This window comes from Oryzias latipes, chromosome 21, assembly GCF_002234675.1.
Source record: "Oryzias latipes chromosome 21, ASM223467v1".
In the NCBI taxonomy this organism is placed as follows: domain Eukaryota; kingdom Metazoa; phylum Chordata; class Actinopteri; order Beloniformes; family Adrianichthyidae; genus Oryzias; species Oryzias latipes.
In genome coordinates this window covers 21,228,529-21,461,774 of record NC_019879.2, presented here as the reverse complement: position 1 = coordinate 21,461,774, position 233,246 = coordinate 21,228,529, and the positions used below count along the sequence as shown (strand labels likewise).

The following is a 233,246-nucleotide window of genomic DNA, read 5'->3' as shown; positions in this document are numbered from 1 at the left end:
CGGCGAGCACTGCAGGCGGACCACAGGCCAGCACATAGAGAAACGGGTTGCATAACAATGAGCCACAAGAGCTTAGGTTCATAGAATTCCCACACAAAGATAAGATTTCTATTTGAAGATGGATTTCTTTCTTGGTACCTTTATTTCTGTAGGTGGTAATGTGAACATGGAGGCAGTCACCTCGCTAAATCTAATTCCAGTTGAAGTACTGGAGGTTTTTATTGTGATTCTTTGAATTTATCTGGGGTAGAAATATTCACAGCATGATTTATGTCTGACAGAGGGAGGTGAAAGCAGAAATTCACCCAAGCCCTTCAATTCTGGCAGGTATTACAGACCTATGATCTGTTGAATGAAATGGAGGTCATGTGACTCAGAACGCTGCAGCGTGAACATGAAACAGAAGCGGTTTCATGAAGCTCCTTGAATTGCTGCTCAGTGTGTCTGGGCACATTCACAAAAACTATTTTCTTTTTTCCTGTGTCATATGATGAAACAGGCGGAAATTAATGGCAAGAAGATCGAATCCAAATTGTTAATTGCTGGAAATCCAGTTTAGTCGTATCTGAGCTCTGAGAAGTAAGCATTAAGTTAGTCATTCTGTGTCTGGGACGTGTCAGACTGACCTGCTGACAATCAAATTTAAATGTGACCTAATTTCTTGTCAATCAAATGCATTTTTGCAGCTCTTTTGCTCAGTTTAGGCCCATTTTGCATTTCTGTCAGGGTCGATGGTTCAAGACCCAATCATTCCACAGCTCACATATGAGCAGAAATACCGGTACTTTAGAAATTTGTAAGTTCTGGTAAAGTTACTGTCAGGAACTGGTGGTGTAGGACCCAAAATGGCTTGGTGGCAGAAACTAAAACATTTAACTGAAACCTGTCAACATATGGAGCAATAAAAGAGTGAAAAACTGACAACGACCAATTGAAAACAAGACAATTAAATTGACTGAGGGCATTTAACAGGGATGAAAACAGCTGTGGATGACTGACATGAATATGGACTGACTGACAAGACATAACACAGAACATTACCAAAACACTACTTAAAAAACAGACTAAACCGCAGAATATTTATATTATATTTCTTATCTTCTTTTTACAAAATTCCTGCATTTCTCAGAGTGCCTGGCAAATAAGTGGTTTGGAAAAACATTATGATGTGCTTAAAAGGATTATTGACCAATAAGTGACAAAATGAATTTGCTGCCATTTGGTCAGATTACGCAGTCAACATGCTACATTTTGTCCTAAGTGTGTTTTGTGCTGTGACATATTACCAATAAATCATTACATCTCCAGAAGTTCAAAATAATGTTTATTATATGATAATAACACTTTTCAAATGTGATCCAGATAAAAGCTTCCTAAGTTGACAAAGTCAAGTATAAATATTTTTCCACCTGCTTTTTTATTAATTATGTTCAGCACTGAAGAAACTACGTTTAATAACTCAAACTCTTTTTTTTTTTCCTTTCAACTTTTCCCTTTAAGGGTTGCTACAGCGAATCAGCTTCTTCCATCTAAACAGGGTTAAATTCCTAAATAACTAGCTAAATAACTCGACTACTCTATACAAAAAATAAATCTAAATTAACAACCAAGGTAAGTTAAAGTGGTTAAAAAGATCAAGGCAAATAATTAATAATAACAATAATATTATTTCTTCTCTTTACAGGATTGTCATTGTCACTTTTTCTTTTACTGTACAGCTGTGTGACAGTGCAGTTCATAGATTTTGAACTTAGTATAATTAAAAGTAAAATCAGCAAGACACATTATTATTACCTCTGCTTTTTTAAATAATTTATTTCAGAAAAGCTATGTTATTATGAGTGAGGACAGCTGTGGCATACAGGTGAAGAAAGGTGAAACAGTTCTCTTCAGACGAGACGGCAACTGTTATTTGAGGGCACCCTGCAGGTCCGTGACCCAGTGCATTAGCATGGACTGTGTGCAGCATGAAACACCTATGAATCTATTAAAACCACTTAAAAAGTGGGCTATTTTGGCATCTGTGGTAAAACAAAGGGGAGCAAATCCATACAAGTATGTCAGTATTTAACATAAAAATAAGAGAGAAAAGATTTAAAGTCTATATATATAATATATGTAATATATTTAAAAATACATAATGTTTACATGTGTGGCAAAGAAAAAATAACAATGTAGTCATTGGGAGATTATATTCACTTAATAAGCAGATTTTTAAGATGCCAACAATGCAGAAGATTTGCATTCAGATTGTGTGATAGTGATGCGTTTGCTGGGTCATATTTAGTGTAAGTCATACGGAATCATTCACAGTTCACTTCTGGTGCCTCTTAAACTGGGAGGACCTTTTACTTACCTTAAGTAAAAAGGGGTTAAAAGTGAAAAAGATGAACTTGCTCTTAGGTTTCATTTGTCTTTTTCATATGTCATTTTTGGCTGGACAAACTAACAAATATTTTTAATTTAGATATTTTTTTTCTTTTCACTTTCTTGAAATTTAAACTGAGCTTTTAATATACGGGGTTTTAAATTCTGCTGTAGAAAAAGAAAATTGGCAAGGGATGATCATCTCTACCTCAAGCAAACCACGGGTGTACCATCGACTACATACTGCTAAAGCTTACAGTTGGGAATCAAACTTTGTGTTCTCCAATTTTTTATGCAAATGACTCAAGACCTAAGCTGCTTTTCCTGCTGCTTCAAATTGAAAAAAACAAAAACAGTTTGAAGACATTCTGTTGCTCAGAAGCTGCAGTGAGTCGCATTTTCACATAAAACTCAGCATGAAGCTTTGTTACTGTTTTAATAAGGAAGATCTAACTTACTTCCAGGAGCACTGGGACACTGTTACTTCGCTGCATGGCACCTATCATTACGCTTCATTCTGAACCTATAATTGCCCGCCTTTCTTCTCAGCCAATCACCAACATCGATTTAGCCTTTAAATTCATGGATCTTCATCTCTCTGCATTACGGTTCCAGACTAGGAGAAATGCTGCAAGTGATCTGGCCCTTAACCACCATCAGGGTTTATTCATCCACGATCTCAGCTTATCACTAATGCATGATGTCACCACATCTGCACATCTTTCTGTGTCACAAATAAATCCTTCCTTGCATGCCTAAGAAATCTCCTCATTGATGTGAGCATCAAAATGCAGTGTTGATAAGGTGATGTGTACACCATGAAAAACACATAAATAAAAGCTGCAAGGATGTCACGTCAGTGTGGGGTATTACACTTACTGTAAACATCTTTAACCCTGTGAAACTCACTACAGTAAAGAAATTTAAGTTTTTTTGGGTTTACATGTTTTTTATCAACCCTTTAATGAAATCTACCAAAAAATCGGATTTAGATCGGATTTTTTTTAATGATACGTTGGATGAATTGGTCAGTTTTTACTCACGACAATATTAGTTTAAAATGTGCAAAAATATGAGTGTTCAGGAAAGAAAGCATCTTATTTTCCCACTGCCTCAAATTTAATATACACATTTTTATTGTGGTTTAATTGTATTATAAAGAATTCATAATTATCTAATATTGCAGTCTTTCAATAGGCAAATATATGTTTAAAATATGAATAAAAATAGATGTGCTATTCTCACCGTAAAGTTTAGAAAATTAGCGATCCTTTTCCCGCCAAAAGTGTTATTTGTTTTTTCAGATTTCATGGCAGCAGAAGTTTTGAAATGAGCAGGAAGTCTACTTCTACTGCCCCTAGTGGAAGGAAGATGAACTACAGGGCAGAAAACGGATCACGTTCTATAATACGGGTTTTATGGAAAGTTTTGATTATAATAATAATAAACAGATAGAGAATTCAGAAAAGCGCATATCAAATATGAAACCAAATGGTTATATAGGGTTAAAATATTGTGACTCAATTCAGGCTAAGGTTTGACATGGAAACAAATGTAACATTTTTCTTTACCCTTGGGAATATGTTTAATTACTCTGGACTGCTGAGAAGAATTCTTATCTAATTCTAATGCTCGATGACATCCCAACAGCAAAGTAATAATAAGGTTTTGACCAGATTTTCTTTTCAGGACGTGCAGAGACATGAACATTTTTTTCTTGTAAGGAGAAGTCAAAAGGTTGTGGAACTCATGAAATGCACCGACGCATACTTTGTTTTTTATACTAAAACTCTTAAAATGCTTTACTTTACCAGACTAACTGACTGGGTTAATGAATCTAATATCGGAGGTTTAATTTACTGTTATACCAGTTTACTGGCAAAAAGAGAAACTAAATAATAGATTAGATTTATCTGCGCTTTTCAAGACCCTCAGAGCTCTTACAATGTGTCCATTATTCATTCACTCCTCAATCATACTTGGTAATGACAGAGACGTGGCTGCCAGATCACGCCTACGGTCCCTCTGACCATAATCGGGACATTCATACGCATTCACACACTAGAGGCAGGGAGGGTAAGGTGTCTTGCCCAACGACACAACAACAGTTGACGGTGGGGAGCGGGGATCAAACCGCCAACCCTTCGATCACTGGACAACCTGCTTGACCTCCTAAGCCACTGCCACCTCAACTACCCAATGATGTTTACATTTTTAAATACAACTATATTTTATTATGATAAGGACTGGTCCTGGAAGCATTAGCTGCTAACTTCCTCACTACTATAGTATGATGACATTTTGATGCACAATTTCCCTTCTCCGCTCCATTCTGATGCATCCTTTTGTAGACGACTAGATGTACTCCATTTACGTCTTTGTTTTCGCCATCTGAGCTGGCTCAAAATTGTACGGCTAGACAGCTTCAACATTGCTCGCCATTTTTATTGCAACGCCAATGTTAGGTTGGGGGTGTGAGGGACTGTAAGCTAGCGAGAGAGCATGTAAACAGATGAATGTTGGGAAGCAGGGGGTGGGCTTACTCCACGCCAACAGTCCTGCCCACAACTCAAAGGAAACATTTTAATGAACTCCACTGCAAAAACTATTTACTAGAAAATGGCAAAGGATTTTTCAATATTGCCTTTCCATGGCATAATCATAATGACAAGACCCCACAGGGAATGTTTTGAAAATAGATCAGAAGATGATCGGAGTGGGAATTTAAATAATGTCTTTATATAGTTTTGATTCTTGCTGATGAAGGATCTGCAAAGTGTTGGTTGTCACTTTGAAATTAGTCACAGATATTTAAACTATTGTTATTAAAAACAAAATTCCTTACAAACCAAGAGAAACACATTAAAACCTACTTTCATATTTCCCACTGTCACAGCAACAGGAGCTCCAGCTGGTAAAATATTTGTCTCCACAAGGACACAAAGGAGCTTTTTTTCTAACTGGATTTTAGAAGCAGACAAAAGCTACAAGTGCCTCATGAAACACCGCGAACAGAGATTTCTGTTCTCATCTGTCCAAAGCTCCCTGGAAAAGCCTCAATAGAGGAAACTAATGGTACGATTTGGAAGCAGCTCATGTGTGAATTTCCAGCAGAGGAAGGTCTGATTTATGTTTTAGCTTTCATCTCATCTTCCATCATTCCACATCTCACTGAGTCTACATGTGTTTCCAGGGATGTCTGCGCCGTCCTTTTGAAGACCCTGGAAAACATGGCATTTCTCAAATGCTTAATACTGTGGGACATTTGATGGTGAGAAGGAAGTTATTTAAATGCAGAAATTGATTTACTGTTTTGACAAAAGTAAAGATAGAAAATTGAGGAGGAAAATGTAGGAATAGACCTCATTTGTCTGTTCTGATCAGTGGCACAGAACCATTTTTAGTGTCGAAATATGTTTGCATTAAATATGAATTTTGTTTTTATTCAAAATGCCATGCATGTCATATTTGTGGTCATCTTCTATTGTTTGTACATTTTTTCTGTCTTTAGATCAAAAATGTGTGTAGCTTCATCTGGTAACCTTTGGATAATAAGGAGTTTAAACATATTCATGATGTATTATCTGGATCTTTCTTGTTTTTCTCTTCAAAATCTAACTCTAAACGTCTTAGCCTTGTTTGATATTTAAATATTCTTCTATTTTTAACATGTTGAAACGTGACTATTTCATTAAACAGCTAATAACACACAGAAATGATTGAACACCCGCAAAATAATCAGATGCTGTATTAGATTAGAGTCTTCCACAGACTCAGGGAAGTGTTTATCCTCCTGCCAGCTGTCACAGTTGCTACCACTGAGAGAAAAAGTATTGTTCCAGACCATCAGTGGGGCACAGCTAGCCTCTGACCGCCATATGCACTGTTTTTTGCAAGACTGCACAAGAAAGTGTGTCCCTGTGTCCGAACACTCACTGGTGTTTGTGTGTGGTAGAAACATAAGGCAGAGCAGTGAACTGCATACAGTCACAGCAGGTGAAACCCTTTACTCTGTCATTTTTCAACTGTTCATGGTTCACAATTAGGATGCTACAATGACGTTTTTTCAGCAAAGGAAGATTTAGATTCAATGATTCAAATATCTCCTAAATCTGCACCAAAAAGGACAGAAGTAGAAGAAAGACACACTTTTAGTTTGTAAAATATGTTTACTTGTGTTTATAACAATAAAAGTTTCTAAAGTTGAAACTTAGGGCTGCAAAATTAATCAAAATTGTTATTCCGTTTGCAATTTTGAGCTTTACGTTTTGCCACTCCAGCTTTGCACACATTCCTCAAGGATTTGGCAAAAATAGCTAAACTCATACAGTGACAAGTTGGTGCATGTGACCCTCCCTCCTGCTGAGGGTCAGTGTGACTAGAATGCAGGAAGGTGTTTGAAATATTCCAGACTTTATTGATCTCTTGATTAAATTCAAATCTTAACCCTCAAGAAAAAAAATTGACACCAGAATATATTAAAGAAAAGTGCAGTTTAGTATTTCATTACCACAAATGAGTAAAAAATGGCTCAAAATCTTCAAACAATAACCACAGTGAAATTAAAATGAAATTGTTTTGCCTTAGATAACATCCAATTTTACATGTCGAACAGCCTGACCTTCATAGAATGAAATACATAAAATGAAAACAAAGTTCTCAGAAGGGCTCTTACAGAGGGGGCATATCACCTAAATGTAATGGCAGGCATGTGTTTCCTGTGAAGTAGAGCTGTGGCAAATACTGTACGTTACAACTTTCTACCTCCACCCACCGCTGTCCATCAAACGCGGTGTTGGGTGTCTGTAAAATAATCACTTTTAACAGATGACTTTGTTTCAAACCTTTAAAACACAACCAAATCCAACACTTCGGTCACTGGGAGCCAAATGTGGCATCAAACAGATTTCACCTGCAGAGATTCAGGTGTGCTGTCTAGAACTGCATGTGTGGAATGTACCACAAAGACAATGACACAATCAGTTTGTAAAAACGACATATGCAGCATTCATAGCAACAAGGCGTATATTTAGCCCTCACTCATCCTATGACATAGTCATGCCTGACACCTTATCTCGGCACCAACAGCCATGACAGAAATTCAAAAAGCTCCTAAAAATAACTATCTCAAGTAACAAAAAACGAAGTAACATGACAGTCGACCTACATTGCCATAAAAATAAAAAAAAACAACATCTTTGGAGTGGTCAACTGAAGATTTGTCCAAAACCTGTTGGTAAAGCAGCAAAGCCCAAATATCTTCTGATTCTAAAGGTGAAAAACTCAAAATGTCAAAAAAATCAGTAAAGGGAGGGTGCTTTTACTGCAGCTCAAAGCGTGTCACTTAACTCGAGACTAAAATTAATACAATACAAATGTAACACCAGTTGATTTACATTTGTATGGCAAAAAGAAATCAGATGTCTGCCCAAAATGTATGGAAACTAAAGGAGCATACTTCCACTGTACGTGACCTTTGTAGTATCCTAGGCACTTTAACATTGGGAGTTGGGTCATCTAGACCCACTAGACAATGATTTATGATCTTCACTGGTGTCCATGGATTACATGAAATCCTCTTCACCTTTATCCACCTTTGTCATGATAGGGAGAACACGTCAGAATTACATATACGGTATTTTAAAAGACAAAGAAGAAGAATTTGCAAATATATGGCAACCTTTCATACATTTTGTTAAGATATGGACCCTTTACAATAGAGTGTTGATTATTTTCCAGATGGTATTATGGATCTCTGTTTTTACTTTGAGGTTTGTTCAGTTTTGTCAATGTCTAGGGGGAGACACTTTTGTTCTTGGGGTGGGGTGGAAGGTGTTAAAATAAGACTGTGAATAGGAGAAAGCATTACTTAAATACTGTTCAGGGAAGTTGCAATTCTTGCAACGGCTGAATCACATGGAATGTAAAATCTGTTTCTGTTTTTTTTTTCATTCAACATTCAATAAAAAGAATGTGGAAAAAAAGGCTCCTTCCTTTCATCAAATTATGATCAGCTCCACTTCTATAATTACAATTACTGCTTCATTTAGACTACATGAAACCTTTTCACCTATTGTTATTTTCCCCCCTTCAGATTACAAATGATGCTAACAAATATTTCTGTTCAAATGTGTCTGTTGGTTTAAGTTCATCTTTGATTTGTTTTGGGTGGATTGACTTTCCTCCTAGTCTTATTTTTCTTGATCTTTGTCAACTGTATGTCAGCTGTCATTAATGTTGGCATCATTTATCTCTGCTCAGCTTTTGATCATCACCTCTGACTCCAATTATTCAGTCCTACATCCCTTTAGTCTACCAATTCCTGCATTTGAATCCTGTAATTGTATCAACACTGACCTGACTGAAAACAAAATCCAATTAACTTTTTAAGAAACATCTAACCTAATAAAGCATTACATTTAGATTTTTTATTCATACATCACTTTTTTGGCATCTCACAGTGATTTCTTTGAACTAAAATTGTTTACTGAGCACAAAAGCCCATTATGCAGAGAGCATCTCGCTTAATTAATCTTTGCTGCTGTGAGTCTTGTGACATTCACTCATTAAATAAGAAAGTCAGATCAAATTAAACTACAGAAAAACGAAATGGGTGATTGATAGTCAGAGCGTTTACTGGCGAAACAGTGAATGCTCATCCTGCTTTGGACAATTTAATTTTTTTTCACATTTCTAAATAATATTTACATCTGCTATGTGCTGTAGCTAATGTTGCTATGCAGAAAAACAGTCAAAAGCAAAATGGGATGTAGATTAATAATCCTGAAAAGCTCTAAACTGATATTTTGAAAATGACTTTAGAACGGACCCGCCAGCCACCTGGTGGTAAAATAAAGTTGCTGCACTGCTGGAGGGAATTGGACAGTTCCATGTTAGCAGAAGATCTTTGGTATTTTGTCAATAAATGAATAAAACTGACTGAAGAGCAACAACATATGATCCAAAAAATAAAAGGCAAAAAGCTGGAGAATCTTTTCCTGCAATCAATGCAAACCCCTGCTTTTATAGCTGGAGGGAGGGGGATAAATCCTGTTTCTGTAGTATGCAACTTATTATAAAAAACAATTAACACCCAAAAAGCAAAGGCATTCATAGCTACATGTATTTAAAAGTGAACGTTTACATTTCTTAATTGATTTATTGGTTCATAATTTTATCACATTAACTATTTGGTATGATCTTCCTTAAATAGGATTTATTACACCACATTTTTTCAAGAAAACATTTTTTATTCACTTGTGGAAAAAAAAAGTTTTTTCATGACTGCTGATTTAAACTGAAGAAAAGTACCACTGTCATTTTATTTTTAGGAATTCTTTTCTTAAATACTTGCAGGAAATCTGTTGGATAATTAGAAAATCAAATGATTCATTTAGATAACCCCTTTTTGATTTGGCAAAAATGACCTTGCAAAGTGATCGATTATAGTTTTTAATAAGAAACTGAAGCCCAAGAGAAGCAAAATCTATATAATGCCGTTTACAGTGAAAGTCAAGTAAAAAAGACGTTCATGGTGCAAGTAGGTTTGATCAAATGATCTGCAAATAATGCTGGTCAAACAAAAAAAAAGTAATTTGTCAACCTTCTAAATTGTTATAGCTGTCCATACCACCCCATCATTAAGTTCCCTACAGGGCAACACGACAAGTTTGGACAGAACAGACAGTCAATTGTGCACTTTTGTAATTTGCAAAGGTAAAGGAACCTTCTGAGGTTGTAGATGAGCGTCCCGTCTTCCCTGTTCTACATGCTAAACTCGACTTTGCGTCCACGTTTTCACTGTTGTTTAATTTGCATTTGGTGTAATATTGACAAAATTTGTGTAATTTAAAATCCTGCGGGATGAACTGATTACTTTAATTAATCTATAACTAAAAAAACAAATTTTGAAAAGGCCCTTACATCAAATACGATTATGCAGCAAAAGGACATTAATCCAAAAGACGGACGGTACAGTATTGACGACAGGATTCTAAGGCTGGAAACTCAGAAAGGCCCTCTTAAGATCCAATACAATACAGTTAGGCTCAGTTTCGTTTTGGCTCGCCTCACCTAATCCATCTCAGTCTGCATGTTTGCATAGAGAGTCCACTTAAAAGGAAAGCTCTCAGTTGGCAACGTGCTTTCAATCACTGCTAACTTAGAAGACACAAGCAACTTGGACACTTCATGGCAAATTAAACCAGCATTTAAATGTGAATTTGGTGACTCTTCAAACATCCCCTTGTGCACATCTTCAAACTCTTTCATAGTCTCAAACATTTTTGCTCACAAATTAATGTCCAAGCTTTATCTGAGCTCCAGTAAAGCAGTGAAACCCTTGTGCTATCCTAGGCACTTTAACATTGGGAGTTGGGTCATCTATACCCACTACACAGTGCGCTGAACCTTTTTTCTTCAATGATTTGTGATCCTCACTGGTGTCCATGGATTACATGAAATCTTTCCACCTTTATCCACCTTTCTCATGGTAGGGAGAACACGTCAATGTAAGGGTGGGGTCATCTAAGATAGCACAAGGGTTAAAATCATTTAAAAAAAGTATTTCTATTAAAAAAAGAAAACAATTCCCATGGAACACTTCGCAATGCATGCAATTTATCAATCCTTAAATCTTGTATTATTCTTTTTTTTTTGCATCCACATTTGTGGCTTTGTCCTCCAAAATATATAGAATGATGTGGTTGTGTATATTTTTAGCATACCTTTTTTTTTGTAAATTCTGCATATCTGATCTACGGGGAAAAATAAAACCCTCAATGTGTTTCAATTCAACCTGCCAGTGAGAGCTGTGTACTTGTTTAGCAGCATTCTCTTTTTAATGTGAAGTGGCTTTCTTATCTTAATAATTGCTAAGATTGAATTTCTCTGCAAAGACTGGTGTGAATTGGATCAAAATAAGAGACACATTTCTTTTTGATAAAATATAAAAGCATAAAGCCTCTTTGTTTTGCGTCCAACACCATTGATAGCACATTTTTTTGCCTGGCCAGAAATTTTCAAAAGTTTTTAGAATACACTAAATCACAACACAACAAATCCCTATTGTACTTTTTGAGTTTTCTCCATTAATGCATGGAGTCATTATTAAATTATTAACCCCACCATGAAATACCCCTGTAACAAATATCGACACTTTCTGAATTTAGTACTAAACATGCCCAGATCTCCAGAAACACACAAATAGAACAGCCCTTATGCTCGCAGAGAGTGGAAACAGAAAGGGTCTTCAAACTACCTTCAGGTGTTTCAGCTCCTTTAATCCAGATGTGTTTAAAGTTCCCCTTTGGAGCAATCGATTGATTATGAGGTGAGCTGGAGAGGCACAGGAGTGCAGCTTCTACTCTCTCTAGCACATCTCCTGATTGAATTTCCTTTGTGGTGCAATTGTATCGCCAGTGCTACAGGAGGGAGTGGGCACGGGTCACCACACTCGACAGGCTTCTACTTTCTTTGCAAGAGTGGGGGGGCCTCTATCAGCAGCTCTTCAAAGGATTGATTTTAGCAGGTTCAACACAAAAGCAATGCAGAGAGGACACACTCCCCTTATTCTGGTGCTGCTGTTATCAACTGTTGTGCACATCTGCAAGAATGCCTCAACAAGCTCTGTCTTTTATCAATTTACTTCAAATTGTCTTATTTAGTTTATTTTGCTTGACTTATTATATCTGTCTTCTCTTTTACTGTTTTTGTGTTATTTTCTTTGTGGCTGCACACTTAAAAAAAACCATCTAATCAGAAATATATTCGATTGACCATTCCAATGTGACATGTTGAATGACGGACACTGGATATCCTCTGATAACCTGAGAGCAATGCATAATTCAGAATGGGTTGGAGTTAAGTGTCACATGAAACCTGGCCCACTATATCCATGCACAGCCATCAGGTTACAATGTGAGGAGCTGATCACTTTCCTTCTCAGCAATCCTGGACTTTTCAATGGTTCTTTGTACAGGGGCCCCCCGAAGATCATTTCCCCTAAAAGGTCACAATGAATGACTCTTTTGAAATATATGCCAAGATGCAAATATTAGCAAAGTAGCAAAAATGTTGTGCGTCAAATTATAAATAACATTTTTAAACTCTTTTCAAATCAGTTCAGATCTTCCAGTCAGGACCAAAGAAGGAAAGAAAAAAGCTACCTCATGAGCTGAAAGGAAACCAGATAACTCTTTTGAAATCTGGAATGCATTTACTCAGTTCATTTCAGTTATGTTACCTTTAGATGTGATTTTTTTTAAATTCAAAAATAAAGTTCTGAACAAGAACATATTAGGGTTGGATGACACAAAGGTGGAGAAATTGTAAAAAATAATAACAAAATAACAATGAATTAACAATAAAAAGAAGATAAAAAAAAATAGGAGATGAAAGTAACTTTGAATGAGAACTACTAATAGTTTCCAAATTGAGCACTTTTGGGCAAATTGCTTGCCTGAAATCTATTCAGCAATTACCAGTGACAAAAATTATGGGGGAAAAATAAAAAACCTGTCAACCTCTGACTTGCAGATAAAGCTCTTTGACGCCATCTACTGGTCATCCAGTAAAAACCGTTTGTACTTTTTTTTCAAACAGTCATTAAGGGGAAAATAAAAGAAATGACAGGCATTCATAAAATGAAACAAGCATTCATTCATTCATTCATCCATTCATTCATTCAACTTCTTCCGTTTATTCCCTTTCGGGATCACGGGGCTGCCGGAGCCTATCCTGGCCACTTGTGGGCGGGAAGGGCTCCACATTTAATTAGAATATTTAGGCTTATAAAAAGGTTGCATGAGTCATTATTAAAATTAATATTGAGTTTGAGATATTAGTTTTTCATTTCATATGATAACTAACTGTTAAGCAGAGTAATTACCAAATAAGGTGTAAAAAATGTAAACCTTTTTATTTACGTTTGTGAGAAATGCAAACAATACAATACAATACAATTTCTGTTTTTGTAGTAAAACATGACAGCATTATTCATTTTAAAACTTTACTGTCCGCATGCCCCAAGACATGAAATGCATACAAATAAAAATATATAGAAAGTAGAAAAACATTGAGTGGAATCATGTTGTTGACACATTGTCAACAACATGAATTAAAAAAGGAAAATAATTCTGCAGATACAGTATTATTCATTAACACTTGTCCTTCAATTCTTTCTCAGTTTCATGTTTTGTATTTAACTCTTTGTGATTGTAACTGTGAGAACCACTTTACATTTATATTTTATCTTGAAAGGATGAATGAATGAATGAATGAAAGAATAAATGAATGAATGAAAGAATGAATGAATGAATGAATGAATGAATGAATGAATGAATGAATGAATGAATGAATGAATGAAAGGGAGCATAATTCAGAAGTACTGTGTACCTAAAGTTGGTATTTGCTATTATTGTGGATGTGTGGCACATTACAGTAAAATAGTAATACCCATTAAAAGAGTACTGTGGTATATTTGGTATAGATCATGAAGTTGGTGTCAAGTTGCACTGAAGTATGTTTTGTATGATTATTTAAAGATTGTGGTTTTTAGATGCAGAGTTGCCGTAAGCAGATGTTAATCATCAGGATGGAGTCTGAAAAAGGAAAAAAACAGGAAAAGTATTATTTCCAACTTTAGGAGCTTGTGGTCTTGTAATGGACTTGTAACCTGTCCAAGGTTCACTCCACCCTCATTAACGATCGCTCCTGTAGAAGAAGATCCCTTTTGTCAGGAGCCAGACTGGTACCCTAGGCTAATCCATCTAGTCCAGCCTTTGAAACCTTAGTGTTTGATTCAGCAACATCACTCAGTCATCATGTGAAAATCTTGACCAGAAACGTTTTTTTTTTCCTGCAGAAGAACATGTCCATTGAGGTCTCTGGTATCTGGCATCACTCAATTTTCAGCAGCACCTCTCAGACTCCCAGTTTATTCTAAAGTTGGATTTAAGATTTTAGTTTTTACATTTAGAGCTCCAAACAGTCAGGGTCCACATTACAGCTCACGGTTGAGCTGTAACAAGAAAATGATTTTGAACAAAGAAAAATATGAATAAAAGAAAAAGTAAAGGTGATTAAAGCAACAGTCTTTTCTAACCATATCAATACTTTGTTTATGTTAATGATTCCTGGTGATTATCTATCATGTCATTTGTAATAATATGTTGTCGAATATTGCAATCATTTCTTTTTCTAAAAACAAACAATTTGCACTTTTTTTAAAATACTTGATCTGTGTCATTTTATAATAATTTCTGAAATAATGCTATGCTACTGAATATTGATAATTCATGTAAAAAAAATTAAAAAAGACAAAAAAAAATGAAGTAAAGCATAATAGTTGTGGAACACTACATATTCACTTCCTCCCACTCCCTTTCAAGCTTTTAATTAAACTCCTTTTGACAATTTTAATATTTATTCAATGTATCAGGTTCTGTATGTATATGTGTTAATATATCAATTTATGATTAAAAGTATACATAATTGAATTATTGTGAGTGTATGCGCATGTACCGGTATATATATTTTCCAATCAAGTTTGATACATTTTTGTATTTGTTTTATTTTTGTCTTGATTGCTTGAAATAAACCATTTCCTGTTACGGTTTCTGTTTCTTTGCCCTTGTGGTTTGTTTCCTTTTGTTCTGTGATGTTTTGAGTTTCACTTTCTGTTTTATTTTGTAGTATTTCCTGTTTTGTTGTTGTTTTGAGTTTTACCTTGCCCCATCAGTCCTGAGTGTTTCCACCTGTGTCTTGTTGCCTTGTATGTATTTAAGTGCTGTCTTTCCCTTCCTCCTGTGCTGGTCCATATTGTATTCTTCCCCGGTTTTCGAGCTTAGTGCATTTTTAGTGTTTCGAGTTTCTAGCCTGCCGTATGCAGTGGTTTTGGTTTTGTCTTTAGTTTTGTTATTAAAACCCCTTTCTCCTGCAACCTCCTGCCTCCTCTCCTCTCTGCGCCTGGGTACTCCCTCTTCTTCCCCACCGTGACATTATGGACCAGCCCTACCAGTACCCAGCAGAGGGGACCTGTCTCTGGTGGACCCCTGAATGGTCCCAGATCCCCTCCTCTTTTTTCGATGGGAGTCGTCTGGCCGTGAGAGGCGGCCGTCGTCGCAGCCGCCGCCGTCCTCACCGTAAGCCCTCCCCTGACTCCTGGATGGAGCTGGACATTCTCCAGCCATGGGCCTTCCTGGCCCCTCTGGACCAGGACCTGTGGCTGTGGGAGGACCCTTACCTGGAGGAGGAGGGGGACGAGTCCCAGTGGACTTTGGAGGGTCAGCTCCCCGCCTCCTACTTCAACGGGAGTCGACTGGCTGTAAGAGGGGGCCGCCGTCGTCGCCGCCGCCCTTCTCGGCGTCCCGTCGTGGTCCCGGAGGTGGACCTGGAAGCTCCCCAACCCGGTCCTGCGTCCAGGAGGGCGCCTGATGCACCCCAACCTGTTCCGGCTCCGAGGTGGGTGCCGGACCCACCACGACCCGTTCCGGCTCCTAGGACGGTGCAGGACCCACCACGACCCGTTCCTGCTCCCAGGAAGCTCCTGGTGAGGGGGATGGCAGACCGGAGGGAACTGGAGACACCACAACCCCTTCCTGCACCGGACGTCTGGCCCGAGCCCCCCGCACCGGACGTCTGGCCCGAGCCCCCCGCACCGGACGTCTGGCCCGAGCCCCCCGCACCGGACGTCTGGCCCGAGCCCCCCGCACCGGACGTCTGGCCCGAGCCCCCCGCACCGGACGTCTGGCCCCGAGCCGCCTGCCGCGGACCCCGAACCCGGGCCGCCTGCCGCGGACCCCGAACCCGGGCCGCCTGCCGCGGACCCCGAACCCGGGCCGCCTGCCGCGGACCCCGAACCCGGGCCGCCTGCCGCGGACCCCGAACCCGGGCCGCCTGCCGCGGACCCCGAACCCGCCAGTTCCTGACTGTGAACCCGAGTCACCAGCCGTTTGCTGGCCGGACCCGCCTCGCCGGACTGAACGGCCTCCCGGCCGCCCCCCGGACCCGCCTCGCCGGACTGAACGGCCTCCCGGCCGCCCCCCGGACCCGCCTCGCCGGACTGAACGGCCTCCCGGCCGCCCCCCGGACCCGCCTCGCCGGACTGAACGGCCTCCCGGCCGCCCCCCGGACCCGCCTCGCCGGACTGAACGGCCTCCCGGCCGCCCCCCGGACTCTGCTGCATGTGGCAGTGTGTTCTCTGGACCCCCTCCTCGTGGGCTTCGTTGAGGAACCTCGGTGCGGTTCCTTGAGGGGGGGGTGATGTTACGGTTTCTGTTTCTTTGCCCTTGTGGTTTGTTTCCTTTTGTTCTGTGATGTTTTGAGTTTCACTTCCTGTTTTATTTTGTAGTATTTCCTGTTTTGTTGTTGTTGAGTTTTACCTTGCCCCATCAGTCCTGAGTGTTTCCACCTGTGTCTTGTTGCCTTGTATGTATTTAAGTGCTGTCTTTCCCTTCCTCCTGTGCTGGTCCATATCGTATTCTTCCCCGGTTTTTCGAGCTGAGTGTCTTTATAGTGTTTCGAGATTCTAGCCTGCCGTATGCAGTGGTCTTGTTTTTGTCTTTAGTTTTGTTATTAAACCCTGGCTATTCCCTGCATCCTCCTGCCTCCTCTCCTCTCTGCGCCTGGGTACTTCCCATTCCCCCCGTGACATTTCCAAATCCAAATGAGCTTCATAAATTCCCCAAACCTTCTCGGGCTTTTAGATTCTCAGTTCAGGTTTAATTGGTTATCTCTCACACATAGTTTAAACTAGAGAGGACTGAGCAATCCAAGTGATGTCTCCAAAACTCAGAAACCGTCTGTCCCTGTGTTCCATACCCTCACACTAGGTTTTTTAAAGACCTTTTAAGTTCAGCAGGCTTTCAGCTAAATGTAAGATTTTATGTTGGTTTTATGGTGTGTATCTTTTATTTTAGGTTTTTAATCTATGATGTGCGCTACTTTATTTGTTCTTGTATATAGTCTTGACCTGCATTGTAAAGGACTTTGTGATCAGGGAAAAGTGGCAGTAAAGTAAATAAACTTTACCTACCTACCGGTAATTGCTTCCACACTGAGAGGCTCCAGCATCCCATAACTGCCCATGCCAAAATGGTTATAGAAGATGGATAGATGTAATGTTGAATAATCAAAAGGGTATTTTTTGAATGTCATTTAAACAAATAAAAAAGACTTGTAATTTCAAATGGACTCTCTAAGGAGCGTTTCAATCCTTCATCCCACCATGAAAATCCAGACCAGGAAGGAAACTGTAATGTAATTTTAATCAGCTGCTACTAAGGATAGCTCAAAGTGATTGGCAAAAATCTACAAAGAAAGATTTCCTATCATGACGAAACAGTAATAAATAAACAAATAACCTTTGAACAGGGAATAGAAATATTTAGCACAAGAGAACAAAATGTTCCTTTGAGATTTTAGCTTGAGATGGTTGAGACAGATGTAGAAAGCATGTAATTTCAGAGTTGTTCTAATCTAAAATAACAAAAAATAAAGACATCCAAACTAGAGCAATACGCCAAACAAAAGTACGCAGTCTAGAAAACTACTTCATTTTTTCAACATTTTATAATAGAATAGAGTAGAACAGAGTAGAATTTATTGTAACTGTCAGCAGATAGTTGAATTTTAAAAACATACATTTAATGACATGACAGCAAGATCATTTTATTTGGAATTATTAAATGTTCACAGTTTTACTTGTAAATGTTACTAAAGCACGGCTTTTGAGATATTTTTGAATTAGTGCTGGGTTTCAGTTTGACATTTGACCACTAGATGGCAGTGTTTTCACCAAAGGGGTTTCATTTATTTATTTAATAAAGACAAAGGACTCATCCTGGCATGCTAGAGGAACCCCTTCTCCCCTCCCCCATCATTTTATCCTTTCTGTTTTTTTTCTTTTCTTCCTTTAAACAGACATGACTATGAAGAGAAAGCCTCTAATCATGTTTTTGTGCTGACATTTGTACTTTCATAACCCAGCAGACTCGATTTCTAAATAAAGTAGTCAGTGAATATTTAACAAACCATGCATTTTTCTATAGCATGGCAAAATGTTCGGTTTTTAGTTTGACAGCCAAACCAAAACTGAGAACCTGGATTGTTTTACAGAATGCATTAAGATGATGTGGCTCTTCTGTTCAAAACATTTGTAATTTTCCCATTTAAAACAAAACAGATAACCTCCCAAATAAAGAACTTTTTATAATAAAAAAATATTTATTATCGCAATTGTTATTTAAAAAACTGGGGATTAAAATAATGATACATATATATATATATATATATGAAGTTTTTGAGGGTAAAAGGTCATATGAACAATATTTTGTTAAGGTTTTAACATAAATAAACTATGCATCAGTGTTGAAGTATGAATTCCATGTAAGAGTTTTACTGTTGGTCATCATGTTGAGTCATGACCCACAAATGTCTTTATCTTTCAATTGTGTCAATTCTTTTTACTGCGTGTTAAAGAAGTTGATAGTGCAGGCCTTAAACCTAACAAATGAAGATTTTCAGGGTGGAGCAGGCTTCAACCCTTTGTAATTCATGTTTATTGGTCAATATCAGTGGTGAGTGTAATGATGTATCTATTCGAGATGCTGGCCAGTTTAGAAACTACAACTTTCAATCTAGCTTTTTTATGTCCTAATGTGTTAGAAATTAATTTGTAACTTCTTGGACTCTGAGTGACAGTAAAAAATCTATCATAGATAATCTGGACATGTGTGCAGTTTCTATAGAGATAAGGCAGATTAGACACTGTATGATATCTGTTTAGGTGTAACAAATAATAAAGATCTATGAGTTACAAAATAACCTCTTAAAGTATTGATTACTTGGTCAAAGCAGAGGCATGCAGGTAAATTGCTTTGAGTAAGTTTCTGGAGCCTTTATTTGTTTGAAAATATTCTCCCAAACAGGATGGTACTGTGTTTAAATGTCAGAGGTCATTTACTTTTTTCTTTGAAATCTTAAAATGCTAAATTTTTTCCAATGTTATGGTTGATAAAATATTAACTTTGCATGTTATGTTTACTAAATCCAATTCTGGAACAGCCCCTTTTCTGGGTGATTTTGTATCAATACTATAAGCATTGTGATTTCTGTAATGATCAGGACAGGTGAAAAACAAATTCATACAATTTTGACATTGTCTCATGACCAATTGGTTTATAGTTGAAGGGTTATAGCACAAATTTTGGGGCAATTACCATAATCTGGAAAGTCATTGCTGTGTTTTTTTTTTTTTTGCTTAGGCAAGACTGCAAGTACCAGTAATTAGTTTTTTTTCCTGAGTTATCTGGATTATAAAATGTCAAGAAAAACTTGAAACCTGGGCTCCTGTTGCCAAGGGAGGCGTTTAGGGAAACCTGGCTTTTTGTTGGTAGATTCCTGCCATAGAATCAGTTTTCTTCTCTAAATAAAAAAATAAAAAATAACCATACAATAAAAATAAAATAGAATGACAATAAGTTCACTTCAGTTTTTTAAGCAGGGAAAAATGAAGATGGCCCTGTTAAATTTTGTGAAAAGCAGGTTTCTCCAGTGCTTATAAATAAAGATTTGATCAAAAAGAGAGTTAGTGAAGAGGATGTGAAACCACCTTTAAGACAAGAAGGTCAGAGGTCACGTGAGCAACAAAGTTCGTTTAATTGTGTATGCAGTGATCAGGACAGACCTTTGCGACTGTTTCGAAAAACTAGATGTTCAGGAAATCAGACGTTTAAGCAAAGTCTTATGGTGACGATCTAAACAGGTTTGATGACATGTGATCGGAAGAGGCGTGTGCTTTGAGTGACAGAAAAGTTGGTTTCTTAAACACATCACAACAACAACACTAGCAACAATACCATCATCACCACCAGCAACAATAAGAATGATAGTAATGCATTGATTTCCAACATTCTAAAACAACAATAGATAAGACAATAAAAATAATAATGATAGTAAAAATACTAACATCAACAATATTATTATTATCATTATTATTATTGTTATTGTTATTATTATTATTATTATTATTATTATTATTATTATTATTATTATTATTATTATTATTATTATTACTACTAATACTGTTACTACTACTACTACTAATAATAATAATCATAAAAATAATAATAATAAGAGGGGGGTTGATGTTGCGGGGGTCCTGCTTGGGCTGCAGCGCTCTGCAGCGACTGCCTCCCGCTTCAAGGCTTCATGATTGGCCAGAGGGAGTCACGTTGTCCGGGGAGCTGCCGGTCCGATGCTGCACCATTGTTCCCTCGGCAGCCGGAAGAAGGGCTTGTTTCGGCGCTGCTGCATGCGGCAGTGGTGCCGGTTCCCCCCGCCGCAGTTGTGGAACCCGCAGCCGGCCCTGCCGTTGGAGAAGAGACGCAAATAAAAAGGAGAACCACAAACAACAGAGGAGACAAAAAACTGATGTTCTCATCGAAATGAATGGTGAGTGAGATCAATGCAGCCTTATCTCCTCTTAGAAAAAAAAAAAAAAAACAGGGGAAAAATGTTTGCTTTTCTTTCCATGTTTGACTTTGTTTTGTCTGCACACATCAATTTGGTCAATTTGGTCAATTTCTTCAAAGGCACTTACTTTACCTATTAATGCAGAGTACAGCATTTTTTTAATGAAAAAGTAGACTAAAACTAGAAAACTGCACTGTAACAAGTTTTCATCCAGTCAGTTTCACAGCAAAATATGCAGAAACTGGATCAAAAACTGTCTAGATTCACATTTGTGTCAAACAGGATGTTTCGGGTTAGAACCTGGCATGAGGCCAACTGGACTTGGGTGCAACCCAACAGTTTCTGGCAGAACTTCTCCACCATCCTCTTTAAAAAGAGACTAAATCAAGATTGAAATGTTATGACAAGGCAAAAGGTTCCCAACAAAGCAATCCTGGTATACAACCCTGCACTAAACGGTTTTCTTTATGCCTGTTATGAATGTAATCTTTTCATTCAATGAGTAATTTAACACTGGCGGAAAAAAAAATAAACATGAGTTTTTGTCTTCTTTGTTCCTCGCAGATCATAAGTGGGTTTCTGCTGGATGACACATTTCATGAAAGGTAAGATTGGATCTTGCTTTTTCTGTTTAAAATATCATATTGCCCATCTTTGTGCCACCATAACACACTGAATTCAGGCCTCCTAGATAGGAGGCATTCAAAGTGGAATCAACTGTTGCTAAGGTGCCACAAAGACCATCCGATGGTAAGATATATAATGCAATGTTGGGGCAAAAACTATTCAATTAAAGCAGCTGTAGATTTGCAGAGCCTGTAAAGAAAACATTTTGCTATTTATTTATTTATTTATTCTTATTGTAAGTTTTATTTTAACATCCTTGAGCTTTTTATGACACCCTGTTAAATCGTTTTTATACATGCTCCACTCGAACATGGCAGCCTCATTCAAGAGCTCTGCCGTCGTTATTGTTTCTTCCTTAGCCCCTTCAGTGCAGAAAAAAAAGCATTGCATGCAGCTACGCAATCACTCAAGCATTTCCATATCGGTGGTTTGAGATCGGAAAGGTGAGGTTTTACTCTGTGTGTGTGTGTGTGTGTGTGTGTGCGCGTGTGTGTATGTGTTTGGGGAGTTGGGCCCCTCTTCTTGCAACTGTGCGGTTTCCCTCCTCAATCCATCTGTTTCCTCGGTCTATCAGCAGCCAGTCCTCTACTGGGAGCAGAATTTAATTAGCGCACGTGGCTCAGAGTTAAAGGACATGGAAACGTTGAGTGTTTTTTTTGGTGAAAAGCTGCATCATTAAGATGACGACTTATTTGAAGAGGCGATACGGGCATGCTGGTACTACGTGTGGCGCAGACAAAGTTGATGACCGTGAACGGAGCAGCCTTTTTAAGATTTGCAGGAAAGGTGCTATGGCTCAGCGCTGCTGGAAAGTCTCTGCAGGAGGCTGACGTGGGTGACTGGTCTGCACACAAAAGATCACAGATGAATCATCAAGATTAACCTCTTTTTTTTAATCACATCAAACAACATTTGAGGTGATATGGAGCTTCACCGAATTTAACCGCATTTAGAATAAGTTCAGAAAAATCCTTATTTTATAAAAAACAAAACCACAAATGATAAAGAAGTGAAGAAATCCAATGCAGTAGTAAACAAAACATTGTTTTTTAATTAGAATTAAAAAAAATTCTTTCTCAAAGCTGTCTTTCTTTCCTAACCCACCATTTAAATAAAAAAAAAACAATTTTTACGTAATTAGTTTATTTTAGGGTATTATTAATCCTCTTATTCCTCAGAATTAGTTTCTTGAATTATGTCAACATTATTTTGGAATTAATAAATTAAATTTAGATTCATTGTAGGTGTTGTTTTTTGCATACATTGCTTTGTAGGTTTTAAGTCATCCAAAAAAGATGTAGGTACTCCAGTTATGATATATTATAATTTTGTTTTGTGGCTCATCATAGATACCCTTTAGAAACATTAAAAGCAATCAACTCCTTCAGTAATTTAAACATTTTTACTTGCCAGCTAGTTTTAATTGACTATACTCTATAAAAACTATATGAATATTGGACAAAATATATGCAGTCAGCAGCATGTGAGCTAATACCTACCTTCAAGATTATGAAGCTTTGTGAGTCTCAGCAGGGTTCACGGCTCCAATTTAGGAGCTTTTGATGAGACTCTTTTTGTGTGTTTAGTTCCTTCCTGAGCTGAGCGTTCATGCTCCAGGATTGCACTCTTGAGATGTTGCCATGACATCAATTTGGATATGTTTTTTTATTTTTATTTTTTCTGTTAACAGCCTCTCAAATGTCACAAAAATATGACTTTTTCTTCTGGTTAGATTGAGGATGATGATGTTAATGTATGTTGTTGTTTATCACTAATGTAAATGCATTACAGTTTCAATGTGGCACAAACAGTAATGCATACTGTGCCATAAAAAATATTGATGCAGATGTCAAACAAATGCACCACAGTTATGTAAGGACTAAAAACAGCATGTTTATGTATTTTTGTTTGTTTTATAAGTCATATAGACATTAAATCCATCGTACAAGATCTTGCTCACTAGGTCTCATCCTCATGTTCACACAATTTTGGATTAAGATCATAAACTAACTTTTCTGAAGAAACTGCATTGAACAAAATTAGGTGAGATCTTGGCTATAAATCATTTTTTGGAAAAATGAATTGGCACAAACACCTAATTTCCACTATTGAGTAAAGTAGAAGTGGTTTGATGATATGGGCTTCTTTAAGAGAAACTGCCCAAAAGATGATTTATTTTTATGCAAAATTTCATCCAAAAGTCAAAATATTCTGTATGAAAATACGTATAAAGGCATCAGTCAGACAGCTTAAATGGGCTTAAATGTGGAGCTGCAGCAGAACATTTATCAACAACATATAAGAAAATCTGCAAGTGATGGGGGACCCTGTGCTGGAGTTACCTAAAGAGCATCAATGCACCACAACCTCAATGAGATGAAGCAGAATTATTAAGAAAAGGGGGCGCTCACACATCCACAACAATGTCAGGCTGAATATGTCAAACACAAAGCAATTATCTCAATGTGACCACTTAAAAAACTGATGACTGTTTAGTCGCGTTACATTTTATATTCAGTGGTTTGTGTTCTGTTCAATAAAAAATAAGCTTATAATGTTAGCTGTTTTTTTGTTGGGAACAATAAAATGATTTGTGGTGAGATGTAAATAGTTTGTTTTTCATTTAAAATTACATTATTTCTTTTGCCCATATATGTTTTTAATCAATTCCCACAGAAAGTCTCACAATGTACATTATATACACAATCACATATATGTTTGACATATATGTGATTGCTTTCACAGTGACATCACAGGTAGCTTTTTTTATCCATGCCTCCTGACTCCCCAGCTCTGGTAAAATCAGTTGTGCAGCTGTGGACAGTCCAGCTTTCAGGTACAGCAAATGAAACATGATGTGAAACTGAATGAAGATAAATATGTCAGAGGCTGACCCCCATCTGTGATGCCATTCAGAGAATGACTCACTGAATGACGCTTGTTGATTTAGAGAAGCCCAAACATTGTGCGGTGTCATGTGCCAAAAATTCACGTACCCAAAACGTATGCTTCTCAAGAATCAAAAATTAACACATTTTAAATGTGTCTGCATATTTTACGTAATTTATAGTAATGTATATGTGCATAGTTTAGTACATAATTTAAGAGTTTTTTTACACCGATCAAATTTACTGTGGAAAATAATTTATCCTTTAAAATAAAAAAATAAAGTTGAATTTTTTTCTAATTTAGCATTTTTCAGACTGTAATAAATATCATTTTGACTAAAATAGTTTAAACTGTACAAACAAATATTTTAGTAGTCAAAAGATTTATTTTAGCACAGTTGAAAGTATTTTGGGATCTTAACCATTAAAACAAGTCATAACTTAAAATGTACCTTAACTTTTTGTGGGTATTTGGCAAAATTCAAACTGACATTATTTATTTTATTGTGCATTTGTTTGATATTATCAATGAAATGTTGAGTTTTTCTGTTCTTGTGCATGTGCAGGTATCGTTTAGCCTTGAACGTTTTCCATCCTGGGTGTTCATCACAGGGACTCTCATTTGACTTCATTCATTTTTTCCTGATTTCCCCAAAATTAGAGTTTAGAATAAACAACCAAATTCCTATAATTAAATGGGACACATTTTAATTTTTATGTGTGGTTTATTATTTGGAACATTTTTTTAAACATTGCATTAAAAACATCCCACCATGACAGTTTGTAACAAACTTTGACAAAGTATAAATGATCCTCATCCTATTTGTAGATGTTTTATGGATTTATTTAGGGAAATCTGCTAAAATGGGAAAGGGTCATGCATCTAATAGTTAGCTATCAAAAATCCTGCACTCTTAGCATTAACAGCAATAAGACCTCTCTTTTTTCCTTTTTCAGATAGCAGTCTAAATGTCATGCGTAGAAAAGTTTAAGACCTTTAACACGATCCTGGTTATATATAAATGATAAGGCTCGTCTGCAGAATATGAACTCCGCGTCCAACAGCTTTGCTCAGCCCGTACGATAGATAAAAGCAGCTCGATCTCCATGAAATGCTTTGGCAGCTCTGTTTCTGCTGCCAAACTGGCTTTTGCTAACTTTCAGGTGTCATGGGAAAGTCTCGTCATAAATAAAATATAGAGGCATGAATAATTTAGGCGTGTATTGTGATTGACATGAGGGTGAAAAGACCCGATTGTGGCTCTACACGAGTGGGATTTTGGTTATGACAAATCAGAGAATGAGCCAGAGTGCGGCTTGTTTGTCGGCATTCTTGTCTGCCGTTGTGTATTTTGTACACAAGAGGTGTTGAATGAGATGCGTGCATAATCATCCTTTCAGACATTAAAATGCTGCTGGTGCCGTTTGGTGTAAAATATTTAATGGGATCTGGTCTGGAGTAAAAAAGTTTAAAACGCTACTCAAGTTTTTGTGAGAATACCAGATATTTAGCAGAAAACTGCCCATTCTTCACTTTTCAGTCTGAAGGCTGCAATCATTTGTTATTTAATGCATCAACAGTGAAAGTGGTGCATATGTGGATGTGGTTGAATGAGTGCCCTTTCTTTCTCGTTCTGGGCTGTTAATCAGGAGCCGTGCTTCCTGTATTGTTCTAAGAGGAGGAAGAGGAGATCGATGACTGCCAGCCCTGTAGCTGCAGTAGGAGAGGCTGCAGCAGGCATCACTGGGCTGGAGCTGCTCCGTGTGCTGAGTGCTGAGCAGTGGGCTGCACCTCCCCTCCATCCCCCCCCCCCCCCCCCCTCCACCCCTTTCATGTGTGTGAAGCAGATCTGTCTGCAGCCTCAGGCTAGTGCAAGTTAACAAATGTACAGAGTGAATGTGAAGTCACATTTGCATAAATCTGTGGATGTCACCACATTTTTTTAAGCGGATTCCTTTGTGCTTAATTGCAGTTTTTTTTTTTTTCATTTTAATATTTTCAAAAGATCTGACAAAGAAGAACAATACATCTGACATCTGGCTCTAAGAAGATCCACATAGGTAGATTTCCTGTTACATTATTTATATATTGTTTAAATAACAACCAGTTTTCCACTGTTTTGAACCAGCCATTGTCTCCATGGACCTGATGACTGGAGAAAGAGAAAGCAAATGTTAACTTAATTATCCTTGAACATGGCAGGAGTGTGAGGACATTAAAGCGGACGGCCTCTGACCTCCCAAAAAGACGCCTACACTATGGCTCTTTCTTGTACAAGTACGGAAGCCCCCTTTGTACAAAACCCTCTTTGGATATGAGTGATGTGTTCTGTGTTCTCTCAGTGGCTTGGACTCTCCATTGACATCATCTGTAGCTGTATAAACATCCAGGCCACAGCCTCTCCTCAGGGGAACCCGGATTAGGCCCGAATCTTTATCATCCTGCCTCTTTCTCTTTAATTTCTCTCAACGTTTATGGCCGGGTGAGACGACCTTGATGGATGAGTTGGACTCCCAACATCCGACAGGCTTCGAGCAGCAGGACCTTATTGTAGCAGGCTTTGTTTTTTGCCATTTGCACTCATAGCTCCAGTTTATTTGAATCTACTGGTAATTGCAGAGATGAAATTAAATAAAAAAAAATGTTTATTTTATCAAAAAGGAAAGAAAGAAAAGATCTGCCATGCCATCTGTGCTCAATCGGTCTGTTCTTCATCACTGTGGAAACACTTGTAGGCTGAGATGTTAGCAGCCACATTGAAAGGCTTGGGCATTTGGCAGAAGCAGACAGAACACGGAAGCTAATTATCTGACAGTCTATATCAATCTATACTTAATCTGGCTCCGCCCCCTCACAGGAAAAAGCAATCTCCAAGCATATGGATGGTCTGTAAGGGTCTGGGGATAAAATATTAGACAGCATTTCTAACCCAAAAAGGCTGGGTACTGGGTGCAAAACACTGAATCAATTTGATTAAGAAATGTAAGTCAACTATTTACAATTTATTTAAATATAGATTTTTTTTATTCCATTACAAATTTTCTTTAAATATAATAAAACATTACTAAAAGTTCAAGTGGCACTGAAGAAAAATTTTTGCCATTAAAATACGGTTGTTTTTTTTTACATTAACAGCTATTAGTTTCTCATGCTTTCTTTGCCTGAAAAAAACAAGCCGTTACCTAAAAGGAAACCAGTCTATGGGTTTGTTTAACTAATATGGTATTTTTAAACTATAGACTAAGTTAAGTATGTGAATGAACTAAACCTACAAAATAAACAAAACCACCCAAATGCGTAAAATCGCTGGTGACCTCCCTAACGAGTCTTGTCAGGGCAGTTTAAAAAGATGGGTCATTCTTATTTTTTTACAGCTTTTTAAAGTGTTTAAAATATATTTATAAGTGTTCAAACCTAAAGCCTAAAGGAATAGAAGAAGCTATCCAAATGCAAAAAAATTCAACTATTTTTTTCTTTGTCTTGAATCTGAAGGAAATGTTAATCTTTAAAGGTTTTAAAAATGTATTCTTAATTGGTTTAGCAGGCTACAGCGAGTACAGCATATGCTAATCATATCAATATACAGAAAGAAATAGAAAAAATGCGGCCCCCCTACTTTGGTCCTATTTAAACTTTCCATAATTTGTTATTTAATTGGCGCCCCATTTGAGATTTACACAAGCCACATAAGACACTTTCACAAAGATAACTTTTATCCGAAGGCTCAGATGATCAATAACTGTTTGCACCATTAAACTGTCTTGATCTGGATGATGAAATAAATTAAAGATACATCTTTATCCAATTTAAGAGTATGGCTAAGATGAATATTTTTCAGGATAAGTGCTCTAGGGAAGGTGAGAAACAAGGTGGGTGTGATGAATCTGTTAACTTTAGTTTCTCTCAGCTGCTGAAAAGTTTCTGATTTTCTTTCTTTTTTGGATCAGCGCTAAGTTTTTGTGTTGTTCTAAAGCCACATTTACAACCTCACCTGTTGTATTAGTGCAAAGACTAGTGCTCTTATGCGCAGTACCCAAATTGTAGAATCAATTCTTTCTGTTTTGTATTTGACTTCAATTACAAAAAGACATGCCTACTCCAAAGAGGAAGATCCTTTCTATATTTTTGCATGTTTTTTTGTTTTTGTTTAATTTCCTCGTTAATTTTTTTCAGACCAGAAAGCCGCGTGAAACCAGAGCAAATATAGGTCACCATCTCGGCAGTGCAATATAAGAAACATCATCTTTCCAGCTCTTGTTTTGCATTTTTATGTAATAGGGCAGCATGCACAGTACATGTGATACTTCTGCATAAACCATGACAGAAATTCAGAACGATCTATTTAATAACACAGTTTAGCTTTTATTAAATTGATTTTATATGTCTAGGTTATATTAATATCTACACACACTTTAAACTTAACTGAAAACACTAATAGAGTTTTAACAAAGTAGGCTTTTATCTTCGTACAAAACCTTTTATTTAGTTACTTTATTTTAATTTAATATTAACAAAATTATGGTTTTAAATGGTTTTAAGACCTTAAATAAAAAGAATCTCTACAAAAACATGCTGTCCTCTAATACATACACGGATAAATTATAAAGATTTTTGTAAAACATAAACGAGGTGATAGGTCTGTCAATTCATCCCCATGATGTTAAGAACTGACACATAAAAGCCTCACATAACATCTTAATGTTCCTTTGTCTGTAGAGCATGAGCTCATCAAGGCTTCAGAAAACCTATAAAAACTGTAAAAACACAATGCTTTATCACATAATTCCTGTCTTTAAAAGGATTTTTAGATTTATCATTTTTAGAAGTAAAGACCTTTAAAATCCTGTAAATGTAGTTGAGAAAAAAAGATTAATATGGATTTTGTATCATTTTTTAAATTTCTAAATTCTGCTTCACCCAAGCTTGCAACTGAATTCTACCAATTCACGTCTGGTTTTTGGGCTTCCTGTGTGCAAACCACTTTTTTTTTAAATAACTATTTCTGTCAAAAACCGATAAGAACCCACATGTTTTACTCTATTATCCTTGATATTCTGCTTCTGCCATATCTGCAGAATGTTCTAGTTTCTTTCTTTTTTATGTGATGAAGTTGTAAACACTTTGTACAAAAACAGACTGTTGAGTTTTTCAAAGAGAGAGAAGGTTTGGGGGCATGGAGACAGATTAATCAAGTTTATAAAAAAGCAATAAGAAGAAAAATAAAACCAAACTGAACAATTTTTATGAGATGTACTGAAACATTAGACTATAGCTTTTTTTTTTTAGGTGATACTGACGTCTTTCAAGATAAAAAAAAAATACTGCAGATAAAACAATACAAAACACAGATGTATCAAATCCATAACAGATATTAAGTAATACATCAATTAAAATATAAAAAAACAAAGATGATATATTCTTTTAAAAGAGAAATTACTAATAATCATAAATAGATTTGTTTTCAGTGTACACGCATGTCACATTAGATTCATAAAATTTAATGATCATTAATTAGAGTGAAGAAGAATTTGATTTGTTGCTTGAAAAGAAGTAGGAAGATGCAAATTTATGTAATCCCACCCCAATTGAATTATTCTGTCTTTGTCAGATCAAGTGCAGATTATTTATCAAGTCCTCCAAAAACTATGATATGTATCACACGTCATGTAATAGTTATATAGTACACATTTATTATCCTTAAAAAAAAACCTGCATTAATCTAGTAATCATTGCTATACATTGCTAAACAAGAAAAAAAAAAGCAAAAAAAATCCATAGTTTATTTATTATCATCAGAAAATATTAATTACTCCACCACGTCCAAATTCATATACCCCTTATATTTGGAATTTGTATGAATGACCTTTAGGTCCTCTCATCTCCATGTGGTGAAACTGAAGTTTCTTTATATATTTTCTTGAATTTATGGATACATTGTTTGAGCTCAATCCTTAACCTGTTCCAGAGTTCCACACAGGCACACAGAAACTTTACTTTGTGGTTCTTATCAGTTTAATCTTGAAGTTACTAGATTCCCTCAGTTTGTGGTCTCATTCATTTTTTGGATATTGCATGGTAATGTTTTTGTTCTAACTGGATATAATTTGTAAAAAATTATCAACAACCGGCGCTGTATATTCATAAAATAAATACAATAATGATCATACGTGTGCCACACAACAGATGTAGTTATATAAAATAAAAAAACAATTTTTTCATTTTGATGCAAGTTTGTTTTTAATTGCCATGTAAAAAAAGGCTTTAAGTGACATAGAACAAATATTTCCCCAAAAAATGTGGTTTAATTTATTAGTTAGATAATATAAGCTTGTGTAAAATAATGATGGAAAGAGATTTTTGAAATCCTCTCTGCAACACATGTACGGTATTATTCCACTGCAGCACAGCAAAACATCATTTGAAACTGCAACCTCAAGCCTATGATTCTTTTGATAATCCCCTGAAGGATGAAACAAGAAATTAACAAAGACCACTTTAGTTTAATTAAAGTTTACAGCCCAAATAATTATTTCTTGAGGATAATCCCCAACAATTTTGGCACCTTTTCCTCCATGTTATTTTCTTATGAATCCACTGGATATAAACATTTTTCATAGTAACCTTTTGGTGCTTTCCAGTTTTCTCCAGAAGCTTCAGCAGCGAGTAAATTATAATTATATGTATTTTTACGAGTAGATCAAACTGTTTTGGAAAGGAGCTTCTCAATAACGGGTGCATCAAAGGGGTAAAATTTAGACAATGAGGAGATGGAAGTGTCTTATGTAGAAGACCTGAGGCTATTTTGCACTTTGTGCACAATCAGCACAAATCTCCCTCTGTGGATGTTGCTGTTAGTCTGACACTGAAAATGACTGAAACCGGTTTAATACCTCTTTGCTTTAAAGTATCATCATCAATTAATCTTAATGAGACATGTTCATATTACAAAAAGGCTTCTTTTTTAAAACAATTTTAATGCAAAATTTACATTTATCTCAAAGTATCTTCAAGTCTTTCATTTATTTTGGTAAAACGAATGTTAATCTAATTATTGACATTAAACAGGAATTTTAAAGTCTAGTAGTTTTTTTTTTATAACTGATGCATGTTTTTGTTGCAATTTCAGTTTAAGATAATGAGTGTAATAATTATGCAGCTTTTCTGTGAATCAGTTGTTGTCTGGAGGTGTTGACCTGTGGGGGAGGTGTGTATATTCTCCTCCATTACTTTGTGTGAAATAGTTAATCTGAAACAGAGTTGGATAAAAGCAGAACAAGGTTAATAAAGTTTTGTAGTAGACTTCGAAATAGGTTTTTAGGATTTTTTTTATTTTTTGCTCAATCTATTGAGTTCTTCACAGATTTTGTCCTGTGTGGCTTAATGACTATTAAATGGGACATAAATTACTCATAAATGTCGCCGGTGACACTTAAACAACATACAGTAACTTTTCAAACGTTAACGCAATCAACGTAATTCAAGCCAAGATGAGAATAGAAAGGAGAGGAAATGAAGGTTTGAAGATAAATCAAAGGATGAAAAGAAATGCAGAAAATGACAATTTTCAGTCATTTATTGACCTCCACACCTAGATGCTAAATGCAGACATGAATTATTGAACTCCAAACATCATGTAAGCTACATGTACATCTGGTACAAATTGGATCAAAACAAGTTGTGTTGCTGTAGAACAGGGGTCTGCAACCTAAAGCTTAAGAGCAACATGCAGCTCCTTTGAGCCTCCATTGTGGCTCCCTGGCTTTGAAAAAGAATGCTAACAGTTTGCATAAATAATTATTTTTGGTGTTGGTAGTTTTGGTTCATTTGTTTTAGTTAGTAAAGTTTGTTCATTTATGTTTAGACTTTTAACGTGTCAGAAAACTGAGCACAATTATGGTAATGTCGCAACGATAAAGAGATACTACTTCTGAACGTGAAAGTTTATAGAAAAAATAACACCGTCATGATTCAATCATTGTAAATATTAAAAAGGTACATTTTATAAAAGAAAGACTTTATGTTCACAAAACAAAATGTATTTTTGTAAACATTAAGGTGGGACTTTTGGTTAATAAGAAACTGGACTAAATAGCTCTTTCAGCATTGAAGGTTGCAGATCTCTGCTTTATAACTATTACAAAAACCTCCTTTATTTAAAATGGCATATTTTTGCTTCATGAAACTTTTTGTTTTGTTTATTACATGTCACTTGATGTATGCTGCACCTAGAAATGCTTCAAAATGACCACAAGCTCAACAAGCTGATGTGGGGAAAAAAGAATCAAAGTGTAACTCTATCCTGTAAGGAAGTGCTGTACCTTTTATGTTGATATACAATCCAACTGAGAGCTGGAACGGGGTTCCTTGACTACTCGGGCTGAGGCCCCACTAACTCTTCAGCTGAACTTCCTGTCATAGGAAGCCTCAGGAGCCCAGTCATGCCAGTACTGACAAATCCAGTTTCCTGTCAATTTCCAGATTTACACAATCTTATCTGCATTATTTTTGGAAAACTATCAAATCATGGTAGAAGCCTCTGTGCATTTCTCCTAAACTCTCTTGCTCCAGTTTCACACTGCCCCACATTTTCCCTCATGCCTCCCCTCATCAATTTCTTTAAAAGCGATGCCCCTCTTCACGCACACAAACCCGTACTTCTCCCTCCCCGCTCCTCGCCCTCCTCCCCTCTCAGGCTCGTGTTGGTAAAAATATCTGCAGACAGCAGTAGCAGAGGCACGCCTGACTCTCTCTCTCAGACATCCCACCCATGTGATCTCGCAGGCTGCCTCCGCTCCTCTCCAGTCAGGCTCCTGCCTTTCTGCCGGCTGCAGCTAATGAGCCTTTGTTTGGGTGAGAGCAACACGGTGACAGAAAGGGAGTTGAAGTGAGAAAGTCTATCGTCTTGCAACAATAAAGCAAATGGCACAGGCAGAGCTGGAAAATTACTAGTCTCCCTCAAACTCCTTTCTCATGCCTGTGAGGTCACTGCAAGTCAGACAAAACGGGAATTTCTTCATCTTCTTCGAATAACTCCATTTGTGACTGGGTGGCTGCCCCCTCCGTGAGAAGAGGTGACAGGAGTCACACACTCCATCAGCGGATACAGGTCAGTTGGTCCTGCGGGGGTTCATGGACACACACACAAGTGTCATGTAGTCATACCACGGCTGATGTGACATGACTTGCTCCAGATGCCAAAGGCTTGTTGGCATCACTTAGCACGGCTTTCAGATATTTCGTGGTCAGATGGGCTTGCTGTGATTTTGGAAACTTTGTGAATGACGAGGGGTCTTTCAATGATGGGAGTTTGTGTATGGACTTATCGTGTGTAATCACTCAGGGAGGGGCTTCCCGAGCTGGCTCCTGCTGCATTATTTTCTCATGGATCTGGACCCTTTCCCAAGAATGTGTGTAACCAAGCCGTAATGACTGCTACCCCAACAAGAGACAAAGAAAAGGCTGTGGAAAGGAGCAGCAACCTTTTTTTCCTTTATTTAATTTTGTCATGATGGAAGAGGTTCCCCCTCAATGATGTCATATCTGTTCAGCATCATAATCCCACTTTTTAGGCTTTCATAAGAGAATGCAGAGGAACTAGAAACCCATTCATCTCAGGAGGGGAGTTGAGTAGAATTTGCTCCAGCCCTAAAGCTTTGTTGTCCTCTTCCACAGTACAGTATATAACACTAGAAACAAGGCCATATGGGGAAGTACTAGTTGTGAAGGTACATCAAAATCTCCATGGAAACCACTTTGGGTATCAAAGCCTGGTGCGGCATCAGCTAGGGGCAAAGCATGTGAGTAGGGCTCCAACAATAAAGTCTAATTAGGACCCTCACGAGGAAATGGACTGAAAATTGCACAGGTCATCTTGGAAATTTCCACTCCTGCTTGGCAACAAATAAATTGAACAGTGAAAGAAATGTGTGTCTGATATGAGACTGGCAGCTTTTCTTGGTCCAGTTTTGAAATCTCACAAGCCAGAGTTATGTAATGCGCTTCCTCTATAGATAGATAATCTTTGTCTCACTCGTTCAGAGTGAAAGGTGCAGTTTCCTCTGACAGCAAACGACAGTCCCCTCAGGCTCAGCTTTCTTTTCTAATGTTTTTTTCTAGATTCCTTATGCAGAAAAATCATTTCAATTTGGTTCTTCGGGCCGAATCTTCTTTTCTTCACTTTTTTCCCACATGATGGATGCCTCACATTCCTTGGTTGTAGGTAGAGCTGTTGACTCTGGAGGATCTCCAACTGCTGGCTGTACCATGTCACTGCGCTGAACAAGCATAACCTCTAAGGAACAATGACCCTCTTGCTGGCAGCACTAAGTCCTCAGTGAGCTGCACCTCTCTCTCAGGCAAAATTTGCATCTGTAATGACTAGATAGCAGAGCCCAGATGAAATACTGAGGCTGTTTGTGAATGAAACTCCCCCACAAGCTGCTCTGGCAGATAGACAGAGTGCGGCTGGTTGAAGATGCATGCTGTCTCCACTGATTCTACCTTCTAAGAGAGAAAGCAGTGTGGGAGACGCTGCCAGTCACACTGCAGCGCTGCTCTGTTATTTTGAAATGTGACATGGTGTTCCAGTTACTGCTGTAAAAACAGGGAACCCGAAGCTTTTGCAATTAAATGCATAAAAGGACTATTTTTTCAACGGTACTGAGCGAGTCATGCAATAATGCAGTCCATTACACACTAGAAAAATCGTGGCATGTTAGTTAAAAGCGAAAAAAATCAAAGGATATACAGTTTTCTAATTACAGTGCATTAGTTTTACAGACAGATTCCGGATGATAGCAGTTAGTTATTTGAATGATGAGCCTATATTTGTTAGTGTAATTGCATCATCAGGCAGGGGGAGTTAATGGGTTCTGCATTAACATTGAAGTCTTCAAGACCCTGTGCATGACGTTATGGCTGTTAAGGTGGACACAGCAATTATTTCTTAGCATTTTATTGGTTGCTGATATGAAAATTTTAAAACCATTACTATCATTGCTACATTATTTTTGCAAAGCTTTATGATTCTTGAATATTGCTTGTATTAGTGGAAGAGTCTATGATCAGTTGCACATTTTATGGATTTTTTTTTCTCTCAGCGTGTTTCTGTAGCTGCTTTAACCCGAGGCTTTTCCTTTCTTTTTTTCTGTTGGAAGTCCTTCGACCCAAGAGAGTCTCATTAAAGATGCAGAAGATAGGAATGAAGCTGTGTAGCACTTTATGTTAATAGTGTTGTCATACTTGAAAGGCTACATGGAAGAGCACATGTATAAAAAATATGACATTTTTGGCATGATTTTTTTTTATGCTGCCGTGTTTTGAAAGTCTAGATGGTTTGGTGTTTTTCTCATCCATTTTTTTTAAAATGAACCACTTCAAATGAACTTTCCCCGAAATAGACATTGTACTTAACTAGCAGCTTTCTCCTTTCCTCTATATGCTCCTCTGTGCCAAGGTGATCAATAGCCCAGGGAATGCCTGGAAGCTGGGACAGTAGACAGAGATTTTCTGTGTGTGAGTGCAAGAGGGTGAGGCTAAAGATTTCAGTGCCCCTAAACTTGAGATGAAATAATTTGTGGGCCCCTCTCTGCTGTCTCCTCGTTTCAGGTGCAGAATCCGGCAGGCCATGAGCGGAATACTGAAGAGAAAATTCAAGGAGGTGGAAGCCTCCTCCTCCTCCTCCCCGTGCTTGTCTGCACGGGAGTCAGATGATGAGGTCTCCTGCAGCGAGAGTGGGGATAGCAGCGACAGTGTCAGCCTCTCTACCACAGGTCATTTCACTTGTGAGTGCCTGTGTCTTGTACGCACAGATTATTCCCAGTGTGGCAAATTAGGTCCATTAACAAAAAGGAAAAAAAAGAATGTCGACGAATCGGAGGAAACTAAGCTAAAACGGAGAGATTTTTAATCAACATGAGTAAATCTCCCAGACAGCCCAATTTTGCAGCTCACTGTCATTACGGGATGCAGCTCAAAGAAAACAAATCTGTCAGCTGGTAAGAAACATCATATGAATTGAGAATTGAGATTGTGCATTAGAGAAGAGAAGCCAGTGCTGTGAGAAAGGGGCAGCATGCACCAGCAGCCTCTCATTAGAAGGAGAAACAGTGTGCAAGCCCTGCAAGATGAATGAACTGATGTCGTCAGAAGCTGTGTGTGCAATGCACTGTACATGCACTGTGGATAAACTGCTGTGGAGGAGCAGGGCAGCGGCCATGCACTAATGCGTTATTCTATAGCACCCAACTATCTGTTTAAATAAAGGCTTAATTTTCAACAAAGCAGCCCAAACTCAAAGATTAAGATAAAAGAAGACATGAAGTTTAATGAAATTTAATTCATATTTCATTATGTCTTTTTCATTTATGTTTTTCATTAAAAAAGGTAATTAGTTCATGAAAAGAGAACATTTGTACTATAAATAGTTTAAAACTTTTAAATGTCACATGTTTTGTCGCTTGGAAATAAAGGATTAAATTATTTACCACACTTTTTTTAGAACTGTACAATATTCTTGTGGACAAACAAGTTTTTTGTCATAACAGGGTTAAAACAATGAATTTAATATGAAACATCTGGCAACAAAAAAATGCATTTATTTTAAAAAAATATCTTAGGTGCTTAATTTTTCACAAAGGTCTCATAAACTGAATGAGCTCAAGGTGGACTTGTTTGCATTTGCATATGAACAGTGTTTGTTTTGCTACTGATATGCCAAGAAACTTAACTGCTAGATGTAATGACGGAATGTGCGTACAAATCTTTTGCTTCCTTTTTATGTGTGACTCTGGTAGATTACTGTGCTTTCCTCCTCACGTTTCTCACCCATATTGCAGTAAAACAGTCATGCAGAAGCAAAACAATTATCAGCCCCGCTGTTGCTTGGCAATCATAACAGTGGGTTAAAATATCCTAGCTCGGTTCAAATCTACATACTTTGTTTAAAAAAAACCCTACAGATGGAAGCTTGGAATAGAAAAAATATATTGGAAATTCAAATATGAAGTAAAGAATGACATTTAAAACAATAAAAGGAGATTAAATAAATGAATAAAGAAACAAAAATAGAAGATTAATATTAAAAAAATGCCGAAAAGTTTTAAATTAATGGTTTCACACACCAGCTGGCTCTACAGGAGTGAAAGGGCGGATGAAAGGATGAATTGAAGGCATGAAGGTTGCTCATGCAGGCAGACTTCTACAAAGAAATGAATGTCAAATTTCGAATTCCTGTTATGTAGATATTCTAATAATTAAATTAGAGCGGTCATACCTTAAAATCTGCAGTTTTACACCTAAATCAAGACATTCAGCATCTTATTTTCATCTCCCCTCAGCATTTCTTGGTGTGATAGTGCTACAGCTGTAATGAAATCCATTGTTCGCTGGTGGAGGAGAGCTGCAGGAACCAGATGGTTTCTATTTGTCCTGTCTGCCTGATGGGGGTGGGGGGTGGAGGGGGTTGGCGGCGGGGGAATCTGGGAACGCTGCTTCTGAGTACGAACCTGTGCTCTTCCTCTTTGGGCCAGGCAAGGGATTATTTATGCTCTGACGTGGCCCTCCTCTTTGCACCTCCCCCCTGTAGAGCTCTTCTTAAAAACTGTCCACTGGGGAGTTGCATGCGCCAAGTAAAAAGCCTGGAAATCTGTGCTAAGTTATAGATCTGTGGAAGGTTGCTGCAAACATTCACAAAACTTGTTTTTTACATTTAAAATGAAATTTTGTCAAAAGGTCATTTTTGCTTTCTTGTCTGTCAAAGCAAAAAACTATAAAAACAAAGCAGCGCTGGAGTGGATTTGCAGCTTTAATTATTTTCAGATGGGATTCGTCATTCTGTGCAGATGTCTTCAACGTTATTCTGTCTTTGTAGCTGATTCAATACTGAAGCGGGAAAAGCGTCTACGTACCAGAAGGGTGCATTTCGAGAATGTGACGGTGTACTACTTCACCCGGCGGCAGGGCTTCACCAGCGTGCCCAGTCAGGGGGGCAGCACGCTGGGCATGTCTAGCAGGCACACCTGGGTCAGACAGTACTCTTTGGGAGAATTTGCACTGGAGCAAGAGAGGATCCATAAAGATATGCTCAGAGATCACCTGAAAGAGGAGAAACTCAACTCCATCAAACTGGAGGTATGACAAAAAAAAATTTGCTTTTAATGTTTCGTGAAAGACATCTCACTAATTGGTATTTGCTGTACTTTTCAACACATTACCTGTCTTTTTTTTTTTTTGCTTTTGGCCTTTATGGGAAAAAAAAATATTCATTTTGTCCAGACTGTATTATTGTTTTTTTCTTTTTTTGCTCTCAGAACTAAATGTAATTCTTTGTAATCACTTTGCTTGCAAACCAGCCTCGTTGCTTCCAAATCTTTTTTACTAATGAACATAAAGATGTAACAAAACAAAAAACAGCCTAAAAATAATAAAGGTGGTAACCATTACTACTTAAAAAACATTTACTGGTTATAGCTATGAAGTTATCACTGGAGTAAAAATGTCATATCTATAAGTTTCTCTGGGGGGGGGGGGGTGACTTTCAATTTGTCAATTTTAAGTTTTCAAATCATTTAATACGATTTTTTTCAAAAGTCACATTTGCATACATTTTCAGAGGTTCAAGTGCACACTGAGTTTTCTCCCAAGAGATGTTCCCCTTCAGTTTAAGATGTACCTAAAAAGTTTAAAAGTGAAAATTGTCAACCTTTTCCTTTGTACTCTGCTTCAATCTGTATGTGAGAGACTCCTCCCTCTGTGACCATAATATGGATCTACTTGCAGTAGAAAATAGTGAAAGATGACAGACGTATGGGATATGTTTTTCCCTTTTATAATTAATCTGTGCTTCCCACAACAAAGATCTAGAGTCCATCCAATCATCTTGTATCCTTTATCTTTTGCTTAACTACAATGATAGTAATGGTAAGATCTAGAGTTTGACACAAGTATTCAAAAAAGGAAAATCATTAATAGAAAGTTTCAGGATTGTTCAGTCTAATTTTGTTTTTTTGTTTAAAAATGGACAAAATGAACTCAGACAGTTGTTTACAATATTTTTAAATGTAAATTTCTTTCTGTGTTGTTGCAGCTGACTAAGAATGGCACAGTGGAGTCTGAGGAGGCCAGCACTCTGACAGCAGAGGACATTTCTGACGATGACATCGATCTGGACAACACTGATGTGGACGAGTACTTCTTCCTGCAGCCTCTCACTACAAAAAAGCGACGAGCACTTTTGCGCTCCTCTGGAGTGAAGAAGATCGACGTTGAGGAGAAGCATGAACTTCGGGCCATTCGCGTTTCAAGGGAGGACTGCGGCTGTGAATGCAGAGTTTTCTGTGACCCAGAGACCTGTGCATGCAGCATTGCAGGAATCAAGTGTCAGGTAAACTCACTGACACACAGATTGTGAGCGTATACGAGTTGATGAAATCAATTGAACATTTAAATCCTGTTTCCTTTTTTTTAATTTTTTTTTTTTTTTTTTTTAGGTGGACCGGATGTCGTTTCCGTGTGGCTGTACAAAAGAGGGTTGCAGCAATACAGCCGGAAGAGTAGAGTTTAATCCCATCCGGGTTCGTACTCACTTCCTGCACACCATCATGAAGCTGGAGCTGGAGAAGAATCGCGAACAGCAGCAAACGTCTTTAACCAACGGTTACGGCGGGGAAATTGGTGAGCTGGGAAGTGGAAACCCCTTTGTTCAGGCACAGCCCAGACTACAGTACTCTTTGCCAGACGCCGTCCCACAGACGACTAGCATGCATTTGGAGACTGCAGACGAGATGGAGGAACCATGTGATGAAGACGAAGAGGAAAATGATGATGATGAGGAGGAGGAGGACAATGAAGAAGACGAGGAGGATGGGAGCAGTGTCTGCAGTAGGTTGTCTGACTCAAGCACCCAAAGTTTGGCCAACAGTGACTCAGAGGAGGAGGAGGAGGAAGACGAGGAGAAAACTGGGCAGTTAGAGGGTGACATATCAAACCCATCGGTTTCTCATTCCGAGGGGACTCTCTTGTCTTCTGTGGTGTGCTACAGTGACGACAACCGCATAAATGGAAATACGTACCTAATGAACTCTCCCCCCAATGAGTATTATCAGCTGAGAAACTCCAGTGCCGGCTCTAACGGACAAACCAGTCAACCTGCTGAACCGTACGGGGGAGCTTTGTCATTCCAAGCATCAGTCAGCAACAGCACCATGGTTCAGACACCGTTCAGCCTGACCGCTGAGCAGTATGCAGACTACTCCCATCAGAGGGAGGGGCAATATGCAGCCTGCCACCACTTCCCCTCAGCCAACCCTGTGACATGCTTCACCCCTGACCAGAGAAAGAAACTGTTATCCACAGCTGGGTTTGTGGAGCCCAATCACAACGAGTTTCAGAATTACCTAAATAATAATAATAATAATACGGGTTCCTACAGCAGCTCATGTATAACAGGTGAACAGCCTCTGCAGAACTCGGGTGTTAATGGACATTCTGACCTCACCTTGATAGCAAACAATCCTAAAAACATCCCTTTATCAGACCATTGCTCTGAGGTCACAGCCATTTAAACAGGGCCCATCCTTTGAAAAAGTTCCTTTTAAAGTCTGCTTAAGCTTATATGATGAATGTCTTATTTTTAAAGTATCCAACCTTAAGTTTCAAAACGGTAAACAGCATTGTGACACATTCCGACTATGAAGCCATAGCTTGTAGGACAAAACTTCACAACATTTGTGCTTAATTGCTTAAAGAACAGATTCTCTCAAATAATAAAACTTCGCAGTTCATGCCATGCTTTGCAATGTATTCTGTAAATCCATGTGTAAAGTTCTAGTTTAAAGCAGACACTGGACATTAGGTAAAGGTTTTCTGTCTGCTTTGTGTCAAATGTGCAAAACAAGTTTCCTGTCATTTCTTTATTGATGACTTCTAAATGTAACTATTTATTGTAAATGATTTGATAAAAGTACGCATGCTGTTACGGAAGTCTGTCACATTTGAGAAATTGCTCAAATTATGTCCATATACTGTGTGTGTGTGTATATATGGACATACTCATTGCTGGATGTCTAAAAAGCTTGAATACTCTGGACTTCCTGTTGTAAAGACCCTACATTTTTTTTAAGCCTGCTGCACTTATGCACAATGTTAGCCATTAGGATGCAGCGGTTTAAAATCATTGATTCTTTATTGACCCAGATGCTCTTTAAGAATCCCATAAACTGTCACATGACTAAGATGTTCATTTATGGAAAATCAAAAAGTAAGTATTAAGCCTTTTATCTGACTGATACGACTAATTTAACTTGAAATGTTAGCTGTTTTTAGAGAAAAAATGCAAAAATGAACAAATGTCAAGAGTTGACAACATTTAATTGTTAAAACACTGACATTTCTTGGCCAACTAATACCGGTACAACCAAAGATTATTTTCAATTTTGTGAGAAAAATAATTGAATTTTTCAAACATTTAATGACAAAAGAAAACTTGTAATGAGTTTGATTTAGCAGAATGGGATCTTTATGCAGGTTGGAAAAATTGTGGTTTGCTCCTGTAGGAATGAAGCGGGTGGTTTTTGTGTTTATTTAATTGTCAGGGACCTCCCACAGAAAGTATATACTATCTATGGGACCTCCAGAGTAATTATTCATGATACAGATGAAGAGTACTTACAAGCAATCAACCAGATTCTTAAAGCCTTGTGTGTTTTTATTGTGCCAAACTAATGTGAGATGGTAAAAACAATGATTCATTCTTATAAGAATCTTTTTTTTTTTAAATTCATCTCTTTTGTATGATATATACAATTGTGTATTTATTGGGGTTTACTAAAGTCTGTATTGAGTAAAATTGCTTTGTTATCTTTAAAAGTGAATTTAGTTTAACATACATTAGTGAGTTGTGAAGCTTCATGTGCCCGATTTATTTATTAAATTCCAGTTTGGTAAAATGCATACGTTATGCACAAAATGGTACTTTTTTTTACTTCAGTGTTTACTTTCCAACTGTAAATAGAAAGTACATCATCCAGTCGCTTTATTTGAGCTTTTTTTTTCTAATAAATTTTATTAAAAATAATTTTTACAATGTCAATGAATTGTCACAATTTCCCACTTGCTGAGGGAATACAACTGACTACAACAAAGTGGAACAAAGGTTGGGCATTTTTAAGTGCAAAGCGCCCTCTGCAGGCCACAAAGATTAATTAAAAAATACTACCCTGCAATAAAACAAAATTTATTGAGCTCACATTAATCCATCTTACTTTACAACTGACAAAAAGGGGTTTTGATGTGTGAAAAGTATACATTCTGTCTGATCTTTTACTAGTCAAACAATAACCTTTCACAGATATGACCTCACATTTATTATACAACTCAATCCTACTCCAACTACAAGTGGAGAAAGATGAGATTAAAGGCATTCTGTTGGGCAAAAAACCTCGCTTGGCATAACTTTTAAATTAAAAACTCCTTTTAAAAACAAACTTAAATAACATCTAGAGTTTTATCTTTTTTCTAAACCGAAACCCAATAATCATCACTTATGAGGCCTTTTTTCTTTTTTTACAAAAATCATCAGTTTGCTGTATCTACATAAATACAAAAAAAACCCAAAAATGCACTAAATTGGCAAAAAAATAAAAGTTTCTAGAATTTGCTTTAACATTTGCACTCCCTCAACCAACCAGACCCTCAAAAACAAAACTAAAAATCTGCATTTAAGGCACTAAATGGATCCAAATATTTTCAGAAAAATATTTTTAAAAGAATCAATGAAAATGCTCCTGAATAGTCATCTATAGTTTCCTTATGAAAGCATCTCTTTTAGAAGAACTCTATTTTCCTAATCCTCTTTTTTTGTAACATTAACAGGCTTTAGATTCACAAGAGTGTGACTCACTGGGGAATATCCTCTTTAAAGTCAACAGTTGCATGTTTTGGTTACTCAGAAGTGAAAACATCTAAAACACACACACACACAAAGAAAACAACAGGCACATGATGGTTTCCTCTAAAGTCCTGACATTCAAGAAGCTAAAGTTCTGTTGTGTATAAAAAATAAATAAAAATTCAATGCATTGGTTTCTCTAAAAGAAAAAAACAAACAAACCCTGCATTATTAAATGCATGTGTCCCAGTATGCTCATGCATACAATAAAGCGTGTGCGTTTTGCACAATCAGATGAAGGACCACTGCTGGTATCTGTCTGAGGGGTTGCAGCGAGCCAGGGAGGGATGATCCTGGTGGGCTGTCAGACACATGTTCCCTCCAGGAAAGTAGAATAACTGGTTCTGTAGAAGCACAGGATTCATGTTACAATTCTTAAAAAGTGTTAACCAAACTGGCTGAGATCACAAAGACGTGCACAGGAAATACAAACCACCAAACTCACATCTTTTAGTTCCCATTTTTGTTCGGCTCCCACAAACGTGTTCCTGCCTTTGTACTGGCACTCTTCCAGCTTCACGACCCCCCCTGCTCCATGCAAACACAGCTCCTTCTGAATGTTGTGTCGAACCTCACGGTGTGTGGAGTACTCAAAATACTGTGGAACAAACAAAAAAAAACATTTAAAGATGGGAATTTTAGGTAAATAAAATGCTTCTGTGGATTTTTTAACTGACCTGGTTTCCTCCGAGTCCATGACATGGGTACATAATGAGCTCCTTTCCACCCTCATTGTTCTCTCCAGCATCCAGACACGAGGCCTTGCCCACATTTTTCACCTGCAGAAAAAAAGGGAAGCGAGAGGAAACAAAATGAAAAACTAACATCCAGTGCAAGCTGTTCAAACAACTTTAGCCTCTGAAGTGCTTTCAGTGGTGTTGAATTGGAACTGCTCTCAACCCTCTGGAGAGTCCAAGTGGAAACCCACAGTGGCTAGACAGAGCTGTGGGGTTTGTAGTGAGATGTGCGATCTTACCGAGCCAAAGAGGAGTGGGTTGAGATCAGGCATGAAGATTTCTGGATAAATGTTCTTCAAATACCAGGAGAAGTTCTTGCACTGAAGCCGCTCTCGAAGATCCTTGCGTTTGGATATGTCTCCAAAAGTTTCCTGATGCAACAATGACAACAAAGACAAAAAAAGAAATATGAGCAAAGAGATATATCTAAATATGAAAAAAATTATTGGTTCTTTTTTGGATAAAACCAGGCATGCGACTGTACGGCTGCATAACTCCAATATTGCTCATTATTTTTGTTGCACGGATAATGTTAGTTAGGGGCTGTAAGCTAGCAGGGCAGGATGTATACAAATGGATGATGGTAAGTGGGGATAGCAACAGTTCTGCCCACAGCTCAGAGGCAAATTTCTAATGAATACCTGCCACTCTGTGGAAACTATGTCCCACAAAAAAGTTTTTTTTTTTTTTTTTAATTTTGCCTAAATGGCATCATCATAATTAAAAGACAACTGGGAATACTTTTAAAATAGATCAAAAGATGATGGGAGGGGGATTTTAAATGTGCTACTTATCAATGTTTTTTTGTTTAATTTTACAAAACAAAATATAATGCCTCAATTTTACTTTTAGGTGCAAAAAAAATGTTTAAATAAATTATTATTTAAATCACTCTAGCAGTGTAATGAAGTTAATCCAAAGGAAGTATCTGGTCCTCCGGAGTCCTCTGCCGATCCTTACAGTGGGCCTGTAAAGCCGTGGACAACTGTGCGTCTGTCTGAAGTCAGCAGGACACGTCTGGCCTCCTCTGTGAGGTGTAGGCTTTAGGGCAACGTTTATTGCACCTCTGAGACCAAACGTTGGCAAAGTCAGGAGACTGACATTCAGCAGAAATGACTTCTTTATGGGCTTTTCGTTGGTTAACAAGCTTTCTTCCCCCACGTCCTAGAGAATTTGTTCAGTTGTAACAGATCTTGAAAGTAGGGAAGGATTCTCCAGGAGCGCATGTGCTTCTTCCTGCACAGCATGTTAAGTAACTGGGATGAGACTTAAGGCCTCTTGTAAGCAGGAACAGGAGTTGGGATTTGCTCTAACTTGCCTCAAGGAGGAGATAATGAGAGGCCTTGAAAAACACTTATTTACAGCTATGAGAAGTGGAAATGAGAGACAAAGCCTTGGAGTGATTTGCTGCTTACGCATAAAATAAACTATGGTTTCTTTTCAGGGGGTTGCTTACTTCTTTAGCAATTTGTGCAGCTTGTTGGTTACGACGGTAGAAGATCTCCTTGTAGTCATCCATCCAGACCTCGGCCAGCCGTACCTGGTTACGGGCGATCACCTGAGTACCTTTAGGAAAGGTGTGTGGACTTTTGGTGCGGAACACATGACCGACAACGGAGCATGGAATGATCTCCAGCTGCCCTCCACACTGCCACACCTGCAGGTCAGAGGGAGGCCACATGCAATCAGACACACCCACGCCGCCACAGCGACATAAAAGAAAGCAGGCTGTTCCTCAGAATGGCAGCTGGCTGACGCCTTACCCTAAATGACATTTCAATATTCTCCCCTCCCCAGATTTCCATTTCTTCATCATAGCTTCCAATTTGATAGAAATATTCTTTAGATATGGAGAAGAGCCCACCTGCAAACGTAGGAGTCCTGTAGATGGGACAAATTTCCTTTGAGTTTTCAAAAGATGTACAAGAATTTCAATGTGATTTGAAACAAGATTGGCTTACTTAATGGGATACGTTTCGTCCTTTCGCCTTTGTTTTTCATGATCTGGAAGACTCTCCCAGCCAAAAGAAAGGCCCCAGTCAAAGTTGCCCCGGTTGTGGTTCTGGCCATACGGCGAAGGTTTCATAAATTCAAAGGTATTGAGATCAATTGTGGATATGTCCGGACTCACTACGGCGGTGTAGTTCTGAGCTATCCTAGCCAGAAGAGGCTCCAGCCATCCATTGAAGCATTCGCCTGTTAGTCACATGCACATCATAACTTCTTTCATTAAAAAACAAAAAAAAGTAGTTTTTGCTTCAGAGAGGAGCAAATATGTTGTGCTAAACATGGTCGTTTGAAATGTATGAGTGATGCAGACTAACAGTGGGCGTCGAGGAAGGTGAGGGTGTCACCGGTGGCAACAGAGGCGCCGAGCAGCCGGGCGGTTATGAGCCCTTTTCTTTCTCGCTGGCGGACCACGCGCACAATGCTCAGCTTCTTCAAGTACTCATCCAGCTGGTCCTTCAGAACTTCTAAAAGGGTGGAAAAGTGATGGAGGTTTAAAAAAAAAAAAAAAAAACATTCGTCCCTATTTAGAAATGTATAACTTCTAAATCATAAACTGAGAGTAAAGATTCCTTCAAGTCCCATCATCTTTTAATCTATTTTAAAAGCGTTCCCAGTAGTCTTCTGATTGTGTTTATGTCACTTTTAGCCAAAATGAAAAGACCCACGTCATTTTCTAGGATATAGTTACAGGAGAGCGGCAGGAGTTCATTTGAAATTTGCCTGAGTTGGCGGAGAGTAAGCCCGCTCCTACTTCCCATCATCCATCTGTTTATACTCTCTCCCACTAACTTACAGCCTCTCACACGCCCAACTTTACATTACCGGTGCAACAAAAATGGCGAGCAATATTAAAGCCATCTATCTGTAGAGTTTTGAGCCACATGCCAGCTCAGACGAGGAAAATGAAGATGTTCATGGATCTAGAAGCAGATGCATCAGAATAGAGCTGAGCAGAAAGCGTATGGCTTGCTGTAGTAGGTTCTACGTCACTGCTACAAGCATTTACCAAGGGCATTTGTGCATCTGCCCCTGATTCACAACAATTTGAATAAAGAAATTTCCAGAAATGAAACTTTAAGCTTAACTTTCATATATATATATATATATATATATATATATTACGGCTGCACGATATGAGGAAAACTCGCGATATGCGATATTTAAGATTAATATTGCGATAACGGTATAATTTGCGGTATATAAACAAATAACAAAATAAACAAAAACATCATTCCCATTTAATTGCAACGGTTTAAAAATTATACTCCAAATGACCCTTGTTGACATAGGAGACAAACATCTAAGATAATAGGCCTCCATCCGATTGGTCAACAAGGTGAAGGCGTCCATCCGATTGGTCAAATGCATAACGGGATTTATTTGATTCGTTAAATGCTTCAAGCTGCCATAAGGTTGTATTAACACATTTAAGGTTTACGATTTATTGCGATTTTCAATGTCTTTTGCGATATGCATATTGCAGAGCTGGATATTGCGATAACGATAAATTTGCGGTATATTGTGCAGGCCTGTATATACATTGTGAGAAACTGCCCCAAGAACAAGATAAAAACACCAAAGCACAAATTTCATCTGAGTATCTTTAAAAAAAACAAAAAAAATCAGTGTCAGAAATTTTCCTCCTGCTAACCCCACTATGAAAAGAAGCAGGTTACAGCTGCCGTTTTCCACTTCACAGACCTAAGCAAGACAACTGAGATCCTTCTCAGAGCTGCCCACCCAGAACGCTTCATGAAATTGGACCCAAAAGTGAGCGGGGCAGTCCTGAAGGGCCCCATTGAGTTTTTACCGTCCACGCTGGCGTCATCCACCAGGATGATCTCCTTCAGGAGGATGGCAGGGGAGGTGTGCAGGACGCTGTAGACCGTCCTTAGCAGAGTGCTCCAAGCCTCGTTGTGAAACACAATGATCACGCTGGTGGTCGGCAGGGGGGGGCATCGCCTGAAGGTTTGCTCGATACATCTGCAGCAAGACGGACAAAGGATATGGAAGATTTGGAGTCATTTACATGGAGGAACTTTGTGTTTATACCCAACTGCAAACTGATGTGTTCTTTGATGGAAAGTTGTAACTGTATTGAGGCAGGGATGTTTACACAGCCTGAGTCAAGGTAATCATCATGGTTTCTACCCAACATATTTCCTCACCCAAAAAAACAAGTGTGAGACAATTGTTTGCGTTGCGTATTTGTTTCGTACAAGCTTATGGAGTTTCAGTACAATGGGCGTTACACCATGGGTGTGTCGATGACAGTGAAGCTAAAAACGAACAGCAGGAACTTCTAGTTCTTGCTTCTTCTGGCTATAAATACTTTGAGAAAACCTTAAGATCTTTGTAATACAGAACAAAAGACATCATGACGTACTCTGGAGGTCTTGTGTCTGGGCCCAGGTCTCTACTCAGAGAGATGCGGTCGCTTGCATACAGGTTAAAGCAGTGCTTTTCTTCGCCTTTCTCCTTCTCCTTCTGCTCTTCGGGGCTCAGAGAACTTGGATTGAAAGGTTTCCCTGCTGCTCCAGGAGCGAGAGGGTCCTGGGGTGGCCTCTCCAGGACCGGCTTGAGCTCAGCTGCTGTGTAGTGGCCCGGCAGGCAGGACATGCTGCCCGGCTTCTCTTGCAGCCGCACAGGGGCTTTGATCTGCATCTTTGGAATGGTATCCCTGAAGTTTTTCACAGCTCCTATCACCACCTCTAACATGGAGTCCCGCTTCACCGGCATCTCCTTCAGCCAGGGGTCCTCCAACCGGCTTTGGGTCCCCACTTCCCATTGTATGAGGAAGACAAATGTGACAAAGAGGAGGGCCACTACAGCTAGTTTAAGTGGGTGCAGTCGCCTTCGAAGGAATCTGCGCAGAGCTGTCATTGTGCTTTAATGGAGAGCAGGCAGGCTTTGGGCTGAGAACCAGCAGCTGTAACAAATAGAATCACATATTTTGTCATGACATCCATTATGTTCTGACACTACTGCCAACAAACCATTTCAAACCATTAACTTCCAGTAAATGAAAACAAAAACCTTTGAGGTGTCATACACCCTTACACTAGTTCTTCTTTTTTTTTTAAATAAAAACCTGAGTGGAAGTATTTCATTTTCAGTGGGCAGCACTTGAACTCAGCACATCCACTTTGTTTGATGAAACCAGATTGGAGAAGTGAACCTACCATAAGTCGCTTTGTCCTCTTATAGTTTCCGAGTGAATCCATCGAGTGACATGGTGCTATCACCGGGGACTTCCCTAAATGTACTTTGGTTCCACTCCAGCAACAAAAGCCTCGCCGTGTGCTCTGACTTCACCAAACTTCCGTCTCGTTGGATCCAGGTGCGCTTCTCCCAGGTAGAAGGCGGTGACACATGGTGCGCTTGCGCAAAAAGGAACTCCTTTTTTTTTCTTTCAAAGTAATGGCCAGAAATTCAAAGAAACGTCAACGGCAGCTACGCTTTTCTGACTGCTGTTAAACAAAGACAAGTCACATCGGAGTCACCCGGGATCGTGATATATTAAAAAAAACAAACAAACAAAAAACTCCTCAAAGGAGGTTGGGGCTGCTCCTGCGAACGGACGGTGTCATTAATGGGATTCGTTCAACTGGTCATTCACTGGGACAGTTGCCTGGTTACAAATAACGGAGGAACGCGACATACCCCACCGCATCCCAAGTTCCTGCGGGGGGAAAAGGGCCACATCCTCCTGCATGCGGGGATTAAACTTTGTACCAACGCGTCCCATTAAACTGGAGGGGGACGAGAAAGAATAACAAATCTGCAGAAGTTGAGCGTCCTTTTCAGCCGGTACTCCTCTGAGTTTTGCTGGCGGTGGTTCGGGAAAGCAGAGACGGACCGTCTGTCTCTCTCTCCGCAGCCTGTCTAATCCCCCAAAATGTCCCGCGGACAAAGAGCTGAATGGTTGCAGGAGTGAGGACGTGGATTTTACCCGCGGGGAGCCTGCTCTGGTGCCCACTTTGGAGCCCCTCTGTCTAGGATTTCCGCAGTGGCTCCATCTGTGGAGTCCCCCCCCCCCCCCCCGCAGCCCCCACACCGTCCCTGCCCATCGACACGGTCACCAGCGCACATATGAGACCCTTTCCAAATAAATCTGATCAGAAATCAAACCCAAAGGTGAATCAAGACACTTTTATTGGTCCAAAATACAACGTTCTTCCTACAAAATGTTATTTTTTACGGGAGACAGTGAATGCATCATTTCCTCTCATTTTAAAATTACCGGTAAGACAATATAAATAAATATATAATTTGCATTACAGGAAGTAAAAAATAGTTTTTCCTCCTATTTTATGCTGTGTGACTGTCAGCAGCTACAAATGTACAGCAAAATGCACACAAAAAAGTGGATATCTTTAACTTGAGAATATCCAAACAAAAAATGTGGATTCTTGTAAACTTTTGAACTTAAAAAAAAGAGAAAAATCTCCAACAACGTATCATTCTTAGGGGTGTCATGTATAATCGACCTAATCAATATTTCTATTAATATTCCTACGACCCAATCAGAATAATCTGTCTGTGACAAGTTGTTAATCGAAACAACCTTCAGCATTATATGTTTCTAAATGAAATAAATTGATTATATATTCTGTATTGAAAAATGACCAAGTGCCATTACAGTGGACAACACATGTAATGGCGGCAAAAAATGATCAAGCCATCATCCCAGTGAGCTCAATGTGTGGAAACCCTAAATTTAGCAAAGACATGTGACCATACAGTGTGGTAAAATGTTCTAATAAAGTTTGTATTATTTTGATGTGGAAAAACAAAGCTGAAACTAAAATGTGAATGGATTTGTCAACAATTCTGATTTACTTGTTTTTTTGTACACATATTTAATTTATAATTGATTATCTTGCAAGATATACAAGAAATCTGGAAAACATCACCTGCGCTGTTAAGTATCCAGGTAATTATCGAAGTTTCACTGGTTGTATTTTTGATTCAAGATGTCCTGGATCAGTGAATTGGATCGTTCAAAATGATCCAAAATTGACTAGGAATCATATCAGCAACCACAAAAGAGGATATGAACCAAATTGTTATTAAAATAAATTGCAACAACTTGTACTCTTTCTGCACTTTGTTTCCATAAGCCACTTTTTTTTTACTTATCAAGGGGTCTAGACATATTGTTTTCAGAGCTGCCAAGAAAAAACATTTCATTTTTGTTTCCTCACACTCTATTACAATCAACTTTAGATCAATTTAAGAGGTTCCATTGATGTATTAAATTTAATAAAGTTGTGGGATCATATTCATGGGTTTTTGTTTAAAAAGGCATCAAGCAAAAATTACTTTTTAAACGTTTCAAAGATGGTTTGTTTCTGCACAAATGTGTGATAGAAACTTATGTTCAAAGGAAAACTTAAAATGATCAGAAGACAAATTATTCTAAGATAGTCTGGCCAAGAGGCACATTTAAAAAAAAAGAAATAGAGGTGTCTTTGGGACGTTTGTTAAGTAAAATAATTGCTGGTTTATTATCCATCCGTCTTGCATGCACATCAAAAATCAGCACTAAGGTCTTAAGGCAGCACGAGCTTTGTCCAAGATTTCCTTTCTAATCTTTGGATAATGTGGATGAAGAGCAAGAACCTGTGGACAGAAATATTTGCAAAGTTAGAGCCAAATAACAACAATATTACCAACAAGTTTCAATTATCTAAAAATGTTCACCTTGTGGCACACGTCTATGGCCTCAACATGTTTTTTTGCTTTTAAGTAGTTAAAAGCAAGTTTATATCCTGAAGAAAAAGGAAATAGTTGCTGTTAAAAATGTGGTTTTCTCAGTATTACTCTAAACAAAACTGGACGTTGTGGTTCCCCTACCAATATTTGGATTGGTCTGATTCCCATACTTCCAAGCCAGTTCATAATTGAGTGCTGCATCACGGAATGCCATCTCTTTTTCCATTATGTAGCCCTGATATTCATAAGCCTTGCAGCATGACTTTGAAAAAGAAAAAAAAAACAAATGAATATGACAGAAAAAAAGTTGAATTAATTGCACAATTAAGTCACAATAAGGTTTTTAAGTTACCTTATTATGATTTAAGCATCTTTTTAAAAGGTCTCCGGCCAAATCAAATTTTCCTGAGTGGATGTAAATATCTGCCAGCAGCAACCAGCTCTTCTCAAACTCGTCTGCATCTGCCAGGTTCCAGTTCATCTTAGCTATGAGTTTGAGCTGGTTCCTGGCTCTGGGGGTTTGTTTCAGCATCATGTAAGCGGTTGCCATGGCCAGAAGTGCTGGTGCGTGGTCTTTCTGAGAGAAACCAAAACAATGAGATGTCAATTTAACATCAAAATGGCCCCTAACAGAGCTAAACTATTAAACTAAAGGCAATCCAGCAAACATGTCTGACGCAGTAGAAGTTCAGTTTAACGGTATTTGCTGTCATTAAGGAGGAGGCTGAAATAATGCTAATCTCTTGGTGTGAGCATATTTACACAGGAGGGAGTGCTGTCGCTCGTGAACCATCTGGAGTTTGCTTACCTCATTGCTTGCAATCTCTGAGAAAACATTAAGAGCTTTCTCTATATTGGCCTTCTGTTTGGTCGCAAGGAGACAGTAGTTCTCCAGGATGCGGAGCTGTATGTGTCCGCCTGGCGTCTGAGGCTTTATCTCCCGTAGCAACTTCTCAGCTGTTCTCACTGCAAGCTGCTCCGACTCCTGCTTCTCTGTGGAGTTGCTATTGAGAGGCACGGAGGGGTTTTTGTCATTTAAAGAAAGACCGTCAATTTCAAAGCGAAAGTTAATTAAACTTACTCACCCAATTTCACCATCTAAATTCTCAAATAGTTCCCCTCCAAGCGTGTCATTGTCAGGGTTCAGGTAGATTTCAATCATGTTGTAAACTGCGTTTTGACCCCAGTCGTTGTCTTTCCGAGCCTTGTTAAAATGTCGTAGCGCATCGTTGGGTTGTCCTGTATACCTGAGCAGGACGCAGAGGTTTAGCTTCATGTCTTGACTAAATATAAAATTAAAAAAAATAAAAACATTTATCATCTTTAGAAGATGGGTTTGTAACTTACCAAAGATAGAGTCCTTTACAGTAATAGAAGCCAGGGTCTACTTTAGACCTAAAGGAATGTTTTTCAACCATGTCAAGAAATCTGGGGACTTCTTCCAACTTTCCGGCTCTTCTCAACAAGTCTATAATGCGTGACAGAGCTAGGTAGTTATCTGTTTAAAAAAAGATATGCTTTTAGTTCTTAAAAGTGATGATCTTTTATTCATTATTAAAAGAATAGTAAAAATTTATAGTACCTGGCTTCCGCTCCAGAAGTTGTTGAAAATGAAAAACGGCTTGTTCATACTCTTGTTTTCTGAACATGATGTCTGCCATCATCTAGGGAGAAGCACGTGTGAGAAGTAGACTTTTAGATCAGGTTTTAAATAACCGTTGTTGCAGCTGTGGTGACCGAGGGCCAGAACAAACCAAAGTTGTGTCTTCATTGTGTGGGTCAATCTTTAAAATGATACGGCATTGCTCCTTGCAAGCATCCGCCTCATCAAGGGTGAGGTATAACCGTGCCAGCTCCACCATCACCTACGAACAGGGGAGCATTCATCTGAATGGAGTCAATGTCACAATAATCTTTGTGTTAAAAGTGCAAATCTAACATTTTGCTCAAATCCAAACAAGTTAGAGAATGCGTGACACTCAGGCAACAGGCTTCAAAAGATGCCAATGCTTGTTGATCACAGCTGCAGTAAGTACACACAATGGTTTCGATTCAGCTCCGCTGACCTTGAGATCTGTCTCGCAATACACAAGAGCTTCTTTGTAAAACTGGACTGCTCTCTCGTAGCCCCTCTGACTTGTGTAGTGTTTTGCGATCTCGGCACAGATCTCTGCTGCGATCTTCTTTTGCTCGGGGACAGCATCGGGCTGCTCCAACTGCACACGCTTCACCACCTTGGCCTGCACGTCACGCGCCTTTGAACAGCAAAATTTGTCAACTCAACAGTGTTATAACAACAGAATGATCTGAACCGTTTCTGCATATCATAGAAGATGAACATTTGGAATAGGGCTCATATTAGAGAATTTTAGTCACATAAAAAATAAATCACATTTTTATAGTTTATGACACAAAATGATATAGAAAAAAAGGAATCACTTACTTTTTTCAAAGAAAACAAAGATTCTTCGTTTTTTTCAACTTTATTTTGGATCTTTGCCAACAGCACCAGATAACGGCAGTCATCAGAGAGTAAAGGTAGTTCATTCACTAAACAAAACAAACAAATCAACGAGTTATTACTAAAAGGCTGCTTTGGCACCTCCTAGTGGTCAAATTATTTTGTCAGCCATGTTTTAACTAAAGCTGATCTGATGCCATTTAAAACCCACTCCACTGAAAATACCATTTTTGTTGTTTTTAACATGTTCTTGTGGCTTTTTTCTCATTATGGGGGACATATATGAAGGAAATTAAGCTTACAATTGCATATCTGAGTATTTCTTTATTCAAATTATTGTAAATCAGGAGCAGACAAAGAATGCAGTTGGAAAAAGCTTTTAGCAGTGACGTAGAGTCAGCGGGCCACAAGCGCCTTGCTGCACGCTATTCTGATTTATCCAATTGCAAACAAATACATCCATGTACGTCTTTGTTTTCCTTGTCTGAACTGGGATCTAGGTTTGATGTTGTCTGCCATTTTTGTTGCACTGTTGGGGTTGTGAGGGGCTGTAAGTTAGCGGGAGAACGTGTAAACAGATGGATGATAAGAAATGAGGGAAGACTTACTCCTTTGCCAACAGTTCAACATAGAGGCAAATTTTCTAATGAAAGCACACATTTGTTTTTTTGTTGTTTTTTAATTAACCTAAAAATGGCATAATCACAATTATAAGACCTATGGGAATGCTTTTACAATAGATCAAAAGATGATCTGAGTGGGTGTTCAAAGACTAAACAACATCTGTATTTCTTTAGCAGCTCCTTGTTTTTCATTTGAATTAGTCTTACTAATAAACAAGCTTTTAAAAGTTTAAACTCTTATTATAAGATCCTCAAAGCAAGCTAGATTTTAAAGTAATATAAAAAAGCACTCTGACTAACACGCGCTCTCTTCTGCTCCTAATAGTCTGCTTTTTCAGTTAAAAAAACATTGAAGAAATATCAGCTTACTTGGTTTATACATCCAAGCAATGCATCACCGCTTAATAAATATTTGTGAACATCCAGGTTCAACTGCTTAATCTGTTGTTTATAGTTTTAGAATACACATGAGAAAAAAAGGGATGTTTCAGCTCGAGTCACTTCCCGTTGCTGTCATTTGTGACGCATTTAGTACCTGGTTCATGAGCCAGAGCGTCATGCAGGACTTTTTCACTGCGATCGTATTGCTTCATCTTCATCAGAAGCTCAGCCAGGTCGTAGCGCAGGAACGTGTGCTGCTCTGTCTGCAGGGCAGCCTCATAGTACTTGATAGCCTGAATGTCAACAACAGTCTTTGAATGACGCATGTCCACCTGTGTCTGAAATATTTAGGGTCAAACAAATACCTCAAAGTAGTTATGAGTCTTGATCAGAGCTTTCCCCATCTTACTCGCTAAGATGGAGTCTTTGGGGTTTTTCTTCAGGGCCTGGTCATAAGCCTCAATGGCTTTCTCTGGCTGAAAAAACACACACACACACACACCAGCGACAGGAATCAGTATAAACAGTTGTAAACGTGATAAACAATTTAAGTGCTGTTGCATACTTGATAGTACAAATTGTAGAAAATGGGAATAGCTCTTTTTGTGTTAACTGATTACACAATCTTCACCAGATTTAAGGAAAAAAACAACACAAAAAAATTGTATTAGGAAGCATAGTTTAAGGCTCAATCGGATGAAGTAACAAGTTCATTTCTTCAGTGAAAATATCAAGAATTTAATATTTTGATGTATAAATCCAGATTAAAGTTAAGTGTATTTTGTTGCTTTAATCCTCATGAATACTCCAATATTGAACAAACATGGAGTCAAACAATTGTTAGTTATCACATTTCTTAATTCTCTGCGTAGGAAGAGAAAAAATGTCAAAAAATAAATCACAAAACAGGAAGTAATTTGTTTGTAGAAACATAGAATGTTTATAACATGTTCAACATTCAGTAGTCAAACTGTAAGAAAAAGAAAAGAATAACCAAAAAAAAGCTAAATTAAAAGAAGATGGTGCAACTGTATCAAAAAAGTGAGCACAAGTGGAATATTGCTAATGACACTTTAGAAAGCCATCATGTGACATCTTTGTCTTATTCAGTCTTCATACAGTCATGTTTAAATTTGGTCATATTCTTTACTATAGTTGTAAGATGAAGCAGAAAAAAACAGCTTACAAATAAAGCTTCCCTAACATAAAAACAAGTCACTTTCTTTAAATAAGGCCTAAAGAAAATTATTTAAAAAGAAATAATCAGACTTATACCCCTCACCTCCAGAATGTTCATGTAGGCGTCACCAAGTAGGAGATAAGTGTGAGGGCTGGACCGCTTTTCCACAATTTCCCTATGAAAACGCTCACATCGCATCATTTATGTTGTAGTTTTTATGCAGACATGAATACATTTTTCTGTTCAAAATAGACATCATTTGATTTTTATTTTGGCTCATATACTGTCTTCACAATTTAATTAAAGGCTGATTTTTGTTAATGCTCACCTGTAACAGCTCACATACAGCCGCTTCTCTCTTTTGTGCATCAGATATATGTTTGCCATTTTCTCTTTTGCTTGGATGTAGTACGGCTGTTCAGGGGTAATATTTCGCAACATTTTCAGCGCCAGTTCAACGTCTCCACGCAGCAGGGCCAGGTCTGCGTTAGCAATGGTGATTCGCAGCTCCTCAGATGTCCCGGAAAACTCAGTAATAGCATCCTGCATCACCTTTGCAGCTTCATGCTGAAACACAAAAAACACTCATTAAGTTCTTAAATATATAGATGTTTTCTTTTCCAATCCGAGAACTACATTTGAACCAAAATAAAACGTTATCATGCAGGAGCATTTATAAATTCAGTCTTTGTTCACCTGTTGTCCGTTGAGCCACAGGGCCTCAGCGAGCTCCAAGAAAATAGAAACACAGTCGGCAGAGCTCATTTCCATCTTCTTTTGCTTCGATTTTGAATGGGATTCCGCTTTACGGACACCCGGAAGACTCACAGCCATCTGTAATATCTGAATCGCCTCTGCAAGCTCACCCGTTTTCTTCTTTGCCTGGGCCATAATCAGGTGGTACAGCGGGTGGCCTCGAATCTAGAAGAAACAAAAGGCAGATTGGTGTTTGTGCAGGCAAAGCCAGCATGAACATATTTCACTGCTGTCTGTGTCACACTAGCACTATTGTTCTGGAAAGTTATTTCTAAACAATCTTTTTACTATTGATTTCCGTGTGAATGCTAAAAAATGTAAACCTCAATTAAAAAAAAAGTAAATTATTCTGATGTATGGGCTTTGACTTTGCACTCTGTCCCTGAATGATACATTTACGGACTCTGCTTTACAGAGATTTGCTTTTGTTCACTGAAATAAAAAAAGAATAATCTCTTTTCATTGTTGATGGGCCTCAATGCATTTTGAAATATATCAATACAAATTCAGTACAGTCTTATATCAACAATAGTGTGTTAAAACCACTCCAAGGGCATTTAAACAAATTAATACGTAGAGTCAAGTGCATAAACAAATCAAGGATACAGAAAACATTTCTTCGCATCTTCCTACGAACAAAATGTTATTTTTGATTTAATTTTTTAAGTGTGTAATTCTTTTTAAGAGAATCTCGTTTTTGTTGTTGCTGTAATGTTAATGTAAAATAAAAGTTGAGAAGTTGAGTAGTTTTTGGGAAAATTTAGACAATACAAATAAAAAGAACATTTAAATGTCTTCTCGTAAAACCACACTATTAGATTTTTATAAGTACAGTAAATACTAACGTGAAAATCACAGAGCTGCAAAGTGGACAGTTTACTTTCCATGCAAATGTTGCATAGAAACACCAGCGACCATAAATTTGGAAGCAGTGATCTTACCTCAAAGTCTTGGCTGAGGCAGAGTTCAAGAGAATGGGTGCACAGAGTTATGTTTCCCTGCAGCAGGTGGATCTGAGCCATTAGGAGGTGAGCGTCTGCATGAGATGGATACTGGTCTAGGCAGTGGCGTAGACTGCTCTGAGCAGCATCGATATCACCTGAAACAGTGCAGCATTTATGCCGTTAAATTGTAAAAGAAACACAGTAAAAACATGAAATGAAGTTATGATGCTAGTACAAATCTGACACACTTACCACAGAGATATCTGACTTTAGCCATCAGAAAAACTGCATTAAGGAGACCCGGAACAATTTTCACCACAGTATCCAACAGCTTGGCACAGTGTTGGAGCTGAGGAGCAGGAGGCTGGCCTGGGGCAGGAGGCTACAATGTAATCAACAACAAATTTTCTTTTACAAAGTGTTATGTCAAACCAGACTTGAATTGCTCAAATGCAAGACCTAAAGTTTCTATACCGCACACACGACAAACCTAAATAAAGACCAATTTTCTACCTTTGCAGGGCAGAGTGCAAGATATTCTTGGATGATCTCCAGAAGGAAGTCTGGATTCATCTTTTCCAGGTACTCGACTCCCAGGGGAAGGCCCTGCAGCGAGGAGAAGTGGGTGTCCACTGCATCGTTCAGCAGGTTGGTCACCTCCTCCTGGGGCCGCCGCTTTTTGGCCGCCAGCACAGCCTGCAGGTACAAGAGCTCCTGAAGGATACAAACATTTAAAAAAAGGATTCAAATATCATTTAACAAAAAGAAAGCAAAAATCAGATTGTCAAATAAAAAAGAAAAGGAAAAGTAATCAGCAGGAAAAAAATCTTCAAAGAACAGGGATAGGTACAAAACATTGGGTCCATAACAAATATTTCAGTTAAAAGGTTATTACGCCTGATTTTCCAATGGACTTTTGAATTTCTGTGAGAAACTCCAATTGTTGTTCTGCGTCGTCAACATGACCCTCCATCAGATGACAGCGAACTATACCTGAAAAGGGAAAACATAACAGGAAAACTTTAGTATGAAGGAAGGAACTAGGTCTCGCTTAAAGCATCAAGCAAACTGAAAACAAGAGATTACAAGTCAGTATTACCAGTCAGAGCTGAAATACTAGCTGCTTCCTTGTTGGAAGTCGAGGTCTTGTACCACTTTAGAGCCTCTTTTGTTCTGCCCATTAGAACCATCTGGTAGCCCAGTTCGATTGCTAAATCGGGGTCTCCCGGTACCAACGAAAAGGCTCTTTCCACCATTTTAAATGTCAGCTCAATCACTTTTTTATTGCGCCCACACTGTCATACAAGCAAAACACAACGATAACAAGATTCAATGACAATGCAGTTTAAGCTGAGAAAGACACCCCTCCCTGCAGCTTCATAAAGTCTGAAAGGTGTTCAAAATGGACTCACAACACGAGTGAAGGCAAGAGACATTCTGTAGAAAAGCTCCGGGTTGTTTGGTTCCAAGATGTCTAAGCTGCTCATGAGGTTGGAGAGCATCTTTGCTGCCTGTTAGTGAGACGTGTAATGATGATGAGAGCTGCATCATGTTGAAATATCAACCCTTTTATTTATTTTTTAATTAATTTTGTCATTTCTATCAAAATAAGAAGTGTTACCTCAGTAAAATCACCATCTCTGCACACGGAATGCAGTGCTAGCATTCGCAGGGCCTCCAGGTTATTTTTATCCTTCTGTAAAAGCCTGAAACATTACACAAGGTGGTGTGAGTGAAGTCCATCCTTTACATTTGATAAGCTATGATTTCTATTATTAATAGAAATGGCGTATATGATACTCCTGCAGTGCAGTGTGGAGCTCCCAGTCAAATAACATTAAACTAAAAGGAATGGAAAGGGTCCTCTCAGGGGGTGTGATGAATACTCCTTGATCTTTCACAAGATCAGGAAGGATGTAATCTAAGTTACCAGTCTGATTTCTGTCCAGCAAACCAGAGTATGACTACCAATTTATAGAACACCTCAAACGCACTTCATCAGTTACCTGTCTGCCGTGTCCACAGTTTGATCCCAGTTTTGGAGGCTTAGCATCAGTTTCATTTTCTTGATGAGAGCAGGTAGAAAGCCAGGGGAGCTCACTATGATTTGGTTAACTATCTCTAATGCTCCAGAGTAGTTCTGACGGTATTCATAGTACTGTGCCTGCGATAAAAAGAAAAGGAGACATTTAGAGACTTCAAAATGGTAAGAAAAACAAAACAGAAAAGCTAAACTTCAAACCAAGTTAAGAGAAACAAAAGGAGCAAGCAAAAGCTTAAAATTTAAGATTGAAGCTCAAGTTAGAAAAACTTACAGAGTGCAGTTTGAAATATTACAAGAAAAATGCAAACACAAATTTAACAAAAACGAGTCCAGACTATAAAAGCTACAGCAGCTGAAAAATATCCAATAAACTGAAATAAATTTTAAAACTACAATAGATTAGAGTCTTTAAAAACAGTCAAAAAAAATGTAAGAATGATACTATAAGAAATTTGTCTGTTGTTGTTTGTACAAACATTTTTAAATAAAGATTTTATTTAATGAAACTGCTCAAAGAGAAGTAACTGCCATCACAAAGACGACAAAGAAAACATTGAGTCATGGCCTTGGGCAATCATTTATACAAAACATACAGTTGTATGTGTCTGAAATGTAACATCCTGGCATTCAAACCATGGCTGCTCACTATAGAGCTGTAATACACACATTACCTTTCCCATCAGAGCAAAAACATTAGCTCCTTCTTTCAGTCCCTCATCAAAGTACTTTCCAGCCTTTCGGGCATAGGAGTCTTTTCCAGATGTAACGTCTATCCAAGCTTTTAGAACGATCCCCTGAACAACAAATATAAGTGAACAGTTTATCAAGAGACACCCTGATGATTCAAAACATTTCTTACATGATATATTTATCTAACAAAGGTAATTGTGAATTTGTGATTTTCTTCATCATACTATAAAAGGCTGAACTCTTACCTCTTTAGAGCCATTGGAGAGCTTGATCATTCTTTCTATGTACTCTCTTGCTTTGTCATTTCGCCCCAACAGCCAGAGGAAAGTCCCAGCATAGTACAAACTCTTAGGAGGTGCACTTTTACGGTCTTCTTTTATCTTTGCATCAAGCTCTTGAATGACCTCTTTGTCTGCAAACACCAAGAGATCTTTTAAAATAACTCATACATTTAGCCCACCAATGTGATCTAGCAAACTCTTTCTCTTTCGGCTTTTCCCATCAGGGGTCGCCACAGCGAATCATCCTTTTCCACCTCACTCTATCATGAACATCTTCTACCCTAACGTTAGCCAACTTCATGTCCTCTGTTAAGACATCCATGTATCTCCTCTTTGGCCGTCCTCTTGCCCTCCTGCCAGGCAGCTCCATCTCCAACATCCTTCTACCAATATATCCACTATCCCTCCTCTGAACATGTCCAAACCATCTCAGTCTGGCTTCTCTGACTTTGTCGCTAACACAGGCAACGTGAGCCGTCCCTCTGATGTACTCGTTCCTTATCCTGTCTAACCTGGTCACTCCTAAGGAGAACCTCAACATCTTCATCTCCGCTACCTCCATCTCAGCCTCTTGTCTCTGTCTCACTGCTACCGTCTCTAACCCATAGAGCAGAGCTGGTCTCACCACTGTCTTGTACACCTTTCCTTTGAGTCTTGCTGGCACTCTTCTGTCACACAACACTCCTGACACTTTCCTCCAACCGCTCCAACCTGCCTGCACTCGCCTCTTCACCTCTTTTCCACAATCCCCATCACACTGAACTGTTGACCCCAAGTACTTAAACTCCTGCACCTTCTTCACCTCAGCCCCCTGTAACCTAACGCTTCTACCTTGATCCCTCTCGTTCAGACACATGTATTCTGTCTTACTACGACTGACCTTCATACCTCTTCTTTCCAGAGCAAACCTCCACCTCTCTAGCTGTTCCTCCACCTGCTCTCTACTCTCACTGCAAATTACAATGTCATCCGCAAACATCATTGTCCAGGGAGATTCCTGTCTTACCTCGTCTGTCAGCCTGTCCATCAGCATAGCAAACAAAAAAGGACTCAAAGCTGATCCTTGGTGTAGTCCCACCTCCACCTTGAACTCCTCTGTCTGACCTACAGCACATCTCACCACCGTCATACTTCTCTCATACATGTCCTGAACTACTCTGACATACTTCTCTGCCACTCCAGACGACCTCATACAGTACCACAGCTCCTCCCTCGGCACCCTGTCATACGCCTTCTCTAAATCTACGAACACACAATGCAGCTCCTTCTGACCTTCTCTGTACTTTTCCATCAACATTCTCAAAGCAAAAATGGCATCAGTGGTGCTCTTACGGGGCATGAAACCATACTGCTGCTCACAAATCTCCACCTTCTTCCTAAGCCTGGCTTCCACTACTCTTTCCCACAGCTTCATTGTGTGGCTCATCAACTTTATTCCTCTATAGTTGCTGCAGTTCTGCGTGTCACCCTTGTTCTTAAAGATCGGGACCAGAACGCTTCTCCTCCATTCCTCAGGCATCTTCTCACTCTCTAAAATCCTATTGAACAACCTTGTTAGAAATTCCACTGCTGTCTCTCCTAGGCACTTCCATACCTCCACAGGTACGTCATCAGGACCAACAGCCTTTCCGCTCTTCATCCTTTTCAGAGCCTTCCTAACCTCATCCTTTCCAATCTCTGCTACTTCCTGCTCCACAACAACCACATCTTCCTCCCTTCTTTCCCTGTCATTTTCCTCGTTCATCAGCTCCTCAAAATACTCCTTCCATCTTTTCTGTACACTCTCTTGGGTTGTTAGCACCTTTCCATCTCTGTCCTTAATCACCCTTATCTGTTGCACGTCCTTCCCATCTCTGTCTCTCTGTCTGGCTAGCCTGTACAAGTCTTTCTCTCCTTCCTTTGTGTCTAACCTGTCATAAAGCTCATCGTAAGCTTTCTGTTTGGCCTTTGCCACCTCTCTCTTCACTCTACGCTGCGCTTCCTTGTACTCCTGTCTACCTTCCTCAGTCCTTTCTAAATCCCACTTCCTTTTAGCCAACCTCTTCCTCTGGACGCATTCCTGTACTTCCTCATTCCACCACCAAGTCTCTTTACCGTCTTTCCTCTTTCCAGATGACACACCTAGCACCTTCCTACCTGTTTCCCTGATAATCTCTGCTGTAGTTTCCCAGTCCTCTGGAAGCTCATCCTGACCACCCAGGACCTGCCTCAACTTCTGCCTAAATTCCTCACAAGTTTCTTCATTCTGTAGCTTCCACCACTTGGTCTTCTTTTCTGTTTTCCCTCTCTTCTTCTTCCTGACCTCCAGAGTCATCTTACACACCACCATGCGGTGCTGTCTGGCTACCCTCTCTCCTACCACCACTTTGCAGTCATTAACCTCTCTAAAAATGACCTCGTCTACATAGGATGTAGTCCACCTGGGTACTCCTACCTCCACTTCTGTATGTCACTCTATGTTCCTCTCTCTTCTGGAAGTAAGTGTTGACTACAGCCATTTCCATCCTCTTCGCAAAGTCCACCACCATCTGTCCCTCCAGATTCCTTTCCTTCACACCAAACCTGCCCATCACCTCCTCATCACCTCTGTTGCCCTCACCAACATGCCCATTAAAGTCTGCTCCAATAACAACTCTCTCTCCTCTGGGAAAACTCTCTATGACCTCATCCAACTCACTCCAGAATCTCTCCTTCACTTCTAACTCACAGCCAACCTGTGGCGCATACCCACTGACTACATTCACCATCACCCCTTCAATTTCTAACTTTAGGCTCATCATCCTGTCTGAGACTCTTTTCACCTCTAGAACACTGTTTACGAACTCCCCCTTCAGAATCACACCTACCCCGTTTCTCTTCCTATCAGCACCATGATAGAACAGTTTGTATCCTCCTCCAATACTACGTGCCTTGCTGCCCTTCCACCTTGTCTCCTGCACACACAGTACATCTACCTTCCTTCTCTCCATCATGTCTGCCAGCTCTCTGCCTTTCCCTGTCATTGTGCCAACGTTAAGAGTCCCTATTCTCAAACCTATGTTCCTGCCTTTTCCCTTCTCTCTCTGGTCACGGACCCTTCTGCCTCCCCTCTTTCTTCCACCAACAGTAGTCAAATTTCCACCGACACCCTGTAGGTTAACAGCATCGGTGGCGGTCGTTGTTAACCCGGGCCTCGACCGATCCGGTATGTCTAAAGTGTTGTGGATGATTCGCATGGTTATTTTGGCAATTTTTACGCCGGATGCCCTTCCTGACGCAACCCTCTCTATTTATCCGGGCTTGGGACCGGCACAGAAGTTACTGGCTTGCAACCCCTGTGGCTAGATTCAATGTGATCTAGCAAACGAAAAACGCAATTGTGATCAATTTAATTAGTCAACTTAATCGATTATTTAATTTCTATTCCTTCAATCCAACCAGATCGATCCATCGGAGGAACGTTGTTTATGAAATCAAATCAACCTATACCATTATAAAATAGTTTCAAAATGAAATAAATAGATCATAATCAATCATAATTGACATTTGGACTGAGACATTGAAGGTTTATTTTACTTTAACGTAAAAACAACCAAGTGTCATGGCAGCAAAAAAAAAGAAAATAAAAAAGATCACTCCATCATTACAGTTCAATGTGTGGAAACCCTTTGAATTTAGCAAAGACACATGACCATACAGCCGTAGAATGTTCTAATAATGTTCCCTTTGGATTATTTGGAAAATCAAAATTGGGGAGAAACTAAAATGTGAATGGATTTGTCAACTATTCGTGTTTACTTGTTTGTTTGTACACATACTTAATTTAAGCTTGACTATCTTGTATGAAAAACAAGGAATCTAGAAAACTTCACCTGTACTGTTCAGTACCTAGGTATTTATCTCTGAGTCACACTGGTTGAACATATCCTGGATCAATTTAAGATCAGGGAACTGAACAGTTTAAAATGAACCCGTATTGATTGTGAATTGTATCTGCAACATAACAATTTGAATGAAATACTTGTTAAAATGGTTCGTTTCATCCTTAGATCAAATGAAGGATGATGAAAATGTTGTGCCTCACCTGGATTTGCTTTTCTTTTCTCTGCATAAAGAAGGGCCATCAGTGTGCACAGAGAAACATGCCTATCGTCTCTTAGTGTGTCCAGTTCTGCTGTTGCTTCTTGAATTTGATCTAAAAAATAATTATTGGCATAATATGAGTGGATTGCATAACAATATAAGTGGCACATCTGTACCTAAACTCCAGTAGTTCTTTCAGCTCACCTTGCATTAGAGTCCCATATGCGTGGAAGAAAATGTATTTGGGTTCATTGTTGTATTTCCTTTGAGCGTCTGATGTCGCATGTACAGCATGATTGTAGTACTTTTCATGGCAGTAGTATAGGATTAAAGCCTGTGGGATGATTAAAAAGAGGTAATCATTTGTGGATGTGAACGGTAAACTGACAAACGTGACGAACGGACGCGCAGACTGCAAAACCACAAGCGCACAAACATGTCGTCGAGCCAAGCTAGCTGTTAATGAGGATGATTAGCTTTTTCCATCGCAGGGAAACAACTGATGATCTGCTTTTGTTGCGACGTTTTAAAAGCAAATCTTCAAAATACTTTCTCCTATACATGACTAACTCCATTTCCCCCCTTTTTTGTCCATTTGACAAGCGGCTAAACTTAAGCTGAATAATGTTTGCTCAGCTCGTGTTCGGACGAACTAGAACAGTCTCATTTGTTGTGTTTACTTACCAGCAATGCGTCTTCATCCTCCATTTGTTCTAAAAATTTCAAGCTTGATGTTTGTTTGTTTTTGGAACTGTGTATTTCTCTCTAAACATTGCTTTTCGGGACGATACGTGAATTATGGTGCAAATAGCTGTGCTTTCGCCATCTTGCTCAACAGCTTTAGTGTTGCCTGGTAACGAAGGAACTTCAGTGGGTTTATTAAACCCTCTTCTTTGACTGTCAGGTCTCGTTTCCCAGCTGGGGCTACTTGAACCCCTGTCTTTATTATATAATTTAGACCATAAACCTCAAATATTAATATTATATTATTGCCACACAAATCAAAAATATAAAACTTTGGGCATGAGCTTAAATATATCATTGACGTAAAAACCCTGAAAAGGAAAACCTTGGGAAATAATACCGTTTTTCAACACCATCCATGGTAGTTTCTCTTTTATGTCTATAGATGGCGCAATGGCACACACACACACACACACACACTCAATTACCACGGCAATCTTAACCCATTAAATCCCACAGGTCACTGTGCCCGAAGGGAGGGGGACAAATTCTAAGACTATAAAAATGTTTCTGTGTGATCTATCCATGCATTTTCAGCATATTGAATAATACAAGTGTCACATGGGTGCTGAAAATTGTCACATGACCCAGAACTGTTCACTTTCTGGTCATGATGATGATATGGAGAAAGCTCTAAAATAAAAGGTTGGCCAAGTATGTTAACATTAAGACAGGACATAGATTTTTGGTGCACATCATGTTTAAGATGTCTAGTAATTTGCATTTATTTGCATTTGCATCAGATTAAAGCTCTTAAACTCTGCATCTGAGTCCAGACCTAAATTCTGTCCCGACAGCAATTACTCAACCATGTTTAAAATGTTATCATATAACTCACAAAAATGGCAACAACAGTGACCAGTGGGATTAACCATTGTATACAAATAGGCTAACAGTTTTACTTTATCTTTTGCTGTTACTTAACATTGAATCTAATTTTACACACAAACACACAAATAAACACGAAAGCACACCTATTCAAACACACAAAAACACACTGCACAGGTCAAATTTATATTTATTCCATCTGTATAATGTTTGGAGAAACACACCTTTTCACAAACATTTCCAAATACATTTCTAAAAATGATTGTTTGTTTCAAATGGATAATGACAAATGATTTAAAATTTATTTTGTCTGGGAGACAGGTTAATAATTTCACAAAAAAATAGTTCAGTTCTTTTTAGAAAATCCTTTTGAAGTGCTTACTTTACGGTTTGATTTGTGTTTTCCTCATGTATCATACTGTAGTATTTGAAGATAGTGTGTTAATTGGCTGTAGAATAATCAGCAGTTTTTTGGTAACAACAAAATTTACAGATTTAAAGATTACTGTATATATTGAGTTTCTTTTTAAATTATTATCATTTTTTTGCAATTGGCTATTTGATAATTGTTACTTGTTTCTTTTCTTTGAGCTATAATGAAGGGTGAATATCTTTTCTGTTAAATCAATAAGTTCAATTCAATTTTTTTATAAATGTTGAATTAAACTTTTTTTTATTTTTAATTAAATCATAGTTACTTTCCTATAACTCTATGGTGAGAGGTCAAAGTTTGTATTGAATTACCCAAACACTTGTCGTCTCTAAACTGACCTTCTGTTTACGAGGTTTAAGGAACAGAGATTTTTTTTCATTAATCACTATAACCCATAATATGTTCTTCTTGTTTGTGCAGATTATCACACACCAACACATCTTTTATGATGAGCAGTGGAAACATCAAGCATCTGGTGGCTCCCAGTTATGCAACACCATGAATTGACTTTTTAAGTATGATGTCTACAGTGCTGAGTCCATGGCGCAACTGTTCCAACAAACATTTCCATGACTTGTCAGATAGCATTTAGCACTAACTCTGGCACATAATCATTACCCTCTCCAGAACACATCAACCAAACAGTAAATTAGGTTGATATTGAGCCCTCTGTACAGTGCAGCGAGCACAAATGCCTCCTTGTTCTAAGTGTGATGACAGTTTGTAATGGGAGTAACTGTGAAAATCAAACAAAAACTGTTTTACATATCACAATTACCCACTTTTTTTTCTATTTTTATATATATTTTTTACTGTTAAAAAACAAAGAAACAGTTTGTATTTGTACTCTTAAAGGGCAATAAATACTGCATGCATTTGTTGCACTTCCAAAGAAGGCATCTGAAAACCTATTAGAGGAGGACGTTGGAGTACGCACTCCCCAGAGTATATTGCTATAGTGTTTTAATGGCCATATCCATTGCGGTTTGCACTGACCGATATTGATTCAAGCATCATGCAAATTATGCAGGACAGCTCACTTCTTAATGAGCTCTTTTACTATTTTCCACGTGTGTTGCATACAAAAGTTACTCTAAATTTGAATGATTTGCTTTCCATCTTTCCTTTGCTGAGATACAACAGGTATTGCTCTATTCTGCTTTCTTGAACTAAATTGAAAATGATAATTTTTCTATTGTTTTGATTTCTATTTCACCAGAAGGTTTTTTTTCCAACATTAACTCTAGGAAAATGCAGGTTTGAGAGGTGAACTTGTAATTTTCTGAGCTAGTGAGCACTTCGATGAGTCTTTTTCTCTATTAGCAAAATGGGAAGGTATAGGGAGAAACTCACCACTGCCAAATGTAATGGGATTTTCTGGCCATTTACTTGCAGTAAATAAAATTATAGAGCTGTTAAGGGAAGCACTCTCAGGTTTCCTTTGTGAAATGTATTTTTTTTTTTTCCGTACACCCTAGACTTACCAGTGGCTAGTTTTAAACCGAGTACATGTCCATTCACATAAATATGTCTACATACTACTGTCAAGCATAGAAGACTCCATGGGTGGGGACGGCAGACCAACATCCGACCTTCCACCCTAATTCAGTGTAATGTAGGAGCTTGCTGACGTGTTGCTGGGCAACCAGGGAGGAGAATCTGCAGAATCATTCTTGATTTACTGACTATTTGAAAAGCCAATGAGGCAACACTTTCTACTTGTTGCCTTTACTGAGGCTTCCTGCTGGTTCTTCTGTGTCATACCTTATGTTGGATCGTGCACATGGATGCATTAATTAAAAAAAAGATACATAGCAATATTTCTCACAATTAAATTATTGCTGATTCCTGTGATAGTTTTCCAGAGTTTAAAGTGCATGCTGGTAAACACTTAGACAGAGAGAGCTCAAGTACTGCGCTGCCTGCTCTGTCAAGAAACCACGTGATACACAAAGTACTGTGAGTGGGTGTGACACAGAGTGATAATCACATCATTGCTCTTTGACAAAATGGCAGGAATAATGAGCACTTTGCCATCAGCTTATTTTTCACCGTCTCGTAGTTTCTGCAACCACAGAAGGCAAGAGCAATACTGGACAACAATGAATATCAGGGCTGTTGTTAATAATTGATAAAATGTTCCATCCACTTCAGATGCTAATAGCTTCCAGCATAAGCCGCACAACATACCCAGAAACCAGATTCAATTCTGGCCCATTACACAGTTATGCACAACAATATTTTGCACACTAAAATGAAAACCTCATTAACCTGGACTCTTTCTAAATTTCCTGTCTTGGCAAAACACAACTTAAAGATCTTTAGAAACTATTTGCATGCTATGAAACTCCACGATTCAGGCACTACTAAGTGCTCTCTCTACAAAACTACAGGCAATTGGGCTGATTTATTGTAAACTGCTTGTGTACAGTTTGAAAATATGGGCACTGATAGTTGCAGGTTTTCTGAGGTACTGAATATTTACTATTCAGTGTATTTTCCTAAGTTTAGCAAATTTTTAAAGTTCAAAAAAATTAAAAGAGAAGAAAAAAAATCCTCCTTATAGTTAAAATATTAAAAATTCCAAATTTTAAATATAAAATGTTAACAAGTGACAAGCTTCTATAAAAGTGTGCAAGAAAAAAGGGGAAGGTGTTGATAAAGAATTAGTTTTTAAGGGCACAACAACACCCACATAATCTAAATAAATACATACGTCTCTGAGGTATTTCCTGCCAGTTTGTCAACAATACCTCGTAACCTGTAGAAAGCATGAAAAAAAAGAGACAACTCAATTCCTGTTTATGCAGTCTTACTTATTCAACTATTGATTTCAATAGCAACTAAAAGTAAAGTCCTATTGTTCATTTTAAAGCCTTTAAAATACTTTGGCGGCTCCTTACCTATAAATTGGTTAAAAATAAATAAACACAAGATATCCTCCTCGTTTGCATGCTTTTGTTAACCCCTAATTAGGCACCCATTTACACTTTTATTGTGGAAGGTAAAACCTCCACACTGTGATGGTTAGCAAGAGTAAAAAACATTTTGTACTTAAATTGCTTAGTTAGAAGTCTGTGATTAAGTTTTGCTGAGGTTATTGCTGTTTGTTTTGTTTCTTTGTGTTGTTCTGTTTAGTCTTGTGTTTCTTTCTATTTCTAATTTATTGAAGTTCATTAGTGATATACCTGGGGTTTGTTGGCTTCATCAATTCAGTTAACGTCTTTTTCTTTTTGGAAGAAAATAACAGACATATGTATTTATGACAATAAAATACAAAATCAGTTTGAAATTGTCTGTGTATATTCCAGATGTCACCTCATTTTCACCGAGGGCCACATTAGCATAGTGGTTGACCTCAAAGGGCCAGATATAACTTATACATGTAACTAAATGTAATGAAAAATAACTGGAACTACTCCTTAATGTTAAATACTGATATATTTATAACTTACTTATAAATTATAACTTTTTAAAGTGACAAGTACAGTTGCATAGAAAACATACGTTTGCCTGTTACTCTAGCATAAATCCTTTTACATTTAATTCTTTCAGGTTACAATATATGGACTGTGTTTGAGTCCTAATATATAGTTGCCCAATCCCATATTTCAAGTGTGATTCCCCCGAAATATGAATACACACCAATTTTTATTTAAAGATATTAAAAACTTTTATGCTCCCGCGGGCCACGTAAAATGTGGCGAGCCACATTTGGCCCGCGGGCCTTGAATTTGACACGTGTTCTTTTATTAATTTCTTTTATCGTTTATTTAGTTCTTTTTTATTTATTTTTTATTATAATTATTTTTTTCTCTTTTCTAATTTGTTCTGTCCAACAACTGAGCAAACAGATTAGAACTGAAGGCCTTTTGTGTTTGACAGGTTTTACTATCACAAAAAGACGTTATATAACTTCGAAAAACCAGAGTGTAAATTTTTATAAACCCCTTTTTGTTATTTTATTATTTTTTATTTATTTGTTACATTTAGTGTGTGTGGGGAGGGAGAAGGGAAGAATGTGAGGGGGGGGGGGCGTGGAAGAGAATAAAAGGAAGAGAGGTGGAGAATGTGGGGGACACAGGCGCTGATTTGAATAAGTTATTAATTTAAGCTGTGTAACAATTATACCAGATCTGCTGCAAAGACAAATATTACATCAAAGGTGATATTCTGACACAAAGATGAGCGGAAGGTATCTGTCCATCTGTCCATCAATACACTCAGATCCTACCCAGCCCGAGCAGCCAGATCAGGGGAGGGGGGGAGACCCCCAGGCCGGGAGCGTCCCAGTCGACGGGACCCAAGCAGCTCGGGAGCGGGGGAGCAGGCGACCACCCACCCACCGAGCCAGGCGCCCCCCGAGTGGGGGGAGCAGGCGACCGCCCACCCACCCAGCCAGGCGCCCCCCGGCGCCGAGAGGCATAGGCGAATCTGGCGTCTGGGCCCCCAGGCCACAGGACAGGCTTGCTTGGTCGTACCAGTTGGCAGCCATGGGGGCCACCGGGCGCCAGCCACCGGGCGCCGGCCACCGGGCGCCGGCCACCGGGCGCCAGACACCGAGACACGGGCCAAGGACGAAGCCAGGGCCGTGAGAACCCATGAGCCGCCCACCACCCAGCCGCAAGCCAGCCCCGGCACCCGACCCAAGCAACCCAAAGGTCACCGCTCAACCACAGCTCCACCCTCTCCACTACTCTGCCCTCTACAACCCTCCTCACCCGCCATATTATCTGACCCCTCCTCCCCCCCCCCCAATGCCCCCCCCAGTCTGCAATGGGGAGGGAGAGACCCAGAGGATCCCGGTGAGCCAGCCCCAAGGTCTGCCCCGACCATGCACTCTCATACAAATGCTCACAATCTTCTGGATGCCCCCCACCCCCCGTCGCCACGCAGTAACCCATTCCGGCTGATCGACCCCCCAGCGCCGCACTGAGAGAAATCATAGTTCTGTTTGTCTTTTAGAGGACATGGATTTTTAAAACCGTGTTACTGATTTGTGTAAAAATCAGCATGAAGGATCATTTTACAGGTTTTATTTTAATCATAGGAAGGAAGAGTCAAGATTGGTTAACTGTCATTCCACACACAGTATTTGCAAAGAAATACACGGGTGAGACGAGATGTTGTTTCTCAATAGCATGACAGTGCAAAAAACAGCAATTATAAAAGACTAGCAATAAGACAACAATCCTAGAATAAAAATAAGATGAATAAAAAATTAAGTGAAATAAATAGAGATAAAAATTAAATCTAAAATTAAATAGAGTAGAATAGAGACCAGAATTCAGTGAGAAAGTGACTATATGCGTTTAACAGCAGTCTTGTTTGGGGGGGTTGCTAGAGTCTGTGTCCATGTATTGTGTCTTCGGGTTGTGTGGTGGGTTGGGGGTTAATCCTTGGATCTTATTGCAGAGTGGAGTTTGTGAGAGAATGAATGCATGAGGAGGACAGTCCGTTCAGCAGCCTCACAGCTTATAGGAAGAAGCTTTTTAGCATCCTGCTGGATCTGCAGCTGATGCTCCTTAACCTCCTCCCAGATGGCATGAGGGAGAACAGTCCAAAAGAGGGGTGCTGGGGATCCCTGATGATGGAGGTTGCTCTACGTAAGCAGTGCTGCTCGTATAACTCCTCCAGGATCGGGAGAGGTGCACCAACAATCCTCCTTGCAGTCCTGACAATCCTGCTGAGACGTTGTTTGTCCTGAACCTTGCAGCTGCCAAACCAGGATGTGAAGCTCTGTGTCGGGATGTTCTCAAGGGCGTCCTTGTAGAAGGTGATGAGGTGAGATTGTAAGGACATTGTAGTCCATTGTGAGAAAACTACTGCACTGACACAACTCAAGGCAGCTGTCCTGTCCTGGTTCTGTTTTAATTATTTTGAATATAATCTTTTTTTTTTACCGTATCATCTGCGTTTGAATCTGGGAACCCAGTTTGTGGCATTTTATAGTTTAAATGCTGAAAGTGCACTGTTAAAAAAGTTCAAGTAATCAAATAACCAAGAAGGCATAACCTTCAGAACCTTAGGAAAATTTTTGACAATGGTGTGGTTGATATTTATGGAAATCAATAGTCCATTTACCTCAATATTTGCTAGATTTTACAGTCTGCAGTGGAATGACACATTGTTCTCTCTTCAGGTGTTTTTCTCAGAAACCTCATTCATTACTGGGTAACCTTTTTCAACACAGTCAATACTGAACAAATCTACTAAAAAGGACTCTGGAGATTGAGCAGTTACTTTAATCAATAAGGTAAGCCTGTTTTAGTAATATTTAAATACCTGGACTGACAAGCTCATTTCAGAAGTCACTAGATTTCACTAAGTTATTTTAAATTTGTCACATTTTTTCTTGAACTGTCCGCACATGGTACAACGGTTTCAGACATCGGCAATGACTAAAACTATTTCAAAAAGGCTTTTTTTCTACAAAATAATACACGAAACAGAAAACTTTTTTTCCCCAATGAAATATAAATGCAAAAATGTCAATGCAATGCAAAAGTTATGAGTTTAAGAAATCCACATAACATAGCTATTTCATAGACAGAATATTTTTTGTAAATCTCTAGATATTCAAAGTACCATTAACATGAGGGTCAGATTCACTAAAGGATATTAAGGAAAATAGTCAAAACCCTTTGACACATTTTGAAACTTTCCATTCAAATTTTTTCAGACTTGTCCCAGGTCACTGAAATACTAGGAAAACAATCTCGTCGTTTTGCCACCTCATAGACTCCAATCATTAGTCGTTGGTCTAATCCAGCCAGATGTGTGTCCCAAGTGAGAAAAAGTATTTTTTATCCTGGCGGCTGCAGAAAATGATAGAAGCATTTCTGATTTGTCTCAACATTCACTTTACATTCCTTTAATTGTAGACTGATGAAAAACTAGTTTGAGATAAAGGTAGCAGACCCTGTTTTCCTTCATTTTCTTAAAGATCCACTTCAATAATAATCATGTTTTTTGTGTTTTTAACATTTTCTTTTAGCCTTTTTCCCATGATGGAGGACATATAGTACAGACCAAAAGTTTGGACACACCTTCTCATTCAAATGAATGGGAAGGTGTGTCCAAACTTTTGGTCTGTACTGTATTTAAAGAAAATTAAGCTTAAAATTGCATTTCTGAGATTTTTTTTTATTCAAATCATGATGAATAAGGTACAGACAAAACTGCTGTTGAAAAAAGCTTTTAGCTGTGATGTTGAAGCTTCAATCAGTGGGCCATAAGCTCTCTGCTCCACTCCATTCTGATGCATCTGCAGACAAATAGATACATTAACATTTTAATTTTCCTTTCACTGACCTGGTATCTGGCTCAAAACTGTACGGCTGTATAGCTCCAATATTGCCCACCATTTTTGTTGTAACAGTAATTTTATGTTGGGGTTGTGAGGGGCTGTAAGCTAGTGGAAGGGCGTGTAAACAGATGGATGATGGGAAATGGAGGTGCCAACATACTCTGTGCCAACAGTTACACCAACAACTGAGAGACAAATTTCTAACTCCTGCAGCTCTGCAGAAACTACGTCTTGGTAAAGGACATAGGGTTTTTGATTTTGACTAAGAACGGCATAAACACAATTAAAAGACCACAAATAAATCGTTTACAATAGATCAAAAGATGATTGGAGTAAACAGTTTGCCCGTTAACCTGTAAAGTTCAAACCTTAAAAATTAAAATAAATTACTTTCAAAGACATGTGACTTGAATGCAATCTTTATTTTTAGCAGCTTACCTTTCTTTTTTAGTGAAATGAGTTATGGAAACATCTTGCATGCAGTTCATTTACACAACACAATTATAATGCATATAAACAATATGATATTGGATGTCTTTGTCATAAAACATTCTTTCTTTCACTGTGGGTAAGGTGCAGCATAAGTGCATGACATGCAAATTGTAATTATACCAATGGATTTTTGCCTGTGTAGCAGAAGATCACAGGTATCTGACAGTTTCAACTGTCTGCTGTAAGAAGCAATAATGTAAGATGTATACAATAGCTGGAAATAGCAAAGGACATGAAATGTATTATGCAATTTCCTTGAAATTTTTCAGAATATCCTGAGCACTTATTTGTCCATTTTTTATATGTTGTTTTGCCATCATACAGACTGAGATTTGAACTGGAAAATAAATAAATAAATACATAAAATAAAAACACATATATATTTGAGTATCTAATCCCAGAAGGAATTTGGTAAACGAGGATTGTTTTTTGGATAAAAAAATTGACAACCCCCCCCCCCCCCCCCCCATTACAACAGTTTAAGGTTGACATCAGAGATAAACAACTTTATTCATCAAACAACATTTTTCCCCCCACAGAGCATCAAAAAAGAAATAAAAAATAACTCATTTAGAGTAGCTTGGTTTTGTGGAAAAGTCAAATCCAGTCATACCAAACAACCACAAATGGCAAAAATGAAAAGAAATTCTCTCATAAATTGCAAGAGTTCTTTGAGGATATATTATCCAAAAGTTTTGTTGCCTTTAAATTTCCTCAATTAAGTCATCTTTGATATTTGTTCGTACAGTTTTATGAAAAGACAGTTATGATGATCTGTGTGATGATTTGTGTATCTGGCCTTATGTATGCAGAGTTGAATGTTGTTTTGTTGAAGTTCGTGTTTTTCCTGTACAAAACCCAATCATACACACACCCACAAAAAAAATCCAATCATCTGAAAACTATTTTGTGATGCATTTGGAGAGAAAAATAAAGCAATAATGGAAATATTTTTCATGCATAACCATGAATAGATATTCATGCATTAATAATGAATCATGGCTTTTGTTTGTGTTAGCACTATCAGAAGCAGCCTTAGGGCTGTATGCCCATAAGTATTATACCTGAGAAAACTACCCTATAAATAAAAGAGTTAACGAACAATGGAGGCCCAAAAAAACAGCATGAAAACCTTTTTTGCAGGAAAAATGAGTGCTTGCTATTCAAAAGTCATTGATATAACATTCCTTCAAGTCACTGGATAGCAGAAGTAGCTGCAATAAAGTTGAAGCACAAAGGTGTGCCTTGGATAAGCCTATAAATAATGGCAATTTTGTAAACAGCACAACCTGTGGATACTCCTGAAATGCTTCATAAGGGTCTGATTATAGCAAATATGAGCTATCCCCCTCCCCTTCTGTAAAGTAAGGACAGTCTGTGGAAATTGTGGATATACACATTCGGGAAGGTACCGGTAGTCACTTTCAAAAAACTGTAAACATTTTGTCATTACTGTTGCACATTCTCTCTTCTTTTATGTATCTTGGTCTCTTCTGTCGTTGCTTGTTTTCTCCTTTTCACTTTGGTCTGTTTCAAGTTCACTTTTTTCATTTATGATTAAATTATCACAGGAAGATGTGGAGGACACCAAAGCTGTCTGTTCAGTTTTTTCAGCACTGGAAGTTTCTTTGTTGTTCTCTTTGACAAATTCCTTTCTGTCGGTGAGCGTTTGTTCTTTCTCAGTTTCAACATCTGATTCTTCTGAGAACTTTATGTTCTTGGTATATCTTCTAAATGCTCTTTGAATGACAGTAGCTGACCGAAGTTCTTCTTTACGGCGGAGGGTGGTTGTGATGGGTTCATATGACACTTTGGAAGGATTTGAGGCCATAAAGCGCTCCTCCATCTGCTCCCTTAAAATGTCCATCTCCCCACCTTCTCCTAGAACACGTTTTGTGAAGGCAAACAGGATATCCAGACAGTGAATACGGTCACCACTCACAATTGGAAGGTCCATAAAGATCAAATCTATCCTGTTGGGCTTGGGTACTTGTAATGGTGGGTTGAGAGCATCTGCAAAGTCTGAAAGACTGTAGTAATGAATAAATTGTGTTGCACCAGGGTCAAACCTTTCCCAGACTTCATAAAACATCTCAAAGTCATCCTCACTCAGTGGGTCAGTACTCTCCTCAGTAGCCACGTTAAAGTTTTCCAGAATAACTGCAATATACATGTTGACCACAATAAGAAAGCTGATGATAATGTAGCTAACAAAAAAAGCAATTCCAACAGGAGGATTTCCACAATCGCCTTTAGTGTTACTTCCAGGATGCTCTTTGTTTCGGTCACAATCATCTATATTACTGTTTAGAATGGGATCAAGAAGGGTATCCCACCCTCCCGATGTGGTTATCTGAAACAAACATATCATGCTGTTGCCAAAGGTCTCAAAGTTGAAAAGGTCATCGATTCCTTTGTCCTTCTTGACATAAGCAAAGCTTGACATGCCAAATATGGCATAGATAAACATCACCAAGAAGAGCAAGAGGCCAATGTTGAATAAGGCAGGAAGTGACATCATCAAGGCAAACAAGAGTGTGCGTATTCCTTTGGCACTTTTGATAAGGCGGAGGACACGGCCAATCCGAGCAAGTCGAATTACTCTAAATAGAGTTGGTGAGACAAAGTAGTCCTCAATTATCTTTGCAAGAAACACACCTATGGAAAGAAATGAATAGGGTGTTACGCAATAAAAAAATATCACAAATTTACAAGGTATTCAAGCCAATACATACCAGCGATTGACAAAATCACTACAACCAAGTCAAATATATTCCAGCCGTTCATGAAAAAGTAATGGCGGAGTCCAATCATCTTCAACAAACATTCCCCAGAAAAAATGACAATAAACACATAATTGATGACACGGAGGATGTAAGTCTGCTTTTCACTTTGGTCTGCCGTTTCCACCATCATGGTTACCATATTAAGCCATATTAGAACCATGATGACAATATCAAAAGCCTGTTTGCTGATTATGTCAAAAATGAATCCTTGAATCTTGTTCTGAAACAAAACAATAAAGAATGAAATACCTTTCTGAAATGAAGCAAATGAGAGCGGATGGTAAAATATGGTACTTACCGATGGCCTTGGAATAGGTTTTTGTGGCTTCTTTGACCCCAATTTTTTCATAGCATTATAATATTTCTTCTGGTCTTCAGTCATAAAAAGGTCTGTACCTCCAAAGTAAACAAGAGATTGCAAGCATATTAAATCACATCACCTATATATCTAATAAAAGAAATTCAGAAGTATTATGTAATACTTATCTTTTTCTTTTGCTGATTGAAATTGTCTATTATTACTCCAATGAAAAGATTAAGGGTGAAAAAGGATCCAAATATGATAAAAACAACAAAGTATAAGTACATCTTGATGTTTCTTTCAAAAACTGGTTGCTCATCTGGCTATTTCACAATTACAAGACACAAAAGGAAAACAAATTAGATATGCTTATATATTTAATTTAAATCAACAAATCAAGACAATACCAAAGGTAATTTACAATAGCACCAACACAGAAATTCTTAAGATTTGTAACAGAGCCCATTTGCTGTTTTTTTGTCCAAAAAAAGCTTAATAAACTCTTTTAGATCCAAAAGTAAAGATAAGATTTATGATCCTATCATATGCTCACAGTCAGATGGCTTCCAGTTAGTTACCTGGATCCTATTTACTCCCAGCAATAATAATGCAATGATCAAATATCTATGAATATATGACAAAACAACACACAAGGTAGACAAGGTAGTGTTTGAATAAACATAAAACAGTTCTTTACCTCTCCTGAGTCCACAGCAGCATACATAATGTCCATCCAGCCTTTGAATGTAGCCTGTGAATGTAGCCATATTGAACACACACACACACACACACACACACACACACACACACACACACACACACACACACACACACACACACACACACACACACACACACACACACACACACATCTATATGTTATTGCTGACATTGTGTAATTATCTTGAAGATAAAAAATATCCAGTAACTTACCACTTGCAGAAGTGCAAGGTATCCCATGCCAACATTGTCATAGTTTATTTTAAGGTTTTTCCAAATTAGATCTGTCTCATTTGTGCAAAATGTTTTATTTGGAATGTTCTCTGGATCACACTCTACACCATCAGTCTTGTTGATGCACTTGTAAAACTTTCCTGCAAATAGGTTGACTCCCATGATGCTGAAAATCAGCCAGAAGATGAGGCATACAAGAAGCACATTGAAGATGGAAGGAATTGCTCCTAGCAGGGCATTGACAACCACCTGTACACGAAAGCAGCAAGAGAACATAGGTGTGCTAATGATAATATACCCATGTAAAGGAAAAAAAACAATCACACATGTGAACAATTTCTAATATTATACATTTAAAAGAGTTACATAAAGCAGTGACTGAAAAAACTGTAGAGAGAATGAGGAGAGAATTTATTAAATTGTTATTACTAAGACTTGATTTATTTTACATTCTCCACATACCAAGGCTCTAGAAGTGGCTCTGGCCCACCAAACACTACCCACCCTGAGCCTGCATCTTTAAACGAGTTATTATCTATTTATTTTCAAAATAAGACAGACCAGGATCATTAAAATGTATCAAATATGATGCTGTTGTTTACATTGTGTAGTTAACATGGCAGTGTGGGCTAACATTAAATTAGCAGTGGATGAAGAATATGTATTCTGCAGGATTAGTAGGCAGACACGAGTGCGACTGGCAACATACAGTAAACAACAGCAGATCTCCAACAGGGAATGCCATACCATATCTGCATTACATGGCTGTTACACTGACTTGGGGGTGCGTGGGGGATTGATAAGAAGAACTTTTAAGATCAGCTGTGTTGAACTATGTGCAGTTCTGCTATTCTTTCCTGTTATGCACACCAGGATCTTTCTAAACTACATTCTGCCCGCGGGTCATGCTGGCCTATAACAGGGCAAGGGAAGATCTCAAGAAGGACCTCCAGCCATAGGGGTAAAGAATGAATGTGGATTCTGCCTAAATGTTAAATTTTCTTAAATTTGCTTACAACAATTATTTTTACTCAGAAGGTGACCCATTCAGTTGATCTTACCCTCATGCCTTCAAATCGTGACAGTGCTCTCAGGGGCCTTAGCGCTCGAAGAGTTCTCAGAGACTTGATTGCACCAAGATCGGTAAGTTCTAGTGCATTGGCCACCAGACTGACTAATGAGACCTGTATTAATAAAACAAACAAACAAAAAAAACAACAACAACAAAGCTATCAATTAGCCGCAAGACTTAACATTCACAAGTCAATACAGTCGATTGTTAATCAATGTTGTTTAAGCTACTTCCTGTAAAAACTGCAGATTACTTGTTACTGTTATTAAATAGTACTGCCTCAGAAAAGTAATACATTACATATCTTTTAAATAACTTTTAAGTTACCTTAATTTGTAAATATATACAGATCATTTTACATTTAGATAAGGTCACATTGTGTCACATTTCATGTAAGGGTTAATGTCCATCTAAGTGTCTATTATCAGAAATGAACGCGCGCCGCGGAAGCCCGAACCATCCGACCCAATGCAGAGGATGGGTGCTTCCGTGAATTGCAAAGAAATGCTGGCAAAAAGATTCAGCCCAACCACAACACCAACATGGAAGAGGTCCCACTCACTTTTGACATTCCCATTAACCATACTGTGGAAAAAAGCACCACGGGACAGGAGCAATCTGCTTTTTCTGGACAGAAGCTACAACTTGCGGTCATTTTTAAGAGGAAAGTTCTGCCTAAAGAATACGTAGTTTTTTTTAAGGTTAATCAAAAGGTTTGTCCCTTTTGATTGGGGATGAAAACGAAATGAGGGAGTGGCTGAGAGACGTGTATATAAAGAGACTGGAGATTTTTTTTCCATGCATTACTGTCTCTGTTGATCTTTGACTCCATGCATGCCCATCTCACCGCTATAACTATGAAAAACCAAGTAAAGAAAATTAATTAGGTGATTTCCATTTTTCAGGGAGGAATAACACAAAAATTCCAACCACTGGATTCTGGTTTAAACAAGGCATTGAAAGTGAAGTTGCGTGTTGCATGGGACAGGCGGTGAACACCTAAGACTAGAAGGCAAGTTACACCACCAATTGTAAATGGATTGTAGATGCTTGGGCTAAGGTATGTACTTGGACTGCTGTCTGATGTTTTGCGAAAGCTGACATCTTTAACTTATCACCTGCAAGAGTGACTCTGACAAAGATGGGAGGGAATCCGGTACGTTTGATGGCGATATTGCCCAGCTGCTCAATTCAGACACAGATGATGAGGACTTTGATAGATTTGTGGGCAAAGATTAATCAAAATGTAATGTGAGTGTTTTTTATATATTGTAGAATAAAGTTCCACTTGACTCACTGTTTTGGTAACATAACCTTTTTTTATGTATGTTATGTATGTTTTATCAAGTGCGTTATAATACAGTATGCCTTATGTATGGGTTAGGTACAGAAATAAACCCCATAATTGAAACTATTCCCTCCTAATCCGGTGGGCCTTATGGTGCAGAAAAATACAATAGTAAATATGCTAATATTTTCCAACTGCGAATATGATGGCTTAAAATTATTGACTGTATAAGAAAGCTGGAACATGTGAATGTTACGTCAACCATAAAAAATGCCTCACTTCAAGCTCCAACAAAATGAAGTCAATTTAGTCGCCATTTTTTGCGACATAGATGTCATCATGTTGGAGCCGGATTACCTCAGTAAGCATGTTTTAATGGAACCACCCTCACCAATCAGGAGTGAGCTTGTTGGATGTCCACACCCCTTTGCAAAATTTCTGAGACCACCTATTTTTATTGAGGCATGGTCAGTTTATAACTTGAATAAGTTGTAATAAAGAAAAAATATACCGGTAATAAGAGAAAAAAAGGATTAGTGAGAACATAGTTTTTCTGACAATTACAATAACTGAATTATAACTGTTTGTTTCTCAATTGGAGTCTTTGAGATTTTGACTTCTCTGAGCCAGCCAGTTTTTTCCATTTGGAAAGAGAGAGGGAAGAGGTCACTATGTCCAGTTCTCTCATACGGTCAACGCTTAAAATTCTAAGTGCAAGTGTGTTTCAGTTTAATATCCAGTACTCCAACCTACATCCACAATGAGGAAATCCAACCAACACCAAGCATTTGTGAAATACTTGGCAAATCCATATGCCAGCCATTTCAAAAGCATTTCCAAAATGAAAATGTAAGTGAACATTTTGTCTGCAAACTCCAGAATAATTTTAATTGTCTTCCTCTGCTCACTGTAGACATCTTCAAAAGCCTGAAAGAAATTGAAAACAGCTGTGTTTAAATACAACTTGAAAAAACAGTTTTGATGCACTTATATTGATAGAAGTGGTTATTCAAAAGTCCTTATGGAATTCTTTGCCAAGAATACAAACTATACTTACAAGTGCTCCACTGCTGAGAAGGATCATGAAGATGATGAAGCTTTCAAACCAACTGTGCTCTACAATCCTAAAACAGGTTTGCCTTAGTTTCCACCATGCTTTCCAGAAGCCCACATCCACATTTACTTGGCAACACTTAATGTTCTGCAGGCAAACTAAAAAAGATAATTCATATGATGTGTTGGATATGTATCACACAAACGCTTATTAAACTTTGTTCTTATAAAAACAACAGAACCAATTTTCACCTGCAGGAAAGCACGGACTAGGATCATTGGACTCTTCTAATTCACCACCAACAGAGTCAGCTATCTCTCCAGCTTCATAATCATTGATTGTGCTTCCCTCAGAAGAGCTAAGTTCCTCATCTTCATCCTCATCGAAAATCTCCTGACAAAACCAACACATTTAATATAAAAACTGATATGCATTAATCAAAAAAAGCAAATGTAGAATTCAATTATGATTTGTTTGTGCTTTTTTATAAGACACTGGCAAACTAATCATAGCAATGTTTCTCAACATAAAACACAAAGTACAGCATTCTCCCCTTATTCACAGAGGTTAGGGACCAGAGACATCCGCGAATCCGCAAATACAGAGAACCACCCCACACCCCTGTGGCCGAAGAATGTCTGTCACCGATCCGTACTCATCAAAAACACCTTTGACACATTTCTGATGCTTTAAAAAACATTTATTAAAGAATATTGGAATATTGTTCAAAATGAAGAGTTTTTTCTTTATTCAGAACAAAAGACGGTACCATAGTGTACTTTGTAACACAAATTAAAACTGTCACTCTGTAACTGTGTCTTTGAGAAATAAAATCTTTAAAAATCATATATTGTGATTTTCTGGATATTTTTTCCCTTTTTGTCTCTCATTGTTGAGGTTTACCTATAATGAAAATTAAAGGCCTCTCTCATCTTTTTAAGTGGGAGAACTTGCACAATTGGTGGCTGACTACATTTTTGCTTCACTCTAATTTTATGAAATTGACCACAAAGACAGTGATGATGAGCACAGCACAGTGATATTAGGAATATGCTATTTTACATTATTGATTTGTTTTTTCTGTGTTTTAATCTTGATATTCTACGTTTGTAAGAGAAATTATCCAGTAAATAATGAAAAAAAACATGGGTTAGACATGTTTGCAGAAATATTTTGTGTGTGTAAAGCAATTGAATCATATCTAAAAATTATTCTCAAAAAAATTGATTTGGCACATTAAAGAAGATTATTATGGTCCTAAACCTTTAATACACGAGACTGTATAATAAAGGAAAAAAAAGATGAATGTTTAGAAGAACCCTAAAAAGAGAATGTATAAAAGGGAAATATAATCAGTTACTAAACCCCCCTAAAATTGCTCTTAATTGGCCGTTGGCAAAGAATAAAAACGATAAATGTCACAATATATTGCTGAGTTTTATTAATAGAAATTAAAATCAAGATAAATTACTTACATTAAAGAAATCTAGTAAGAACATTTCTGAATAGTCATAACCTAAAACTTAACATGTTAACGCCGTGGTATCAAACTCCTTCAAATAAAGATTATTCTCTCCATCACTTAGACCTTCATGGTCCACAATGTAATCTGCTCACTAGTGTGTGTACGGGGTGAGATAACTGTCAAAAGGAAATGGATGCATAAAGACAAAATTGTGCACAAATTAATAATTTGCAAAAAATATGAATAGAGCATGTAGTTTTGTGTTTAACATGCCTGTTTTGAATACGGTTTGTCTTTGTTTTGAATAAGACCCTCCCTTGTCTTGAATACAAAATTTCCCCAGTTAACTTAATTTTAAAAAGAATGTACAGAAGTGTTAGCTCACTGGGCTAGTGAGTGGGTTTATAAAACTGAGGTTCTGAGTTCGAGACTGGCTTTCGACTTTTGCTACATTCTTTGGGGAGGGTCACGTGATGCGAAGTAAGTAGGAGTGCGTGAACGGAGCTCCCTGAATTAAAGAACATTTTTTGGACTTAAAGATAACGAATTGTGGCAGAAAAGGTCTTTACAGGAGTGTGATGTCTCTTCGGGAAATTTGGGCCAAGATGCCAGAAAATAAAAGAGTCTTACGCCAGAAACCTCGAAAAACGCAGACGGAGGCAGAGGAACAGGGCCTGAACAACATGGCGGAGAGCGACATTGAAAGCCTTGTGATGAAGATAAGTGACGGGCTGTATGCTAAACTCAGCGCAAGCATGGATACTAAGCTAGACCAGATTGTTAAATCGGTCAGTGCTGTGTGTGAGAACGTGAAAGTCTTGGAAAGAAGAATGGAAAATGTGGAGCAAAGAATCTCCGACACAGAGGACTCTGCCACTCAGCTGTTGGCGAGACTCGAGGGCGCCGAAACCCGCCTGAACGAAGCCCTCGCCCGGCTTGAGGATCAGGAAAACAGGTCCCGGCGCAACAACATAAATATCATGAATCTGCCTGAGCGCACCGAGGGGGATAATCCTAAAGAGTTTTTCGAAACATGGATACCCAAAGTTTTGAATATGAAGGTGAAAAAAGACCGGAATAAAGTGGACAGATGTCACCGAAGCCCGGGCCAACTCCGACCCGACGCGACCAGACCGAGAGCGGTTTACGTCCGCCCCCATCACTATGAGGATAAACAGCTCATCATGCAGAGCGCCCGGAATCGGGGGGAGATCTCGCTCGGTGGGAGCCGAATCCACTTCTTTGAGGATTTTTCACCGGCGCTGGAGAAGAAAAGGCGTGATTTCACGGAGGTGAAGAAAACCCTGCGTTCACTGGGAATTCCCTACAGCAGAGGTGGGCACTGAGGGCCGCATTCCTGCATGTTTTCCAGCATACCCTGCTCTGGCATGTTCTAATTGGCTGGACACACCTGAAGCAGGTAATCAGCCATGAGTAGGGCAAGATTATTGGCTGGACACACCTGAACCAGGTAATCAGCCATGAGTAGGGCAAGACTATCTGGAAATCATGCAGACACACCGGCCCTCGAGGCCTGGAATTGCCCACCCCTGCCCTACAGGGTGCCTTTCCCAGCAGTGCTGCGGGTTAATCATAAGGAGAAGGTCCATGTCTTAAAGTCCCCAGCAGAGGCACAGCAGTTCACCATGGCAGTGCAGAAAGACAGCACATAGTGGACCGCAGCCTAAACAGCCACGGTATTTTACACCTGACTGTTCTTTTCTTTCTTCTTAATTCTTTTTTTTTTCATAAATGGGGCAAATACTTATGTTATTATAGTATTTTAAGTTAATGGACACGGCCCCCTTATATGTATACACATTTTCTTTTCTTTTCATAGACCATATTAAAGTTCATTTTATGATCAGGCAAGCTGATCCATATTGATTTTGTTTTTATATCTGGAAGTGCAGCCAGAGTACGGTATTTCTGTTGGACACAAGTCACAGGAGTAAGGTTTGGGGAGCTCCGCTTCTTCCTACTAATGTTAATGTGGGTGTTAATGAGAAAGTGGCAGAGAGTCATGTATCACATGAGCCCTACAAAGGAGCTGGAGTTGCAGCAGTTGTAAGATTTTTGTTTCTCTTTCACGTTTTGAGATTTGTTTTCTTTTCTTTTTCTTTTCACCTCATCACCAGCAAACCTAACGTGTATATTTGGTTTTATAACTTGAATGAACAGGGTCATACCTAAGATGAACACACAAAAAAAGAAAAAATGTCAGGAGTAAATTCCATTAAATTCTGCTCGTTCAATGTAAAAGGCATTCATCATCCTATTAAGCGCAAGAAGATCTTGAGCTCCCTAAAAAAAGAAAAAGTTCAGGTAGCTTTCCTGCAGGAAACACATCTAGTGGACAAGGAACATATGAAGCTGAAGAGGGATTGGGTAGGCCAAGCACATTACGCCTCCTTCTCCTCCAACAGCAGGGGAGTCGCTGTTCTGATACATAAATCTGTTCCCTTTGTACTGGAGACCTGTAAGAAAGATCCAGAGGGCAGATATATATTGCTACATGGCACCATTCAGGATGTACATTTAACGATGATGAACATATATGCACCAAGTCCACCACTGTCTTCTTTTTGGACAAAAATTGCATCAGAACTTGCAGAATATAAATGTGGTCTGACACTGTTGGGGGGAGATTTTAACTGCGTTTTAGACAATAATCTGGACAGATCACCAATACCCACTGACGGGCGATGCAACTTGGGGGCCACACTGGCCAAAATGTTGGAAGAGTTTAATCTAGTGGATGCCAGGATGTCCATTAATCCGTCTTCCAAAGATTTCACATTCTATTCCAATCCACACAATTCATATTCTCGGATTGATCTTTTCTTCTTACCACCTGAGTCTTTGGGACAAGTAAATACATGTGAAATAGGTTCTATTTACTTAAGCGACCACGCCCCAGTCTATTTAGACTTGAACATAAAAGAAACCACCCCCACAACAACGAGGTGGCGTTTTCCATCATATATTATTATTGACAAACATTACAAGAAAAGGATGGAAGAAGAGTTAAAATTATATTTTGATGAAAACGATAATAGTGAAAAAAATCCTGAATTTTTATGGGAGGCAGCAAAGGCTTATATCCGTGGATCCACCATTTCATATATAGCAAATAAAAAGAAAAAATTGTTGCTGGAACAAAATCAGCTGGAAAAAGACTTAAAGGCAGTAGAGATGGCACACAAATCTAACCCTACAAAAAATAATTTGATTAAAGCACAAGCAGTTAGAGCAGCTCTGAACTCTGTCCTCAACGAGAAAGCCTCTAGATCATTGTTTTCTCAAAAACAGCGTTTATATGAATACGGCAACAAACCTAGTAAATATTTAGCACGTATACTTAATCAGAAAGACACTCAAAACACCATAGGGGCCATTAGAGACTCTAAAGGAACAAAACACTATGACAGACACAGTATTAGCTCCGTTTTTGTCTCCTTTTACAAGTCCCTGTACAAATCAGAGAATGTAAGCACTAAGGAAGACATGGATAGATACTTTTCACAAATTAAACTGCCAACATTATCAGAAGAGCAACAGGAGATCCTAGGAAGACCTATTGAAGAAAAAGAAATTCTTAAGGCCATCTCACTGATGCACAGTGGCAAATCTCCTGGTCCAGATGGATTCCCTGTGGAATGGTTCAAAGCTTTTAAGGACAGGATCGTTCCCTATCTGCTCAGAACATATAATTACAGTTTCAACACAGCCCATCGCTTGCCAGAAACAATGACACAGGCAAATATCTGTCTGATCTTAAAGAAGGGAAAAGATTCTGAAGATCCAGCCTCTTATAGACCAATCTCCCTTATCAATGTAGATGTCAAAATTTTAGCAAAAATATTAAGCCTAAGACTTGAATCCGTCATAACTCTTTTAATCAAACCTGATCAAACAGGGTTTATAAAAGGAAGAAACTCATTTCATAATATCCGCAGACTCCTGAACATTATACAGCAAGCTCAAGATAAAAAAGTGAAGGGCTTACTTGTGTCTTTGGACTCTCTGAAAGCATTCGACAGAGTTGAATGGTCATATCTTTTTCAGACCATGGATATGTTTAAATTGGGCGCCAACTTTGTCGATTGGGTGAAGCTGTTGTATTCTTCACCTAAAGCTGCTGTTATTACCAATTCTCACTGTTCTAACTACTTCTCCTTAGAACGTGGAACACGGCAGGGATGTCCCCTGAGCCCCCTCTTGTTTGCGCTGGCTATCGAACTCTTTGCAGAGCTCATCAGAACTTCTTTGAGTATAAAGGGATTCCTCATCGATGGTACAGAACATAAAATTTCATTATATGCAGATGATGTCTTACTGTATCTGGTCGAAACAGACAGCACCATCCCACACTTACTCAACCTCTTGAAACAATTTGGCCATATCTCAGGTTTTAAAGTAAACTTATCGAAGTCAGAAGCTATGCCTATTGGCACCATGACTGGATCTGCTCCCCCAACGGGGTTTCCCTTCTAATGGTCCCCGAAAATAATAACATATCTCGGAATACAAGTGAGCCCCTCTCTTAATAAATTGCTCAAATTAAATCTAAAACCAACAATTAAACGTATTAGGGAGGACTTAGAACGGTGGAAAAGCCTACCCGTTTCCTGGCTTGGAAGAATAAGTGTGCTGAAAATGAATATACTCCCTAGACTCATGTATCCATTACAGATGCTGCCAAACTCAATTCCAAATAGCTGGTTCTCAGATTTGGATAAAATATTTACACATTATCTTTGGCAGGGGAAGAAAGTAAGAATGAAACTAAGCAAATTACAGAGAAGTAAAGATCAAGCGGGTCTAGCTGTCCCAAATATCCGTTTCTACTACTGGGCTGCACAAATGCGATATATACATGAATGGGTGAATCCAACTGTCTCAAATACATGGATTGATATGGAATCTGGCAATTGTGGAATTGTAACATTAAAGTATTGTCCCTTTATATGTTACAATAAGGTTAAATTAGAAGTACAAAACAACTTTATTGTCTCCAACACTTTGAATACATGGAACAAAATGTTACTTTTCTTTAAACTAAAAAAACACTTTTCTGTATTAGCCCCCACATTTAGGAACCCAGATTTCATCCCATCATGTCAAGACATTGGCTTCAAACTCTGGCATGAAAAGGGTTTGGAACAACTAGCAAAACTCTATGGTGGGAATGCATTGGAATCCTTCGAAGCCTTAAAGAATAAATTCTCTGCCCCAGTCCCACTTCTTTCGGTACTTGCAGATCAGACATTACATACCCAAACCAAAACATCCTCCCAAACTAACATTTTTAGAACGCATTCTTACACAACCCCAACCTACAAGATTTATCTCCCACATTTACAGAAACCTTTCTTCAAACACTACACATTCTACAGATTACCTCAAAAGACAGTGGCAGACTGACTTAGGAGAAGAAATAAGTGACAATGAGTGGACCCATCTGATAGAGAACACGCTAAGACTCCTAACTTCAAACTCACATAGAGAAACACAATTTAAAATATTACACAGACTCCATTTTACACCATTGTTGAGGAGCAAGCTGGGCTTAGACTCTCCCTACTGCTGCAAGTGTAACAGTGAAATAGGTACATATGCACACATGCTGTGGAAATGTAGTGGGATACAAAAATACTGGATTGAAATTAAAAAGGAAGTGAAAATACTGTTGGGATATGGTGTGGAACTCTCAACCTTTCAGTGTGTTCTTGGCACTAAAGTGAATGGCACTAGGCACAAACACAACGCCAAGCTGGTTGAAATTCTTCTGTTTGTAGCAAGAAAAACCATTCTGAAATTCTGGATTTCCAAGGACATTCCGATTATGGAGGACAGGTACACAGAGATTTTGAAGATTCTTCCTTTGGAAAGATTAACGCATACCCTTCATGACAACATTGAGGAGTTCAAAAAAGTCTGGCAACCAGTTCTGGATAAGACTAATCTTTCTTTGGATTGAACTCTGTTCTGGTGAAATGTGAAAAAAAAAAAAAAAAAAAAAACCTGTAATAGCCATTTGCCGCTGGTGATGAAGGTTGATTGGTGATTTGTTCTTTGTGTTTATTTATTTATTTTATTATTATTTTAGTTTTTAAACTGCTGCCTGTTTATGTTAGGTTGTGATGTTAAAAAGAAAATATGGGTTTGTAAACATCTTGATGTTCTATTTTTCATGTTTGACCTATTTCACTACCCAAATAAAAAAAAAAAAAAAAAAAAAGAATGTGGGGGGGGGGGCTTGGACATCACTGCCAGCAAGCAGGAGATGTCCTCTCAGTGCCCTAACCGCCAAATTTAACTGGACCTTTTATAACACACACGCTTTACCCAACAGCAATATACACTCCAACACACCCACACACCAAACCAACACGCACACACCACACAAGGAAGGTGGGTTAATGATCTTCTGTCCCCTACCCCCTATCTGGTGGGGGGAACCAGGCCCTTGGCAACAGCAGCTGTGCCCCTTAGGGGCTGGTTTTCTCTCTCCATACTGGGAGAAGGATCCCTTAGCAAGGCCATAAGCCAGGGATCACATCACATCTTAAGCTGGGGGTGTCCATGTCACTGCGGTGTGGGTTCTGGTCCTTGCCCTCCAGTGCTGGTCTTTTCCAAAATTCCAACAGTGGCTGAGCCTGGTTGGGCCATGTTTACAACTCTCGTCAGGGACCCCCACTTTCATTGGGTCATCCTGCTAGGCGGGGGAGGCGGTCCCTGCCTAGCTCTCTCCTGGACCTCCCGTGGGGTGGGTGGATGGCTGCCTGTAGCATGGGGCGGGTCTCCCTGGCTTGTGCCCAGGGTTGGGGTGCAGGGATGCTCAGAACTAGTGAATGGTGGTGGGCTGCTCATTTGGGGCTGGGAGTGATTTCCCGGGGTGGGCGCGTGTTTTAACTTTATCCAAACACCCCTAAATGTGGTGTATTTGTTTTATTCTACTGTATTGTAACTTATAAATTACAGTCTCTTACTTATGATGTCACTACTGCGATATGAAGGTTGGTGGCGGTTGGTGGCAGTATTATGTTTATGATCTACATTTACGTATCATTATTAAAGTACTACTAAAAAAAAACAAAGCATGTATACTGTTCTTCAGTGCCTGATGAGGCATCCCCCCCCTTCTCCTGACATTACGCGCACTTTGTTTAATTGATGTTTTGCTACTCTGCATAAATGCCTGTGAACCCATGACATATTTGACAGTAATCTGACAGGATAAACTTGCTAAAAAAAAGGGTGTATTTAAAAAGAAAGAAAAGTCATATTCAAAACAGTTATGTCAAACATAAAACCAAATGTTGTATTCATATTTTTTGCAAAGATGTGCCCAAAATATTAATATGTGCACAATTGTATCTTTATGGATACATTTTTGACAAACATCTTACACCATATGTCCTTTAGTCCATTTTCAGGTAACAAAATATACAAGGTTTGGGTTCATGGCCATCCATCTCCCCAAATCTTAATCCCCATTGAGAACTTGAGATGGTTTGGATACATTCAAATGAGGAACACTGAATTTGTTGGTAAAAGGATGCTTGGGTAGGAGCTACCAGGGAAGAGGCCATAAGGAAGACTAAAGAGTATGTTCATGGATCTACAGTTGTCAAGGAAGACTTGAGAGTGGTTTTTGCAAACAAAGAGAATGCAGAAGATAAGGTTAAACAGAGGCAGATGACAACCTCTAAAGGAAGCAGCCAAAAGATAAAAAACAAGAATAACATTTGAGACTAAAAGTATTTACAGCTAATATCCCCTCCATGTGGAGGTTGGAGTTGGGATTTCCGATAAAGTCAGCTTCTTACCTCAATAAAATAAATTGATATCTTAATAATTATTTACCAATACAAAGATGGGTGGATGAACATAGGAGGGTCTACTGGGCTCTTGAATGCTGAACTGACTCTTTGATAGAAAATTTAAACTTTAGTCATTCTACTCACTCACTGTTGAATACCCTACATGTCATTAAATTAAAATAAAGCAATAGCAAGCCCTAGCCAATAGTTTTTGTACTCTGTACCAAATGGCAGCAAATGCAGTGCATTCAGCAGCTAAACAGTAACCATGAGTCATCAACCTAATGCATCAGTATCTTAACACTTGAATTTTCCTTGAAAGCCTATCATTTGTACGAATTCCATGCTATACTGTAGATAAATGGTAAAATGGTAAATGGCGTATACTTATATAGCTATAGTTACTACAATGTACTGTAAACAGATCAAAATACTTTTTATAGCTTTTTTGACATGGCACAAGAACATTTACAGACTTTTGACCATTCATAACTGCATTCTTACCACACGGCATGGTTGAACATCAGATGAGGCACTGCTGAAGTCCTCAGTATTAAGTACTTCAAAGTCAGACTCCACAGCAGCAATGGGAACAGTAACAGTCAGGCTTGGGTTGTTGATGAAAGACATAATGGAATCGTTGCTTTTGCTGTTGACTATGTACTTGTCTCCACTTTTGTCCACTCCAGTCAAATTAACATTGCTGTTTGTATGAAAGTTTTTGAGGGTATGGTTGTGAAGATCATTTGTTCCAAAAGGTTTTTTAAATTCACCCAAAGACTTGTCTTTAGTTTTTTCCTTTTTTTCTTTGTGACAATTACTGTTACAGATATTTTTAAGGAATGACTTGATGAAGTCAAAGCCCCTACAAATCCGTTTTATTGCAATCTGCAAGTTGTTCAAGTCACTGTCCTCTTCAATTGCTGCCAAATTGTCTGCACTGAAAGAACTTAACAGAAGAGCCAGGAACAGGTTCAGCATCTGTAAAATATTGAAAGTACAATTAACATTCAGTCTATTGCTATTAGAAATTAGAATGTTGCATACAAATGATCAACAAAAGCTAGACTGAAAGCAACTTGTAAACTTGAATTGTTAGTAAAAGATGAAATGTACCACAAGATTTCCAACAACCATGACCATCATGTAGACAATGAGGCACTTAGTTACTCCAGCCACTTCCATGCAGTCCCACATGGTCTCTATCCATTCTCCACAAAGCACTCGGAAGACAATGAGGAATGAATGAAAAAAGTCCATCATGTGCCAGCGAGGTTTTCTGTCCGCTGAAATTTTACTGACATTATACCTATATTCTCTTTCAAACAGCTGCATGCCCACAACAGCAAAAATAAAGACAATAATGGCCAGCACCAGAGTCAGGTTGCCCATGGCTCCAACTGAATTACCAATTATTTTAAGAAGTGAATTGAGAGTGGGCCAAGATTTAGCCAACTTGAACACTCTCAGCTGTGAAAAGAAGGCAAAAAAAAAATCAATTAAAATTCTTTGTACCGGAAAAAATTAAACAACAAACCAGTAATTACATGAAGTAAAAGAGTTGTGTTTTTTATACTGTACTTCATTTTAAAGCTTTGTAAACTTGCTTCTTTTTGTTCATAAAGATATTGGAGTTAGTCTATATTACATTTATACTGTTCTCAAATGTCCTTTGTAAAATAAATGGTTTTGTGATTATGGGTATTTCTGTCGGGAAAATATTAATAAATCATGCTTTCTTTTGAGAAATAAACTCACCAGCCTTAAGGATCTCAAAAGATTGATCGAAAAACAAAGCTCCACCAAACTTATAGTGACAATGATTCCATCAAAAATATTCCAACGCTCTTGAAAGTAGTAGTATGGGTCCAGTGCAATGATCTTAAGCACCATTTCAGCTGTGAAGATGCCAGTGAAAACCTATACAAAAACAATAAGAAAAAGCCTTAACAACTGGACATGCTTTTAATACTTAACTGTTTTTGAATTACTTACTTTATTTCCAATAGATAGCATTTTCGTAAACTCGTCCTGCATTGGATGGTGCTCCATAGCCATAAACAAAGTATTGAGAACAATGCAGATAGTTATAGTTAGGTCAGCAAATGGGTCCATCACTATCAGCTTGACAAACTTCTTGATTTTCTGCCAAGCTGGACAGCAATCCCAGATTAGGAAGTTTTCGGCAAACTTGTACCAACAAGGTGGGCACTTCTTTCTCGACTCTTCAAGTTCTTAAGGAAAAACACAATATATGTTAAAGCAACATCCTAAAGGAATAGACTATTCTACACAAATGTTCTGTGGAACACATACCTTCCACAGTGCTGGTTATAACACTAACTAGGCTTTGTGCTCTTTGTCTTGCCTCTGGACCTTCCAGGTAATCCATTAAATCACTGTAAGCTGCACTCGGTCGCCTGTATTGTAATTCTGTACTGTTCGCCTAGACACATAGAGGATTTTTTAGATAAAAGAATTTCTCTGGAAAAAACCCTTAATATACACATCCACAAAAATATGTCACCAAGGTAATATTAGATCTCATTAAAGTATATGTCTGGTTTTAATATTGCCAGAATAAATTAGTGTGGCCAAAGGTAACACTTAAGAGTGATGGTCAGTAACTAGGAAAATCTTGTGGTGTCAAAGACATTGCTTCATCCTTTATGTGACAGTGTAAAATTAATAAATGTCTTTCGAGGGTTTTAAAACTAAATACTGCAGAATAATATGGGATAGTTTTAGCGCTTTTATGAATAGTTTTTTTTAAGTAACATTAAAAAAAGGTTAAACATTTAAATATAACAAACCTAATTTTCTTAGTAGCCAAGTTGCACAGCAGTCATATTCCTTTGGTTATAATCAAAAGGGTAATTGTTTCAAATTTTACTTCAACCCTAGTAATGACTATCCTAGAAGCAAGACTATCCTGGAAACACTATTATCCTGGAAGCAAGTTTGTTGTCTTTTTTATTATAATAATAATGGACATGCACAGATGTGGACAAAACTGTCAGTACTCCATTGCTATTTAAAGAAAATACATTAGTGTTCATTTAAATAACTTAAATCTGATATAAAGAAAACAATGCATTAAAATGTAGTCAAATTCAAACAATGACAGTCTTAAAAGACCCTTAGTTCTGTAGACTTTACTATTAGCATCAATTTCTTTCTGGTCCTGGCTGGGAGAATTCTTTTCGTAACTATCAGTGCGGTACAACCAACGAGCACAGTGATACAGATTGAATTATTACAACCACAGTAGGTTTTTCTTTAATCCACTGAGCAGTAACAAACATTTTTTTCTACATCTAAAGAAAGTATTTTGGTCTTGCTTAACAATCATAACAAAATAACAGTTGACACTACAATTTCACTTAAAAGACAACAAGTGCAGTGTTCTACCACAGTTGTTTAAATTCCTAATTGGAATTTAATATAAAATACAAAGCAAAAAAAATAAAAAATACATAAACATTTTAACTTGGTGAATGCAATTTCTAAATTGACCATATCAAGAATATCTAAGATCAGCAAGAAGGTTTAGAATTGACAAAGAATTAAATAAAAACGTTTAAAGTCTGATAATAAACCGGGATCCCGGTTGCATAATTAGATTGGCAACCAATGGAGCATGCACTGTTTACTTTATTCAACAAAACCATATTGTCCCAGATTTCTGTTAAATACACCCCATTATGCGCAGGCATGGGGAGTTATGATTATTAACAGGAAATTAAGCTTGAGCACCTTAAACAGATATTAATATCTTAAATTTTTTAAAATTTCTGCATAGTTTTATATTCTGGTTTGTAAAAAGCTATTGATAGAATCAGTAGGGGTAAACGAATTAACTGAAATCCAAAAGTGAAAAATGAACATTTGTAATGCTTCAACTTCTGAAGACATTACGTCATACCTGGAATGTTACTTAAGCAATAAAAAAAGGAAAATACATTCTTACATACATTTTTTGCAGTCTGTAATAATGTGCTGCATGTGATGTGAATAATGATGATGACAAAATGACCACATGAATTGGGGAATCGAAGAGCATTTCTTACATTTTCTTGGCTGAAGGTCTTATCTAGTGCCACTTTTGACAGAAGGAACCCCACAGGTGGTGAACTCCTATCCTTTTGAGACATACACCCATTGCAGCCTATAGAGCTATGCTTGAGGCCATCGGGCTGAAGTAAAAGAGGCGGTAAGAAGAGGCATTCGCTCAAACTGCTGCTGTGTCGATCATGAAGATGATGAGACATGGATCCACTCCCACTCCGATTTTCCTCAAAAATGCTGTACTCATCATCCGCAAACTCGTTTTCTGAACTCAGATCCTGTATTTGGCTTTGGAAGCTGAAAAGACTGGTCTTGCTGTATCTTCTGGAAGAGATCAGGGCTCCACGAAAATTCAGAAAGGACTGGGAATAAAAGATATTCTCCAATGGAAACATGAAATTTGTTGGTCACATGGAGGATACAATGATGATGTCAATGATCTCGGTAAAAATAGAATGACTGTGTTTTAAAATAAAGAAGCAAAATGGAAGTGATTGCTTTCATAAGGAAGTGGCAAACAAAAAGATGATGATTTGTAAAGTGTGAGAAAATGATGATCTTAAATTTTGTTATATGATGAAGCAAAAAAGATGGCCAATGGTCATATTGATGATTGAAAGAAGCCACACTGAAACATGACCTGATTAGTAATGAGAATGGAAAAGACATACGCTGATGAAGAAGAAGAGAGTGATGATGAAGATGAAATCACAGAATGTTTACTTTTAATGGCATGTGCATATATATATTGATGTACATGAAAATATATGACAGGGAAAATGTCATGAAATAATATTTTCATGACATTTTTTATATCTTGAGGAAAAAGCTTTGGATTTCAGAACTAATACTGTTTTTTTAAGAATTTTGTAAAAGAATGTGTTTGATTTCCTTTTCTTGTGACAGTTTTAAAATCTGTATTATTTGCAATGGTCATCATATCAGTTTATTGTTAATTTGTATTGTATATTTTCTAAAATATACTACAAAATACAAAATTAAAGGGATTCATGGAGCAAAGACTTTAAAACTTCAGATTTCGAATAAGTATTGGAAAAAAAACAGCCACTAGATTTTATAAACAGTGTATACTTAGAAATGGTACTGCACCTGATGTGTGGTTGATGATTTCAAGTCAGAATTGAGCAGGTTTCCATCTGTTGTCAAGTGGCTGATCTCTTTCTTCAGGCTGTTCAATGAATTTGATTTTGGAATCTCAGAAACCTCCTTCCTCTCTTCCTCTTTCTTTTTTTTCTTCATGTTACATCTTTCCTTGGCACTTTTAGAAGTCAGATTTGAGGTGCCACCTGTGCCATCACCTTTGTCACCGGGGTCTTTACTTTCTGCTGTATTTGCTATTGCCTTAATGATGAAAGACAGCACAATGGAAATAAAAAGTTTGAAAAAATAGATGATTCTTACTCTGATCACCAAGTGTAACTAGAATGACTGGAGACAAAGACAGACACAAAGAGGGATTAATAAAAAACAAAGCAGAGACTAAATTTGGACAAAATTGCTGCTTCAATTCTGAATGCAACCCTTTTGAAAAACAGACATCATTTTACAGGGATAAGGTGATTAAAAACGTTTTTGCGTATTCTACTGCAGTCATAACAAACCTTCATCCACTGCTAGATACAGGATTTTTTTATCTGGAAAATGTTGCAACCAAAAAGCCAACAGCTGAATTTAGAGAATGGGAAAAGTCACAGGGCTAATAGGTTTTACAAAAGTCATTTGGTTATTTTATTTTCTCTTTAAAGACCCACTCCAATGAAAACTTTGTTTTTTGGTGTCTGTAACATGTTCTTGTGCCCTTTTTTAATTATGGATGACATATACAGTAAGCTTAAAACTGCTTTTCTGAGTATTTCTTTATTTGAATCATTGTGAATTCTGTTGGAAAAAGCTTGTAGGTGTGATGGAGGTGCTGCAATTGGTGACCACAAGCTCCCTGCTCCAGTCCATAGTGATGTATCCCCTTGTAGGCAAATAGATCCATTTACGTCTTTGTTTTGGTTGTTTGGGCTTGCATCTGGCACAAAAATTGTACGGCTGGATAGCTCCAGTATTGCTCGCCATTTTGTTGCACAGGTAATGATTGGGGGCTTGAGGAGCTGTAGCATGAGCGTTTAAAAAGAAGGATGTTGGGAAGCAGAAGCAGGCTTACTCTGTGCCAACAGTCACGCCCACAACTTAGAGGTGAATTTCTGATGAACTACTGCCGATCTGCAGAAACTATATCCTAGAAAATAACCGTTTTTTTTTTTTAATATTGGCTTAAAACGGCATAATCATAATGACAAGATCGGCAGGAAAGTTTTTACAATAGATCAAAAGATTATTTGAGTGGGACTTTAATACAAATACGTAAAATAACTTTATTTAAAAAGAACATTTAAGAAAATACCAGCATCAAGTGTTCAACTTCCAAGTCAAACAAAATTTTACAGCTGGTAACTTTGCAAACTTCACCTGAACTACACCTCAGTTCTTTCCCTTATTGAAAAAAAATATCAGTCTAGAAGTTAAATAACAGGTAATTCTGGCGGTCTGGGTAGAGTCTACAATTTCCCAAATGATGTTGTCTAACTTCTTGCTACTACTTATTATTAACCTCTTAGGTTTTTTTTGTTTTTTTTTGTTTATCGATATAATAGGATTTTCAGCTTAAAAAAATGTTGGAGTTTCTCATATTATACTCGTTTTTTTTTTTGGTAGAATTATTTTTTTTAGATGTAACAGTGAAAGCTTACCACTACCTGATTGCTGTTTAACATACCTGAACTTCCTCTTGCTGTTGTTTCAGCTCCTCGAGCATGGCCTGAAATTCTTCCTCCTTTTCTTTTGCTTCCTTGATGTTGGTCTGGCTCTGCTCTTCATAGGCCATAGCCACTACAGCCAAGATGAGGTTGATCAAGTAGAAGGAACCCAGGAAAATCACCAAGACAAAAAAGATCATGTAGGGTTTCCCAGAAGCTCTCAAAGTCTAGAAAAAATGCAAACAAAAATGTGTTATTCTAAAAGACACTGGCAAACTTTCTAGATTATTTTATTAAAAACATTTTTCTATCCACACTAAAATAAAACTCTATTGACAATTAGCAAGTTTTATACATCACTGTTCTGCATCACAAGGCCTGGTTTGCAAATTTACCAAACAGTAGGCTGCAAATTGTGGGTCCAGGCAAAGAGCAGGTTAAAGATTTCCATCAATTTTTCAAACCAACTGAACCCAAATGGGATTCAGCGGGTTCTGGAGCCTATCCTAGCTATTGTTGGGCAAAGGTATACCCCAAACAGATTCCCAGTCTGTCACAGGGCCACACAATTACACAATTTAGTATTACCACTTAACCCATAAAGCATGTCTTTGGAAGCTGTATAGTACTTCCAAAAAGATATACACATGCACAGGGAGAACATGCAAACTCCACACAGAAAGGAACCAGTTACAGGGTATTCATACTGTGAAGAGACTGTTATACACCAACTAAACCATTGTGCAGCTTTTCAACTTATGTTTGCATATCCACGTACATTTTTTAAACTGAACGTTTTTTAGGCAATGTAATACAAATTTATTTTATATAAAAAAATCATTTTTGTTCATTAACTTACTTTTTTCTGAATTTTAATTATATATTTATGTCGAATTAGTTAAGATATATTATTTCTCTATCCACATTATAAACAGAAGGAACTGGCTTTAAAGCAAAATTTCTAAAAACTCTATACTCAAGTTTTTTCCATTTGTAAGCCCTTGGTATTGATAGTGAATTTGACACCAATATCTGACACCACTTCTAGCTTTTATCAAACAACTCAAAGCTTGTTTACCTTGATCACAATAGTACACCCCTTTTTCCTTCTTGTCAAAATGCACCTGCAGTGGTTTGAACTGTATATGAACAAAATCGTTTGTGTTTTCTCTTTGACCTCATTGTAATGGCAAGAATCCCTTTAATTGTCTCCTTTCTAACATACTAAAGCTTTATTCTTTGTCTATTTGAAAATGAAAAAAACACACGCACATTTTAGATGAACAATGCAAGGGTGTGCCCTGTGTCTTTTTGAAATATCCTATTAAATCTATTAAATGTGCCTGCAATTACCGTAGGATTGTCATAAAAGCATATAAATCCCTAGAGACCACTTCCTTATGCAAAGAAAGGTGCCTCAAGAGGAGCACTCATAATTTGAGAGCATGGACAGTGTAAAGAAAAAGGTTTAAAAGTAGATAAAGCAAAATAAACTAAACATGTATAGATCCAAAACAGAGGAACAAATGGTGCAGAAGTTTGACTAATAAATGCATGACATTTGCTGCTAAAACAAAAAAAGACGCTGAGACTTATCCAGTGAACCTTGTTGAAAGTTGGTCTGGTTCATCCATATACTCAAAGTAAACAAGAGCATAATTAGTCTCCTATACTGGACAATGCAGCAGGAAATGTACAATCTGTACCAGTGTTCTGAACATCAACTCTAAAGTATTTTGTTTTTAGCTATAAATACTTTTACAAGGCTTCTGTCCATTTTTTTTAAGTTGTGAGGATCAGTGAGTGCTTTTAATTTTATAATTTTGGTATTGTTCCTTTAAGTGCTTTATGTCATGTATAGTTCTTTTATACACATATGTTTACATTTTTACATAATGTTGAGTTATGCTAATCTTATGATGTTAACAGCAATCTTTGGGTAGCAACGACCACAGCTGCTTCTGTTTTTGGTTAGTTAATTTGAGTTTATTTAGGAACAAGTTCCAGTATTTATTGCTAGATTTGCTGTTTTGAAGCCTTTTTGTTACTGTGTTTCATGGGTTTTCCTATTCGATTTTGTCAAGTTAAAGTTTTATAGTTTGGATTTTTTTTAAGTTGTGTCAGTTTATTAAATTTGCCAAGTCTAATGGGACAACTTTCACAGAGGTCAAGTTCAGTTTATTCATTTCTTGTGATTTTTCGTTTCTTTGCACATACCTGTTGGTAAAGGTTTTCCCAAAAATCTTGGGTCATCAGTCTGAACAGGGCGAGGAAGGCCCACCCAAAGGAGTCAAAACTTGTGTAGCCAAAGTCTGGAGTGCTTCCAAAAGACACACATGTGTAGCCTTCTGGACACTTCCTGAGTAGGAAACCGTGTTGTATAAATGTAAGTCGCTCACTGGTAGGCAGTAAAATTATTTAAGCATTGAATAATGAAAGCGATGCTTTTTGTGTGTGCACAATATGTAAGGGGGGGGGGGGACTTACCCAGCATAAGTGCTATTTCCACATAGCAATGGATCTCTTTTGCCAGAAAGAAAATAATGATTACCTGAAACGACACCAAAAGAAATATGTTGAAGTTTGGTTCCTCTCTACAGGAAAAAAATTATTTTCCTTACATTTAAAACAGTATTACTCCCTCTATAGTGATGTTCTCAAAATGCAGATTTTTCCTCTGTTCTGTAGAATGTGGCATAAATTCTGGCATAAAATTAAAAAAAAAGACTCCACAAAAGAAGCATTGAAAATTCAGTTCCACACTATGGAATACGCCCATAAGGTAAAGGAACTGATCATTGGCCATGTATTGCTTCATGGTTGAAGAAAAAAACAGATGATCAAGAATAATACCACATCCAAAATATGGTCTTTATTCTGAATATTTTAGATACATAAAGGTAGTGATGTCTTAGTTAGAGTTAAAGTTACAGTCCCATTAGTTGTCAGCCATTCCTTTAATTTGCAGTCACAGTTTGGAAACCATTTATTGATTTAACATCAGAATCCAGCCCTTGATGCTGTGTATGGAACCAGGACGCATTGGATCTCACTTTACATCTTTAGTAGAGCCTGGCTGTTTGGATTTGGAAGTCTCAGAGTAGACACTCCACCTCTAAGCCACTGAGCAGGCTTCTTCTGTTCTGTTTCAACAGCAGCCACTGAAGAAAATATTTCCTACTTTCTAAAGATTTCTGCTCTCATGCGTTACCTTCTTGCTGTTTTTGAATTCACTTTTGATTGTCAAAAGTCATTATGGAACTCTAAAAACAGCTCACACTCACACAAGAAGCAAAAGCACACATATCAAAGAATAAAACAGTCCTTAAACATAGTGGAGATTTTTGTTCACAATGTTTAGTTACAATGCAAAAAAGGTAGGACGTTGGATCAGTAGAGCTCAACTGACTATTTTAATATTTGGTGAGTAGACTTGCTTAACTTTAAACGGATCACATTTTTTTTCTTTTTAGGTTACGTCAGATCCAAGGTAATGCCAAATTTGGTTGATTATTTTTTCCTAAAAAAAATCTAAGAAATATAGAAAGGGAAACTATTTATTTGACATTTAATTTAAACTTTCAGGACACTATTAGGTACACCTTGCTAGTACTTAGTTGGACCCCCTTTGCCTTCAGACCTTCAGAACTGCCTTAATATTCCATCGCATAGATTCGACAAGGTGCTGGAAACATTCCTGAGAGAGTTTGGTTCATATTAACATGACAGCATCACATAGTTGCTGCAGATTTGTTTGGTGCACATTCATGGTCCGAATCTCCCATTCCACCACAACCCAAAGGTGCTTGGTTGGGTTGAGATCTGGTGACTGTGGGGTACAGTGAACTCATTGTCATGTTCAAAAAACCAGTCTGAGAGGATTCCAGCTTTATGACATGGCACTTTATCTTGCTGGAAGAAGCCATCAGATAATGGGTACTCTGTGGCCAGCCTACTCAGGTAGGCTGTGGTGTTGCAACCAATGCTCAGTTGGTAGTAAGGGGCCAAAAGTGTGCCAAAGAAATATCCCCCAAACAATGACATTACCACCACAAGGCAGGATGGATCCATGCTTTCATGTTGTTGATGCCAAATTCTGACCCTATATTCAGATGTCGCAGCACCAGTAGAGACTCATCAGACTAGGCAATGTGTTTCCAGTCTTTTTGTCCAATTTTCGTGAGTCTGTGTGAAGGGTAGCCTCGGTTTCCTGTTCTTAGCTGACAGAAGTGGCACCAGGTGTGGTCTTCAGCTGCTATAGCCTAACTGCCTCAAGGTTGAATGTGTTGTGTGTCAGAGATGCTCTTCTGCAGACCTCGGTTGTAACCACTGGTTATTTGAGTTAATGCTGTCTTTTTATCAGCTGGAACTAGTCTGGTCATTCCCTTCTGACCTATGGCATCAACAAGGCATTTCCACCCACAGAACTGCTGCCTACTGGATATTTTCTCATTTTTCTGACCATTATCTGTAAACCCTAGAGATGGTTGAGAATGAAAATCCCAGTAGATCAGAGGTTTCTGAAATCCTCAGACCAGCCCATCTGGGAACAACAATCATGCCACGTTCAAAGTCACTTAAATCGCATTTCTTCCTCATTCTGATGCTCAGTTTGAACTGCAACAGATCGGCTTGACTATGTCTACATTCAGTTGCTGCCATTTGATTGGCTGAATGGAAATTTGTGATAAACAAGTAGTTGGACAGGTATTTGTAATAAAGTGGACAGTGAGATGAGTAGGTGTTTGTTACTTACTCGTGCTATTTGCATTTTCAATAAGTATTCTCCAGTACTCGGTTAAATTCTCTTCAGGAGTAACATGTTCTGGTTGGCGAACACACTTGTTTTTCAGATGACCCATAAACAGTTGCAATCCCACAAGTGCAAAGACACTCAAGCAGAAAACAGTCAAGATCATTACGTCAGTGAGCTTCTTCACTGACTGGAAGAGTGCTCCAACAATGGTCTTCAAGCCTGAAAAAAACAACAAACCAAGTGTTATTCATACTTAGGAACTTCATCTATTTGTTTACTGAAGAGCAGCATTGGCCACTTACTTTGTAAAGACATAGTGTATTGAAATTAATAATAATAATAATCAATTGGATTTATCTGCGCTTTTTTTGACGCTCAAAGCTCTTACAATGTGACCATTATTCATTCACTCCTCATTCTTACTTGGTGATGGGAAGGTACTAATGTAGCCACAGCTGCCCTTGGGCAGACTGACAGAGGCGTGGCAGCCAGCACATGCCTAAGACCCCTCTGACCATCACCGGGACATTCATACACATTCACACACTCTTGGAGCCACACTGGAGGCAAGGAGGGTGAAGTGTCTTCTCCAAGGCAAAGGGGGAATCAAACTGCAGACCCTTCAAATTTTGGCTGACCAATAAAACCCAAAATCAAAGCTAAGCATTTTCTTTTACTATTATATAATTAGTGAAGAGGGAGTACACAGTGTTTTAAATTTTGGCTTAATTATCTGTTTTTTCTAAAAATGGTCTTTGGGCTTCAACCTAAAAGGAAGTTTTAGGTTGAAAAGGGTTAAATGAATCAAAGGAAGGAGGTGGTAGACTGATCATTATCTACATGATTATACTGCTTACCTGGAATAACTGAAATTGCTTTAAAAGCTCTTAGCACTCTGAATGTGCGAAGAGCTGATAATCTGCCAAAATCTGCAAACTCATTTAGATACCTGCAGGAGAAAACAAGAGCTTGAAAATACTTACAAAAAGCAAAAGAAGTTGGTGATATGACTGTTTAATAAAACTACTTATTCTCAGTTAACTTGTGCTCAACCAAGACAAAAAACATAATTGACTAAAATAATAAAGTACACATTTTTTCCTTAAATCACAAACAAAACCATTAGTGTATGTTAAAACAATATAGCTACAATGTAACTATATAAATAATGCATAATATGCACAATATTTTTCTCTTCTTTCTTTCATTGCTATGGTTTCACTGAACCCTAAAGGGAGTAAAAGCTACACAGGTGGGGTAAACATACTTACAATTCTAGATGAGTTGAGTTTTTCACGTTTTTTTTAAACAACTTCGGACTTTTTCAAAAAAAAAAAAAGTTAAAATATCCTAAGAATAGAAATATTTTACTTACGCTAAAACAATAACAGAGAAATCCAGCCAGTTCCACGGATCTCTGAGAAATGTGAACTCCCCTAAACAGAATCCTCGAGCTAAAATTTTTACTAAAGATTCAAAAGTATAGATGGCTGTGAATGTGTACCTGCAGGGGGAAAATAAAATTACTCTGCATTGTTAAAAAAACTTGCAAATATTTGGTTTATTTAGAGCATGTTTGTAAAAAAAATTTTTTTTGGTATTAATCCAAAACACTCACTCTACAGGCTTTGTCCAAGTAGAATTACTATCAGCACTAGAAGATCTAGTCATAAGTGCACAGTTGGTGAGGATGGTGCACATGATCAACACATTGAACAATCTGCAGGGTGCTGTCAAGGAATGTTAATAAATACACTGCAGAAGCAAAGTCCACAAACGTTCTACATTCAGCCCTCAGGTAAAATGATCAACATTTCAAAGACTGCAACAGAAAGTCATCACTTTTTCCCTCATAAGTGTCGCTGGGGGGTTTAATAACACAAAATGAGAAAAGTGTTCTTATTCTCTCAGTAATACTGAAAGAAAAGATAGAATCTAGTTTAGAATGTGTACTAAAATAAAGGTTGAAGATCCAAGATCAAAGAACCATGACAAATCCACTGATCTGGAAATGCCCTGACTATTAGACTCAGCTCTTTGCATGTAGGATTAATCCACAAATCAATTTATATTTATGCAATGCAACCAGATCGATCTGTATGAGGCAAGCTGTCAATCGAAATGACAATTATAAAATCTGTTAAAAATAAAATAAATCGGTTATAATCTATATTGGAAAATACTTTTTGGATTGAGGCATTGTAGGTTTATTTTACTACAATGTAAAGAGGACCAAGTAACATCACAGTGGACAACACACATGTGATGGCATTACGATCCAATGCGAAATTGAAACACTGAATTTAGCAAAGACATGAGACCATCCAGTGTGGTAGAATGTTTGGATCATTTTGATGTGGAAAAACAACAGTGGGCTGAACTTTATGAAACTAAAATGTGAATTGATTTGCCAATAATTCTTGTTTACTTGTTTTTTTGTACACATATTTAATTCCTTTTGAGAGATACAAGGATTCTGGAAAAATTTACCCTCACTATTCAGTACCCAGGTATTTCTCTCTGAGTCATACTTGAATTTTTGGCTAAAGATGTCCTGGATTGGTTCCAGGACATGGTTCCAGACTGAATTGGATCATACAAAATGAACCAATATCGACTATAAATCACACTAGCAGCCACAAATTAGGATATGAATTGAATCGTGGTTAAAATGAATCGTTACACCCCTTAATTGCATGTCATTGTACCTTTAAAAAAAACAATGTAAACAAGCCAGTTTCTCAATGTGTGACCCATCTTAAACCATATTAATTCACAATCAATGTCAACCTTGTGTAAAGGATATGAGTGAACCAGAATCTTGATTGATAATCTTCTAATCGGGTTGAAGGGACCCAGGAAGTACAAGGCAGGAGCAGCATTGAAGCGAAAAATCATCTTCCTTTTATTTAACACTATAAAAGTCTGAAAAAGAAAAAAAGATTTTTGCATTGACACAACAGGAATTCTTTTAGGTCTTATTGCATTTACGTAGAGGCGATGTGAGAATGAGTTTTTCAGGTGAAACAACCAAGAACATATCAAGGGAGAGGCAGGAAGAACTCCTTTACATCAGCTATTATCACAGCTACTGTCAATTTACATTTAACTCTGAGTCCAATCATATTTTGATCTGTAATGCCACTTTTAGCCAAAATCCCAAAAAAACTTTGTAGTTTCTAGGACATAGTCTCTGCAGAACAGCAGTTGTTCATTAGAATTTAACCTCTGAGTTAGGGCTGGGTTGAAGAAATCGATTAATCAATCTGAATCGATCCAAGCTTAATAAATCAAAAATCGATCCATAAAAGTAGAGATCAATCTCTTTCCTTTTCCGGTGACCTCACACAAAACAGCAGTAAAGTTAAAGTTAGTTAGCTTGATCCCAACGAATAATGGAATTCCCTATAGGACTGCTACTGCTAACGCTCATTTGACTTAAACTTACATCGCTGAATAAGTGAACAGCTTTATATACTCACAGGCATGATTTTTTCGAACTCTTTCAAGGAAACTTTTTTTTTTTAAGTAGCCATTTGAGGACCATTTGTGCAAATCTTCTTGAAAAAGTGTAATGCCACAGCTTGAGCTCCACTTAGAGGCCCAACTGAAACACTCTCAGAGGCAAAACACAACAATCTGCACATTTTTGTTGGAGTTTCTCCTTTTTACTATTTTACAGTATGTGAACTGTATCAGATGAATACAAATATCCTCAAACCATATATAGATTATTATTCTATGTCTAAATGTGTGAATCGAATTATATCAAGTGGGTGGAAAAAAAATCGAAAAAATTAATGACTTGAGCCGATCCAGGCTCCGCTGAATCAAATCAATTCTGGAAATGATTGGTGATACCCAGACCTGCTCTGAATTGTAGACTGTTTCGCGCAGAGCAATCCCACCCTGGAGCAGGGAGCTTTGCCCCGCTCAGCGTGTTTTCTGTGTCACAAAAAAGCTATTTTTCAAACAGCATTTTTTTCTTCTGCTCCTGAGTCACAATTTGAATAAAGAAATACTGAAATGCAATTTTGAACTAAAATTTCATTATATATGTTCATCTGTCTTCAGAAAAATGCCACAAGAACATGTTAAAAACACCATAAACACTATTTTTATCGAAGTGGGTCTTTAACCTGACACCCTACTGATAGGTGAGTTATCAGAAAGTATTTAAAAAAAACTTCAGGCAATAGAGGAAACAATATCAGAGTTACAGATTTAGTTCTGTAAAACGTTATGTTTTTTTTCTCAATAACTTCACCATTTGTGAACGAAAGTTTGGCATGTCAACCACTGATATGATCAAAGAATCCACAAATGAGTTTGGCCGTGCCTAATCAGTAAAGATTTGGCTTTTAGAAATTGAAAGGTGGTTGAATGCTTCTCTTAGTGTTAGTTTAAATTTAGGAAGATATAAATCTTTCTACAATACAGTTAATATGCAGCACAAGCAATGAGCCTTAAAAGACTGTTTACTGGCTATCAAACGACAAATCATCCGTCTTAATGTACGACCATTCAACCCACTGAAATATGGCCATCCGTGAATATGTTTATGAAAGATCCTTTAAAGACAAAAATATTGTTTAAAAATTTTCAAAAAATTTCAGTTTCAAGTAAACCTAACCTACTTTCTGATTGTAATAGGCGGGATCCAGTTCCTCCAGTGGTGTTGAGACCAAGCCATTAGGAATGTCCCCATAGAGAATAGGCAGGGGCTTGCCTGCCATCAGATCCCGGTTGGGTTTGAAGTCTGTCTTGTTTTTGCGTTTTTTCTTCTCTTCCTTAGGTTTCTTGGCATTCTCCTCTTCAATCCGTGCTTCAATGGCTTTGAGGGACTCGCGGGTAAACAGACGCAAGCTTTCTGGATCTGGTGGTTGATAAAGTTGTGCCATCTTTTCATCCTGCAACTTCAGGGTAAGTACTCTGTCTTCAATGAGAGAAAAACCTGAAAAGTAAAAAACAAAGAGATTTAACCAAAGATCAGAAATGTTTTCTTTCTTCACCCTTGTCTAATTAGTGGTCCTGAGAGAAGGTAAGAGGTAGGTGCAAAAAGTGCTCCTATGAGGAAGCAGGCCTAAGATCTCAGCAAATCCTTACACACTTTGTTAAAATTAGGTTCATTTTAAAAATAGAACGGCCCTTCTGTAGATCGAATGAACTTTTTGACATGACAATGATCGATGTCAGGTGAGGTACTTGCCCCCTTCTACCATCCTTCAAGATGACTCGAGCCTTTTTTATTTCCTTCAGAGCAGTGGGAGAAAAAGATCCATCCTCTTAATAGGACTGGCTAGTGGGATGTGTTAGGAAGACCTATGCAGTATTAAATATGTATGCACTTCAGAGTGCACTGCATATTCTACCACAGTGACTGCGCTATGAATCAACCATCTTAAAACTTCAAAGAAAGTTGTTTGTTTCTGTAAAAGATTAGCATTTTCAAAAATATTATAAACACATTATGCTCTAAAGTAGCCATAAATAAAGATATATTTTTTCTAATTAATTAAATCTTATGATGTATTTTCTTAACAGTAATAAGTCTATAACTAAACAAAGTACAAAGGCTGGACGTTTGGTTAATTTGATACGTATGACCATCATTTTCACTATCTGAGAAAACAGTGGTGAAATGTTTTAAACAAACACATTCGACACTTAAAATGTAACTTAGCCATTCACAAAACATCCCATCTAACGTACAGAAAAGCGTCATATTCTGTACCTCTTGCTATATTTAAACGAATCCAACTTTTAGATAAATTATAATTCTTTGGGCAACTGCTCGTTAAAACAGGAGTTCCTATATGTCATGTTTTATGCATCAATACTGATAATGTAGCAGCTGGCCTGCTCTAACAGGTCTTCACTTATGGCTCCCACACAATACACAAAGTACATCTTCAGAAACTCATTAATGAAAAACCACAAATGTTTAACGGCCTCAACACATAATGAGATCCAAAACCTGAGAGCCAATTTGAAACCAGAGGATACTCATCCATTGTCAAATTGTAAAGTTATAAAGTTGCACTTTAGTTGGATTGGCTAGCCTGGGACCAGAGCCACAAATTTCATTTCACCCTGTGGTGGAATGATGGTAAAGATCCTTGTAATCCTTGAATCCATTGAAATTATAGCTGGATCAAAGAACCATTATTTTTAACCCCTTGATGCCTACTTCCAACAATAAAAAAAAATCCTGTTTTTGCTTTCATGTAGATGCTAAATTAGGGTAATTTTAAAGCCTAAATTGTAAAAATATTATAAACAGTAAGACTGCAATTAACAGAAAAGAAAGTGTGGAGGTATTTGTGCAGTTTCTTTAAAGCTAACAATAAAATAAGTGTTTTTTTTAATTGAAAGTAATATGGAATCAGGAAAATGTGAAGAATAAAGATAATAATAAGTTTACAGACATGACAATCCTGCTGTGCTGAAAAGACAAAAATGTTCAGATGGTTATAAGAACTTCCCTTGGTTCACTTTTAGGGTATAAAATTGAAAGGAGGACAGATTCCTTCTGCACCGCACCTCAGTGTTTGACCCAGCACGCCCCACAGAAGCTGCTTATGATCACAAGTGCTATAAATTTTGATGTTAGAGGAGGTATTGATTTATTTCGATCTTGTGTTATTGTAGCTTATTTGCTGAAAGAGATAGAATCAATGTTTATGTGCTCCATCTCTCAACGCTCACATCTCACCACGATAACAAAATCAGGTCTCAGACCTCCTCATTCAGGGCGTTGGCAACACAGCTCATCACACAGCTCAGTGGAATCACTCTATATATTTTACTGTTTGCCTCCTCACTACAATCCAGATAAAAGGCAAACAGGAAAGTTTCATCTCTAATTTCCAGCAATCTAATCATAATAATGACCCTCAGGAAAACAGGAAGTCATCTCAGACATAGTCTGATAATTGCTGTCATGCCCAATACATTCTAAAATGTTCTGTCTATTCTACAGTCCAGCCAGAGCTCAATAGTGCAACAAGAGAACAATCTTTTTTTTAAAACAACAAACAAAAAAGCCTTAAAACGTTCAGAATTAAATTAAACATGAGATACAACTGTAAAAGTGTAGAATAGCCTAGATCAGGGACACTTCACAGATATAAAATAAATTAAAGTATTACTAGATTTTGCCTGCAAAAACGTCCACATATGATCTCCAAGAATAAAGTAAGATTATTTAGATGACTGTGGAATAAAATTATTATTTAAGCTTTTTTTTAAGTGTTTACAACTCACCATCAGTTTTCTAGCTGTAGCGATGGAAAAAAAGCCAGTAGAAATGGGGGAAAAAGCCGTGGGACAGTTTCCGCAGTTTCCGTTTTAGTTTTATTCCTGCGTGGAGTGACTCTTTTCCACGACGTTCACGAGAGAAAGAAGAAGCTGCGCGACAAGGAGAGCGTCCGCCCTGCGAGCAGCTGGGAGCGCAACTAACTGAGCAGCTTCCGGGTGCTCCTGGGTCCCCAGACAGAGGGGCCAGGACGGCGGGTGTCCGACTCAAGGTGTCCCCGGTTATCCGTTATCGTCGAGAAGAGGATGCTAAATTTTAAAACCAAAAGCTGATTTCAGCTTAATTGATCTATGAATTCGAGCTGGGTACCTCCTCCCCCTCTGTACGTGGGTCGTCGTGCGTATACTATGTGTGGGCGATCAATCAACCAATCAATCAATGTTAAAGTAGTGACAATAAAAACAGATAATATTCTAACTATTCTAAATAAACTTCAATTGAGTGACACAATTCATTGTGTACTTGTGACTGATCCTCTGAGAGAGCTGTGAGAATCTTGTTTTTTTATTTTATTTTTTACCATTTGGTCATGTTTGTTTGTCCGTAACTTTTTTTTGATGTTCGAATCATTTTTAATTAGATAAATAAACATTTTTTGTTTGTTAAAATTGATGCTTCCCCAATTTGCAAAGTCAAGTTTTGGAACCCTTCGTACAGAAGGTGCCATCTGGTGGACACAATGAATAGCAGCATGTTAAAGTTCCCTGATAGAAAACAATTAAACACAAATTTATTCTCCACTTTAGATAAATATCAAGTACATTTATGTTAATAACTATATCATACCATTTTTTTATTCTAATAAGACAAATCCAACTTTTACTTTTTTGCTTAAAATGTAAATATTCATGAACAAAAGAGCATTTTCTTTCTTTTTTTAAGCCTTTGGCTCTAATCCTGTTCTAAATCCTTTAATCCCAAATTTCCATCAGTGAGTAGATGCATAGTAACTCATTCCTAGTTCCTAATTGAACACAGCTCAATCTTTAGGTTATTATTAAGGTTTATTTGCACAGATGTTCCACTTTCAACTTTTACGCACAGTTTATTTAGTTTACACTCGGAAGCAAGGCGGAGCGGAGTTCTCCTCAGAGCGACCTTTTTTTCCAGGACAAAAAAAATGAATCGTTAAAGTCTTTTGACTTTGTTTTTGCGAGTTTAACGTCAGATGTGTGAGAGTTCACACATCACAAGCGGATCCTCCAGCGTGATGGCGCAGCAGCAGGTAGGAGCGCGAGGCTGTCAGCCTGAACTTTAATATCGTAATAAAATTATCATAGACTATATGTATTATTATTTTCTTTTAGGGAAACGATGGAGAAAGAGACGCATTAATTTCTCCAGAAAAAGCTTCTCGGGAGTCAATAAATTCAATGATAACCGCGTCTTTTAATTTCATCAACTCTATCATAGGATCTGGAATAATAGGTATGTTATATTTTAGCTGGTTGTTATATTCTCTGTTATTTGAAACGAATTCAAAGGAGAAATGGTTGAATCTCACATTGATTTCTCTTAATGTTGTTTATTTTGGCGCAACAAAGAGCAACTTGCACGCGCAGCCCCGCAGCTCTGCATCATATGACTAGCGCCTGTTGCTCTGTCAGCTCCCCGCATTTAACTCCTCAAGTTCCCAAACCTAAGTTTTAGGAGAAAAAAGAATATACATTGTTCCAAAACGTTAAATTTTAGAAAATATTATTTGTAAGATTTTATACTGTCTGTTTTTTTTATTTGTGTGGGAAAATATTTTAGATTTTTTTTCAAATGCTTTTTCCTTATTTCCTGATTTATTATTTTGACTAATATGAACGTTTAAACCCAGGTTTACCATATGCACTTAACCAGGCAGGACTGCCACTTGGTTTGGTCCTTCTGATTGCTGTTGCGTGCATCACAGGTGGGTATAAAGAATATTTATTTTACCAAGCAGGATTTTCCAAATTTAAGAACTCAAGTAAAAAAAAATAAATAAATAAAATAAAACAACGAGTTGCTATGTTTGTTTAATGGCAGATTACTCCATTGTCCTACTGATCAAAGGAGGAAACCTATCAGGCTCAAACAGCTATCAGTCCCTGGTGCAAAGCACCTTTGGTTTCCCCGGATATCTGATTTTATCTGTCCTGCAGTTCCTTTATCCTTTCATTGGTAAGTTGCCCAAACCATTCCTATAATTTGATTTGTTATTGATGAAAGGCACCAATTTTATTCACATTTCCAGGTTTTGTTTGTTTTGTCATGCAACACATTCCTATTTTGAATTTCTGTAATTCTGATTTGATGTATTTTTATGGAGAGCAAAATCTTTTTGTATGTTTAAATTTAAATTTTATTTATTTATTTTTACTTATAAAATGACATAAGAGTAAACACTTACTTTATTTCTAACTTTGTAAAACATTTAAGTTATTTAAGTTGATTTATTCCAGAATAATATTTTCTGTCGATTTTTATTAATATGTATGAAAAAAAAAACAGTTACGTTTTAAAAGTCTAGTTTTAGTATGTTCAATTAAGTTTATTCTGTTCAGCCTGCGACCTTCGGCATGTTTTGGATTTTGGCCTCTTGAGCAATTGAGTTTGACACCCCTGCTATAGATCTTCTGATTAGTCATCCATGACCATGCCTCTCCATTTCTCCCCTAAATGGCCCTTTTTCATCAAAATCACAGTTGCTTGTGTTTTGCTCACTACCATGTAGGGCTCAGAGATGATCGGGTCAAGGGTCAGCCACTCTGCCTCCAGACCCTGAAATACTCTCCTTCCCTGCATCTGTATTTTGGAACCAGTCTAAAAACTCACCTTTTAAAAAATAAATAAATCAAAAATAAAAAACAAACAAAAAAAACTCACTTAGTTCCACTTTCATTGGTCTGTTGCTGAAATGACCAAGTGTTTCTTGCTCCTGAATAAAATATACAATCTTTAAAATCAATTTTTGGTTTTCTATCCATTGAAATGTGGTGTCTGGATAGTGGTATTTCTGTTTGTTCTCATTTTTCTGTCAATGCAAAGAATAAATATCCAGAGCAGATGGATTTTATTCATACATTTTTTTCACCTTGTGATTTTCCTTAAGCCATGATAAGCTACAACATTACAACAGGTGACACCCTCACCAAGGTGTTTCAGAGAATCCCAGGAGGTAGGAGGACTTTACATGCTTACAGGTGGATTAATGCATCTTTTTACTTAATGGATGTTATTTATAGGGGATGTCTTTACTCATTTTATGTCTGCAGTTGGTCCAGATCACATACTGGCAGAGCGTCACTTTGTGATCTTGCTCTCTACCTTCCTGTTCACTCTGCCACTATCTCTTTATCGAAACATTGAGAAACTTGGGAAGGTGAGTTTGATGGATGCAGAGCTTCTTGTGGGATTTAAAACATTTTAATGCAACATGTGAAAATAATTGCTACTAGGTGTCCTTCCTGTCCATGGTGCTCACACTCACCATCCTCATCATTGTGGTGATCAGGGCAGCTACCCTTGGACCCCAAATGTAAGATGGATTATCCTGCCTTTTGCCCCTCATCCTTTGTGAATGCTCACTCAAACGTATAGTTCTACATCTTTGTTCTTTTCTATAGCCTTCCTACAGAAAATGCGTGGACCTTTGCAAAATGGAATGCCATTCAGGCAGTCGGTGTGATGTCTTTTGGTGAGACTGCAAGATTCTGATAATGAATCGAATAAGTAATGGTTACGATTTTCAGTGGAGCAAACCTAAAAAGAAATGTTTATGTCAGAAAAAAAGTATTCAAAAGACCCAAAGACAATACTTTCGTATATATGTACTTGGTCAAGGATATTAGAAAATATTACTTTGAGCACTTCCTTTTTAGACAAAGGAAATGTCTGAAAGGCAAAAAGGCATTTCGATTGTCAGTCAATAGTGCTTTTAAATAGTAAAAACATGTGGCCTGAAAACTTGTGAAAATACTTGTTTTGGTTAAAGGACCCAAAAGCAGGAGCTTGATAGAAAAAAAAAGACAAAACCCAACTTGAACACAAATTTAATTAACACAAAAATCCTAAAATAGGAAAAGTACCAATCACTACCTGTGAGCTAGCTTAATTTTTTGTAGAATAATATCAATAAAAACTCTGGTATGCAAAGACTTCTAAACATATTCACAGGATCTAAATGCACTGCTATTTTGTCAGCTCAAATCTTCATGGATATTTCATAACAGCCAAATGGAAAATTACTTCTGAAGCCACCTAAAAAAAACTAAAATTTCTCCTGCTCATGATTTCAAATGTTTTATTTGAAATCCATGGTCACTGCATCCCTTAGATGGCTTTTTTGATCATATAATGAAATAGGTGTCGACGTGGTAATTTGGCAGTTTAGTCCAGTTTAACAGTAGAATATTGGTTTATCATGGACAAAAAAGCACAAGGCTAAATTGCTAAAGCAGATTTATAAGTCAAGGAGAAAAAGGAAATATTTTCTTTTTTCAGAGAATCTGCTGGTGGGGTCTTAGGCATTGGTTCCACTGAGCGCTACGGTCTGGTCCGGTCTGCAATTTTAAGCATTTTCATTATAAAATGGACCCATTAAACCATACCAGACTGTACATATTTGGGCCCCCATTGGTTTTCAGGTCCATAGAAAAATGGAATGGAAAAGTTAGGCAACTGTTGTCACATGATGAAATCTGTTGACTGGCGGAAGGTCATTATGATAAAAGACAGCCCCAAACCAGGAACAATGTTCCTGGCTGTATTCCTCTTTGCCACCAGCAAACAACATTAAGTGACTTGTATATTTAAAAAAATCAAAAGCTCAGTGGAAAAAAAAAGCTGCTGGATGACCTCCATTGTTGTTGTTTATAGCTTCACTTTTGCTGTAGTTGCACTACTATGATGCAAAGCTACGCAATTTGGGACGAGACTAGGTTGACCGTGACGGTCCAACTTTGAGTGGAAACGCTCACCTGAATTGCCTGCACCATTCTAAACCGTATTGCTCAGTGGAAACAAGGCTTCCAGCCTGAATGCTATTTGTAAAAAAAAAAAAAAACAATGATTGGGAAGATCTCTTTAGCAAAGTCCATGTCTCTTTTTTTTTTCTCTGCATCAGGAACATGTGCTTCTCAGTTACTCACTTCAGTGAATTTATCTTTGGTGTTTTGCCTTGTGTCCCTCTAGCTTTTATATGTCACCACAACAGCTTTCTGATCTACGGCTCTCTAAAGGAGCCCACCTTAGCCAACTGGTCTCGTGTCACACACATCTCTGTGACCTCAGCCCTAATAATCAGTGCTGCATTTGCTGTTGCTGGCTACACTACATTCACTGGCCGCACACAAGGTATCAACACTCAAACTCATTCATTGCATATCTCTTTTTGATGTTTAATATTTTGCAAGTTTTATTTTCTTAGGGGACATATTTGAGAACTACTGCAGAGATGATAATCTGGCAACATTTGGCCGTTTCTGCTTTGGCTTGAGCATAATAACTACATTTCCACTGGAATGTTTTGTTACACGAGAGGTAAGGAAAGCCCAAGTTAAGAATCTACTTGCAGAATTATGAATATTTAACAAACTATGACAATGTTTACAAATTCCAAATTTTAGCGTCACTAACTCTTTCCTTGGGAAGAGTTTCAAATCTTTTTTTTTTCAGTTTTCTTCACAAATTGTAACTACAATTTTTTCTATTTTAGGTGATTTCAAACTTGGTTTGCAGTCGAAATCTTTCAAATGCTGAACATGTGGCTGTTACTATGCTCATTGTTGCAGTCTGCACTTCACTATCTTTGGCTTACGATTGCCTGGGAGTTGTTTTGGAGCTAAATGTAAGTCATTTCTGCTCTGTGAAGTTATTTGTGTACATATTACTTCCATGTTTGAGGACAAACTGTTGTCATTTCATCATTTTGCCTTTCAGGGTGCCCTGAGTGCCACTCCGTTGATCTTCATCATCCCATCAGGGTGCTTCCTCAGACTCTCCTCTGGCCGCTGGTTCCAGGGTGAAAACCTGATTGCGTCCATTTTGATAATAATCGGGTTCTTTGTCATGATCACTGGGCTGATCTTGACTGCACTCTACCCCCAAGACTGCTCACATGGGGTGGAGATGTTTTACTGTGCTGATGCAAACATCTCTGTTACAGTGCCACCTTAATGTGAAGAACATACCTCAAATAGAGAACTCTCGTACAATACTTGGCAAAAAAAAGAAAGAAAAGTAAAATGAACACTTGAGGATTGTTGGGATAATGGTCTTTATACTTTACAAACACTCTTTAAGTGTGAAATTTTGGTTGTTTTGAACAAAGCATTTGTTTATTTGCTTATTTAAATGTCTGACCTCTTTGTATTAGAGGCATTAAAGAATGGGAATCAAGTTAAATAGCATAACTGTGGATGCACGTTGAAATCTTTAATACACAGCTTCCATGACAAATGTAACAAAAAACAATTTATACGTTTGATGCTTGTCTATAATAATATTAAATACATATGCATGTCTTGTTTTTGTATATCCAGTTTCTGGTTAGTTTTTTTTTTCTTTCGTAAACCACATAAAATGGAATGTGGAGCATTTCTGTTTCAGCTTATGCATTTGCTGTACCAACTCATAAAACGGCTAGACCTGATTATTAGCTCATTAGTAGCAAACTTAGGAATGTCTTTCCACTTTAAATTAAGTCTGATCTCAAACTGAAAGAATTTTGTTTTCAGCAGGTGGTTCTTATGTGTGTGTAGCTGGACACGACTGGGGGAAAAAAAAGAATCTAAACGTGACAAAACAAAAACAAGTCCAAACCACTGAGGAGCAAATAAGATGAGAGTACAGGAACCGATGGGGATAACTAAAAACTCATATATACATTTACTAATACTACGAAATAAGTGAAAAAAAAACAGTTGAAATGGTTGCATAGTAAACTCTGGCATGACCCAATGGAAAAATGTAAACTTTATCTCAGGTTTTCCTTTTAGGACACTGTAAATGTCATCCTTTTTAAGTTATTTTTTTAAAATAAAAATTTATATATTTTCTTTAAGTCTCAAAATTTCTGTTGACATTATATATATTTTGTCCAAAAGTGAAGCACAAATAACTTTTTGGAGAGTTCTTTTTTGACCACCAGGGCACGTTGTTTCCATATTCTGCCACATGGTGTCGCTGCTGTACAAAAAAAGCACACAGCGGGTACGCTTACGTGTTTTGTTTTTCCTGGTTCCAAGTTCAAACCTCTACGTATATTTTACTTTGCAGTGCGGGCATTTTTGCATTAAATTGCCACGCTGAGTTTAGAAATGATTTGTCAGACAGAAAATGTGACAGAAACAGCGCCACGTTTTTCCAGCTCAACGCGAGCGAGCGCGGTGCGGTTTTGTGCGGTGGTCAGGGGAAGATTTGGCACTTTGGGGTTGCGTCAGGGGGGGAGTCGTGTAAAAGTGAGCGCACGGAGGGTCCAGGAGGAACAGAAAAGCCAACACACTGGGCTGTTCTCCATGATGGCGCAACAGACTCCTCTAAGCCGCCGCACCGTGGCTCCATCATTATCAGATTATAACGGTCTACACTTCATTAAAAACTAATGGAGGCGGACAGCTGCTTCGATCTTCATTCATGGTAAGCAATATGACGATGTCAAGTTGGGAACAGTCTTGGAAACTGATGACCTCATGAGGGGTTCGCCCACTTTTTAGGCATTTATTAGCCTTTTGGTTTCACTATAAAGTGGTAAAATCGATTCTTCTCTAACTAAAGAAGGATTTTTGTGTGTTTACTCATTAATTCAGAGACTTTAGTATGGATGATCATGAATCCCAGTCCCATCCCAGGACCTCTGGTCTGAGGTGAGTACAGAGCTGTCATATTCTTCACTTTTATTGCAAATCGCCTGTTTTTAAACACTTTTTTATCGTTAAGGTACTGTTTGTTTAAAGCCTTTCTATTTGTGGCAAAGAATGATCTGCAGTCTGCTCCTGCAGCTGGTTCAGATGTGGACAAATTGCCACTTCTGTCACTGAATGCATCCGCATAAACAACTTTTCTCCAAGCATTCCTTCCTTCTCAGTGCATCCCAGCAGAGTCACAGTTGTTGCAGACGCTTCAACCTATGAACTCTGCTCATTTCCTGTTTTACTGAGAAATTGCCTCTGCCATATGCAGAGGTCATGGGAACTGTTAGTGCGGGAAAAAAACTCTCAGCCTTTATCTCTGTGATGAGCTGGATCAAAGTTGTGCAAACTGTACGTTCAGCAGACATTTGAATGTTCACCTAGTTAAGTAATCAAATGTAATAGCTGTAAGGCGGAGCTGCATTGGAGTGTGCAACTTTAATGGAATTTCCCATCAGGTTTGAGATGCCGGCTGCCAGTGTTCCAGTGGTTGGGATCATTAAAAAAGGGTGAATGAGTTTCCAGCTTTTAGTTTACTTTTTTTACAGTCTTCTTTTAGTCTTTTGGCTTTCACAAATGATATGCTGAGATGCTGAAGCTTAAGTTTTAGTTGGGATGAGTGTGTAGGATGCTTTCCAAGACATGGCAGCTTTGTAGAGTTTCCAGCCCCTGCTTGCAAAGTGTTTTCAGACAAATTATTCAAAATAAAAATAGTCTGGTGCGGCTTGTGTTCATATTTCTAAAACATATTGTGAAATCTGAGAGCAGCAGTGAGCTGCAGAGACGTAAATCTCTCCATGGTTCCAGTAATATTTGGAGAAATACGCTGCTCTCTTCCATACCTGCTGCTGTCGGTGGGAAGACATATGTTTTGTCATATTTATAGCGTCTTCTTTCAGGATGACTAAACCTGCTGTCTTTTTTATATGCAGTCATATGTGAATATTTTATGTGACACCCCTTCAGCAAAGATCCATGCTCCATTAGTTATCCAAATACTGACCTTGCCAGAATCACTTGGCGGAGGGTTGTTTAGCAGAAATATTACTGGCACACGCTATAATACTACCTAACTTTACGCAGTCTTTAGGACTATCATAAAGAGCTTTCTCTTGAGTGATTGTTGGAAGTAGTTCTTTGCAATAATTTAAACTGTGAGGTTTGAGTGGCACTGCTATTATATCTCAAAGCACATTGGTTTAGTCTTGTGTGCAAGGTACTGTGTGGAGTTGGCCGCGATGATTGGACACACCTTAAAGCATGAGCTCACATGGCTGGCTCTCCTCGGGGCAGAATGTGGAGTTAGTTAGCGTGTTGTGAATCCCCACAGCTGCTTTCTGACATGTAGGCAATCCAAAGGCACAGCTGCTCCCGCGTGTCCAGATGAACATTACGGCAAGACTGACCGACCTAGCTCAAGTATTTGAAGAATGTGGAGCTGAAGCACAGCAGCCCGAGTCAAGGTACTGGAATCACTGCGTCTGGAAGAAAACTGAAGCGTATCATAGGGTTTTTCTCCCTGTAGTTTTCCCCCGGGACAACAAAAGCTGTCCTCATTCAGGATGATGTATAACTTGGTCGGCAGCCTGCTGCCCTCAGAGCAAACTCAGATTCTCCGGGCTCTATAGGTAAGATAAACACTGTCATTCAAAAATATCCACACACTTAATGCAATAACAGGACACTAAGAGTGCTAGCTTTTTATTTTTTACTGCACAAGTGTAAAGCGACAAAAAAAGCTAATATACAGGAGAAGTGGAACAATTGGCTGTCTTTGTTGCCACCCTGAAGCAGATGCAGAGGCTATGAAATCCTCAGCATATTTCTTCATGGTCTGAAATGGATTTTATTAAAGACTTTTTAGCAATTATAGTAATGTTCCCTCTTCTTGTCCATCTGAGACCCTTTTGCTATGTGTTTTGAATAATGCTGATATTGTATTTTTAAATATCAGCCTCACTGGTCCCGATTGTCCACCAGTTAAACGGGCTGGAAGACTTGGCCCCTCTTTGTTTTGGATATGCACTTTTCCAGGCCATTACAGTTGGATGCCTCCCACTCTGAGTCTGTGAAAGATTCACAATGACCTCACTTGAATTAAGCCTTTGTTTGCTCTCAGTAGAACAGTTTGCATATCTCCAAAAACATTTAGACGTTCCATGTGACAAAAGAACAAATTGCCTCAATTTGCTTGACCTTCGTTATCAGTTTTGGTTTGTTTAGATTAGATATTTGTGGAAAAAAATGCCTTTCAGTCTTGCCTGGCATTGCTTAGATCCCTTTCACAAGAAGTTGTTTAGCAATACCAGCAAGGCTGAAGCAACTTAAAAAAAAGGCCTAGCTATTAAATAAAAGTATTGGAAAGGAGTAAATGATTTAAAAAATAGCAAAATTATTCACCATTTTATGGTTCCCTATTGCAGACCACCATTTTCACATATTGCCTGTGCTATTGTCTCTGACTGCGCTGGTGCCATTTGTTGGAATCTGCACAATATTGATTTAAAAAAATCCAGTAAACTTGAGGAGTGCAGCCATCGTTGAATTAGAGCGTGATAGAGTGTTTGTAAGTCACTACAGGACATGCCTCAGAGATATTGCTTTGTTTATATGATTATTTTTAGGAAATGCTAAACAAAACTTCAATTTCCTCTGCAGACTGAATGTTAAAAAATGCGAAGGACCGACTGCCGACCCCTTTCGTGCTCGGTATTTGATATTTTGTTGGAGAAAAGAAATTGCTTTAAGACGGCTGTGCTTGTTCGCTTTTATAAACCACAGTTCATATGATCATCAAAAGATAGAACTCATGCTATGTTTTGCCACTGAAAGATGCCCCGGCCTGGACAATGCTGCATTGTCGCAGATGAAGGGGCTCAGTGTGATAGCTGCAAGTATGTCTTCAGGGAAACCATTCTGCTTCTACAAGTTATTTATCCCAAACTAGCTCTGCGTTTGAAAAGAACACATTGGGTTGTCACAACAGACCAGAACAAACTACTAAACAGATATTATTGGTAAAAAAGGAACATTTTTTTTTGTTTTTTCTTTTTGTTTTTTTTGTTTTACAAATCTCAGGTTTTTCAAAGCAGCAGGTAAAATACTTGAGTGGAAGTGGCATCTCAAAAGTCAGTAGTTGTGGATAGTCCTGTGGACTCGGTTCAGATGGGCAGAGAAATGTTAACAATTTTCACGCCTTTGTTGAGTTTACTCTGCTTTCACACTCAGCGCTCACAGAAGCAAACCAAGACTGAGGCGGAGCCTGAGAAAAATCCTACCGTCCAACCCCTGAAACATCACTTCAGGTTATTTTCATCCCAAACGTTTTTGTCTACAGTGCTGTTTCAGATTATTCAGTGAGCATTTGTTTAGATATTTAGTTCTATTTAGTTTCTTTCGCAATTAAGTTGAGTGTTCGGTTCTGACTTGGCCAAAACTTCACTTGGAGTTATTTCTTTTCCAGATTTTCTCTCAGTCATTGTCTTTTTGTGTATTTGCAGTTAAACCAGACTTTCAGTGTCTGATTGATTGCAACATTTTTTGGTTAATAAATTTGTGACAGCCAAAAAAAATAATATAGCATAAACCATTCCTTCTGTGTCGTGCCACTTTTTAAATGGTAACTGGCGTATACTTATATAGCGCTTTCTACCCTCTTTTGAAGGCCCAAAGCGCTTAACAGTCACAGTCCCATTCACACACACATTCATACACTAATGCCGGCTACGCTACCGAACACTGGCGGGAACCTCCCACCAGAGGCAAGGTGGGGTTCAGTGTCTTACCCAAGGACACTTCGACACATGGGCGTGCAAGGCGGGAATCGAACCTGCAATCTTACGACCATTTGTCGACTGCCCTACAGCTGCACCACGGCCGATATGATGTCTTCTACTTTGACATGCTTTGTGTTTTTCCTAAACCCTCCTGAATATTACTCTATAGGTTGTTGTCATGAATTGGTGAATGGTATTGATGCTGCTTAATGAAAAGCAGCTTAACTTGTAAAAAAAGGCAAATTTGCAAAACTAATTTGAGGTCAAGTATAATCAAACCCACATCACAAATTCATTTCAGTTGTCATGAATCAAAAAATCTAGCCTAATTGACCTGAAGCATTGTTTGAATTACCGTATTTTCCGGACTATAAGTCGCACCGGAGTATAAGTCGCACCAGCCCAAAAATGCATTATAAAGTAGAAAAAACGCATATAAGTCGCACTGGACTATAAGTCGCATTTTAACTTTCACAACCTTAAATGACACAATCATAGCAGACTGTTTATCTAATAATTTCACAGTAATTTTTTCTCAAACTTATTTATTTATTCTTTTCATGAAGCATCATTGGCCAACTAATACTCTGTTTTCATCCTGTATTTGTAGAAACAGTTTTCACTTTTATTGCATTTCTGAATCTATGAAATCATTGGAAAATAGAATATTATGTTGTTAGCCTTCAAGATCTTACTGTAAAAAAAAGTTTGCTGATTCTCTGAGTCACTTAACATACTCTTAACACTTAACATACCTCATACATCAAATTGACCCAGGAACATCATCTCTGTTCCTCACAAATGAACATAACAGGAGGGTTAACAATGTATTTATTTCAATTTATTTCTAATATAAGTCGCTGCGGAGTATAAGTCGCACCCCTTGCCAAACTATGAAAAAAAGGGCGACTTATAGTCCGGAAAATACGGTAGGCTTTTATTGTGTTTATTTTTGACGGCTCATTTTTTAGTTGACATTGTTGAACTGCCAATTTCAGCATTTCTGCAGCCGTTTCAGCACAGTAGAGTTGTAGTCACTCACTAATTTGAACACTTTTTTCAGTTCAGAGAGATCTTAGAAATTATCTAAGGTGTACATGATATGTCTTGAAAGTTAACTTGCTGATACGATCACTTTTGTAAAAAAGGTGACTTCACATTATGGTTACACAACAGTTTCACAAGATTAATTGTCAACAAAAGTTACTCTGTAGGGGGAAATGCAGTTGATAGCTCAATCAGATTGAAACATTCATGAACTCTTTTTCCAAACCCAAAGAAAAGGGAAATATTTGATGTGTGAGTGGATAAAGTGAGGATAATGCACTGTAGCAAGATCCATTTAAGAAATCAGAGGAGATGAAACACATTAAAGGTTTTCATGGTCCTTTGAAAAGATGATCTGATTGCTTTGCATCTATTGTTACCTGGTCATCATTAGACAAATCTATTGCTCCATAAGAGGGCCCAAAGAAAATTCTCTGAATGTCTTTTAAGTCTGATCTGCAAACATTTATATGCAGTGAGCACAATCGGTAAGACCGTGCTGAAAAGCACCGTGGGAAATTTTTCTGTTTTGTATGTATTTCATAAACAATACACGCAGGAGGTGGGAAGTTCTCATGGGGTCTCTTTCATAGTAATCTCTTTCCCCTTCACTCTGCTTATGGAGTAATGGTGTTTCCAGGCCCTCTTTAAAATGCTTGTGTTTACTGTCAGTGACCTCTCACCAGATTGCCAGCTGTGGCTTTTGCCCTGTGTTTTGTCTTTCGTCAGGAACTTTTGCTCCTCAACCCTGAGCCATTCACTTTTTGTTTTAATAAAGAAATATGACACAAAAATGATTGCAGTGGTAAAACCTAAGAACGTGAAATTTGTGATAAAGCGATCCTTGGAAAATAGGAGGAAAATAACTAATGTGGTTGTACTGAATGTACATGTGTGATTGTAGGTGAGTTTGAAAGGAAAGACAGTTAAGAATTCAAATAGTTAGAAGGTTCGAGATTTAATGGAGATGAAGAGGTGGTTCTTAGGTGGCTGCCAAATATCAGTGACCTATGAATAGTGAGTACCATATGATAGCGTGTCAAATTTAGAGGGAAAGCATACATTTAATTCTTTTTTTTAATGATGTTATCTAGATGTTAAGTATGAAGGAATTCAAAGTCTGTCCTCACTGGGGACCATGGAGGAGACTTAATTTGGGCAGGTGACTAGTCGAGGTGACAACCTCCCTGTATTCATGTGCAGATGTGGTTCACATATTCCTTACTGACATATTTCTGTGGCAGATAAATGACTTATCCGTGAGAGAAGCTCTATAAATCTTAAAGGATGTGAAAGGTAAACAAAGGTTTTCAAGGTAGAAGTACTTCAAGTAAAGTGTTGGTGAAAAAAAAGACTAAAGATAGAGATAGAGCAATTACTGTTTATTTGAAGTTTATACTATTTGTAGTTTATACTAGTTTGAATAATATTAGTAAAATGGTAGAAAATAAGAATGAGTTGATTGTTAGCGTACTATTATGGTGAATAGTAGGGAAGTTTTTTTCTTTAAACTGGTCTAGAGCCTTTGTTTGCCTACTTTCTCCATGGGTTTTTGTCACATGCATGCTAGGTTGACTGGTGAATCTATGTTGACTGTTGGAGTCAGTGTCTAGATGTGTACTCCTTTATCTTTCATTTATTTGTATTGCTACTGGTGAACTGTTCTGGTCAAACCTCGAATCTCATTTTAGACTTTTGAAATTGTCCTCAGATGACATAAAATATGGGTTGACACCAAAATGAGACAATGGGGTCACTGGGCTTAATGTATTGTGCACCAATGGCTTGTTTCTGCATTGAATTGTTGCTAAAACTGACGTTTTGTATGTGACGAGCTCTGCCAAAGGATATGAAGCACTAATTGAGGCAAAAAGAATGTTTTTGTGAAGCTGCTGTCTACCCGGTGGAATTCAGTCACATTTAAAAGCAAAACACAATTTTTAATATGCTTTTTAGTCATTAGAGCTCTGAATAAATCTTTATTATTCTTTTTAAGAGCTTAATATTTAGTAAGGAAAGAAACCAAACATTTTTTGTTTGAGCATTAGGAAGTAATTGTCCATTGGTACGTGTTAATCTTGACCTGGGGCCTCATTTATAAACGTTGCGTACGCACAAAAGAAGGCGTACGCCACTCTCTACGCAATAGTTGAGATTTATAAAAAGCAAACTTGACGGGAAAATGTGCGGTCCTCCACGCAAGCTCTGACCCAGGCGTACGCACAAAAACGGGTGAAATGAGAAACGGCGACACCGTCGGCAGATGGAAGAAACAAGTGAAAGTGAAAATGACAATCCTGCCTCTCAGAAATAACATGAAGACTTCACAAAGCAAGTCTTACAATTAACAGCTACACGAACACCCGTTTGATCGATCAGCAGTGAAACAAACAAAACAATCAAACGAAAATTACAACAGAAATTCAAATGAACACTTATTTGGAAAAAGAAAAGTGAAATATGTTCTGCAATATTGGCATGTTGTGCAATTCATCCTCATAAATAATATAGTTAACAGAACGAAATAATGTACAAAACTGATATTCTCGTCAGTGTGTCCGTCTGGAGGAGCAGACAAAGGTGTGGGCGTGCGGACGGACGGACGGACGTACTAATTATCCACTGGGGAAAGTTGTTTTCATATTAAAACATTTCTTCATAAGCTATGGAATTATGGTATTCATGCATATGCCTTTAGTTTGTTTTATTTTTGATAAAACAATGTATGGCGTATGTCTCAACCATTCAGAAAGCAACAAGAAATTACATTTGCGCAGATCAATTTCCCATTTCCACGTGGATTATTACCGACATCTGTAGCTTGACAGATGTAATTAAATGGAGGGAAATAAAATGCCCCATCACAATGCGTAATGACGCACAATGGCTGATCTTACGCTCTTAGAAGATGTGGCAAATGGAAGAATTCGGAGTGAACGCATTTTTAGACAGCAAGAAGACGTGCTGGCAAATGAGGACGAGTGGCTTATGAGCCGGTTCTGACTTCCTCCAGCCGTCCTGTTGGACCTCTGCGGGCTTTTGGGCCCGGCGTTACAGAGGAGCACTCGGAGGAACCACGCGTGTCACCCGGTGCATCTGGCGCTCCGGTCCCCCCGGCGCATGCATCTGGCGCTCCGGTGTCCCCCCCCCCCCCCCCCCCCCCGATGGAGCGCTGTAGCCTCACAACCTCGAATGGTTGTGAGGCTACAGCATTTACGGCGTCCGCCAGCGTTTGCCGCTCACGTGCCTTTTTGGCATTAGTAATGCCCACACTGTGCCCTCCAAACAACACTTTTCTCCTTTTTTCCACCTCGCCAACGATAACTTTTACTTCACATTGAGTGAAGTTACGTTTTTTTGATTTCCTCTCGGTGTTTGCCATGGTTCCGCAATCAATGAATATTCATTTGTGGGCGTTTCACGGACTATTTATGGACAAATATGGGCGTGTCACGAAGCCGCAAACAGCTGCGCTGCATTTAGAATTGGTTGTGATTTATTAAGGGAAAGATGCGTAGGATGTGCGTGCGCACGGTTTTATAAATCCGAATATTTCTTTGCGTACGCACGTCCTATGTTTCATCCGTACGCCATTTCTGACGCAAATCCTACGCAAAGTTTTATAAATGAGGCCCCTGGGGCCTCATTTATAAACGTTGCGTACGCACAAAAGAAGGCGTACGCCACTCTCTACGCAATAGTTGAGATTTATAAAAAGCAAACTTGACGGGAAAATGTGCGGTCCTCCACGCAAGCTCTGACCCAGGCGTACGCACAAAAACGGGTGAAATGAGAAATGGCGACACCGTCGGCAGATGGAAGAAACACGTGAAAGTGACAGTGTGTGCCAAATCGTGCTGGCATGTGCCGTGCTACACAATGTGGCACAGCTTAAAAACGTGCCTCTACCCCCTGGCGCTGATTGCTGTGTTGGCCCCGACCCTGAACCCCATCCCCACGCATTTGAGCCAAACGCTGCTGCTGTGCGCCAGCGTTTGGAAGTGATGCGTCGCTTGTAAAGAAAAAGAGGTGTGGAAAATATTATTTATTTAAGAATTCCCTCATCGTGCAGTTTATTTCAGTCAGGGCGATCTTGATTTCGCCCAACTCCTTGGCCACCTCTCTGATTGAACTACTGACTTCCCTCTGAATTCAAGGACTGCATCGGTGAGGACACGTCCACTGCTGGAGGGTTGAGAGCCGCGTGCCGTGGAGACGCTGGGTCCAGACGGCTACTCAGCTGCAGCATCGTAACCACTGGCCCCGCTGGAACACCCAGCAACTAAAATAAAATTGTTCTATATTAATAATCTGTAATTGTGTAGCCTGCATACATGTGACTTGACTGCATTCATTTTAATTATTTCTCTTACCTGTGTCACCCTGACCCTGGCGCGTCGGCGTCCCCTCCGTCTCAGTCAGGTGACTGAGGCGGAGGAGGACGCCGATAAGGGGGACTTAATAGGGATTCCCCAATAATAGCGGACAGTTTCTCATCAAGAGGGGTCAGCTCCGGTGTGTGCCCCCCCCCCCCCCCCACGTGGCGGACACACTCTGCCGATGCAGCGCTAGACGTTTTTTTGCCTCGACTTTGATGTCCGATCATTTCTTTCATTTCTTTTTTATTTCGGCCACGTCCGAGGTTGTGAGGCTGCAGCATTTTCGGCGTCTGCCACCGTTTGCCGCTCACGTGCCTTTTTGGCATTAGTAAGGCCACACTGTGCCCTCCAAACAACACTTTTCTCCTCTTTTCCACCTCGCCAACGATAACTTCTACTTCACATTGAGTGAAGTTACGTTTTTTTGATTTCCCCTCTGTGTTTGCCATGATTTAGCAAGCCATGAATATTAATTTGTGGGCGTTTCACGGACTATTTATGGGCAACTATGGGCGTGTCATGTAGCCGCAAAAGCTGCGCTGCATTTAGAATCGGTTGTGATTTATAAAGGGAAAGATGCGTAGGATGTGCGTGCGCACGGTTTTATAACTCCGAATATTTCTGTGCGTACGGTACGCACGTCCTATGTTTCATCCGTACGCCACTTCTGACGCAAATCCTACGCAAAGTTTTATAAATGAGGCCCCTGGACTTTGCGTCATTTTATGCTCTCACTATACTGTTCAGTTTAGTCAACACAGTGCATTATCTAGGGTACCATACTAATGCTGTTTTAGTCAATACAACATTGTGATTTGTTAAAGTCTCCTAATATGATGACTTGAACACACTGATTGAAAAGTTTAGTTTTTTATTTTTGAGGGGTACAGTCTCAACAGTTAGCATGCTGTGCATGTTTTAACTGTCCAAGTTTCTTGCAAGGAGGGCCAGGTAAGGGAGGATGAACATGTTTAATGTCCATCTTTCCAACCAGACATTTGCAAATAAATGCATCTACGCTGTTTTTCAAAATTTATGTTAAACTAAAAAAAAAAACCCTCAAAGCACCTTTGGAATATTTTGGACATCCTCTGCAACCCATAACAAAATGTCAACATTAATAGAGAGCTGTAGGAACAATGGTTCGTGTTTAAATCCTCATTACATCTAAAGCTAGCCCTTATTCTTACAACACAAATCTAAAATTTTGTTTCTAAAATTAATGACAATGAAGGCTAAACTAACTTGTCAACATTTATTTAACTTTAAAATAACATCCTTAAAACTAAACTAAATATTACAGTGAAATTTTAAATTTGAGTCTCAAATCAAGTTTTTCTATGGAGCAAATGAAATTTTGACTCATTTTAATAATTTCCTCCTTTGTTATTAAATCCTAGCTCTTAATGAGACAAAAAAAAAACTCTCGACTGTGCTGATTTAAAGAAAAGCTTGGAAAATTGTAAAGCAAAAAGATGTTAAAGCAACTTATAACCCTGAAATAATGTTCTGAATGTTTGAAAACAAGGTTTGAATCTTTGCAAGTATCAATTAGTTTGCATTGTAAAAGGTAGCATACCATTTCATTTGTCCATAATAGTTCCTATTTTCTAAAGGGTCATCTTTTTCAGATATAGTGTTTCAGCAAAAAAAAAAAAAAAATCTTCTTGCATCAGTGTCTTTCCACATGTAGGAAACAAACATTTAGCTGTTTGTTTACCTTGTAGAAGGAGGATTTGACTTGCAGCTTGACCGGATTACCACTGAGGTAGCCTAAAAACACACTGCTAAGTGTTGTCCGGAGTTTTGCTGTTTCAAAAACAGCAGTTGCTGTTTGTTTTTAGAGTGCTGTTTTGTCTTTTAGCTCTTATAGGACTTCGCTCTTCCTGGGCCGCTAACGCTGTTGCCGCTCACACACAGACTCTTCTTCCTGCAAGTTCCCATGTGAATTCCGAGCAAGACTCTTATTCAGCAGAGATTCTATCAGTTATCTAGTCAAACCCTTACAGCAACAATCAGCGTGTCAGTTACAAATACAAGCACTTTCCCTGCACGAACACTTGGATCTTTGTAATACACTGACATTTACAGACAGTTCTTAATCTTTTCTGATTGCAAATGATTTTTTTTATGGCTCCTGTAAATATTGATATCAAGTCAGAAATACCAATATCATAAAAAAAGCTTTGATTTTTTTATCGCTTGCTTCTATTTTTTGCGGGGGTATGTTTGTTGAACGAGTTGTAGATTCTGCTGTGAAAGTGTTGATAAAGAACAGGCAGCGAACACATTTCCCATTCAAAAGTTGAATTTATTGCTTTCGTACCACACAGTGTGGTGTCTCCTGACCTTGCATGACTTCAGGCGCGCAGAAGGTTTGTAGAAAATAGAAACTGAATGATTGTTTAAACATTTTTGAGAAAACAAGTGAAGGAAAAATAATAAAAATGTTTAAGAGAGTCAAGTTTATAGCTTCCAATTTACGCCTACAGTTTTTCAGATCTAGGATTTTTGTCTAAAACCTTTACTTTGTTGGATATTTGGGTTGTGTCCGAACTCCCTCCCTACTCCCTTAACTACTAAAGAAAAAAGGATATAGTGTTGGACTATCCAGTGCCCTGGATTTTAAAAGCAATTCAGACGCCATGCTCACTACTTTTTTGGTTTTTTAAACGCCAAATATGACATCACTAACTTCCCAAAGTTTTTTTTTTACAGTTTTTTTACAGATCCACTTTGTTTTGAAGGTGAAAACTTGGATGGTTTATTAAAAAAATAATTGAAATATTATTTTTATGACATAAAAAAAACGCAAACGCAATGCATTGTGGTCTATATTTGCCAATCCTGTGACCATTGATGCAAACTATTTTTTTGCAAAGACATTTGGGAGATTTCTAGGGCACTGGATTTTGGAATTTTGGATTTGGACGGCTTTACAAAATGGTGAACGTACTATATAGTGCTCCAAGTAGTGAGTAGTGAAGGATTTCAGACACAACCTTGGAGTTTGAACCCTACTTTTTTGAGTAACTGTGGCATATTTTCTTTTCAGGTTTGCTGTTGCTATGCTTTATGTAAAGGAAAAGTGCTTAATTATACTCCAGTGTGTTTCCACAGAGGCAGTCCTCACCGTTTGGAAATACATGTTGTTTCATTGTTTTGTTGGGAATTACTGTCATTATGGTTTCATCCAACCAAAAAGTCCTGGAGCATAATTTAGCAGTGAGTCAATTCTGCAGAAATAAGGTGTGGCTTTAAACAGTTGGTAGCATTCTTCATCACACAAAGCAAACACAGGAGGACGAGGTGATTGAAGGATGAAGTGGGGAACATTTTACCATGGTCCCAACCACACCAGAAGATAAAAGCTAGATGAGGACTTGCTCTTCACGCCCCTTGTTTGTTTACCCTGATAATTGTGTCAGGGCTTCGTGAGTAGAATATAGACACAGCTATTCAGCAGATTCGCTCTAGTCTTTGTGAGCTCACACGGTGTGTCTGCGAACAGCTGCTCCACTGGCCCCTCCCACTGGTTCATGTCTGCAAGGCCAGGCAAAGCTGCTTTACCTTCCTGCTTATGACCACGGGGGGAGTACCGCCAGAGCGCCTTGCTCTTCTCTGAAGCTCCTGGAGACGCAGCAGGCAGGATCTAGGTGGAGGCAGATTTCTGATGTCACGCCTGTGGGCGTGGCATTAAGGTGGGCTTTTTTAAAGCTACACCACTGAAGTTTAGTCTGTGTGATTACACATGTGAGAATACAGAAGAATGGAGATTTATGGGAAGGGGAAAAGGCTTCAGTAGAGAGGTAAGAAAGTAATTGGGAAGCACTTGTGCTTCCTGTCAACACAGAAATGTTTTGGATGGAACTTTTCCTTTTCGTTTGTGTTCTGACTTGAAGTGGCAGGTGTGCCGCTATACCACTCCTGCACTATGGCAAGTTTAAGCTTGTATATTTGACTGTAAAGCTCAGCTACTGTTGGCAATTATCTTTGGTGAAGAGTTGATTTTACAAATAGAAGAGTGAAACTTCAGCCAGTTTGTTTCTTCTTTAAAACCAGCGTTATCCAAGTTGCCACCCTTTTACTCTGCATCTGCTAGAATTTCCCATAAAGCATTTGTGTGCATTTGTCAGTTTCCCCACACTTTTAACATATTTTTGTCTTTTTTTTGTGCTGATCCATCAACTAAATGGATAAAACCATATGCTACAACCTTGTTAGGGTAAATTGACAACACCTGGAACCAAGTGGAGACAAAGGGGATTGAGGTTATTTGTTCACGTAAGCAGTTCATACAGATTTTAAGTCCTAAATGCCATTATTTAGAACAAATCACACAAAGTATCTCTGACCTTTTTTCTCTATCATTTATCTTTTTCTGTTATGCACCTAGTAAGTAAAATACTTTGAATATTTTTCCCAGAAGAAGTATTATCTAGATGTATGATTTGTTTTTTCTCTTTTTTTAAGATTCAACTGATACCAAATTAGGTAGATATGAGCTTGTAGATTTATATCCCCTTCTTAAGTCAGATATGTTTTCTTTCTTTTTTTTTTCCTTAAAGGAATGTTCTTATCCTTGATTTTTTTTTTTTCTTCAATCCAGTGAATGTCTGCAAACTCATAAATGCAGACTGGATCCTGTATTTCTTTTAACACGCAGCTTTTTATTCTTTGTTTATTGAAGATCATTGGACAGCCCTGTGACAAAGTGTAAGAAATGACAAAATGACAACAGGCCTATTATTTCCTGTTGCTCTGTGATGGCGTCCATCAAGCCTGTTCTGCAGTTCTGAATGGACTTGTTTGTGAATGTCGGGCCTCCCAGGGGCGGCCCATGAGTGAGGCATCAGCACAGTCAAGCTGCGACATGCCTCCCCTCAATCAGCAACATATCATTGCCGACCACTAGAAAAGGTACATGCTGAACTTTGTCACCCGTTCTAAATGACTGGAACACTGTTGTGACGGCAGGGTCGTGAATTTGGCTTTTTGCATTATTATTTGATTTGTATTTATTTATTTTTTCTGGAGCCAAATTTGAGTCAAGCAAAGAATTTACTTTTGGACTTTTAAGGCAATCATTTTGACGAGTTTTAAAATTTGCAACGTCATAACTTGGTTGCAAAAAATACCTGTGGACCAATAGGACCCTGACTTTTCCTAAATCAATGTATATTTTATTTTGAAAATGTTTTATCATCAAAATTTCAAAACACAAAAGAGATCTGAGTTTTACTGTTATTTTAATTTAACAGGGACTTTCATATTTCACTATTTGCTGCATTTACCCGATCTTTGTCATGCTCTATTGTCTTTTTTAATTTGTTTTGCGTCATTCTAATCCAAAGAGAAAGTAAAATGCTCAGTTGGGAAGCAAAAAAAGACAGTCACAGAGGTTGCCATGAACTGGAAAAGGCCTGAGAAGATTATATTCAATAAAACATTAGACTATAATGTTTTGGGAACACTCAATTATTAGTGTTCATTTAGTGTCCTGATGTATTTTTGACCTATTATCCAAAATACTCTTATATGCTTTTGGCATTTATCCATATGTTGTTGGACCTTTCAAAATGTGGAATTCTGGTTGACCGAGTGTTCAAACTAAAGAAAAAAAAAGCAGCAAAGTAAAACATTTCAAAGACACCGAAACACAACAAGAAGACATAAATGGCTCATTTCAGGAAAAATGCATTTTTATTATCAACATCAATAACTCTTCATTGATGTTTTTAGGGTTAGAAACCAGATAAATAGATGTTGCTTGTTCTCCTTTACTTACTTATTTTGTTAGATAATTTTGTCATAAGAAATGAGGATTCTGTATTTGGTTTGGACAATGTGCCATAAATTAATCTGCTTACTGAACTGCCCTTTAGAGTATTTCTGAAAAGTCTGTAAGAGGTTAAGATAAAAATGACAAGTCTTTAAACATCAGGGTTGTGTGCCTCCTAGAGGCCAAAGTTTCTGTTTTGTAAAGCTTCCTGTTGACATTTGCTGTCATTTTTAGGCCATTTACTTTACCACTGTTTTTTATATGGTCTCAGACCAATATACCGTAGTTTTGAATCCTACAATTTCTTAAAATTTTACCCTTTTTTTAAGTTTTGGTTGAATGTTCAACATAAAGCAAATGGATTTGCAACGAGAAAAGATGCAGAAAAATGCAAGTTTTTACTGGAAATCTCTTTAAGTGTTTAGGTTGATAAGAGTTTGACATTTGAAAGAAATTTTGGTACGACTGACCTCACTTTTTGACCTTTGAACTATATTGAGTTTCTTGTCAAATTCCAAACCATTAGAGATCAGGCAGGTTATTAGACAATCACTAATTTTCTTAATCTAATCATAACTAACATTCTTGCAAGTATCTCTCTTGACCTTTGAGTGCAAATGTTGGATTCTAACAACCTTTTGCGTCTCGCAATGTAGTGAAGCCAAAGTTAGCCATGTCACTATCTCATATTTTCCTCTTTTCTTTATCAAACTGGTTCCTGACCAGAGTTGAAAGCTGAAATCCTTTCGAATGCAGAGCGGTTGGGAGTCACCCCTGACAATCTAGCCTTTTAATGTTTGTGACATCTTATTATTGAAACCGGTTTGACTGGATGTTATAAAACCGAAACTTCTTTGTGGGGTTTCAGCAGAAGACATTTCACGTTCAAAAACATGTTGAATCTTTAATAATGACAAAGTTTGATTCAGTCTGCGTCCAGGTGAGTGACATGTTCTCCAAACAACAGTGACCCAACAGGTTGCAAATGAAAGGCATGCAGGACATTATTCTGTTTCATTTTGTAGAAAAGAAATCGAGATGTGACAACCATTTACAGTAACAATATGCCTTTGTAAAACAAACATGAGAGATAAAGTGGTGGATAACCTTACATGTTCCTGATCAAGTTGTTTAACAAGTTATCTACAAGTTTAAACCTGTTAATTAGCCAGACATTCAATGTTTTAAAAAACACTGTTTAAACAATGGACAGTTTTTACAGAATTCCTAAAAGTAAATTGACATAGAACTTTGTAACAGATGATGGTAATATACTATTAGAATGTGTTTAAAGCACGTGACAATGTTTTGGGATACTTTTGTAGACTCTATGAAAATGGAGTTTTTGGTGTTTTCAACATGGTCATGTGACTTTTTAATGGAGGAACTATAAGCTTAGAATTGCATTTCTGAGTTTTTCTTTACAAATCAGTGTGAGGATAAGATGCAAAAAATGCAGTGTGAAAAAGATTGTAGCAGTGACATAGGTTATTACAATCTGCAGGCCCTGTTCCGCTCCATTCTGATGCACATGTGGACAAATAGATCCATATACGTCTGTGTTTTCCTTGTCCGAGCTGGCATCAGGCTCAGATTTGTATGGATTAATAGCTCCAATATTGCTTGCCGTTGTTGCACCGGTAATGTTGGGTTAAACAAAGGTATGATGGGAAGTCAGGGAGGCTTACTCGACGCCAGCAGTCGAGCCCAAATTTCCGATGAACTATCTGCAGCTCTGCAAAAACTATTTATCAGAAAACAGCACTGTTTTTTTTGTTTGTTTTATTTTTGCCTAAAGATGGATTAATCGTTATCAGAATGTTAAAAAAATCACTGGGACTGCTTTTAAAATACCGGTACATCTACATGATTAGAGCGAGCCTTAAAAGAAAAATGGATGCAAGGTAAAAAAAAAAAAAAATCAGTTTAGAAAGACGTATGAATTGTTTCTTTGGAAAATAAAAAAATGTGCATTACAAAAATAAGCTAAATGTTATTGTCTAACACTAAAATATATGGGCAACAGCAGTTAGGAGGATCTTTAAAAACAAAAACAAAAAACTAAAAGGACTGGAAAGAAAAACAAAATGAATGTGTAGAGTTCAGAGTAAATTTCAGGTTTTTGTCAACTGCTATTCAAAAAGGTTGGAAACTAATTTAAGGTTGAAAGTGAACTCATATTTTTTTTTACTTTAGTGCTACTGTAAAGTCCTATTTGACATTAGCTTTTTTTTGTAAACTGTATTTTTCACTTGTGTACCTTTGGGGGAGTCAGGTTGCATAATTGTATTTGCATTATTTGTTTTCTGTTTGACCCTAGTGGTCCTGCATGTGTTAGCTATGAAACTGAATGTATGTGTTTCCACATGAGGTCAAGGTTGTTTCTTTGTGTGCACCAGCTGAATTCTCTACAAATGCTTGCTTTGGTTTATTGTGCGTGAAACTGTCTGTGAATCTGTTTGTGCTGCAGTCCTAAGGTTGAAATGCTGGTGCATTTTCTTGTGCTTTTTTTATTATTATAATTATTTTTTTTTTTTTGTAACCTTTTGTGGGAGTTATCCGTCACCAACCGTATCAAAATCACTGAGCCAGAACCCAGTTGTTTTGAGACAGATCATTTTTTGGGGGTGTATAGTCAGGGTGGAGGGATTGCACAATGTTTCTATCATGATATCTGCAAAGACTTGTTTTGTTTTCTATTCTTCTTACTCACATTTATATGATTCTTAAATAAGCATAAAAATACGCTGTGACAGACAAATGGTTATTTTATTATCTTAGCATAGAAATGTATGTACAGTATATGTCACCAAATTCTTCATTTTAGTGTTTCCTCTGCTTTAAAAAATTATAAAATCTACAGAGAGTTTCTTGTTCTTAGAAAATAACAGTTTTAAAAAGAATAAATATTTTATCAAAGCTTTTTCCTTTGCATGATAGTTTTTAACACAGAGTTTTCTGGTGGATTTGTGTGTGTTTGCGTGCTGTATTCAGTGTTTAAGGGCATTTGGCTTCCTAACGGCACTAATAATCCCCCAGTGGACATTGCTCTGTGCAGCCTGTGACCTTGCATTGCTCAGATTCCTCTGTTTGAATACGCAGTGCCCCCACGTGAGTTTTTACAGACGGTAACTCGGAGCTCCGGGCAGAGAAAAAAAAAAAAAGCTTTTCTGTCGCCTACCGACAAACTGCTCGACAGAACACATGACTGCTTCAGATATTTGTGACATGTGGGATCAGCGAAGGTGTCGTCTCCCATTTACACTGGAATCTTGTCATAACATCTAAGATGTTATTTCTCTTTTGAGCCCGCAATGACCATGCTGTTCAAAGAAAATCATTCACTGTTTAGTTCACTGTTTAGTCTTGTACTAGTAGTCTTGAATACAGATTTCCCATAGATGCTTAATAGTTGGCCAGATGACTGAAAATTGTGGGGAAAAAACTTTTTGTGTTTGACTTTATTTTGTGAGTGTTTGTGTGGTAGCCTGTTAACCCACACATAATTCCTTATTTTCTCCGCCACATTTTCTGTGACATTTTTAAGAAGTGAAATCACTGAAAAAGCAAAGGTTCCTGCCATAAATAAAATATGCTACACACCATTACTGGACAAACTAAACCCATTCATCTTATTCTAAATGTTCCACAGTGATGGTGGAAGAGAGAATAGTCTGGTGTCCTTCCACATGTTCCTTCTGCTGGCTCTTTCCTCAGGCTCCATGAGCACAGCTGCCCTTTTCGTTGTCTTGTGACTTGTGTCCTAACTGTGCTTAAACTCTTAAATCTTGCAGTCACACTGCTTTGTGAGGCCTATAAGGAGGGGGGTGCTTTCATCGCAGAACTTTTATTTCCAATTTTCAAAATCAGAATATTTGTCTAAGATGACAGAAGTATTTACTATTGTACATCCTTGCAGATTCAGTCATCTAATGGATTAACGGGTTGCTTTGCCAAAGCTCTAACCATTTTTTTTGTCAACTGCAGGGTGTCGAGAAAAAGTAAAGCCCCAACCCCACCAGGTCCGAGGTTAGATTCCCAAGGATTTTCCCCCTGGCACCCAGGAAACCTTCATTTAACCATGGACCAGAAGGAGAACCTGCAAGACAAAGAACTTTCACTGACTGTGGTTCTGCCTGGAGGAGTGGAACAGATGACAGTGGTTCATGGAAGGTACAGTTGGAGCACTGCGTTGGAGTCCTCTTGACATCTTTGTAAAGTAAAAATAAAACATTCTCCTACACACGGCCATTATTTGTTCTAGTTGTGTGAAAGCACTATTGCAATTTAGTTTTAAACTAAAACATCTAAGGTTACATTTAAGCTCCAGATCATGTGACTAATGATAGATTAAGTGATCACATGACGTCTTGCTTCCTAGTGAGTCAGACGGGTGGAGTACCTGAATGTTGTGCTTTGTTTCATGTGGTCATTGGAGTGACAAAAATGGCATTTTTGTTTTAATGGAAACTTTCTATTAATGATCCAGTTTTTTTAATTGCCACACTGAAATAAAGAAAACTTCTGATTTGAAGATCTAATCAGATCAGCATTTGTCGCCACAATTCTGTGGTGTTTGTTTCAGTTTTTGTTGCTCAAAATTTGCATCAAGAGTTCACTGAAGATATTGCTGAAGGAGGGAAATGGAATTGGTTTATTTCAAGCTAACAAAAAACAAACCAAAAAGTAACGTAACTTTTTATTTCTGTACATAGTTACTATAATCCGTTTCTTAGAGACACACCCTGTCCATCTTTTGATCTATTTCAAAAGCGTTCTCAGTGGTCTTTAAATTAGGATAATGCCATTTTAGCCTAAATCCAAAAAACCTTTGTTCCTTTCTAAGCTGACTTGAATAAAGAAAAACTCAAAAAATGCAATATTGAGTTTTATTTACTTTAAATATGTGCCCCATCTGAAAAATGGCAACAAAAACATGTTATAAACACCAAAAACACAATTTTCATCAGTGAGTCTTTAATTTCTATTTGAAGTTACACTTTACCAGTCCAAGTGCAGATCGTTTAACAATTCCTTAAGTAAGGGTTAATGGCCGACGAAATGTGCGGTTACTACTTTTTAACGCACGCCGTGGAAGCCTGAACCGTCCTCGCGGAGGACGGTTGCTTCCGCGAAGTGCGTTAAAAAGTAGTAACCGCACACTTCGAAGGCCATTAACCCGCTTATACCATGGTCACTTACAAAAGCAATACATATTAACCAGGTTTTAGTCCTTAATTCTTGTTTTTTTTTTCCGATTTGGATCACTTTTCTCATAAACAGCGTACTATATGTTCGTAACATATAGTCCGCGTCGCGCAGCACCACCGCTGCAGTCAAGATTCGGCGATATATATATGCTGATCGTCCCGATGGGTTGAATAAAGCATCAATTCAGAGGGAAAGTTAATCGCTTACCGCTTGTTTTTGCCCAGATGATGAAGCAAAAGGTTGTTTTACAGAAGCCGGCGCAGTGATACAAATCATTTAAGCTAGCCGACCGGAACTTCTTTTTTCACCGTGCGGTTATCAGGTTTTAACGCATACCCAGCAGCCAATCAGAATCGAGTATTCACCCGGACCATGGTATAAGTATTAATATAATAGAGTGATAATTTCTTTTCTTCCAAATGTTGCAAAACTTTTGCTTGTATTGTGCTTTTTGTATATTTTTGTAGTTGTCATAATTCTCTTTTATTTTTTTTCCAGCAAACCCTTGATGGATCTCTTGGTGACACTTTGTGCAAAGTATCACTTGAACCCAGCGAGCCACACCTTAGAACTGGTCACAGCCAGCAAGAACAGCATCAAGCTGAAACCTAGTGCTCTCATAGGGACTTTGGATGCTGAGAAGATCATCCTGAAAACTAAAGGAGAGGATAAAAATAAAAAGACAGGTCCTCAGATGCCTGAGGTATTTCATCACAAATTGTAAATGCATTTTTTTCGTGTTCATGTTGATTTAAATAAAATTATGTATTGTTCAGGCAACTGTACGGATGGTGATAAACTACAAAAGGACCCAGAAAACTATATTGCGAGTAAATCCCCGTGTTCCTCTTTCTGAGCTCTTACCAGCAATCTGTGAAAAATGTGAATTTGACACAGAGACTACAGTTCTGATGAAAGACGGCCAGTCACTGACCCCTTTAGACTTGTCCAGTTCTCTTAACGATTATGCAATACGGGAGGTTTATGCAAGAGACACAAAAGGTATGAATTTTGTTTTTAAACCGCCATTATTTGCACTATTTAATACTGTTTGTGTGTCATTGCATACTACCGGTCTGTGTGTAATAAAATCTCATGTTGGTTCTGCAGGAAAAGCAGCTTCTGCTCTTTGCCCAAGCTCACCAGCTGATGCAGGTATGTCACTGAGTAAACGGCACAGGTGATCGTGCAGAGCTCTCATGTTTTTGAACTCTTGAAAAAATAAAAATAAAATAAAACTTGGTTTATTTATTTCAGGAGCTGTCACACCAGGCAAAGCTAAAAACCAGAAAGAGGAGGAAAATAAAGGACTGTTCAGCATGTTTAGAAAAAGCAAGAAAAAGTCAGAGCAGGTAAGGATTTTTTGATAAACAGAAGCTGGAGTTGCAAGTACTGAGCTTTTATAGAACATTGAAATCCTCAGAGGGAGGTTTCTTTACTTTGCTTGGCTATTAGTTAATGTTCACTGTGTTATTTGGATACGGCCGTTCTCTTCACATTCTGATTGGATGTTTGTCCCTCTTAAAGCCAACAACAGCCAGTGCCCCCGGTTCTCCTGTACTCGTAAGCAAGCCTAGACCTCTGAGCATGGCCTTGCCTTGTTCGAACTCCTCAAACTTTGTTGAGGGGCCAAAGAAGAGGCGCGCGCCTCAGCCCCCAAACCGGGTGTTTCAGAGGAGTCACTCGGACATTGGCACCTCCCGGAGATTCAGCTCTGAACCCGGTGCCCAACTTGACCAGGTGAGTGGATGTGGAGACGAGACTGAATGTTACTAATAAACACTCTGCAGTTGTGTAAGAATGGAAAACCTGTGGTTTGTGCCTTCCTGTGCTTTGATTCAATGTACATTTGATGCAGATGTCGGGTGCAAGTCGTGGGTCATCGGCACAATCGTCGCTAAAGAGAACCAAGCGCAAGGCTCCTCCACCTCCAACATCTCCAAGTGCTGTCGTCCACAATCCGGTTTCTCAGGAGGAACCTTCACAGGGTTGGTTTTCTTTTAATCCATTTACCAGCAGGTCCTGTCAGCTTTTTTTTTTTTTTATTCTTCACATTTAATTGTTTGTGCACTCTGAAATGCATAAAAATCAGTTCTTTTGGGGGTGGAAATAAAATTGACACAACTTTCTACAAAAGTATACCACTCATTTCATTTTCTTTGACTTTTGTGCCTCCTTGTGGTTATTTTTTAAAAGTACATCTGCTTTTTAAGGCTTCAGTAAAACCCAGTTACCGGTAAATCTGTTTCTTGAAAGTTTCTCCATTCGGTCAGCAGGGCCAATATTTAATCTAGATGGGTCAAGTTGAAATACAAGAAATTTAGCATGCATTAGTAAATCGGATTATTCTATTTGAGCATTTTTCTGGTAATTACTTAAATATTTATTTTGATTATTACATTGTTTACCTTACCTTTTTATATTTGTAGGAATCTTGGATTACTATACTTTAAGATATCCCAGGAATTTTATTTTTCCTGGTTGTTTATAGTTTTTTGTTTCAACTCTATTTCCTGTAATTGTGTAGTCAAATTAGATCTTATTCGAGGAAACTCCGCCCGTCCTGTATGTACAGAAAAAAAGGTAGATATTTGAAAACATTTGTTTCATTTGGGTCAGATTTATTCCTGACCAAAATCTCAAATGTTTGATTCATTTAAGATGATATTTTTTCCTTGTGAAGTTTTATAATTGGCGGTTTAACAATGTTGTTTTGTTTTTTTTTAAACATCCCATTTTTCTTCCTATTGAGAAATGTTAGTTTTAATTGTATTTCCGCAGTTACAGTTTATCTCCAAGATCTCAGGATATAAATGAACCCTGTTTTTACAGCACTCTGCTGCATGAAGCATTTGTTCCACTAACTTCACTGAGAAGTGTCGCCTCCTCCGCTCTTTCCTGAAAGTCCTCTGCTGTGTATAAATTGAGATCAGATGGCGACAATGGAAACTTCTGCTCGAGTGGCCTTGACATTCCTATTTCATTCATCCATTAAAGGCTAAACTCTAAGTTTGATACCAGAGCTTTGTTTTGATTGTATCCATTAGTTCTCAAATGTTTTAGTTGTTGTTGTAAGCCTTTCACCTTCTGTTTTGCTGTTGTGCTGTTTATTTTTTCCCCACATAATTCATTAGTGTCTGTATAAAACGGCAATATTATTCCTGCTTAACTGTGTTGTTTTGGGCATTTTTCTTTAAGGTTCAGCATAAGATTTTAGATAAAATGTTCTTTGTACTGCCTGGAAACACATTTTAATGAAGTGAATTCATATTAAGAATGCTGTTCCCTCCAGCCAACACATGGTTTTCACGATGTAGAAACAATAGCACTTAGGATTTTGCTGTTTTATAGCGATTACAGCTCCTAAAACACTGGAGGAGATTATGGAGAAGGAGGAGGTCACTTCAACGTCTGCAGCTCATAATGGCATCCTGGAGGAGAACCGGAGCCTCAGCGTCTCACCGGAAGTGCAGTACTTGTCTCCAGATATTGCGATGGAGAGCACAAAGTCAGTGGAGGGCGGGGAGGAAGATCGATCTGATCAACCCTCGGATGGCATGTATGAACTACAGTTTACTACTTGAATTGTCTGCATCAGAAGGTATTTTAAACATTTTTATTTTTGCAGTCAGATCCAGGTGAAGGATTCTGCAGTTGCAAGTGAAGCGGGAAAATCTAATGAGACTGATGAGGCAACAAACAGTGGGTTTGCTACTCAATTGTAGCTCAATATTAATACTAGTTCTACTAGTTTAAGTAATTGTTTTTTGTTGTATTTTTATAGATGGTTGTCAAATTCAGATTGAAGATCCAAACAAACCTACCATTTCTGAAGGACCACCGTCTGATGCCACTGACAATCAGATCAACAGCCTGCCCCCAACTGTCACGCAGGATGCAGAGACTTCTGTTCAGACAAACACTGACGCCCCACAGGAACAATATGAGCAATTGGACAGTTTAGAGCCCCAAAGCATATCGAGACCCACGGGAGAGGATGCTCAAGTCCAAACGGATTTTGAAGATTTTCCTGCTCCTCCACCGCAATCCGCAGACAACAGGCCCGCATCAGAAAACTCTTCCTCATCCCACACCTCGGAGACTCCTCCATTTCGGGACTCACCGCCAAGTGCCTCCACTGCCACAAAAGGGACATCCATGTTTGCCACAGACGTTAAGCCAAAACCTAAGCCTTCCAATGAGCTGACAAGAGACTACACCCCTAAAGTGGGAATGAAAACATACACCATAGTTCCTCAGAAATCCCTTGAAAAACTTAGATATTTTGAAGTTGCACTGACACTGGAAGCCCCTCCTAAAGCTCCAGCAGAGGGACAAAACGCTGCTCTTCCTTTAGACGAGAGCGTCAAACAAACGGGACGGACGGAAGTTTCAGAAAACACTAAGGAAATCCATCCTGACATACCCAGTAAAGACTTGCTGAATAACACTAGTGTTCAACACACTTTAAATGGGGTTATGTCCCAGCTTCATTCTTCATCACCAGCACGTTTACACAGCATAGACGAGAGCTCATCACCAGCTAATGGAGAGTCTCAAGCAGTTTCATCATCGGAGGTCAAGGAGATGAAAATTCCACCTGTGACTAAACCAAAGCCCACTTCTTTCCGCCTGCCACAGCTGAAAAAAACACCTGGCTATTATGTAACTTCAGCAGCAGAGAAAACCCCAAATGCCGGTTCGGGGTTTGGCCTGAACGAGACTTCAGGGAGTTCAGAGAGGGCAGCACTGCCACCCCCTCCTCTCCCACCTCCTGTGCAGTGTCAACAGGAAACTGCAGAGGCCACCGGCATCCAACTGAGCCCCAAGCAGGTTGACGGAAAGGTGGCATTGTCCCGGCAAACTAGTCTGCCGCTGAGGGAGTCAAGCGCAGGGTTGAGCGTGGAAAAATTAAGGAGTTTTGCAGCCCCTAAACCTTATTCTCCTTTAACTCCGTCCCGCTTCGCCCAGGCCGTTTCCTCTGCTGTAAGACGGAGCCAGTCTCTGTCGCATGGGCCTAAGTCGCCTCCCTTCTTCACCTCGACACCCACCTCCCCCACTCCAAGTCTTTCATCAATCACAGAAACAAGAGGACTATTCTGTCTGAAGGTTGGTTCTCTCACAGCTGCACTCGGGAAGAAATAAATCTAATCTAATTGAAGACCACAGATGTCAGTCAGTGTAAGATCGATTGGAAGTGCACTCAGCACAACTGACATGAGTGCCCTCTTAGTGTTCCCTGATGCTTGGAAAGGGAGAAGAGGCTGCAATGCTTCTCCTCCTTTTAGCTTTGATGTTGGTGCTCTGTTTAGAGGCTTTTAGCAACTGTCCATGCTGTGACTAATTAGGAAGATTATAAATTCCAAGCATTTAGACTTTCAGTGTTCACTGTGGCAAAATCCAAACATTTGACTCTGGTTTTTGTTGGGATTTTTTTTGCCATTTGGAGAACCACAAAGGAGCTGTGGCTGCCTAAAATATGGATCATATACTTTAGGAGCAAAATATTGAGCATTTATGCTAAATGCTGGAGTTTAAAGACATTTTCAAATCATGCCCACCGGTATTTTAATTATGATTACGCTGTTCGTCAAAATCAAAAAACCCTGTCATTTTTTAGGACATAGTTTCTGCAAAGTGGCAGGAGTTCATTAAAATTTGCCTCTGAATTGTGGGCAGTAGCCCCCTTACCCTTACCCAACAGTCTCTGTTGTCTGCTCCTGATTCACAGAAATACTCAAAAATGCAAGTTTGAGCTCAATTTTCTTTATACATGTCCTCCATCAACCACACAAGGACATGTTAAAGACACCAAAAACACAATTTTCATCAGAGCGGGTCTTTAAACTTTCCCAATATTCTCTGTTAATATTAACAATAATATGTGATGTCTTGAATTTTGTCTAATTTCTTGTTATATGCTCCGATCAGAAAACGGTTAACAAAACTTTATATTTTCTCTTCATGTTCATTTCTGTTCAACGTTTTGCTCTGTCGTTCTTTGTACCACAGCAGGACTGTGAAGGCAGAGAGCTGGAAAGGGACAACTCCAGTCTGCAAAGGGAGGAGGGTCTTCAAATGGCCGGAGAGTGCAGTCCCTAAAAAATGTTTGTCTGCAGACAGCGTGACACAACACACTTTTATATTTTTCACAACATGGTCATTCAAATGCATGTCTTTCAGAAAGAGTACAACCCATCTTCCTGGACTTCTCAAGAAGCTTAAATCGCCCCAAAAGAAGGCCTCTTCTGTGACTCTCCTTACCTTGCCAGGATACATAAAAATATGTAGATGGTTACTTTTTTTTTCTTTTTTAATTAAGAGATATTATTGCATATTTTAATGTTTATTTAGAGTGATAACTATCATGCATTTAATGCAGTGTTTTGAGCAATCAGAAACTAGAGTTTCGTAAATTATTGCAATTATTTGGTTTGTATTATCTAATTAATACAGAATGTTTAGGACAGAACAGGTAAGGTTAACACTAAATATGTCTTATGTTGTACTGTAGGTCTGTATTTAAGTATGAGTTTTGAATCCAATGTATGCAGAAATACAGTGTGTGTAGTACACTTGGGTTGCCATAAAGTCTCTTCTATGTCAGGTGTTTCTTCTGTTTCAAGTGTCCTTTCCTCTGTATTTTAAAAGCCTTTGACTGTTTAATAAAGGCCAATAACTTGACTGAACTCCCGATACACCTGTATGTGGATAAAAAGTACGTTTTATGTTTTGGTTTTTTTCTCTCCCGAAAAAGGAGGGAAAAAAACATTTGAAACTTCCATCACTGATGAGTCACATGGGATTCGAGTTTGACTTTAGAGATTTACTGAAATGAGCTGTGTGACTTTACTGACTCAATCAGCAGCAAAAAGAAGGAACCTGCTGGAACTTCGCTTAGGCTTTCAAATATTAGAGCAGATAGTTGATTTAAAAAAAAAAAGTCCCTGACCACTAGAGGGCCTCCACAGACTGGCCAACTTTCTATTGTCCCTTGCAGACTGTATTCCTTTTAATCTCTCTTTGTAGGAAGCACAGTCTAATGTAACACTTCAAAGGAAAAGTCAAAATTAATATAACTATCTACAACTGACAAGGAAGTGATGAAACATGGCAACACTGGAAAAGTAAATAGTTTGCTTAAAGCTGCCTAACGTGTCACTTGCTCAAGCTGTTCTGTTCTTATGAGGCACTATTGGGTACGGATGAGAGACCCACTTGACTGCCAAAAGCTTGCTTTTGCTCTTTTTGTTGTCAAATAATTGGTAAGTATCTATATTTTACTGTAATTTTCCCCAAGTTGGCTGGTGATGTGACAACTTCCATCTCTGGCAGTTCTTTAAGTTTCAAAGGCTGTTGGAAGTTTTTACTTGCATATTCTCATAATCTTTATGCAGTAGCTGTAAAGTAACTCATTTGCACGCAGTGTAGTTGTTTGAACAAAGTTTAACAAAAAGGCAGTTTGGCATGTGAATGAATAAAATATAAAAATGTGTCTAGATTTTGAAATAGTTTGTTTAAAATAAATGCATATTATGTGTAACTTTTAATACATCCAAACAGGAATGTGCTAATATTTCAAAATCCAAAGGGGTCAATCCCCTGACACCCCCCCTCCCCTTTTTTTCCAATCCACATCGTACCTAAATGCACAGTCCTGAAAAATCTTAACACAATATGCAGACTATTCACATCTTAAATGCAGCAAGTAAACATGGACCAGTGGAAAAAAAAAGTGAAAAACCAACAAATCCATGCAGAATTATGAGCTCTTACGAGGATTTTAACATCTACGTTCATGCTTCTTTTTAAAATCTCAAAAAACATTGTCAGAAAAAAAAGGTATCGCATGTAAATAGGACCCATAGACAGTCACCATTTTTATCTTAAACAGGTTAGAATACTGTTTCGATCTGCTCACTGAACTCTATAAACGTGCTATAAAGCAGCTGCAGTTACTGCCGGATGCTGCCGCTTTATGTCTTGATTAAAACCAAGAAGTACAACCGCATAAATCCTGTTCTCAGGTCTTTGTACTGGCTTCTTGTTATGCAGATAACAAACCTTAAAAGCTTTTCTCCTTATGGACAAGTCTCACCATGACTTAACATTAAAGTACATCTCTGACTTGTTGGTCCCAAATGAAGCACCTCTGACTAAAAAATGCAGAGAAAGACATACTATTGATGCCTGGAGTCAGGATTTTACACAGTAAAGCAGCCTTTCAGGTTCATAGAGCTAAAACCTGGAGCAATCCTTCTGAAAACCTCAACTTGGCTCAGTGTATAAATGCTGAAAGTAATTTTTGTTCTTGCTTCAAAGGGTTTTAGCAATAGTTTATGTTTTAACTGTTTTTTCTTACATGCCTTTATATTTGCCTTCTTATGAGAAGCTCTATCAATCGCCTTGATCTTAAATTGTGCCAAATAAACCTATTGTAAAACATGATTCTTTTACTTTAATATTTCTAATATTGCAGCAATTTGTAACTTCGACTTAGCTTCAGATCTTTACATCTCATACATTATGACTCAGGAAAAAAAAGTCAATCCCAGATTAGATTTAGGAAAGTTATTACACTCTGATACATGGTGCTTAAATAGCTTAAAAACTAAAATGCATCTTTTTAGTTAGCATTACAGTACATTATTGTCTTTGACCAATTACTAAATGTTGAATCCCTCTGTTCTCTCAGAATTGTTCAGTAGATGAATTGAATACTGCATCCATTTAGCTGGAGTTTTTGGTGTCTGACAATTTCAAGTGCTATAATTTAATTTCTGCATAATTCATAAACTTGTTCTTTTGATTTGCTAATTCTGTTAATATTAAATGGCAGAAGGAAAGTATTTCTTCGTTGGTATAATGTCGAGGGGGTTGGAGGCAGAAGTAAAAACGGGAAAATGCTTTTTAAACAAAGTAGAAAAAAATAAATGTTTTTGCAGAAGAAATATTTCAATAGTTATCATTTATTAGATTAGATTTGATTGTTCTTTTAGGCGCACTCAGAAAGTCTGCACATAAATAGATTAGTATTTTTTGCAAGATAATGCCCCAAATATGAAAGATTTAAAGTCCCACTCTGACCACCTTTTGAGATATTGTGAAAGTCCCAGTGCTCTTTAAATTATTATTTTACTGTTTTTAGCCATTTCAAAATGTGAATATATTGTAAATGTAAATATATAATATATACTGTGTATATAAATATATATATCTATATATATCTATATATATTTATTTATATATATATCTATATATATCTATATATATCTATATATATATATATATATATATATATATATATATATATATATATATATATATATATATATATATATATATATATATATATATATATATATATATATATATAGATGTATACACATATATGTAGATATATAAATATACACACACAGACACACCTCTATATATCTATATATACCTCGGCCCCTCTTTCCCTCCCCGTTGCAGATCGGATCAAAGAGGAAGTTTGTGGTCCGCCTAGCATATTCTCTGAGCTCTCTTTCAAACAACAGATTTTCCCACAATTTGAATAAAGAAATACTCACAAATGTAATTTTGATCTTAATTTTTTTTAACATATGTCCTTCATGTTCCATACAAGAACATGTTAAAAATACGACTTTCATTGCCAAACAGGTGAGTTCTACTGTCAGCCACATTTAACTTTGCAGGACTTGAAGTTACTGTGTCACACAGGGGTTTGAACTATGTGGATAAGCATGCACGAGGAGATGGCGCAAACTTTACACAGATAGGCCTCCGCCACTATAAAAGTAGGACTTGTACGCTTCAAGGCATGTGGTGTTAACTCCTGAGGACAATGCAGAGCTGAATGTGTGGCATTATCAAGGCTAAAGTGGGACAGTCAAATGTGGTGTAGCTTATATTTTTACAAAGAATTCAAAAACACACAGAATGTATTCACTTGTTGCTTTCAAAAGCAGATTCAGACTTTGACTAATTCCTGTCACGGATGTGGTAACGCAGGCTAGGCTTCATCTACTGTTAATGTGCAGTGTTGTTGTTTTAACCCTTTGCTGCCTACTTTTCTCAGGGTCTGTTACACATTACCTTTCAGTGCGATGTTATCATCCAAACCATCCCCCACACAGAGCCTGTCACTGAATGACACCGCCAGTAACGCAGCCAGACTCCTGGACTTGCTAGTCTTTACAGCCATCACTGCGTTTAAAGTGCAAAGTCTGTGCGAAGTCCATAACAAAAGAACAGTTGCTTTTATAACCCTGTTAGACTTAATATCAGACTCTTTGTTTAGGAGGTACTTGCTGTGCACATTTCCTGTCTCCACGTTTGTACACACACGCACGCAGAGACACACACACTTTAAAAAAGATTTTATTATAAATAATGTAAGTTGTTTTGTGATTTATTAAGCTTACAAGAACACTGCTGTGGTAGGGTTGGGATGTAGGAGGGATTAATTTGCCCCACTGGGCCAACCCTGTGGGTAGCAGATGAGCCGGAGTGATGTGTGAGTGTGCATGTGTGTGTGTGTTTGTGTGTTTGAGTGCATTCTGCTGAGCATTAAAGAGAAGCGCCCTGTGAGAGCGCCCAGCCTGCTCCAACTGGGCTCTGCACAAGCTCCATTCCAAAAACTCCTCTCTCCTTCCTGCTCCAGATGATGCCTTGGATTTAGCCGATCCGCTCGAGTGATATGAATAGGACACTGGACAAAATAAACACTTCTTTAAGCTTCAGACACAAAGCAGAGATTTTTCAGAGTGGCAACGGTAATGTGAGTGGCTTTCCTAGCCCAGCCCTGATCCCCTTGCAAGATCCTTTACTCACAACAAACGCTCAGAAAACCCGGACTAAGCCATGTGAAGAGAACAGGTACTTTTCTCCTTTTCTCTGCACGCACTTTAAATGCAAGTCAGCTGTTTATGACAGTCAGCCAGAACAGATAAATGGAAGTAAATAAGTATTTCCTAGCTTGAATTGCCCTGCAAGATAACAGCACTTATTTGCAGGAGGCAGTAACAAATGTCTGAGCGCTGCTGTGTTGTTGAGGCAGAGGTACAACTCTGACAAACAAACATGGGAAATCTGGAATTATCTTTCAGAAACTAACTAGTCTGATTAGCTGGTCTATTCAGTTCTCATGAAATTCCATATGAGGCAATGATATTTCCACTGAAACATCAATACATTTAAGTTGTAAACAAAAAAAAGCGGAAACGTTTTCTTATGAGAATGATGCATCCCCTGAGATAATGTGTTGGAACATATCTTTGTATTTTGTTAGACCATAATCCTAAACTTATATGACATTTTGTTTCTTATAAATAACATTTTTGGTTAAAGTTTTCAAACAAAATATACTTAGATACATACTTTCCGGTTTATCTGTTTATCTCCTGCTCTGAAATTGCATTCTTGATCTATCTTATCTGTAAAGCTACTGAATCTCTGTTTGATTAGTCTGTTTTTGATACAAACGCACATAGGAAATTCACCTGAGCAAGTAAACTAAACGAACTGATGTTTAGCTTGATATGTGCTATTCTTTAATGTACGACTTAAAGTTGTTTTCTTTTGTTTTGTCTTTAAGGTGCATTAAAGAAAAAGAGGAATCCTGTTTCCCTGTTCCGAGTCCATCTTCTGAGTCTCAGCATACATTTCTTGTTTCTGAATGTTTGTCACCGTGGACCAAATGTAGTGCAACCCAGGTGAGCCAGTGTTCAGTTTCCAGTGCTTCAGCAGCTCCTGTATGCGTGGTTACACAGTGTTTGACTTGTGATGTGTGTGAAACCTGGAGACATGTTGATGGATGAACCGGTTGTATAAGTATAGAAAACAAGCAGGAGTTAGGAAATAATGCGGTATCATTATGATAAGAAAACTGTGACACTTGTCAAAAAATCTATTTTATTTTGTTGCCACTCAGCCACCCGAAACAGTGCAAAAATACTTCAAGTGGGGTGCTGTACCACCTGGAGATTTTGCATTTGAAACTTGATAACTTTATGGTTTACCCAAGAAATACCTGGCTCGGAGCCCAGAGGACTGTTTGTTTTAGGACAAGGTGTGTGATTGTCATGCACTGAATACTGGGAAATACCCACTGCTTCTTAATAAGCTTTTATTCCAAACTAGAAGTTGAACTAGATATGGCCTTTTTTTTTCTTCTATTAAAAACATTTCTCTTTACTTTTGTAACCTTTCGGCCTTTTGACTCCTGCGTGCTGGAACCCTTTTTGCCCTACAAAGACTACGCTGGGGCTTTCATTGTGTATGTTTCATTGTGTGTCATTTACTCATAAATGTGAGGTGGAAAACAAAAATATCAGGGTGAGATATGTTAAAAAGCTTGCCAGTTTGCCAGTCCGGAAATTTTATTCTTACTTTTTTGCCGTTTATTTTTCACGTAAAAGCCACAAAATTACTTTTTTACATAAAAAAAAATGGTGAATTAAAAATATATTTTAAGTTTAATGCTTGATTTCAATTCATTTCAGTTAGGTGACAATTGGTTCCTTCTTGTGGTCTCACAGACTGCCACTTTATTAAAGCTAGTGGCTTTAATAAAAGCTCCTTTTTAATGTAATTTCACTTTTCCGCCCACACTATAGCTTATTGTGCACCTCATCAGGAGTGAAACCTACATTTGTTGTGATGATACAGGCTTCAGCTGTTTCAATAAAACTGTTGTTCTTTTATTATTTGGCTGCCACCACAGTTTCCATACAGCATACCATCAACCAAGACTCTCAATGGATAATGGTCTGCAGGCATCATTTATTGAAAGCAAATATTCTTTTAGTGATTAAAACTTTAAATATAGCAGCAGGGTAAACACATTGCTTTTTTCTACAAACCATAATACACGCAAAAAAAAAAGTTGTTCATAGAGATTGGTGGCAACAATCCAGGTCAAGCAATTGTTGTCTTCTTAAATTAATTTCTTTTCAGCATTTGACTTTTATCTTTGTTTGAATAATTGTTTTCAGTTTCACTTGCAAACTTAGAAAATTTAAAGGTATAACTGTAGCTCATGTGATTTTCTACACATTGTTTTAAAATCTATTTTTACGCACAAACTTAAACCCTGCTTTTTGCAAGCGATGGTCCAAATTTTAGCAATTTCATTTTATTTCAAAATAATTTTTTTTTTTAAATTTTCGTCAAAACTTCAGAAAATCTTACTTTATCCAGGATATCATCACTTTTGCTCCTTTATTTTGCAAGGATGAACAAACACTATATCATGCACTCACTATTGTAGATGACCCACTATAAGGGCTGTTACTGACAGCTTAGAACTGTGTTGCAATCACACCAAAAATATGTATTATACTGTGTATCATTTACAAAGAAAAAGTAATTTAGCAGACATTTGTGCAGACGGATTTTTTTACAAAATAGATGCTAAGGTGAAGTAATCTTTTATCTTTTAAGAGTTCTACCTTTTTCCTGGTTTATATTTATAAATCAGTGTGAAAAAAGAACTTTTAAGAGCTTTCCTGCACGAAAGAATGCTTTTTTTTAATAAATCTTTATAAATCTTGTCCTCCTTTTTTGCTTTATTGCCCTATATTTGAAACAATCTTTTTTTGTCTTGTTTGTTTATCTGTTTACTGTACTGTTGGCCTGGGAATTGTAGGCTGCAGTTTGATGAAGACTGCTGTCTTAAAACAACACAAAAAGTCTTTGAAGAGTGGACTTAATGTTTAACTAAGCTTAAAAACAGAAACTACTTGTATTTTGTGATTTTAGTCATTCTAATTTCCATCAACCCTTAATTTAAATTGATCTGGTGTTGTCGGATTAAATTATAGTTTAAGAAATAAAACATTATTTCTTAAACTATAACAAAAATGCTCACAGGACGTAAGTAAAAAGTTCCATTGCAAAATACTAGAGCCAATGAAACTCTTCACTGTAAGAGGCAACGACGTGAGTTCTTACTTTTAGTTGTCACCTGTTTTTTGTGGCACTTCTATTCTGGCTGCTGCCTAACACTGACACATCCTAAAGGGAGGTCTTGATTGACTCAGCCATGGTCAAGGACAATGTGTCTAGGACTGGTTTTGTTATGGGAGTTGTGGAGACAGTGTTATCATTGTGGCTCCATTAATTCCAATTCATTTTAGCTGTGTGATAGTAGAAGCGACAGCTTGTCTGTGCTCTCACAAGTTAGTGTGTTGTGTTTCCAGATAAAGATGAAGACTGTTGTGGGAGGTTCCTCTTTCCTTGTCTGTTCTCATGAGTTGAGTGCCCCACTTTCAACTATGTGAAGGTAAATACAGTAAAATGACAAGCCTCCATTCAAAAAGTGAATTATAGACTTATGCAAGTTTCAAAACGTTGAGTGGCTAGTTGTCACTCTTCAGATGTTTTAGTGTTTTAGTGCAGTGTAAAACAGATAAAAGAGCTTTATGGCTTCATCTGTCTGGAACACATATTTAAATAACTGAACACACCAAACCCCTGTCACACCATAATGTGAATAATGTGGACTTAAATGTAAAAAATAAGATGGATCCTTTCGCTTACAGAGAGAACTGGTGCTCTATATTAGGGCTAAAGGACACTTTTCTGAATTCGCCTCTGGTACTTCACAGAAAATCTACAATCATTTGTATTTACACATAGCAACTTGGCAAAGAGTAATGAGCTAAAGGACACAGGCACACTCACTCTTTACACTCGCTTTCCGCTCTGCAACTAAATTTATTCTACCTTTGTTCTGGGAGAGAAGCTTTAAAAAAGAAGGTCATTGCAGCCTATTTAAAAAAACAAACAAACTTTTTTTTAAATCAGTTTTAGAGTCCATTATTTAAATTGAAAAATAAAGTTTTTAGTTGAAAATTATTTTCCAGTAGAGGATAATTAAATATTTTTACCCGCTAGTCAGACGATGCAGTGGTCACATTAATGACAAAAATGTATATTAGGCACAAAAGGCATGTTCCTAATAATTCATTGCATGTCAGAAACATGTGTATTCAAAATTCATGCTCTAAAACAAAACTAGTGTAAAAAATGTGCTTTTTTTCCTAATTTACAGTCAGTCTGTGGCTTTCATGTGTTCGTCCCATGTCTGGTTGTGTCATGAAGGGCATCCGATGTGAAACAAAGCCCAACTCTAACATAGTGTGCGAATCTCAATCACAACTTCCAGACCAACTACTAGATTGCTGTGGTGTGGCTTAGAAATGGCTTTTGCCGCTGCTGTTGACCAGCAAGGGGCTGATTATTCATGGAGGTGGGACGTAAGATCACATTGTGTTGAAAAGATATTAATCTGACTTGGAAGTCTGTCAGTGCTTTATGATAATTTCCTTTTTGAAACTTATCTGAGAGAGCATTTGAGAGCAGTGAAGGAGGGTTGCTATAACTACCATATATCTGCATTGAAGGAGGCACTGACCTATAAGGCGGATACACGTCTGTCAGTAATACTTTATTATGGGCGGCAGTGGCTCAGGCGGTTGAGCGGGTCTCCCAATGATCGAAGGGTCGGCTGTTCGATCCCCACTCCCCCCAGCCAACTGTTGTTGTGTCCTTGGGCAAGACACTTCACCCTCCTTGCCTCCAGTGTGGCTCCACTGGTGTGTGAATGTGTATGAATGCCCCGATGATGGTAAGAGGGGCCGTAGGCGCGAACTGGCAGCCACGCCTCTGTCAGTCTGCCCCAGGGCAGCTGAGGCCACATCAGTAGCTTACCATCACCAAGTATGAATGAGGAGTGATTGAATAATGGACACAATGTAAGCGCTTTGAGTTACTTGAAAAGCGCAGATAAATCTAATCCATTATTATTATTATTAACTGCGGTCACGTTAACTCTAGTTTGTAACATTCCACACTTGAGCTTGAGGTTGTGAGGGACTGTAAGCTAGTGGGAAAGAGTGTAAACAAAGGGATGATGGGAAACGAGCACAGGCTTACTTCCTGCTAACAGTTCTGCCCACAACTCAGAGGCTGATTTCTGATAAACTCTGCAGAAACTCCGTCCTTGAAAACGACAGTTTTTTAAAAAAAAAAGTTGGCTAAAAAACAACATAATTATAATTAAAAGACCAGTGGGAACGCTTTTACCATAGATCACAAGATGATTGGAGTGAGACTTTGAAGCTTGTAAATGCACGTTGTATTGCATAAAATACAGTACTTTTTGTGGCATTGTTAACAGATCATGACAGTTGTTTAATGCAGTTTTGATCAACAATTTAAAATTAGGGAATACGTCAAAAGCTTGAGTTCAAATGTAAATGTAATCTTGATCTTCACCATGTTCACATAAATGCCTCACAGCACTGCATCAACCAAACCACTTGAGTACTCTTTGTTTTTGAAAAGAAAAAAAAAGAATTTACGTCAGAAACTAAAAATAGCTCTGCAGTGTCTTGAGGCAAAAAGTCAGGAAAACAATCTGACACATGTGCTGTCTTCCCTTCCTTTGTTTTAGTTTACCGTTATCACTTTGTTGCTTTTATTGTAAGCATTTAGGCTCTTCCTGGCCTTGTACTGTACATTTGAACTCTGTTTACCATGAGAAAAATCCTTCCCTTTACTCTGTTTGTTGGAACTTCCTTTCTAAAAGGAGAGAGAAGGAAAAAGTTTTACATCTTCAAGGACAAAGGAGGAGTTTGTGTTGTGGGGATGCAGCACATTTTAGTTTCTCACACTTGCACGGCAAAGGCGTTCACTCCCAAGGGTTTCCTGAAAGGATGAAGTGTGGTTATCATGTCCTAAAACCTTTCCTTCTATAAATGACTCTACAGAATAGTCTCTATTATCGTCAAAGTTGCGATCTGCACATTATACTTGGCCTGATTTGTATGGATGTTCATCTCAACGTTTACTGTGTACATAAGGCAGAAGCATGAGTTTCCATGCGAGAAGAGTCACCCTGCCTGCCATCACACCTCTCTGTCTGCAGAAGCGGGTAGGATTTTAAAATCTTTTGACATTTATTGAACTTTACTTTTTTTCCCCCCACTCTCTCTGTTGTGTCACTGAATGGCTGCCTCTGTTCCTGTTCTACTTTTAGCTAATTTCTGGATGGTACTGGATGAGATCCAGCCACATGTGAGCTCTGAAGACCCATTGTTGCTGAAAACTTTTCAAGGAATTGTTTTCTTGAACATTAAATGCGCCCTTTTTTAATCCAGAACACATTACCCTTTATTTGAACAATTAATTAACCTCTGAATTTTCATAACGTTGTTATTAAAGTGGTATTTGAAAGATTTGAAAGTCTTGGATCAACCTGTTCTTGATGAAATGAGAAAATATGTTCTGAAATGTAGGTACAAATACTGTGGGTGTCTCCTTTAATGAGTTTCTCAAGATGGAAAAATGACTGAAAGATATCATGGCTGCAGTCTCTGTAAATAGAAAGGAAAATAGCTGTCTGATCTGAAACAAAAAAAAAACAGCATTTTTCTATGTGACACTTTTGACAGATAAATAGATAGATCTTTACTGTCAGTGAACAACAAAATTGAAAAAAAGTGCTTCCTGGTGTGTGCCACACTCATGCACCAATACAACCCATTGTAAAAACGTCCCACAAAACCTCCATGTTGGGTGTGCTACACCCACAAAAAAACAGCAACATCCGAACTTTTGCAAAGATGGATGTGCATATTGCATATTTTGTATTTTTGCCGATCACCGTTAACTCTGTGGAGAGAGTGGCTGTGTGTTAGCCTGGGCGCGATGCTGGCAGAGCAGACTCTTCCTGGGCTGGTACTCAGAGTGCAGGTTTTAAGAGGAATACTAAGCTATGTATGAATGGATCAAAATTCCGCTTTGAAGTTGTTTTTGTATGGAATTAATATTATAACGCACCTTAAAAGCTTAAAAAGTGGATTTTGCATGATAAACACCCTTTAATGTTTCCTAGCCATGTTTAAAATGTTTTTTGCAGTGGAATAAAAGCTGATCTGAAGTCTTATTAGTCTTATTAACAGCTTATCGCTTCTAATGGGGGAAAAAACATTGTATTCTTATCATTAAAATGTTTCATTTGCTACTTTCACACTGCATAAAGTGAAATAGCCTTAAATGTATAATGTCACTGTTTTTTCATTTTCTCAAAATAGAAAAGTTTTTGCTTTTCACAGCCACTTCAGATATAAAAATATGACTAAATTAAAGGCTATAAACAATTGTGTTTTTTATTTCAGATTTTTTCTTTTTGCTCCTACAAATCAGCCAATATTTCTTTGATTTTATTTATTCTATTAGAGAACAGGGAAGATTATTTGGGTGGTTTTATTTGCCAAGGCTGGAGGCCAACCCCTCACCACCACTCAGTGACAGAGCCACAGCTGGGGGAGAGCACTTCAAGGTTTAACCTTAGGCTAATTGGCAAACTGGCACACACTGTCCCGTCCTTGAGATAAGAAGGTCTAATAGAGGAGTTTATGTTCTATGAAACTATATTTAGTGCTGCATTGTAAGTATCTGGATTTACTCTGCTGTGTCCAGACAGGTTTCACAGCATGTGATGTTCTGCTGCTTCGCCCCACCCTGTTTTACTCCCCATCAGTCTGCTGCAACAGCTTTTTAATGTAGTTATCTTTAATTGAAGAGTTAATATTTCAATACTGCTGTGACCAAACTTGAACATTACCTTGGTAATGGCTAGGGGATTTTATTCCATCAATTATATGGGTTTGGGTTGGCATAGATGGAAAGCTAAGCTTGAAGGCTTAAACCACAGTTCATATTTTTATGACATGCATTACTGTAAGTTGATTGAAAATTGTCTATGTTGATGATCATTTACCATATTAATTCAATCAAATAGATATGTAACAAATAATTGGCATATGATAATAAAACAATAACACTGAATTAGATAATTAGATTTAGATAATTTGTTTAGTTTTGATGCTCCAAACATTGATACCAGCCTCCTCCTATTCAAGGTTCAAGGGACCTGATAGAGCATGTCCAATCCATCATTCAGCTTAAAGACCCACTCCAATGAAAAGTGTGCTTTTGGTGTTTTTTTAAGATGTTCTTGTGGTATTTTTCTGATGGAGGACATATGTAAAGACAGTTAAGCTCAAATTTCAATTCCTGCATATTTCTTCGTTGTGAATCAGGACAATGCTTTTTGAAAAAGAGCTTATTAGTGACGTGGAGAATTCACTGGGTGAGCTTCATGCCTAAACAGAGAGATCTCAGCAAAATGGAGGGGGGGTGGTGTGTGGGGGAGCGGTCCTGTCCACAAATCAGAGGCAAATTTCTAATGAACTTTCTGCTCTTCTGAAAGTACAATGCAAAAACAGCCACCACAGAAATAAGTCAGCAATTCTTATCCCAATGGCAGATTTTCTTTAAAAAACCCAAAAAGAAAAAAAAATGCTGCCTGTGGGGCAATAAAAAGAGTTTTACCATAATTTCTTATTTTAAGAAAAAATTCTATTCACTAAGACAGTTTTCTTAAACTAAGATTATTTTGCTATTGAAAATTTTTGTTGATAAGATTATTTTTTTATTAATATTTTTTTTTCTTTGCACTAACCCCTCTCTGTGGTGCTGTCATGCACCAACGTGAAGAAATTAAGTGTTCTGGATAAAGCTCATTAAAGCAGTCCATACATCTTGCTTGCTCAGTTGTTGATCTTAGTGTTTTTCTTTTTCTTATTTGGTGTCTTTCCTCCTTGTACATCAGTGATCAGAAGATACGGAAGCTGCAGTCCAGCAGGATAAGGTGGCACTGCATGCGTGGTGGAATGTCCTGCCTTTGTTAGATGCCTTTGTGCATCTCATGGGTTTTTACGTTTTCTGATTAAATAGTCACTGGTATAAACTGGGAGGAGGTGACATAATCACCAGTTGCACCTATTAGCTAATGATTCCACGAGGACGCGAGGCTCTGGTCGCTTACCTTCTTTCTCGTTGAGAAAAAAAAAAAACATAGTCTCTGGCATTGTAGGAAAAAGCCAGTTAAAAGCAAAAAAGAAAGAAAAGAGACAATATCAATTGGTCTGACTAAAGTCACGTCTCCTCTATGCTGCCAGCATCTGTGAGCTGTTAACTGACTTGACCCAGAAGATTTCTTCTCTTTGGAATCCCTCTGTGCTCTGGTAGATGAAGAGCAGGTCTGTTTTTAACTCTAAGTAGCAGGGAAACGATGAAATAATTTAATATACTATATGTCATACAGTGACATAAGGTAAATGCAGTGTAGAAGTGGTATATTTTTCATGCTCCTTTCAGCTCCACTGAGCATTAAGGCAAAGAGTTTAACATGGTAGTTCGCAGCAGACACGTCATGGTTTGTTTGGTGTGTGTTCTTCTGTTTACGCCAAAAACTTTCTTTTGCCATGCCGTGAACTCAGCTGTATTTTGTACACAAATCAAATCCAAACACAGTAACATGTTGGGTACCAACATCAGTATTAGTTTTTATGCCATATAGACAAATGTTTTAAGGCGCTGATATCTATGAGGTTCCATTTGTGCCAAAAATATCAAAATGTGTTTTTGCGTCTACTGTTATGTCTTTGGTCCATCGTCTATGTCTACTGATCGTGTTTTTGCGTCCACTGTCTATGCTTTGGGCTCATTGTCTATGTCTATTGAACGAGTTCATTTTACATTGGTTCATGTCTATGTATTACTAAGCAATATCTTCTGCATGCCCATGATTCTTTGATTATTACTTTGTATTAACTTTGTGATGTATATGCTTGCTTTATCCTTAAACTTTATCTTTGTCATTGTCCTTATCCCATGTCGTTAACTACGGCGTCAGGAAGATCCTTAGCAACCGTTGCTAGTGTCGTTTGCTACGTCGTCTCACCATGTCGTCAGGAAGATCCTTAGCAACCGTTGCTAGTGTCGTTTGCTACGTCGTTTCACGTGTCGTCAGGAAGATCCTTAGCAACCGTTGCTAGTGTCGTTTGCAACGTTCTCTCACCATGTCGTGTCCTTAGATCTTGCTGTGTTTCAAATTTTGCAAAGGTCGTCAGAGAAGTCTTTTGTACGGTCGATAAATTGTTTCCCGTATTATCACGGAACAAAACACTTTAAAAAAAAAAAAAACCTTTATTGACAATCCTGCAAACGCGCACTGCCAGAAGGGGGGGGGGGGGGGGTGCAGCGTACAAAAGTTTCACGTTCCCGTTTAAAGTTATTTAGAGTATGGCTTTAATTTAATCTTATGATGAAACTATTATTTCAAATTATTTTGAAAAATGACTGATCTTTATAAAATATGTTGTTACAAATCTGATGGATAAACGAGGATCAGACGGGCTAATAAGAGCCTTATGTGGTCCCGAGTGCGCCATCTCATGGTCACATAAATAGATTAAAAAGAAAAGCTCAAAAACCAGTCAGTTTTCGACTGTTATATTCATAATTAGTGACTCGACCCACTAAAATTTGAGAAGGTAACTCATCAAAGATATTTTAAAGGCCTCCTTGCAAGGCCCCCGTAAATCGTTCAGCGGCAAAAAAAATAAATATTGCCATGGACTAATGACTTGAGGGTTTATTTCTGAACAAATACATTAAATCCACACCAATGTGTTTGTAATTTTATTATTAATAAATCAGCCACGTTTTTCATGATCAGAACACAGCACATTCATAAATAGTCTTCGTAAAATGTTCATATTTATTATGTGTCATTCTCCGCGTTAAATAGAAGTAGTTCGCCTCCAGATCAGGTGGTGGCGGTAATGCGCCACTTTGTTTTCGTGTCAAGCGTTGTATGCATGCCCCCCCCCCCCCCCCCCCCCCCCCCACCCTTTCTGGCAATACGCGTTTGAGGGAATATCAAAATAAAGTTCATATTAAAAACGTGTTGTCATGGTTAACCCTGACGTCTGCTTTGATAAACATTTCTTTTTCGTTCCGTGGTAGTACAGGAAAAAATTTACCGGCTGTACAAAGGACTTTTCTCACGACTTTGGCAAAATTTGAAAAACGAGAACATCTAACAACAAAACACGGGGAAACGTCGTAGCTAACGACAGTAGCAAACACCCTAGCTAACGACAGTAGCTAACGACAATAGCTATCGACAGTAGCTATCGACAGTAGCAAAGGTTGCTAAGTCCTGACGACAAAGTGAGACGACCAAAGTAGCAACGGTTGCTAAGTCCTGACGACAAAGTGAGACGACCAAAGACAGACAGTGGACACAAAAACAGATTTTTGGCACAAATGGAACCTCATAGATATCCGGTCTTTGCTTAAATCTCTAGTGGAGCTGCACTGTGGTGTGTCCCCGGTGTCTCCTCACTCCAAAAATGCCCTGGTTCAAATCCTGGCTGAAGCCTTTGTTTGGAGTTTGGGTGTTCTCCCTGTATCTATGGGGCTTCTCTGGGAACTTTGGCTTCCACTCACAGTTCAAAAGCATGTTTCTTAGGTCGATTGGTAATTCTAAATTGTCACCTAGGAATGAGGGTGTGTGCTGGTGCGTCTGTGTGTGACCGTGCCATGAACTGGCAAACTTTCTGCCGGGTATACTCCCTCTTCATGCAACAGTAGTTGGGATAGGCTCCAGCAATCCTGTGACCCTGAGCAGTGCAAAGCAGAAGTGGAAGATGGATGGATGACTTAATACTCTTTAACACGCCTCATTACATAATCTATTCTTCCTACGCAGTTGAAGAATAACATATAATATTGAAATAGTGGGAATGGTGATTTTCCATCCGTTACATGCTTTATTTAAGACTCTTCTTTTGACTTAAAATAAAGGATTACAGTTTGCGCCATTCTATTTGACTTAACATGCAAAATTACAGAAACACTAATAATTAATTTAAGGGTAACAATTAATTATATTAGTTTTAATAACTGGTTCTGTGCAATGTGTCTGTTTTAATTAAACAAAGATGATTTGGGAACAGAAATCTGAATCAGTATTTAACCAAAATCAAGTAAGTACACATGTGTGAACTCCAGGAACATTTTATAGTGCTTCTGACATTCATTTACTATCAACTGGATGTAACTTCAAGTGAAAAACAATCTATATTTCTACCTAATCACAACTTGATATCTTTAGTTGACCTCTGTTTTCTTTGTCCACTGAAACTATGACTCTAGAATTCCTCACCGTCTCACTTTCAAATTGTGTTTCTTTCAGGTAATTAAGGTTTACAATGAAGACAACACCAGCAAAGCCATTGAAGTGCCCCCTGATGTCACTGCCAGGGACATATGCCAGCTGTTTGTCATGAAGAATCACTGCATTGATGACCACAGCTGGACTCTTTTTGAACACTGGACTCATCTAGGAATAGGTAAGGTGTGATGATTCCTTCCAAAAAGATCTTTATGTGATGTTTCCTAGAAAGTATAACTTCGTTATCCTGGTGTGAATATGATAAATCCGTTTTCAGTCCGTAAATTATAAATGGCGTATGACGCTTTCTTTAATCTTGATTTAGGCCCAACGTGCTTGTACCATTCACCCATGCACACACATTTGTGCATAACCCAACAAATATCTATTTTAATACTTGATAAATGCCAATAGGATTGTTTTTTTTTTTGTTTTGTTTTTTTACCAATAACCTTTCAGTTTTTACCCCAATTCTGGAAATTGGCTTTGGCTATTTTTTTTCTTTGTAAGAATTTTTTTTTAATCTAAAATGTTTTCCACATTTTGTATAATAAAATTTAAATTATGATTGTGTAACCCTGTAGTTAACCTATACTGTTAAAATAATATTTCCACATAAAACTTACATTATTTAATTTTAAGCTTCCTTAGCGCCACCTAATGACCACATGCTTATCAAAATGCACAATGTTGCTTGGTCAGTGTCCTTGTAAAGATGGTGTGCCTTCTGTGCCAGATTAAGACAATTTGGACACGTTTAGCAGAAAGATTTTGAATTTATTTGTGAACGGATGCTGACATTAAAGCTCCCTTAAGAAAGAAGTCAAAGAGTAGAGTAGTAGATGGAGTAAAAGAGGAGATGGAGATAGCTGCTATGAAAAGAGAGGATGCAGAAAAACTAAGTTCAATTGAATGAGATGGTTTACTGTTGGGCTCTTCCAACACAATGGAGTAACTGAAAGAAACAGAAGTTACTCATTGGTCCGAACAAAACTTTGATTGACTGACAGCCTAGTCGGAACATCAAGTTATTTCCAAACTGAAATACATTATGACTTGCCTTTGTTACTCAAAAATGACCTTACTCTACAACATTACTGTCTCACAATTGTCATGTGTTACATGACTGTTATTTTTGTTTGCAGAAATAATCTGATGTCGTAAATGCACGACAAAGTATTTTCCACTTAGATGGGTGGAGGGGGGTATGGTGCAGTAATTCATTCACTATCAATACTCGCTTTGTCCCTTTGTCCTATGCAGTCAATGGGGTTACTGAAGGCCATCCCAGCTACCTAAAAACAGAGGCAGGGTGCACCCTAGACAGGTCCACAGTCCTTTATTGGGACCGGTGGCATGACAGTTACTATTAATAATGCTTAGTTTTGGTTCAGTGAAAGCACTTGAAACACTGTTGTAGTACCAACCATTAGCTTTAGGCAGTTTAGTCCATAAAGAAAATCATGAAAACAAGTAAACAGCAGGACTAACAGCTGTTGTTGACTTTGTGGCTTTATTAGCAACAAAAAAAGAACAAAGTTAATGGACATACTCAGAAAGAATGGTTCAGTAATTGAGTCAAAATTTATAAAATAAAAGTTCAACATGATCAGCCATGGGCAGAAATTAGATTAATTTTGGGGTATTTGTTAATGTCAAAGCCTTATGGTCCTGCTGCTTTAAGTATTTTTACTGTATTTTAGGGCAATTTTTGTTGTATGATTCTTAAATTTCATCAGCAAAGCCTTACACTACTTTGCAAAAAAAAGTAAAATTTTGCTTTGATCTATTGTTTCTGTAATAAGCTACTCTAAACACTAGACATGCTGTAAAAACATGTGAAAAGTTTTTAGGAGACATTGTGTTCAGCTTTAAAAGATGCCATACCCCACATGCCATAATTGTTCAGACAGTATCTATAAAGTTTTATGACGAAAGAAGCTAACAGTCAATAAAGCAGATAAAACATAGAAATAAAGTACAAAAATGCCCAATTTATATAATTGAGTTTGGAGTATAAAGGTTTATTCTGAAAATTGAGTTGGGGAAAAAAACTTTATTGAACTAAAATAGCCTTACCAGCTACTTTTTATACCCTCTTTTTACAGAAAGCATGCCAATGTATTTTTATAATTGATTCTGACAAATTTCAGCCTTTGTGAAAATATACTTAGACAACTTTAAAGCCATTTTAGTGCTAGAATTAAACGATTGTGAACAACAGTAACACAGACAGAATAAGCTGCCTAACTTTTTTATTGATGAAAAGAAAATGGATACTGTCTCAGCCACAGTAGAGAACATGCGTGTGCTCACCGTATACAAATGTTTCATGAAGCAGGAAGGGTTGACCCGTCTGACTTGGCAGCCGTCACTGACACCAGTGTGCTCGGAAGGAACTGCACCAACAATTAGTCTGCTGCTGCTGTTCTGGCTTTGACAGTCTCACACAAACCTGCTGTTTTAGGCAGAGGCAACTGTAAAACCCAGTTTTTACCTTTAAAATATAAGTCAACTTTTCCTGTTAGCAGAAAAAGACAGAGAAATGTCCTAGTTGGGTGAGGTATGTGGAATCCACAACGTCTGCAATCTGCAATGGTTAATGTGCTAAAAAAGAAAAAAAACTTAGCTCTGTAAAGCCAGCTCCATCAAAAAATAAAAATTGACATAAAATACAAACTTTTAGAATAAGATGTTTTTTAAAAAAAAACATTTGATATGATGAGCAGGAAAAGACTCTCTACTGCCCCTAGTGGAATGAGGATGAATTACATGGCAGGAAACATTGAACAAGTTGTAAAAAATTGGTTCTTATGAAGAGTTTTTTCATGCCAATAGGGGAGTCCGTATTACAGAAATATAATACAAATGGTTATATAGGGCTAATATTGCAGAGCACTCAAGTCTACCAGAATCCTTTACCGCTGTTAAAATATCCTTTTTTTTTCATGTCTGTTAATTCACACAACTTTTTCATCAAATGTTTCTCACACTGAGCCAGTTGGCAAACTTGTTAGCTTGAACACTTTGTGCTTTGAGCCTAAAAAATACCTGTTTCGCAAATGGGATGTGAGTCTGCACAGCAGATAGATGTTATGTCCAAAACAAAGCTCAGCTTTAATGGGGTGTTTGAGAACATGTTGACTGTTTAGTTTGACGTCAGAATAGCAAGTGCCCATGGCCACATTCAAATAATACTTGCCTTTTAACACTTTGAACGTTTAGATCTCTGACACAGGCTCAAAATAGTAGCTTAGAATTAATATAATAGGTATATTTAGAAAAAAAAAAGAACATTTAACATTAGACTTCCTCCTCAGGCTGCTAAAAATGTTTATTTCTATGTCCCTGATCTTAGATCTTATTTTGTGCAACTTCATATTAAACATTGCTTTTGGTAAATGTTCTCCTAATTTTCACTAGAGAGAACAATTGAAGATCATGAGTCTGTAATGGAGGTGCTGTCAGTCGGGGGGATGGACACTGACTGCCGTCTGTATTTCAGGAAGAATTATGCAAAATATGAGTTTTTTAAGAAACCTCTGGTGAGTTTTTAAATAAATTATAATCTTTTTCTTAAAGACACCACCTTTTTTCTCTGAGATTCACGCCACTGTGTGGTAAAAAAAAAAAGTCAAAGTGTGTAGTAATATTAGATGTTTTCACAGGTTTTTTTCCCAGATCACATGTTTTCCATGTCCTCTGAAACAAACGGAATTGTGGATGCCTCAGAATTAATTGAGGTGAGATTTTTCCTGCAGTTAAAAGTGGTTTTACAGGTTGCAGAGAGTCTCATTTCAATTTACAAACTTTTCTCCATTCAACACAGACGTTTGTCAAATCCAGCACTTGTCCAGAGGTCCATGGGTATCTCCATGCCAAAGACCAAAGCAGGAAGTCATGGAAGAAATTTTACTTTGTTTTACGGAGGTCTGGACTTTACTTCTCCAGCAAGGGAACCTCCAAGGTTAGTAAGAGAAAAGGAGTTCAAAAGAAGTTGTTCACTTTACATTTAGCAGTTGTTTTTCTATTGTTTTTATGAAATACAGTAGTTTAACACATCAGATTGTTTTTTTTGTGTTTTTTTAATGAGCAAATGGCTTTGGAGCACGCTGAGCCTGACTTTCCTTTAGACTGGCATGGTGGTCAGACAGAAACAGTGCTCTCAGTGCTGCTGACAAGTGAAGCCTAAACCTGGGCACAAGCCCTGCTAACACAACCACTTTCCAACCTCTTTCATTTCTTACAACAGTGCACCTTTTGTTTCAGAGTACAGGTAGGCTTTGGTGTGGTACCTGCTTTTAGCTCTACATGTTTACACTCCATGGTCAAACACATTGCTGGTCAGTCAGCAAAGATAGTAATGGCTGAGGCATTAATTTAAATAAGGAAGTGGGAGTAGTGCATCACATGAAATGAGAACAATGGCTCTCTTTTTCTCTTTTTCTCTGGACAAGTTTGTCTATATTTGGCACAATGCAGCCATTGATAAAGCTGCTTATTGATTATATGCCATTATGGCTTTATTTAACATTTCTTTCATGACCTGGAAAATCTGGCTATGATAAAAATGAGTTTTATGGCTTTTCAAGACGTTTGAATGTGCTGGAGTCGGATTGCGCTGCAGACAGTCCTCCTTTTCCAATGTTCAGGAGATTGAGCTTTGATTCAAGATGACATAGCATTTGCTGCTCATTTTGCTTTCATTCTCTAAGTGTCATATTGAAGATTTATTCATTGCTTTGTTTCCAATGTGAGCTCTCCTTGTTTGACAGGAACCCAGGCACCTGCAGTTCTTTGCTGACTTCACTGACTGTGATATCTACTCTGTGCTGTCAGCCAGAAAACTATATGGGGCACCAACAGAATTTGCTTTCTGCATCAAGGTAACAAGAAAAGAAAATAATGAAAAAACTGCAGAGACGTTTGAGGCGTGTGATTAAGTTCATTTAACGATTTTGTCTGCTTTTATCTCCGTGCCTCAGTCTACGAAGAGTTGTTCAGCTCGAGACCTGAAGCTGCTTTGTGCCGATGTTGAGCACACCAAGACCTGCTGGATCACCGCCATGCGCTTGTTAAAGGTTGGCTTACAGATGAATAACTCCAACGTGTGATATCTAAGAGGAGGAATGCCGACGCAGTGCAAGAATCAGATTTAGCTTTGACGGAAAGTTGAGAAAATCTATTGAGATGCTGGATTAATACTGCTACACTTGATATAAGGAGTATGTGTTCATTGTCTGGATATATGATAAAAAAAGTTTAAAGTTGGCGTAACTCCTGGTAATCCATAAAAGCTAAAATGCTGGAATGAATGTCTGAGTCTGTTTTCCTTTTTCACTTGAACAGTGCTGGTCTGGTGGGAGTTTAAAGTTAACTCGTGTTTGTGTTCAGATTCATGATGCTGACTTTACTCTGTGTTTCAGTTTGGGATGCAACTGTACCAAAACTTTATTCAGCCTCATCAAAAGCAAAAACTCTCACCCATGGTAGGACAACCTTGTTGTTATGCAAAATAACATGAGTATTTAAAGAACCACTCTGATGAAAATTGTGTTTTTGGTGTTTTTACACATTCGTATAGCATTTTCTTTTATTACAGTGGGCATATATAAAGTAGCATTTTTAGTATTTCTTCATTCAAGTTGTTGTCAATTAGAAGCAGATGAAAAATGCTAATTAAAACGAAGCATGTTTGCGACTTAGAAAATGCAATGGGCGGGCCACAAGTTCCCTGCTCCGAGCTCTCAGCAACCAGGAGGGGATGGGGGCGTGGGGTTGCTCTACACCAGCAGTCCAGCGCACAACTCAGAGGCAAATTTCTGATGAACTACTGCCGCTATGCAGAAACTATGTCCAAGAAAACTACACAGGTTTTTGGATTTTTGCTAAAAAGGGCTTCATCATCATTAAAAGACTACTGGAAAAGCTTTTAGAATACATCAAAAGATAAATAGAGTGGAACTATAATGAAGCTAACACCTCCAATACCCTAAACAGTTGGTTTCTACCTTGTGACAAAAAAGCCTGAAAATTAAAATCCTGCTGAGAAAATACAGATACATTCATTTGCTTTTCATACACTTACTGTAACTTTACTCAAAGAACAATTGCAAACAAAATCTGGCTGAATATAAACGTGTTTTAGGCAAAATTAAGTTGTGTGTTTGGATTAACTTTGTGGCAACTGTTTATCATTTCTAAAATGCACTCATTGAAAACAATAGTAGCAGATGTTAGTTTTAAGAAAAGTAAATAATGTGCATTTTTTCAATAATCCAAGTCTGGTGTTATTACAGTTATTGCTTAATGTTTCCTTCTGCAGTATGAATGTACATCTATTGTGCAGCATTTCATCAACAACAACTAAACGACTTAAAATTGCAATTTAAAATGCAATAAATTATATTTTAGGAAGAAGAAATACTTTTCTAAATGCAAGAAAAAGGTGTTCTATTTAAGTATTAGAATCATATTTATGGACTGCTGGTGTTCTATAAATAAATAATGATCCACAGTTGTCAGATTTCACATTCTTTTTCTCTCATTCTTTGGTTTCAAAATGTTCTATGACCATCAAGATATAATAACTACAAAGAAGCAGACTTAGTGGTTGAATGAATAACGATATAATGATATTATTTATGTGGCTGGTTCATCCAAAACCTATGTATATAATAAAGGTTTGCTTTAAATTCCTTAAAAACTCACCATTTTCATTTTATGGTACTTGGACAGAAAAGTGAAACAGGGGACATGCACATCACAACATTTACATAGTTTGATTTATTTTAAAGGAACCATGGAAAATATTTACTGTACTTGTAATCGTTCCTCATTAGTGAAGTAGTGACAAAAAAAAAAGGAAAAAATGCATGTTTTTGTGCTGGATGATTGAGTGTCTCAGCAGCAGATTTGCATTCCTAAAAGATTTTAAACCTGAAAACAAAAAACTATAGACTTATAGACTTATAAAGCATAGACGGACTTTTTAAAGAGCACTTGCTTAAATTGCAAGCTTAGTGTGGAAATTTAAACGCTTTGGGATAATCCGTGTAAGTATTTTCGTGAGTGTGTGTGTGTGCTGTTATTCAGTCACTCAATCCATGACAGTTTAAGGGACTAAAATACGGCTGTGTGTCATTCTTCGCAAAGCCACTCTAATCCTCTCTCAATGGTGTTTTCTGTCTGGAATCATCCAGAATTTATGAACATGAAATGACATCAAGAAGACACTAGGTGGCAGCACAGTATCACAACGCAGTACCTTCTATTTTTTATTCTACAAAGAAAAAAGTATGCAGTTTAGATAGTTTTTGTATCGCTAAATTAATCAAATTCCCCGTCTGTTTTTCCTTTAGCTACAAAATGAGTTGTTCGGATGGTTTGGTGTGTTTTGAAACTATTAACATCAATTTTGTTTGTTGGTTTGTTTTAGAGGAGCATCTCGGAAAACTCTCTAGTGGCCATGGACTTTTCTGGTCAAAAAACCAGAGTGATTGAAAACCCTTCAGAGGTCCTGTCTGTGGCTGTAGAGGAAGGTCTGTCATGGAGGGTGAGTTTTTCCTCTAAACATTTTGGAACAATCCCACACATCAGCTGAGGATGAGCAAATCAAGAAACATGTCAACTTGACCTAAATGGATGCAAGAAACAGTAAAAAGTTGAAAAAGTACATTTTGTAAAACCAACATTTTTGTGACCCTTTGATGAACGTATCGGAACCAGGGAAGCCAAAATCCCATGTAGTCCTTTGCAGTTGTTGTGTCGTTTTCTCCTTCAGAGGAAAAGCTGCCACCGTCTAAGCAGCCATGGGAGCCCCTCCAGCTCTCAGAGCTCAGTGCCAAACATAGGTTTGTAAAATACCTAATTTACGGTTTGGTATAACAACTACAACAACAAAAAAAATAATACTAAGTGTGTAATAACTCTGCATTTTAGCAATCCACTTAGCCCAGCCATGGTTTCATGGTAAACTGTCACGTGAAGAGGCTCAGCGTCTCATTACTCAGCAGGGTCTAATTGATGGGTGAGTTTCACAATGTTTCCATAGAGAAAATGTAGCTTCATGGATTGAAAGGAAAAACTGCCTATTTAGTTCTTTTCTCTAAAATTACAACAATATATTTATGATACCATATCCATTCTAGTATAAATTATTGTTTTTACAGCCTTATTTGTTATTGCGTTATTCTCCTTTAAAACTAACGTGTTTTTTTTTTATTACTGTAACATGATTTTTAAAGGTAGGTAGCAGTTCTGTGCAATTACTGCACATGCATCTAATTAGTCATTGGAATCTACATGATATGTTTTAAACTTGAATTGACGAATGAAAAATGTCTCCTAACTCCAGGGTTTTTTTGCTGAGGGACAGTCAAAGCAGCCCAAAGGCGTTTGTTCTTTCGTTGTGCCATCTCCAGAAGATCAAGCACTTCCCCATCATGCCAGTGAGTACCGTTAATAATTTGAGTTGTGCTATTTAGATGAAGAAGTAAAAAAGTAAGCTTTTGAAACAGTGTTAAGAAGAGATACAACCTTCTGCAGAATTATTATTCTGTTTTAAAACTTTCCAAATCTTTGATGAGGAGATGCTCCTGCATTTATTTTTCCAAAGTTCCTGATGGGAGTGTAGGTGTAAGTACTTTAAGTTGAACTTTTAATGTTAATTAGGGTTCACTCTGAGTCTTCTTTTTCTTCAAGTAAGTCTTCTGTGACACAGTGCTCATCTGGTGGGAGGACTGTAGTTTCTTTAGCTGAAGATTCTGCTTTCTGACTGTACGGCTTTATGTCTGAGGTGACTGATGTACACCGTTAAGTAAATCCAGGTTGGATTAGATCAGATACCTTGCTGGAAGTCCATGAAGAATCAAAACGTATAATTAAAAGATCTACACAGCAGTAGAAAAGTTTTTTTTATATCTTATTTTATCTTTATACTTAACGCCCATTAAGTCCTCATTCCTACGTGTGTCATTTCTCAAACTGTCTGCATATTTGTGTATTTCATGTGCTCCTCCATAGGTGGATGATGATGGTGAGGTGTTCTACAGTTTGGACGATGGTCACACCCGCTTTACCGACCTGATCCAGTTAGTGGAGTTTCACCAGCTAAACCGAGGGATTCTTCCATGCAAGCTCAGGCACCACTGCACCCAGATCACCCTGTGAGCCATCAGGAGCTATCAAATGCACCCTTATCTTCAGCTCTTTGTGGATGAACACTCCTCCACTTGTGCCTTAAAAAATAACATCATGGTCAAAATCGTCTTTTTTTTAAGAAACATACATTTATATTCTTTAACTATAAAATATGACTCCTGGTGGTGTTAATCTGATGTACAAGTGATCTTATTCAATGTGTCCATACAGTGAATTGAATATGTTTTTCAAAAAACTGCTTTTATACATAATTCCTTTTGTAGGTGGAATGTAGTTAAGGTGTCTTATGATCCACACGACGACAAGGAACAATGCTGTCATGTTTCATATAGAAAAAAATACATCTGATTGTTGCCTTATTCTGAAAAGGGCCTAATGACATATTTGCAGCCTTATCACACTGTAAATATGAAATATGCTACAATAAAAGCCTGTTAAGTTTGAGTTGATCTTTTCTTCACTGGTCATCTCCCAGTTCTTAGTTGAAAAAGTGAAAAAATATTTCAAATGTGTTTTTACACAAAATGAAAAAATGATCATAATTAAAATAGAATGCAGAACGCACAAGGACTAAAATAATCCCAAAAAAGAAATGCATAAACGTAAATGTGTACTTTTGCTTTGCCTGTCAGAAATAGTTTTAACATCAAACTGTTTTAAAGTTATACATTTTTATGAAATGTCTGCGTATTTAATTAATCATAAACAAGAAAAAATGATTGTCTTTTATAAACTATAAACACCTTAAAGAAGGGAAAAAAATAAAACAACTGAATTATAAGACACGTTTATGAACAAAGCAATTGTTATCTTGGCAAACATTTTGACTGAACTCTGAACTGAACTGATTTCTGTGCCTCTCATAGACTGACGCCATCACAGATGGTTTTGTTAATATATTGACAACGATGAGTTTTAAATTAGAAAAGATTTTTGTAAATACAAATTGACACAATTGACACAATTGACTATTTGACACAGTAAAACCTCTCAAACATGCGTTTAATTACAACAGGCGTCCGGGAAGCTTAAAACTGCTGGCATTGTGTTGTATTCATGCTGCTTGTATTAACCCACATCAGCAAATTTATATGCCATTTGTCTGAAAAAAAGAAGACGCTGTAACATTACATTATGATCTTTGTTAAAAAGAAAAAATAGGTCAGACAAGTTTTTTTTTTCTCACAAATGCAACGACACGCAATCTAGTGATAAGATGGAAGATCCAACAAGAGCATCTCGCTGGCACACAGCTGGGTGCTGCTCTGTTAGGGAAGATTTTCTTTGTGACTTCATGAGCTCAGTTAAATTTAGAGACACATTAAACCAAGACTGTCAAGTGGGATTTACTAGATTACATAGGGAGTGTTTGTGGAGTCACTATAGGTGCTGACATACTTTTAGAACCATAGATTTTATTTTGTGTATAATTTAAAGCATTTAGTTTGATATCAAGTTACTACAAATGTTAAACTAGCAAACCCACTTAGTCCTAAAAATGTGTTGGATAAAATGATATAACTTAGCCACATCAGAAAATAAATATCCAGCTTCATATTCCTAACTAGCTCATGCCAGAATTGCTGACCAATTTAAAAAATAAATCCCCTAAAAAAAAGAATCATAACAAAATATTTCTTTATGTGTCATAAAATATTACATAAATTAAAGCTACAAGTAGCATTTAGCGGGCCCGAGCACGTGCGACCGCATGGCACGAGCGACCGCCCCGTGAGCAACGCCCTGCTCGAGCCATTCTCGTCGTTTTTTCTTGTCCATTCTGGAGCTCCAAGATAATGTTAATACGACAGCAGCCTGGGGGGGGGGGGGGGGGGGGGGGGGGGGCTGTAATCTGTTGCCTTAAGGGACAAAGACTTTTGCATATAGCATGAAAAAAATTCAAGCAATGATGATAATTGCTATCACTGTCCCTAAGGATGAGAACAATAGAACTCATTCAATTTCCACTACAATGTCTAGATGAGTGTCAGCTATGTCTGATAACTTGGCCAATTAGCTGGACCGGGATCTTGCAAAGTGCAGGTGGTTAACGTCCAGTGTGATGAGTCTGTGGACGGCAACAGTACAGCATAGCTTTTGGTTTCCACAAGAGAAGAACTCCTGACACATCTGCCCTAACAGACAACTACAAGAGGAGTTGAAATGTATAACACGGTGAAGGAGTTTTTGTGCAGAAAAAGGTACCATTAGAAAAGCTGGTAGCCATACCTGCAGACGGGGCTCCTGCTATGATTGACCGACAAACAGGTTTCATCACTCACTGTAAAGCTGACCAAGACTTTCCAAAATGTCTGCATTACTGCTGCGTCATTCACCAGCAGGCCTTATGTGCAGAAGTGATTGGGTCTGGACATATAATGACTCTTATTCTGAAAATCGTAAACAACCTCAACTGCAAAGCAAAACAGCACAGGATTTTTAAGGTGCTATTGGAGGAGATGTCTGTTGAATATGGTGAATATGAACATTGTGAATCTGAACTTGCATTCTTGACTGACATTACTGGAAAACTAAACCACTTGATCTGCGAGCTGCAAGACAATGGCAAAACTATTTTTTTTTTGACCAGCCTGCCTGAGCCAGTGTTTTTCTTGTGGGGATCTTTTCTGCCAGGGCTTGTCAGCTTGGTCAGTGGATGTTGCTGCAGTTGTCTCCCTTGCTGGGACAGCTGGAGTTAAACACAGCAGCTCACGGCTCTGAAGTGGACCCCGTTGCTGTCCCAGTCTGGATGGGCACTGTGGCGATGTTCCAATGGCCAGGCTGGCTCCTGGTATAAAGAGATTCCCAAATACCATTTCCTAACCGCAGAGCCAAGGATGTGTTTACATGTTTAGGTCAAAAATGTGATGGACAGCTTCATGTTGTCTATTGATGTAAGTTTAAACCTAAACATGCCACCCTGTTATTAATCCAGTTGATATGGTTCTCCATCTGTGTCTAGGTGATAGAAAAGCATTTTTTTTTATATTTAGAGCTCTAAGCAAACAAACAGTTGTCTATATAAAAGAGCTTTTACAATTGTGCACTTTTAACAGGTCTCTGATTTCATGTGACCAATGTATGGTGGATTTTCACAGACCTTGTTTAAAACTGAAGGTGAGAGAGACTTAGAGAAATGGCTTCATTGTTCTGGAGTTCTTTGTTTCATCCACAGAAGAGTAGAATTGGTGATTGATTTTGAAAAGCTGCTGAAAAAAGTATCTTTTTCAAATTGCAATTTCTAACTTGGGTTTTACATTTTGTGTTCCATTTTTTGTGCTTTAATTGGGAAGCATTTGTTATTTGTTTGGTGTTTTTAAGGTTCTGCAAATATACACATCATTTTTTAGAGACATTTGTTATCAGTTGTGTTTGTTGATTTGTAGTTTAATTTCATTGGATGTATAGATGTCGTGTGGGGGGGAGGCTCGAGAGCAGGTAGGACCCAGGCGCAGAAACGGGAGGCAAACGGGTTCAGGGCAAGTGGGTTTATTTAACTAACAAAAAGCGCTGCAGAGCAGGATGACAAAACTAAAAACAAAAACTTACTGTGGCATGGCAAGGGACATGGACGCCAGACAAGAAGACGTGATCAACATGAGCAGAAGTTAATGGACCAGCACAGGAGGAAGGCAGAGACAAGACTTATATACAGACAGGGCAGACAAGACACAGGTGAACACGATTAGGGCAGATGGGGACCAAAGGAAGTAAAACTCAAGAAACATGACAAGACAGGAAACCTTTCAAAATAAAACAGGAAACAGAACCAAACAAGACAGAACAAGAACTAAAGCGAAAAAAAAGACAACAAACTGAAACCATGACAATAGAAAGGAAAAGAAGTTCAAACATTGATTATAAAAAAGGATATAAGAGATAAAAAAAAAAGAAAAAGGAAAAGAAAAAAGATAAAATATTGATTTAATTGCATTTTGAATGAATAAAATACAATGATTAATAGAATCAGAATCAGAAATCAGAAAAAGTTTTATTGCCAGGTTCAGTAGAGCGCACTTTACAAAACGAGGAATTTGACTTGGTGTATAGTGCAATTAAGAATAAGTTAAAAATTAAGTTAACAACAACAACACACTATATACAGTAGAGTAAGGTGAATTAAAGTGGGAGCACAGATGGGCTGGGATGGTGGGGCCTGTAAGTGGCACCGACAGTCCTTTGGTGGGCGGGGGGGGAGGGGGGGTCACCTGGGGGAGTTGGGGTACTGTTCAGCAGGCTGACTGCAGTGGGGAAGAAGCTGTTCTTGTGGCGCGAGGTCCTGATGGACCGGAGCCTCTTGCCAGAAGGGAGGGGCCGAAAGAGATTATGTCCTGGATGAGATGGGTCCGCTACAATCCTGGCTGCCCGCCTCCAGCTCCTGGAGAGACGGGAGGTGGCAGCCGATCACCTTCTCTCCTGAGTGGATGACGCGTTGCAGCTTGGCCTTGTCTCTGGCCGTGGCCGCAGCGAACCAGACTGTGATGGAGGACGTGAGGGTGGATTCGATGATGGCATCGTAGAAGTCTACCAGCATCTTTTCAGGGAGGTGAAACTTCTTCAGCTGCCTCAGGAAGTACATCCTCTGCTGGACCTTCTTAGTGATGGAGCTGATGTTCTGCTCCCACTTGAGGTCCTGGCTGATGATGGTTCCCAGGAAGCAGAAGGACTCCACAGAGGTCACCGGGGAGTCACAGAGGATGACAGGGGGGAGGGGGGCTGGGGCCTTCCTGAAGTCCACTGTCATCTCCACTGTCTTCAGAGCATTAAGCTCCAGGTTGTTAGCGCTGCACTATGACACCAGCCTGGCTATTTCACTCCTGTAGGCCGACTCATCTCCGTCAGAGATGAGGCCGATGAGTGTGGTGTCGTCAGCAAACTTCAGGAGTATGACAGACAGGTGACCAGCTGTGCAGCTGTTTGTGTACAGGGAGAGTAACAGGGGTGAAAGGACACAGCCCTGGGGGGATCCGGTGCTTGTGGTCCGAGTATCTGAGACGAGCTTCCCCAGCCTCACATACTGCTGTCTGTCCGTCAGGAAGTCTGTGATCCACCTGCAGGTGGAGTCAGGCACATTCATCTTGGAGAGTTTTTAATACTAAAGATGTATGAAAGACATACCGAAAAAATATGTCTTTCAGTGTTTAACTGGCTGTCTTTGGATTATGCATGCCTGAGTAATGACCATTCTTACTCCTCATCTCTCTGTTCACTGCTTGCTAATTTACATAGCAGGGGTCCCAGCAGGAGGGGGCGGGGTTGTAACACGACTCCTTCAGCAGAGCCAGGCTGAGAGAGGCTTTGACATGTAAGATGTTAGATGTTAGAATGCCAGATGTTAGAATGACCAGTTCATTTTATATCTATGAAAATATTCAGGGAGCTATGGGACATGTTCAGCTTTAGGTCTGTGAAAATTGGTGTCGATTGTTGAAACATAAGTTACCATAAAAAAATGTTTGTTTGGAGTCTAGACAGATTTAACACAGGTTTTTGGATGAAAAGGATTTTTTATAAATCATCTGTTACACTTTTAAGTCTGAAAAAAATATGGAAGGCAGCAAACACAGATCCCTACCGTTTTTAATTTTTTTGTGCTGATATTTGAAAGATAAGTTATGCAAAAAAATAGGTGTTTGCAGTTTTGCCTAAAAAGACGTTTTCGGACCTTTTTGGATGTAATGCTCTCTAAGATGTCACCTGTAACTTCAATCATTCTGAATTTTTTTAGGAAGCAGTAGCACATAAATGCCTATGAAAGTTGAATTCTTGGTGCTGATAACCTAAACAGAATTTATGCTAAAAATCTTTGTTCAGTCCAAAATTGCATAGGAAAAACACCGGTATGAAGTTTCTCGTAGACCCTATAGTGCTATCTATCAAAGTTGGAGATTTGTAAGAGGCATCTAACTCTGAAATCTCAGCTTCCTGAGACAAACGGCTGATTTGCTATGAAGCTTTGTTTTATGAGTAAGTGCAATTGACCACTTCCTGTTTGGGGGCCTTATGAAGGCACCGTCAGATGTACACCCATGAAATTTTAGATGATGAGAGAGGACCTTTCTGAGTATCTCCAGTTTTAATTTCATGCACGTCGGACGAAGCGCAGAGAAAAGATAGGGAAGAATGCGACAAAAACTGTTTTTTTCAATAACTAGGTGGCGCTATGGAGCTCGTCCAGAATTGTCATATCCATGGGTTCAGAAAGGAAACCTCATCATATCCATTGAATTTCAGTGAGATTGGACAACGAATGTGCACGTGAGAGCAACTTTTGTGTGCATGGCGAGACGCCCAACTTCGCCGCTCTGTCACGACCACACCCCCGCATTGAAAGTTATGGCTTTTTATCAGAGTAAACTTCAATGGCTTTTCAACAGGTGGACATCATTTTGAGGTGTGTCGGCTCATCCTAATTGGAGCAGTGATGCTCCAAGTAAAACATGTCATTTCCTTTTGCCAGCAGGTGGCGCTACACCTGTTCTGGATTTTTCCACTTCTGATGTGGTCAGATTCAGACTACAATCATGCATATCAATTTTGGATCAGATTGGATTATGCATGGCTGAGTAATGGCCATTTTCCTTTTCATGGCGTGTTTTCGAAACGACCTCCAAGTTCTCCGCGCCGCCACGGTCACAAACAACCGTAAAAACTTAAAAGCTTCGCAATTTAACATCGGACATGTGTCTAGTTTACAAAACCAAAGTTTGGAGTCATTACTCCAAAATCTCTAGGAGGAGTTCGTTCTAGAGCGAGGCCTGCAAATGTCCAAAATGAAGCAAAAATGACATATTGACCTCAATATATCAGACTTCCTGTGCGAGTGACAGGTGGGTCCTTTCAGACTTTTTTGTAGGTCTCCATCTGAAGAACATGCCCTGTAAAAATCAAGCTTGTACGTTGAAGCCTATGCGGGGCGTCGGGACAAAAGTCACTGTAGGTGGCGCTATCGAGCCGTTTTTGTGCGCCCATGCCAATCTCCTATAAAATACGAAATTTTTCGCGACTCTTGATGTGTGTGCCAAATTTGGTGAGTTTTGGGGTATGTTAAAGGCCTCAAAAAGGCGACTCTTCCGGTAGAATAATAATAATAATAATAATTAAAGCTACAAGTAGCATTTAGCGGGCCCGAGCACGTGCGACCGCATGGCACGAGCGACCGCCCCGTGAGCAACGCCCTGCTCGAGCCATTCTCGTCGTTTTTTCTTGTCCATTCTGGAGCTCCAAGCTATTGTTAATACGACAGCAGCCTGGGGGGGGGGGGGGGGGGGGGCTGTAATCTGTTGCCTTAAGGGACAAAGACTTTTGCATATAGCATGAAAAAAATTCAAGCAATGATGATAATTGCTATCACTGTCCCTAAGGATGAGAACAATAGAACTCATTCAATTTCCACTACAATGTCTAGATGAGTGTCAGCTATGTCTGATAACTTGGCCAATTAGCTGGACCGGGATCTTGCAAAGTGCAGGTGGTTAACGTCCAGTGTGATGAGTCTGTGGACGGCAACAGTACAGCATAGCTTTTGGTTTCCACAAGAGAAGAACTCCTGACACATCTGCCCTAACAGACAATTACAAGAGGAGTTGAAATGTATAACACGGTGAAGGAGTTTTTGTGCAGAAAAAGGTACAATTAGAAAAGCTGGTAGCAGTGACTGCAGATGGGACTCCTGCTATGATCAATAGACAAACAGGTTTCATCACTCACTGTAAAGCTGACCCAGACTTTCCAAAATGTCTGCATTACTGCTGCGTCATTCACCAGCAGGCCTTATGTGCAGAAGTGATTGGCTCTGGACATATAATGACTCTTATTCTGAAAATCGTAAACAACCTCAGCTGCAAAGCTAAACAGCACAGGATTTTTAAGGTGCTATTGGAGGAGATGTCTGTTGAATATGGTGAATATGAACATTGTGAATCTGAACTTGCATTCTTGACTGACATTACTGGAAAACTAAACCACTTGATCTGCGAGCTGCAAGACAATGGCAAAACTATTTTTTTTTGACCAGCCTGCCTGAGCCAGTGTTTTTCTTGTGGGGATCTTTTCTGCCAGGGCTTGTCAGCTTGGTCAGTGGATGTTGCTGCAGTTGTCTACCTTGCTGGGACAGCTGGAGTTAAACACAGCAGCTCACGGCTCTGAAGTGGACCCCGTTGCTGTCCCAGTCTGGATGGGCACTGTGGCGATGTTCCAATGGCCAGGCTGGCTCCTGGTATAAAGAGATTCCCAAATACCATTTCCTAACCGCAGAGCCAAGGATGTGTTTACATGTTTAGGTCAAAAATGTGATGGACAGCTTCATGTTGTCTAAACATGCCACCCTGTTATTAATCCAGTTGATGTGGTTCTCCATCTGTGTCTAGGTGATAGAAAAGCATTTTTTTTATATTTAGAGCTCTAAGCAAACAAACAGTTGTCTATATAAAAGAGCTTTTACAATTGTGCACTTTTAGCAGGTCTCTGAGTTCATGTGACCAATGTATGGTGGATTTTCACAGACCTTGTTTAAAACTGAAGGTGAGAGAGACTTAGAGAAATGGCTTCATTGTTCTGGAGTTCTTTGTTTCATCCACAGAAGAGTAGAATTGGTGATTGATTTTGAAAAGCTGCTGAAAAAAGTATATTTTTCAAATTGCAATTTCTAACTTGGGTTTTACATTTTGTGTTCCATTTTTTGTGCTTTAATTGGGAAGCATTTGTTATTTGTTTGGTGTTTTTAAGGTTCTGCAAATATACACATCATTTTTTAGAGACATTTGTTATCAGTTGTGTTTGTTGATTTGTAGTTTAATTTCATTGGATGTATAGATGTCGTGTGGGGGGGAGGCTCGACAGCAGGTAGGACCCAGGCGCAGAGACGGGAGGCAAACGGGTTCAGGGCAAGTGGGTTTATTTAACTAACAAAAAGCGCTGCAGAGCAGGATGACAAAACTAAAAACAAAAACTTACTGTGGCATGGCAAGGGACATGGACGCCAGACAAGAAGATGTGATCAACATGAGCAGAAGTTAATGGACCAGCACAGGAGGAAGGCAGAGACAAGACTTATATACAGACAGGGCAGACAAGACACAGGTGAACACGATTAGGGCAGATGGGGACCAAAGGAAGTAAAACTCAAGAAACATGACAAGACAGGAAACCTTTCAAAATAAAACAGGAAACAGAACCAAACAAGACAGAACAAGAACTAAAGCGAAAAAAAAGACAACAAACTGAAACCATGACAATAGAAAGGAAAAGAAGTTCAAACATTGATTATAAAAAAGGATATAAGAGATAAAAAAAAAAGAAAAAGGAAAAGAAAAAAGATAAAATATTGATTTAATTGCATTTTGAATGAATAAAAAACAATGATTAATAGAATCAGAATCAGAATCAGGAATCAGAAAAAGTTTTATTGCCAGGTTCAGTAGAGCGCACTTTACAAAACGAGGAATTTGACTTGGTGTATAGTGCAATTAAGAATAAGTTAAAAATTAAGTTAACAACAACAACACACTATATACAGTAGAGTAAGGTGAATTAAAGTGGGAGCACAGATGGGCTGGGATGGTGGGGCCTGTAAGTGGCACCGACAGTCCTTTGGTGGGCGGGGGGGGAGGGGGGGTCACCTGGGGGAGTTGGGGTTCTGTTCAGCAGGCTGGCTGCAGTGGGGAAGAAGCTGTTCTTGTGGCGCGAGGTCCTGGTCCTGATGGACCGGAGCCTCTTGCCAGAAGGGAGGGGCCGAAAGAGATTATGTCCTGGATGAGAGAGGTTGGCTACAATCCTGGCTGCCCGCCTCCAGGTCCTGGAGATGTGCAGCTCCTGGAGAGACGGGAGGTGGCAGCCGATCACCTTCTCTGCTGAGTGGATGACGCGTTGCAGCTTGGCCTTGTCTCTGGCCGTGGCCGCAGCGAACCAGACTGTGATGGAGGACGTGAGGGTGGATTCGATGATGGCGGTGTAAAAGTCTACCAGCATCTTTTCAGGGAGGTGAAACTTCTTCAGCTGCCTCAGGAAGTACATCCTCTGCTGGACCTTCTTAGTGATGGAGCTGATGTTCTGCTCCCACTTGAGGTCCTGGCTGATGATGGTTCCCAGGAAGCAGAAGGACTCCACAGAGGTCACCGGGGAGTCACAGAGGATGACAGGGGGGAGGGGGGCTGGGGCCTTCCTGAAGTCCACTGTCATCTCCACTGTCTTCAGAGCATTAAGCTCCAGGTTGTTAGCGCTGCACTATGACACCAGCCTAGCTATTTCACTCCTGTAGGCCGACTCATCTCCGTCAGAGATGAGGCCGATGAGTGTGGTGTCGTCAGCAAACTTCAGGAGTTTGACAGACAGGTGACCAGCTGTGCAGCTGTTTGTGTACAGGGAGAGTAACAGGGGTGAAAGGACACAGCCCTGGGGGGATCGGGTGCTTGTGGTCCGAGTATCTGAGACGAGCTTCCCCAGCCTCACATACTGCTGTCTGTCCGTCAGGAAGTCTGTGATCCACCTGCAGGTGGAGTCAGGCACATTCATCTTGGAGAGTTTTTAATACTAAAGATGTATGAAAGACATACCGAAAAAATATGTCTTTCAGTGTTTAACTGGCTGTCTTTGGATTATGCATGCCTGAGTAATGACCATTCTTACTCCTCATCTCTCTGTTCACTGCTTGCTAATTTACATAGCAGGGGTCCCAGCAGGAGGGGGCGGGGTTGTAACACGACTCCTTCAGCAGAGCCAGGCTGAGAGAGGCTTTGACATGTAAGATGTTAGATGTTAGAATGCCAGATGTTAGAATGACCAGTTCATTTTATATCTATGAAAATATTCAGGGAGCTATGGGACATGTTCAGCTTTAGGTCTGTGAAAATTGGTGTCGATTGTTGAAACATAAGTTACCATAAAAAAATGTTTGTTTGGAGTCTAGACAGATTTAACACAGGTTTTTGGATGAAAAGGATTTTTTATAAATCATCTGTTACACTTTTAAGTCTGAAAAAAATATGGAAGGCAGCAAACACAGATCCCTACCGTTTTTAATTTTTTTGTGCTGATATTTGAAAGATAAGTTATGCAAAAAAATAGGTGTTTGCAGTTTTGCCTAAAAAGACGTTTTCGGACCTTTTTGGATGTAATGCTCTCTAAGATGTCACCTGTAACTTCAATCATTCTGAATTTTTTTAGGAAGCAGTAGCACATAAATGCCTATGAAAGTTGAATTCTTGGTGCTGATAACCTAAACAGAATTTATGCTAAAAATCTTTGTTCAGTCCAAAATTGTATAGGAAAAAAAGAGTTATGAAGTTTCTCATAGACCCTATTGTGTTACATATCAAAGCTGGAGGTTATTAAAGGCATCTAATTCTGAAATCTCAGCTTCCTGAGACAAACGGCTGATTTATAATAAATTTCTATTATTTGGGTGCACATAATCGACCACTTCCTGTTACGCAGGCACCGTCAGGTGTACACCCATGAAACTTCAGATTATGAGAGAGGACCCTTCTGAGTATCTCCAGTTTTAATTTCATGCACATCGGACAAAGCAAAGAGAAAATACAGGGCAGAATGTGCCCCATACAATAACTAGGTGGCGCTATAGAGCTCGTCCAAAGTTGTCATATCCATGGGTTCAGAATGGAAGCTTCATCATATCCATTGAAATTCAGTGAGATTGGACAAGGAATGGGCACATGAGAGCAACATTTGTGTGCATGGCGAGACGCCCAACTTTGCCGCTCTGTCAAGACCACACCCCTGCGTTGAAAGATATGTTTTTTATCAGAGTAAACTTCAATGGTTTTTCAACAGGTGGACGTCATTTTGAGGTGTGTCGGCTCATCCTACTTGGAGCAGTGATGCTCCAAGTAAAACATGTCATTTCCTGTTGTCAGCAGGTGGCGCTACACCTTTTCCGTATTCTTCCACTCCAGATGTGTTCAGAGTCAGACTACAATCATGCATACCAATTTGGGATCAAATTGGATTATGCATGGCTGAGTAATGGCCATTTTTCTTTTCATGGCGTAATTTCGAAACGCCTTCGAATTTTGACGTGCCGCCACGGTCACAAACAACCATAAAAACTTAAAAGCTTCGCAATTTAACATCAGACATGTGTCTAGTTTACAAAACCAAAGTTTGGAGTCATTGTTCACAAATCTCTAGGAGGAGTTCGTTCTAGAACGAGGCCTGCAAATGACCAAAACACAGCAAAAATGACATATTGACATCAATATAGCAGACTTCCTGTGCAACTGACAGCTTGGTCCCAAGAGACTTTTTTGTAGGTTTCCATCTGATGAACATGTCCTGTAAATATCAAGCTTGTATGTTAAAGAACATGGCGGGGCTCGCGAAAACAAACATTGTAGGTGGCGCTATTGAGTCATTTTTGTGCACCCATGCGAGAGCTGTATATCTAAGGTGGAGATATGTAAGAGACATCTCATTCTGAAATCTCAGCCTAGTGATACAAACGGTTGATTTTTTATGAATTTTTAATTATCTGACTGCAACGCAATCAACCACTTCCTGTTTGGCGGTGGCTTGCGCAAGCACCGTCAGGTGTACGCCCATGAAACTTTAAACAATGAGAGAAGACCCTTGTGAGTATCTCCTGTTGTAATTTTATGAACGTCTGACAAAGCACAGAGAAAAGATAGGTCAAAATGTGACAAAAAATGTATTTGTTTATATCTAGGTGGCGCTATGGAGCTCGTCCAAGATTGTCATATCCATGGTTTCAGAATGGAAGCATCATCATCTCCATCGAATTTAAGTGAGATCGGACAAGGAATGTGCACGTGATAGCAACTTTTGTGTGCATGGCGAGACGCCCAACTTCGCCGCTCTGTCACGACCACACCCCCGCATTGAAAGTTATGGCTTTTTGTCAGAGTAAACTTCAATGGCTTTTTAACAGGTGGATATCATTTTGAGGTGTGTCGGCTCATCCTACTTGGAGCAGTGATGCTCCAAGTCAAACATGTCATTTCCTCTTGCCAGCAGGTGGCGCTACACCTGTTCCGGATTCTTCCACTGCAGATGTGTTCAGAGTCAGACTGCAATCATGCACATAAATTTTGGATCAAATTGGATTATGCATGGCTGAATAATGGCCATTTTTCTTTTCATGGCGTGTTTTCAAAATGACCTCGAATTTTGACGCGCCGCCACGGTCACAAACAACCGTAAAAACTTAAAAGCTTTGCAATTTAACATCGGACATGGGTCTAGTTTACAAAACCAAAGTTTGGAGTCATTATTCATAAATCTCTAGGAGGAGTTCGTTCTAGAACGAGACCTGCAAATGTCCAAAATGCAGCAAAAATGACATATTGACATCAATATAGCAGACTTCCTGTGCAACTGACAGCTTGGTCCCAAGAGACTTTTTTGTAGGTTTCCATCTGATGGACATTCCTTGAAAAAATCAAGCTTGTATGTCAAAGCCTGTGGCGGGGCTCGCCAAAACAAATTTTGTAGGTGGCGCTATCGAGCCATTTTTGTGCACCCATGTCAGTCTCCCATAAAATATAAAATTTTTCGCGACTCCTGATGTGTGTGCGAAATTTGGTGAGTTTTGGGGTATGTTAAAGGCCTCAAAAAGGCGACTGTTCCGTCGGAAGAAAAATAATAATAATAATAATCCGAGTAAATACAATAGGGTCCTTGCACTACGTGCTCGGGCCCTAATAATAATAATAAACATTCGAATTACAATAGGGTCCTTGCACTCCGTGCTCGGGCCCTAAAAATGGTTCATTTATGAATTTAAGTGCAAATCAGCCTCTTTAAACTCTGACAGTATTTGAAATAATACAAATACACTCTAGACTCCAGAAAATGAAACAAAATACTTTGTCAGCGTTCTCTGTTGTGATGTATTGGCCCCATACTTTCACCGCTGTGTTTCAATTGCATATTTGGAAGCAGTGCTCACATCCAAGGGAGATGTGTGCACGCAGAGAAATCGTAAATGCACCCCTGCTTCCGAGGTCTTGTGCTAAATGTTGTTTTGGATGTTTTCCTGCCATTGATCGGAGTCTGGCTGCAGGGGGAGAGATGGCAGCTGGGAGAGACTGCGCTTCCTTTAATGAATTCATCCCGCTCTATCTAGCCCAAACGGCCTGTGGATACACCACCTCGCCTGTCTCTGCTTTATCTTGGTCCACATGGACAACCAACCACTGTTTGTATCACTTCACACAACCACGCAGCTCTGGATTCACTTCTGCTGGAGCCCTTATTCTTATGACTTAAGGTTTTGTGAGCTGTTCACTTTGCTCTGCCTTCCGCGTCTGCGTTCAATTATCTGACTTTGGTTTCTTCGGCCAGTGGGTGGTTTCTTTTACCAGTGGAGGGATGACCTTGCTATTTGCTCAGCTTTTGATTCACAAAAGGGCATAATGTGGATAGTTGTAGTCTATAAGGAAATGAGAAGGGCTTTGTTTAGGGGGCCTGCGTTATAGCGAGGGTTTGAGGCAGAGTATGTTCTTTTTGCAAAACGCTTCCCATTAGGACTTTCAGAAGCCAGGAGCAAATCCACCAAACTTCACAGTGGACTCAAAGGAACTCGATAAACATACTCATGGCCATTTAAAAATAAACAGGGAAATAAATTTGAATAGCTGTGTCTCCTTTTTTATACTGTGTGGAGAACAATTCCCACAAAATATGAATGTTAAATACAAGTGAACTATAATATCAAACTTCTAACAAACATTTTTAGATTTACACTGTAATTTTCCAATGAATCAAGCAATTAGTTTGCTACCATCACTGTCTTTGCTATTTTGGTTTCATGGATGAAGACTATAGTTTTCCTACAAACTGGTCAAACCCAAAAATGATCTCTTTAATGTACATGGCACCTGCACAGATGTTAATATGTATGTATATTTAAACTTGTCCTGTCCAGCAGCTGAGCAAACATATTTAAGAGCTGAAAGCCTCTTGTGTTACTGTTACAATACAGGGCTATGAATATTCTGAAACACGATGTGTATGTTTGTATAAACCCCTTTTGTGTTTAAGCATAAACTTTATTTTTGTTATTTATATTTGCATACTTTTCTTGTTGGACCAGATGATTGAACAGATAAAAAAAAACAAAAAGCCTCGTAATGAAACAGTATTACTCCTTTTAGGTTTGGTATTCATTAAAATGGAGTTGTGAATTTTCTTGTGTTTTCAATACACCAAGTATTTTTATCACCTATATATTTTTAAGTTACAAACTTTTAGCATTTAATTAATCTAAGCTATGATCTCCCTGGTCACCATCATTTTGACTGCATGATAAATTAGTGTTTGCACTTTTTCTTCATTTTTGGGGCTTTCTGTGGCATTTTAGTTCTCCATTTCCTAAATTCTAATAATTTAATTCTGATATACTTCCATTTTTTTCTTGTGGTTCTGCTTTGCAGGTTCCTTTTTTTGCACCTCTGTGTTGATTATCCTCTGCTTAATTCCTCGCATGCCCCTTTTTTGCTTCCATGTCATTCAGTTTTACTTTATATTAATTAATTAAATTCGGATTTTTTTTTGCCTCTGGTCGCTTGCATTTGTTTGAGTCAGCTACTACCTCTGTATCATTTCACTCTATTGTTCTCCTTTTCCAGCGCTGAAAAACATATTTAGAAGAGAGAACATAGTTGACGCTAAACGTTTTCTGTCTCACATAGAAACAGACATTTAGCTTTTAAGCAAATTATACAAATCTTGTTTTCTTTCCTCACATCTCTGAAAATTTTATTTTATCATGCCACTTTCAGTTTTAGACTCATGGCATGAAAGGGAGTACTTACTTTTAACCACCTCATACAGAGAGTTTAAGAATAATAATAATTCAGCTTTATTTTATACATTTTAATTATACGAATGTTACTTTTTCATAAGTCTTCAGAGTCAACCCCATTCTTTTGGCTAATGGTTAAATCCACCTCTGATCAGGAGTAAGGTGACACATTTACACATTTACATTTGAAAACAAAAAGCAAAAAAACAACACAAATTTGTATATTTTTAAATTTAAATTATTTTTATTTAAAGTATGAACAAAATAAAAGAAATGCTGGAAAGACCAATTCAAGCTTGTTACAGAGATGCAAACCAGCACCTTTTTCACTTCAGTTTCGAAAAGCTTTTTTATTTTTATCAAATGCTCCATTGATGTATGTGTTGCTTTGGTGCTGGCCAATCAGCATCATTTTTGAAAAGAAAGTCATTTGTTCTCCTTTAATGTCTCTTTGTCTTTTCAGGCATCCAATCAGTGGAGGCTCTGTTATTCCAAAGTTGCCCTACTGAAGTTACTGTTCAATACTCTGTTTTACGAGCTGAGAGACTGCTGCAAGTCACTGGGACAAAGCTGGACAATCGGATTTTATCTATGTTTGAAATGTTGAGTGGCAGCTGATGGGACAAGAGGCTGCAGCCTGAAGAAGACCGTGTTCAATTTTTGATGAAGTGTTTAGAGTAGGGTTCATCTTGAGCATCTAGCAAAGATGCTCCGATTTCTCCTCTTGAATTTAAACCGTGTATCATTTCACGATTTATTCCTATTTTGTGGAAGAATATGAACACAAACGTTATTTGCATTATTCCCTCAACTTGAGAGATTTTCGTCTATAACATTTATTTAAAAAGAGAAAGTGATCAAAGAAAATCCTTCTGCATGTTCACCATCAAGAAAGTATAATGTTGGGAAATATCTCTGTCATTAAGACTAAGCACTAATTTAGGGGACTTTAACTTAAGTCTATTTAAAAAAGCAACATCGCTAAAATGAAAAATTGTGATAAATTTATCAGGTATCAATTTGCTGCAGGGCATTCCTTGCATAAGTGCATACGTGTACTGTGGAAGGAAATTGTTTTTCATTCAAAATTGTTTGCTGCTATTTGAATTCTGAAGTATTTTCATATGACAAACAACTGGAGCTAAACTTGAAGTATGACACGTGTAAAAAATACATAAACAATATCAAACAAGGAGGTTGGTTCTGTCAGACGAATCTTGTTTTCTAATTGAATAGTAAATCAGCTGATTCTATGGGTGTCCTGGTCCAGGAGTGATAGAGTGTCACCTTATTCTTACTTGAGCTGAGCCAAATGCAATGTATTTCTAAATTAATGCATAAAAACCCTGACCTGTTTTTCATTAAAGGAAAATTATGAAGGATTGGTTCACTGCTACAAGTGGACCAAATAAAAATGTTTTTCTAATATTTTTCTTTTATACCAATATCTCCATGGGTTCAAATGGATTAACTTAAATACAATCCTTTTTTTTTATTGTTTGTGTTCTGAAAACTTTTGCTTAAAAATGGTTGTGTCTTTTAGATATTAAGTCTTTTTTATCAGCAAATCCCTTATGTCTTTAATTCTTAGACCAAGTTCCTTCAAAAGAAAAAAGAAAAAACACCATCTGGTTGTTTGGATTTTCTCAAAGTATGTTCTGTGGAGCGTGGCTTGAGTTTTTGTCCACCTTCAAAGCCAAAACAGTGCAGACCCCTTTCTTCACCTTGAGAAATTAGTGTGGGAGGACTGGCTTTTCTCTGAGAGTGTGCTGTAGAGGCCACATCTCTTTTTTAATCCCCAGATGAAAAGTGTACTTTCCCCCCCCCAAAACAAACAAAAAAAATCATAATTCCAGTCACTATTTTGGCAAATAAGAAGCCCTAAATCACATGTTATTTTAGATCAGAGTCATGTATGTGTGTGTTCATGCAGGTGACAGAGGCGAACAAACAGGGAATTTGAAGTGCAACACCCTGTGTGGCTGCCCACCAACTGAACAACATTAAGGCAGCCTTCCACGTAAAACCTGCTCACTTCTCCCTCAAACTCCAGAGTTTGGCAAACGGCAGCGGCTCAGCGGGGAGGAGCTCTTACTCGAAGGCAGGCAGCGAGTTATGGTCAGCAGGAGACACAAAGCACAGCTTCTGGTGGTGATGGACTGATGTTTTAGGTGATCAAAAGGATAGATAAGAGAAGGAAAAACGACAGGGGTAGAAACGGGGGGCGGTCTTGGAGAGGAAAACATTTTGGACGAAAGATAGAGAGACACAAAACCAAAGTGAGGCTGAGAGTTTTTGACAGTGCTCTTGAGATGAATGTTACTTTGCACTGTAAAATTATTTCTCCATATTTCATGTAGAGACTTCCATTACAACATAGTAAAAACTGTAAGCTTTCAAACCACCATATATAAATATTCTAGAATAGTACTCATGTGTTTTTGGCTAAATAAAGAGGGGAAAAAAATTTTTTTGTGTCCCACTCCGTTCATCTTTTAATCAATTATTTAAGTGTTCCCAGTGGTCTTTTAATTTTAGTTATGCTGTTTTTAGACAAAAAAAAAAAGAAATCTGTGTCATTTTCTAGGACTTAGATTCTGTAGAGTAACAGTGGTTTATTAGAAATTCTTGGCGTAGAGTAAGCCTCTCCTCTTTTCCTTTCATCCATCTGCCTCTTACAACCCCAACATAAAATTACCGGTACAAAAACAATGGCGAATAATCTTGGAGTTATCCAACCATGCCATTGTGAACCAGATACCAGCTCAGACGAGGAAAATGAAATGGATGCGTTTGTCTGCAAGTAGATGCATTAGAATTGAGCGGAGCAGGGAGCGTGTGACCTGTCGATTGTAGCGATTGTGTCACTTCTACAAGCTTTTTCCATCAGTACTTTTTATCATCTCCTTATTGACAATGATTTGAATAAAGAAATACTCAGAAATGCAGTATTGATATTAATTTTCTTTACATAAGTCCTCCATCATGAGAAAAATGTCACAAGAACATGTTAGAAACACCAAAAACACAATTTTCATAGGAGTGGGGTTTTAAATTCTTTCAAACTTTTTGCTCTTCATTAACATGGTGTGTAAATATATAATGAAACGACCAAGTAGCCCTTTTAAAAGAATTAGGAAATGGTCCATTTCTGAAAGCGCAGCGAAAAGAAAATGGAGCAGCATATGTAGGGATTTGAATGGTCAATCGATGAATAACCCAGAGCTGTGTTTTTCAGTGCAGATTGGCAGGCATTGTGTAGCTGTATCTGTGCGTCTGTTAAAGAGTGGGAGAGATAGGGCCACGGAGGAGTGGGGATTCATCCGTCCCATAAGTATTACGCAGTGGTCAAAAATATTTGCAATGCCAGGGGGTATTTGGAAAAATATCTGAAAAAAAAATTCAATATTCTGCTGACCTTTTACTGGGCATTTGTGCACAGATTCACGCTTCGTCTACTCTGGCTCCAAGTCAGGGAGGATCGGTGTTTATGCATCAAGTTGTGGATTTTAAATCACGTCAATTTATTCCATTTTTTATATTGGTGTCTTTGTTGAAATCTTTTGTTTCACTACTCATTCTAACTTCTCAGTGGCATAAAAATATTGTGTTTTTTATTAGGAAAAAAACAATTTCATTTAACTATTTCCCACTTTTCTGCTATATTTTGATTCATTGTTGTTGGTATTTCTACAATTTCTGACTTCCTGACTCTTCTAACTGAGGGCAAATTGGAAAGTTTTCCTCAAAATACAAAGTCACACCACAAGAGGGCAGAAAGCATCCAAACACATAACCTAATAAATTCACTTTATTGGATCAGGTCCTTGCAACATTTATTTCATAAATCTAATTCTACAGAATACACTGCCATTGCTGCACTTTACAGCATATTCATGAATTATATTTATCTGAAGAGACAAGCAGAAGTCACATGTAGTTGCCATGTATGACTTATATTTTATGGTTTGAAAGACTCTTAAGATAGAGCATCTCAAAGACCTTAAATATATATTTATAATACAACTTGACATTAATTTAGAAAGAAAATGCAAATATGGCTGATTGAAGCAATACAGCTGACGGTTAACAACAAAATGAAAAATATGTTTTATTGAAAAGGATAGCTGAATATCCCCTTCTGTTCTTTTTAGTCCTGTGTAGGGTAATCAGGGATACTGGAGCCTATCCCAGCTACTTTAAAGTAAACGTATGGTGCCCATTACAGGGTCCCATTCACTCCAAAGGGGCAGTTTAGAGTAACAATAAAGCATGTTTTTGGATTTGTTGATGGAAAAGCCTGGAGAAAACCCACACCCCTAAATCCCACGATTACAATGCACAAAAGAGATACATTTATGTGTTAGTTTTATGCTAAGTGATCCTCCTGACTTGGAAAACTTCACTAACATTATTTAACAAGTTTACAAATTTAGTATAAGAAAGACTCCTTTAAGAATTTTCTTTTCTGTGTTACCTTTAGTAGGAAAAGACGAGCCTTAGTGAAAAGGATAATACATACAAGTGAGAGACAACAAAATATGCAAAGGGATGGAGATTTGATAGGAAAACAAATACAAAACTGAAAATTAGACTTGCACCATCAGCTGGAGATGTGATTGTGTCTTCACATCGTCTGCCAGAGCAGTAACTACTCAGTCATCTCAGGTTGATAGATGCTTGTTGGGGCAGATACTGCCCCCCAGCTCTTCAGCAAGCACAGACACACATTACTCAACATCTCTGATTTGATATTCATAATCCCACACAGCACAGACAGACTGACAGGCTGTTAAGGCTAAGAGCATAGAGTCATAGAGTTTGAATGCATTATGCCGATTTCATTGCTCTCTGCCACTAGTACACACTACTGATTCGTTAGAAGGGAGTTATATTTAAAAAAAAACAAAAAAATCTATCAAAACTGTGCGTAATACTGGGTCAAAGGGTCAGAGGAGAATCTGACATCGATGTTTGGCACTTTAATTAGATGTTCACTTCACGCAAAACGAGCAAACATTGGATCAAGACAATTTTTTTGGAGGTTACAGTAAGAGAAGACTGAGAAATGTGAAGTGGAGAGGAACCTAAAAGGTTCAAGACTGGATTTGGCACTGTCAGTCATGTAGAGAGGAGAGAATCAACTGGACTGTGAGAGCTGTGCAAACATGAGCAGAGAGCTTGGAAACCAGCGTGCCGTTTATGATTTCTGACAAATCATTGATCATTGAACATCCGCTATATTTTCTTTTGAAAGCAAACGAACAGAGACGTTTGATAACAAGAACAATTTTTTTCTCTCAATTGTTGTTACTGAAATGATCAGCTGTCCCCCAACTCCCGTCATCCGCCCCTCTCTCATTGCCGTGAGGTTTTCTCTTTCAGATAGTGGCCAGAGTGAGATACAGCTTGTCCTTCAACTCACAGATTTACAGCTCAGCTCCAACACTTATTCAATTCATCAACAGGCTGCAATGAATGCACATTCCAGGGTTGATCTTGTACACATCTGAGGTGTCTTTTTAATGAAACATCATTTCATGTTGCCTAAAAGTACACAAGTTTTCTATTTTTTTCCCCCTGACTATTTCATACACAGTAAATGTGTAGAGAGTGACTATTTGTTTGCTGAGCGCCTCCTTTTATGCTGAGGTTGAATACAGGCTAACGTCAATCATACCTCTGGACCTTAGTTGTGTACTGCTAACTCCCAGACTTTGCCCCTTATTATAACATAAGTTAATTGAATTTCAGCTCACAACTGCCTTCAAGATGCTGCTGTGTGAAAAAGAGGGTACCAAAGTTATGGAGCAGGTGTAGCATTATTTGCACTTACAGTATTTCTACTGACTATCATCTCACTCTGGTCAGACTTTTGAGAGAATAACTCCTGCTTTTTAAACCCCCTTTCATTTATTTCTGAGCAGTTTCCTATCTGCCCATTTTCAAAAGATTCCTCTTTGACCCTCACACAGCAACAACAGAGAAAGACTTCGGTCTGAGCTGCCGAACACGCTTTGCTTGGCTTGCTAAAGATACACCGAGAAATGGGATATGGACAAAATGGCCATGACCCCAGACTTGCCTGCACACTACAAGGAAAAGAATGCATCTCTGTCCATAACAGGCTGTTGAACACAGGGATCACAACATTCGTATTTGTGTGTAATGGCTTGCAGAGGTGGTCAGCTCACATGCTGCTGCAGTAATTGCTGTCATATTTTTTTGAAAACCACCAAAAAAATGGTAGGAGTTTACAAGATGAAATCTTTGCTGTTTTTTTCTATTTCGCAAAAAAGATTACATTGTTTGGATTTTTTTTTATAGTTTTCAATCAATTAATCAAACTTTATTTATATGGCACTTTTCATATAAAAGCATAACATTAAGGGCTTTACATCAAAACAAAACAAATAATATCAAAAACAAGCACAAAAATAAAAAAAATAGGGCCCCCCACCCCACACCTGCACAGAACACTCCACCCCTTTACACCTCTCATCTAACAGAAGGGGAAAGACAATGAGAAATAAAAAGCTGAGGCTGAGCACGAAAAACAAGATGTTTGTTGTTGGAAACGCTAATAACAATTGGAACCTCCCTTTCTGAGAATAGCTGCACAGCCAAATGCAGCATCACAGGCGGGGACCAGCCCCACCACAGCTAAGTGGCGATGCAGATCCACATCTAGAGCTGCAGCCGACCCAGAGGAAGAGGTACCAGTTGAGTAAGCACCGGAAATAAAAATGAAAATAAAAATGAAAATAAAGATGAGAATGAAAAAGTAGACATACTGATAAAAGCAATTAACAATAAAACATTGAAATAGGCTGAATTAAAATAAACCATTAAAAATCTAGTGTAAATTCATAAAACAAGATAAATGGATAAATAAATAAATAAATAAATAAAAGTAGTAAAAATTAGCTAAAAGCCACGTTAAAAAGATGGGTCTTGTGCCTTTTCTTAAAAGCAACTATGCTCTCTGTAGCTTTCAGGTCCTATAGTAGACTGTTCCATAAACGAGGGCCATAGTGTTGAAATGATGCCTCTCCATAAATTTTGGTTTTCACCACTGGAATGGTTAAAAGACCAGCGCCAGAGGATCTTCGTATTTAACTAAAAGATCTAATAAATAAGAAGGCGCAAGACCATTAAAACATTTAACAACTGTTAAAAGTATCTTAAAATAGTTTTCCCTTTATGATGTTCTTTGCCACAAAAGAATCTCTCTGAAAATAATAATGTTGGTGACACAAGCATTGTTTTTAGTCAGCCAAATGTTATCTGCTCTGTGAGACATCAACAGTGGTGTGAACACAGCAGGTGAGCAGTTGCACTGGGCTGTAACGCTGCTGCTAATACAGAAGTTCTTGTCAATAAATAAGTCATACTCTCTGCATTTGCACTGTAAATTGGATTTGAATGTTTGATTGTTGCATTTGCTCTGCACTAAAACTGAATGCAAAAATGCATTTCTGTGATAGTAAACACATATTATTTGTCACATGGCTTGATTTTTATTTCATTATCAGGAAATGTGCTAAAAAATTTCATCTTTTTAGGAATTGATTTCAAAACAGGCAGGTCACTTATCAAAATTATCAACAAAACTTCTTCAAAACTGTGAAATCTCTGGATCAGGGGTCCACAAATCTGTTCCTTGTGGGCTATCGCCCTGCTTGTTTTGCAGCTAAACCTGCTTTAGTAGATGCTGATTAGCTGGATTAAATCTGCCCAGTATCTGATTGACTGAACACACCTGATCCAGGTAAGCAGCAATTACTGAAGCAGGGTTAGCTGCAAAACAAGCCGGGCGGTAGCCCACGAGGAACAGGGTTGGTGACCCCTGCTCTACACTAATCCTGGGTATCACTGTTTGTTTTGTAACTTGTCATTCAATGACTCACTTGAATGAAAATCTTGTATTTTTTGCTTTTAACATGTTACTGTACCATTTTTCTCATGATGGAGGACATACTTAAAGAAGATTAAGCGTAAATTCTGGAGAAGACGAAAAATGCAGTTGGAAATAGCTTGTAGCTGTGATGTAGAAGCTATAGGTGGATGCTGATGATCCGGTTCTGATGTATTCACTTCCGACAAACAAATCCATGTAAGTCTTAATTTTCCTCGTCCGAGTTGATATCTGGCTCAGAACTGTATGGCTCCAAAATTGCTCACCATTTTTGTTGCACCCGTGATGTTAGGTTGGGGGGGTGGGTGGCTGAGAGGCTGTAAGCTAGCAAGAGAGTGTGCAAACCGACAGATGATGTGTACGGCAACAGCACCCTCATAACTCAGAGGCAAATTTCTAATGAACTTAGGCCGCTCTGCAGAAACTATGTCACAAAAATCCACAAAAGTTTTTTTATTTTGCCTAAAAACTGCTTAATCATAATTAAAAGACCACTGGGAACACTTTTAAAATAGACAAAAAGACCATCAGACCGGGACTTTAGTGCAAAACTGCTGTTTTTTTGTTTTGTTTTACTTTTCCTGTCCAGCTGGGCAAACATTTAAGAGAAGGCCTCTTGTGTTGGACAGATTTTACTGTTACAATCAGGGGTTATGACTGTTCTGACACAGAAGGTGTATATTTGTATAAACCCTTTTGTAGTTGTTGAACCTTTATCCCTTCATTTAAGCTTTTATTTATATCAATTATGATGGTATTCATTTCTTGTTGGACCGGATAGAAACAAGAAAAGGAGGAAGTGAAATGGTAGAGATGGAGGATAAAAGTAGAAAAGAAAGGAAAAAAGAGTGTCAAACCTGCTGAAATTTTTGCTTTTTTAATATACACTCTGATTCCCAGCCATTTCATGTCATTAAAAAGTAGAAAGTAAAGTAACAAGAAAAACACCTGAAAACAAATTCGAGGATGTGTTATTTCAACACACAAAAGGCCTTATTTTAAATTTTGCCAATAAATTCTGGGCTGCACGGTTGTGCAGTGGTTAGCGCTCTTGCCTCACAGGAAGAAGGCCCCTGGTTCAAGTCCCAGCTGGGGGACCTGAAACGGAACATCAATTGGGGACCTTTCTGTGTGGAGTTTGCATGTTCTCCCGGCGCATGTGCAGGCTTTCTCTGGGGACTCCGGCTTCCTCCCACTGCCAAAAACATGCTTCATAGGTTAATTGGTTACTTTAAATTGTCCATAGATGTGATTGTGAGTGTGCATGGATGTGTGATTTGTGGCCCTGCAACAGACTGGCGACCTGTCCAGGGTGTCCCTGCCTTCGCCCACAAGATGCCGGGAAAGGCTCCGGCAGCCCTGTGACCCCGAAAGGGACCAAACGATTTAGAAGATGAATGAATGCCAATAAATTCTAATTTCACAATTTTTTTAGGATGTGCACTTTATAAGGCAATGTGTTTTCATGCATACATCTGAGGTACACGCTGTGTTTTTGACATAAAACTAGTTTGTATCATGCCAGTCGTTAATATCATCTTAATTTAGAGAATCAGGAAGGAACTTTGATGAGAGAACAATTCTTCCTATATTGGAGATAATTTGTCAACATATAAAAACACTCATCCATAAATGTCATTAAACATTCTAGGAGAGCAACAGTTACTTTTTTAATTTGAAGTTAGTCATAGATTGTGGCCATAGTTGCAAAGAAAATCTCATTAGATGTAACTGTAGGAATATCTGTGTAAATAAAATAAGCTTAAGGCCCGTACACACTGGGACGAATTTCGCCCGCGATATTCGCCGACGTTTAACGCCTCGTGACTAAACAAAGGGCACCAATGTGAGTGTGCACACTGACGCGAAAAAACGCCACGCGTCAAAGCGTCACTTTTTAAAAAACGCCTCGGGTTCGTTTTTTTGGTTTGACGCGCCGCGTCGAAAACTATACGACCAATGAAAATGGCGCTTTTGCACATGTGTCTGGAGCTTCTGAAGTTACAGTAAAACACAACTTGGGGGCGCTCAAACACAAAACTGCCTTTCTGAGCACATATACCAGCGAAGAAGATAGACGCCAAGTAGCGTCTACACAGCCGCGAAGAAATAATGACGGACAGTTGGAGCAACTGGTGCTTGAAATATTCATGTTTTCTTTGTATGATTCTGACAAGCGCGTAAATACTTGCTCTCTTCTTCTGAGTGAAAAGCGACTTTAAGAAGCGTAAAGTTGGGTTGTGTACAAGAGTATTTCTGTTTTACATTAAGCGCCATCTAGTGTCAGGGAATGAAATTGCATGTTCGCTCGGCTCATTGTCAGCGAAAATCGCCTGGGTATGAACACAAAAAACGTGGCGAAAAACGCTGGCGAATAACGCCTGGCGAATATTTTTCCCGGTGTGTACGGGCTTTTATGATACTTTATTTACAATAAGCTTTTTCAGATTCTCATCAGGTGATTTGTTAATCTTTTCATGAAACATGTTTGAAGGTAAAATACTTGGTCTCAGAGATATGTTAAACAAGAAAAGACACAAAACTGCGCCACTCACAGAAATAAACTCAAACTGTTGTAGAAAAATAAACAACGATACTGATGCTTTCTTAACCTTCCCATGAGACAGATCTTCCCATTAGTCTAAAAAAAAATTGGCAAAGTCCAGCAACTCAGCTTGTATCCGTCACAGAACTGGTTTTGTCCACATGGGTTAGCCCATCTCCCAGTAGATTACACAAACTATTAGTATATGATAACATAAAGATAAATGAATCACTGTAAATTATTTTGTGTACAAGAAGGATGAGAGAAAATAATGTGACAAGGCTGCATCATTATGTTTTTGTGTTGCCACAAGCTGTCCAGCAAACTGTTAGGCTTCTTTCATTGATGGTGTTTAAATGAAATTAGGATCTCTCTGTCTTCTGTTCCCCCTGAGGAAAGATGGAAGCATCTTGATTCTTTTTCTTATCGTTTTTCTTTGATCGGGATTTAAGACAAAGGTGGATCTGATCTTTGAGAGAAAAACATTCAATTTACAGGGAATTTTCTACATAAAAATATAGGGCTGGGTATCACCAACAACTTCCAGAATCGATTTGATTCATTTCACCAGAGCCTGGATCAATTTGATTCATGATCCACACGATTCGATTCGATTTTGAATTTACACATTGGTTTACACATTTACACACATTTGTATAGAAATACATATGTTTTGAAGATGTTTTTCATTGATACAGTTCACATACTATAAAAGTGCAAAAAGAAAGAGCTCCATTAAAAATGTACAGATCATTATGTTCTACCTCTCCTGGGGGGCGTTTGAGTTTGGTCACTAGGTTGAGCTTGTGCGATACACTTTATTCCAGGAGATTTGAGCAAAAAAACTGTGCTTTAGATCACAAATGGTTACTTAAAAACATGTTCCTTGAAAGAATTTGGAGAATTAATGCTCATCAAAAATATAATATTAAGATAAATAAAATTGTACCAACGTCATCTAAGCATTTACAGCACTCTATGCAAAATAATGTTGAAAAATTAACGCGAAAATGTTAAACCAATACACTGTTTTTCAATTTCTTTGTGTGTATGTGCATGTTTTAGTGTGCATTGCATTACTATTGTTTGGATCAACTTAGAATGACCTGGTAATTATTGATTTTCCTACTGCAAATTGGCAACAAATCAGCCGCCTAATGTTTTAACTTTTCTTTTTAGAAATAAGATGAGTACAAGAAATGTATATAAATAAGTAAAGAAATAAAAATAAAGACAAGTTAACACTCCTTCAGTAGATCCACAAACTCAAGTTTGCCAAGTGAAGCTTTGGCTTCAACCTCATTGGTTTCTAGTTGAACCTCTTCTAGTGCTGCATTATCCAAGCTTTGGAAAAAGAAAACAAACATTTTCATTACCACAAATAATGTGATGCATAGCTTTTGGTTTTTTAAATATGCTGTTTTAAGCATCCAGACACTCAACAAAAATTGTATTTGTCTAGATCTAGTCAGTTCTAGATCTATATCTAGAACAGACTGATGAATCAAACCAAGGTTAAACGCTCAACTATTTTAATAAATAGCGATAGTGGTTAAAATACATTCTTGAAAATTAAGAAAGCATTAGATCAAATTTCTTAAACAACACATGAAATGAAACTATGAAAGCAGGCAAATGCACTCAGCTTAAACAATTTGCTCAAAGAAGAACAATTTCAAATTTCTATATATATTTACAAAAACTTCCCAAGTTTATGATGTCAAGAATGCCCATAATAGCAGATAAAAACTATCTTTGTCATCCATTTGTCATGCTTGTAGCACATATGGAGCAACATGGGTTTGCTGAAGAACCCATCGACATACAGGCTGTCAGGGCCAGAAATCAAACTGCAAACTCACCAACTGCTAAGTCCTGAGCTGCAGCCAATTTTTTTTGGCTTCAAATGCTCTGTTTAGTAATTGAAAGGTAAATCCATAAATAAAGCACGAAAAGAAATATTTAAAATCCTTTCTAATCTCAATTCTAAGTACTGACAAAAAAGTCATAAATATCCTTTAGTCCTAAAGGTTTACAAGAATTATTTTCCATGTGGGTTGGCCTATTCTGGCTGAGCTGTAAGTAAAAAATGTGACAAATCCCAATTTATATCAATGAAATGCAGAACATCACTGAATTAACAAGCTTTTAAAGTATTTTGTTTCTGTTTTCATTATTTCTCCTTGATTTAGGGATGTTTTCATTTACAGCCAATTTTGAAACAAAATCATAAAATCCTGCAATTATGCAAAAGGGATGCAGTCATGTGTTTTAAAACAAGTAGAAGAAGCACCTTTTACCTTTTAATTTGGAATAAGAGATTTATCCTTTTTACTTTGCATATGCAGATATTGTAAAGTATCACTGTATTTCCTTTGGTCTGCCTGGCTCTACTCTGCAAGTACTCAATATCAGGGGATGAAGCTGTCTGTTCAGGTGATTGACACAAGCCCACATTAAGAGGTGGTTTTGGAAATTAGTCCGTGGAGACCCTTTGGAGCTAAGCTGGAGAAGCAGGGCTGTCTCTGAGAAGAGCTCTGCCTTTTTAACCCCACTCATTTGTATGCCGATGTGCGAATGGCAAGCTGCTCTCTAAATGGCTGAGGCATCCTGGCTGGTACCCCCTCGACACATTCCTGCACAGACAGACCCAGTGGAGAGCTGCCAACAATATGCAGCCCAGAATCCTCAAATTACAATGGGCCCAATTAATAATCACATAGTTAGTCCATATTTTATGTCTTATAGAGAATCTAAATAAAAAGAGTTTTTTTTCTTTATACTCTCAAGCTTTACATCAACACCATCAAGTGTTTTCTTCTTCTGAAATTGTGAAGATTTGTAATATTTTAATAATGTGAGGGCTTGACCATTTTCCACCCTCCTTTCAGTTCACCATTATAGACAGATGTGTTAAAGAATCATGATAATAGGCCCACTAAGGGATGGTAATTAAAGTTGGATGAATTTCATTGAAGAAAAAAAATGTGTATATATATATATATATATATATATATATATATATATATATATATATATATATATATATATATATATATATATATATATATATATATATATATATATATATATATATATATATATATATATATATATATATATATAAATTATCTAAATATTTAACTATTCAGGATTTGTTTCAAATCACTATCTTTGCATTTGATCTTCAACACAGGTAAATCTTCTAGAAATGTCCAGTTATATAGGCAGTAGGTAAATCAAAATGCATCAAACGTATTTGGCCTTTTTTTATGTCGGAAGAGAACAATTTCAGATGTTGACATGGTCATTTAAAAGTTGTTAATGAGACAGTGTGCATGCAAATTCTCCTTTTAGGGACTCCCTTTGAAATGCAAATGAGGGTGCAGACAAAGTTTAGGTTAGTTTTTGCTTCTAATGCAAGAAAATCACAGCAGCTCTATTACCTCTATTTTCAGTTTTTAAATGATTTTGACTTACTTGCTAGTTTTTTATCATTACAAAAAGAATCCTTCAAATATTACTAGCATTGTTTCTTTTTTGGCCACTCTTTATGTTATTTCTTCAATGCTACACAAAATGTCAGTTACATCTGACTTGCACTTTAGCAGATCTCATAAATGTGCTAATGCGAAACATGCGGAGGAAGACTTAAATACAATGACATACTGTATAATTTTCATACATTAGCATGCTTTTATAGAACACATTTAAGTGAATAAAAAACGCCTCAATGTGGTATTAATAACATTGAAAATGGTTAAGGACTAATCTTAACTGTTAGGAATATCATGTTTATTAATAGTTTTGATGGAGATAGATTTGTTTTGAAGCCTGAGTATTAAAGTACTATTTGCAACATCAAGCATAAATATTTTAACTAAACTGATTTTAAGTCATTTTTTTTATTTGCTATTTCTAGAAGTATCTTTGCCTAATAACATGTGACAGATCAATGACTATTATAAAATATTCAATCAAAAGTCCTAAGATTTCCCTAAAAAGTGTTTACTGACTGACCAAACAGCTCAAGTTTGCTATAACTTTCAATTTTTAACAGTCAACGTTGATGACTTCCTTTCCTTGCAGTTAAATTAGTGAGGATAGAAAAGATATTTACATTCAGGCATTAAAAACTCTTTCAAAATATCATATTTTAAAACTGAAGAGTAAACATATACGTTTTGAGCAGAAAATAACTCATTTAGTATGGGTTAGTTGTGCAGGCATGATTTAAACCCCCCACTGGAAGTCCTGCTGGGGTGTCAGCTTGGGTCCATCTGCAGAACTGGAGTCATTTTTTGTATTATGCCAGCTTAGAATTATGAAACAGATCCTTCAGGACAACAATTTAGTTTTACCTTACACTTCAAAACAATAAGATAAAAACAAACCTGCATGTTTGTTGTGACATGCAGACAAAGATTTATTTAGTGCCTGCTTGTCTTGTCTGATGTAAGCAGGCTTTCTTTTGTAAATTAAAAATTAGTTAGCAGATGTAAATCAAAACAAATCTAAGTATTTTATTTTGTTGTATTTAAGAAATGGAAAACAAGAAGGTAACACAAAATTATCTGTTAATTTCTGTTTCATAAAGGGCAACAAGAGTACCCAAAAAAAAGGTACCAGTAATAACACTTCTAGAGACCTTGTTTATTTTTCATTAGTTTTGGAAAAATATGTCTAATTAGATTTTGTCATAAATCCATTTTGAGCATTTTAGTAGGAATATATTGTTGCATTCCAGTAATGTCTTTATTTCTGCATGTTAATGCATTAAGATTGAATTGTGTTTAAAACAATCTCATTTGAATGATAGCACGTCTGACATCACTGGGAACCGACCCTGAAGCCTGGCCCAAGATTTGAGTATCCCCTAAATCTTAACAACACAACTTCCACTGAGGGAGCAAAGGCAGGTGATCCTGGAGTGGCCATTACCCAAGATAAAGTTACAAGGTAGTCAAAAAGATTCTCAGCTGATGTCCACCCAAGTCTCTGGATAGCGTGGGGTGGTTTTGGGGACATGCCTTTGTAACATCATATGGTGGTCATAGACAGTGCCTCTGGACTGACAGACTGGGGTGGTGAACCTTCTTTTCAAGCAGGGTAACTGTAGGGTGTACTCCAATTACAGGGGGATAACAGTCCCCAGCTACTCTAAGAAAAGTCTAGTCCACTGTACTGGAGAGGAAAATTATACCAACAGAGCAAGTTTTGTCCCAGTTGTGGAAGAAATGGGTTTTGGAGCACTGTCAACAGAGAGGACCTTGGAGTTGGGCTGTTGCTTCTCCACATCAAGGGGAGCCAGTTGCTGTGGTTTAGGCATCTCTTTCACAGGCCCCCTGGACAAATCACTGGGAAGGATTTGTGGGTATATCCCACTAGTGTTAAGCCCCAAGAAAGATTTTGAATGTGCCAGAGGGACTGCGTCTCTGTTGGCCTGGGAACATCTTTAGGACCCAATCAGAACTGAGATTATGTTTTTGTGAAGATGGGGGTCGGGACAATCTATACTTAGACTGCTGTGCCTGGAGTTCAGCTCTGGATAATCTTAATTTATTGATTACATTATTACAGTTTAAAATATTGCAGAATTTCGCATTGCATCTTACCCTTTTGGAAAAGCTTGGTAAACTTTTAAGCCAGTACGGCCGACAGTTTTGGCCAAATTTTTTTTTGCATGCTTTCCAATATTCATGAGGGAAATTTTGATTTCTAGGTGTCTGAAGTTTCATTTTCATACACTTTCAAGTAGAAAATAGGAATAGTTTCTTCTTGAGTACCACTTCGTTAACTAACCACTAAATGCTTAACACAAAAAGTTGTTGTATCAAAGAGCCTTGATGACTGCATTTGCATGCTCTTCAAAACGTTTGGAAATCATCTCATAGATGTTTGGATTTTTTGTGTGTCCAGTGCATCACAAAAGTCAGTTTTGTGTAATTATCACTGGAATTTTCCAGAGACTGGTGAACACGGTGTAACCCTGACTAATCCTGCCAGAGAGCTGATTCAGTTCCCTGTGTGTACAGTCGCTTAATCAGACTCACAGATATTAGCCACCCATGACTCTCTTGTCAATCCAGGTTAGAAACTCACCATACTTCCCATTAAAATTTCACAGGTCAAAAAATTTAAAACGCAATAAAAGAAATGTTCCTTTTTATTATATGTAAAGAAACATTTGTAGGTCGGCCCCTGACTTAATGGCACATTAGTTAGGGACTCTTGGTTTGATATAGTGTGACTGTAAATCAATGTAAGACTAATTAATCAATATTTTAATTATTAGACCTTGTAATGAGAATTTAACTGAATTCCTCTTGATAATGTTCCTATTCTGGCCTCCTCTGTCATCATTAGTGAGAACACTGAAGCTACACTGTACTGAATGTGTCATCATCATACAATGAATGGTGTCATAAAAAGGCTTAAATTCTTGACTTGCTGTTGTTACTCCTTATTTAGGTCATGCATTGAAGATCAGTCTAATTTTTTCTTCTGCCAAGCATGACTATAGTAAAAGTACACACATTTGTACCAGCATTTTTGTTTGGAATTTGCATACAAGGCTTGAAGTCAGAGAAGAAACAGATCAGATCAGAACCTTAAACTGGTTTTAGGAAAATGCTGACATCCTGCGGAAATAAAAAAGAAGCAGAAAAACATTTCGCTGAACAATTCTGAAAATAAGGAATGTAATAAAAAAAAAAGTTGCAATGTTAGTTTGTTCTTTTAAAGGCTGAACATTTTGACAGTTGAGAGATTTTGATAGTTGCAGGAGTTTTTGCTCACCAACAAGCTTACCAAAGACTCATACTGTTTATATAAAAACAAGAGGAGCTTAGTAGCTTGGACAATTCATAATTTCTGGAGTAACAAAAACATTAGCACATATTTTTTTACACATTATAAGATATCACTTGTTTTGGTCCACTTTAGCATTCTAAAAGCCATCTTTTTTCTGCTTTGCTTGCATTACATATAGCTCATCTTTGTGAATTTAAGAGTTGTATAGTAGATTAATCTAAAAGTATTTGTTTGAATGTTCACTATAATCCTGATGTAGTAAAAAGTATCTGTTGTTTTATGCAGTGGCAAAACTTTATAGATGTAAAAAGTTTGAAGTTGACTCGTTGGTGTAAACAGTGTAAAAAAAGACTAATGAAATTGAATTTATTGAAGAAAGTGCAAAAAATGTTTATTCATGTTCTTGGCTGACATAAAGATGCATAATTGTTAATTAAATGCCATCATAAATATGCTCATATCATAACAGTGTGGTGTGAAATTGAGTCAGGAGTCAGTACTACAGTGGACCTTTCTAAACCTAGATTAGATCAAGTTCATAATAAGGTGTTTTTCATTAACCCTCAAAGACAATAATTTCCTGGTCTGCAAATAGGAGAATCCTGGGTTCAAGGAGTTGCTCAAGGACTTTTTTACGAGTGTAAAACAAAATGCTTGTGCGGCAATTGGTGAAAAATGTGTGCACAATATAACTAAAATAACAATAAAGAATCGTTTCAAGTAAAAAATGAACATAAGAGATTACCGGTGTACAAAATCTCTTTGAAAAAAAAGAAAGTAAAGTTGGACACAAACTTTATCTAAAAATATTTTCAAAATTATGTGGTTTTTGTGCAAGGCTACCCAGTCAAGTTAAAAAAACATATTTTTTTAAAATCTTTTCTGCGTTGAAGGCCAGCAACTGCACAGATAGCAAAAACTGCCTCCATTTTTTTAGCCATTCAAAGGATTTTTTTAAGAGTTGTGCTGAGGGGTGGGGGTCATATTAGCAGGGCTATGAAGTGGAAGAACAAGCAAGGTTAATGAGCAAAGTAGATGGAGCAATGCTGACACTAAAAGACAAAGGCAAAGAGAGGTGAAAAGGAATGCTTTTATCTTTTCCCAGGAGAAGATCCATGGCCAAAATGCTTCACTTTGTATGCTGCCTTTTCCAAATATATCCAAATCCCATCATATCAGACATTTAAATAAATGCTAATGCCAGAATTTACGAGTTGACTGGAAGATGTGTTTCCCTAAATGGGATTACACAACCCATCTGAGTGTGGCCTGTAAGTGTCAAGATACATCTTAACCACAACAGGCAAAGCGGAGTGGAGCTCATCTCCGCTGAGGCAGAACTAAGATCTGGAAATAATCAGCTAGTGGGGAACATGAGAAATTCTCCAGAAAACACTTTAACGCCACTGGACCCCACTGCTCTTCAAGATTGGATTCAGGTACCTAATCCCAGGCGGCAGCTACCCCCCTTCCCCCTACTTTTCTTTCATACAGTGCAAAGCTGCAACCACGGGGTGTCAAAGGGGGCAGAGAAACCGCTGTGGCTGGCACCTGCTGGGCACTATAAATATAAAAAAACTGGAGCTGCCATTGTTAGTTTCCACTATAGTTCTCTCTCCCAAGCCTGGCTATGTTGATGTGGACTTTAATGCAGGCTGAAGGCTTCTGCCGTCACCAAAGCATTAGATAAGCAAGACATCCAAGAGACTCAACTGATTCCACCCAGCAACAAAGATCCACGGTTGTAATCAAACAGGAAAGCTGCCTCTTTAGTGAGTGAGTTTTTTTTACATCAAAGCAGAAAACAGCTGCACTCTTGTTTCCTTGTAAACATTGAATGCAGCATTATAAAAGCCAATCCTGTCTTGATCAGAATTGACTTATTTGTTCTGAAAAAAGCTGTAAAATAAGCCAAATGATCATTTGCAGGTTCAATTTTTTTTAACAAAAGTTCATAATAGATAGAAGCTACAGAGTATTTGTTGTTTCATAGTTTCTGTTTGCAGATGTAATGCAGACCAAACAAATTGTTACGTCACAACTTCCCATTTGAATCAGGTTAAAAAATTATATTAATAAAAGTCATTGACTGCATATGAGAACTGGAACGAATGACTCCTCCCCCCTCACTTTCCAAATAGAAAGTACCTACTGACTCCAAGAAGCCAAAATCCCATAGATGTCTGTTGAGAAATAAACGGCTTTTACTAAGTGATCATATTTGTAAAAATAACCATTCCTGCTCTGCTACCTGTTTTTAGCATTCTTGCTAATCCTATTTTTTCCCCCACAATATTTGTTCTTTATTGCAAGTTTTTCAAGTTCTAAACAGGCCAATCAGATGCCTCTATTAAATTGTTTGGTCTACCATCGAACAATCAAAACATTTGATTGACAGATTCTCCTGAGCCCGCTTTCAAGTGGTAGGGGCGTGGATGTTCAACAAGTTCACTCCTGATTGGCCAGAATGATTGCCATAAAATGTTGACTCAGACTGACTCGGACCAATCACTGCTTACTAACATAATCTGGCTCCAACATGGCTGAGTCCACTTTTCAGAAAAATGGCAGCTGAATTGCACTAATTTTGTTGGAGCCAGAAGTGATTTTCTATATGGTATGTCACACTTGCTTCGTCCAGTTATCTTAGACAGTCAATGGTGCAAGCGCCATCATTACAGATAGGAGTCAGACATTTCCTTTTTACTTCAATGTAAACTTTTCAACTTCACAACAGAAATAATAATAATTACATATATTTTTTCTTTTTCAAAACTAATCTATTTTGTGATTTGATTTTGTATGTTTAAGTTAAACAGCTGTGTGTAAGGCCTGTTTGTCCTCTCTGCCTATGATTTTTACAAAAGCCAGGGTTTTCCAAGGTTATGTATAGTGAAAATGGCGCCTGTGGTGATGATAAACCGGTTCAAAACTCCCCAATGATAATCCGTTTTTGTTGTTGCTCTTATCATCTCCATTCATAATTTAGTCAGTAAACCCTCCCTTCCTCACACACACGCACCACCACCTTATACCACAGATCATTGTTGTCATTGTTGTGTTTATTTGAAAGCATAGCAGATTAATTAGTGTTGCATCCTGACATACAATATTAAATCACACATGAAGCAAAAACATATTGAGTGATTCTGGAAAATCAGCTGGAGTGAAACCTTGATGTAAATTGATGTTTTAAGCAGAAATGTGTTTTTGGAGAGTCTGTAGTTCTTAGACAGGGTTTTGATAATGGCTCTGACCCTGAACTCTAAGATAAGTTCTAGAGTATAACTTACAGCAGGTGTAGTTTCAATTCCAGTGTCCTTAAGAAAAGTGCTCAGAGGTTACCCTGACATGGCAATGATTTAAACCATAAACACAGCTGGACTTTGTCAGTCTCCTCTCTTTAAACAGTGACATCATTGTGAAAGGAGGCAAACATTCAAATAAAAGTAAACTTTGGAGTAAAAAAACACTAATTTTGCTAATTATATTTGTTAAATTTTCAGTGGCATCAACTTTCTACAGTTGTTAAAAGACACAAAGACTTATCACTGAAGATGTCACTGGGTTAAAATGACTGATTATGTCTTGAACAGAGTAAATTTTCAGATGTAACAAATTAAAAAAGTGCAAAATTCAGTTATTATAATTTTTCATTAAAATATTATCTGGTAAATTATTGTTGTTAATCAAAAGTGTAACAAGTTCATTTATCAAGAAGACTAATATCAAGTGTTGAGTGTTTACAATGTAGCAAAGACCAGATAAGGAAGGGTGTACGTAGCCATCCTCAATACTCTTGGGAAAGACAATAGAGTTCATGTCGAGAGGATTTTAGTGATAATGTGTTCTCCCTTTTGAGATGTGCATTTGTGACAAGTACCTGCTATAACAGCAAGAGCAAACTCAAATTGCACAGGCTTATTGGTTCTGTGTGTTTGTGGTGCTAAGCCTTGCTCAGCCTTGTAATTCGATTTACCGTTTGAGTGAAATGTAGTTCAGCATGTTCAAGGCTCCTATGTGAATCAGCTGGATATAAAATTTTCTAACAGATAAAACCTGAATAAAAACTAAAAATTATTATCAAAAATATTTAAAATAGCCTTTTGCTGTGGTAAAATAAAGGTCTCAGTGGTGCAATAAAGGATGACCAGAAACAATTAAAAAAAAAATCTGAACAATAAAATAAAAAACTGAAACTTTTTCCTAGAAATGATTGCAATGCTGGGTTTTTTAGACAACTAGAAGTGCTGAATTACTTCGTGGATTTACATCTTTCCTTTTCTACTTTTCCAAAAACACTGTTTTTACTAGGTTTCATACTATAAATCCCAACTTAAAAACACGTGTTTCTGTGTGTGTTTGTGTGTGTGTGCGTGTGTGTGTGCGTGTGTGTGTGCGCGTGTGTGTATGCGCGTGCAAGTGTGTTTGTGTGTGTGTGTTGTAAGGGTTGACTTCCTTTGAAAAAAATTTACAAGACATTTCAAAGAAAGTCACTTTCTTGAGAGCAGAAGGTATAAATCTGTTAGTTTCTTTGCTAAACATTTAGCCTTGAATGTCAGTATTTACAAAGGGAGTGTTTGGCTGCCTAAAGTTAATATAAAACTGGCAGTGGCACAAGTTAGACAAAGCTTTGGTCATTTCAGGTCTATTCAACACTTTTACTGAGCGGCCACCAGTGTGTGAATGTGTGTGTGACTGGGTGAATGGGTCTGTGACTGTAAAGCGCTTTCTCCTTGCAGGAAGAAAGGCGCTATATAAGTATACGCCATTTACCATTTACCAATACGTGTCAAATGGGAGTCATGCTAAACTTAAATATGATCCACATATTTTCTAATTTCAGATTTTCTTTGAAATTAATATAATTGAACGTTCATTCATTCATTTTCTAATCCGTTTTATCCCTTTCAGGGTCACAGGGCTGCCGGAGCCTATCCCCGCCACTTGTGGGCGAAGGCAGGGGACACCCTGGACAGGTCGCCAGTCTGTCGCAGGGCCACAATCAACCACCCATTCACACTCACATTCACACCTATGGACAATTTAGAGTGACCAAATGAACATATTTAAAGAAAAACCTCTATAAGAGCAGCACAAAGTCTCAAATTCTGAAGCTGCAATGACACCAATCAAAATTACATGTATAAAGCATGAAGTGGTTAAATTCAGTGCACAGCATATAAATGATAAAATAAAATCTAATTTATGTTAAGAGTTGTTGGTCTACAAACAGTTCAGCTGCAAAATGTTTTTTTTGCACTGAACCTTCAATTCAGTTTTATAGTTTAAATGTGACTACAGGTTGCGACTATAGTTGTTGCTTTACACAAGTCAAAACAAATCAAAGAGTGAGTTCAATCTGTCCATCCATCACATTGACATGATATGGCAGTCTAAGAAATCACAAAAAACCTTTAAATAAAGCCAAAAGAGCTGATGAGACTAATAAAAAAAGACCGCAGCGATGATTTTACCTTCAAAAGGCAAAAAAAAACCAATAGGTTCCTTTACATACAATTCAAAGATATAACCTATAAACACTTCAAAAATAATTTAGCTGAATATCTCAATCAGCTGCTGAAAATAGAAGAGAAAGTATGAACACAAGAGCAGTTTTTCAAAAACAAGTAAAGCTCATCATGCATCTACTCACATGTAACCATTTTGTCAGATGTGTTCACAGCATCTTACATTAAAACTTAGTTACTGATGTCTGCATTGAAGTTGTTGACATGTGAGTGAGAAACTCAACACTGAAGGATATGAAGGAAAAAACAAACCTCTCTGAGTTCACGTCTGCTAAATACAGAAGCAAGCAATAAAACTGTCAGTGTCAGTCTTTATTCATGAGGGACTAAAACGCAATGGCAGTCGTTGATTCTGTGTTATTTTTTATTTCAGGGACCTTTTAAAGAATTGTATGGAATATTAAAACCCCAGTAAGACCATCACCAAGGAACAGAAATGTGTTGTTGTTGTTGTTGTTTTTTATAAGTTATAATTAGAATTTTTTTTTAATTTACTTACTCAGCTCCCCAGGTGTTGTCAGTTGGTGGCATTGCAGAGATGAAGTTGTGTTCGTTTTAACTAAGCTTTTATTTATGCGTTCATATCTACTCAGAGTTGACTATTGTTCTGGTTAACAACCTTTCTTTTTATGCTGGTTGAAAAGCAACATGTTGTGCTCAGACTTCCCCTAACATTCCAGGAATATTCCAAGCTGCTGAATCCTGACTCCATCAGAACCCCTTGACTCTGACTATAGGAGGTTAAGACAAAAAATGATGAAAATGGTTTAAAAAAGTCTTTATTATTGATTTACATTGATCTTGACTCATCCTTTGTTTGATTTTTCTGTACTGGTTGTCATGCTGGTGGTGAATAAAATCATTCCTACATGTATTATTGCTAAATATGCTCAAGGAAACGAATTTTAAACTTTTATTTTGTTTCACTAATGAAAAAATTAGTCTTTGACATTGTGGTTAAAACTGACCCCACTTGGTCCTGCATGCAGCATTTCTGTACTTACTTTTAGTTTTTAGGTCTTGATGAGGAATCTTACCATGTAATCCCATGCCTTAACTGATGATTGCTCACAAGTAGTGGTGATAAATGAGCTTCAGTGAATCATGGTTTTACCTTTCACAGCTCTAATTCTTTCTATCCATGCTCTGCACTTCCTCAGGGTTTTCATTTTTGCTTGTGTTATTGCAATAACAAATCTAACATGCCGCCTAGTGATTACAGCCATCATGTGATTTTGTGTTACTGAGCCTAAGCTATGAATAAGCAATGCATTTCATCCTTTTATCAGACTAACAAGCTGTAGACTAGAGGAGAAAAAGACTAAAGCCTTAGAAATCCCTAGATATTGGTCAGTGATTGAATGACCTCATAACAGGTATTCCTGCTTAGAAGCCAATATGCTCCTACCAAGAAAATGAATTACTTTAATACATGTAGTCAGTCTTTGCATCTGACCTGGTCAAATTGCTTTAAGTAAGGCAGCTCAGCTAGCATGTTCTAATAAATCCACAAGTTAGACTCCACATCCCAGCAGATGTCAGAAGGAAGGAGAGTTTTTGTTTGAAGATCACCTACACAGAAAATGACTTTTAGAGCAAACAGCAGAATGGCACCATTGGCAATGGCAAAGAACTTTACCTTCTCTGTCATGTAATGTCCTAGCCATTTAGCAAAGATAAAATGAAATATTGACATTTTTTTTTATCATTATGAATAGGTATCCTCAACAGTTTGCTTTCTGGCCTATCACCCCCCCCACACACACACACTCCCCACTTCCCATACTTTCTCTGTCTTTGCTGCATTCTGCACCACTGGTAGACGTGTTCTTTACAGATGATCTCCTCCGGATTTCCAATTTGCAGCACTTTGACTGCTGCAGGCAGCTGCAGCGCTTCAGCAACACGGTCAAAGCCAAAATGCCCTATCTACTTTGCACAAGTGTGACACCAGCATTCACGCACTTGTCAGTTTGTTGAAAAAGAAGTAGATTAACGCTGTTCAAGGAGCCTTACAGAATCTAATAGAAGCTTCAGAGTCCGGTTTAAATGGTGGTCAGCTGCATCTGTCAGAAGGGAGAAAGAGACAGAGCACCAGTGCAGATAAGCTGCATTTATTGACAGGCTTACCAAACCATGCACTTCAGAATCATAAACCTAATAAGCAGCATCAGAGAAGTCATAGTTGATATGTTTTGGAAATGTAATTCCTCTGGCTGTTTTCTACTGCAAGCTTCCGTTTTGCCTTTTCTTCCCTATGATTTTCCCAGAGAAACCCCACTGGGCAAACCAAGGGGCTGCAAAAATGTACAAAACAAGCTCCCTGCAGGGTTTGAACTACCTTTCTCTGCTTGTAACGTATGTGTCTTTGCTAAGAGAAAGAAAAGAGAAAAAAAAAAAAAGACTGTGACAAGTCGTGATCTTTTAGTCACACAAAAAAAATATGACAAAATCATTGATGCTGTTATCAACACATAATGAGTTTGTTTCTAAAAGGTTCAATCATTCATTTCATTCATCTACTTTGGTTTATTCCCTTTCGGGGTCACAGGGCTGCCGGAGCCACTTGTGGGCGAAGGCAGGGGGCACCCTGGGGTCGCCAGTCTGTCGCAGGTTCTAAAAGGTTTTTAAATAGTTTTCTCTGAAACACAAACCTGTGCAAATGTTTTCTTCCTCAGTTACTGCAAATTGCAAAACAAAAAAAGAAAAAGCATTTCAAATTAAAAGGGTAAAAGTAAACATTTCAATGCTCCTTTTAAATCTTTTGTCCTTTAAACATCTTCAGTCATGAGTCAAATCGTTCCACAAACAGACAGACTGGTTTAACTTGCTATTTCTGGTCACAAATGGGTTCAGACTCCCTTTTCAATCATTTGCATGAAAGAAATGGCATTTGAAGCACAAATAAACAGATTTGACTGTAAAAAAAATGGAAATTTTGAATATATATTTTTTTCTTTTACCAAATTACAATTTACATAGCTATTGGAAAAGGTTACAAAATGGACCAACTGTTTGAGTTTGGCACAAAGAATTTTTGAAGGTTAAAAAAATACCAGTTGTTAGAAAAAAATACAGATGTAAATAGGCATATATATGCCTATTTTGGACTTTTGAGTTCAAAACTCTCGTGTTCACGCAAGTTTCCTTTTCAAGCAAAACGGATGGTGTCCATTTTCTTTAATGGAAGTGCCAACTGTTTGAAAATTGATCATGGAGGAGACTTTATTAATTGTGGGTCAAATTAAATGACATTAAGTCTTTCATACTGGAATAGAGCTGTGAAGGAAAAAGCCTGGAGCAAGATTCACAAGATTTGCACCACTTTGACATTTCGCCCCAGGGCTCTTCCAACTGTAGGCGGTGGACCTGCGCTAGTAGCAAAAGAAAACAAAGAAGCCCCCCCCTGCTTGTCCAGTGCAAACACCATATGCTATTCGTCCCTTGCGACGAATAGCAATGGTGTGAATGTTGCATCAGAGATATGGTGAGAAGCTCAGTCAGCCAGGAGGAGTTCAGAGTCCTTCATATAGGAAGAGGGTACTTAAAATGGTTCGGTCTCGTTGAGAGGCCTACTGAGTGCCTCCCTCAAGAGGGGTTCATGTTCTCCTGGGATGAACTCCTGGGGAGGGACAATCTTTCTCTGCTAGGAGAACCTCAGGGTTTCACTTGCATAACTGAAATGTCTGTGGAGACCAGTGAAATAAAGGGCAGTATAATCTGAAAAAAATCCATATAGCATATATGTAAACATTTAAAAACAAACGTGATTATTATATTCCTCTTACAAATGCATTTTTGTCAAGTCACAAAAACGAAAAACAATCTGCACACCTTTAGCTTCTATCTTTACTTCCCTATATCTTTTTGACCACCACAAAATCTACATTTGTCAATTAAAAATAAAAGGATTTAAAAATAGACACCACAATATGAGTTTATTTTTTGATTATGCAATTTTCTTTACAAACATCTAAGGCCTGAGCCTTCAATATCGTCAAGCCTAAAAAGATTGATAGTGGTTGAGACTTCTGTTCAGCAAGAGGTGAAATGTGACAATAAATATGTATAAGACTTTGCTGCTCTGCAGCAGCCCGTTTGTGTTTGGGCCCTTCTCCTTGATGGTGCACCACATGACCAAGCTATTTATAACCCCATACTCAGAGATTTGTATGGCATCAGTGACAGCTGTGCAAAAATGACTGTTAATCTGTTTCATGAAAAAAAGAAAATCTGTTGCCGAATACATCCTCAATACATTTTTAAAGCTGCAATCTATTTATATGTTGTGTCTATAAATTAAAATGAGATATTTTTATATAATTTTTGTTAAAAAAATTAAACATGTTTTTCTCTTTCTTTGTCACAGTACAATAAAGCATATATTTTTGCTTTATTAACTTCATGTTTTAAAAAATGTCTGAAAAAGAATTTTGCAGATCTCATTCCTAAATTGAAATTTTGTTTTTTGTTTTTTTCTATTAACTTGCTTGCTTTTTAAGGACAGGCACACTGCATGGAACCATTAGAGGTGGTTGTCGTGAAGTTGTGACAGTTCAAGGGTACCAACAATAATATATTCAGAATGGTCATTGTCAAGGTCGATGCTTTACTACCTTGCCCATTGTCTATGCACTGAGGCATACAAGGATGCAGCACATTTCATCAGGGACCTCCAGGGAACAAAATGTAGAGCCATGACTTGTCTAGACGCCTGCTACTCATCCTTTGCATAGCAGCTTTGAAACTCAGTCTGCCTGTGAATTGAAGAACTGCCTAAGTCCTTGCATCCCCCAACTAAGCAATACACCTCATCTGCTTTGTAATGCATGCACTTTACATTGCAAAATGTAGCGCTGGCTCAGGCTTCCCTGATTGACCTGCATTCCACAGCCAGCTCGCTCTTTGCTCACCACACCTGGGGCCTGTGGCTGGTGTGCGGCTGTCACCGGCCATCGCCATGCCATGCGATTGATGACAGCTATTCACTGATGAAGCTGTATTCATCATTCCTGTCCAGGGCTGCACTGACCAGATGGACCCTGACCATCCATCCACTGTCAGGGACACATCTGTTCCCGTTGTTGTTTAGAGTACTAACAAGTCACCTGCTCCCTGAAAGGCTGGTGTCAGCCATATCGGCATGAAGGCGCTACACGACGCCTGTTAGAAAGTGAGAAAAATCCCCAGAATACTGTCTTACTTTCACTCTTGCAGCCATATTTACTCACCATGTTTGATACTTGGTAATTTTACTTTGCTTTGGTTTACTTGTATCAGGCTGTGGACACTTGACCTTGTTGGCGAATATGATGAGCCAAAGGAAAGATGGTCAATGAGTAGACAATTAAAAAGAGGATAAACAATGCAGCAGATTCTTTTGAATCGCACTTTTTTTCCCAAATCCCAACAATTTTCTCATCTAAATATTTTTCAGAATCCAAATATTGTCATTGTATATATTTATACAATGAAATTGTAGCAACCTTGGAGTGGTAAAAATACTTTAAATAATAAAAATATGTACAACAATTAAATACAAGTATGAAAAGAAAATAGAATAAAGTGGAGTGCAATAAAGTGCAGAATAATAAGTATTGTGTGTAGAGGTAGATGAAAAGTCAGTTATTGCACAGAAAGTCACTTAATATTAATATTTTTCTATGTGACTTGTTTACTAATCTTATACAAGTTTCATGGTAGTTTTGTCCCAACCAAGAACTTTCTTCTACTACAGTAAACCAAGGTTTACCTTCATCCACGATTGCTTTTACACCTTTGGATAACTTACTTACAATTTTCCCATAGATTAAAGCAGTTACATAATCGGAAAAGATTACACTCTAATACATCATACATCATAATAACGAACAAAATAGCTTTTCAGGGGGCTGCACGGTGGCACAGTGGTTATTGCTCTTGCCTCACAGCAAGAAGGCCCCTGGTTCAAGCCCCAGCTGGGGGACCTGAAACAAAACATCAGCTGGGGACTCCCCATACACACATGGGCTCTCTCCAGGGTCTCCTTCCTTCCACCATCCAAAAACATGCTTCATAGGTTAATTGGCAACTCTAAATTGTCCATAGGTGTGAATGTGAATGTGAGTGTGAATGGGTGTGTGATTGTGGCCCTGCAACAGACTGGCGACCTGTTCAGGGCGTTCCCTGCCTTTGTCCAGGATAGGCTCCAGCAGCCCCATGACCCCAAAAGGGAACAGACAGAAGAAGATGAATGAATACCTTTTTGGTCCGACAAATTAAACATTGTGTTTATAACAGCAACACACACAATGATTTATGATTCCTAAACTTAATATATTGAAGTTTCTGTTCTTTAAGTAACTTTTATGCCATTTGTGTGTTTAACCTTTTCTGCCACAATTCTGTAATGTGTGCAATAAAAACCTCTAAGTATCGTTTTAATGCTTTATGCTAATCCAAGACAACATTTACTGTATAATGCGTTCCTAATTGCATCTTAAATGTCTTCAATTTAATGAGTCAATGCAGTAATGAATAAAATCTGGCATGAAAAGAAGACTGAATAAAATATCCCAAAATGACTCTGCTTTAAGTTAATATCAGAATATTAGTATTTTCTCCATTTTGCTTTTGAAATCTTTTTAAAATCACGAACATAAAAACGTTCACAGTTCAAGTGGGAGCAGATGTGTTTACACCTGAAGTTATTCAAATGTACGGAGCCTGTGTCCCGACATGAAAAAATTAAATATATCTCATTCCCACAAATTAATATCTTGTTCCCACAAATTAATATTCCGTCCCCACGAAATACTATTCCATTCCCACGAAATACTATTTCGTTCCTTCGAAATAATTAATTTGTGCGAAAGAAATAATTATTCACGTCATAAATCATTCATAAACACGGATTGCTGCTTCGCCTTAGCTCCTAGCTTCATAAACACGGATGTTAGCAATAGTTAGATTTTCAGCAGATACCTACGTCTGTGTGTGTCTCATTACATTGCATGGAAGACACGGATGATGTTTAGAGATCAGATTTATTTATTTTAAAAAGCACAGAAGTATCGGTAATCACGTTTTCATGTCTGGGTTCATTCACATCCTGGTGCGCTCTCCAGCTGCAAAAGCCGTTTTCTGCCGCTGCTTCCGTGTCTCTGTGACCCACGTTTGTTCAAGACGGGGAAGATAAAAACAAGAATGATCGATCTATTATTGTCTCGATGAAAATCAGAAAAATATAATAAGATTTAGGATGCCCAAGCTTGCTCCTTAGCCAAACACTTATGACGTGAATTCGGTCGGCATAAATTAATTAGTTTGTTGGCACTAATTAATTATTTCGAGGGAACTAAATAGTATTTCGTGGGAACAGAATATTATATTGTGGGAACGGAATATTATCTTGTGGGAAAGGAATATTATATCGTGCGAACAAGATATTAATTTGTGAGAACAAGATATTAATCTGTGGGAGCGAGATCTATTTTAGTTTTTTAATGTCAGGACACAGGCTCCGTTCAAATGAGAGCAAATTCTAAAAAAAAAGAACAGACATGGAAAATAAAGTCACAAAATGAATACCTCGCATTCATATCTCTGGACTCAGATAAGTAAATACAGGGACAATGTTTGCTCCTAATACTTTTCGTTTATGTGTTCTATATTTTATGCTGAAAAAAGGTGTTTAACAGCAGCCAATGAAACTTTGTGACTTCAGGCAAGAAGAAAAAACAAACCAAAACAAAAAAGCACAAATGGCTGTCACATCCACCCACACACATACATACAATCTTTGTCAAAAGAAAGTGGACTTTCATACAAAAATCAGCAGATACAGGATCTTCCAATGGGATTGTGTGGGAGGAGTGGGCTTGTTTTTGTGTTTAATTTAACTGTGGTAAAAAAAAAACAATGTTGTAAATTACACTTTATCTGTCTGTTTTATTAAGTTGTTCTGTGAATGACAGCAACATATTTCCAAACTTTCACAAATTGACTAAAATCTACACGATGGAAAGTACACCAATCTAAAAGTAGAAAAGAATTTTAAAATATTTTTTATTTTTATCAGCACAATTTAAAACAAGCTCATCTGAAGGGATTGGAAAGACTTGATTAGCAGGTTCATTAAAACACATGAGAGTAGTCCAAGTGTGGTGAGGGATACTATGACGCTTCTCGTTGTCTAAAGACTCAGTTGTAATCACCCCTTCTCAGCGTGAGCAACAGAAAGCCTCTCTGACTTGATTGAAAGTATTGATCTTTTGGTATGTCTCTTCAGGTGACTTGGAGATGCAAAGTCCCAGCTTTAACTTTCAAAAAATAAAATAAAATCCTTCATCTGCCTTAATCGTCTAGTCAATAACTTGCATCAGGATAGCGGATGTTTTAGACAGACGCAGGGTTGGATAGCTTTCAGCCTCCTGCTGTCTTTGTGTTTCCCACAGGAGAGGAATCTGCTGAGTAAAGCTAATCTGGCGGGCTGGGGCCATAAGGGCAGGGCGGGAGCCTAAACAGCAATGACTTTCAGTTTTACAAGCTCCACCCAGCCAGCTCCGTCAACCCCCGCCGTTTGGTGCCGTGCAAGATCGGCAAGATTTCTGTCACCTTCAGCTGTGGCAAATTGCCAAATGCAGAAGGAACCAAAACTCCTTTTCAGCATGGCAGCTTGAGTTAATCTATTGATAAGTGCAGTTTCAATTAAGCAAAACTCTAAATATATAAAATTCCCATTTAAAGCTGCACTTATCAAAAGATTACCAAGTTTGTATGCATTGATACCTATTATGTATTTGATTTACCCTCAAGGAAAATTGACAAGTGAGAGTAAGTGTTACTCTAAATAAGATCAAATCTTAAAGTCATAACCACAAGTCCTACACTGACTAAAACTGTCAGTGAAGATGGCCTCTGTTCCATTCCCATACAAACTCTAAATTGCCTGTTTCGACTATAATGAGGATAGACTGTCTGTTGTTCTTTGAACTCTTTTGACCAACATTTCTTTTTCTGCTTAGGGACCATTATCAGGTTGCAAAAGACAAAAAAAACAACCCTTTAGCAGCAAATTGATACATTTATTTTGGCCACTGCAACATATTAAAAAAAGTCCATTTTGATCTGTCTTTTGGAAATCTCACTTTAAAAATTGTACAAACAAAGTCAGGATATTATGGAATTTGGGTGCACCTTCATTATGTGGTCTTTGCTTTTGTGTTGTTGCATTTGTTTTCAGAGGAAGACATTAGAAAAATCAATTTCAGCAAAACAACAGTGTGCTGTTTTTAAGGTGTTTTGTTTTCAAACCATTTTTTAAATAATCAGTTTCATTGTCTTTCTTCATAAATCCTTATTGTTTTCACCTACAAACTACAAAAAGCAAGAATTGTAAAAAGAAAAGTAAAACGAATACCTTTCGGTGTGCATGCTGATCCTATTTCCACTATAAATCTTGAAACTGGGTTAGGGGTAGTACTCACAGCATGACTGTGTCATGGCACAATTATTCAAGTGTAGACAAGACATTCCAAAGATTAATCGGCACTTTTGTCTTCTTTTTCTCATCCATGAAAGGCTATATAGGCAGCCCAAGTTGTTGAAGTCAAACATTTTTTTATTTCATACGTAAGTTACATTGAATTTTGTATCTTCTGGAGAAATTTCCTACAAATGATGGGTAGAATAGATGTAATTAGTCATCTGCACATAGAATTTATGGGTCACAACCTGCACTTATGATGAGTCTGCCCACAGGTGCAGCAAACAGCAACTTGGGGGCATAAACTGGAGGATGCACTTAACAAGACTCTTTTACAAAGCATATTAAAAAGCTCACCAACCTGTGGACAATGTCATACCTGGTACCTGTGCCACAGGAAACAAAGCCAGCAAAGGTTAGTGACTGTAGAACCGATTGCACCATCTTAATGAAGAACGGGGACAAGTGGGACGTCTAATTTAAAATTCTTGAAGCCTTTAACCAACTTGGAGCAGGATCTCCTTTAAATTGCACACAGGTAAAAAAACTGGATGAGCATTCATATACTGTACCTAGTACATGGTGTTCACAGCCACATGATCTTGCTGGAGAAAATTTTAGAATCTCGTTCTATGACTTTTCAAATGCAAAAGAAGGAGGCTCGAAAGACTGATAAACTGAGTCGGTTCTGTTCTGGGGGGGTATAGTGAGCTTGCTAGATGTAATGGTGGATCAGAAACCAGCACACAGGCTGACTGCTATAATGAACAATATACAGCCCGCCTTTCACAAAGCACTGAGTAAACAGGAGAGCAGTCTCAGCAAAAGGTTCCTGTCACTGAAGTGATGGACCTTTGTGCGGTGGTCATTAGAATTTTTCATATAATTTTTACTGCTAAAAGTTCCACTTGAATTTGTTTTTGTGTATGCATGGTTTTAATCTATATTTTATCATTTTTATGAATGTACAGTATTCCCTCATTTATTGCATGGGTCACATTCTAAAAATAACCTGCAATAGGTAGATGTTTTAAGGTTGTGAAACTCCTCACTACACACTTTTCTCATTTAGGCATGAACAATTTCATACTTTTTTCTCTTGTTTAAACTCTCAAAGTTCAAACCTTCATGAGCAGCGGTTACATGGACAAAAATAATCGGAATAAACGCCTGATTAGAATAAAACTGTGTCATGTGAACACACCGTTTGGAATACTCTGCCTCGATCAGACTCATTCGGATCAAAATTTCTTTCCGTTCGAGATAGGTGGGTTATGCCGATTTTTGATGCGGTTGAGGTCCATATAAACAGTTTGTCATTACTGTGCTGGCTTTATGTCATGCGTAGTCGAAGGGGCGCTCCAGAGAAGGCTTTGGAGCGCCAACAGGACAGACCATCTGCACCTGCTCTAAAAAGAGCAGCTGGACTTGTAGCTCAGTGTAGCGGGCAGTGGCAGGTGCTTTGGTACGGTGTGCGCTTCAGAGGAGGCTTCGGACCGTAGTCCGTCCGGCTGCTCTGCATGACCAAGCTTCAGAACTCCAAAAAACCATGTCTCCCGACAGAACTGTATCTTCGAGCAGAGGAGCAGCTTTGGAACGGTGTGTGATCTGGCGGAGGCAGCTATAGAGTTGAGAAATGCCACTCCACGTAGTTCTGAAAAACCGTGCAAATAAACAAGTGAACATGTGTTATCAGTCGTGTCCAGACAAAATAAAGGCTGACGTCATTCCCACAGAATGACGTGCAGCCAAGATGCACATTGTGGCATTGACTGCACAGATTTTAAGTTAATCCGAAGAGGTAAATGTTGTTGTTGGCACGTATTGTCCTAATTCTAACCCTTCTTCTGTCGGCCAAAAATAAAGTACTGGCTGCACAGATTTAGAAAATTATGAGCAAACAAGCACTTTATAATAATAATAATGATAATAATAATAAAAGCACAATTAAAATATAATCTAGCTCTATATCGCAGCTCTGTTCGTTTTCAATGGAATTTTCTATTTCTTCTTCTACGGTTATTTCCAGTATTTTAGAGAGTTCTACACATGTCCAAATGCAAAAATATTGCATTTTAAAAAATTCCACATAAAGTAATCTGCAAGACCTCGAAATGTAAACTGCGATATAGCAAAGGATCACTGTACTTTCTGATTGTTTTTTGTTGTAGTGTGCTATCACAGACACAAAACTTCTGGGATAAACAACGTGTTTTCTTCTTTTTCTCAACAACAAACACGGAAAGAATATCCAGTGTATTTTAGGAGTAATTAACACCACTCGAGTTATCATCTACTGAATTCTTGCACACATGTCTTTTTCTCATAATTGCCAAGTTTCACACTGACTTCTGGTTTTCTGCACATTCCACACACACTTTTTTGGCTTTCCAAGTTTCACACTTAATCTTGTTTGGTTCATAATGATCTGATTATCGTTTTGTAATCAATTGAACTTCCATTTCTTAATAGTCTCTTTGTGTTTGTGTTGATCGTAACACAGCTTTACAGACAAGTGGCCACAAACTCGTCAGCTAAGTGCAGGGATATGTAGAAGGTTACAGAATAATTAAGAGTAATTTGAGAGAGAGAGACTGAAAACAAAGACAACACACTGCTATCTTGCGCTCTTGCCCACACAGACAGGAATAATCCATGAACTTGAAAACTAACACAGAAAAGATGATTACGAAGGGAAAAAATGGACAAACAGATTTCTATTATCTAATTTTGCAATCAATTTGTGCTACCAAGGACCAAATACATACCTAGACATTTTAAGAGTCTCTGAAAGGCTTTGTCTTAACTGTTTTTCTACAAAAAAAGTAAAATAAATAGAAGCGTATTGTAGTGGTTTGGATTAATCTGCCCAAAAGCCTTTGTTCCTCATCACCTGCTTGGGATTTGAAGGTGTTGATACTTCCTGATGTGTATCCAGATTCTGAATCACCTCCCCACAGGGCTATTGAGGGCTTTATTGTGAGTTTGCTGATAAGAACAGAGATGATAAAGTGAAGGAATTGCAGCTCTTATAAACCAACCTTCAGTGTTTCACATGGAGAATCTTTCACCTTCAGTTGGTTGTTGCAAAAAAAAAGAAGTGTTTCTGCATTTTGTCAGTATAGCTGCAGTTTTTAAAAAGCTATAAAACTAAAAATGTGTACATGTTATGACATACATTTGTTTTTTTTTTATATTTCTTGCACAAAAAAATCATTTTAAATATACATTTATTGTTGCCATGTTTCTTTCATATTTGTACAAATAACATTAACACAATACATGGCTGAATGGTAAAATAAAAGTATGGATTCAATTTATGTTTTTTGGATTAAGAACAATTAAAATATCTGTATGTGATGTTTTTCCATAGGAAAACATTTAGCATGGTGTCTTTATGTTTGCAGAATTGCTAAGCTTCTGTTACACAGCTTCTCTCAAGGCCACATCTTGTTGGAAATATGCCAATTGTGTTGCACTTGTTGAGTCCATTATAAAGGCAGGCAATAAAACACAGATGCAGTCACCCGAACACACACACAGAGCCGCTCCAGAGACTGCATAGATGACTGCATTTTTGTTTTCATGGAAAGGAAGCCTGTCAAAGAAGTTGTGTGCTTCTGGCTATTTGTTTATTGTTGTTTTTTTTTTTTGCAGTTGCATGAAGAAACTTGTTAGGATCCCAACCAGTGGCAAATTTTTACCAAGCAAAATAAAGAAAATTAAAAAAATCTTATGAAGTCTGCCTATGGAAACAGAGTAAGAAAAAATCGAGTATGTTTAAAACCGTTTTTTTGGTTAATTTTAGAGTTAAAAAAAACAACAAGGATGAATCAGAGCATCTGTTGTTGCATCATTTTAAAGACCCACTCCTATGAAAATTCTGTTTTTGGTGTTTTTAACATGTTCTTGTAGTATTGTTCTCATGATGGAGGACAAATATAAAGAAAAAGAAGATTAAAACTGCATTTCTGAGTATTCAAATTGAGGTGACTCAGGAGCTGACGCAAAAATGCTGTTTGAAAAAGCTTGTAGATCTTACATAAAATCTATAACTAGCAAGCCAGAAGGTTCCTGCTTCACTCCATTCCGATGCATCCACTTGCAGACAAATACAGTAGATCCATGTTTGTTTTCTTCGTATGAGCTGGTATCTGGTTCAAAATTTACGACTGGATGGCTCTGATATTGCTCACCATTTTTGTTGCACCAACAATTTTAGGTGTGAGAGGCTGTAGGCTAGCGGAGAGAGTCTAAACAAAAGGATGATGGGAAATGATGGCAGGCTTAACCCAACGGTCCCGCCAACGGTCCCGCCTACAACTCAGGGGCAAATTTCTGATGAACTCCTGCCGCTCTGCAGAAACTATGTCCTAGAAAACAGGACAGTTTTTTTATTATGTTTTAAGCTAAAAACAGCATCATAATTAAAAGACCACTGGGAATGCTTTTACAATAGAAGATGGCAGGAGTGGGACTTTTACATCAAGCATAAAACTATAATGTATATAAACATACCATGTGTGTTGCCTAAACTGTGTCAGTGTCCATCTGTCAACATGTGGGAGTAGAAGCTTCAAGTACTAGCACTAGGAGCTACAAGCATGAGCTTGAATATATGTTTGCGTGTACGGCTGCTGATGTGTTTTTTGATACCTTGTCTGTGCTCCTCTGCTCATGCACAGGCACTCAAGAGATGCTTGCACTAATGGAAGCTGAAGCTGTCGTCTCCGTATTGATTGCTCAGGCCTGCAGATTATTGCTCTGAAGAGTGACCAACAACAATCCACTGAGGTGGAAAAAAAACTCCTCTGACCAACCAGGGTGCAGCTGCTACCCTAACATGTTTAATTGTTTGCGGTGTTTTCCAGCACCTACTGCTCAGCGCCCTCGGGGAAAAAGGCAAGTCCGGGGCCTGACCTTTCCTTTCCATTGCAAGCTTCATTCACATATAGGCTGGGAAATGTATTAGTGTTCCCTGTCTCAAAATTGCTCCAATTACCAGATACAAACAAAATTGGAGCCCTTATCAACCGATATAAGAACACTGCATCCACTGGAGACCATGAAGCAGAGAAGGCATGAAGTTCCACAAAGATGAGTCAAATCAATAGCATTTTAAGGATTACTCACAATGCATTCTTAGGGAATATAGACCATGTGATCAGACCCAGTCAGTTATGACTATTGTTTATTCATTTATACTTCCCACAAAGGTTTTATGATCTCACTGATTAGAAGTCAGGTTGTGTTACAGAAACCTTCTTAAACACTTACATTGATTGCTGTACAAATGAGGTGAGAGATGCATAAGGAGAGGCAGGCCTGTGTTGGCAACAGCACACACTCCATCAGCATTAATCTCAGTAGATTGCAATTATAATGAATATTAATGACTGTTTTCTCATACATAATATTTTCATTATGACTCTACAAAGTAGAACAGGCCTCCTAAAACAACCATTTATCATAACTATGCACCACAGTGGTATGACTGTCAAACAGTGCGAAAATGAAGCCATCAGAGGGTTTTTTACACCTAAAAGCTGCTGCTTTGATGAAGACATTTTTTTAATGTTTAATCATCGTTTATAGCAAATATTCTGGATTTTTAATAGATCTGCTCTTTGTTAAATCTGATGGCAAAAAATGTTTCTCAACATAAACATCCCTGCCCAACAGACGTGTGTATCATCAGGTAACAAAGTGAAATTCAGAGCTGTATTGTGCTGAAGCAGACCACTTCTTTACTTGCATCAAGAAAACCCATCCCGAGGGCCATTAAAACAGCAGTGGAGCTGGGCTCAAACCACACAGACATTATCTCTGAGCGACTGAACTCTGTTTGGGAATTGGTAAAGTGTGCAAAGAAATAGGCTTGGGAGAGAACACCCTGGTAAATTCCATTTCACATCTGAAGTGGTCTACTTGTGCAAGATCATTTGGGCTGGAGTGAGTAAACAGAGAGGACTCCATCGCTCTCAATGACTTATGTGTGAAAGCAGGGGATTACAGCAGATCAGGAAGTCTTGGAAAAGCATTGCCTTGTAAAATGAATCAAACCAGGCAGTATGTTCAAGCAACTGCTGCTCTCAAATTGCCTGATCTGTGCAAAGCCTGTAAAACTGACGCATCGAAACATCTAGAATTAGAACATGTAAAGTCTATTCAATATTTGTTATCATTTAAAAAAAATGTGTATGAATCAATGTATTAAATATTTTTAAGGTTCTTTTCTCAAATCAATTTTTATATATATACATATATGTATATTTATTTTTATATATATATATATATATATATATATATATATATATATATATATATATATACACACATACATATGTGTGTATATATATATATATATATATATATATATATATATATATATATATATATATATATATATATATATATACACACATACATATGTGTGTGTGTGTGTGTGAGTATATATAAAGAGAGAGAGAGGGAGCTGAGGACAAGCTTATTCCATTAAAGGAGATCATTAAATATAATGATCTGACTCCGCCCACATGAATCTTTCTAACAGGTGACCTGCTTTACCTTCTGTCAACTGTGCAAATCTGACTACTGTGCTTTGTTTTTTTCTAGTGTGGAGACAATTCAGCTATGAATGATTAAATCTTGTAGAAATTATTAAAGCATTCAGGTTTTTCTTACATTGCTTACTTTTTGCAATACCTATGCAGAGCCTGTGCACATGGGATTCGAGTTGTGGTTGGGGTTTGTACTTGTACACTGACAATACTGTTCAGACACTATGTTTTCCAGATGGTTTTTATAGAGCAATGAAACGGACGAAGTGGCATGGCTGAACCTAGGTGTGGTGATAACCGCATCACCGCACGTTTTTTATTTTCAAAAGTTTTTGTTTTTTTTAAAGCTCTGCATATGGTGCGTGATTGGAACTTTTATAAACACATTAAACAGATTCATCTTTGCTGATAATTTACTTTTTCTGCTAGTCCTATGTTCAGACTTCAAGGGCTTCTGGGGGAAACCTTTTATGAGTGTTCTCCTTCACTCCCTGCGCCACGCCTCTCACTCCGTCTTGTGCTGCACACGCTCCCTCTTCTTACACATAAGTGTGCAGTTTCAGCAGCACACACACATCCTCATTCTACACAGAAGTTTCCGTCTCGCAAGCAAATACGACTAATTTACTGCGGTCTAACTATTAATTTCCATTGTATTCATTTCCATTACAAGCTGCATGCGTTCTTGAGTGCGCGACACGGCGGCCCGCCTGAGGATTTTGTGTTGGCGGGGGTTAACTACTGTTCTCCTTTACTCCGTAACACCGAACATGAACGCGCACTGTTAAGGCCCGTACACACCAGGACGAATATTCGCCAGGCGTTATTCGCCAGCGTTTTTCGCCACGTTTTTTGTGTTCACACCCAGGCGATTTTCGCTGACGATGAGTGGAGTGAACATGCAATTTCATTCCCTGACATTAGATGGCGCTTAATGTAAAACAGAAATACTCCTGTACACAAGGTGGCGCTGCGCAACTTTACGCTTCTTAAAGTCGCTTTTCACTCAGAAGAAGAGAGCAAGTATTTACACGCTTGTCAGAATCAAACAAAGAAAACATGAATATTTCAAGCACCAGTAGCTCCAACTGGTGCTTGGTTCGGGGATATTTTAGAATGTCCGTCATTATTGCTTCGCGGCAGTGTAGACGCTACTTGGCGTCTATCTTCTTCGCTGGTATGTGTGCTCAGCAAGGCAGTTTTGTGTTTGAGCGCCCCCAAGTTGTGTTTTACTGTAACTTCAGAAGCTCCAGACACGTGAGCAAAAGCGCCATTCTCATTGGTCGAGTAGATTTCGACGCGACGCGTCGAAAAAAAAAAACGAACCCGAGGTGTTTTTTTTTTTTGACGCTTTAACGCGTGGCGTTTTTTCGCGTTGGTGTGCACACTCTCGTTGGTGCCCTTTGTTTAGTCACGAGGCGTTAAACGTCGGCGAAAATCGCCGGCGAAATTCGTCCCGGTGTGAACAGGCCTTTAGAGTGCGATGAATATCACTACATGTTTTGTTTGGGAACTATTTTGTGCAGCGCAAAGTTACTTGTCTGTAATAAAGGCGGAGCCTCCTACCCCGCGTTCTTCATGGGTATCAGGGTTTAGGGCTTCTGGAAAGGTGACAAAGTGTCTGCAGTCTTGTTTATTACTGGGCAATATATAATATTCTGAGAAGATGTCGGTACCAGAGAGCACAGGTGAAGCCTCGCGTGCTGCTCTAGAGCGGTCAGCTGCAGAAGAATCAACACGCACCCCCAACATACGTGTGTGCGCTCCTTCCTCCTACACACGCACAGGCTGACACACATACACATAGTCATTCTACAACACCTATATAGTTAATTCATTAGTTAGATAGGTAGTTGTTACTGTTATTTGTTAATAAAGAATACTGCGTTGTAATTGTATTCCTTTGCGACGCAGCCGCCGGGGGATTTTGGGTTTGGCGGGGGGGGTAATCACGCCCCCTGCTGGTTCATCACCGCGGTGACCAAAAATCCCACACCGTCACAGCTCTAGGTGAACCCTTCTTTTGGCCGACTGTAGCTCCGGCAACCCAGTGAGTCCAAACAGGAAGTAGCATGCAGGATTGGAAGATGGATGGATAGTTTGTGTAGAGCAGGAGCTGACTTTGGTACAATGACAACAAATTTTGAGTTTACTTGTTAGTGCGTGTTTAAGTTTCATTTATTTTTGCTAATTTAGCCAATTCCTGCACACAATTCCATACACATCAACTTTGGCCAGTTGCTTTTCTTTTGAACAAGTTTCACCAATCAAATGGTCCTCGCCAATCAAGTTTAGAGCGCCCTGTTACCTTTATGAACAGTTTAAGGCTTTAACACAGGAGCTTTAGATCCAGTATTTACATTCTTTCCAGTAGCTTAGCTCTTCAACCGTTTATGCTACTGACATAGTTCGAGCGGATTCCGACGCAGAGAAAAATAGTCTTGTGTTGATATGCAACACTTTACAGTAGTGTTAAGCAATGCGATCAATGTGAAGCAGCTGATTCTGTCATGGAGAAAAGTGGCTTTTCTCAGAGTCAGAATTCTCTGATTCACATTGATCGCATAAATGGTAAAGAGTTATGTTATGTCAAAGCATGTATCTAATATAGGTGTTAAAGGTGTTAACCAATAAACTACACCCTTAATGTCTCCACTTCCATGAAAGTGATGCTAATGGTGGTTATAAAGTCTCACAGTTACCAACAATAATCCCAGGTTGTGCTCGGCAATCTGCAAACATTTATCATTAAAGTGGAGCGTCTTGTGTTGTAACAATCACAAACAGAAATCCCGGCAAGATCAATGAACTATTGGTGTGTGCAAGTAGTGTCTAAAGTGAAGCAGCAGCTGACCACTCCTATATATATCTGAGTCCACTATAGTAAGCACCATACAGGGATATGCAAGGGCATGCTGCACATTTAGAAAGAAATTGCAGATATATAAAGTTACCAAACGGACCAATCACAGTTGCAGTTTGTGTTGCCCTGATTTGTGCACAGTCTCTATTCAATCACAAACTGCAATGATGGTTTGACAAGAAAATATTGATTTCTCAGATTTTTATCTGACTAAACCTTAATGTCAGGAGCTTTTTATACTTATTCAAAAAAATGAAACACACGGAATTTGTTTATCCTACGGATTAATTAAGTCACTTTCACCTCTAACGCTTACCCAGTATACAACCAGATTGATCAAAACACAATCATTTATGACAGAAATTCTTGTGTATAAGATAAATAATATAAGAGATGTTCACCGTTTTGTATTTTAACTTGTATTTTTATTTGCCATTGCTTGAACTATGGTGGTTTATAAACGTTGTGGATGTATGTGCTGCTGTCAGACCTGTGTGTAACAATAAGGACCAGCGCACAGATTTATTACCAAGATTTTTTTCATGTGGGAATTCAAAGAAGAAGGGACTGTGACTGTAGTTTTCATCAACATTATGTTCACATTTAGGTTTAAATTTTGCAAACCCATTTATGTTTTTTATTTTTTATTTTTTTGTAAGTGCAGGTGAAAGTGTGCATGAGACTCCTAAGATATAGGAGTTTTCGTTTTTACCAAGGTAGCCATAATTGGGTTTACTATTCCTGTTTGTTTTATTGTTTTTTTTGTTTTTCTTGCTTTGCGCTTTGTAAACTCAGTCATAAAAGGTTTTTCAACAACAAACTTAAAACATAGGTCACAAAAATTATAATAAAGAACAAAACAACAAACAACTCCCATTTCAAGCAAATACAAACAAGATTATTTTAAAATCAAAAGATCTGACCTCAAACAGGGTTAATTTCTTATTTACAAGAGTTAATATTTTCTGATGTGCAATATTCTCATCCAAGACACTTTGAAGGATCCAACTAACCACAACTTTAACAACATTTGCATTAATAAATAGTTTTAATAGGTTTTTGTTTTTCTTAAAAAAAAATAAAGCTGTATTCTTTTACCAATAAATAATAGGTTAACTAGGTTTAATTTGGCAGCAGGATTTCCATATACTCTGTCTGTGGTTTTACTTTAACCCCATGATGTTGTTTATGTGATCTTTGGTGCCTTTTTGTTTAGTTTTCTGGGTTTTCTTACCTTAAATTATCCTAATTTCTTTAGATACGTTCTGTTTTTTTTAGACTGCATTTCCTCCCAGTCCCATCACACCAGGTCTTCAGTTGTCAATTTCCCACATCTGTTTCTGTTTCTGTTAATTACCCGTGGTATATATTTAAGCCTGTTTTTCAGGGGTCGGGGGTTTCTCAGATCCTTGTGTGTTGTGTCATGCGTCAAGGTTTTATTTTAGCATGCCTTTAAAAAAATAAAAATAAAATAAAACTTAAAAAAGTCTTTGTGCTTCAGTTCCTTGAACATATTTAGTCATTGCTCAACAAAAACTTCTACTGAATAAAGAGTCACAGATGTCTATTATTGACCTAAAAAACAACAGCAATTGTGTGATTATTTTTTTTCATTTATTTTTTATTTTAATCTATATGTCATACTTTCAGGTTAAAAGGTCATAGGCGTTTAAAAATAACAGTAGAAATTCACGGTTAGTCATGCTCTTACTTAAATCTTTCAGATGTTTGTTTGAAATTTGTTTGCAATTTCTTTTAAAGAGAAGACTCTTTAAATGAAAATGTCTTGGTCATCTGCTTTTCAAAGGTTCTCATATTTGATTAAATCATTTGAAATGAACAGATTGCTGATCTGAAGAACTGAACGGAGACAGTCTTGCATGGGACAGAATCAGGTTATTTGTTGGTGAATACCTTGGCTCCTGCTGAGGGCGCACACTGGCTGCTATGGCAGATCCATCAAAGCAGCAGAAGCCGTCTCTCCTGACGTGAACGTCGGCGTGGGCTGCATGCTGGTGAGAGCCGAGGCCAGCTTTGCCTTGCTCACTGGCTTCAAGCCAGAGAAGTCCCACTACCATTGTCCTTCACCTTTTCCATTCTCAACCCCTTTATTTAGTTATGAGACTACGACTTTGTGATGCACGCCACAGCCGTTGAGTCAATGTGGAGGTTTTTTTTTTTAAAGTTAATCTGGAAGCAGAAGTGAGCCTATATGAAAGTGTTTTTGTAAAGCCTGTTGCAGACCATATGACACCATGCTGTACAGTTTGACTTGGACCAGACTTGCAAGCATTCCCTGTATCATCTGGTGTCACATCCACAATTACATTATTGCTGTTTTGCTCACACGAGCCACTGTGTCAGAGCTCTCAAAACCAAGCAGATGGAGCTCGTTGGCAACAGAAGGCATGCAAATCATGGATCATTTGATTGGAGATCTTATTTAATTATTCAACCAAGTGGCCGTCTTGGATACAAATCAATACATGCTCCCCACTGTACAATATGTGTAAGCAACTGTTGCAGTTTTAAACTAATAATTAAAAATTGAAAGATGAAAACTTATTGTCTTTTGTGCTGAAGGATTAAAAAAGAAAAAAGAAAATCTAGAAGATAAAAGACAATTTTTCTGACCATGTAATGTGAACATTTTTCCGAGTTTGAACCAAAACCCATTTCTGTTCAGATTTACTTTTACTTTGTGAAACATAATACTGCAATCATGAGACGAGGAGGAGGGGACGTCATTTTCCAGTGTGGCTCTGTGTGCATATATCAAACGCGGTGTATCCTCAAAGCCACATTCAGATTTGCTGTTCATTTTACACGAGCGTTATAGAAAACCCGGCTTGGAGAAATAACACGCTCACAGTTGTGACAATGAAGCCAAATTACAATCACGTCAAACAAGACAAGGATTTCAAGCAGTGAAGTAAATTAAATGAAAATGTGATGTTGGCCGAACTAGTTTGCAGAAAAACAAAATAAGCTGTATTTAACATTCAGGCGCACTGTTGAAGTGACAATTGCTTATCTCCATGGAGATCAATAATGGCTGCAGGATCATTGTGTAAAGTGTCTGCAGGTTTAATGCAGATAGGATGTCATTATTATTTCTTTCTCCTAATGACCATCATTATGCATGGACACTGATTGAATTCCATTTGTTACCTACGTTTGAGCCTGAGTGGAATAATTACCATTTAAGTATGTCCATTAAAATTCATGCACGGATGTTCATACTCAAACCTTCTTTAAAAATAACTAAAGTATTTTCTGAATGCACAAGATAACAAAAAAACCTTTCTTGCTTTTATATTTCAAGAATAATTACACCTGAGTGGTAAAGCAGGTCTCTTTTTTTGAGTTTGTCCTTTTTTTCCCCATTAATGACGACCAAATAAAAGCAGTTGCTGCTCAGTTGCTATCAATATAAGACGCTCTCTTAATATTTAATTAAAATGGATTGCTGGTAAGTGCGCTCAATATTCTGCACCTTTTTTAAATTGCTTTTTCAGCCTCTTGAGTCATGTAAAAAATAAATATGTTTACATGGCTATATGCATATCTGTTATATTCTGACTTTAAATCCTGGCATGGGTGGTGATTGTTGTTCGGGTGGATATGTGTGAATCTTTTCCTGCTTTTCAAACACAAACCACAGCTTTAAATAAAATGTATTCCCAAAGCAACTCTTTCCAAGGCCTACATGTCTGTTTTTTTTTTTATTCAGCAGTGAATGGACCCAGCTAAAATAGATGCAATTCTCTACTTAAACTTGTGGCCATCCAATATTTTAGTGTGTATACACACAAATAAATATAAGTGGATTTGTTCCTTAAAAAGGCCATCTTTCTGTTGGTACACAGCTCTCTGGTCAAACAAGCCAGCAGAGGAGAAAGGAAGCTCGTCCGCAAACGAATCAATCACTGACAGATTACGGCTATAACCACTTTCATACACATTAGGGAGGACAAATGCAGAATTGCAACTGTACAAGTTCTAGTTTTAAGCCAACAGTGGGACTTCCTGGTGATTTATCAAAGTCAGACGCTGAACAGCATGCATGTGTGATTGTAGTTCACGGCACACAGAAGTGAGGAGCGCCACTGAAAGGAGTGTTTATGCCCTCAGCTGTGGCACTGTCAGCCTTGTGGAGTTTATTGTAAATCACATTGCTTTTATTGCAAGATTTAGTAGCTTATCCTCCTGTGGGCTCGATTCACTTCATGCTTATCCCTATTTGGACTGTAGCCGGGACCTGTACAAGAACCTGGATGCACATTATAGAATATTGTGCAAAATCAAGTCTGTAAATTACTGTTTGCGTATATTTGTCACCATAAAAGCTAACATTCTTGTAGAAAAGTGCTTTATTGGATTTGGTGAGTGTTCACATAAAGATCTCTGTTACTGATGAAAAACCAGAGACTTTAAATGTTTAAAATTTGGGGTTCAGCCTCTCAGCAAAACATGTCACTCCTTCAAAATCTACAAATCAAAACCAACGAGACTACATAGAATTTTTGAAAATGTGAAAGTTTGAAAAAATTATTTTATTATTATAGATTTTAAAAACTGTAAAAATCTGATTTTTTTAATATACCAAATTAATGACAAGTCCTGATCTATAGTGTAAACTATGGCGTTTCATGGTTGCCATTAATTGAACGAGTGCAAAGATAATTGAGCGAGTGTATTAGTGAACTGAGTGAGCGAACCTTACAACTTTGCAGGCACAATGCTGACCGAGTGACCATGAATTTTACAACTGCACGG

The 233,246-nt window shown here is 38.1% G+C and overlaps 7 protein-coding genes across 23 annotated transcripts; 4 read left to right on the top strand and 3 right to left on the bottom strand.

Annotated features, from left to right (window-relative positions):
• Positions 1–20,590: 20,590 nt before the first annotated feature.
• csrnp3 (cysteine and serine rich nuclear protein 3) lies at positions 20,591–42,430 on the top strand. Of its 4 annotated transcripts, none has more exons than XM_011489750.3 (6): positions 20,591–20,820; positions 21,406–21,446; positions 35,965–36,128; positions 38,228–38,487; positions 39,443–39,739; positions 39,846–42,430. In XM_011489750.3, exons 1-6 carry the CDS (start codon positions 20,818–20,820, stop codon positions 40,917–40,919), a joined length of 1,839 nt encoding a protein of 612 aa, XP_011488052.1. In that variant the 5' UTR covers positions 20,591–20,817; the 3' UTR covers positions 40,920–42,430. The 4 variants fall into 4 exon arrangements, with proteins under 4 accessions (XP_011488052.1, XP_004081949.1, XP_011488053.1 ...); XM_004081901.4 differs by having other exon boundaries at positions 20,592–20,820; positions 35,965–36,140; XM_011489751.3 differs by lacking the exons at positions 20,591–20,820; positions 21,406–21,446 and adding an exon at positions 33,127–33,463 and having other exon boundaries at positions 35,965–36,140.
• galnt3 (polypeptide N-acetylgalactosaminyltransferase 3) lies at positions 42,392–50,054 on the bottom strand. The gene is made up of 11 exons (XM_023950749.1): positions 49,233–50,054; positions 48,437–48,979; positions 47,861–48,033; positions 46,365–46,514; positions 46,002–46,236; positions 45,804–45,921; positions 45,497–45,697; positions 44,280–44,411; positions 43,981–44,082; positions 43,749–43,901; positions 42,392–43,647 (listed from the first exon to the last, which is right to left on the bottom strand). Exons 2-11 carry the CDS (start codon positions 48,931–48,933, stop codon positions 43,534–43,536), a joined length of 1,875 nt encoding a protein of 624 aa, XP_023806517.1. The 5' UTR covers positions 48,934–48,979; positions 49,233–50,054; the 3' UTR covers positions 42,392–43,533.
• A 310-nt stretch (positions 50,055–50,364) lies between these two features.
• Positions 50,365–66,036, bottom strand: ttc21b (tetratricopeptide repeat domain 21B). The gene is made up of 29 exons (XM_004081737.4): positions 65,875–66,036; positions 65,395–65,524; positions 65,192–65,302; positions 61,093–61,259; positions 60,829–60,951; positions 60,120–60,277; positions 59,735–59,819; positions 59,526–59,624; positions 59,213–59,408; positions 59,009–59,106; positions 58,627–58,827; positions 58,366–58,495; positions 58,111–58,268; positions 57,110–57,334; positions 56,742–56,980; positions 56,516–56,588; positions 55,599–55,709; positions 55,388–55,526; positions 54,212–54,318; positions 53,835–54,023; positions 53,523–53,633; positions 53,351–53,432; positions 53,116–53,266; positions 52,854–53,015; positions 52,577–52,772; positions 52,121–52,345; positions 51,910–52,030; positions 51,757–51,824; positions 50,365–51,675 (listed from the first exon to the last, which is right to left on the bottom strand). Exons 1-29 carry the CDS (start codon positions 65,896–65,898, stop codon positions 51,598–51,600), a joined length of 3,957 nt encoding a protein of 1,318 aa, XP_004081785.1. The 5' UTR covers positions 65,899–66,036; the 3' UTR covers positions 50,365–51,597.
• Positions 66,037–74,907: 8,871 nt separating this feature from the next.
• Positions 74,908–110,878, bottom strand: LOC101155239 (sodium channel protein type 2 subunit alpha). 2 transcript variants are annotated; one of them, XM_011489902.3, is made up of 27 exons: positions 110,601–110,878; positions 107,972–108,288; positions 106,141–106,259; positions 104,953–105,054; positions 104,710–104,838; positions 104,192–104,283; positions 103,335–103,553; positions 101,066–101,129; positions 100,796–100,937; positions 98,599–98,805; positions 96,924–97,175; positions 95,816–96,175; positions 94,062–94,191; positions 93,741–93,979; positions 93,504–93,665; positions 92,862–93,215; positions 92,250–92,726; positions 82,703–82,844; positions 82,455–82,609; positions 82,151–82,324; positions 80,099–80,221; positions 79,017–79,286; positions 78,781–78,834; positions 78,269–78,406; positions 78,081–78,185; positions 77,732–78,002; positions 74,908–77,654 (listed from the first exon to the last, which is right to left on the bottom strand). In XM_011489902.3, exons 2-27 carry the CDS (start codon positions 108,233–108,235, stop codon positions 76,471–76,473), a joined length of 5,928 nt encoding a protein of 1,975 aa, XP_011488204.2. In that variant the 5' UTR covers positions 108,236–108,288; positions 110,601–110,878; the 3' UTR covers positions 74,908–76,470. The 2 variants fall into 2 exon arrangements, with proteins under 2 accessions (XP_011488204.2, XP_023806572.1); XM_023950804.1 differs by lacking the exons at positions 95,816–96,175; positions 106,141–106,259; positions 107,972–108,288; positions 110,601–110,878 and having other exon boundaries at positions 104,953–105,341.
• slc38a11 (solute carrier family 38 member 11) lies at positions 108,163–117,408 on the top strand. Of its 2 annotated transcripts, XM_004081736.4 has the most exons (12): positions 111,729–111,877; positions 111,960–112,080; positions 112,478–112,552; positions 112,669–112,803; positions 113,735–113,800; positions 113,898–114,004; positions 114,081–114,160; positions 114,249–114,319; positions 115,816–115,977; positions 116,051–116,163; positions 116,339–116,470; positions 116,563–117,408. In XM_004081736.4, exons 1-12 carry the CDS (start codon positions 111,821–111,823, stop codon positions 116,797–116,799), a joined length of 1,356 nt encoding a protein of 451 aa, XP_004081784.2. In that variant the 5' UTR covers positions 111,729–111,820; the 3' UTR covers positions 116,800–117,408. The 2 variants fall into 2 exon arrangements, with proteins under 2 accessions (XP_023806573.1, XP_004081784.2); XM_023950805.1 differs by lacking the exons at positions 111,729–111,877; positions 111,960–112,080 and adding an exon at positions 108,163–108,257.
• Positions 117,409–118,075: 667 nt separating this feature from the next.
• cobll1 (cordon-bleu WH2 repeat protein like 1) lies at positions 118,076–145,416 on the top strand. Of its 9 annotated transcripts, XM_011489744.3 has the most exons (14): positions 118,076–118,260; positions 118,431–118,487; positions 137,504–137,689; positions 139,226–139,430; positions 139,504–139,729; positions 139,838–139,882; positions 139,985–140,079; positions 140,255–140,467; positions 140,586–140,715; positions 142,079–142,286; positions 142,356–142,429; positions 142,512–143,836; positions 144,740–144,834; positions 144,911–145,416. In XM_011489744.3, the coding sequence occupies exons 2-13, from the start codon at positions 118,441–118,443 to the stop codon at positions 144,827–144,829; spliced, it is 2,844 nt and encodes a 947-aa protein (XP_011488046.1). In that variant the 5' UTR covers positions 118,076–118,260; positions 118,431–118,440; the 3' UTR covers positions 144,830–144,834; positions 144,911–145,416. The 9 variants fall into 9 exon arrangements, with proteins under 9 accessions (XP_011488046.1, XP_011488043.1, XP_011488047.1 ...); XM_011489741.3 differs by lacking the exons at positions 118,076–118,260; positions 118,431–118,487 and adding an exon at positions 119,901–119,995; XM_011489745.2 differs by lacking the exons at positions 118,076–118,260; positions 118,431–118,487 and adding an exon at positions 120,037–120,160.
• A 3,864-nt stretch (positions 145,417–149,280) lies between these two features.
• grb14 (growth factor receptor bound protein 14) lies at positions 149,281–171,434 on the top strand. 4 transcript variants are annotated; one of them, XM_004081735.4, is made up of 14 exons: positions 149,285–149,608; positions 150,327–150,444; positions 161,850–162,006; positions 165,252–165,373; positions 165,497–165,571; positions 165,658–165,795; positions 166,604–166,714; positions 166,814–166,909; positions 167,255–167,317; positions 169,267–169,383; positions 169,612–169,681; positions 169,770–169,857; positions 170,185–170,278; positions 170,853–171,434. In XM_004081735.4, exons 1-14 carry the CDS (start codon positions 149,430–149,432, stop codon positions 170,997–170,999), a joined length of 1,575 nt encoding a protein of 524 aa, XP_004081783.2. In that variant the 5' UTR covers positions 149,285–149,429; the 3' UTR covers positions 171,000–171,434. The 4 variants fall into 4 exon arrangements, with proteins under 4 accessions (XP_020568626.1, XP_004081783.2, XP_011488042.1 ...); XM_011489740.2 differs by lacking the exon at positions 149,285–149,608 and adding an exon at positions 152,932–153,014 and having other exon boundaries at positions 150,330–150,444; XM_020712965.2 differs by lacking the exons at positions 149,285–149,608; positions 150,327–150,444 and adding an exon at positions 155,439–155,669.
• The last annotated feature ends 61,812 nt before the right edge of the window (positions 171,435–233,246 follow it).

Excerpts from the sequence above, each read along its gene's own strand:
- csrnp3 (XM_004081901.4), top strand. Across the intron at positions 36,141-38,227 it reads TACCACAGGTCATTTCACTT|CTGATTCAATACTGAAGCGG; the intron begins GTGAGTGCCTGT and ends CTGTCTTTGTAG. Across the intron at positions 38,488-39,442 it reads TCAACTCCATCAAACTGGAG|CTGACTAAGAATGGCACAGT; the intron begins GTATGACAAAAA and ends GTGTTGTTGCAG.
- galnt3 (XM_023950749.1), bottom strand. The coding sequence starts at position 48,933 with ATGACAGCTCTGCGCAGATTCCTTCGAAGGCGACTGCACCCACTTAAA. Across the intron at positions 46,515-47,860 it reads GGATGACGCCAGCGTGGACG|AAGTTCTGAAGGACCAGCTG; the intron begins GTAAAAACTCAA and ends CCACCCTTTTAG. Across the intron at positions 46,237-46,364 it reads CACCTTCCTCGACGCCCACT|GCGAATGCTTCAATGGATGG; the intron begins GTTAGTCTGCAT and ends TGTGACTAACAG.
- ttc21b (XM_004081737.4), bottom strand. The coding sequence starts at position 65,898 with ATGGAGGATGAAGACGCATTGCTG. Across the intron at positions 55,710-56,515 it reads CCTACATGAACATTCTGGAG|CCAGAGAAAGCCATTGAGGC; the intron begins GTGAGGGGTATA and ends GTGTTTTTTCAG. Across the intron at positions 52,773-52,853 it reads AATTTAGATGGTGAAATTGG|CAACTCCACAGAGAAGCAGG; the intron begins GTGAGTAAGTTT and ends GCCTCTCAATAG.
- LOC101155239 (XM_011489902.3), bottom strand. The coding sequence starts at position 108,235 with ATGGCACAACTTTATCAACCACCAGATCCAGAAAGCTTGCGTCTGTTT. Across the intron at positions 98,806-100,795 it reads GGGAAAACCTTTACCAACAG|ACTTTGAGAGCTTCTGGGAA; the intron begins GTATGTGCAAAG and ends CATTTTTTCTAG. Across the intron at positions 77,655-77,731 it reads AGTGATTTTGTCAATCGCTG|GTGTGTTTCTTGCAAAGATA; the intron begins GTATGTATTGGC and ends TTCTTTCCATAG.
- slc38a11 (XM_004081736.4), top strand. The coding sequence starts at position 111,821 with ATGTGTGAGAGTTCACACATCACAAGCGGATCCTCCAGCGTGATGGCG. Across the intron at positions 112,553-112,668 it reads TGCTGTTGCGTGCATCACAG|ATTACTCCATTGTCCTACTG; the intron begins GTGGGTATAAAG and ends GTTTAATGGCAG. Across the intron at positions 112,804-113,734 it reads GTTCCTTTATCCTTTCATTG|CCATGATAAGCTACAACATT; the intron begins GTAAGTTGCCCA and ends ATTTTCCTTAAG.
- cobll1 (XM_020712843.1), top strand. The coding sequence starts at position 121,698 with ATGGGCAGAGAAATGTTAACAATTTTCACGCCTTTGTTGAGTTTACTC. Across the intron at positions 142,287-142,355 it reads GATCAACCCTCGGATGGCAT|TCAGATCCAGGTGAAGGATT; the intron begins GTATGAACTACA and ends TTATTTTTGCAG. Across the intron at positions 143,837-144,739 it reads GAGGACTATTCTGTCTGAAG|CAGGACTGTGAAGGCAGAGA; the intron begins GTTGGTTCTCTC and ends TTTGTACCACAG.
- grb14 (XM_004081735.4), top strand. The coding sequence starts at position 149,430 with ATGAATAGGACACTGGACAAAATAAACACTTCTTTAAGCTTCAGACAC. Across the intron at positions 169,682-169,769 it reads GAGCTCAGTGCCAAACATAG|CAATCCACTTAGCCCAGCCA; the intron begins GTTTGTAAAATA and ends TCTGCATTTTAG. Across the intron at positions 170,279-170,852 it reads AGCACTTCCCCATCATGCCA|GTGGATGATGATGGTGAGGT; the intron begins GTGAGTACCGTT and ends GCTCCTCCATAG.